General features: G+C 55.9%; 11 protein-coding genes and 1 long non-coding RNA gene across 21 annotated transcripts; 11 read left to right on the top strand and 1 right to left on the bottom strand.

Moving 5' to 3' along the window:
- The first annotated feature begins 30,423 nt into the window (after positions 1 to 30,423).
- On the top strand, positions 30,424 to 51,432 carry IP6K2 (inositol hexakisphosphate kinase 2). Of its 2 annotated transcripts, XM_062585669.1 has the most exons (6): positions 30,424 to 30,511; positions 44,393 to 44,692; positions 46,817 to 47,039; positions 47,631 to 47,806; positions 49,060 to 49,235; positions 50,652 to 51,432. In XM_062585669.1, exons 2-6 carry the CDS (start codon positions 44,491 to 44,493, stop codon positions 51,147 to 51,149), a joined length of 1,275 nt encoding a protein of 424 aa, XP_062441653.1. In that variant the 5' UTR covers positions 30,424 to 30,511; positions 44,393 to 44,490; the 3' UTR covers positions 51,150 to 51,432. The 2 variants fall into 2 exon arrangements, with proteins under 2 accessions (XP_062441653.1, XP_062441652.1); XM_062585668.1 differs by lacking the exon at positions 30,424 to 30,511 and having other exon boundaries at positions 44,266 to 44,692.
- Positions 51,433 to 58,738: 7,306 nt separating this feature from the next.
- On the top strand, positions 58,739 to 115,675 carry NCKIPSD (NCK interacting protein with SH3 domain). Of its 5 annotated transcripts, none has more exons than XM_062585750.1 (15): positions 77,757 to 78,037; positions 78,137 to 78,277; positions 81,930 to 82,463; positions 84,328 to 84,440; positions 85,275 to 85,476; positions 89,663 to 89,750; positions 91,816 to 92,444; positions 98,846 to 99,016; positions 100,467 to 100,553; positions 102,040 to 102,178; positions 108,470 to 108,550; positions 109,823 to 109,951; positions 111,713 to 111,805; positions 113,220 to 113,392; positions 113,958 to 115,675. In XM_062585750.1, the coding sequence occupies exons 4-15, from the start codon at positions 84,394 to 84,396 to the stop codon at positions 114,159 to 114,161; spliced, it is 2,043 nt and encodes a 680-aa protein (XP_062441734.1). In that variant the 5' UTR covers positions 77,757 to 78,037; positions 78,137 to 78,277; positions 81,930 to 82,463; positions 84,328 to 84,393; the 3' UTR covers positions 114,162 to 115,675. The 5 variants fall into 5 exon arrangements, with proteins under 5 accessions (XP_062441731.1, XP_062441735.1, XP_062441734.1 ...); XM_062585749.1 differs by having other exon boundaries at positions 81,925 to 82,463; XM_062585751.1 differs by lacking the exons at positions 77,757 to 78,037; positions 78,137 to 78,277 and adding an exon at positions 58,898 to 58,931 and having other exon boundaries at positions 81,925 to 82,463.
- Positions 115,676 to 120,354: 4,679 nt separating this feature from the next.
- On the top strand, positions 120,355 to 154,699 carry CELSR3 (cadherin EGF LAG seven-pass G-type receptor 3). Of its 3 annotated transcripts, XM_062586001.1 has the most exons (36): positions 120,357 to 123,174; positions 130,864 to 131,496; positions 132,830 to 133,052; positions 133,180 to 133,295; positions 135,365 to 135,453; positions 135,859 to 136,016; positions 136,247 to 136,410; positions 136,868 to 136,993; positions 137,358 to 137,527; positions 137,754 to 137,939; positions 138,102 to 138,212; positions 138,466 to 138,634; positions 138,901 to 139,042; positions 139,214 to 139,334; positions 139,699 to 139,882; positions 139,976 to 140,077; positions 140,640 to 140,654; positions 142,230 to 142,324; positions 143,086 to 143,295; positions 144,230 to 144,413; positions 145,077 to 145,226; positions 145,616 to 145,796; positions 146,110 to 146,277; positions 146,632 to 146,758; positions 146,934 to 147,140; positions 147,652 to 147,826; positions 148,188 to 148,300; positions 148,600 to 148,679; positions 149,357 to 149,483; positions 150,148 to 150,261; positions 150,445 to 150,581; positions 150,669 to 150,775; positions 151,713 to 151,886; positions 152,056 to 152,256; positions 152,440 to 153,517; positions 154,323 to 154,699. In XM_062586001.1, the coding sequence occupies exons 1-36, from the start codon at positions 120,528 to 120,530 to the stop codon at positions 154,348 to 154,350; spliced, it is 9,012 nt and encodes a 3,003-aa protein (XP_062441985.1). In that variant the 5' UTR covers positions 120,357 to 120,527; the 3' UTR covers positions 154,351 to 154,699. The 3 variants fall into 3 exon arrangements, with proteins under 3 accessions (XP_062441983.1, XP_062441985.1, XP_062441984.1); XM_062585999.1 differs by lacking the exons at positions 149,357 to 149,483; positions 150,445 to 150,581; positions 150,669 to 150,775; ... (2 more) ...; positions 152,440 to 153,517; positions 154,323 to 154,699 and having other exon boundaries at positions 120,355 to 123,174; positions 150,148 to 150,256; XM_062586000.1 differs by lacking the exons at positions 147,652 to 147,826; positions 148,600 to 148,679; positions 149,357 to 149,483; ... (5 more) ...; positions 152,440 to 153,517; positions 154,323 to 154,699 and having other exon boundaries at positions 120,428 to 123,174; positions 148,188 to 148,270.
- Positions 154,700 to 158,980: 4,281 nt separating this feature from the next.
- Positions 158,981 to 165,648, top strand: SLC26A6 (solute carrier family 26 member 6). Its single transcript, XM_062586002.1, has 19 exons — positions 158,981 to 159,120; positions 159,582 to 159,721; positions 159,874 to 159,984; positions 160,281 to 160,456; positions 160,605 to 160,769; positions 161,115 to 161,267; positions 161,461 to 161,543; positions 161,640 to 161,787; positions 161,893 to 162,006; positions 162,221 to 162,298; positions 162,589 to 162,684; positions 162,849 to 162,955; positions 163,106 to 163,175; positions 163,357 to 163,449; positions 163,709 to 163,813; positions 164,446 to 164,637; positions 164,799 to 164,853; positions 165,194 to 165,315; positions 165,575 to 165,648. The coding sequence occupies exons 1-19, from the start codon at positions 158,981 to 158,983 to the stop codon at positions 165,596 to 165,598; spliced, it is 2,172 nt and encodes a 723-aa protein (XP_062441986.1). The 3' UTR covers positions 165,599 to 165,648.
- A 2,831-nt stretch (positions 165,649 to 168,479) lies between these two features.
- On the top strand, positions 168,480 to 177,023 carry LOC134145804 (cytochrome b-c1 complex subunit 1, mitochondrial). 2 transcript variants are annotated; one of them, XM_062585699.1, is made up of 13 exons: positions 168,480 to 168,587; positions 169,119 to 169,259; positions 169,644 to 169,730; positions 170,699 to 170,828; positions 171,590 to 171,788; positions 172,424 to 172,503; positions 172,646 to 172,761; positions 173,176 to 173,319; positions 173,598 to 173,758; positions 174,827 to 174,912; positions 175,422 to 175,510; positions 175,838 to 175,913; positions 176,783 to 177,023. In XM_062585699.1, exons 1-13 carry the CDS (start codon positions 168,516 to 168,518, stop codon positions 176,845 to 176,847), a joined length of 1,446 nt encoding a protein of 481 aa, XP_062441683.1. In that variant the 5' UTR covers positions 168,480 to 168,515; the 3' UTR covers positions 176,848 to 177,023. The 2 variants fall into 2 exon arrangements, with proteins under 2 accessions (XP_062441683.1, XP_062441684.1); XM_062585700.1 differs by lacking the exons at positions 175,422 to 175,510; positions 175,838 to 175,913; positions 176,783 to 177,023 and adding an exon at positions 175,311 to 175,415.
- A 1,552-nt stretch (positions 177,024 to 178,575) lies between these two features.
- On the top strand, positions 178,576 to 183,490 carry LOC134145811 (uncharacterized). The gene is made up of 2 exons (XR_009959693.1): positions 178,576 to 178,822; positions 182,439 to 183,490. It is a non-coding gene; the product is annotated as an uncharacterized LOC134145811 (long non-coding RNA).
- Positions 183,491 to 184,923: 1,433 nt separating this feature from the next.
- COL7A1 (collagen type VII alpha 1 chain) lies at positions 184,924 to 211,909 on the top strand. The gene is made up of 83 exons (XM_062585909.1): positions 184,924 to 185,016; positions 190,248 to 190,338; positions 190,870 to 191,050; positions 191,130 to 191,292; positions 191,370 to 191,463; positions 191,551 to 191,691; positions 191,803 to 191,966; positions 192,052 to 192,181; positions 192,275 to 192,394; positions 193,084 to 193,233; positions 193,606 to 193,725; positions 193,812 to 193,958; positions 194,069 to 194,185; positions 194,273 to 194,422; positions 194,493 to 194,618; positions 194,707 to 194,853; positions 194,924 to 195,049; positions 195,135 to 195,278; positions 195,357 to 195,482; positions 195,559 to 195,705; positions 195,814 to 195,957; positions 196,027 to 196,167; positions 196,260 to 196,396; positions 196,480 to 196,606; positions 196,704 to 196,847; positions 196,961 to 197,124; positions 197,214 to 197,249; positions 197,408 to 197,434; positions 197,527 to 197,571; positions 197,750 to 197,839; positions 197,987 to 198,058; positions 198,394 to 198,429; positions 198,512 to 198,565; positions 198,764 to 198,823; positions 198,927 to 199,031; positions 199,381 to 199,407; positions 199,774 to 199,836; positions 199,981 to 200,040; positions 200,404 to 200,448; positions 200,617 to 200,652; positions 200,968 to 201,003; positions 201,087 to 201,122; positions 201,564 to 201,635; positions 201,738 to 201,797; positions 201,905 to 201,940; positions 202,186 to 202,266; positions 202,494 to 202,529; positions 202,612 to 202,656; positions 202,749 to 202,820; positions 203,207 to 203,251; positions 203,378 to 203,404; positions 203,490 to 203,531; positions 204,140 to 204,220; positions 204,374 to 204,409; positions 204,519 to 204,554; positions 204,633 to 204,713; positions 204,866 to 204,901; positions 205,150 to 205,221; positions 205,407 to 205,451; positions 205,659 to 205,694; positions 205,846 to 205,881; positions 205,999 to 206,103; positions 206,187 to 206,222; positions 206,413 to 206,448; positions 206,965 to 207,000; positions 207,121 to 207,252; positions 207,420 to 207,629; positions 207,709 to 207,744; positions 207,937 to 208,029; positions 208,128 to 208,157; positions 208,398 to 208,442; positions 208,718 to 208,780; positions 208,886 to 208,930; positions 209,562 to 209,636; positions 210,292 to 210,324; positions 210,486 to 210,548; positions 210,645 to 210,680; positions 210,885 to 210,965; positions 211,096 to 211,155; positions 211,271 to 211,306; positions 211,472 to 211,513; positions 211,605 to 211,649; positions 211,778 to 211,909. The coding sequence occupies exons 1-83, from the start codon at positions 184,924 to 184,926 to the stop codon at positions 211,907 to 211,909; spliced, it is 6,807 nt and encodes a 2,268-aa protein (XP_062441893.1).
- Positions 211,910 to 212,251: 342 nt separating this feature from the next.
- On the top strand, positions 212,252 to 219,145 carry LOC134145897 (collagen alpha-1(VII) chain-like). Its single transcript, XM_062585908.1, has 26 exons — positions 212,252 to 212,293; positions 212,436 to 212,561; positions 212,703 to 212,774; positions 213,091 to 213,126; positions 213,236 to 213,295; positions 213,423 to 213,467; positions 213,553 to 213,588; positions 213,722 to 213,757; positions 213,848 to 213,904; positions 214,194 to 214,265; positions 214,512 to 214,583; positions 214,675 to 214,710; positions 214,791 to 214,871; positions 214,959 to 215,012; positions 215,202 to 215,255; positions 215,332 to 215,394; positions 215,563 to 215,625; positions 215,797 to 215,913; positions 216,019 to 216,096; positions 216,180 to 216,233; positions 216,505 to 216,553; positions 216,673 to 216,746; positions 216,895 to 217,060; positions 217,864 to 217,959; positions 218,275 to 218,394; positions 218,949 to 219,145. Exons 1-26 carry the CDS (start codon positions 212,252 to 212,254, stop codon positions 219,143 to 219,145), a joined length of 1,956 nt encoding a protein of 651 aa, XP_062441892.1.
- A 4,650-nt stretch (positions 219,146 to 223,795) lies between these two features.
- COPG1 (COPI coat complex subunit gamma 1) lies at positions 223,796 to 244,585 on the top strand. The gene is made up of 24 exons (XM_062585665.1): positions 223,796 to 223,929; positions 226,718 to 226,770; positions 227,564 to 227,644; positions 228,363 to 228,434; positions 229,097 to 229,176; positions 229,976 to 230,051; positions 230,181 to 230,273; positions 231,728 to 231,814; positions 231,972 to 232,129; positions 232,682 to 232,815; positions 233,465 to 233,532; positions 234,289 to 234,477; positions 234,939 to 235,034; positions 236,078 to 236,321; positions 236,689 to 236,764; positions 237,103 to 237,206; positions 237,312 to 237,437; positions 237,865 to 237,933; positions 238,340 to 238,482; positions 239,799 to 239,970; positions 240,992 to 241,089; positions 242,538 to 242,676; positions 243,683 to 243,781; positions 244,378 to 244,585. Exons 1-24 carry the CDS (start codon positions 223,893 to 223,895, stop codon positions 244,506 to 244,508), a joined length of 2,625 nt encoding a protein of 874 aa, XP_062441649.1. The 5' UTR covers positions 223,796 to 223,892; the 3' UTR covers positions 244,509 to 244,585.
- Positions 244,586 to 244,781: 196 nt separating this feature from the next.
- Positions 244,782 to 251,804, top strand: HMCES (5-hydroxymethylcytosine binding, ES cell specific). 2 transcript variants are annotated; one of them, XM_062585772.1, is made up of 6 exons: positions 244,782 to 244,965; positions 246,974 to 247,117; positions 247,960 to 248,079; positions 248,882 to 249,042; positions 249,562 to 249,754; positions 250,218 to 251,804. In XM_062585772.1, exons 1-6 carry the CDS (start codon positions 244,783 to 244,785, stop codon positions 250,419 to 250,421), a joined length of 1,005 nt encoding a protein of 334 aa, XP_062441756.1. In that variant the 5' UTR covers position 244,782; the 3' UTR covers positions 250,422 to 251,804. The 2 variants fall into 2 exon arrangements, with proteins under 2 accessions (XP_062441756.1, XP_062441757.1); XM_062585773.1 differs by lacking the exon at positions 247,960 to 248,079 and having other exon boundaries at positions 246,974 to 247,121; positions 248,853 to 249,042.
- A 1,340-nt stretch (positions 251,805 to 253,144) lies between these two features.
- On the top strand, positions 253,145 to 255,425 carry LOC134145741 (histone H2A type 2-B). Its single transcript, XM_062585592.1, has one exon. It carries the CDS (start codon positions 253,238 to 253,240, stop codon positions 253,616 to 253,618), a length of 381 nt encoding a protein of 126 aa, XP_062441576.1. The 5' UTR covers positions 253,145 to 253,237; the 3' UTR covers positions 253,619 to 255,425.
- A 4,951-nt stretch (positions 255,426 to 260,376) lies between these two features.
- Positions 260,377 to 262,054, bottom strand: LOC134145699 (histone H1.10). Its single transcript, XM_062585482.1, has one exon. The coding sequence runs from the start codon at positions 261,888 to 261,890 to the stop codon at positions 261,231 to 261,233; it is 660 nt and encodes a 219-aa protein (XP_062441466.1). The 5' UTR covers positions 261,891 to 262,054; the 3' UTR covers positions 260,377 to 261,230.
- Positions 262,055 to 264,484: the final 2,430 nt, after the last annotated feature.

The raw sequence follows: 264,484 nt of genomic DNA, 5'->3' as shown, positions 1-264,484 counted from the left end.
CGATGCTGCTTTCTAGCCCGTCCCTTGTCATCCTTTGTGTGTGTGATTATTCATACCCAAGAACGGCGTTTTGCGTTTGTCTTTCCTGAATTACACCCTCCTCTCGGTTCCCTTTGCCCCCCTCCCCCCTTCGAAACCTCACCCTCTTCCCCGGGGCACCCTCCTTGCATGGTGTCAGTTGTGTATTCAAGCGTGCCCTTCTCTGTCACCCAGCTCCAGCAGTGAGCTGCGGATCTGCGGGGCATCCCGCGTACCCCCCCCCCCACCGTGCCAGCCCGCCGCTGCTAAGGAGCCAGGCCGGTTTTCCCGCATGCTTTGCAGCCCCCTTGCGGGCTGGATTAAACTATCCCGTTTCCCCAGCTTTTTGGTGAGGATGGGTCTTGCGCGCCCGACCCTACTGAAGTTAAGAAATGCAGTATTTGCTGCTCTTTCGTTGCCCCCGAGGCCCGTTATCCTGTTGCAAAAGGGAATTTGTTTCGGGGTAGCGTGAATAACCCTTGGTGAACCCCGCGCGCTCGTTACTCCCCCTGGGCCGGGGGTTTGGCGATGGGGTCCCCGTGGCATCCCCTCCGTGGGGCTGGCGCCCCCAGGCCGCTGCTGGCACCCGCCTCCCCGAGCACTTGTGGCGAGGTGGCAGCAGGTGGCAGCAAGCGACCGGCGTGGGGAGGTGTCCCCGGTCCTGGACCGGGCCTGTCCCGCTGCCTGCAGAGCCGGCGTCCTCCAATTTAACGTCGACAGCCGGATCTAAGACGATTGCCCAAATCTGGTTTTGTAGGGCTCAAAAACAGCGCTCCCTGGCCAGCCGGCGGCCGAGCACTGCCTCCTCGGCTCGGCGGGTCGCTCACACGGAGAAGCAACCCAACCGTGGCTGCGTCGGGCTCTCCGTCCCGCTCCCAGCCTCGGGGCTGAAATTCGAAAGGGAGGGAATACGTGCTGGGTACAAGGGTCTAGCCGAGCTTTTCCCTCCCTGGGGAGCAGGGCCCAGATCAGCAAATTGCTCACCACAGGGCAAAGTCAAGCATTCCCCTCTTTGGCCGTCCTGCCTCACCTTCAAGGGCTTAAGGGCAAACTCTCTCCTTCCATAAGATGTCTAGACATTGAAGTTTAAGGGCAAGTCGGCCCTGGAAGGGATTAGATAATTAACTTGTTTTGCAAGAGCATTGGCACTGGGAGCCAACCCTGCCGCATTCATGAGGATCCTCCGCTGACTCTGAAAAACCATGTTTCTGAGTTTGTTTTTTGGCAGCTGGTGGGAAGCTGGAGATGGGGGGTTGCTGGCAGGATTGGTGCAGGATGCATCTGCTTGGGGCACAGGCACCTGTGTTGCCAGACATGATTTCTCCTGTGGCCTGAGGAGAGAGAGGCAACACGCACAGAAATGAGCCCAATAGCGCAAAGAAAGTGATTGCCGAAAGCAGGCACTGCTGATGGGCAGGACCCTGAGGTCTGCAAAGGGGCTTGAAGTCTCTTCCACGGATGTATTTGCTGGTTTGCAGTGTTGGGGTTCGCACTCCTCCTTGCCTACTGTGTTTTAGATGTGGGCAGGGTGAGACGCAGGTCCACCACTGCTGGGGAGCACCATCAGCTGGAGACTGAAGAGCCAACGGGTCATGTGTTGGTGTCTCTGCTGTTGCCCACGCAGAGGGGCAGGCTGTGCAGGTGCTGCCCACCCTGTCCCCATGTCTGTGTCCCGTTGTGGTGGGACGTCCTGCCATGGCACAAAGGTGGCCCTGTGGCTGCCCCTCTGCTGGCATGGGCTGATCTCATCTCCCTGAGCCCTGTGGTCTCAGGAGAGATCATGCGGCGGCCTTGTAGCCTCTTCATATCTTGATTTAGTGCTTGCTCCCTTGGCAATGTTACTCAACAACTTGGGTAGCAGGAGAAGTATCTGGCTCTGGAGCATCTGCTTTTACTGTATGACTTTGGAGGTTTAGCTAAATTTGAAATCTAAACAGATCCAGTTCTGGAGTACATGCAGGTTAGCACAACATCAGCACAGAGCAAATGTGATCAACAGCCTTTTCCTGTTGTGCAATGGCTGTGAGCAACCCACGTAAAAAATTTTTTGGGAGATTTGTCAGGGCTTTTGTATTTCAAGATAATATTTATTTCCTTGCTTCAGGTTTTTCTTTCGCAAGCGAGAGATTTAAATAGCACAGGTTGAGCTGGGGTGCGAACCTTGCCTTGTTGTCCCCAAAAGGCCGGGCTGCTGGTGCCTCGTGGCACCCCGCGTGCACCCGTGCTGTTGTGCTCCCCGGACCCCACCTCTCGCCCTTCCCTGGAGCAGCCCTTGCTATTCTGGGCCTGGCTCCCGCTGAGCACAGCTCTGCAGTCCTGCTGACTTTGGAGTTGTGTTTTTGGCACAAATGTTATTTACATTTTCACTAGGCAGCCTTCACATGTTCTTGCAGTTATATCATAGTTCAAATAGGGATACAAGTCCCCTCATCCATCTCTTTCTGCCTGCTCTCAGGGACCCCACGGCTCAGGCCACCTGCCTTTGAGCAGTGAACTCCCTGGGGATCTTGAGCTGGACATGAATTTTGAATAAGGTGCCGAAAGGACTGCTGAACTCCTTCCACTTGTGCCCAGGTCCCCAGGCATTGAAGCGTTGCTCTGTGGGGTTTGAGGTCTCGAGTCCGCAACGCTGTTGCTCGTGGGAGCTGACCCTGGCACACAGCTGCGGGGAGTAGGTTCCCCTGGGCAGGCACAGCTGAGATCCCGGCTCACCAACCATGCAGCACATCTCCATGTGCTTCAGAACGTGCATATCTGATGCCTTCCTGCTCCCTAATTTCTGTGGCTTGATCATCTTTTGGTTTATCCTGGGCCATAGCTCACACAATGAGCAAAAGACAGCGTTGTGTAGTTTGACCAGCATCTTCTAGTAACACCAATGTTTACTTGACTGCAGCCTTTCCCTAGAGCAGCGCTTTGGCTGTATGCACCCATGACCTTGTTGCGCTCGCCTCGCAGTTTCCCGAGCACTGGAAACCCTGGAATGAGAGCACTGGAGCCAGCCGAAAATTTCACTTTCGTGGCTTCCCCTTCCCTGGTAGTACCATGTGTTTTTGCAGTTTGCTGGGCTGCTCTGCCCTCGGTGCGATCCCTCGCGATCTGGGGGTTATTTTGTACTGTGTGTTCCAGGCGCTGCTGCGGCACAAACAAAACCAGATTGTGTTGTGGAGGGATCTCAGCTTGGCACTAGCTGGAGATTAAAAAGTGCCTTGGAAAACACCAGCTCTGCTATTACGCAACTGCAGCCTTGCGTTGTTGGAGCCTGTTGCTTCTAAAAGCTGTGGGATCTTTCCTTCCAACAGCTGCTGCGTTAAGAAAGTGCTTTTTTCCACACAAAATGCTCCCAGAGTAAACGTTTACTTTTCTTAAAGCTGGCCTGTCTCCGGAGAGTCATGAGGAAGGTGCCTTTTGCATGGGATGTAGCGGGCTTGAGTGAAGGTGATGTGTTTTGGGATGGGATGGCAGCTAGCTCGGATGGTGGGGCTCACCGAGCCGATGGGGCGCTCTGTCCTCCTGAGCCTTTCCAGCCTGATGCTGCGGCTGGGTTTCGCAGCCACATGCTGCCTTTCGCCCTGTTACTCTGCTGTGAGCTGCAGTGCAGGTGCCTGGTCCTTCCCAGGGCGTTGAGAGCACATAGTTCCTGGCGTGGAGCATTTGGGGGACACAGAGATCTCATTTCCCTTTCCTGGAGGTGGTTAGGGCCACATCTGGGGCCCTCCAGCATCTGGCTGCTGCTGGCGTGGTCTCTGCTGTGTGCACCATCCTTGGGGAAGCAGCTGGCAAGGAAGGAAAGCCCTAACGACCATCAGAGAGCAATGATGGAGACCGGCTCGTGGCAAACAGAGCCACTTGGAGCAGCTCCTGGGCATGGGAAATATGGACGTTTGACTCTCTCTTCTCTCCTGGTCTTGAAAGGAAGTGGTGAAGGAGGGGCAATCTTGGGGAAAAACTACAGTAATGAGTTTTAAAACATTTGGGGTTTAAAAAATTAATTTGTTTTTTTTCCATGGTGTTCATTCTCTCCTGCGATAGGTCAACTTGCATTGAGAGGAGTGAGCTAATCTGAGCCTGAACCCAATGGGAAGCTCTGTCTGTGCTTTCCACCCGTGGCTGCAGACAGCCAGGCGCTGATGCTCCCAGTGTCCACCGGCGCTGGCATCACATGGTTGCCCCAGGGACGTAGTTCCCAGTGGGTGGTCAGTCATGCTTCAGCCCAACTCCTGCAATGGGGAAAGGGAAGCATCTCCCTCCCATGCCCTACAGCAGTGTTGATCAAGCTGCTTCTCCATCAGAGAAGCTGAGGGGCAGGACTCTTCTGCCTCCTGTCATCTGCATGGGTTGGATAGGGGGCATGGTGCTGGACACTTAAGGAATGCCTGATGTCCCTCTGGGGACATTTTTCCTCATTAATTGGCGCTGTCTGTAAATGCTCACCCTTGCAGACTTGTTGTGTCTGTGGCTCCTTCCTGCTTGCAAGGGGACTGCTTGTTTTGCTAGTGCTGCCTGGATCAGCGTCCCCAAGGCAGTATTTCTTTGGCAAGATCCCTGTTTAAGCAGAGACACAATTGCCTGTTCTCATTCTCTTGCCACCCATCAGCATCTGAAGCGCCCGGGGTGTTTGCTTGGGCTGGCGTTGTTTTGCTTCCGCCTTGGCAGTGGTGTTCAGCTGTCCTGGCCACCCCTCTGCATGGAGCCTTCAGATCCTCAAGCCACGAGGCCTCATCTGGCTGCAGCTGCCCCACGCTCCCTGTCCCCCTGCTCTGAAGCCCACCCGAGTCACTTTGCAACATGGGAGCAGATGAGATGTGGATAATCTTTCAGGGTTTTCCTGCTCTTTGTCCTACGAATCACAAAATTCCCAGTTCGCTGCAAAAACTGTGGTGCGAGTTGCCTTACTAATGCTGCAAAGAGCCACGTGAAGTGCCCCGACACAGGAGTGACCAGGGCACCTCACCAGTGACTGGTCACTGGTCATTCCTGCACTGGGCAGGAGCTTTATGGCAGCCCTTACTTCTGAGCTGGGTTCTTGGTGCCAAGCATTGCTGTGAAAAAGTGCTTTTTTCCTTCTGAGGCCTTCAAATCCGTCCTCACTGCCTGAGTCCCAAAGCACTCAAGCCCTGTGCTTTGTGGAAGACGGTCCTGCTTCGGCTGGGTGTGACTTGCCTTTGCTTTGCACATTAATTGTCCCACTAAGGAAGGCAAAACATCTCATTAAGAGGAGTCCAAGGTTAAAAAGATGACTTGCTTACAGAGGATGAGAAGCAGTGGATTCGAAGGGCTGCGGAATGGCTGGCAGGTGCCTGCAAAATCTTACTCTGCCTTTTTTTTTTTTTTTTTTTTTTTTTTTGGCTGCTTTTTAGCTAGTCACCATGGCACCCAAGAGCTACGTGGTTTTTTGCACCCTGTCCCTGAGGCTCCTGCTCTGCCTGCTGTGTTATGCAGGCCTGACAGGGAAGTGATGGCTCTATCTTTCTCACCAGGAATGAAAATCGGGCTGGAGGATGAGTCTGCAGCTTGTAACAGGCAGACTTTTCTCGGGTCATGTGCTTTCTGCTCACAGAACTTTGCTGTTTTGTAGAAAGTGGACTTTGCCCTTGGACTGTGTGCACTACAAACTGAATATTTGTCACTTGACTTCACTGCAGCAGTTGGACGCTGTTCTCGGTAGGTTTTTCTTTAATTGAGCAAGCAATGTGCTTGCCAGAAAAGCAGCTCAGGGTTGGCTCCAGCTTTCCATTGTGCAATTCTGTGCCAGGCGTGTGAGAAACGCAGCCTGACATGTTGCTCTTGCTCTCAGCATTGCCCTGCTGACCTAGTGAGGATGGTGTACATTACCGTGCAAGAGGTGGTCTAGCTTTCTCGCATGGAAGAGGGCTGTGCCTTCTTCCTTCAGGCAAACACCGGGAAAAACCTAGGTCATCTATGAAGACCTTATGGTGATGGAAAGGTGGGAGAGGAGGAGAGGTTTGAGGTGTAGGACGCTATCCCATGGACAGATCTAAACAGGATGGTGGGTCTTTCTTTCACAGTTGAAGCAGAAGCTCTCCAGCTTGTTCTTTCTCTACCCTAGCACTAATTTTGTGCAAGTGCAGCAGAATTGGGCCACAAATTGCAGGCAAGCAAATGTAAAGAGCACGGTGGTCCTGCAGATCAGCTTGGGAAAATGCCTTATTTAACGATGGCATCCTCCCTGTAACCCTTGCATATTTTGGAGGCAGTGTCACATCTGCCTGGGGCTCCGCGAATGTTTTGAAGCCCTGGCGTATTCTGGCCAGCGGTGTTTAATCCGCTCTCCGAGGCAGCTGCCTGGTTTGAAGTGGAGAGCCAGGATGGTTTCGTGTCGGCACCAGGGGAGCTGCGGATTGCTTCGGTAAACAGGAAACCTCTTGGCTGCGTCGGCAGATTACAGGAGTCAGCGCGTGGAGCTATTTGGGAGTCGTTTACGTCGTTCCCAGAAATCAAGGGATTCCTAGGAAAGGGAAAACGGAACAAGGCAGCCGCAGCGGTGTCCAATAGTCCCTGGGGTGCGAGCGCCGCGCCGCCGCCAAGGCCTGGGAGAGCCCCGGAAAGCTCCCCGCGGTCCTTTTTAATAATAAGGAAATATTAATAAGGTAATAAGGAAATGGAAAGTCTCCTTGGTAAGAGCTGCAGTAAATAACGGGAAGGTGCCCGGGAGCTCGCGCAGGTTGCGGCGGGGCTGCGGCATCCCTGCCGGAGGGCAGGGGATGTGAGGCTGCCCGGGGCGTCGCACCTTGGCTGAGGTCCTGGTGGTGGCAGAGCTGCTCTTCTCCTGCCTCTCTGGCTCCTTGGTGTTCCCAAAAGAGCAGAAGCTGTGGTTGGCGTGAAGACACCCGATCTGGAGACCGGCTCAGCGGATGGTGGTGCTGGGCAGCTCCTCGCGTTCTGCTTTCGGCCCTTCCGTTGGCAGAAAACTCGTGGGTTTTTTTGGGGGGAAAATGATTTATTTGTAAAGCAGCCTCTGCCGCTGCTCGTGTCAGAAGAGGCGCTGGCCCGGGCTGGGGCACGCGGCGCAACGCCGAGGTGGCTCTGCCATTCCTCGGCACCGTGGTGCCACCAAGAGCAGGCTCGACGAGCGCCCGCCGTGCCTGCGCCTCGCGGCCGGCTCCGGCGTCGCCCGCCGCCCAGCGCGGCCGCCTGCCTCCCGCTCCCCGGAGCAGCGCGCGTCGGCGGGCGGGAGGAACCTGGCGTTCCCCGCTGAACCATCTCGAGTGAGGAGGCTCTTACAGGTCCTGTGGGGAATATATTCGTGCTTTATGTAAGATTTAATCTTCTAGGGGGTGACTTGTCTGGGACTGTAACCGCCGTCGGAGTACGTTTTCCCCTCGATTCTGTCGCTAATGGGAACTGGGAGTTGCTTATGAAAGCTGCCGGTTACTCATTTCCAGGCACTGTGCCATTTCCCTTTTTTTAATGAAAACAATGTAGTTATATAATCTGCACAAAGGTTAATTATTGTTATTATTGTATCATTCCTGATAGTTCTTGCAAGTGTGCTAGAGCAGAAGGGATCAAAGAGCTGGAGCTGAACAGCAGCTCTGGCGAAATCAGTATTAGCTGAGACCTCAGTGAGACCAAATTTTGGCCATTAAACCCTTTCTGAGCACTCGCCAAATAATCCAAACTGTCAAAAGCTGGGCTGACTAGCGCCATTTATCATCAGAATTGCCCAGCAATTCCCTTCATGAAACCTGCTTTTCAGCTCTTTACTCCTTTACCCAGTTCCAGCCATGTGGGTTGACATTTTATACGGCAAGTTGTGTGCCTGAGGCTGTTGTTGTAAACATTGTAATTCCCGGGAATGGAGTTGGAGAAAAATAAGTGTTTGCAGGCCATTTTATAATGCTGGTGGCTTGGCACAGGTGGGAAGTGGGCTGGAGAGATGACGGGTGGGCAAGGAGAGGTGAGAGCCAAGAGCGGTGTCCGGGGCTGCGGTGGGAAGAGCTGCTGCCTCAAGGAAGCACCAGGTACCTGGAGAAGGACGAATCTGGGCCCTGCTAGACAACCGTTCCCTCGGGAGCCTGGCACGGGGCTCTGCCCTGCCGTGGGCTAGCCTCCGTGGGGCCGTGACGAGGGCCCCAGCCCTCTCTGCGCTCGGGCCGCTCCGAGGAGGGCGGCCTGACCATGCTGCTCCGTCAGCCCTTGGGTCAAATGGAGCCAGTCCTGATGAGGGTCTGTCTGGGCTCTGGAAGGGTGCCAAATGATGGGGTATTTTTCTTCCAGTTTGCTTTTCTAGAAAACACAAAAAAAGAGTATGGAATCAAACCTTCAAGAAGGAAAGATTGCAGCGAGGTTAGAGAAGGAAGCTGGAGATCCCTGCCCTAAGGCACGTCCCTGCTACCATACAGTCTTTTTATCTTTCCCACAAGACTTGGATGGTGGCAGCCAAAGGGGCACGGGATGAGCGTAGGAGGGTAAACGTGATGCTCGGGAAAGCGGCGATACTTCCCCGGCTGCCAGAGCTGCTGCGAATAAGTCCGGGCTTGTGCAGACAGCTGCCTGGGAAAATGGAAAGGTCGCCTCGGTGGCCTGCGGTGGGGGGGCGGAGAGCGGAGTCGGTCGGGACTTAATTATGGAAACCTGGGTGAGCCAGGGGTTTCCCGTCTGCGGCGGGTGGGAGCGGGGGCGAGTGCGAGGGGGGTGGCCTGGGGCCAGGGGACCCCCACGGGCGCCCCGGTGCAGGGGGGGCAGCCGGGAGGGCGCTGCCCCTTGGCCGGGGCTGCATCCCCCCGCCGGGGCAGCATCTCGCCCCCGTGCTCCGCGGGGCGAGGGGGGGATCGAGGTGGCGGGGGGAGAAAAAACACTAGTGGAGGAGCTAGTGGGCAAAGAGGAAGGTGTCGGGGTTGGCGCTCCGAACAGCGCGGCAAGAGGGTCTGTGCCGCCCCGAGCCCGGTGGGAAAGAGGCGCTGGCACCGACAGGTTCCCGCGGGTTTCGGGCACGGCAAATAACGACAGGAGGCCGCGAGCGTGGGGCTGTTGCCCCCGCCTAAACACGCGCTCGGCAGGCATGGAGTTCGTGCCCGGTTGTGCAAGCGCCGAGCAAGCAGCGCCCCGATAAGGGCGCGGGGCGATAAGGGCTTCGCGAGAGGCTCCCGAGCCGGGGAAGGCGCCGGGGCCATTCCCGGCAGGGAACCGCCGAGGCGGCTCGGACGCCCCGGCTCGGCCCACGGCGGGCCCCGGCCGGCGCGCTGGCCCTCGCGCCTGCCAGCGCTAAAATTAGCCACCGACATCAAAGCAGGGGGGGAAGAGAAGCAGAGTGTTTATTTTAATCTGAAATAATTTGCGGCCGCGCATCTTCTTCCAAAACAAACAGAGCGGGAGCCTGCCTGTAGTAATTTGGGAAGCCGAAAGGGAGTGAAATAAAAACACAAACCTGCGACGGGGAAATGACCGGTCTCCCGTGCTAAAATAGAGCCGCAGAAGCCGGTTTGCCCTTCGCCGGCTCCTCCAGAAGAAGCCGAGGAGCGAGGGGGGCGGGCGCCCCGGGCGCCGCGCGGGGACCGAGGGCGAGAGCACGGCGACGTGGCCGGCCGGCGCGGCGAAAGGGCTGCGGTTCGGGGAAGCGGGGGACGCGTATCGGAGGGGGAGTGAAAAACCGAAGCGCTTCTCTTCAAGCGGAAACGCGCTGCCTTTGCCGGCCGCCTCTCGCCCCGTTTGCATTTTATAACTCAAGAGATGCTTGAAATGCCTACGGCAGTGGTTTGGCCTCGGTCCCCCACCTGCTTTCTGTGGCGAGGGGAAAGTCCCATCTTACAGCAACTGATTAATTGCCCATCAGTATTTTTAGCCAACGGGGCCTGAATTTAGCTGAAATTATAGCGAAGGGGAATGCAGTCCCGGGGAGGTCAAAAATGCAAGCCTGGCCGGCTCAGCCGGGCTGCCCGAGCGCTGCGGCCGCGTAACGCGGCTCGTGCGAAACTGCAGAGCCCAACGCCGAGAAAAACAAAACCAAGCCGACGGGCAAAACCCCAAAGCAAACCGAAGCGCCCGCGCCCCCGGGCTCCCCACCTCTGCTGACTAAAGGGCAGGCCGCGCGGGGTGGCGGGGCCGCGGGCTCGCTCTGCGTAGAAACGCACAACGGCCTCACGAACGTCCCCGTTTGAAACGCCGTTGTGCAATGCCAGCGCGGGAGGCCGGCGAAACAAACACAAATCCCCCGGCTGCCCGGGCCGCCCAACTTTGTCGCCTGGGGCAAATGTGGGTGGCTGATGTCATCTTTAATGATACCGCACGTGTTTTTCACCCCCAAGGGTATTTTTTTAAATTGCAAAACCTGGGGCCGTGGCAGGAGGTTCCACCAAGTGCGGTTGGTTGCTGATGAGGAGCAGGGAGCGCGCCGGGGCCGGCCTGGCTCGGGGAGCCGCTCCTCGCTGCCACGGGAGCTGAGCAAAGCCTGCCAGTCCAGCTAAGTTGGAAGCGAGATGTTAAAAACAAGCAAACAAAAAGGCAGATAAGACATTAAAAGGAAAGCCGAGGTGCACGCAAGGGCGATGCTGGCCGTGCCCCGTGCAAGGACACCTCCTGCGCGGCGTGCCCCGTCCCGTCCCGGCAGCGGGGGCCGGCGGCAGTGCCGACGCGGCAGGGCGTGCTCCCTCCCGCCCGACGTCACCCCGCTCTGCTCCCGGGCCGGCTCTGTTGACAAGTGCCCGGCACGCCGGAGCGGCTCCGATGGCGCTGGCCTCTGCGCCCGCTTATCACGGGTCACGCCGCGTTCAGGCACCTCGCGCGGGGACCGGCTGGGTCCTGCGTGCCTGGCCAGGCGCCCGCGGAGGAAACGGCAAGACCCCGGTGAACGTGCACCGCAGCCGGCCGCCTCGCGGGCTTGCGGCAGCCAGCCCGGCTCCGCGGCGGGCGGGCAGCAAATACGAGCCCGAGCCGGCCCGCGTGGTCCCTCCCTGCGAGCGGGGGCTGCTTTCCGCATCGCCGCGGGCGCCCGTCTCTGACGCAGCGGCGGCGGCTGTGCCGCTGCGGTGCTTGCACGCTAATAGCTGCTGCTTGCCCTCGGCAGAGGTGGCTGGGTGTCTTTGCTGCGGGGCGTTCAAAGGCGACGCGGGGACGTTAAAGCTCTTTGCTTCCCGAGCCCCGAGGGTGGCGGCGCGCTCGCTGCGGCGCGCTCGCCGGCGGGGCGTGCAGGGGAGCGCTGCCCGGGCCGCTGCCAGCCGCGGTGTACCCGGCCCGCCGTGAGATCCTCGCCCCCTGCTCCCCGGGGAGGTGCTCGGGGCTGGCCAGAGCAGGGTCTGCCCGGAAAAAAAGCGCGTCCCTGGCAGCGCGAGCGCTCCCGCAGGGGAGAGCGGCGCTGCGCGATTGCCGCCGGCCGCGGGCGCCAGGCCCGGCGCGGGGGCTGCCTGCGGCAGGGAGGCAGCGCGGGGACGGGGGCCGGCCGGGAGCTGGACTCGCGGGACAGGTGATCCCGGCGGCCGCGCAGGCAACGGGTCCGGCCCTCCTCGCGGAGCCGAGCGCGGCTCGGAGCTGGAGCTGGAGCCAGAGACGAGGCCGGGCCTGCGACCGCGGGGCAAACGGAGCCCGCGGGATAAGCGCTTGGCTGGCTTCAGCTTCGGAGAAAACTGGACCCCGGGATGACGCGCTCAGTTGTGTCTCTGGAGCACGGGCGGGTTGGGGCTGATCTGCAGGGGCTCAGGCCGCGGCACCGTGCGGGCTTCGCCGCGGCCGGGGAGCCTCGGTGAGCCCCGCGGGCCCGCCGGGAAGCGCCAGGCAGGGAGGGCAGAAGGGCCGTCTTCTGCCTTTCTCCTCGCCGTGTTTATTTTTATTTCTGTGCCTTTTTTAAGACTGTTGAAGGCTTTGAGTTACTGAAAATGGTGCAGCCTAATCTAGAAGCTGCTCCTGCCCAAACAGGCTGCACATGCAAGGGAATATTACTGTCGGGAATGCTGGCAGTTACCTGCCTCCACCTGAGCTAATTAAGGACTGTTGTGGGTTTGCTAATGACCATAATCCTAGTGTAGTATTATGCCTGTGGCCTTGAAGCACCTGCCCACATGCTTCTGGGCTAGAAACCTCAGGACATTCTTTGATTTTTCTGGTGTTTCTAGGGAACCGGCTGCCTTGGGCTCCCGGGGACGTCTTGGGTGGCCGCGGATGCTCGGCACCTTTCCAAAGCCAGACGGGAGCATCCGAGAGTCCTGAAACGTGCCGTCCCGGTGAGGTGAGGGGTAGCATCAGGTATCCCTCCGGGTCCCTTTGCAGAAGGGTGAATCAGGGTGTGCTCGCCCTCCCGGGACCCCCAAGCGGGCACGCTGCGTGGGGCGAGGACGGGCAGCCGGGCACGGCCGGCCGGGACATGCTCCTTCCTCCCGCACCGGGAACGGGTTTGTTGCTCCAAGCCGTTCGCTGTCAAGTATCTGTAAGAGCTCTCGCTGCTGGGACGGAAAAGGTTAACTTCCTCGGGCGTGTGATAACCTATTAATTAGGAAATGGATCCTGTTGGCAGAGGTTTGGGTTTCACCTGCTGTAATGTCAGGTGAAGGTCAGACCACTGGCTTATCTGGCACCCCGGTTTGCCCTAATTAAACCACTTTGTTCCTTAGTAACTCCAAACTCCCGAAGCAAAGGTAGGCTTCACGTCCCACCGTGGTCTCGGTCAGGTTTGGCGGCCCCTTTGAGGGCCCTCGTGCCACCTCTTCTCCTGCGGCTGTCTGCACCCCTCGCAGATGCCTTCCCAGGTGGAACAGCGAGGCGTTGTTCAGGGCTGGAGCGATAATCCCGCTCCCCGGAGAGCTGGCGCAGAGCTCTCCCACGAGCAGGGTGCCCAGGCAGGCCTGGCGCATCACCGGCGGGTCGGTCCGGGTGGCCGCGGGTCTCCGAGCGGGGCAGCAAAGGAAGGAGCAGGGTGCTGCCTACCAGCGAAGCAAGGATGCCTCTCTCGGCATCACCTCGCATGCGGGGTGTTAGCAGCCGCATGAGCCTTCCCGGTGCCCTTCCCGTCTGAAACGCCCTTTGCCACGGCGAGAGAAGCGGAGGGAGCAGCGTGACGCCGGCTGGCACGGGCGTGCGGTGGATGCGCCGGCCGCGGCCCGGCCCCGTTCCCAGCACGCCCACGGTTATTTCTACAGCCCAGAAACGTCGCGCTCCTGACGTCATCGGTTAGCGGAGGTACTTTGGATGGGTCGGGCTGACGACAGCCGCTTCCTCACGGTGACCTCAGCTCTGGAGCCAGCTCCTGGCCCCGGCAGCCCTCGGGGCCTCGGTAGGGTTTGCTGCGGACTCAGCGCCTGTGCGTGGCGCCGGGGGATGCGCAGCCTGGCCTTGCCGCAGCACGCATCGTGTAGCTCTTCCCAGTGCAAACCCAGTAGAGGCGACTGGGAGGCTCCTGTCGCAGCCTGGCTTGGCCCTGCCATTAAGAGGGAGCATGAGAGGCTAAACTTGGGATAGGGCATGCGGGAGAGCAGGAGGCCAGCGCCTTGCCGGGCCCTGTGGAGAGGGGAGGAGTGAGCAATGGAAGTGCTGATGGAGAAAGCAGAGGTGAAATCTCAGCAGGAGCGACTGGTCCTTGGAGGAAGCCAGCAAATGTCAGCTTTCAGCGAGGTGTCTCAAGGCCCAAAGGGAGGGTTGCAGGAAGGGCTTTGGGAAGGTGCTGTGGCTCTCAAGGCCGCAATGTCCCTGTTCCTTGAGCTAGTGAAGACACTAATATGCAAAACTGGATTCCAGGAGCTGGTCTTGTATCAGCGCAGTCAGCAGTGGCCCAAGGCATGTGTGGGCCTTGGACTTTGCTCTGGGCAAACTGCAGGAGATCAGCTAAGCCTGGATGCCCTCGCAGGTGGAGCAACTGGGACAAATGAGCCGGAGCACCACGGCATCCCCTTGCACCAGGGCTGCAAGAGCTCTGCATAACCACGGCCCCCTCCGGCAGCCCTCTGCTCCCGGAGGAGCAGCCCGCACTGAGAACATGCCGGGCTGGAGGCAGAAAAAGGCACTGGGTAAAACCCCTCTGCGAGCAGCCGCTGTCCCCGCGGCCGTCCCAGTTTCCCGAGCCGTGAGCCATGGCTGCTTCCTTTACTTCTCCCGCAGTAAGGGCCAGGGAGCAGTTCTCGCGCGTCACCGCAGCCTTCTGGTTGCACGGAGCACGTGTCCCCTGCTAATGGCCAAAGTCTCAACGTGGCTCTCCCCGCGTCTTGAGACTCCTGGGCAGCTCCTTCGCCAGGGGCCGCTTTGCACCCACTGCCACGATCCTGCGCAGGCCCCGGGGTGCCGCCGCAGCACCCCGAGCGCGGCGATCAGCGGCGGCGCCCGTTTGCCCCCTCTGTTTTCGGGCGGTTTGCTTGTTTGCCGCATTGCCTCCTGCGCCGCAAGAGCTTCGGGAGGCCGCTCTGCGTCCGGCACCGCGAGCAGCGCCGGGCTGCCCCCCGGCTCTCCTGGCCCCTCTGCCTAGGGAGCCCTTCCCCCCCCCCCCCGTTTATTTTAGCGCTTTGTCCTTAGAATTTATTTTTGCAGCGCGGTTGTTTTGATGGTGAGATGGAAATGCTTCCCGTGGGTGGCTTTAAGATGAAAGGCTGAGCGAAGAGGCTAAAAATAGGGCAGAGCGAGCTGCCGGCTGAGCGCAGGGAGCCGCTCGGTTACGTAAGGGCCCCCCGCAGCCGGGAGGGGGCACGGCGCTGCCCGTTCCTGAGCCGTCTCTGCCTGGGGCTAAGCCGGGCTACGGCTTGTTTGGGGCCCCTCTCGCAGGGGGTGGCTGCCAGCCCCGGTCAGCTGGGTGCTCTGGGTATGGGGCAAGGGGCTTGCATGTGGGACCATCGCCAGCGGCGTCGCACAACTGGAGACATGTTGATAAGGAGCCCAGGGGATGGTGGCACGTTCCTGGGAGCAGAGCTGCAGGCAGGGCCCAGCCCCACGTGCCCCCTGACCGGCAGCCCCATGGCAGGAGGCTCTGCCCTTGTGGGCTCTCTGTGCCCCTCAGGAAAGCTCCTGAGATGTCTCTGCTGCCTCGCAGAGCCTGACAGCCGCTCTTGAGCTGGTTCTCATGGTCCAACTCCTTCATTTCCACATTGGTGAGGTCAAAGAAACGTAAATAAATATCTTACTGGGCACAGCCCCTGCCTGCTGCTGCCCATGTGTGCCCTTCGCAAGGGCCAAGTGAAAGACTGCCTCCAGGGGCTGTGAGACATGCCCTTGCTTACTGGTAGGACAGGGCTCTGAACCTTCATCCATCAGCAATGAGGCTTCTTTGCCTCTAGATAATGCCTCCTCAGGAGGAACAACTGCCCTGTTAGTGGGAAAGTTCAGTCTTTTTTGCCCTGTTGACTCATCCTCTTCCCATTCAGTATGTAGTTGATGTAGTTTATTATATGGAACTATAAATAGTTTTTTCTCCTGACAACGTGTGCCCAGCTCTTACTATTTCTCTCCCAAGCATGACGCAAGCAGATAGCCTCCTGGCAGAGATTTGCAATGCATCATTACGGCTGTTGGAACAGCAGGAGCGGGTAGGTCTGCGGCTATCGCCCCCCCCTCCCTTATTTTGGATGCATTTAATGATAATAGCTCAGCGGATGCTCCTGACTACATCTCACGACTGTACCTCTTTCCATTGCATATCTGCTTCTCTTCTGATGCCTCTAAGTGCTGACAAAGATCGGGCTGCAGTTCGAGCCCCGAGCCCCGTGCGGCCAGTTCCTTAGGCCAGGCTGACTGGCTCCTGCAGGTCTGTCCCAGTGGCTCTCGAGCAGAAGTATCAGGGCTGTGAACTTGCATTGTGGTTTCGCTCTGATTTTAGACTTCCTGGGAGAGAAGACCATCACCTAGAGGGGTTACTGTGGGCTACTGCTCTTTGGAGAGAGGAGCAAGTGGCGAGCGCTTGGCGTGCTGCTGAGCCGGCTCCTCTGATTTCCTGCCTGGACCAGCCTTGTGCCGGGACCGGCGTGCAAGGCGGCCTCGCAGCGTGGGCGAAGGGACAGCGCGGGCAGGTGGAGCGTGCCTGCTCACTGCGCGCCGGCTCTCGGCGTGCTACGGCACTGGCCACCGGCGCCGAGGAGCAGGGCGCAGCGCAGAGCCTCGCCGCTCAAAACGCCTGCTGTTTCCCTCGCCCGAGCTCACGTGGCTTCGCCTTGCCACCGCTGGCCCTTGTAGCTGCGCCAGCGAAGAGGACGTTACGCAAGGTTTATTCCCCGTGTAGGTGCCTTCAGGCTGCGATCAAGCCACCCTGTAGCCGTCTCCTTGATTAGCTGAGCAGATTGGGCTGCTGGAGTCGTTTGATCCGAGCCACGTCTCCCTGCCTTCATCCGGGCTTGCGGGGATTAGCCGGAGCAGGGGGCGAGGCAGAGCCAGTGGGCAGACGTGGCCATCTGCTTGCCGGTGGCGAAGGCGCCGCAGAGACGGGAAGGGCGAGGAGCAGGGCGGCAGGACAGCAGTCAAAGGCGTTCGATGAAAATAGACGGGAAGCTGAAACCGAAAGCTGTAATCGTGTGTGCACGGCACGAGACGGGAGAGGGTAAACACAGGTGGCTGCCGTGCTGGCCAAAAGAGCGGCTCCTGAAGTACGGCTCCGTGACACGGCAGGCGTTTTGGAGGCATGTTTTGGAGGCCCGGCGCGCCGGCAGGGACGCAGCCCAGCAGGGACGGCCCTGTGGCTGCCCGCCGCCCCCTTTGCAGCCCGGGCAGCGCTGGCACAGATGGTGCACCTCGCAGGAGCCGGGCGCTCCTCCATCCACATCCACCCTGCGAAGTGATTTACATAAAAAATCTTGGCATGGATTGAGCTGACGCGAAACTGTAAAGAGATAAAGTGCCAGATGGGTGAGCACGTGCTGTCCTTCCCGCAGGCTGTGCCAGTGCCGTGCGAGGCAGATGGGGACCGTGTCCTGCCTGGTCTTTCTCTGTCCTCCCTCCTACGGCTTTGACTGTAGAAAGCCCTAATGTAGATAATTCCTCCTCGCTTTTCCCCCAGGGCTCAGTGCTTGCATCCCATGTTGCCTGAGCAGATGCTGGTTCGTTTGGGGCTATGCTTTGAGCTCTGTAGCCTCCTGGCATGTTTGCTGGAGGCCAGAAGTTGGAAACTGCCCTGGGCAATGAGGTTGGAGTTGTATTTGCTCTTCTCTTCCCACCTGCTGCTTCGATACGGATGTTCTTGGTGTTGATCGACTGAGCCTGAATGCGGGTACAAGGAACAACTTGAGTACTAACGACTGTGTTACAAACCCCTCTGTGACCCACAGGGTTGTGGGGCTCCCCCCCCCTCCCCCCCCCACTGCTTGCAGAGAGCTCTCCTGGCCCTGGCTGGGCCCTGGGAGCCTCCGGCACCTCCAAATCCCGAGCTGGCTGAGGCGCCTGAAGGTGCCTTTTGGTTGTCTCTGGAGTCACGTGGGGCACAGGCTGTGCGGGGGCTCTGCATGTGGGGCTCAGTAGCCTGGTTGTATGGCTTGCTATCCCCTCAGCTGGGGAATGCTTTACGTTAGACGTTTACTTTGAAACTGCTCTGAACTCAAGCTAGGTTAGATTGAATTGCAGATGAAAGTCAAATATTTACAGCATTCAAAGTAGACAGTGCAGCTTACACTTCACAAAACCCCAAGTGGGCAGAGATGAGAAGCAGCAGGTCAGAGTCCACCCGCTCATAGCGATGAACTCAGGCATGGAGGTTTTCCTCCCCGCAGCGCGGGCCTGAGCCGTGGGAGCCTCTTCTTCTGCTCCCGACCCGAGGTACAGCTGTGCCGTGCCCACGTGTCCAAAGGGTGCCTGCACAGACGGGTCCTAGCGCTGGGTTATTGTTTAGATTCATCCTCGGGGTTATTCAGCAATCATTAACCCAAGCAAAGGGGCAAGCGGGGTGAATTCTTCTTTCCACTGCTTCCCACTTGGCGTCTTCCACGTTGGTGACACTAACGTCCCATGGACTGGGCCTGACCTGTCTCAGGGCCACAAAGTTCCCGGCTGTGCCCTGGTTGGGTGAGTGCGTGATAAATGATTTACTCGTTGCGAGCACAGTGTCCTCACAGCTTGTTGGGGAAACCTCTTTGTACACTAATTCTTCTGTTGCACATAAATATTTGTAAATTGGCAATTTTGCCCTTTTCACACATACAGGTGAGTTTAGTGCAGTTAAGAGCAGATACAACGTAGATCAGTCATGCCCATGATTAACAGATTTGGCTGCCCTCATTTCCCCAGGCTGTTTTTGAGGGATTCCAGTTCTATGCGTATTTTCGATGTGAATTTTCTATCAGTTAAAGTGCTGGCTTAGATTAATGGGTTTTTAAGGCCCAGAAGAACAATGATACCCATCTAGCGTGGCCTGCTCTGTAATGGGACCTATTGTGATTCTTGCATTCCTGGGTAAACCATTTGTGTGGTTAATTACCCTTGCTGCTAAGTAAATAAATACTTGTGTCTTACTGAATATTATAAGTTGAAGAGAGAAAAGGTCAGATACTGGCGCTGCTTCTCTCTTTTGTCGCCAGCTTGTCCTTGCCTTGGTATGTGTTGACAGAGACTAATCACTCCAGAACCCACCATTCACCAGCCTGCGCAGGTGAGTGCAGCGTCCTTGCAGCGGGCTGGTTTCTAGACCACAGGCCATTGCTCTGACTCTTCTCTAGCGGCCTTCTGACACCTTGACGAAACGGTCTCCGTGAATTCAGACCAATTTTGATGAATTTGCCTGACTTGCGGCATAATGAATTGATTGCTTGCCAGCAGGGCTTGCGTCACGTAGTCCCCTGGCCATTTTGAGGGAAATGTAACAGGAAAACTCAGTATTTATTAATGGTCTTCCATTCAAAGGGAAGCATCCTGGTGAAATGCCTGTGGAAGCGGCTGCGACCAGAGAAGGCAGGTTTCCCAGGTGGTGTTAGGCAGCAGGTCCTGAGCGGCTGCAAATCAGGGGAAATGAAGAAGTGAGTAAGATCATTAAGGAGAGGAACTACCAGGGCAGGACATGCTGAGGAGAGATTGTTGCAGAGCCTGAAAAATATTATCCAGAAGGAAACATTGAGGCAAAAAAAGAGGCATTCAGGCAAAGTGGCCTAGGTGTTGAGAGATGCTTCACCCTAAAGAAGCCACAGGTGAGGAGGACACCAGGAAGAGGAATTGCAGTGGGACGTTTCATTCTTCCAAAGTCTGCATCATGCTTTGTATTACTCTTATCTCATGATGTGCCTAGCTGTACTAAGGTGCTGCCAGGGAGAAGCTGGGCACCTATGCAGGTGGGCATCACGGGGCTGAAGGCAGTTTGGGTTTGTGTGAGATTAGCCGCATATTGCCCCCCATTCAGCAGTCAGTTGCAAATAGGTGTTGACATGACCCTGTTATCCTAATTTTCAGACTGAGCGCTGCCCTCAGATGACTCCTGTTGTCTGTCTGCATGCTCACAAAGACCGTATTGCCCTGATTACTGCTGTGCCATGGTTTTTAGGTTTTCTTTTCATTAATGGCTGGAGACATAATGGCTTTAAAATGAGGGCTAAGATGCTGAAAATTGCTCCAGCGATAAGGAGTCCCTCAGGGCAGGGAGGTGGAGGGGTCTATTGGCCAAGCTCTCTTGGTGATGCATCCAGTTCACAACAGTTCTCATAACAGAAAAAGCTATGAAAACGAAACCCACATTTTTGAAGAACTTCTCTCTTTGTCTAAAAGAAAGGAGGGGAAAGAGCCTGAGCACATTTCTTATCTTCTGAGAGACACACAATACCAGTGAGGTTGCCTTGAAGCTGCCAAGGTGGAAACACAGGATTTAGGGCTTCACCAATGAGCAAGAAAACTCTCCTGGGTTTCCCATCCTGTGCCACCTGTTGGTGCTGGTTTAACATATTGCGCTGGCGTGTGCCCTTCAGCTTCAGTGGGGAGAACTGCTTTCTTGACTCCTGAGCACCTTCTGCCACTGAAAGCCACACCAGATAGTGGGACCGGGCCTCCAGCTCCCCAAGCCACCAAGCGGAGCTTGGTCCTCAAGCGGCACCTACCCATCACAGCTGCCCGCAGATGCGTCACGGCCGAGGCTGTTACGTGGACATCGGCCGCAGCAGGGCGGCGAGTGGCACGAGGCCTTGTCTCCGGCTGCCCCACGAGCCGGGCACGGGGGCAGCCCTGCTGGTGCGCAGCCGGGATGGCCAGAGCCCTTGCTGAGCTGCACAAAACCTGTCCCGGTGGGCTGACGAAGGTGAGGGATAATAATAATCCTTTTGAGCGTTCAGCAGAGGTGCGCCACGTGCTTTCCAGGCAAGAACGAGCTAAGCCTCTTGTCTCTGCTACGGGGAGGGGATACTCCATGTGAGCTCTTCTCCGCTTGCTCCAACTCCGTATTACGGTTTGCGTGAGTGTCCCTTGCTGTCATGACGCGAATCCATGTGTGCTGAGGGAACCAAAATGCTGTGGCTGGTAGGATTTTGTAGACTTTTCCATTAACCTTGGCCTAGATAAAGTTTGGTTTGATAATCCCTACACGGATTGCCCACATCAGGGCAATGCTTGCCTCATCTTGAGATGGGAGCGAGAACGATCAGGAATATTTTTCAAGTAATTTCTCCAGCTCTGGGATCCTGCTTACAGCTTTGGACTGAAAGGGAGCAGCAGCATTTGCTCTGTGCCTGTCAAAACTCACATTCCTCCCTTCTTTAGCATGGCTGCTGTCCTCACAGGTGGCTGCTGCTAGGGGTATTTTGTTTGCAAGCCTGCCCTACTTTGGATCAGCCACAACATCTTTTATTTTGAGGTCAGTGACAGCTGCTGGCAGACCCAGCCTTATTCATTTTGCTTTTTAAGCAGCTCAGTGCATGTACAAAATTAACAGCTTCCTTGGGCTGCTTTAACCGTTTCATTATTTGTGTGGAGGTATTGAGGATGAATCAGTGTGGTGCACACAGCTTCCATGCAGCTGCATCTGTTTGTATCAGAGGAGGACCCGGCCCTTCCCCTTAATCCTGGGCTTGGTTTTATTGAATCTTTACTAATACCTGCATTCCTCCGGGCTCATGAATAATCTGCAGTATAATTCTGTTATTCCTCTGCCCTGGAGGAAGGAGGCAAAGGGGAGAGCAATTCTTTGCTGCTCTCCTGTGCCCTTTGCATCCTCCTCTCTCCAGGGCATGCCGTGGTTTTCTGACAGGCATTTTGTAATGCATCGCTCACAGTCCACTCCCTGCCGGACTTGCCAGCAGGACAGCGGCATCCCGAATATGCGTTCGGGTTGCTCTCCTTTAGCCCAGCTGTTCCACTGTCCCGAAGACCCCGGCACGGAGAGGCTCCTTGGTGCGGGGTCATTGCTGTGCTTGGAGGAGCACAGGACGGTCCCCTTCTGCAAACGGCTCGGGAGAAGGAATCTCCTCGAGAATTTCCTCACTGAGAGCCCCGGTGCTTGGCCGAGTCCCCTGGGAGAGGAAGTTAAGCAGATTAGGATGCGTTTGAGGCGGCCGGCGGGGGCCGGGCCGTGCAGCCCCGGGGGGCTCCGGCACAGGGATGGGAGCGTGCCGCTCTGCGGCTCCCTTGGACCCTCTCTGCCACCCCCAGGAGCCTTAGCAGTGTGGGGCCCGGCCAGCCACAAACAGGACCCAGGGGATCCCCAGTTGCGAAAAGGTCAGAAGGAAACTGCTTCTGGCCTCAGTGGTTGTGCGTGAAAGCTGGGGCGCACGGAGAATCATGGAATTGCTGTGATTTTGCCCAGATCAGTGCTGAGAAACCCCACAGAGCAGCGAGAAAATGATTCAGATGCATAAAAGCCAGAACATACTTCCCTACCCCTCACTTCTCCTAATCTCTCCTGCATGGATTTCTATAGTCGCTGGTGAAAGAGGAGGCAGTGAGGAGGGAGGTCAGCCTTGCGCGGGCTCCGACCGCCCTGGGGGCTACGTAACTGTGGGTAACTGCACCGGAGCGACCGGGGAGGCACCTGGAGCGCTTCCAGGCATCCTGAAATGGGGATCCCGTCCCTCTCCTCGCCCTGCGCGGGCGCTGCCCCGCGCGCTCGCCCTCCGCTGCGGGGGCTGGCGGGATCCCCGGGCCCGCGCGCGAGGGGCGCGTGTTGCCCGGCCGTCGCACCGGGGCAGCCGCGGCCTCGGCCTCGGCGGGAGCTCCCGCTGCCCTGGGCCTCGGGCGGCATCGCACAGCCTCCTCTGCAAGCGGCACATGGCGAGTCTTCCCCGGCGCCACGTGGCCGCGCTCGCCGCCTTGCAGCCGGGCTGCCTCCCCGCGTGTCCGGGTAGCGCATGAATTGCTGTTGCCCAAAAGCAAGAGCCTCTCGCCAGGCTGGAAATAACGGCATCTCCGCAGGAGCAGTTCTCTGCCCAGCCGGAGCTGCAATGTTCTTCTTTTGCTCGCTGCTGTCTCTGCTCCACGGTGTTTTGGGTACTGAGAACAGCCAGAATAATTAGCACTTTTGATGCCGCTTCCTTGTCAGGGACATTGAAGCACTTTGAGATTTCACATTGCCTTGAAGAAGTAGGTCAGCATAAAATCTCCTTTGGAAAGAGAAGAAGCACAGAGGATTAATTAACTTGCACAGTATTGCACAGCTGGGCAACTGTCGTGCTTCCGAAAAGCACGATGCTGCCATTCCGGTCTCGCTGTGGGGCGGCATTCCTCCCCTTTGCGTGTTATCGGCACAGTCCTCGTTTGTTCCTCCGCACTGCGTCAGGGCTCATGGGTACAGTCTTGCTCTTATTCTGGCTGAATTATGAAGTTCTCTTTGGTACTATAATGCACCTGCCTTTAGCTGATGCTTGGACATTCGCAGCCAGGGCCTGTTTAAAAGCAGCATAGTCTGTCTAGTTGTATAACATGAGCAGCCCTGCACTAAAAATAGCAAGAGGAAGAGTCCCTGAAGAAGCAGGAGAAACGGCAGAGAAGGGCTGAATTCACAGGGGGGACATTCCCAGTCGAAGTTGATTCGCTCTGTCTCTGTCCTCTCGGCTTTGCCTGAACTGTTGGTGCCTGTGCTCCAGGACCGTGGGCTGGGAGCGCTCTTTGACATCTGCTCCTTGGCACTGGAGACCTGATAGAGCATATTCTTCGTAGCTGGAAAAGCGTGCAGCTTGCTCACACCCTTCCCCATCTCGCACATGCATCTTCTCGTTTCCGTGTTTAGCTGTGGGGAGCTGGTGGGGAAAAGGCTAGCAGGGGGGTCAGCGGGGCTGAACACTGCAGGGAAGGGCAGGCGGTTGCTCAGGTACTAGCCATCAACGCACGCATACACGTTAAAAAAATTTCTGGCAGAGGGCAGGGTCTAGTATGGAGTGGAGGAGTCTGCTCTGGAAGCCCCATATGAAACAGCAATACAATTTGAAATAACGAAGCCTGGTCCTCCTTGGCGCCCGTCACGCGAGGCGGACCTTCCTTGCGCAGCCACAGTCACGGGGCCTTGAAGCTGTGGAGCACGGCCTCTGCTGCGTCCGCAGCTCTTCGCTGCTCGGGCAGTCAGCTGACAGCCCGCCCAGCGAGGGAGCATAGCAGACCGTGACTTTCTGCAGCGAGCATCATTCTGGCGTTCAGGTAGTTAGTGGGGATAATTCAGTTTGGTGGAAGGATTCTGCTGTTCTGTGAAAAGAAGAGGATTTATTCTGGGACAAGCTGGACCTCTTCGTTTAGGAGAACCTAATATTTTCCATTCAAAGTTAGATGAAAAGGGTCATCCACAAAGCTAAAAGATATGAGGGGGCTATAATCCAACTTCTGCAATGTTGTCTTCTCCCTCAGGGCTGAACCAAGGGGCAGAAGCATAGGTGGTTGCTTAGAATAAAGCTAATGGGATGTATAGGCAAGGGAAAATAGGAGAAAACCCACATCCAGGCTCCTCCACGGGAGATAAAATGGTGTAGTGCCAGGTGTTACCCTAGGGGCAGACTGCAGGGGGAAAGGGAAAGGCATGGAGGAGGAAGAGGGATGCTGGGTCCTGAAGTGGTGGGGTTAGAGCCAGAACATCTGCAGCACAAGCACTGCAGTTTTTGGCTTGCTGCAGGCCTGGCGAATAGGGAACAGTGCTGTCAGTAAGTTTGTGCAGTCATGAGCAGGAGTCACACTTATTTCTGCTAGGAACGCAGAGCTGACGTGTTGTCAGCCCATCTGCGTTGAGATTGATAGCTGCACATGAGGAGTCCTGGCTGGCTGGACAAAAGCCATCCTGTTATGTGTGAAATACAGTCAGTCTCCTCTGAATCCCTGTTTTTGCCAGCATTTATTTCTTGTTTAATTCACTGCTGCAAAGTCTTATAAGCATTAAGTTAGCTGAATTGGGAAGTTTTCCACAACTGATTCATCGCTAGTTGACTCGATCAGAGCTATTCGCAACTGCCAAGCCAAAGCTTCTCACCTTCACTCACCTTGCAGTTGCCTTATGAAGGGTCTACTGGGACCATCCCCAATCCCACAGAAATTCAGGGGGAGCAGAATTTGGGGAGTTTATTTCCAAGTGAAACCAGGCTGTGCAAAGGAGCTGTAAAGTAAAAATAGAAATTGAAGGGTGGGGAGGGTTGAAGCAGTGACTCATTTACTTTGATTGACCTTCATATCTGAGCTGGCCGTTCCCTACCCCAAAATTTCCCACTTCTGTGACCATTGGCAGCAGTGACATTTCTACAGCCATATGCAGATAGGTGTGGTGGGGTGTGCGAACATGGGGCCAAGCCCTGGGATCATCCAGCTCAGGAGCTTCCAGAAATGTTCCCCAGAGGAGTTTCACCTCTTAGCAGTGCTCCTCTATATGTGCTCTGCAGTTTGTGCTGTTCACCTGGTGACAAAACAGTGCAAGTGCAAATGTAGAGATGCCAGAGAGCAGGGACTAAAGGGCCTGAACTCCCTAGCTGTCCCCTGGCTCAACTCGCAGGACACTTACCCTCAGCATCTGGGCATGCTGTTGCAGACTAAGAGGTCTTTGGGCAGGCCTGGATGCTCTTCTGAATCCAAGTCCCCAACTCCCTAGATCATTCCTAAGCACTACTGTAATAAACCTAGTTGTCCCACATAAGATTTGACCACGTAAAGACATACATCGGGAAACTACTGTCTGTGAAACATAACCGGAGTACCGAACCGGTTTGTCTGAAGAAGCCTGGGCAAAGAGCTAAACTCACAAATATCTGTGTCCTGGGGGACTCTGGGGAACCTAGTGCCACTGCAGTGGATGGCTGCTTGAGTGAGACCCAACCAGAGATGCTGCCATAGGAGGAGTGTTCCAGACCCTGAGGGGAAGGCTAAAAGCCCTGCACAATTTCAGATGCTTCTTTATTTGTGTCAAAAGCCAACATAATACTGCACACGAGAGAACCAGCTCCAGTGGAGGGGTATAAAGAGCCCCCAGCCTGCCGAAATGGCTCTTGTGCTGCTGACCATGCCTGATGGGATCCCAGAAAGGAGCAAGGAGCAGGTTGATTTATTCCCTGAGAAATGTCTTAGGGATGGCTGCTCTAGGGGAGGCTTGAACTCAGAAAAAGGAGAAGCAGAAAGTGGAGCTGAAGGAAGGCAGGAGGTGGGGGCAGCTCTGCTCGAGTGTGGGAGTGCAAGAAGAGGAAACCGAAACTGCCAGCTCCTTGCTGTGTCAGCAGGGGCTGCACCATAATGACTCTCCTCAACCACCAAGCCAAAAAGCATCTACTTAGAAGGCAGGAGCAAGAGGCTGATCCATACTGAAAACAGTAACTTTCTGGATTTGGGTTTTTATTCTGACTGTACAGTTTGAGGCTGTGCAGAGTTGTGAGCCCTGGCCCACCACCAGCCAGCTTACCACTCACCTACCAGCATGGCAAATTCTCGGTGTGTCGCACTGCAATCTCCCAGAAGAGCTTGAAGTTCAAGCTTAGATGATGCCACCACGCTGGAGCCATCATGGCTGGAAAACACCAGTTCTCTGTCCTTTCTTCCCCCAACTAGAGGAGGCCCCTACTCCTCCCAGGAGAAAACAGCAGCTCTGCCTGTGACAGCTGGACTCAAGAGCCCATCCTTCCCTCGGGGAAAGAGGGTTTCCTCCTTTCAGCAGTGGGAAAGCTGGGTAGATCTAGTGCTCCAGCCCTCCTGGATTACTGGCTTCCCCCTGCTGCTTGCACAGCTCATTAGCGCTATTGTTTGAGCTCTGCAAATACTTCAGGGCGCAGACTGGCTGATGCCTGATGTGTGAGAAGATGCAGAGTTTGCAGTTTCATAGAACATTTTTTTCTTTCCTTACAAAGATAGCCTAGGAAATGAAAACAGTGTTATAAATGCGGGGAGATGGAGTCCTGCGGGAAGCTGTGGCTGTGGAACTCAAGACTCTGCCTTGCCATGCAAGAAAATTCAGAAAAAAAGATGATATGGAGAAAAAGCCTTCTGGCCTCTTTGGGGGATTTGCTCTCTGTGCATTGTTCATTTCCTTTATCACTTGGCATGTAATTATTTTATCTTGCAATAACACAGACAAATTCTGCTGTGCCAGAAACTCACTAGGTAAGAGATAGTCCTGTTGGAGAATTACAGTCTCAATAGACAAGACTGAGGGGAAGAAGGGTTCACAACAGTAACTGATGCTTTGTTATCAGGAGCCCAAGCTGGATCTGAGTTAGCAGCCCAGGCTGCAGTCTCCAGGGCCCAGTATTGACTGGGTGGGCTACATGGACTTTCTGGACCTGGGGTATTCCCCCTGGGGCCACTCAGGAGTGGGCTGGCAGCTGGACAAGTGGGTCTGGTAAGAGCCCTTGAGTGAAGAAGGGGCTGAAGATCTCCCCAGAAAGGCCAGGGAATGGTTGCATGAATTGGTAGGCTAGAGGCAGCTCTTCCTTGCTGCCCTCTTTTATAGTTGTTCTTCTGCAGTCTTTCCTGGGCAGTGGAGCAGGTCCCAGCAGGATGGCAATGTTTGCAATAGATCTGAGGCTTCTGCAGAAAATCAACAAGTGCAGCAGGTTTGGGCACACAGCAGGGGATGGGCCATGGCATTTGAGTCTTTTCCAGAGGTCACGTGTCCTCCCCACTCATCTGAAGCACAGCCAACAAGTTAAATCCTTAAACTGTACATTACAGATGTTTTTATTTGTGGTTCCTGGATCTGGTCAAATCAGTTAAAAGGAACTTGGAGTGGAGAAAAACCATTCCATTAATCACAGCCTTTTGCAGGAAAGCACAGTTTCTTCACCCGTGATCTCTCATACCCTGACTCACAAAGCAACAGCTGTCAGCCCTCCATCTCCCAGCTCTTGAGAAATCCCAGAGCAGAGCTTCCATCCCAGTAAACAAAAAGTCCGGTTGTGTTTATCGTCCATGAGTCATCCATCAATTTGTAATTGCACAGGAGTAATAGAAAGTGCCTGGAAAGGGACAGTCTGCCCAGCAGGCATCTGAACTGCTGGTGCTCAGGCAGCTGGCTTTGCTGTGGACCTGCAAAAGAACCTTTCCATCATTATCCTTCTTCTTCCAGATCCATTCTCATAATTATTATTTCTGACCCTGATGGCACTGAGGACAGAGCATGGAATCTATTTCCGTACAAGACATCTTTAAAGCATGGTATTTTCCATTTACCTTATTAAAATAAGTGCTGTCCTCCTTTAGTGGCCTGGCTTTTTCAGTACTGAATCAGACACATCATCTGATGAGTGTTTTGCAAGTAAATAATAACTAGAACCATGTGCATTAATTTGAACTACCATAGGCACGGTACAAATGGCATGGATCACACTGTGCAGGCAGAGCACAAGCCTAATTAAGATTGTGGATGAGGACTATGCAGTTAGAAGACAACTGTATTGGTTGGAACTGGGCTGATTTAGTGAGAAGTTACTTTTTTTTTTTTTGGCTTACATCTTGTGGTGCAGTCTCGGGGTTTTTTGCACAAAGGAAAACTTGCAGCTCGCATCATGGCAAGAATAATATTGAACTTTGTAATATTCCTCTACTCTGTGTAAAAGGAATGATTTCTAGATCCCTGGCAGGGGACACACAAAAATGAATATGCATGAACTTTATGCTCCTGGGTGTTTCCTCAGGATAGTGGACTTGACCCTGGCCAGGAAAGAGAAGTTTACTCTGCTGCTTCCTATATTGTCTATGTTCTGTAAATAAATGGAACAGCTTGTTCCTTTAAACTGTCAGTCTGGCAGTTTTCACCAGCTCTTTTAAAAGAATACACGTGTACACAACATACATGTACACACAGCGCACACAGGAGAGGAGATGGTGTTTGTGGAAGTGGGACATTTGTTGCCAGTTTAGTTTGTGAACAGCTTTGGCAGTGTGAGAAAGAAGCAACCTTCAGGTTTCCTGGATGAGCTGAGCTCCGTCAGGGCTTAGCGCTGCATCTCCTTCGCCTTGGCAAGGAGAGGGGTTGCTATTGCAGCAGCTCCCAAGCACCCGTAGAGCTGAGGATCGCATATACAACAGCCTTGAGCCATCGCCCGGGGGGAGGCGCTCAGCAGAGGCGGCGCGGGGTCAGCTGCAGTGCCCAGCGAGCGAAGGACCAGCCTTGCCTGTGCCTCCCGGAGCACAGCTCGCCTGGGGCTACGGTTGAGCCTGCAGAGGCCAAGGTCCTCGAAAGCGATAGCGAGCCTTTAGGAAGTGTGCAATCCGGGGCAGCGGCAGGCTGAAGGGCGCAGTGGGGGCCGAGCTGTACCGCGGCCCTGCCAAGCCAGGCTTGCTGTCAGCGACTTATTACAGGCATGAATTGTGCCAGGCAAGCTGATCCCAGGGGAGGCGGGAAGACGTCCGAGTGACTCGCATAACCTGGAATCGCTCCCTTGCTAATTAAGAAGGACAGAAGGAAGTGCAGTGACGAACAAGGCTTGAAGAAACCTAATGCCGCCACGAGCATGTGAGAATATTCCCGGCCCTCTGGAAGGATAATCAGGCAGCGGTTCCCGGAGGCTGCACCTTGACACCGTCTCCCAGGGGCTGGGGAACGCAAACCAGGGAGAGCTTCGGAGCGGCTCGGGGCTGTACACGGCGTTCTTGAGCCTGCAAACAAAGATTAAATCTAGTAGTGTGTGTCAACAATCTCCAGCCATAACTCAATCTCTTAAGCGAATTACAGACCAGCTTTATAATGTCGGCTAATATTTTAAAACAAGGAGAATTCCCTCACCCTCTACACCTCTTTTGTGATGTTCACACTTCCAAATCGAGGAGCCATTTCTAAGCCAGATAGGAACCGTGCAAAATAGTTTTTGCTGTTTGCCCATGCCTGGGTAGGCACTCGGCGGTCGAACGTGGGAGGCGGGATGTGAGATATGTGCCCTTCCAGGGAACACGCTGTGCTCGCAGCCCCGTCACAGCATCTGATCTCCAGAAACGCGGGTTTGCTTCTGGGAACAAAGCATGCCTTTTGCTGCATGTTTCGCAAGGCAGAATCGTGTGGCTAGGGTAGCTTTCAGCTCTCTGACCTTTATTTAAATTAAACGCAGAGTAATTTGTACCTAAGCAGAGTTGTTCTATCTCATTAATGTGATTAAATAGATGGCAGAGCGTTACTAAGTTAACTGTCAGAGCGACTGTTGCTTAGTAATTTAAACTGCAGTAATCTCCTTTTTTTTCTTACAAGGATGGTGACTGTGTTGTTTCACACGCATTCTTGGGCCAGCCTGTAAGACCCGAAAACTGCGATGCCATTAAAACCGTTAGGTCACGGGCACTGGGAAGTCGTTCGGGGTAAAACTGCATCGGGGGAAGCCTGCAAGGACTGCAGGCCGCCTGTGCCTAAACGAGATTTTTCAGTGATGCAAAACCAGGGAAGAGCTAACGAGCGAGCTCACACGCGTGCGACTCCCCCGCTCCGAGGACCGGCCGTGTGCTTCTGCTTGCTCTCCCCCGCCTCGGAAGCAGGGCCGCGAGGGAGGGCGCAGCTCTGCCCGGCGGGAGCGGTGCAAGCGCCGTGGCAGCCGGGCTCCCCCGAACGCCCCGCTACAGGGGCGCTACGTGCTGCGCAGCGCGGGGACGAGCCGCTTCAGCGCGGGAGCGAAGGCGAGCGTAACGACAGCCCCATCGATCGCTGCCGCGGCCTGCGAGGAAAGGAGACGCGGCCGGTTCAAGATAACTAGCGGGCAGGGGCAGAGGAAACCAGACGTGCCTCACGGAGCCGAGCCCGCACGGACGGGAGGGAGCCCGAAAGCGCCTGGGCGGACGCCGAGGGCCCGGCCGCGGGCCCGCCGCGGGGGCTGGCCGGGGCTGGCCTCCGGAGACGGTGCGCAGCCGGCGGCGGCCGCAAGGCTGCCGCCGCGGCCCCCTGCCTTGCCGCGGCCCTCGGCGGGCGCTCGGCCGCCCCACGTCCCTGCGCCCGCCGGCCCCGCCGGGGCGCCCGCCTGCTCCGGGCCGGGCCGGGATCCCCACGGCCCCGTCGGGGCCGCCCCGCCCGGATCGCCCCCCCGCGGCCCGCGCCCCACCCGCCCGCCACGGCTCGCCTAGCAACAGCGGCGCTGGCGGCTGCCCAATCAGCGCGCGGCGGCCCCGGCCGAACCAATAGGGAGGCGGGCGGGCGGGCGGGCGTGCCCGCGGCGCCGGGGTGGGGGAGGGCCGGCCCCGACCTGCGCCGCCATTTTGACGTCTGAGGAACAAAGGAGCGAAGCCGCCGCCGGCGCCGGCCCGAGAGCAGGTAACGGGCGCGCCGCTGCTTCCCTCCCTCGCGCCCTCGGCCCGGGGCTCCCGTCCAGCCCGGCCCGGCCGCCCCGCGGCGCTCGGCTCCGAGGGGGATGCGCGGGGCTGCCGCTGGCGCCGCGGCTGTGCCCTCCCTCGCTGGCGGCCTGCCCCGGCGGCCGGCCCCGCCTGCCGCGGGAGGTGGGTGCCGGCCGGCCGGAGCGCCCGCGGCGGCCGGGGGGAGCGCGTCGCCCTGGCTCGGCCCGCGGGCGGGGGGCAGCCGCGGGGTCTCGGTGCGCGGCCGGCGGCCCGGGAGCGGCTCTTCCTGGCGGTCGCTCAGCAGGGTCGCCTCTGCCCGGCCCCCGGGGGCTGGTGTCCGGGTTGCCTGGGCGCGGGGCGTGCTGCGGGCTTGCTGCCTCTGGCTCGCCAGCTCGGTGATATTGCAGGTGGAAAGAGCGATGCTTCAGGAGGTGTTGCGTAAGTGGGCGTGCTGCTCACGAACACCGTGCCTTGTGAAACGGGAAGTGTTAGGTGATCGCTTGTGCTGTGCTTCTGTAAGCATCACAGGTTCGTAATATCTTGTTAACGCGGATTGCAGCCCTCAGGCCCTTAAACAAAAAGCACTTGCGGTTGAGATTTGGAAATCTGCATTCTGTTTGAGAAAATAAATTTTATCACTGTTGACAAAATAACAGCCTGTTGGTAGTTACAGCTGGAATATGTCCTTGGCCATAATTCCACTGTAAAAGGTACATATGTTTAACACACATACCTTTCCTGATATATACACTGGAATTTAATTCCATCTACTTCTAGTCTGTGGTGGAGTTTTTTTTTGACATGGTGCCTTATATATCTTGTGGTTTCTCAGATATTTTATGAATGTATCGAGTACCCACATGCTTTTTATGCTATTTGACAACTGGGATCGTTTGCAATGTGGCAGTTCTGTATCAAATACTGAAATCAGAATTTTGCTTTAGTATTTAGCTCTATGAGGTTAAAGCTAATGTGAGCATGTGTTTTCTAACTTTTCAGTCAGGTGCCGTGGGGTGTGTTATTGTTAATGCAACATGTCAAATTAAGCAAGGATGTTACAGTTAAATTGGAAGTTTGAGAATAACAGGTCCTGGGGGTCGATTTAGGCTCTTAAATGTGTATAAGAATTAATATATCAACTCATAACTTTGTTACATAAAATATACGAACTCTTTGAAAGAGTTGAAAAGAAAAGAGTTGAAAATTGTTTCTTTAAACTGAGCTTAATTTGCATGCTTTTTGGCTTACAGGAATATTAGGAATGGAAACTGAGTTTATATACATACACGTGCCACATAAATATGTACACTTCCTGTGTTGATTAAACAATTATATTTTGTTTCCTTTGTATTTGGTTATTTAGCATCTTACAGATAGCTATGTTTTTTTTTTTCCCTTGATTAAAATATATTGGTAAATGGAGAAAAAAGCCAGTGTTTTGACTGTTGGAATCCAGGGGTCTTTCTTCAAAAATGACAAGTATTTGGGAAGGATTACAGCCTTTCTATATTTACTTTTTGGGGAAGGACTTTAACTGGTCAAGATAGCTTTTCATAAATTTACATTCATTATTCTAATTGACAAGTGTTTTCCTACTTTTTCTGTCTTTACTTTTCATAGCTTCCTGAGATAATGATCTGTTAACTTGTCTTCAGCACTTTTGTCATACAGATAGTGTATGACTTACGCTGTCATTCCTTCTTGATGGTGATCAGAACCGTGTGGTACAATAACTTGGGAAGGAGATGGAAAACTGGAGGGTGGTCAGAAAGATGCATTAAAGCTGGATTTTGTGTTCTCAAAATTTTTTCCCCAGCAGCTGCTTGCAGGAAGGACTTCAGGTTTGTCAGGCCTGCACTCCTGGGAAAAATACAGGATGAGGAAAGGTATTAGTGAAAGAATCTCTTAGCTGCCCATCAGCAGACAGGCTTCCAACCAGGTCACTGTTTGGTATGGTGCTCCTTTTCAGTTGTTCTCCCCTCAACTGGGAAATGTGAGGGGATGTTTTGGGGGAGAGAAATTCTTCCCAAAAATGTATGTGTGAGGAAACTTTCTCATAACAGTGTGCCTCAGTTTGTTGGATGTGGTGCTATAGACTGCTTTTTTTTTTTTTTTTTTTGGCTTGTGAATAGGCAGAAATGGGAAGCATATGTTGTCAAGTTGATGATCAAAAAACTGCTTGTGCTAACACGTAGAAACTCAACAAGGATGTTGCATCTAAAGTGATAAATTGAGCAATAGCTGCTCTTGGTAATTTTAAATTCTTTACTGTCTGAATTCTTTCAGTGAGTAAAGCTGGGTGAGATTTGGGAATTTTGGAGTAACTGGTATTAAGTAACAGTTAATAATTCTCTTTTGATGGTGGTTGGAAGTAAGGTGATAAACTGCAGTAATTTCTGCAGGAAACCAGAAGTGCCGTTTCACCAGTGTAATCAGCGTGTCACCAAACTCTAGAATAATTCGAAATCCATAATGCGCAAATCAGGTGTCTCCTTAGTAACGTTTGTGATACTATCCTGCCTGGTGACACTGTACTTGGGGTGGGAAGGACTAGGGGCAGTTGTGGTATGGACAAGGTTCTGAAGTGAGTATGATTTGATGTGGCTTTTAATGCTAGGCGCAGGTATGACTACATTCTTTCTGATGAAATACACTAGGTTGCTCAATGCTTGTGTATCGAAGCATAAATATAGAACTTGTTTTTTGGGTAGAAATGTATTCCAAAAGTTCACATACCGGATCAAAAGACTGAAATGGCAGGAACTTAACATGCTAACAACTTTTTTATTTTATTTTATTCATATTGCATTCTCTAACCTGAGTTTTGAATACAGTTTTAACTTGAATGGATTGTACTGTTGTGGCTATATCTAAAGTTTGGAGGTAAGGGTGAAGTACCTTGGAGTTTGATGGCAGTGTTAAGAGCTAATGGATATTTTATACTCTTGTTGATTCTTGTATATCTGGTGAGTGTAGGTTAGAATCTTTATATGAAGTCTGTCACTTTCTTTTTCTTTTTCTTTTTTCTTTTTTTTTTTCACACTAGTACATGGAAAAAAACTTGCTGCCTCTCATCTAGTTCATCTACTTACCAGCTGTTGAATTTGCTGATGCTTAGTTCCTCTCTGTTGGCAAGAAGCTGCGATTGGTATCCAGGCAACGCAGGTTCAGCAAAGCATCTCTGTGGCTTGCTTGAAGAGATGAAAATTTTCCATTGCAGGGGAGCGGATTTTTCCTTTGTAACTAATTCTTTTATCTGGCTTTTTGTCATGCCCAGGGTTATTGCATCATTGAAACTATGTAGGGATAGTTTTCAAATATTCAAAGGCTACATTTTATAATTTTGAGATATATTTTTAGATGGGCATTTCTATACTTTTCTTTAAAATACCTCATTAGAATGTTAGTTTTGGACCTTCTGTAATAGCTGTTTTGTTTCAAAATAGTTGTCCTCTTTCTCATTTTGCAAAAGTTTTATGACAAAATTATAGCCAGAAATTGTTACTCCAGCCAAATCTGAAATGATGCATACCTTGTGGAAGCAGCAGTGTTTGTTCAAATAAAGATCTGACATTGTTTATAGTTAGTGTTTTACTAATCAGATGTCTAGAGGCATGAAACAACCACTGAAAGCTTTTGTGATGTCTTGACTTGTGTTGTAATAAGTCTTGGAAGTCCTGAATCTGTTAATTTGGCCAATTTTCTAAACAGAAGTCTGTGAATGTTAAACCAAGGTTCTAGTTCTAGATGAGGAGAGGACAATGTTTTTGGAGAATCATTTCAGAATTCATGGAAATAAGCAGTCTCTCAATGGTGAGGATAAATGGAATAAATACAGATCAAGTAACGGTGAGGAGTGGTGAGTGAAGGACTCTCTCAATTGTCCTGTTGAAACCTTTGAAATATTTAACCTTAAATTCTGAATGGTGGTGTGTTGCATTTAAAGTGTAAATAATGATTTAACGTCACTGTGCCCAGTTTGCTTCCAAAGAATAAAATGCTCTTTCCAAAGCTTGACTTCTTGAAATGAATTTTTTCCAACAGCATGCCATTTCTCAGAAATACTAACCTGGAACATGAGCATAGCATGGATGGTGATGCTTTATTGCAGTTTTTGGAAGAGGAAATTAGATTGTCAGCAGTCATCCTGTCAGCTTTCATGTTTTAGTTATTGATAGCTTCTTTTTGAAGACAGTTGTGCCAACCACACTTGCCTATGGTATAGAATCTGTAGCTGTTTTTAAAACCTCTTGTAATGCATTTGTTCCTTTTATGAGAACATAAGAATCACTGTAGCTGTGTCCCATCACATGAACTAATAAAACAAGATACTTTTCATTATTGAATGTATTTCAGCCTTCAGAGAGATAAAAACAATGCAGTCAAGGTGCTGTGAAAGCTTTGTTTTATAGATTATTGAAATTGTTAGTTTTTTCAAGTGATTTCATACTGCTGATTAAATACGTAAACTGAGATTAAATGTATTAATTCTTTGATAGTGATTACTATGATAAAACTGTAATTGGCTCCAGATAGTATATTGAGATCACAGGAAGCTGAAAACATGAAATACATAAATACTTTAAAAAGGGCATTTTTGAAGTATTATGCAAGTATGCTTGTATACAAGATTTTTGTCTCTCTTGTTAGGGAGAAATTGTGTTCCAAATGAGTTATGGTTACTGTGGGAAACATTTACTGTATTTCCCTTGGTTTTTTTGTGCCATGTTAAGTGTTTAATCTAAGACTCCTCTCCTGTCCTTAACTGCTTTTGTCCAATCTGCTGCAATTTAACAAGAAACACAGTTAAATTACTCTTCTTCATGTTTTGGAATTGAAGTTCAGCAATTACTAAGTCTTCCTGGAAAAAGACATGTGTTCAAGGTTTTAGGACCTAGTATTTGTTTTCATTATACCTTTAATAGGTGTGGAAATGGAAAGAAGAGTTCTTAGAATCACTAAATCCTATAAAATCTTCTCTTTAAAACCCAAGTCTAGATTGCGTTATTTGACTTGCGTTTTTTTCCAGTCGTTTGATATGTTATGAAGTTGAAATATAGTTTTAAAAGATACTAAATGCATCTCTTGAACTCTACTGCTCTAGAGCATGAGCTCAATCTGTCATGATCATCAGAGCCTCAGAATCCTAGTTTAAATTCTAGATGGACATTTGAAGTCCTTCTGGCTCTGTTCTGGACTGCTTTTGACTAGTATCCATTAAAAAAGAATAAACTGTCCTTTGTTTGAAAGAATATGTTGATGGCATACATGAACACACACAAATGGGATGCATGAATTATTTGATTATGGATTGTTGGCACCGTTCTTCCAGTAAAGATTTACTTATAGATGATCTTTGTGTTCCTTTGGAAATTTTTGTTTGAGGAGCTAGGCTGGATTGTAGGATTTGGACATCTAAGCTTGAATTTAATAAACTTGTGCTGTGCACCACTAGTATTTCTGGTTAGAAAAGCCTTCTGAAAGATACCTGAAGGGAATACAGGCAGAAGAAAACTTCATATAGCTAAATGAATACGACCTTTGAGCAAAACTTGGTGGAGTGTTCCTCTTCAGCAGCTTCTTACGTGACAGCTCATTTGCAACTTCAAGGATCAGTTACAAAGATACTGCCTTATTGTATGGTTAGAAATATAGTTACTAGACTACTAAATTCATGATAATGAAAAAGGCATAGTCATGAATTTATTTTAATCCTTGAATTTGTTTTCATATCTTAAATAACACTTTTTTCATGTGTAATCCACACAATCTGGATCCTACTGTCATATTTTCGGAAGATTAAAGGCTGAATGCTATTTTGGTTTGTCTGTGACAAAGGGCAGTATTGTCTTTTTATAGCAACTGATGTTTTTAGCTGCTGGTGCCAGAATACTGTTTTAAGATGGATCAGTTTCTAAATAGGAAGTTTAAGTAGCTTAGATTTGCTGGTTCAGGTTTTCTAAATTCCCTGGCATTTCTTTTCTTGGAAAAGAGATGGGTTCTTAAATTACACAATCCTTGGAAAAAGTACATGGGTCAGACTTCTCATGTCCTTTTCTGGCTGGGTATACTTAACCTGTAGCTTGGGCGTTTTTTTAAGGAGATAAAAGTAAACTGGTATTTGTCTCTGGAGTTTTGTATATGTAGCAGTTAAGCTTACAAGTTAAAAATAGTATAGATAAAGCTGAAAGGTGTTGCTTTTTGGTATCTTGAAATATTACTTGTGTTGAGCTCATGACTGATCACTTCAGAATCACTTCCTACAGCTGAATGGCCATCATTGGCTGCTGTACATGCTTCTATTAAGAGAAGACTGGAAGCTGTTAGAGATGCCCTGTGTTACTGAAGGATGAAGAAACATTGGGGAAACTGGAATTCTAATAACGTAGAACTAGTTTAGGGAAGATAGGTGTAATTGTGTGTATTTTAAAAAAGCATATGATGCACCTTGTTTTTTTTAACTGTTTTCTCCCTTAATATATGTCATTTTTAGATATATGTATGTTCTGTAGTTCTTTGGATTTTTTGTCTGTCAAAGTTATATTCAAAAATCTTGCAGTATTTTCTCCAAGAGATGGCTCTGCAGCTGCTCTGTTGACCTTACAGGTGTAGTTGTATGTCTTATATCAGTTTTTTGGGTCTCCCCCTCAATAATAGATATTGCTGGTTCGTGTTTTATTAAAATTAGAACTCCATTTTTAGAGAGCAAAAGGAGATAGTCTAAAGATATTACTGGTTTAGCAAAAAATTTATTTGCTGAAATAGTGCATCTTTCTGTACATTTGTCAGCATCAGAGTGCCTCATCTTTCATTTGTGTGTTATAATAAAAATTCCTATTGGATAGAAAAAGCCTGATATTCTCCTTACAGATAGGAATCTTGGCAAAAAGTGCTGGCTTGCACCTTCTTGGGAGATTCGTAGCAGAATAGGGTCTTGAATGTAGCCATTGTAAGTCCTTGGCTGCTGTACGCAATGTTGGGCCATGCATCCTCTCCTTTCAGTGGAGGAAAAGAGATCTAGAAGAGTATTTGTAGGTGATATAGGTGATTTAATATCCTCAGAGAAATATAGGCTATTTCAGGATGTTCTTTACTGCACATCTCAAGCCTTTTTTTTTTTATATATATATATAACTGTTAGTATTTCTGAAGATGCATTACACTGAAACGGTTACAGAATTGCTAAAATTTTTTTTGAAAAATGGAGTTTTTTCCAAGTGTGTTTTGTGTCGCGTGCTGCTGATAGATGACCTCTGGGACAGAGCATAGGATTATTCTGTTATATTTATAAGCTAATGCTAGTGGATGTGTTTCAAAATTTATAGCTAAATTTCTCCAATAACGCAGGAGGAAGAACATACGTGACCTGAAATAGGAGCTCCTGTAGTGAGTGTGGGGACAGGAAAGAACTTCTTTAACTTATTGAACTGATGAGTAGATAACTTCTATATAATAACAAGCATGCAGCCTTTCTTGGTGGGAATCTTGTATTAGTGATCTACTGTTTAAAAAAAAAAAAAAATCAGGATTAGATTTGTACCTGGGTGGGCTGAGACCACTGTCCAGTTAGTTCTGTCACTTTTCCAGAAATTTTGCAAACTTACTTTTCAGGAGCCTCGTGCATGAATTCATGTATAATTCTGGGTTCTTATGCTCAGTCTATTTATGTGTGATTACATAAATTTGTTCAAGGAATTTGTTTCGCATTCTATCTGAAGAAGTTTCTTCCATTATTTTAAACTATAGCAGTGTGTTGCTGCAGTTGCCAGCCACTTATTACTAAAGATGGTTCTGTCATACAACCCCCTGCCTCCCTTGCTAAAGTGCCCTTAATTTAACAAGAATAATTTCCTCTATTTTTTTTGGCTTTTTGTATCTGTAGGTGGTTATGATAAACTCATCACTACAGTGCTTAACTTCCATCACCTTTGTGATTTACCAGTGAAGACTATTGCAGAAGTACATCTATTCTGAAAGTGAATGCATGTGTAGCCTCCTTATGTGTCCTATATGTGGAGGAGTTGATACTATTTTACTCTTGGATTTGTAAATGATCCTTGCTGGATATTTTTATAAACCCTCAAGCTTATTCATCTTTGTATGTTATGTGGAGAAAACTTGATGATCATTATATTGATCGATTTTGCTACAGAAAAGCATAAATAAGTTGCCTTGCATGGAGACGTGTAGCTCAGCATCTTTTTTTCCTCTTTCCAGTTTTTATAAATAATAAAATAGTATGTGCGTTTGCTGCCACTTGGTTTAAAGTTACACTTGATTAAAAAAAAAAAAAAAAGCGATTCCCCTCTGTCTTAACTTTTCTTTTAAAGTGAGCTTAATTCAGTAGTTTTCTGAAATAGCTTATGGGTCTGTGTGTTTTCAGACACTAGCCAACTTCAAAGACCTACAGTATATTGCTGCCTTTTGTCATGTTTTTGTTCTTGTATTTAGGAAAAATGAAAAATCAGACAAATTAAAAGCAATATGCCCACCTGTGATATCTCTCCCTGTGTGACAGCATGACTCTACTTCCCTTCTCTCCCCTAAACCATACTGAAAAGCCATTAAATCTGCTATATTAAATTTGCATTACTTGTTTTGAGGAACTGAACTTTTGTTTATGACAAAAACCTAAAATTCTAGTGATTGACAGTTGAGATGCACTCTTATGCTACAGATGAAACTTCTTCCTAGGATACTGTTACCAGCATAAGTATTTGTTTCATGTAGTCATGCAAAATTTAAGGCTCTTTTTTAAGGCTTCTTCCAAAGCTGTAGAATTCATTTAGTTATGTTATTATATAGACTCAGTTGGATAGATGTACTGTAGATTCTTAATGTGTTTATTGTTTTAGTCATAGAGGATCATTCTCTTTGAATATTTTAATGACTTACCAACTCAAACCTGAGTATCTTTTTAGTTTTATGCATGAAGCAGCTGGTAGAGTCTCTCACAAAATTACCATACACTTTCCACATTGAAGTTTGTGAGCTTCTCTGTTCCTTTTCAGTTGGTGTTTATCCCTTCCTGAGTATTTTTCAGGCTGAAGCAGCATTCTGTTTGGCTTCTCTGACTGATGATTGATTTTCTTTCTTCTCCTGTTGGCTGGCTATGCCATTTCTTTTTTTCTTTGGAACCTGGGGAAGCAGTTTAGTGTTGTCTGATTCAGTAGAGTTGTAATGTCTTTCAGGAGCTGTATCTTAAGTCAGCCTTCCTCTCTACTCCCCAATGAACTGTGAAAGGTGTTGGCAGAAAGCTTAGCTTACTTGCTATTTCTGTCACAGTAAAGCTGATTTATGGCTTTGGTGGACTTTGGGTATTGGCCACCCAAACTAAAAGTCTGTAGTTTGGAGACCACTGGTTTAACTGATTGATGAGGAGGACAGCTCTTTCTCAGCAATTCCACTGGTTAACAAGGTTTGGGAAAAAGTGTTACTTCTATGAGATTGTAATGAAGTGAAGAGCTGTTAGCCAGAAGCTTCTCCAGAGGATGTTTTCGTTAATGCATTTGCATGTGGGACTAAGTCAAGAACCTATAACAACATGAAGCACCTCTCAAAGAATGCCATCAGCTGAGATGAATGTTAGGTCTGAGTTTTATCAAAACACGAGTTTGTTGTGGTATCCTTCAGGCAGTCATTGTGACACCTGAATGTCTGAGAATAAAATGCTATCTTTACATGTCACTTCCATTTTACAGATTTGGGTTTTTCACACCTTTTGCTTCTTAGTTTAAGAATGACATTAATCATGCTGATTATTATTTGTGAGTTGCCATACTTGGTTCATTAAAATTTATATCGGATTTTTCTCTTGAAATACTTGATGCTTATGAAGGGATAATACTTTTGCTCTTTTTTTCTGATGTATCCTTTGAACAAAAGATATTGCTAAAGGCATTTGAAAACGCATGATAGGAGGAGGGGGAAGGGCAGAGTACATGGAATGTGAATTGTATTATTTGAAAGTCACCTGAAAACAGCTACTTTGTGCTCTTACTTGACCAAAGAGTGTTAATAAAGAGCTGGTTATAGAATCTGAGGAATGAAAACGAAGACCTATCTCATGCTTATACTCTTTAAAATCACTGCTGCTGAAAGCCTTTGCTTAGATCACAGCTCTTATCAATAAGGAAATGGAACCAGTTTGACACCCTTGTAAGGTTGCTTATGCAAGTATAGTCTTTTAAAATAAGACAATGCAGAGCACTTCTGATAGGCATTGCAAATGTGATCCAGGCCATGTTGATAATGAGTGGCAAAATTCTCATTATTAAGTGGAACCAAAATAGCAAGGAAGTACTGATAGTTCGTTGTGGTAGAGGTAAAAGGCAACTGTCTTGGTGTTGTATGAAAGTGAGAACAACTTTGGTCACTTCGTTGCATGGAAGCAGCTTAAATTTGTTAGATAAAATGGTATTCCCATCTTGAAAAGATGAAATATAATAATTGTTCAAAGTGCAAACTAAACCTGCCAGGTTCACTGAAATACGAATTAGCAAGAATATGTGGGCTTGCTCAAGGTCATTGTTCAAATAGTATACACATAATTGGCTTGTATGGCAAGTGGTAAATTATTTTGCAGAAATAAGGAGCTTGGTTGGAGATTTTATAGCAAGGAGTAGAAGTTCCTCGCTGACGCATTTTTCAGCGGTCCACTTGCACACAGATTTATAGTGTATAGATTCATCCTCCTAAAATGTAGTATAAAAAGAGCTTAATACCTCTCTAATAATCTTTGCTGATGTGAGTGCCCCCACACACATTTATTTGATAGATTTGTATTTGCCTTGTGGTAATGCAGATGAAGTGGTGGTGCATTTGATTTTGTACTAATGTTTGTAATTTTTCTCTGAAAGAAAAAAAAAAACAAGGTTCTTCAGAGCTCTTTTGTCCCTTTTCAGCTAGCATTTATCCTTTGAGTATTTTTTGGGTTGAAGCAGCATTTCCTTTGGCTTCTCTAGTGGGGGGGGGAAGTAAGCATAAGATCTTGTATAATATCAGAACTGAAAAACTTCCTGTATTAGCTGTTGAATTGGATGTTACACAATACCTATACTCAAATCTTACTTTCACGGGGTAGCAAAGTAGCATGAATATTCCTGTGAAATTTTGTGCTTGGTTAATTCCATTGCTTGTTGAGTGTGGTGCACTGTGTACAAATATTCTCTAGGCTACTTAGGCATATATGAAAGAAAACAAGCTCATCTGCTATTAATGAGCTCCCTGGAGATATGTTGGGAAAACAAGATGCTGTGTGTCATCTGTATTGGAAGTACTTTTTGCTGGACAAGCATTTCTGTGGTGTGAACATTTGTAAGGCTTAACTTTTAATGCAACTTTGCAGTAGGACTAGTAGTTGTTAGGATGAACAACTTTCTGCTGGTAAAGTATTTTGCTTAAAGCAAGTGACTTGCTTAATTTGGAATAAGTGTTTCTTTGCTTTTCTTATATGGCAAATTTGACCAGAATTGGGGAATGCAGGAGGTACGAGGGGTAAAGGATGTTTAAAGCCACTTGCTAACCTTGTTTCAAGCTACTTTCTAGCTTGAATCACTGCAGCTGTATCAAGGGATGTCTACATCAGGGATAATTAGGAGGATGCCCACTGAATAGTAATGCTGTCTTGGAGAGAAAGGCTCTTGAAATGCTGATGTGTTGTGATACTGGCACAGACGTACTTTTAATAATGTAAAGCCCTGTTGCTGCAGGATCTTGTATGTGCTTAGCTATGCCTTCCAGTGAAAGCCAGAACTCTCTGGGAGGCAAAGTTTTATTTATGTGGTGGAAGAGGATTAAGCAAAGTTCCGGAAGGCTGGCGGAATTGCTAGCTCTAAGAAATCCTTATTAGATCTCTGAAACTTATAAAGTTATTGATGCACTACACAAATACAAATTGATGCTTTAAATTTTACTGGTGATCAATGAAAATAAGTCAGTGAGAGCTTTTCTTGGGAACTAATGTGGCCTGTTAATGTGTGCTTGGTGAAAGTTTGAAATAAGTTTCATCTCTGCTGATAGATGAACTTACAGTTGACTGTTGAGTAAATATAGAGAGGATTGTGGCCCTCCACTGAAGCTGGTGGTTACAGTAGAGAGACATCTAGTAAATATGTTCTGAAATTTTCTGTGGCTCTAAAGCACTGACAGTGCCACCTTCTGGCTATGGCTGTAGTTGAGATTGATTAGATTGTCTTGTGTTTGAGGTCAGACAAGGGTATATTGGTTTCTATGGTTTTCTGGGTACCGCAAGGTCATTTTTAGGTTGGTTATAGTTGAACAGATTTTTGGAGATGGCTTGCCTGGGGTGAAATCGAGAGTTTAAGTTATGTTTCTCTGAAGTTGTCAAGTTCTTGATATTAAGGTAGATGCGACACTTCTCTGGGCGAATAGTAGCTACATTATGAAAATATTAGGATAACAGTACAAATGGAAAGTTACTCATTTTTGCACTGATCTTAAAATACAACTAGAATATCGGAAAAGAATGTTGTTTTAGGCAAATACTCTCCCAGGTGAAATTTTGCATATTCCTGTAGAGGCACTCCAAGTCTTTGTTTCTGCATTCAGTAATTCAGTTTTTAAAAAATCGTGTAGTTCTTTATTAAATAAAGGGGGGGGTGGAAGCTCGCTTGAGTGCAGTGAGTAAAACAATATTGATCTGTTATCCTTAGCTGCAGATAAACATTCCAGGAGTTGGCGTTGATTGACCTGTTGTTTCTTTAAGCTGTTTAGTTGCTTAATTCAATTAATGTCCTTACGTATGAGGCATACTGTAGGCGTTTATACTCCTCTTAGTACCATTACTTTAAGCCTGCAGTTCTCTGCTTTTAAAGTTAATGTAAAGCTGTTAAATATCTGAGGAGGACAAATAAAAATAGACCTGTGACCTAGAACATTTTGTAGTCTCTCTGAATTAAGTGCATTATTGTTTGTGTAATGATCTTCAGACAAAATAAGCAGAAGGTTGTTCTTAGATGCCAAGAGTTAATCATTAAAGCTTGGGTCTAAAATTAGAGGAACTCAACTTAAAAATTTACCAAAAGGCACAGATTAAGACAGTCATGTTTTTTTTTTTTAGCTTTCTTGTTTTAATTGGGTATCAAAGTGCAAGTTGCATGAAACTGGAAACTGACCAGAATTGAGTGGGATGAAGTCATAGGGACACAATAACAGATACTTCTTATCCAGCCGGATTGCATGAAATACTCTGCCTCCAGCTGTACATGTGCAAAAATAAGGTCTTGGAGAATGGCTTCTTAGTCATGTGTTTTTCATCTGAAAACTTAGTATCTATGAATATTTTAAGCATTTGGCACATTGTTGTGAATAAACAAGTGATGTCATTGCCCAGCCTGGGCCTCAGTAGATTTTTGAGATTGCTGTCACTGTCTAGATAGTATGAATTGTGAACTTACTTTTAATTACTACTTTTTTTTTTGGCTGATTTAATGCGTGTGCTTTGTTAATGCTCAAGACGAGGGAAGGGGAGGTAGTTCCATCTGGTGCCGTGAACATACGCTGGAGAGCTTTTAGCGTGATTTGGACTGTTTGCACTTGCGACGACGGATGTTTAAAAAGCGAAGGGGGGGGCAAGGCGGGGGCCGCCGGCGCAGAGTTTGGCCTCCCCCCGCGCCGGGCGGCCCCCGGGCGGCCCCGCCCCGCCGCGGCTCGCAGTGGCCGCTCCGCGCGGGGCGGCGCCGCCGGCCGCCTGTGCCGGGCTGCCCGCGCCCGCCGCTCGCCCTCACTCCGCCGCCGCCGCCGAGCGAGCGGCTCTGGGCTCGCCGCGAGCCCTGCTGACCCCGCCGACGGCGTGCCGGGGCACTGACGACCGGGCGTTCTGTTGTATTTGTTTTAACAGACTTTTTGAATCGGAATTCACGCCTTCAGATCTTGGAGACTTCTGGCTCTGAGGTGCCTTCACCACTGTCACCTTCCTCTGTCTAATGTGCTACAAGGATGAGCCCAGCATTTGGAGCTATGGAAGTGGAGCACTATTCCAAGGGAGTCCTGCTTCAACCCTTTGTCCACCAGGTTGGAGGGCACTCCTGTGTCCTCCGGTTTAATGACAAGACCATCTGTAAACCCCTTATTCAGAGGGAACACCAGTTCTATGAAACTCTTCCTACAGAAATGCGTAAATTCACTCCACAATATGAGGGTAAGTTACCAAACCTTAGAATGGGGTCAGGCTTTTCCCGTCTGTAAATGCGAGCATGCTGTGCTATCTGTTACCTCTGAAATCTCTTCTATGGGGAAGAGATTTTAGGGTTTTTCTTTTCATGTATTTTGATGTTGTCTGAGGCAGGCTGTGGAGATACAGGGTGGAAATGCTTGCCAAGTTGGTGCTTGGGCTGACTAACAGCATTAGAGTAGAGCAGCTCTGCTGATGATAGCCTATGTATCTCCCTTAGGCACAGGTAAGTAGCTAACAGCTTGTAAATGTTTTCGGTAATACTCTGCTTTTATTTATGTGGAGCTTTTAATATTTTTTGATACTTGTTCAATGTTTGTTTACAGGGACTTGGTAAGATTGGTTGACATTTTCTGTAAGCTTACCTGTGATTTTCTTTTGCTTTTGAATTTGTCCTCTTGACTCTCATTTTGATCACAATAAATAAATGTCAGTAAAGTGTCCTGTTTAATATTTGCAGTTTTGTTGTTGCCACTAAGGAAATTAAAGTTTGTGGCATTTAGGTAGGCAATGATCAAGTAGCCATGATGAGGCTGAGTCAGATGGTATGTAGGAGTGGAAATTCCAGTTCTCCTAAGCATTGCGTTAGTTAACAGAAATATTTTCTTTCTGTTCGTTATTCCATGAGCTGCTGCCTGGTGATTAATAAATGTCTGAAGCATTTTTAATGGGGTTACTTTTTAAAGCAATTGTTTTAAACTACTGAGTATGAGTGACCAAGTTTTGCATATTGTTTGTTGTGAAACTGGTGGAAGACTTCAGAGATGATATTTCAAAGTTACGCTCCCTGCAGGCATACTGAGACTTTTGACACATCTCACTACAAACTCTGTTGGACCGTTGAAGAAAATGTGACCTTTGAATGATTCTTTTCAAAATGTAATAGAACAATTGTGCTAGTGTGTGTGGATTTTTTTGGAAAGTGTGGGGAGGGATTTAGGGGTGAGGAGCCTCACTTGGTCCATCTGTTATTTTTTCCAGGATAAAGTCACAGGTCACTTGTTAGCTGCCCCATCCCCTTTTTTTCTTGTTGTCCTTTTCTTTGTGGCAGCAGGACTGTCAGTCAGAGCTTCTGCGCTCCCTGCCCCAGCTACTGTAGGTCTCAGAGCCAGCCGCCTGCCCAGCTCAGAAGTGCCAATCTCTCGCCGAGAACTCTCCCCTCTGGCCTAGAGATGAGCTGCAAGAACTGTGCAGATTGCTTTGAGGATGAGAGAGGACTGAAAAATAAAACTAAAAAATTCAGACAATTGTTATGGCTGCTTTATTAACCATTGAAACTTGCTAATACAGCACTGAGGGCACTTCTGTCAGAGCTCTCCACTAAGACTCTTAAAATTCAATGCAGTGCTTTTAGAGACTCTTGAGAGAAGGATGAGGAAAAAATGCTTTCAAGGTTCACCATGTTTCTATGTACCACAATCAGATTTGTTTTGTATTGCATTTTGTTATTTATTGCACAAGATTGCTGCATAGCCAGTATCAATAAAATATATTCCAAAAAGGAGAAGAAAATGTATAATTAAACGTGGTGATTCTAAGTAGAAGCCTTGGAACTAGTTTCTGTTGTAATGTGACTTATTCTTTGTTTTGCTTTGCTTGCAAATCTTTCCTTTTGCCTGGGAATCTATTACCAAATCTTGTTTGGATAAATGCTTTTTGTTTTGCTGTCATGCAAAACTTAAAGCTTTTGGTGTTTTTCTGTGCAGGTTACTTTTCAGTGCAAGATGTTAACAAATTATTTTACATCTTAGGGTCAGACCAGTCAGATTTTTTTAATTAATAAAAACTTTATTAATTGAAATTGTCTCCTGTTGTTATTTGATTCTTGCTTGACTGTGCATAAGAGAGAAAAGAACCTTTTGTATTGTTTTGTCAGCCTGATAAATTGTATTTTATGAGGTGTCATTTTTGTCTAGGTGTTTTGATATTTGTAAGGTTGGCAGATGAGTTTTGGCCTGTGGCAAGATATACTAAGGACCAGGGTAAGAGAAAAAGCAAAAGTTGCTATTTTTAGTGTAAAAATCATGTGTTGCAAAAGGTTTACTTGTCACTTTAGCGATTCATCACTGTTTATTGCCTTTTTCTTTTCAGGTGTGGTGTCAGTGAGCTTTGAAGAAGATGAAGATGGAAACTTATGTTTAATAGCATATCCATTAAATGGGGACCACGATAACTTGGAAAACTTGGATAATTCTGACTGTGAACCCAAAAGTAAGCTGTTGCGATGGACTAACAAAAAGACAATGTTGTTAGAGAATGACAAGATACCTAAGGAATGGGTCCGACAGCACAGGAAAGAGGAAAAAATGAAAAGGTATGTTTGGTGGGGGGAAACTGGAGTGCAGAGCACTGAAGTGTGCAAGGGTGCAGAACTCTTTCCCCCCCCCCCCCCGGGCCCCCAACCTGTCAAGCTTGGAGGTGGACTCCAGAATTGTAGAACAGTACTTTCATTTACTCCTGGCTTTTATTTTTTTTCCTGACCTTTTCAGTGCAGTCAAGTTCAGTAGTGAAACTGATTTGTCCTAAGCCCAGTAATATTTTTTTTAATCTCTTTCTCTCACCTTCCTCTCCTCCTCCGTCATGGTCAATTAAAAAAGGTTTTCTGATGCATGTGAAGCTTTCACATCTGCAAAAAGTGCGATAGATGCATGGGGGGGGAGCCATACTTTATAAACATGTTTGACTAGATGCTAGTTTATATTAATACGGAAATAGCTTTACAAAGATTGAAATATTGCTGATGGGCAAATTGTCCAGGTACACAGAAAATTTTTAAAAATAGTTTATGCTAGCTGTTAGTGAAGGAGAGCAAAGTAGTCTGTAAAATTAAAACAACTAACAGCCCTTTTAAAATACATTTTTTTTCTGTTTGACCTCTAATTTGCTGCTTTATTCTGTTTTCTAGTCACAAATTAGAGGAAGAATTTGAGTGGCTGAAGAAATCTGAAGTCTTATATTACAGTGTAGAGAAAAAAGGAAATGTTAGTTCACAGTTCAAACACCATAATCCTTGGAGTATGAAATGTCACCAGCAACAGTTGCAGCGGATGAAGGAAAATGCAAAACACCGGAATCAATATAGTATCCTTTCCTGAAAATATTTCATGACAATGGAATGAATAGAGTGCTGCTTTTTGTTTCTTGGACGTGTCGGATGAAAGTACAACACAGACTGTAATTATAATCCAAAGAGACTCTGAAGCCATGATTTATTTAGTGACTTTGAAGGGATTGCCAGCCCTTGTGGAACATCAGCTTTTCTAGTGTATAATAAAGTAGTAACACTAGGAGTTTCAGTAATTTTATTCAAACATAAAAGTTGTGAATTGATTAGTGGAAAAGTTTTATAGCATATTACGTTTGGAATCTTTCACAAAACTAGTTTACTAATGGAAGCTTTCAAACGAGAAGAGTTTTGCCACTTCTTTTCCTTTGCAAGAGCCATCAGTACTTGTTTTCAGTTTTAGCGATGTAAAAATTAGCTTCCTCTCTTTCCCACACAGCAACTTCTGACTGTTGCTTTAGGTCATAGTCTTTTCTGATATGAGGACTTGTCTGCTTCTAGCAATTTCTTTTTGACAAGCCCTTTTGATAAAGGGAAGCTGAATCTAAAGTTACCTAGGTTTAGAGCATGGAGAACACAAAAATGGTAACTGTGAATGCCTGAAACTTGAAGCAGACTTTTTTTTCTGTTCTAGAACTGTAGGCAAACTTCTCCACCCTGAGCCTTTCCACCCTGCTTACATAAAACTGTTGTAAAAAATAGAAAATATTTCATGCTGGTATCCTCCATGTATCACTGTAAATGATTATTAAATTAAATGGCAATATATGGTACCTCTAGCACAGTAGTACTTGATGTTCTGAAGTGGTTTAGAACTTCTGTATTTTAGAGGTGTTGTAAAAAGACTTTCCTGGTTTTTGAGTGGGAACTGAGACATACAGAATGATAGATTTCCCACAGACATGTAAGGAGACTCTTGCTAGGCAGGAAATAATTCCAGTTCTGTGCTTCAGCTGCCTGATTATATTTCTGTACTTGGAAAATAATAAAGTGGGCTTTTAGATTGACAAGACCTAACTGAGCTGAAAAGATGACCCTGGTGACTTTTCTGCTTAAAATGTGGAAATTCACCTGTCCTCACTAGAGAGCAGTGAAACTGGACCTGAGATGCCCACTCTGCCAGCTGCAGGTGGCTGTAATTCTTGATAGGCTACTGTGTAGTGGGTGTGTTTTTGAGTTCCTTAAATCTAAGGTTTTGATACTATAAAATTTGCTGTGATAATGGTTTTAAAGCATCTTCATGGGTAAGTATTGTTCCTTAACTAGTCAGAATTTATTTTGCTGGAGAACCTAACGTCTCGATATGAAGTACCATGCGTGTTGGACCTTAAGATGGGAACCCGACAGCATGGGGATGATGCGTCAGAAGAGAAGAAGGCTAATCAGATTCGCAAGTGTCAGCAGAGTACATCAGCTGTTATTGGGGTCCGAGTTTGTGGCATGCAGGTAAGAGGAAAATGGATTATATGCAGGGCAACAGGCTTGTACCTGTTTTTACTAGTGTTTTTTGGCTGATGACTTCATCCCGTGTGTCACTGTGCTTGAGGTGGTGGTGGTTTTCTCACTGAGAGTGAATGAAGCTTGAGAGTATCAATCTTCAGTTGAAGATGACAGCATCTGCATGAGCAACCTGCAGAACACTGTCACAGTGAATGCATTCTCTGAGTAAGAAAACATTTCTTCCACCATAAGAGCAAAACCATACTGTAGTAAAGTTACTGATTTGATTAGTATCTTTAAGATGACACAGGAGATGATTGGAAAGAGGTTCTACTGACATATGCACCTTGAATAATGCATGTGGAAATTTGCCAAAATATTAACAATTGGTTTTGTTTTGGAGACCTGGAAAAGCCATAGACCTTTCACTGCTAAAACTAGACTTGTTGCAAAGCACAGACAAGAAGTGGGTTGGTAAATGTGATAAGACTAGTGGTCAAATAAGGAGATGAAATAGCATGGACTTTCACCTACATTTTTTGTTTACATGCTTCTGTGTTCCTGGAGTGACAAGTGGGAAACAACTTGTTTGCTTTTGAGGCTTTTTTCAAAGGGTCTTTCCTTCCAACCAGTAGATTCCCAGAATGCTGGTAGTGTTTGCTTAGACTTGTTCCACAGCATGACTTTTTGTATGTTTGGTGTTCAGCTCACTGTTTAAGTTCTGAAAAAAGCACGAGGCAGAAATCGAAGTATGGGAGCTGCATTTTTAACCACAGTTCTGGCATGTGAAAGGTGTTTGTCTATTCACCTTCCCAGTATAAACCTGTACTGGAAAACCAGGAAAAAACGTGGAAGGACCTGTAATCCTTATTTTTCCTGCTTACAGGTTCTTGACCCAAATATTTGGGCATTATTGACCTACATGATATATGCTCTCCTGTAGGAATGAGTCTTCCTGAAGGATAATACAGAGGATTATGGGGCACGCCTTAATTTTGTATAAGAGTGTGTGGTGTCACTTAGAGCTCAGCACATCAGTCTAGTATGCTGTGAGCGGAGGCAGATAATGAGTCGAGTTGAGTGGCTGTGGTGTTGTAATTTGCAAGTTGTAATTTGACTTTGGAGATCTTGGCCACAGCTTTCCTAATCTCACTTAAACTGTTCATTCTTATGTTCCAAGTGGAAAAGTTCAAGTCTAAATTGAACGGATTTTCCATTTCTGCTGTACCTCAGAGTTTCGTAGATACTGCTGTCTGTTGTTGTTAACAGTTCTTGTAACTGTGCAAGAGCAATTCTAAGAGACAAATAGTCATCTTGTAAAAGCTTTCCATAGCATGTCTTTTCAGGGCTTTGAGTCAGTTGTACTGACAGTTTTAACTTTTTTCTTTTTCCCTTGTCTTGTGTGTGTGTTTGCATATATAGGTCTACCAGGCAGGCACTGGCCAGCTAATGTTCATGAATAAGTACCATGGAAGAAAATTGTCAGTCCAAGGATTTAAAGAAGCACTTTACCAGTTCTTTCATAATGGCAAATACCTGCGCAGGGAACTCTTTGAATCTGTTATTAAAAAACTGACTGAACTCAAATCTGTCTTAGAAAAACAAGAGTCTTACCGCTTCTATTCTAGCTCCTTGCTGATCATTTATGATGGAAAGGAAAGGCAGGAAGTTGCTGTTGATTCAGACCCAGAGGACTTGGAGGACCTTTCAGAGGAATCTTCAGATGAATCAGCAGGAGCATATGCCTACAAACCAACTGCTAGTACGGTTGATGTCCGTATGATAGACTTTGCCCACACAACCTGCAAGTACTATGGAGAAGATAGTGTGGTGCATGAGGGCCAAGACACGGGTTATGTTTTTGGACTCCAGAACTTAATAGATATTATTAAAGAAATAAGAGACGAAAGTAGTGAATAAACAGTTTGAATGCACATCAGTAGAAAGCACTATAGTGACTCTTTGTATTCAAAAATTATTGGCCACTTTCTGGTGGTAGGAACCTTTACAGACTCTGCAGGGATGTTCCCAACAGGGTCAGACTTGTTCAGAGGGCATTTACTTACATTGGTGCTGGACCTAGCACTGGCAAAACTTGGTATCCTTATTTATTTTAACTTTCTTAAACATTCCATATTTGATTACTCAGATACCTCTGTTATCCCTGTGTGTATACGTTCCAATAAACTTTTTGTTCATTGTATATGATGTTTGTGTCATTGCTGGTGACTGAGGAGCAAATGAAGTTATGAGATTTTTCTCATTGTGTAATACAAAAGTAGAGTATAAGTGGCATGGCGTACTTGGCTTTCATTAGACCATGTGTTGAATACTGCATCAGTTTTGGCCCTCCTTTCAAGAAAGATGATAAACTGGAGCATGTCCAGCTGAAGGCCACTAAGGTGGATGGGTGCTGGAGCACCTGTGCTTGGGGAGAGGCTGAGAGAACTGGGCCTGTATAGCTTGGAGAAAAGACAGATTAGAGGGACCAAATGGGAAGAGGTTGGACTAGATCTCCTGAAGGTCCCTTTCAACTAGAATGATTACATGAGTTTGTGATTAAGTGAGAACTTGTCCTTAAAATATCCAGTACACCATTTCCTATTTCAGGGTCTTGTAACTAAGTCTCATACTGTAACATCAGCTACTAGAGGAGAGCTGCAGAGCCTGAAAGGTGCCCTAATCAGCCTAAAACCTAACTTGAAACTAATAGGCAGGGAGTGTCAGCAAGTGAGAAGACAGTGAATAACTGAAATAAGGATAACACAGCATAACTCCATTAATTCCTCCTTTAAAAGAGGAATGTTTATCTGACTAGTTGGATGATTTCTCCTTTTTGTGCAGTTTGCAAGTCTTCACAATAGCATAAAGGAAAGCTCAGCTGGTGTGAAAGTGCTGAGAAAAGTACAGGAGTGTTGCCTCTTGGTACACTTGCCTGTGAGGAGGGGGGTGATGTGATGAAGCAGGCAACTAGAAGTGAGTTTTGAAAGAGGTGATAGAAATGTGCTGGGGGAAGATCCAGGTGATTTGAGTGCATGTGCGTCTGGGAGGGGGGAGGCGGGATGTGACCAAAGAACGCTGCAGAAGTGATGGTGGAAGGTATCACGCTTGACTTGCTGGGCTCCTGATGCACTGGGGTCCGGGGAAGGCATGTGATCAGCAGGCCTACAGCTGTACAGCTTTGATTTCATATTCCCTGGCTCTTGCTATCAAGTTCTCCTGTTCAAAGTCTGTGTTGATGACTGTCTTGTGCTCTTTTGTACTATTTGGAGAGGCTTTTTACCTTAGCTCTTACAACATCAGTACTGTTCTGATACAAGCACAAACTGATGTCAATATTAAATAGATTCTTCTACATCTTGTGGTTGCTCTACTATTTTATCTCCTCAAATGGAGAGGTGGGGGGAAAGAGTTCCTCATTAGGGAGGTTTGTCCATCATTAATTTGCCATTTGCTGCTCCTTTGTGAATTTCTGGTGATCAACACAGCTGCCAGGTCAGCAGCACCGAGCTGTTACTGAACTGCTTGTGTCAATAGCTGTAAAAATGCCGTGGGTGGAGGATGGCACTGTTTATTCTTGGCACTTTCAATTTCAAAATGTTTTCAGCATTGATCAATGAAGTTTCCCACTCTCCCTCTGTGATGTGTCACCAAGTGTGAGTCAGAATACGCGGGACAAGGAGAGGGATCACTCACAGCAATGTGACGTTTCCTTTTCAGTTTTCCTTCTTAAAATGTGATGCCCTCTACTAATAAGCTAATGACAGGTCTCCTGGCATGTGGTACAGTCACCTATCAGTGCTTCTGGTGCTGGCTATAAATAAGCCTGCCCGTGCAGATTCATCTGATACGCTGTTAGACTTTAGTCTGTAATTTGCAGGGATAAAGTAGAAATGATAGTGTGCCTTAATGTATTATGTATGACCTCTGGAGGGAATTCACAAAACGTGATGAAAACAATTGCATTTCGTCTGATGCAAACTGTGCCTCCAGACCAAATCTTTGCTGTGCTTCCTGCAGACAGGGCCCTGGTTACAGAGTGGGGAGCTGCTGTCTTGATACTGTGGGTCTTGGGTCTTGATCTGATCTCAGACCAGTAGGGTCAGCTGCCAGACTTGGAGAGGTTGATGGTATGTATATGATGATAAAGGTTGGAAATGCTGCATGCAGGTAAGAGTGCAGGGGAAGCTAATCTCACATCTGTTTCTATGGGCCGTAGCCTGTGCTGTTTAATTCCTTTTGCCAATATTGTCTGAGGATTAGCAGAGGCTGTGCCAGCACTGCAAAGCTGCGAAAACATGGTTATGGAACTTCCCAAGTCCGGAGGAATAGGAAGGGGGGAGCAGGGAAGGTGATAAGCTTTTTTAGTCACTTCAAAAGGTCAAGATCAAAATGTCAGGAGGAAAAACCACCTCAGCTGCACTTTGATCTATACCACACCTTGAGGAGGTGTCCTGAACTGAATAAGAAAGTGGTTCTCACTGATCCAAGGCCATGTTCTCAAGGGTTAAGAGGCAACCTAGACAGCAAGTCAGTCTGAATGAAATATTACCTTGTAGAGTTCAAAAGCAAATTTGTTTTCCTTCTATGCTGTTCTGCTCAAATTCCTTCAAGCAGTTTCTTGTGTTTGTGGAAAGGTAATTACGTAACTGCCTGCCCTGGGCTTGCCAGCATTAGATACCGCGAGAGGTAGGAGCAGGGGGAGCCTCCTGCAGCCCCGGCTCTCGCTGCGCATGTGTCCACAGCTTGGAAAGCACCATCGGTCAGTTCCTGCTCTGGCTGGGGTTTCCAGCAGGCAGGACTTGGACAAACAGGTTATAGGTTTGTTATGGCTAGTGGTCCCCTGGCCCAAGCAAGCTGGGGCTGGGACACACGCGGAGGGGGACGCTTGTCCTGCCTTGCCTCTTCCCTCTTGAAGAGGGTGAATGCCCTCTGCCCTCGAGGTGTGTTTGTGTGCTTGCAGGAGAGGTCTGAGGGACGCTGGCTGTCCAGGATGGCAAAGGACTGAGTTTCTGGATAACAAGCATGCAACAGTTTTGCTGGTGAAGACACTCTGGGGCTGTTTCTTCCCATTTTCCCTCTGTCGGTGTCGGACTGTTGTTGGCTGTTTTAACTGCAGCGCCAGGGGCGCGGTGACGGGCTGGCCTCGCGCGGATGCTCCGCTACAGTCCCTCCCAGCTGCGGCTGGCAGCGGGGCAGCCGCTGAGCGGCCTGGCCTCCGGGCTGCTGTGGCCAGCAGCAGCCGCTGCGCTGGGGGAAAACCCGTCAAGCAAGCGCTGGGGCGCGTGCGCCACGAGAAGGGGCGCTTCCGCCTTGCCCGCTGCGGAGCACGCTTCCCCCTCCGGGGAGCGATCGGCTGCACGCGCCCCGAGCACGGCTCTGCCTTGCCCTGCTCCTTTCCCTTCGCTTTGCGAGGGGCTGGCGTGAGCGAGCTAACGCGGGAGTCGGAAAGGGCTGGCCGGGAGCTGGCCTTTGGCGTGAAATGCTTTTTGGCCCGGGGAGGGACTCTGCTTGGTGTGGGGAGAGCGTGGGCTGGCCGGGCGTCTGGGACAGGCTGTGCTGGGGTCTGGGGGTGCTGGAGCATCCCCCTCCTCGCAGGGTGCTCGCTCACATGGGTGAGCTGGTGCTAAGCGCCTGGCCTGGGGGTCGGACCGTCGCCCCGGCGCCTGCGTGGGCAGCCTGCGCCCTTGCTTCGGCGACGTGGTCCTGTCCTCGGACAGCTTCCCGTGCGCTCAAACGCTTCCCTTCTCTCTGCCTCAGCAGATAAAGGTGCTGTTCAGCTGCTGATCAAAACTGTTTTGCATATTGTGCTGCTGTGGGTTTCCCAGATTAGTCTTGCCAGGGCCTCATCTTTAAAAAAAAAAAAAAAAACAAACAAAAAAAAAAGGATGAGCGTGCGGCCGACCCGGCCTGTGTGGTCGGGGGAGGCTGGGCTGCCCTAAAAGCTGGCTGTCGCCTTTGCCCCGAGACAGGAGAGCCGCGGGCAGGAGGGCGCCAGGCTGGCACGGGCAGAGACGAGGGGCGGCTCCGCATGGCCCCAGTGCCACGCCGCGCTCCCCCCGCCCGGCAGCCCCCTCGCCGGCCCCGCGGCTGCATCCTCCCCGTGCAGCAAAGGCGAAACCCGGCTGCACCTGGAGCTGCCTCCTCTCTCGGGAGCCGGGGGCGAGGGCAGGAAGGAGCGCGGCCCACGCGCGCCCGCCGGCGCCGGGGCGCTCTGCACCTTGCGGGCAGGATGCGGCTCAGCCGGGCGCGAAGGATGTGGGCCGCGCCGCGGGGGCACGGGGCCGGCGGAGGAAGCGCTCCTCGCCTTGGTGGCGCGGCGGGGCCGAGCCAGCTCGAGGCCCGGGGCTGCAGCAGCCCGGGACGCTGCAGGGATGCCCCGCTGCACCGCCGCTGGCTGCTCTCGCCGGGCCGGGGGCTGCGGCCGCCGGGGGCTCCCGGAGCCGGGCGGCGCCTCTGCTCCACGGAGGATGCCGCGGAGCGCCCGTCCCGTCCCATCCCGTCCCGTCCCTCAGCCCGCTTGCCGACGCCTCCGGCTCCCCCATGTCTGGTCTCCTCCCCGGCCATTTCCTGGTGCTGCGGGAAGACCGACCTTTTCCTGCGAGCCCTCGCCCCGGGGCCGGCGGCGGGGCTGCTCCGCGCGCCGCAGCTCCCTGCTCCCTGCCCGGCCCGGGGGCCCGGGAGGAGGCTGGCGGCAGCGGGCTGGTTTACCCCCGCCCTGGGGCCAGCGTGGGACCCGGGCCTGGCGGGGAGCGTGAATTATGGAAAAACGTCACTGGGCCCCAAACCGGGGCAAGCAGAGGGTGCCGGGAATCGCCGCGGCTCGTCTGCCCGGGGATCGTGCCCGTTCCTACGGCTTGCGCTGGCTCAGCCTGCGACTCGAGCTCGGCGCTGACGGCGACTCGCGGGCTGCCGGGACCGGGGCTGGGCGCGCTCGGGGCCGGCGGAGCTCGTGGCTCGGCGGCGCCCCGGCTGCCGCGGGGCGAGGGGGCAGGGGTGCCGCGGGAAGGGTGCCGCCGGAGCCCGCCGCCCCCGCGGGAGAAGGAGCGGCCTGGGGGGGCCGGGCGCCGGCGGGGCGCTTCCCGAGGAGCGGGTTGCAGCCGTCCCGGGCCGAGCAGCTTGTTTTCCCCGAGCGGGGCGGCCCGCGCGGGCGCCCGCCCGCTTCCCCCGCCGCGCTCCCTGAACTCGCGCGACCTTCTGTCTCCTCCGTTTCTAGGAATTCCAGCTGTTGGCCGCAGCTGGATGTTCCCGCCTCGCGGCCGAAGGAGGGGCGCGGGGCGCCGCCGGCCCGTTCAGCGCGGGGAGCGCCAGGGGCCGCCCCTGCCCGGGGCCGGCTCCGCGCGGGGCGGCGGCGGCGGCGCGTCCCCAGCCGCGGGCCCCCGGCGCTGCCCGCCCCGCCGGACCTCCCGCCCGCAGCCTCGCCGGGGCTCCCGGCGGCTCCCGCCTGCTGGCCTCTTGAAGCCGGGGCCGGGCAAAGAGCTAAACGTCCCCGCAGAGCCCCCGACCGCTGCCCTCCGCGCCGGGGCACCGCGGGCGGCCCGCGCCCGGGGTGCGCATCCAGCAGCGTGGGACTCCGGCCCGCGGGGCCCGTCTGCGCCGCGCACGGGTGCCAGCCGCGACGGGATGGGGGGCGCCGAGGCCTCGCGGAGGGACGTAAAAACAGATTCGATATTGTCCAGAATAAGGAAACCTCACCCTGAAATACAAGCTAATCTCTGCGGAAACACAAATCCGTTCCTGCCCCGCGCGCCGATCCTCCCCCTACTCGTGCTGCTCCCTCGGCCGGCGCCGGCCGATCCCCAAGGCCCTGCTGCCGGCGGGGCGCGGGCCGGCTTCTCGGACGTGCCCCATCCACCTCCCCGAACGCCCGCCCTCGGCCGCGGGGCCCAGGCCACCGCTTCTGGCTTTTTAGGGGAAGGCTCCAGCGCCCCCCGACGCCGTGGGCCCCGCGGCCGGAGCGCCCAGGCCTGGGGCCGCAAGACGCTGGGGCGGAAGGGGAGCCCGAGGCGCCCCGAGGGAGCCGCTCGGACCAGAGCCCGGCGCGCCCGACGCGCCTGCTGCCGGCACGCGGCCCGGCCGCGCCGACGCGGCGGGGGCGAGCCCACGCGCGCTTCCCGTCAGCCCGCCCCCCGAGAGCCCTCACGGGGACGAGCCTGGGCGGCCGGGCCGGAGCCCCGCGGGCGGCCCGTCTCCGGCCCCGCGTCTCGCCGGCCTGCAGCGGCGGAGCGGGGCCCGCTGCTCCGCGCAGGCTGCACGGCGCGCTGCAGCCGGGAGCCGCCCGCACTGACGCACAGGCCAGCAGTGCCCTCTGCCGAGCACGCGCCCGGCGCGCCGGCAGCCTGCGCTGCACTGCGCTGTGCTGCACTGCGCTGCACTGCCCTGCTCTGCACCGTGCTGTGCTGCGCTGCCCTGCGCCACACTGCCCTGCGCCACACTGCCCTGCGCCACACTGCCCTGCACTGCCCTGCTCTGCACCACGCTGCGCTGTGCTGCCCTGCTCTGCACCGCACTGTGCTGTGCTGCACTGCCCTGCTCTGCTCTGCACCGCGCTGCGCTGCCCTGCGCCACACTGCCCTGCGCCACCCTGCACCGCGCTGTGCTGTGCTGCACTGCCCTGCGCCACACTACACTGCCCTGCTCTGCACTGCGCTGTGCTGCACTGGCCTGCTCGGCTTCAGCTGCTTGGGGCGATTCCCCACGGCCAGCCGCACGCTGCTCTGCTGGTCACACAGCACCACGGGCCCTGCGATGCAGCTGGCCATGCAGTGCTGTTGGCTGTGCAGTGGGTGCTACGGGCTGCGCAGCGCGCCGGAGGGCCGGCGCTGCTGTTGGCGCGGCGCTGCTGAGTGCGCGCTCCGCACCGCTGCGGTCTGCGCAGTGCTGCGGCCACGCAGGGCTGCTGCGCGCCGGCTCCCTGCTTGCTCACACAGTGCTGCGGGTCACAGCGGGTCCCTGCGCGGGGCGCAGCGACGGAGCCGCTGCAGTGCTGCGCGCCCCGGGGGCGGGGGGGGCCTGCGAGCGGCTCCGCGGCGGCAGCGCGGCTCCGCGGCGGCAGCAGCAGCCCCGTGCCGCTCCCCGGCCCGCAGGAGTCCTGCCCCCGCGCCCCCTCGGCCCTCCGCCCCGCGCCCACGCGTGGCCTCGCGGCTGCGGGCTCCGGCGGCGTTGGGGGCCCCGGGGCACGTTAGCGGTGCGGGGGCACCGCGTGCGCTGCGCGTGCGCACGGTCTGCGCGCAGCGTCTGCGCACCGCGCGCGCCGTGCAGCGCGGGCGCATGCGCAGCGCGCGGCGCGGGCGGGCGTGCGCGCGGGTGCTCGGTGTGCGCAGGCGCAGTGCGCGCCGCGCCCGCGCAGCTCGCGGAGGCCGCGCCGCGCCGCGCCGCCAGGGGGCGCTGTGGCCGCGGGTGGGGGGGGCGGCGCGGTGCGGCGCCGGGGGGGCGCGGGGCGGGGCGGGGCCGGCGGGCGGCGCGGCGGGGCCGGGCCGGGCCGGGCCGGGCCGGGCAGCTGCTGCCGCCGGGGCCGCCGCCGCCGCCACCATGTACCGGGCCCTGTACAGCTTCCGCTCGGCCGAGCCCAACTCGCTGCCGTTCGCCGCCGGCGAGACCTTCCTGCTGCTGGAGCGCAGCAACCAGCACTGGTGGCTCGTCACGCGCGCCGGCAGCGGGGAGACGGGCTACGCGCCGGCCTCGTACCTGCAGCGCCTGCAGGTGCGGCGGGGGGCGCCGGAGCAGGGGCGCGGGGCTGGGGGGCGCTGGGCGCCGGAGCAGGGCTGTTGGGGCTGGGGGCAGGCGGGGGGGCACTGGGTGCCGGAGCTGTGGGGCAGGCGGGGGGTGATGGGTGCCGGAGCAGGGGTGGCAGGGCAGTGGGGCAGGCGGGGGGGCACTGGGCGCCGGAGCTGTGGGGCAGGCGGGGGGTGATGGGTGCCGGAGCAGGGGTGGCAGGGCAGTGGGGCGGGCAGGGGGTGCTGGGTGTCGGAGCTGTGGGGCGGGCAGGGGGTGCTGGGTGTCGGAGCTGTGGGGCAGGTGGAGGGTGATGGGTGCCGGAGCAGGGGTGGCAGGGCAGTGGGGTGGGCAGGGGGTGCTGGGTGTCGGAGCTGTGGGGCAGGCGGAGGGTGATGGGTGCTGGAGCAGGGGTGGCAGGGCAGTGGGGCGGGCAGGGGGTGCTGGGTGTCGGAGCTGTGGGGCAGGCGGAGGGTGATGGGTGCCGGAGCAGGGGTGGCAGGGCAGTGGGGTGGGCAGGGGGTGCTGGGTGTCGGAGCTGTGGGGCAGGCGGGGGGTGATGGGTGTTGGAGCTGTGGGGCAGGCGGGGGGTGATGGGTGCCGGAGCAGGGGTGCGGGGCCCATTGGCAGGTGGAGGGTGCTGGAACAGGGGGTGCCGGGGCAGCGGGGCAGGCGGGGGGTGGGGTGGAGCAGGGGTGCGGGGCCCGTGGGGAGAGGCAGGACCGTGGGGCGGTCGGTGGGGAGGTGCTGGTCAGGCTGAGACCAGGCGCGAGCTGGGCCAGGGGCAGCAAGATCTGGGGTGCCGGGCCTGGACACCGCCCGGACGCCCGTGTGATGTGGGGAGCGGGCGTTCCCGCCGAAGACGGGCCGCGGCCTGGTTTGCGCGTGTCGGCGGTGGCTTCCGGCGGGTCGCCTGGCCGCTTCGGCGTAACCCGGCGTGCTGCTTGCCTGCCCCGCGGTGCCTTCGTCGTAACGGCCTGGGAGTCGCTGGCGCTGGCCGCGAAAAGCGGGCGTGATTCCCCGCGCGGATGGGACTTCAGCGCGGAAGAAGCCTGTGGGCCGTAGTGTCCCTGCAGGCGGGAGCGTCGAGGCAGAAGGGCTGGCGCCCGGCGGAGGCGGTTCGCTGCTGGTGCGATGCTCAGTGCTCCCCGGATCTTGGTCTCTAGCGCTGCCGGTCGGGGGCTGAACTGGAAGTTCAGCAGCTTTGGCCTGCGGAGGTGGGCTAGGTGTCACCTGGGTGTTGGCTTGTAGGGCAGGAACCGAGGGATTAGAGGATTGGCTTCACTCTTGTGGAAATGCGAGAGGAAGACGGAAAACATTTATAGGTCGTGCTCTGGGGAGACGGAAAGGATGATCCCCCTCCAGAGGCTGTGCCTGAGGGACTAGCCAGCCCTAAAATCCTGCAGTTAGCAGCCCAAGGTGGTCAAGTGTAGGGTGTATTTACCGCTGTGGAGGCAGCTCCGTGCTAGTTTGCCTGGTCGCAGTGGGTTCCTGACGGTGATAGCCGACGTGATCCACCCCGGGGTCGGGGGGAGGCCAGAGCGACCGTGGTGGCAGTAACCGCGGCCAGGCAGCGGTGGGGGTAGCTGGAGAGTCAGCGCTGACTCCTGCGGCCTGCCGGCGGCCGGAGCAAGGAGGGCAGGTTCGGCGGCCGGGGCTGCGGGCGCGAGCCCTGCGCCGGTGCCGCGGGGCGGGAAGCTGCTCGCGGCCTGTCAGTGCAGGGCTCTGTCTGAGGGGGGCTTCTGAGGGAAATCATGGCTTCTGGAATTTAACTGTGTGTTTGATGCAAGGCTAATTCATGCTTTTTTAATACTTCAGGCCCTCAGGGGACGGATGTGGTAACTGCAGGCAGACTGCTCTTTACATCAGTGAACGGGTAACTGCACGCAAACGCACACGAACGTTGTCTGGTTGAAAATGGCAACAAACCCCTTCATTTCGGTGCACTGCTGATCCTCCTTCAGGTGCCGCTGAGGGTGTGCTCTTTGGAGAACCCTTCAGGGCCTTGCACGACCGGTGTCACCCTTAACACGCGTGTGCCCTCCCTGGGTGGTGACCTGTCTCTCTGCCGGCTGCGTGTTCTGGAAACTGGCCTTCCTACTGGGCTAGGACCTCTTCAGCAGCTTGGCAGTGGGCTGACAAGAGGGGGACATCTTGTGCATAAATAAGCCCTTAAGCTATTTACAAGAGCTATTTAAGTACAGAGCAGAGGCCTGATTAAAACACCAGCTTTTAAAACCCCATGGTGGCATTGCTCCGGGCTGCTGCTCAAGAGTTGCCTCTCTGCAGTCCCTTGCTTCATTGGCCTGTGCGCTCTGACGTCTTCTCTCGCTGCCGTGGGCGCAGGAGGCTGCTCCGTTGCAGCAGCTGGTTCCTGGTGCAGTCTGCCCGTATCTCTCCACCTCATTCATAGTAGTTTCAAAATCCGACCGAAAAGCATTTTCCTGCTGAATTTGCATTTCTTTCTGATGTTGTATTTTGCTATGGTCTTGAAGCACTCAGAGGCAGCTTGCAATCTCCCACGTACCTTCAGGATGAGTGCTGGCAGCATATTAGTAATTCACTAATAGTGTTGCTGGTGACTTAGTGTGTGTCCTCCTCTAGTTCAGATGTGATTTTCTCGAATGCCCTTAAACCTGATACCGGGAAGTAAGTCTTTCCCATCTCCTGTCCTTTTTCTTTTTTTAATGGAAAAGTTTTTGGAGCTGGAACTTGCCTGATGATGCATGAGGCAGCAGGATCTAATTTGCTGGTCTGCAGTTATAGTAATGTTCAGTATATGTGACTTTCTTCCCACTGTTGCATCCTGTTAGTTCTGACGAGCTGATCTGAAATCAGAAATTGTTTCTATCTGTGGAAAGCAGGCCTGGCATGGGAGAAAGCATCTTCTGGCTGAATGCTTACTTGCAACTGTTCGCCAAGTGTCAAGGATGAGAGTGCAAATCATTTCTCACTCGGTCTCGGTTTAAAAATGGCGCTGATACTAACTACAGACGGTGGTGATGTTGCCTGAATCAGAACAAGAAAAACGCAACTAATAATGAGTTAGTGTGCTTCGCAGGGAGGGAGAGTGGCCAACAGGAGTCACCATTGTAAAGGTAAGCCTTCGCGTGTGTTGATCGTGTAGTCGGGTTCCGGGTAAAGGAGCGGCTCTAGGTTGCACTGCAGTCACAGCAGATCTCTTCTGCCCCCAGCGCATCCTGGAGCCGCCTGCAAGCTCGTTGCAGCAGGCCACTGAAACCATGCTCGAGGGACGCTACTGGGGTACTACGTTTTGCTGGTGCCTTCCACTATTAGGAGCATTAGTTTTCTTCAGAGCTCCTCTCTTTTTTTTCACTTCTTTTGCTCAACTTTTATAAACGTGGGAAACTCATGCTCTGGCTTCTCTAGTGGAAACATAATTCTCACTTATTATTTTAGGTTTATTTCTTGGCTGATGTCTTCTCATAAGCGTGGCAGAATTTTGTACTGAAATCCTTGTGACTCACAGTGTTACCATTAAAAGAGGGTTAGTTGTAGGAAGAAAAGCAGACTCTTCTTAGGAACATCTAATGTGTCTAAGACACAAATTAGGGCTAAGCTAGGGCATCAGGAGATGCAGGTGGTTTGAAGTTAATTCAGGTCAATTAGAAACGCCCAACTTCAGCTGATGTTTCTGCTGATTTTAGTCATTCGTACTTCCCCTTTGGCTCCTTTCTGGGTTATTAAGAGTCATCTCAAGCCGAGTGCCGTTCTGGGGATAAGAATAGAAGCCACCGAGCAGTGAGAGGGATGGATCAGGCTGCCCACGGCCCCGCTTCTGCCCCAGGCAGGTCATGGCTCAGAAGGGGAGTGTGTGGCTTGCCGGTGCGCCGGCCCCGCGCGAGGCCGAGGGCAGCTCCACGCGCCGTGACGGCGGCTGGGAACGGCGATGCTGGCACGCTCCATCGCGAGCCACGTTACAGAGCTTTATCAGACCTCGAGGCTGGCAAGTGCCGCTGCGGAGCCAAGTGAAGATGTGCCCCCAGCGTGAGTTGCCGGTGACAGCACATACGATAATTGCTTCAAGCTATCGATGGAGTAGAGGCAAATGGTAATAGCTAATGCCAGGCAAATCTGATACAGTGAAACTATGAGCTTTTGGAGTCAGAAAGCCACTCCTTGCAGAGGAGAGGGCTTTCAAAGTTTGGGGGGAAATAGTAAGAGGCTCAGTTTAGAGAGCTTCCTTCAGAGCAGGAGGCTTCCTCATTGCCAGGAAGGGTGAATGCTGAGTCTGGCACGTAACAAGGCTCCTTTCGTTGCGTTAAGTAGCCGATATGTTGCCATCGTTGTGGTGAGACATTGAATTTTTTAAAGGGGAATCTGGAGTTATTCTGGCTGCAAGCCCATGAAGGTTTTAGGTTGTACTGCAGCCACTCTAGGAACGTTGCCCACCTGCCTGCCAGCAGAGACAGCAGTGGAGGCTGGTGGTAGCTGGTGATATGGTGAGCAGCAGGGCCAGAAGAGACGGATATGTCCGTCGTGCTCCTGTGCGAAGTGCAGAGCTAGCTGTTGAGCTCTTCGGGATGTCAGACCCAATAGGCAATGTGTGGCCTGCCAGGAAAACTCATTTACTCTGCTCCAGGCAGACCCTCGTGCCAAACAGGGGCCAGCTGGACCGTTCTGGTGATGGTGGTTTGCTCCTGGCTGTGGGATCCACGTGTGGGAGCGGCAGTCATCTTAGCTGTCATCCTTCCTAGAGATCATAAGTCATTTTGCCTTGCCTTGGGTGTCCTGACCAGGCTGTATTCTGTGCATCAGTAAAAATATCAATATTATACCTTGAGGAGAGAATGGCCATCATGAATACTGGGCTCTGTGGATAAATGCCAGTGGTGCAAAAATAAGTGGTAAGTTGAAGAGGGATGTTTCTTGATAAAATGAGGATGATTCAACATGCTGACTTTTATCCTTATGTGGCAAGTCAACTGCTGAGTTATACTAAGCAGTTAGGAAATAGCTTTGAAACTACTATTAATAGCATTTTCAGATTTACTTGAAATCTTGAAATTTATCTGAAATAATTGAAGATTTGTTTGAAATATTGATCTAGATTCTCTACTGAGGTGGGAACATCTCTTACCTCTTACACTTTCATGTTCTATGTGTGGAAGAGCAAGAAGGGAGTTGTCTAGGTGGGAAGATGTTTCTACTGATGGCCGAGAAACTGTGGACCATCTGGTTGGAAAATAGATACAGCCGAGAGTATAACAAGAACACTTTAATAACGCCTGGAACTGCTATTTATTGTACCTTTTTCTGCAAGAATATACAGGCTTCTGATAAAAATACGAGACTGTTTCATGCAGCCTAGCAACAATTTCTTAAAATTCCCTTGCAGCATAAGCAGATGTACGGAGGGATGATAGAGGTTAATTCTGGCCTAGTAGGCACAGAAGTTGTTTCACTTCCCAGGACGGAAGGAGAAGGGGGGGTTTGTGAAGCAGTGGAAGCCAAGAGGGCTGGTTGACAGTCCGGCTGAGGCGGTCGAAGAGCTGGGAGCCGCACCCGGAGCGGGATCCCGCTCCCCTTCCCAGGCACGCAGCCCAGCGCTGCCCTCTCTGCTGTTTGTCAGCCCATCCTGGAATTAACTCAGTTTGCTGACTTGCCAGAAAGCTCATCGCTTCTTGTCCGGTTACTTATTTATTTATTTATTTATTTTGCCAGGATAGCAAACGCGTCGGCTGAGTGAGGACCCAGCGAGCGCTGAAGCTGGCGCCAGGCGAGCGGCGGGAGCGCCGGGCTGGCGGGGAGGCAGGGTGAGCCCCGCGGCCGGAGGCGTGAGCTGCGCTTCGCCCCGGTGCGCTGCCGCAGCGCTCCCGCGAAGGTGCCGGTGCCGGCGGAGCAGAGTTGGCTGTGTAGTGTCAAATCATCAGGTGTTCTGATAGTGTTTTTAATATTTCTTCGGAAGCAAATCCGTGGTTGCTGCAAAGTGAGATTTAGCAACTGTGCTTTGCTGTAAGAGCTCTGTATGGTAGTCTTTTCTCCTTGACCTGTGTGAAATCTGCTTGGGAGCAGAGCGCTCCTGACATGGGCAGACTTTCTCCCGCAGTCCCGTTGCCCCTGAATAGAAGAAGACGTAAGCGCGGTCTGTTGTATAGAGCATCTCCTGCTCTGGTGTGGAGCTTGAATCATTGCTGTCATCTGTTTCAGATTTGACAGTGCTTTTAATGGGCATGAGAGCTTAATCAGAATACTCGCACAGATCCTGAATAAGCACTCAGGCTAAAAATAAAGTTTTATTTTAGAGAATAAGCAGCTGGTAGTGCTTTGCAGCTGAGGCTGCATTTCTTGACACGTGTAAAAAGCTGTAAGAATGAAGCATTTTTCTTCAGGCTGTCACAATAGCAGAGATGTTATCATACCAGAACTGCTAATGCTTTGAGATGAAGTTTTATTCTTGAAACTAAATTATGCAGTCAGGGGAATTATAACCATTTCTAATTACTGTAGCTGAAGACTTGAAATTCAAGCCAGAAGTTCTACAAATGTTTCACAGTTCAGAATGATTAAAGTAGAAAAATGTGAATGATCGTTAGCCTCTTTTTTCACTTGGCTATGAAAATTTGTTCTTCTCACTTAGGGTACTTCGATTAAAAATAATTGAGCTTTTTGGTATCAGATAAAATTTTCCTTTGTGACTTGGACTGCCATATATGAGCCACACTGGTGGGCTGTGCTGGTTGTTCCTGCAGTTGTTCAATGGCTGCGCATGGGGGATGCAGAGACAGCACACTGATGGACTCCTGGATGCTCCCAGTGGGTTAGTTTGAGGGTCAAAACTTTATGTTTAAGCTTGTTTCAGGATCAGACAACATGAACATTCTGTTGCTCAGAAGTCAGCAAGCAGTAAGGTAGCATCTCAGCCCACATCTGCTTTTAAACAGTGTGGCTGGGGCTCTATTAATGCTGGAGGAAGGGCAAAGTGTGTGATGGGGCAGGCTGGAAGGAGGAAAAGTGGTGCTGCTTGCTTCCAGGCTTTGGGGGAAGTCCAGAGCATGCGGAAACAGTCTGACTCCCAGCTTCCCTGCTGGATTGCAGCCTCTTAGTGTGCATGGGTGTTTTGCATGCTGCTTTCTGGTGTGTTACATGTAGCTCGTGTGTTACACGTGTGATCAGGGATGCTGTTCTGCAGCTGTACTTGCTTGGGCTGCTTGCTGTGTGATTTTTTTGAATGCTTTACATCAGGAGAAGGCAATTTAAACTTTCTCCTCATGTTTACGTCTGGAAGATGATTGACTGTCATTACAAAGGAAGGGATTGCCAATTTTGGTCCAGGAGCATTTGTTCAAAATGTCTAGCAAGGTGCTGCCCCTGGTGGACAGCAGACATGGAAGCTCTTACTCTCACCCTGTTTGCGGGAAAAGATCTTTAGTAATGACTGAATTGTGTACATTTATTGAGCAAGGTGTTAGTGTGATTAACATATGGGACCCAGACCCAAGACTTCTGGATTTTGTTCATGTGGGCCACTGACTCGCTATGGGACTCCACGCAAGTGTTTGTCGTACATGGCTTCCTTGCCTCTCAGTAAGGATGAAGGCAGCAGGACCCACAGGAAGGCTGCCGCTCAACAGAATTTCTCATAAGCACAGAAGCTTTGTTGGTGCAAACTTAAGCTGATCAATACTGCTGTGAGCCCATGTGAAAGTTGGCTGCTGGTGACTGCGCAGCAGTATAGGTACTTCTCTCCGAAACAGTGCTAACGTCAAGTCCAGTCAGAGGATATGCTACACAAGTGGTCCATCAAATACAGTTTCCTGCCCTTGGTTATTGCCATTTTCTGACGTTTCAGAAGATGGGTCTTGCGCTGTGCTTACCTGGAGTAGGGCACCAGCAGCTCAGCCTTGGCTGTTCCTTCTGAACTGTAGGGGATCAGCAGATGTCTTTGAATGTGAAGTTTGAATGTCTCTGGGCTTACTGAGCCACGTCTGTTCTCTGCTTGTAATTGTGCAGCTTTTCAAATGATCCTGCTCTTGCCCTGGCTTCCAGGATTGCCAGTGTCCCATCAGGTGAACTCTTGGTAGATAAAGGCAGGGGAGGACGGATTCTGTAATGAAATCAGTGGAAACTGAGAGTTTTGGGGTTATTGCTCTGTATGAAGTACAGAGGGAATGAAAGAAGAGCAGAGAACAGGGAGAAGGAATTTGTGTTGCTTCTTCTTGGAGAAAAATGTGCTAGCGTTAGCGATGGTGGGAGAAGCACTTAACGGAGAAGTGAGAAGGACTCTCCTTGCTGGTGGAGTGTGCTGCAAGCTCGGTGTGAGATGTACCCTAAGAAAAGCTTTGACAAAAACGCACTGTATCATGGTCGCTGGCTAACCTAAGAACATTCTTTGCAAGGTCTGAGGCATATTTGTTCTGATGGGGTAAGTCAAATTGCAGAGTTTAAAATGGGTATTTACATCTGTCAGTGGCTGAAACATGGAAAACAGCTGAATCTATCTGTTGAGGTCGTTTTTATCAGAGCTCTGTTTCTGTTCCAGAAACGGCTTCTTCTTTCTTTTCCCTTGCTTGTATAACACAGATGTACATAAAAATAAACAGAATTTTTAGTAACATCTCAGCTTCACACCCTGATAAAGGATTTAAACTTTGTAATTCCTAGCCAAGATTTTGTAATTCAGCATATGAGTTGTCAGTCTGGGCACTGGTAAAAGGATAAATGCCAGAAGAGGAATTATAAGGCGAGGAGTACAAGTAGCCTTAATATGCAGCTATAGCATTAGACAGTCTGCAAGAAAACTAGACTTCAGAGACACTGACATAGTATGTGCTCAATGCTATAACCCAAATTTTACAAGCCGCGAGTTCTAACAGAGCTCTGTGTGCAAAGATTTTAAATTAAATGCATGTGCGTTGCGCTTGTTCCGGAGAGAAAAGCTTAAATTGAAGCTTTCTTCTTGGCCACGGCACTACCAGTTTGTTCAATTTATTTCACCAAAGAGGTGCATTTGTATGCAGCCCTGCAAGAGTTGTGAGGACTGGAAGCATTTACGGTTGGGCTGGGAGATCAGCCCTGGTTCAGAGGCTCCAACAGATCTGTCCCAGATCAGTGGGGTTTTTCATGTCTGTCTCTTTCTAGCAGTCTGCTGCCTGGTGCCTGCTGAGGATGATGGAGCAGGGCTGCCTCTGAAGTATCCGGCTGTGTGATTTGCTGCGTACGCTGAGCGGTGCTCAGCAATGAATAAATGTGGTGAAGGTTGCTGCAGTGCATTTGGGGAAAGAAACGGATCCAGCTGGATTAGGTGATACCCTGTAATTCACTCTCGCTGTTGCATCCTCTGCTAAGCCTGTGTGCACAGATTGCTTTGTTATCCCCCTCCACGGTTAATGGGAACTAACTTCTAAAGGCAAAGGCGCAGCCGTTTTCAAGTCTGGCCTCCTGGATAGAGATTACAAAGCTGTGTCACAAGACTTGGTAGAAGTAATTATGTTAGATGCTGGAGCCACTTCTGCTGCTCCTATAAATGGGGTGCGAGAATCAGTCTGGTCTCTACGCTGCAGCAAACGGTGCCAGGATGTACCCATTCCTTCTGACCAGCTTGGCTACTCACATCCTGCTGGTGCAGACCCTCACGGAGCAGGGCTGACTCCTTTGCTTGGGTTAGGTGCTGGTGCTGTGTGCACTCCTTCAACAGACCTTCGTCTGCAAGCTGCCCTGGGCTGGGGAAAGCAAGTGAAGGGCAGTGAGGAGAGGCCCCGGTCATGCTGCAGCTTGGTAGCTGGGCAGGAGGAAGGACTCCGGGCTCTCTGGTTTCCAGGCTGGGTGTTTCTGTTCCCCTAGACTGGCGCTCCTCCCAGCTAACTTGCTGAGTACTGCAGCAACAGAGACACTTTGGCTTTCAGATCTCTCATTTTTTTTCAGTCCAAACAATTGTGATGAACACTCAGTTAACATTAACATCAAGAGAACATCTTTGCCCTTCTTCAAATGAAGTAAAAAAGCCGTTCAGTCCCCGCTGGTGAAACAGCCCGCACTGCTCCCTACCTCAGCTTCCCTTCTCCCTCCTGAACTGGAAGGCTTGTATACCAGTGAACGGGGAATCATGTCATATTTGGCTAATTCTTCTCCTTGCACCACTTTCAGCGAGCAGGGGCAACTGCCCTTCAGGGTCTCTGATGGAGCAGGCTGAGACTGAAAGCTGTGCTGAGGTTTAAACAGCTCCTGACTTGTTTCCTCTCTTCCAAACGCTTAGATGAAATCGCTCTGCGGCAGATGCAGAAGTCATTGGAAGATCATACTGGGAATAGGTGCCAGGGACTGGTACCAAGCAGGATTTTTTGAAAGTCTTTGCTGATTAACTAAAAAACTGGAGTGATAAGATGATAACTACTAAATTTTCAGATGCTACTTTTAGGGGCTGTAAGCACATTGAAATGTAGTTCCATACTCTAAAATGGCTTTCAAGCACTAAAAGAATAGTCTGGAAGGGAATGATACCGCTTAGCAAGGACCAGCTCCAGGCTCGAGCAGGAATAACAGGAGCAGAGCTGCTCTGGGGACTGAGGGCTGCCCTCCAAGGGAGGATCTGGAGGCTGGAGTGGGTCTGGTGCTGAAATGAGTCAATGGCATCATGCAATGTTGCAGGAAAGATGGATTGTTAGACTAGACCCTAACAGTGCGAATATTTACTCTTGGGGTGTGATGCGGTGTCTCTGCTGTGCTCAGCGAGGGTAATGCACTTACAGTGTTCGGTTTTGAGTACTGGGACCAGCTGAAATGAGCATCTAGATTGCTTCCTAGACCCTCCAGTCAAGGAAGGGCTGAAGGATCTGGGGCACGTGGCTTTGTAAGGAGAGAGGAGCGTGGGAAGACAAGCCTTCAGGCTATCTGAAAAGCTTCAGGAAAGAAGGGAACAAGCCTTCTCTGTAGTCATCACGGAAGGTCAAGAAACAATAAGCTAAAATTGCAGTTAAGAGTTGAGACTCGGAGGTTCCCAGCAGGAGGGATGGCTGAGCACGGCCCGGGATTGCCTTTGCTGGTTGCAGTGCTGGGCTGTGGCTGTCCCGCTCCCTCCTGGAGAGCAGGTCTCTTCAGTTCTGACTTGCCCTGCTTGAAACAGTTTCAAGAAGCTGATGTGATGGGAGGAGCTCAAATCTTGTTTTCTTGACAAGTTTGAATTTTAAGCTGCAAAATACTTTGTGTATTTAGCAGAAAAACCCTTATTTTAAGTGATGCTCCGTTCAGCTCCACGGGGGCTGTTGGTGCCTCTGGTCGCGTGTTGCGGTGGGAATTGCCGCGAGGGACCAGCCGCTGCCCCAGTCCTGTCCCGCTTGGCAGGAGCGTCGCATCCTTTACGCGGCTGCACGGCTTGTGGATAAAGAAGTTTTGACCTTTGTAGGAGGGTTTGTCAGGCAAAACTTGTCCTGTTTTTTTTTTTTTCCACTTGACAAAACCTTTGATTTTTAAAAAAACAAAAGCGTTTTGGGACTGTAGGGGAAGTGGAACTGAGGACGTGATTCATCAGTGACCGCATCTGCTCCTCTGCGCTCCCCTGCCTCCCCCATCGCTTGCTTGCCGTGGGGACGTTGAGCACCATCCTGAGCGCGGCTTCCTCAGTGCTGACACGGAAATAACGGTTGTCCTCGACTCAAGACTTCCGAAATTGCAGCAGGAGAGGAGAGTTAGCTTTGCTTTAACTCGTGTGGGTTCGTGCCCTACCGTGCAGAGTTAACCTGTCGGGGCTGCGTGCTTCGCTCGCAAGGGAGCGAAACGCTGACGCGTATCCTCCGGCAAAGGAAGGATAAACGGGAAGGGGAAGGAAAACCTTGGCGGCGTAGGCTTTTTCAGAACGAGATGGAAAGTTCATGGGTTTGTTTTTCCTGGTTGTTTGTTTGCCCGTGTCAGTTCTCTATAAAGATGAAGCCGCTCCTCCCTTCCTGCTAGGAAGCCGCTTAGCGCTTGGCGAGGGAGCTGCTGTCCTCGCTGCCGTCGGTCTGGTGCCGCTCGGGAGGCAGCGCCGCGCGGCTGCGGGTATCGAGCTGGTCCTCGCGCTCGTGTTGCTTGCTGTTCTGGCAAGATGCAGTTTTGAATATATGTGTTTCCGTGCTGTCATGTTCCTGGGGTCCCACGATCCCATCTACGCCGCTCCGTCCCCCTTTCCTGCTCGCGCTGCTGGGGGTGCAAAAGCACCCTGCAAGCTGCCTTTTTTCTTTGTGTGTGTGTGTAGTCTGGAAATACTAGCATGGGCTGGTATTTTAGTTTGTCCAGCTTCTTGAAAGGTTTAATTAAAAAAGAAAAAAAAATATTAAGCTGTCGGCCTAAGCGCACTAGATAATTCTAGGCTGCGGGTCGCTTCTTGCTAAATCACTGGTTCCAGGCTCAGATTAGATCTCTCCTAAGTAATAGCTATTAATTACTGTTGTTTTTCTGGTACTAGTAGGGGTAGTGTATTGTATTACAGAAATCTGGGGGCAGGCCCTGGCTCCAAACCTTCAGTTATGTCTGTTAAAAACAAAAGGGATGAGGGAGAAGGTGCAGTAAGACCTGCCAAGCCAGGATGGGTGGCCTCCGAGAAGGAGGGGCTCTGCTTGGGCGCTGCTGGGACGGGCAAGGCCTCGTGCGCTTGCCCGTGGAGTTCACGGGCACCGTGGTTTGGTACAACGCCGCGATGCAGCGGGGTCTGCGCGCACGAACCATGTGCCTGCCCCGAGGTCGCGGTTCCTCTCCCCTCTTCCCCAGGGCTTTAACCACTGTTTGTCCTCCAAGGAAGCTCTGCCATAAAGGCAACCTGCTGCTTCTTTTGGGGGGAGATTTTCCTACCTATTAATAGATGGGTTTGTAAATCCCGCCCTAGAGCTCTAAAATGCAGAGAGACCCGTCCATGCATAACTTTTTGTTGTTCGATTGCTCTCTGGACACTCTGGAGCTCTGTGAGCCCCCAGCGTTGGAGCTGCTTGGCTTGGTCTGTCCCTTCCCGCAGGCTTCATGGGCAGCTCTTCAGTGCTTTAGTCTGAGGAAGGTCTTTGCGTGTCCCACCAGAGATGGCGTGGGAGCTGAGCCGAGCCTGGGGATCGCATCGTCCTCCTCTGGAGGTAGGAGGGACGCCGGGGCGGACCGAGCAGGCGCTTTTCCCCCGCTCGCAAGCGGCAGCTGGCAGTCGTCGCAGGCAGGCTGCCGAGGTCCGGGCTCGCGGTTGGCAGGGCTCGGTGCCGTGCCCTGTGCTGTGACAGTTGTACCGGGAGCCACGGCAGGCCCCTTAAAAACCAGATGGCTGCCTAAAGAGATCAAATTGAAGCGCCCCACCAAGCAGGCAGACGCAGACCTCCGTGGCCTGATACAGCGTGCATTCTGTTTCGAGTAAAGTCGACGAATTCTGTGCTTTTTCAGCCTACTTGAAGATGCTCTTTTTTCTTCCTTTCTTGAGGAAAGAATGTGTGTTTTTTGGGGTGGGAGGAGCAGAGTAAGATGGTTTGAACATCTGAGATCAAACGTGTTATGTCCAGTTCATAAATCACAGCTGAGTGACGTGCCAGAAAGATCTGCAGTCCACGTCTCTCGGTGCTTCGACTTCCCTGTCGCTGAAGAGTGTGTGGGGAGAAGTTAGCAGTGATTGGGGTTGCTGGTGTCTCTGTATGAAGTGCTGGCTGGCAATATGCAATGAGTGCTCAAGTATCAGGGAAACCTATAATTTTCAGAATGTAAAAAGAGTAATTGTATTAAAATCCTCTGTCCTAAATAAGAATAATGAGTGTAAAGGTTCTTTAACTACTTAATGCCTAAGCTTAGGGATTTCCCTGAGCTTTGCAGAATTAAATGTTTATAGCTGAAGGCTTTTTCCATTTGACTTTAAGAAAACAGAGCTCATTGAAGCTCTGAGTTCTAAGTAATGAAGTTTTTGCCTGCCCCAGAGTCACCTTTATTCACTTAAAATAAAAAATGCATGCCTTTTAATTTGTTTTTGGGTTGATTTCAGGCATATGTCTTCCATTGGCTTGATGACATGAGATAACAGCAGCACTGAAATCATTGTGCAATTATTATCAAAAGGCCTCTATTATATACTTTTTTCTATCAAGGAAGGAAAGAAGTCCCTTCAGCATGCAGTTTTGGGAAGCAGAATCTCAGGCTGTCTTAGAAGCATTCCCCTAGTGATATGGGCTGGTATTTGAGACTCTTAAATGCATGAACCACATTTGAACTGGCTGTATTTTGAAGCTCTTGTTTAGAAGCCTAATATCTCCAAATGACATTGAGCACTGGTCGCTTGAATAGCTTGTAAGCACTATTAATATAGTACTAATGCCTGAGCAGAAAATTCTCTTAACAAAACCACAATTGACAGTGTTTGGTCTTGTGTGGCTCTTCAGATGAGGAGTAACGTCCAAACCTCTGACAGCCTGGCCATGGGGAGCTAATGGGTGTGGACGAGCAGCCAGCCTCAGCCTGGAGAGGTTTGGGGGGGGGGTGGAGAGAGACACCCCTACAGCAAGCACATGAGTTCTCCAAACCACCCAACCTGCAGGTTATGGTAGCCCCTAGCATCACCCCTGCTCCTCCGTGGAGATGGGCCACCAGTGGGGTCTGTGTGGAGGCGAGCTTGCTCCTGGCCCCTCTGTCCTGCAGGATTTGGTTTTGCTGGGGAGGGGCTGGAAGGGCTTCCTGAAACGTGTTAATTTGCTCTTACTTACGCTGTTGAGTGAGGTGAGCGCTGATAAGGGGATGCGGCATGTGAAAAGACGGTCGTCAGTATTACAGTATTGAAATCAATACTGTTGTAATAAGGCAAAAGCGCTGGAGTTCAGGTCCTGTGCATGAGAGATGAATGCCCCAACAGATGCAGTTTTTGTTCATTACCCTGGGAAGTGAAGAAAACAAGATTACGGATGATCTGCTGCCTTTGGCACGCTGTCTTAAGGGGACATTGCTTTCCTGTTCCAATTTCTTAGTGTTTGCTGGGGAGTCCATGAATGCCATTCTAGGCTGCAGAAGGAGATGGGATTATAACTTGCAGCTAGAGTAGGCTATTTTCTTTCTTACAGATAGTCTAGGACACTAACAAATTGCTTTTCTTCTGTGGCCCCCTCATACTTCCCTACAAGTAGAATGTCAGCAAATCTAGTTGAACTCTCTAATCTTTTTTTAAGAAGAAGAAAAAAAAAAGCCACTAAGTAAACCGCTGGATTTGTTCTTGAACTGAATCTGAAGACAGCAGCAAGTTAACCTCCTTCCACTGCTAAAACACAGCTGAACTTGCAATACTCAAGATACTTTAATGGGTCAGTGGAAACTATGAGTGTGTCTCAGATTTGTGCATTGTTCGCGCCCACCATCTGCCAGTCAAAAAACAAACTATGAGGCCACAGGGCCTTTAGTTCACAATGTCCTGGCCTTTTGTGGCTTATCTCTGCCTTCATGGTCATGCGTGTAGTGATTCTATTCTAATTGTAAGAAGCTGCTACAGATCTCAGTGATATCTTCATTCCTTTGGGGGAAGAGTAAGCATTTGGGTTACTGTTGTCTTATGACAGCTTGATGGTGTTGACTCCCTAAATTTGGTTGCTGTCTGCTGATTGCTTCAGCAGAAGCATTCATTTTACTAGGAATAAATGCGCTGGCAGCAGCAGCTAACAAACACGTTGGGTGTTTAGTCTGTGGCCAATTAGAGTGATCTCCCTCTTGACGGTGCTGCCTGTGTGGGATGTTTCAGCCCCTCTGATGCCTTCTCCCTTGCTGCCCTGTGCCTGCATCCTCCACAATCTTTAACTGGCTTTGCTATAATTAGCTAGCACATCCAACTTCATATAGTTTTTCTGTATAGTACTAATAAGCCAGCCTCCCCTGTTTGGTAGCGCTACTCTAAAAATGTTGAAATATATAGTTATGGAAATTTGTGGTAGAGGAGCAGGGAAGACGCTTGTTTTCTTCCAGAATGAGTTGTTCTTCCTTGCAGTAATTTTCCAATGGCCCACCTGAAAGCAAATTAGCATTTTAAAAATTATCTTTTACTAGGAGTCAGGTTGTCGTATTGTTCATAGGCTGTGCTAGACGGTTCTCGGTCTGCTCACTGTCTGCAGAGGCTTTATGGTTTGCTTTTGCCACCAGGATTGCCTAGGGTGAATCACTTTTTGTTTGCAAGATTGTGGAGTACAAAGTACCTCTTAGGAGACTGGTGGCTCTTAAATAAGTCCCTTAATGAGTATTTTTTACCCTAACAATCATGTAAGTTGCTTCATGAAGCAGGAGAAATGAGTACTGGGAATGAATATGGTTTTAACTGCAGTTCTGCTTGGGTGAAAGGCTTTCAGGAAGCATCTGTGAACCTTCAGGGAACATTTCCAGAGCAGTGGTGGGTTGCTTCATGTAGCCTGAACAGTTTTTGGTGGGATGGGCCTGGGGCTGGATATACTAAGGTTTCTTGGTTTCATAGTACCGAAATTTCAAATACAAATACCCATTCCTGTGACTTGAAGAGGCCGTGGACAAAAGAGAAATTGCTACTGAGATTTGTTATGTGGGAACATTATATAAAAATTTTTTTTTTTTTTAGGGACGGGCACCTGCTTTAGAAAAGCTTTGTAAGTGTGCATGCTCTCTTGGGTCTTTGGCATGAAGCATCAGAGGCAGAAATCCTCAAGGGACTTAGTTCACTGTGGTGCTCAGGAGCTGTTTGAAAGGCATGATAGTAAAGGATATAAACACTCTAAAGTAGCGTACCCCAACTTGCAACAAGGCTTTGCTCTTTGGAAAGGTGGAGCTGTTCTCTTCAAGCGTGGGGACGGTGCAAACCCCGTCCCTTTGCTTGCTGCTTGGAGCACTTCCACTCCTGGTAACGTGCTCTTTTTTCTTTCTTTTTTTTCCCTCATAAATTGGGTATGAATTTGTTTTATTTTGAAGTAAGTGACAGGCATGATTTCATCACATTACTGTGATAACTTGTGCTCCTGATAGGATGTCCAGGTAACTGCAAGAAGAGAAAAGCTCATTACAAAGGGAAGAACTGGGTTTTCTGTATGAGTCAATATGGTGTCTGGTTCTACCCTGCTACCTTTCTTTTTGTTTTGGGAGGTGAGGGGAAGAGCTGCATCACTTCAGGCCAGGAGAGGCAGCGTTTCCTCTGCCTGCAGAGTCTAGGATACCGGAAAATTATTTTCTAGCCAGACTATTAACTGATCCTGCAGCAAGCAATCTGTCTTTGATCCTTCCAACCAGCAAGTTCTCCCCAAAGTTTGCTCATGCTAATGCAAGGCAGGTTTCCTCTCTGCGCTGACGGCTCTGCAGGAAGGAGCTGGGGCTGCCGTCAGGCCCCAGAGTGCTGTTCCAGTTGCTGCTGAAAAGATCCTGGGGATTTGCGCCTGGTTTACAATTTTGTGCAATTTACCTCTGCCCAGGAGTAAAACTAGCTGCTGATTTTCCTACGTTTGCCCCCGGAGGGTTAGAAGTTCTTTTCTCTCATTAGTGGCTTTAATAAACTACATGTGGCTGTTTATGCTGCAGATACCTGAAAGCTGCGCTTGTTTGCTGTGTGGCAAACTTAAATTGTTCATGCCTAAATGCTTAGATTCCACGTTTACTCGCATCCTGAGCTGTCTACCCCCTTTTTTCATTTTCTCTCATAAATGGCACTTGTGTTGTAAGCCTGTGCCTGCCTTCCAGGTCGTCTTTCTGATGCTTAGCGTTGAGCTCATGGTGACTTGGGACTGAGACAGCAGTTCAGCTTTCTTTTCTGGTCTTTTCTTTCCTACTAAGTCAATAAGAGAAGCTTTAGATTTTGTCCATAGCTTCAGGATTTGGCATTGCAATAATTGTGCCCAGAATGCATGATAGCTGCAATCTGCCTCCCTGCTCTGCCCGCTGCGAGAGGTAGGCCGTGGGAGAGGGAGGATTTTGAAAAAGCAAGCGATAGATTACGAATGACCTTGCAAGATGAATCACAAGTTATTACGTCTTTCTCAAACACAGTTGTCTGTTGTTAAATCCGTGTCAATCTGTAGTATGCAGTAAGAAAGTCCCTTTCAGTTACCACATACACGCTCTTCTCTTGAACTTGTCTTTACATACCAATAGATTGCCAGCTTATTTGCAATTTTACTTGCTTGACCCCTCTGAAGACTTTACTAACTCAATTCTAATGTGCTAGATGCACTTACGTGCTGAGGTGTATAGGTAGGGAAAATCACAGGATTTTGAATTTCTCAGTCCTGCCTCCCATGTTACTGTCACCTTTCCAGCATTTTGCTACAGTCTGTTCTATAAAAATAGCTTAGGAGAGGAAACTAAACCTTCCTTGAGTGCTAAAAGAGAAGGCAGGAACTTGCATGGTCTCAAAGGTTTGTTTCTTCTTCTGGGCTCCATCTTTGATCCTTGTCTTTCCAATACTTAGCAAACAGGATTGACTGCAAAGAATTTGTTTCTGCAGCTGGGTTTTCAGCCCACATCTGCATCTTTGCTGATTTGATCGAAACAAATACTGCCTGAGACTATCATTTTGTAATCTGCCCAAAAGTTTCCAGGGCTCTGGGTAATTAGAAGTTAGCTGCACTTCTGATCATCCTTAATGTACATTTTTTTTAATACACTTTTGATAACTGAATGTGAGTAATTCTAGGAGCTGTGCTAAGTCTTGCTTAGAAGGGAAGAATGCTAAGGATGACTATGACTGTGCAAAGACTTGGAAAACTGTTTCATTTTTTTGTATGTGTGTGACTTTTAGTGCTAATATGTCAAAAGTTCTAGAATGAGTGGTTACACTAGACCTCAGCCTCTTTCCTTCCTCCTTTATATATCCTGGCTTATAATCCTGAGCTTTCATTAATGTAGAGACTATCTTTAGTTTTCAGTGTAGATGGTAGCTCTAAGACGTGTGTGTGCGTATATATAGAATTTTTTTATTTATATATGTAAGTGGAAACATATGTTTCCCCCACACAAATGCGGTGATTGTTCCTTGGTCGTGTCTCATGTTGACTTGTCTTGACAATTGTGTGCCAAGAGGCAGTTAAGCAGGCAGAGCCTAAAGAGAGCAGGAGCGCCGGTGTCTGGCAGCAATTCACCGCAGACAAACCGATACGAAGAGAAGCTCCCTGGAGCACCGAGAGCAGTGGGAATTAAGGCATCAGGGAATGGCAAGATACGTAAGTATATGCCGACTGTTTCATTTCAAAAACCTTTGTCCCCAGGCTTTTGCTCTCTTGGCATGTTTAGGCCTAAGAGCCGTGTTCTGGTTACTGGAGGGCACGGAGCTGCAGCGAAGAAATCGGTGGCTGATTTTGATGAGCCACGTTGGATCATTGTGGCTGGTAAACAGGGTCTGAGCATGGTTGGAGAGACTCTGGATGAAGTGTTTCCACCTTTGGAAGTAGAAATGTGCGGTGGTGAGTTGCATGCATTTTGTTGCCTCTTGGCAGCTCTCTGCCACCTTCTCTTTGACTGCACCTGGGAGAAGTTGACCTCTGACTGCTGACTAGTTGAAGTTTGATTGCTGTGCGTCCCTCTGCTGCCCTTAGGATTTTGTCTAATCCAAATGGCACTCTTTCCTGCACTGCCCCTGATTAGTGCATCTCTTTTGCCAGAAACTCTGGCTTTTGCTTTAGCATGATTTGCACAGTTTAAGCCCTTTTCTCTGGCTATTCTTTCTCTTCATTTTTCGTTCATGCGCCCTATATGCTTGAGTGGGTACTGTCAGCATAGAGCAGGAAAACACTGATCTGTTAGAAATCCGCTATAGCGTATAGCAGGAATTCAAGATCTGTTTCTGGGCTGCCTCTTTGTCAGAATTGCTCAGCCATGTCTTTGTTTGCTGGCTAGCTAGTAAGAGATGCTGCAGGTTTGTCTGGAGCATTTCTCATCTTATCTGCTCTGTAAGCAGGACAGCCATGCTTTGTTTAGTAGTATTTTCGTCCTGCATTTTTAAGTGCTGTAGGGCACAGTATCTTCATGCTGGCAAGAATACATTAATGCCTATCTATTAGCTAACAGCCTGGGGACTAAAAATCCCTGCTTGGGGCTGCAGAAAGGTCAAGAGAAAGGAGCTGAATTTCCAAAAGCAAAACAGAAAAAACAAACCCCAGCCCATTTATTTGTGCTCGGTGGTTCAGGAAGGGGAGCTGGTGTCTGCTCCATCTGCCTACCGTGGCGGGGCCCTGGCAGAACCCAGGCTGGCTGGTATTTGTGAATTACTGCGGCAGTCGTGTGAATCTGGAAGGAACGTGGCACGCTGGCAATCTGGTGGTGACTAGGGACGCGCTGCACGTGACCTAAGAGGTGATGTTCATCTCTGATCCGGGTAACAAAGAACCAGTTTGTGCCTGTGTATGCTGGCAGGATAAATACCCTAATTACGGCAGTGGTCCATGTCAGCACAGCTGCGTGAATGCTGAACTGTCAGTGGAGACAAAACTTTGTCTGTCTTTTGTTGTCATGTTGTGAGAGCCTGAGAAATAACGTGGTGGTGAAAACCAGCAATTCTGCCTGGGCACTGCTCTTACTGCAAAAGCAGCTGCTGGAATGAGGGCAGTGATTCCTGCACATGCAGAAGAGCAAATGCCTTTGATCACTAAAACCTGGGGAGATGAGGAAAAGGTGGCATGTTTTCTTGGATCAGCCCCCTGCAGAGGCAAAGAAAGGCCTGCCGTATGTTAATGGGCCACTTTTCTAAATGTAGGAGTCTCGCGCACGCACAGGGTGGTTCAGCCTATCTTTGCTGTGCTGATGCAGCTGTCAACCTGTTTGTCTGGAAAATGTTTTCCTAAAAGGTATGATTATTCTAGACTGTTGAGCAAGTTCTCCTGTGTGACTGCATTTAAACAACACAGGCACTGAGTAGGGTGCTGAGTAGGGTGATACGTGTGGAAGAACACAAAATGAAGAGGGAGAGAGATGATATTTAAGGTAGCTCTGGGAAAGCAGGAGAGAAGATTGTGCTAGTGGTATAGCCAGGACACTAGCAGTCTTAAAGTTTTCTAAAAAATGCTCAGTTCTCTTATCAGCTCATCCCTCTCTGATGGGGAAGGTGGAGATGTGCACGTGCTCTCTTTTGGAGAGCCATTTCCTAGGGCAGCGTCCTCCAGCCCATCGAGACAAGAGCCATGGGAAATGCAGGGGTGCACGCATCCGTGACTGGGCACGTGAGCCCGGACCCCCAGCCTGGCTGCGCCTTGGGCTGGCCTCACGCAGATGCCTGTGAGACAGCCTGGAAGAACGTTTCTGAAAGCGTGTCTTTGGTTTGGGGAAAAGTGCACATCTCCCTCCGCCTCGGGAGAGGTGAGACGTGCAGAGCCGAGATCTGCCTCTGCCCCTCGTCACGTGGGAATTCTCCTTCTGCGGAGGGGAGCAGGAGGAAATTGGCAGGTGGCTCTGGGGAAAACCTTTGTTTGCTCATGTTATTAGCAAGGAGAGGGGAAATAATGATTTATTGATGCTTCTGTAATTTTTCTTCACTGGGCAATAAAGGAGGAAATTCAGTTCTCTCTCTAATATTCAGCGATCTAATTGAGATGTAACTTGCTCCTGAAGTGAAGCTCGCCTGCAGAATATAGTTTCTGGGTGCTAAAGGTGCCCTTCTCTCTGATACAGCTTAGGACATGCAGCACATCCTCTTAACCAATGTAGCCAGTGGCTGTCGAGGTTTACAGTTCTGCTCCTCTTGTCTTTTGTTGTCCAGACTGGTCTTGACAGGCTGTTTAGAGAGGCCAGGATTTCTCTGCTACAGCATTTTTTTTATTAGATTGGAAATATATCATAGAGGAGATTAATGGCCACTCTTTTATGGAATGAGTTGCCATATAAGTGGCTCTTCTGATGGATCAATATGTCACCAAAATATCCCTCCATTTCCACTTGCATTGAGCAGAAGAACATGTCCTATTGATTTGTCTCTGCTTGCCACCTAACAGTTGCGCTACTGCACAGGGAGAAGACCCCGGCAGTGCAGGCAGACTCCTACGAGCAGCTCAGCAGAGCAGGGTTGACTGGGGCTCTGCCTTGCATCCTGGTGTCTGCGTTCGTCTCGTACGGATGTGTGAGCTTGGCACCTTCAACTATACTCATTGCAGTATCTCTGCTGCCCTTTTAGCCTTTTTCCTTTTAGCAGACACTGGCATTGCTGTGCTACATGCAGTGACTTTGGCAAACCGTGTAGTTGCTAGCTAGTGTATTGAGGTTGCAGTGACTGCTCAGGGCTCTGCCAGCCCCCATCCATGCAGTTACTGGTGTAGCTGCAATAAATCCCACTGAATTCCTGGGCTTTTCTTCATACTTCTCTGACAGCCTTCCACCCAGGGATAGCCTTTTTATGTGCTCCCCTGCTTGTGTTTGAGCCTTAGCTTAGTCTGTGATGAGCAGGGTTTCATCTTTCTATATCCTCAAGCATGGGAGGGGGCAGGGAGCGAATCTGTAGCCAGGGACCCGGAGGGGGCAACATCAGACTGCTGAGCATGAATCTCTTCTGCGGGAGCTCAAAGGCTCTGCTCGGTTACCTTGGTGCTGGTCTGTGACCTCTCTATTTTGCAGGCAGTGGAGGATAACGGAGCTGGCAGCTGCTAGGACTGCATATGGCATGTGTGAGGGTGTGGGTGCTCGGGGCCTCTGCGTTGGTGCACCTGAGCCGAGAGCATCCTCGGGAGCGGGTACTGGGTGCTGGCAGGCAAGCCTCTGCCAGAGCTGCTGAGGACGAGGTAATGATTCTTCCAAAGCTGTGGAAGAAACAGTGAGATAACAGAAGCAGGCTGGATCTTTAGGCCGTGCACTTCTCTGAATATCTGTGAGTTGGTCATCCCTTGGATCCTAGGGAAAAAGAAACTGTAGATGAGCCATTGGCAGACCTGACTTTCACCCTCACCCAGTCCATGCTCCTTTAACTGCAATGTTTTGTTACTTTTTTTTTGTCCATTTTCTTCTCACGAAGCAAGCCTTGCCAGTGCCATTTTGATTAACCTCAAGGAATGTGTGGCTGACTCATTCCAGTCTAGTCAGATGATTTATTCAGGGTATCAGTTCTCATTTATTATGTTTGTTTATGTAGTGCAGGGGAGCCCAACGCTGTGCATCCTACAAACCCGGAATACGAGGTGGCCCTCTCTGCTGAAGATCCTGCCGGCTGAGCAGATCAGACGAGCCAGGGGAAAGGATAGATTTATGAGTAACACGAGCAGTGTAATAAAGTGCAAGTGGCAAGCTCCTGCTGCTTTTTCTGTTGAAGTCCTTCTGACAGCCGTGTTAATAATACACGATTGGATAGAAAAAACAAAGGCGCTGCACAGCAGCAAAAAGCCAGTTATTACAGGGCTGCTACATTCGTGTAAAAATGGTGTGTTTTAGCAGATAAGAAGCACTGTCTCTGTGCCAGATAGCATCACACACAGTGAAGAGCGGCTTCAGCCTGTGGCTTTCTGGTGGTTTGGGGACAACTTTGAAGGACTCTGTGGAAGAGGGCAGGAGAGCAGAGCTGTCCAGCGCTCCGTACTGTGACCCCCTCCGGGAAGATCAAAGTGAAGAAGGTTGCACACAGCGTGGGTAAAAGCCTCGCAGACTGGAGAGGGCGCGAGAAAGCGGCCCGGAGGGGTGCGTCTTGTGCAGAGGCTGCACTGGGAGCTGCGTTGAATTTTTGGGTGGGAGCTGGCGTGGGAGCAGCGTGGGGTGGCAGTGAGGGCTGAGCGGAGGGCAGAGGACTCCAGCGCGTGGCGCAGCCTGGGAACTCCCCTGGGAAGGAGGTGTTGGGAGATTTCTGCCCTGTTGCACTTGTTGTTCCTCTCTCCCAGCGGAATGTGCAGCTTGCCTTAATTTTCTCCTATCATCTCAGAAAATGAAACACGTTCTCTGAAATACCTTGTGTTTCCTTCCGATGCTCCTTTAAATGTATTCAGGCAAACTCTGCTTGGTTTTCTTAATTAGATCTTTAGTTACAGGTGGCAGAATTCCTCCTGGGATGGGGCTGTTTGGAGGCTTTCTCCCCACGTTGTGTTCTGAGTATTGGTTTGGTCCTCGGTCTGGTAGTTAATTAAATTTGGTAGCTTTATTTTAACATACCTGTTTTTATTTTTATAAGTCTCTCCTGTTGTTTTCCTCCTCATCTATTTCTCTTGGGAAAACAAACAAACCAACAAAACCAATCTCCTCCCCCCCCCCTCCATCTAAGAGTTTCAGAGCTTCTCATTCCCTGCCTTGTTTGGATTTTTTTTTTGTTTTGAATCTGCAGTTGCTGTTAATTCACATTTGGTTTAGTAATTAATCAGGACATAAATAATACATGGCACGTTATCAGAAAACTGCGTGGCAGCGCTAAGGAGGCAGGCACTTTTCGCCCCGGCGGGGAGGGGTTGCCTTCTGCTGCTCTGCAGCCCCCTAAGGCCAATTAAGGTGCATCGGTGATGAGACCCAGCCGCTCCTTGGCTGGATAAATGGTTGCTCTGATGCAGGGAGGGGGGCAAAGCAGACAGAGATGAAGGGGGTTTTAATGTTCGAACAGCTACGTGAGTGCTGAGGTCCAAGCGCTCCCCTCCCGCTTGCTCAGCCCCCGCATACAGCGGGCTGAGATTGTGCGCGGCGACACCAAACCGTGCGGACACCCAGCTCTGCCCAGCCTGCTGCTAAAGGTCCCTAGCGCTTTTCTTCTGAAGATGTGTCAACTGTTGATAAACATAGCCTTGAAGAACGTCCCAAGCAAGGAAACCTGCTTTAACTTTGTGTCCTTTCGCACGGCTTGCTGCAAGCCTCCTGCGTAAGCCTGGTGACTGATGTGTTTGGTATTTTTTGTTTCAAGGGCGGTGTTTATTTCAGCTGCAGTAACAAGTGCCGAAGTGGCTGGTGTGAAGAGTAAATGTTACTGTGATGGTTTGGGTGGAGACCTGGGAAGGCCGCTTCAAGTTGCAAAACGCGTGTAAAACCATCAAGAAAAAAGCGAGCAGAAATGTAGAGCCAGTGCCAGCAAACTTACAAGGCCACCAGCTCTTGGCTGGGTCTGTGATACTCAGCTGTGGATTTGCTCTATCACAGGGCAGTGAGAGTGGAGAGAAATGAGCTCAGAATAAGTGGGGCTTTGCAGAGGGGTCTCAAAGGCTCCTGGTGGCAGTCTGAATATTCGAGGCTGCTCTGCAGTCCTGCGGTTCTGCCGCTGATCTCCCTGCAGAGATTGCTGGACTTCAGGGCCTGAGCGGTGAGGGGGTGCAAAGCCGTGGGGCGCTCGCCAGTGCTTCTTTTCCAACCATAAACCTTGAACGGGCAGGCTCCATTTTGAGCACAGCTCTAAACGTGAAGCGCGGCAGCGCCAGGATGGGGTCCTGGCTCTGGGAGCTGCTCTCTGGCCGTGCAGCTCTTGCAGTGCCTGCGCCGTGGGTTTCGCGTACTTTGTCTTTCCTGCTGTAAGCTCTGGTCTGAAAGGATTGCAACTGAAGTGGTGCAGTAAAGTGTGAGATGTCACATTTCTCAGGTGCTGGAGCAAGATGTGGTTCTCCAGTCCATTGACCGTGCCATTGAGGCTGTGCACAACGCGGCCATGAAGAATGGGGGCAAGTACAACCTGGAGCAGAGAGACGTCCTGCAGTAAGTATTGCCGGCAGCAGGGAGAGGCGGCAGATGGAGGGTGGTCAGCAGGGATGCTTTTCTTTTCTATTCTTGGGGATCAAATTAGACGTCACTAATTTGAGTCCCTGTGCTGCGCAGTGCTGATATGACCAGCAAGCTTTCCAGATCTGGTGGCTGCTCTTTCTCTCAGCTGCCTTCCAGCAAAGCAGCGCTTCATCTTGCCCCTCTATCTCTGTATATACAAAAAGAAAAGGAGACTCGGCTGCATTGTAGGCTTAGAGGAGAAATCCAAAACCTTTCCTGTTACTTTTTTTTTTTCCTCCCTACCAGCCAGAAATTGCAGTTGTTAGCCGTGTGGCACAGGGTCTTTAAGATGTTCACAAGTAATTGATTGTGATGAGAGTTTTCTTCCTCTGACACCTCACATTGTGCAGTGACGCACGCTGGCTTCGTCTCAGTTGAACAAGTGCAGGCAATTTCTGAAGCTTGCAATGCAATATGTAACTTGCCTGGAGAAGAGGCATTTTTCTCCTGTGAACTTATGAATAAATCATGGGCCTTTTGCAGAGCCTCTTCCTTCCTCCCCCAGAAGTGCTGCTTCAGTTGTTAATGAAACTGGAGTCAGTCATCAGAGTAACATAACCCCATTCTGATTTATATGTATGTATATATGTATGTATATATGTATATATACGCACATGTGCACATATATATAAAATATATAATGTGTGTATACATATCAAATATTATATATATAAAGAAAACCTCAGTGCAATATCTCATTTAAACACTGCAACACAATGACTCCCTTCCGTTAGCTGTGCTGTTCCTGACATCGTCATTCCATTGCAGAAAACTGATCCATCACCGGAAGGAGACCGTGTCCCGCAAAGGTCACTCGCCAGCCCCTCAGGGGATGGTTATGACCCAATCCTCCAGCGATCACCACCTGGACGTGGCGCGGCAGCCCAACGGGATGTGCCGGACAGGGTATGAGCGACATCACAGTCTTCCAAACACGGAGTTTGAGGAGGAGGATGAAGGCCTGTATCAGGTAACCGTGGCTGAACGCTTTCCTCCTCTGATGGTATGGCACTGCTTATTCCATTTAATGAAATGCCTTGCGTAGCTGAAGCCACAAGGAAAGTATTTCTGTTGCTCACCTGGGACTAGTGTGATCCTTCCCTGGGTGCTGTAAATTGACCGTATGCTCTGTTCAGGAGTCTGAAACAGTCCTGTTGTACTAGTTACACTTTTAATGCTTTGGGGGACCTTTGAGGGTCCAAAACTTTATGGTGATGTGCAAGATCTGCTCTTACTTGGATAACTATTTTTTAACAACTTTCTAAAATGGTCCAACCTCCTCAGAGCGTACTTTGAAAAGCAGTTTTGATATAAGCAGCATTCTCTCTCTGAGTACTCAGTACTGCTTTATATTTCTCCCGTGTTAAATCTGCACAACAAGATCTTTGCTCTTTAAGCACTTATTTGCTATGGCTGCTTATTTTTACTATTCACATCTTAAAAAGCAAGATCCTGCTTTGTCTGAATGTTCCTCCTAGTGATGAATTAAGGGTAAAATGCAGGAAATACAATTTAGAAGCAGATTTTTTTTTTTTTAAATCTAAGTGGTACATGTTCCAAGGTTACAGAGTAGTGTCAGCAAGGCTTCAGAGCAGCAGCCAAGGACGGGTGCAGCAACTGTTCAGGATGAATTATGTGGCTGATTACACAGTGCAGGTAGAGGTGGAAGTTAGGGCTAAAGGCTAAGCAAGGATGAAGAGGGAGATGTTTCTCTCCTGCAGATGAACATGTACGCTGAAGTCTGTCTTCATCTATTTAGGATAACTGTTTGGAAGCAGCGTTCATAAGGTACTGATACGCTCTCGCTGCTAGTATGTGAGGTTTGGTTTACACCAATGGAATTGTGCATCTGCAGAGATGAAAGGTAGCTCTGGCTCGTGCAGAACACAGGCAGCCTTACAAATCCTGTTTTTCTCCTTGATATTAGTTCTCTCTCTAGGCAACCAAACCAGCTGCATTCTCCAGCCTCTGCGTTATGGGCTAAGAAAATGGAGCACCCTAAGGCCCATTCGCTGTGCTGATTCTCCAGCTTTCTCTGCTGATCTGTGGTCTGGTCGCTTGCCAAAAAGGAGCAAGACAAATTCCCTGACTAACAAAGAACTGTTTCTGTCTGGGTGGCAGTGAGGATGCAGTCAAAGTGTATCCAGTGATGTTCGCCCTGTGCTAAAGGGGCTCGTTGGGATTGTAACTGTCTGATGGAGGGGTTTCCTGGGTGCTTTGAAAGCACAGAGTGGAGGAAGCATCGTCGCTTTCCTCCCCTCTAGCTGGTTATGCAGCTGCCAAAGAGGAGACCTACTGAAATCTAAACTTTATCAACAGCTCTTGAGAAGTAGAGGTCTTGGGACATGTTTTTCACTGTTTTGGATTTCTAGGTGTTTCTTATTTTACATTGCAAATGTCCTGTTGGTGGTGTGGGCTGCTTTGCTCCACAAGGGCTGGACTGGCTGAGGCGGCAGGTCATAGCACCCATGCCGAGCCTTTGCTTAACTCCTCTCAAGTTGCTGTGGGGTGGGAATTTGGGACAGTTGTGTACCAGGTGCTAAGGAAAAGGCTGGGCTCTCAGAATGATTTGGTCATAAAATCTGCTGGATTTGTGAAGGCTTAGTGTGGGCTTCTGATGCGCTTCTCTGGAAGGCTTTGCTGTAGACTGCAGTGTCCAGCTTGGCAGAGCTTGCTTTGAGATTTCTTTTTTTAAAATTCAACTCCTGTTGCTTACCTTCCCCGTGGTGTGTGGAGGGGAGGGAAGGGCGTTTTTCCCCTTCCTTCCCCAGGTGTTTGATTGCCGTACATCTTCCCCCGTGAGCCCACGCGGTGGCAGGCCGAAGGTGGGCACGGCCATCTGTTACTCCCTCTCGAGTCCTGACTGCGGCTCGCGGCTTTGGCAGCCGTTAGCCCTGGGAAATTCACTTGATGCTTTGCATTCTCGTTGCAAGCACTCGGGCTGCAACGCGTAGCTGTCTAAATGAGGCTGGCCGAGCTGACTGCGTGATGCTATCTGGGGCTCTGAGCTAACATCGGAGCTACAAGTATTAATTTAAACACTAATCTCTAATAGTTGTGTTAAACTTGTTTGGTATATTTAGAAGGGATAATAAAGCCATGGAAATACTTGAGAATGACCCAGCCCTCTCTGCCTCCAAATAATGTCACGCTGCTGCTCTAAACTCTAAGCCTGCCTGGCTGCTAAATCCTGCTGCTTCGGTAATTGCGGCCGTGCTGTGCCAAGCAGCTCTGGCTCGTGCTGCTCTTCCCTGCCGTTGTGTGCAGAGGGCCTGGCTTTAGCACAGCTGAGCTTGCCCGATTTTTGGGCCAACCTTCCAGCCATGCTTTGCAGAGACCTCTCGTGCTTGGTTTTGCTTCTCTCAGCTGTGCAGTCTCTTTTTGGACTAACAGGAATGATTTTTAAAGGACAAGTACGTACTTGTTAGATTCCAGCTGGTTCTCTCTGCAAGTGTCATGTAGCGTTTTACTCGGATAACAACAGGAGATGGGCTGACAGTAACAGAAGAGCTCGGGAGGGAGTTTGCAGGAATCTCTCATTCTAATTGACTCGTTAGAGGTGCACCTAGAGAAGTGGCTCCTTACAGGACATCGTAAGGGTATATTACGTATTGGGTGGGAGGAAGGGAGCAAAAGACCTCTTTGTAAAAGTCTTTCTAAGCTGTGTAAAATGCTGATTTCAGATTTTGGGTAGGCTCTGCTGAGGGCTGTGAGCACCATGTTGTCAACTTTTGACATGGAGTGTTCAAATATTTGAAGCTGCAGCTCCTAGAGGTGTCGTCTTTGCAGGGGTGTCCTTGCTCCCATCTCAGAGGAGGTTTCTGTACTCTTTTGTTCCAGGAAGAAGTACACTTTTTGTTTCCCTTGTTTGGAAGCTATTTAAAATACAGTTTTACTCCTGGATTTTTCTGGGGCTGGCTTCAGTGTTTCACTCTGGGGGTTGGCGGTGCTCTGTGCGCTTGGTCAGCCTTAGAGGACAGTTCTGAAGTTCAGTATTGATCCCTGTTTTCAGTTCACAGATAAACTTTCCTTTCAGGGCTAAAGAAACAGAAAATCAGCATTGTGTAATGGCCTGAATGTCACTGTGGTAGATTCCAGCTGGTTTCCTTGAGCTATTGCTGAGAGATTCAGGTCATAATTGCTTTTTCCTTCTGTTCTAACCTAAACTGTATTTCTGTGGGCAGCAATTGCCACATCTCATAAAAATAGAGATGTGTTGCAGGCAGCCAGGCTCTGAACCGTGGAAGTCCTCAGAGACCCAGGCCCCTCGGCTGTTAGGATGTGTGGATTTGAGCACTGATGCAATGCACTTCCACTTAGTCTGGCTGTTGTATTCAGTGATGGCTGCAACTTCCTAAGCGATCAGAGGTGATGTTACACCCTACTGCAGTAACTCTAGGTGCAAAAGACATGGGCGATCGTGGTATCTGTATCCAACAGGGAAAGATCAGAGCATGGAAATCTGGGTCAGGGGCTCTTATGTTCCTGACTCTGCTTTGCTAGGAGAGGAGACTTACAGGAGAAATACCAGATGCAGGGAGTTAGTGCAACTCGCTAGCAAGAGCTTTTCCCAGCAGGTTTTGCTGTGGTGTAGACCTGCACAGCAATTCTAGCCTGATTTTTCTCCCTCCCTGCCTAAGTAGAAATAGCTGTGAAAGCATGGAAAAGGAATTTCCATGTCTGCAGTCCTTGGCTTTGTCTTTCTGCGAGGATATTTGTAGCTGATGTAATGGATCTCTCCAGAAGAGTGTCTAAATACGCACTCTGTTTGCAGCCTCTGTAGAGCTATCGAGAGTAGTGTAAAGTCATGGTGAATGTGTGGGATTGCATTTGGAATAAGGAGGGAGTAAATGCTTGACAGGTCTACACGACACGTGTGCTCTGTGCTGCTGAACATAGCAATTAAAAAAGGGCTGCTTTTCCTGTCACAGGGAGGGGCGAAGCAGGTTCGAGTCCTGCTTTGTTCTTCTAGGAAGCTGCCTATTAATATCTGTCCTCCCGAGAAAATTTCCTGGAATGATGAGAGAAATATAAGGGCAAATTTACACGCACACACTAAAAAAAAAAAAAAAAAAAAAAAAAAAAAAGAGGGCTTTATAACAGGGAATGTCTTTATTGTCAACCTCCTTTGATTGCTCTAAAATCTTTCCTTACAGATCCCGCCGCAGCCCCGACGTGCTGCTCCCATCACTCCCCCGCCTCCAGAGAAACGCAAGAACGCGCAGATCGCTGCTCCTATTAAGAGTAAGGACAAGTCGCTTTCTAGACCTCGGGCAAGAGGTGGACGATGAGCTGGATGCCCTTGCCCGGGACTGCCCGCTCCTGCTGCGCACTTGGAGGAGTATCCCTTTGCTTGCTGCTAATGGGAACATTGGGTTTAAACTCCTTTAGGTTTTAGTCCTAATGGTGGCGGCCAGTGCTGCTTCATGTTCTCTCTCATCTCTATGGACTTCTGGGTGCCTGGCGCTTGCGCTTGTTCTCCCACCAGCTGGGCTGTCAAGCGCTTCCTTTGTACAACGGTCAGATGAGCTTTTGTGGAGCTGGTGGCTGGTCTCTGTGAGAAGCAGGAATAACCATCACCGGGTCAGTAGTGACCAGGGCATGGCCGCGTCTGTGCTGCAGGCAGATAGGGGAGCTGGTAGGCACGAGCGCTTGGGTCTGGACCAGAGCAGGACCACGAGCCTCTGGCAGGAGCTCCTCAGTCTTCAGCGCAGTTGGGTTAGTGGAGGAAATGAGCAGAGCCATTTTGCTGAGTTGCTGTTGACTCGCCCGAGTGTTGTCCTTGCAGTAACGGTTACGCTGCAGTGTCGCGCAGCCCATTTCAAGCTCACCCCTGCCTGTGAGGGGCACAGCAGATCAGAGTATGTGGTTAATTGAAACATGGGGCTGGCACCAGCTGCCTTCAGAGTATTTGTTGAGCCATTTTGCACTGTGGTAGTGGGAATCTGCAAAGGTTGGTTTCCTTGAATTCATTCTTGATTTAGTGAAATGTGGGGGGAGCTATAATTTGTGAATGCTTCTCTGTGGGAGAAAAGGGAGAAGGAAGGAAAAAAAAGGGAGATGCTGAACCCGTGTGGGAGGAAGGGGTGCATTTTTTTTTCTGCCCACCTTGTACTTGCCTTGAGATGGATCCTTTGTACCAGTGGAAGGCGTCATGGAGGGCTTCCTGAGAGTGCAGTGCAGTCCCAGCCTGGGGAGGTGCAGCAAGAGGTGTGATTTGGCAAAGCTGCACAGCAGAAGACAAATGGGGAAGCATTTTGTGCGTCTGTCCCTCATTTGGCATGGGAGAAAGATATATTGCCTGAGGGGAAAGGTAATTTCAGGAAAAAGGTGTATCAGGAAAAACTGAGGGGCTGTGGGAATATTTGTGCAGAGCGAGACTATGTTCTCTGGGAAGTGAGCTCCCTGCGGCGTGCGGTCCTTCTCTTCCAGCTCCAGCATGGGCTGTTCTCTCTAAACTCTAGATGAAGATATCCTAGTGTTTGCCCAAGTGACTGTCTTTTCATAGTCAAGGAAGGACTTGGGTATGTTTCTGCCCCTTAGAAACTAATAGATAAGGCTTAACGAGCTGTGTATTAGACTGGATGTTAATAAAGAAAAATCTTAACAATTCGATCGCTTATAGTAGATTTTTCCTAGAAAAATGGGACAAGTACTGCTGTTAGAGGTAGACAAAGCTAAAAGGGGGAAAGAAACAAGATAGAACAGATGATCTTCTGGTGGCTTGTGAAAGCAGTGTGTGCTAGCCAGGTCTGTGGGGCTTGTGATCAAATGCAGAAGAGTGCTGAGAGGGAGAGACCACAAGTGCTTGCAACAAATGTTTTCCTCGCTGTTGATACTAACTGGGGTGTATATATACAGTTGGTGCTGCAGGGAGAGATCTGAGCAAGAGGGAGATGCTTGTTGGCATGCAAAGCCTTTGGTGTCTTGAAATTCTCAGGCTTGTCATTCAAGAGTAATGGTTTACATCCTGAATGCGGGAAAAGGTCCTTGCTAAGCCGGGGAAAAGACTTTTCTGTCCCTTAGTCCTGTTCCTCCCTCCTTCCCTTCCCCTGCGTAAAACACTAAGCCTTTTGAAGGGTATTCATCTCAATAGAGTAGTTTTCCCCTTTCTAAAGAGGTGATTGTGTGGGAATGCTCCAGAGAGAACTCATACAATTTTGCTTTGAGATAAGTGAGGCAGGAAAAGGAGTTAAACTGCTCTGGTAGCATGCACAATGAGCCTTTTAATGGACTGTGCTGCAGCAATTTGTTTTTTCTTTTTTCCTTTGATGCTGTTGCTGAGGCGTTTTTAATTGTTCCCTTTCAGATGCTGTTGAAATTATCCCTGGGTCAGCTTCTAGCGCCTCCTCTATAAGCACAACATCCCTGGATACCTTGTATACCGCTTCTTCTGCGTCAGAAACCGTTCTCCCGACCGCCACGTCCAGTCCTGCCAACACACCTCCGCCTGTCCCCAGCCGGAGCGTTCACACCACCATAACGCGCAATTTGGATGCGAGCTTGGTGGCTCACTCCCGCTATGGGACCTCCCCAAAAGAGGAGGCCAGCAAATCTCCCCAGACCAAGCGGGCTGCCCCCGCGCCGCCCGCCGAAGGAGAGGCCCGGCGGTCCAGTGCTGCGGATGGGGAGAAGGATCCTCAGATCAAGAAAGCCGCCCCAGCTTCCCCTGCAAGCCTTGATGCTTTCAGCGCGCTCTGCCTTGATGACAAGAAGGCAGTCGCGGTAGAGCCCGCCGCCCCAGAGCCCGGTGGCCTGACGGCATCTGTGCCAAAGACGATCGGGGCCGAGCTGATCGAGCTGGTGCGCAGGAACACCCACCTCAGCTACGAGCTGTCCCGCGTGGCCATTGGTGTGGTGATCGGCCACATCCAGACCTCCGTTCCGGCAACCAGCAACGTCATGGAGCAGATCCTCATCTCCGTGGTGGAGAGCAAGGTAATGAGCACAAGGCTCTGCTGCGGGGCTGCTGCAAAGAGCCGCGGTGCTGGTATCGGGTGAAAGGTGTTGTGGGCTCACGTCTAATTCTCCCCTGAAGTGTGGGATGGGAATGCAGGGAGGTCCCAGAGGAAAAGGAAGAGACGCTCCATGAGTGTGAGGGACTAGCTGAGAGGACCAAGGGTTGTTTAAATTAAGTCAGAGTACTGGTAGCCATCCGCAGCAGGGAAGTGGGAAACATGAGTTTATTCTCTAGGTGAGCTGCAGATGTAAGTAAGGCCTAACCATAGGTTTGGAGCTGGGGTTGAGAAAGGAGGAGTGGGTTGAGCGGGCCCCACAGCTCTGGGTGTGCCGGGGTGTTCGGGTGGGACTGCGGTTTGGAGGGATGCTGAGGTGGGTGGCAGCGGATGTGAACACACGAGGACACCAGCCAGGAGACGGCAACCTCCCAGGTCCTGAGCACAGCGGTGACTGCAAAGCGCCGGCAGGAACGGACGCCGCAGGACACGTAGCAGCCTTAGAAAACAGGCCTGGTCTGGTGTGGAGGCTCCTCGGTGTGGTGGGAGAGGGAGATCGTGAATGAAGCCTCCACTTGGCTTTCCTGATCGCTGCTAGTCAGAGTGAAAGCACAGAGAAATTAAAAGAAAAAGGCAAAAAAGCAAGAGGCTTGACACCGAAGAATGGGGGGAAGAAACCTAGGAGGGACATGTTGAATGTTTAAAATTAATAGACTGTACCTGTGCAGAAATAAAAAGCAGAAGAACAGATGTTCCAGCAAAAGGCTATGGTAAAAAGGTCAATTGGGAGTGAAATAAAGAGGCAAGCTTCCCCTTTCTGCCTCCCTGCTCTGCTTGCTGTCCATTGTGAAAGCCCGTGGAGAGCCGTTGTGGCGGCCCAGAACCGGAGAAGGAAATTAATACTGACTTTTTAAAGAGGTGTATTCTCTTACAAATGCAACAAATAGAAGCTGAGAAAAATAGAGCCTTAGTAATAAGTGGTTGTTTATAAAAAGCTTTTGTAAAATAATGCGTTGCATAAACTTTTTTTCTTCTACTACGCTAGACTCTGTGTAGATCCAGCATGCCCGTGCATGCTATGAATCTGCGTATATTTTTCTCTTATGACTATGGAGCACACACAGATTTTATGTTGCTGGTGTCTTGCTGTGCCTACTTCTCTATTATCCCATAACACACTCCTCAGCTTTTTTTTTTCTTTTCTTTTTTTCTTTAACCACAAAAGGGTGGAGAAAGAGCACTGCCTTCGACCTGCTCTGAAGAAAGCTTACACCAAAACGATCGCGTGTTCCCCCTTCCTCTATTACAGACACATGAGGGGAAAAATAAAAGAATGCTTCTTGCAGCCATCGCTGAAACAGCTGCGTGCATCTGGGCAGCCCTCGGCTTCCGTTGGAGGCATGATAAATTTCAGCTCCCGCTTGTTAAGTGCAGCCCCGAGGAGCACGTTTCATGGAAACATCTAAGATTAGAGTTGCAGTGTCAGTGGCATGATTATAATGAACTGTTTGGAGGCATTTGAGTATGGAAAAGTATTGGCATTCAAATTTTAGATCAAATCATAATCTAGTTGTCTGTTTGTATTGACTAGAGCATCCTGTAAACAGCAATCAAATCTCAGTTTGTGGCCATAACCCAAGAGTTAATTGACTCCTACTCCCGAAACAGTACAGCATCACTGTGTGATCTAGATTCAGCAAAAAATTCTAGCCGTTTCAGGCAAACGTTCTGGCTCTGACATGCACTCTACGCAGTTCCATTCAGTTTGCTGTTGTTTGGACCTTGGACAAGATTTGAATATTATTTTGATCTTAAATACCTGATCTCAGGATATAATAATTTAAATTCCACAGAAGTCATTTAGTGGAGGACAACCAGGTGCCAAGTGTCTGCTGCTGGGATTTGACAACCTCAATTTATGGCCATTGCCACAGACCAGTCTGAAAAACAAGGGCATAAATCCTGGTGTCCACATGGGGGAGACTATCTATCTATCTGTAACTCATTTACCAGAATCTATCACTCAGGACATCCGTGGGGCTTAAAAATGCTAGGAACTGCTTGGAGGAGCAAGAGAAGATCCTGTCTTTTCTCATAAAACGTCGTGACATATCTTGATCCATGCTGCTTTCGGAAGGAGAGCCAAGTTCGGATTGCACGTTGCTCTGATGTGAATATCTTGATTAGGATGTGCATTTTTCCCGACTGACTCGCGTAGAAGATGCATCTCTGCTGGTATATTGGTGCCTGTTACTGATGATGTTTTTCTTCTTCTAGCATAAAAGACTCCCTCTAGCAGGTAAAAGGACTGGCACTTGTAATTGCAGGGTGGTTGTACTGCCTTAGCTTCGCTAGTGTAGCTTAGTGGTACAAATTATCATTGTAGACACCGTTTTGTTCATTATATCAAATCGTTCCGTGATCTCAGAGGTTTCTGTTTATAAAGTGATTCTGTTTAGGATTATTGCTGAATCCTCAGTTCACAAGGTTTTTTGTTTTGTTTTTTAATTTGTACCCTTCTAAATCTCTTCGCACCCCAATCCATGCAAATGCATAGTCAATATGTCTGCATATTTTTCAAATTTTCCCCCTAAAATGAAGTAAGACATCATCTTTGATCAAAGCTTTGGTCTGCTGATAGTAAGTATCATACCTATTTCAAGCTTTGCATGGCATTCTTTAATTAGTTATGTCCTTTCTGCTCCTATTCCAGTCTTAAATTGAAGTCAAATCACTAGTTTATTAAATCAGTTTCAGAATCCAGTATCTCCCTCTTACTCCCAGCATGTTCGGAAGGTTGAATTGCTGCGGCATTTTGCTCTTATTTACTGTGCTCCTCTTCCACCGTGGCATCTGCCCAAAAGTGCATTGCAAAGGAGGGGAAACAGCCCTCCAGCTGGGACAGCATCGTGGTCCAACTTCTATAGCAGGTGACTGAAGGATATGGTGGGAATACATGAGCGATCAAGTAAGGAGAACAGCGAAAGCAGTGGGGCCCAGGCTCCTGAGCTGCTCAGCCCCTATGAAAGAGACTTCAGAAATAACATACTACTGGGGGAGCGTGACCTAGAGGAGCAGAGATGCCGAATGGCCTTCCCCACCTAAGGGTTGTCCTTGCCGTGGAAATGGCCCCTGTTCTTGTCCTTGAGCCAATTCCTAATGAATTGTCATTTATGGACAGAAAGCACAAAGGAAAAGAAAACCTCTTTTCAAAGGCAGTGCTGGAAAGACTGTGTAAATAGTGAACTGGAGCTGGCTTTTATTGGAACTCTGTTGAAATTTGGCTGTAAGTGAAGGTAATGCAGATGCTACCTGATTTCCTGGCATCTGGAGAATTGCTCAGATTAGGAGGTGGTGGTGATATGTGATTGCATTCAGCTCTGCAGAGTTATCTCCTGTCGGAGAGGAGGGGATAACACCACAGCTGTCTTGTCTGGGGAGGTCGATTTGAGGATTTACTAAACTGAGTGTGAGGCAAGAAAAATTGCCTGATACACAAGCTGGCTACACCTTGAGAGCGCGCTCTTAGAAATCACTTATCTGCTTTTTATTAAATTAGCATTGCTGTATTCCAGTTGTGACTCAAACCCGCCTCCAGCTGCCTTAAATTTAAGCTCTCAAGCTGCCGACAGCGACCTGTAATCTGACTTGGCTGCACAGCTCAGCGCAAGCTGCGCGGTGGGGCGAGGTGGTTCTTGGGTGGAGGAGCGAGGAAGGACGTCGGTGGGCGCGGGCGAGCGCTCATGTGTTGCTGGGGGGGGGATCCCTCGTCGCGGGGCGCCGCGGCCCCCTCCCAGCCGCCCGGCGCAAGCGAGCGTGCCGCGAGGGTCCTGGCAAGGCGCGGGGCCGGCGGGCCGCACTGTCCTCCCGCCGCAGCAGCCTGCCTCCTGCGCCTGGTCCCGGCCCCCTCTCCGCTTTAAAGGGAAGCGGCTTTGAGTGCGGCACAGGTGCTTTGCTGGGGGGTGGCTTCCCCCTCTGCTCGCCTGCGTTAACGGGGAGCTCGGCAGGGTGAGGGCTGTCCGGGCTGTTTTGTGTGACTGCTCTTAGCACACCCAAGCAGGGCTCCTTCTTAGTGAAATACCGTAGGGAACGTGAACGTGGAAAGGGAGGGGGCTGCATTAATGCTTAGACAAGTCTTTTGCTCCTTAATTGCCGTAGGAGTAACCTGCTTTACGCGGGTCCGTGCCAGAGCCTTTTAGCGCAGAGCCGTTTCAGGGCTGCGGTCACGCAGGGAGCGCCGCCGCTGAGCGCCTCTGCGGAGCAGGCGTCTGTCGGGCTGCAGGTGGCCGGGACGCCTGGTAAGCGGCGGCTGCGGAGACCTCGCTGAAGCGTAGCTAACGTAGCGGTCGGGAGCCAAGCGGCTCCGCTCTCCCCACGACGCCACTGCTCAGCGCTTGCTCCCGAAGCAGCCGTGGTCCTCTGCTCGCCGACGTGGTGGCGGGGATGGAGCGAGGCAGACTTGGGAGGAAGAGCATCGCTGCTAGGCTGGCACGTCGGATGTGGCAGCCTGCGAGCGCAGGGCTGAGGGTCCAGAAACGTTGTTGGGCTGCTCGGTAGAAACAAAAGCCCTGCAGCAGTTTACTCTGCCCGCGCTGGGGGAGGAACTGTTTGAAGCAGCAGAATACCACAAAGCAGAGCTGTTAGAGGTACTGGAACGTCCTCTTGCTTGTGGCCAAGCAGGCAGGTTCCTGGAAGTGGCCGCGTGGCGAGGCTGCAGGTCGTAATAGCCGCCGGGATGTTCAATAAGCACGGGCCTGACCCCGGTAGCGGGAGGGCCGAGGACGGTGCCGAGAACGCCTGAGGACAGTGCCCTGCACAGTTGCACCGGCCGGCTCAAGGAGCTCGGCGATAGATCGATCTCATTCAAGTCCATTAGGAGCTTGATGTTCAGCAGAGTTCACAGCGGCAGGTGAGGGACTGGAGGAAGCAGATTAGTGTTAAGAGGCTGAAGAGATTTTAGAGCCATCATTAAAACGAGTAATCATTAAAACAGTCATCTAAAACAACATTCCAGCAGTGGCCGGAGGCAGGAGCAGCCCTGCAGCGCTCTGGGGAGCGTTTTTGCCTCTGAGCGAGGTATGGGGGGGGGGGGATCATCTCCCAAGCCCTTGGGACACCGGGGCTTTCGTGGGCCCTCCTAGAGAGAGGAGGAGATTGTATGACCGAGTGAGTCCCCTCCAGCTAACGCCCCTGGCTCAGTGATAAATTGCCATTTAGCAGGAAATTGTTTGACGTTGTGCTCCGTCACTGAAGGCTGTCCTTCCTCTCGCACGCTGCCGGTAACCTCGTTACCTGCTTGGCAACCCGCAGCTCGCCAAAATTCTCTTTAAGAGTGTGCCGTGGCGTATGTTCCGTTTAAACCAGCACGGTCCCTCCTTCGTTATCTGCCTGACAAAGACTGTGTAATTAACAGTGACAACAAGAATAATTTTTTTATTATATAATTGAAACACTGAATCAAAGTCCTAATGAGTTCACACCTCAAGTACTGTGAGGCAAATTACTAACAATTCTGTCTCTAGTAAAGCACGTTAGACTTAATGAGTTTGGAGTGATTCCTCCACGGAGGGCCGCAGGGTTGCGGGTGCGCGGGAGCGGCCCGTGTTCCTGCGCGCGGCTCTCCCGAGGCGGGTACGGCCCGTGCACTCGTGCCCTCAGTGCGGGACTGTGCTTATGTCGTCCCTGACAAAAAACATAGGCTTGTTTCTGCGGCACAGAGCTGTTCTGCCCTGGCTTGTAAGGTGAAGCCTGCTGAAAGGCTCCAGGCCACCAGCCGTGCAGCTGACCCGTCGGAAGGAGCCGTGCCAGGATACGGTGAAGTCTTTTTCGAGATTTCCAGGAGTTGAAGACATAGTGTGCGATAGCAGAGTGTCCTGACCAGTAGTGGCAAAGGGCTTTTTACGCTGATGATGATGATTTCCCATGGCGCGTCACAAGACAGCTTCTTTCAAAAATTGTCAAGAGTTTGACCTTGCAGTGAGCAGGTTATTCCTGTGTTTTGGATTTCTTCGCTTTGTTCTGTGAGAGAGGTTTCCGGGGCTCCTTAACATCCTCTAAAGCTGGCTAACCCTCCCAGCAGAGTGACAACAGCTTGCGTTTAAAAGCTTTCTGATTACGCACCACTCCTGACACCTGTTTTTGAGAGCTGGAGTCCAATTCGATTCATTCAATGCATTAGTTTTGCAAGGAAGGGAGTAAGGACAGATGCCCCAAAAGTATGAAAGCTGAAATAATGCATGTGTCTTAAACTTACTATCTGTTTGCTGCCAGCTCTTGACTGAGTGAGGTTCAAAGTCAGTCCTGAAAGAAAGGTTATGCTAAACAGTCACCCAAATAACAGCTAACAGTCAGGACCCCGGTAACTGGTGGGTTTTTGTCTTGCAGAATCTGAGCTCTGGGCTGCCGTCGGGGCAGGTCTGCCATGACGAGCAGCGGCTGGAGGTGATCTTTGCAGATCTGGCCAGGCACAAGGATGATGCTCAGCAGCGCAGCTGGGCACTCTATGAGGATGAAAATGTCATCTGCTGTTACCTGGAGGAGCTACTTCGCATCCTGGTGAGTAAGTTTGTTTCTTTGTACGTCTAACAAAGCAGAGAGCCCCCGGTGAAGTTCATTCTGACATCTCCGTCCTTGTGTTGCCATCAGATTTGCTGTTTCTGAGGGTATGAGCTGCTTGTGCACCCCTCACCATTGATGTAAAGCATTTTCATTTTGTGTAGGCTCTGCAGAGCTCTTGGACTCCATTCCAGTCCACCTTGCAAAGCTGTTTGGAAAAGAGTTGTAGGGCTGTTCTTCATTGTAGATGTGGTATTTAGCTATTGTAGAAAAAACCCTCACCTCCAAAAAATCCAACCTCCCCCAGCAAACCTAGAAGTTTGCTGTGACGGTCGTTGCACTCCTTGGCCCATTTTAAACTTCTTCCTTGGCTGGATGTGTATGCAAGCCAGGCGGTACCAGAGACCATGCCGTACCCTGAGTGCTCTCTCCTGTGGTCTTGTTGTACCCTCCTTGCTGCTAATCTTTTTCAAAAGTACAATGTGGAGCTGTATCAAACTGTAGCTTCCAAAGCTCTGTGCTGGTTTCTCAAAGCAGACTCTTAACTCTGGATCGGTTCTTAACATATTGGTTTTCTTAAGTGTACAGTGTGCTGTAGACTAAGCTATATTCTCCCTGCCCTGATGCAAACTAGTAACTAAGTATCTAGTACTAGTACCTAAGGCCCATTAAATGCAAGGACATGAAAGTTCTTTTGTTGCATTGAAAGTGAGCTTCAAAGGTATTTTTGTGAGTCAGTATAAGCTATCTCACCAGGTTTGTGTGTATGGGAAATGTCCACCCCCATAGTGAGCAGCAGTGGGAAATACTGTCTTGGTGCTGTCTCTAGCATATACAAGCCCATCTGTGTAAGGGGAGCACGATGGCATGGGAGCTGTCACTCAGAGCAGTGGCATGATCTAGATTATGGGTGCCAGTGTGGGGTTTGCTCTTGCGCCTGTTTCATGCTCCTCTCCAGTTTTGACATAAGCAGAGCAAATATTTTTGCGTTGTAAATGCTAAGGTCTTTCTCTTTAACTCAGCACATGGCCTATATTCTTGCTGTGGGGCCTGCAGGGCAAAGGAGAGGTGGATTTTGTGCAACAGTTTGCTCATAATTTGAGAGTGAGGGGAGATGTTCCCAGGATAGGAACAGCACTAGAGTTGCTGTCCGTGGCTGCAAGATACACTCATCAAGGCACTGCTCAGGTCATGGTTTTAGGTGCTTTCAGCCCAAGAAACACTATCTTTAGTGCTTCTAAAGAAGGTGTTTCTTTAGAATTCACATTGATGCAGAATCTCTGGGGTGGTAGGCCTTTCTTGAGCTGTCTTGATGGTCCAGCTTTGGTTCCTTTGTAAGATGATTTTGCTGGGGCTGTGGAAATCTAAAAGGAACTAGCTTGCCCCATGGTCTCTGCAGCAAGAGACAAGCAATATGCCATTGGACTGACCTGTTCATTTGTGTTTCCAGACAGATGCAGACCCAGAAGTTTGCAAGAAAATGTGCAAGAAGAATGAGTTTGAATCAGTTCTGTCCCTTGTCGCATATTATCAGATGGTAAGGTGGCAGGATGCATTGAATCCCTTCCTTTGAAGGTTTCCCTGAAGATGCAAAAGAGTGGGGTCACTATCATAGAATCATAGAATTGGTAAGGTTGGAAGGGACCTCTGGAGATCATCTAGTCCAACCCTCAAATGAGTGGCCCATACGGGGATCAAACCCATGACCTTGGTATTAATAGCACCATGCTCTAACCAACTGAGCTAAACCTGACCCCTATGATGAATATATGTAATGCTTTTCTCCCAGACAGGTCTATGAACTAGACAGAACACTAGTAAGTCCCTTTTGCATGCTGGCGAGTGCCATGTTGTGCATACAAGTTCTACGGAGGAGTAGAGGATGCCAGACTTGAGCACTAGCTAGCACTGTGAACGATAAAGCTTGCTGCTTTTATTAGCTCCACTGTGGGCCAGAATCAGCATCCCTAATGTCTAAAGGAAGGATTTCCGAGGATGCCTTGGGAAAGCTGACAGGCTGTGACTGCTCCTCTTTTAATTGATGCACTCCTGTGCATTAGAAAATAGCTTTGCTTTGGAAAGTAGGTTGAGAATAGAAGCTTTGGGACTGAGGAAGCAAATCAGTATTCAGAGGAAGAAATGGAAGTTTTGCCTTCAGTGCCTATGAAATACTGCTTTGCCTCGCCTTCCTGGGACTGACTGACTGTGAGACTGTGCCGTGGGTTGGAGGCTTGTCCCCAGCTCGTCCCTCCGTCCCCAGCTACAGCACATCCAGCCTTGTTGCACTTAGTTTTCAGTCTGGCACTTCTGTGTCTGAACCCAGAGCTCAGCATTAGGGGGCTGTAGCAGATTTGAGAGCAGTGGGAAGGCAGGCTCAGTGTTATGGTATCTGCCGATTTTCACTGTGTGCTGTTCTCTGACCAGGATTTGAAGAAAGCCCAACTAAACGCAGTTGGGTCTCCTGCCTGGCTGCAGTGGTGTCCAGTGTCAGAGCTTGGCTCATTTTCCTTCTCTGAATGCTGACCTTGTTGGCTGGGGCTGGAGCATGAAGGTTAAGCTATGCCAGAGCTCCTGCATGGGAGCTGCAGGTTGAGCATGGTTGTTACAGGGCCTGTTGGACAGGATCCCAGCACTTTCTGGTTAACAGCCTGTGCTCCTAGCACAAACCCAACTTTGCAGTTAATGAAGAGGATGTCAAGAGCCGCTATCAAATGCTGAAGAGAGTTGGGGATGGGTGGTTAGTCTGTGTCATCGTCATCGGATGAGACATGGCATTTCGTATCTGAGCTCTTGCTGCAGCATATGCCTTCTTACCACATGTGGCAGTGACCTCTAGCCGGTCCAGTTGTGAAAGTTATCTCAAAAGGACTCCTAGGCTGTTGTTAAAAGCTAGTAGAGCTTCTGCTTCTACTTTTACCTTGGGATGGTCTGCAGCTTTCTCAAGAGCAGCTAGCCAGGTGGCCTCCACCTTAGAGCAAGCCCTCATCTGGGACGTATTTTGGTCTAATAAACTGTTTTTGCAGGAACACAGGGTGCCATTACGGCTGCTGCTGTTGAAATGCTTTGGAGCAATGTGCAACTTGGACGCTGCGATTATCTCAACGCTTGTAAACTCTGTGCTGCCGATGGAGCTGGCCCGTGACATGCAGACTCACACACAAGGTAAGCTGGAGCTGATGGGTGGCCCCAGTACCCCATTCCTCAGGGGTATGTCTTTCCATTAGACTATTTACAGCAGCACTGGTGTCCTGTCTGTTCCACGTGCCCAGTGCTCCAGGAAATGTCTCTGATTTTAAAGTTATTCTCAGGTTATCACAGGCATGAGTGGAGAATGCATGGAAGGAAGGGGATGTTTTAGCCCAGTGGTGCAAGGTGCTTTAGCTCTTGAACGTGCCTTTATTCATCTACATTGCTGCTTGTAGAAGTCTTTAAAGTACATTTTGAGCTGTTCAGATGTGTTTCTTACTGCTGACAGAAGACATCTGCAGATCTCAAGGAAGATCTTTGCAGCCTCTTATAGGCAGTTTTTCTCTGTGCTCTGCACCAGGTCTTGGAGGTGTTTCTTGCTGATAAATGAGAAGTGTACTGCTGAAAAGGAAGTGACCTTCCCTCTGCCAGTGTACCGCAGGGAATGATAGTGCTAGAGCTGTTAACAAAATTGTGGTCATGGTTAGTACACATCCTCTACTTGGTGTGGAGCTCCTTTTTCCAACCAGTCGCACTTCTCGAAGCTGAAGATGAGGAACGGACATAATCCCCTCTCAGCCCACCAGCTTTAGTATTGCTCCTGTGTCTGACTAGTGTTCAGCCTAGCTTTTAGTGCAATATAGGGAAGGGTCAGCCTTTCTTGTTAGCATGGGCAGCTGTGGCATTAGTTTAATCACTGAGGCTTTCCTTTCTTCCTGGCTTTAAGTTGTGGAAAGCTGATTGCAAACAGCAGTAACCTTACATTAGTCACCTCTCATTTGATAATGTGGCCTCTCCCAGGGGTGCCTCGCATGAACATGTTCTGTTTTGCTGTTGGGCTAACCTGTGAGCACTGGTCAGGTTACTATGACTTGCTTGTCCCCTGACAGTTTTTTCCTGGCTCCTTGTGGGAGCACACACCTGCAGGGCTCTGGGAGATACCTGCCAACAAGCTTTCTGCTAAAGATCAGGCTCCAGTGCTGACCCATAGCGTGCTGAGTAGGGAGGAACGGTGGTATGTCCGTCAGCTGTCTTTGTAGCAGTGTAAGGGAGCCCCTGCCCTGCAAGGCAGGGAGCCAGAGCCTCCAGTTTGTGGCTTGGCTCTGGTCAGGGTGAAGTGGGGTGAGAGAGGGGGTAGGGATGCCTTATTCCTTCCGTTAAGCTGTGTGGGCACATTGCTGTATGGCCTGGCTTTGCATGCCCAGTTTCTGCTTTCTGTAGCTCTGCCCTCGCTTTCCTTCTATTTCGTACTCCTGCTCTTTGGTAAGATGCTTGTCCTAACTATTTAACAGGAACTCTCTTCCTGCCCTTCAAGGTCCATGGGAAGACTTGGTGGTGGTGGTGAGGCCAGATTTTGCTAGTATTGTCCGCCAAGGATCCTGCTTAGCCCAGTACCCGTTATCTCATAGCAGCCAGGAGGAAATGCCGAGGGAAGAGTTTAAGAACAAGGTGAACATGCACTAATACTCCCCTGGCATTACTTTCGCAACCCCTCATGTGTGCCTGACCCTTGGCGGTCAAACCTTTGCTTTGCATTTTGAAATGAGCCTATAGGCCATCAGTAATGGCAGTGGCCATTTTTCTTCAAGAGGATGCTGAAAATCCTTTGTAGTTTTAATCTTGGCCCACAGTTAAAGTAGCTGTTGCATGACCTTGTGCATCAAACCCAGTATTCGGAGTCTTGCTGCTGTTCCCCATTGCTTTGCTGTGAATGTTATTGAGTCACGGAGAAGCGTAACCTGGTGATGGGACTGTGTAGGGATTAATGTGTCTGCTCAGGACAGGAACTGCCCCATCCATTTCACTTGACCAGATACATTTCCACAAACGCTGCCTTAGACATCCAGAACATCTCCAGTCATGTGAGATCTCCTACTCTAGACAGTGCCAAGCTGCCTGGGCTGTGGATAAGACCAGTGGGGCTGATTGGGTGTCTGCACTGGGGCATGTGGAGGGGTGGAAGTTGACCCTACTGCAGAAGGCTTTACGCTCACCTTTGCTTAGATTCTTTGAAATGTAAACGCTTGAAAGATGGTGCTGGGGAGTGGTGGAAAAATACTGTTTCAGCTCAGGGCAGTGCAAATTACATTGGGTTAGTGTGAAGAGTGACAGTTAATTTTGCTTATACTGGCTAAGCTTTCTCTTTGTGTTACCACAGTCTAGCAATCATATGCAGTGAACTTAACATGCTGTTAGTATTTTATCTGGGTACGCTTGAGAAGCCTCTTCTCTAGGCTGAGGTTTTTCTGCCTGAGAGGCAAATGACACTTGGTGATGGGGCTATGACTGTGTTACTGTGACAAGGTCACTCCTGATCTTGTGCTGCTGAAAAATAAGCTTTCTCTTGCCTCCATCACTAATTCATAAAGTTTGTCTCCAGGTGGATGTTTCCTGTGCTGCGCTCAAACTGGCTGCAGTCTCCCGCTTTGTCCTCCTGGCCGCCTTCATGGGGCGGGCAGGTCCTGGGCTGTTGCAGAGCCCCTTGCTGCTCCCTGCCTGGTGGCAGAGCAGGTAGTAGGGATCTTTCCTGGGTCTGCGCAGCTCTGAGTAGCATGGATAACTCGGCCTCTTCCTCGTGGTGGAGCATTGAGCTCTGGTGTAGGCGACTTCTGCGCACTTTTGCTGATCTCCACGTAGGCTAAGCATTATCCATCTTGACATGTGCCCAGTTCTCTCTGTCTCTTCCCCTAGCATTTCTAGTTGAATCAGGCCTCTCTCCCAGCAAGTGTTAGACTCTGCTTTGGGGACCTGAAAAGCATTGCAGTGGAGGCGGGTAAAAAGTGGCATGAGCGTTTCTCGCATCTGCTACATCCTCTGCACTTCCAACCTGCAGCCATGCAGCATCCCTTCTCTCCTTAGTTTTGCCTCAAGATGAGATGCTTTCTGTCCTCTTTGGTCTAATACTGAGACAATACACTCAAACGGTGAAAAGCTGCTCTTCCTGCCCTTTCTTTGCTGATAGACAATCTAGTTATGGGAGCCTCCCAAATTGATGTTGAGATCCTGTGCTGCTTTCCTTGTGCTAAGCAAGGGCAGGCACTGGTCAGAGGAATGTCATCTGTAGAGCATTCAGTCCCCTTGGCCTTAACAGCAGGGTTGCAAAGAAGTAACCATCCTTGCCCTGGACATATCTGCCCTTCAGAGGTGTTTGAGGCCATTAGCAGATCCCTCCTACCATTCTGGTCCTTTCATGTCATGCCACCAAATGGCAGATAGTACCTTGCGTGAAAACATGACCTTGAATCCTGCAGTGACTTGAGCTTATTTTGGTCCTAGAAAGCGGGAAATAGCAGCTGATCCGTGACATACCATGGAATAGCTAATCCCTTCTGCAGATGGCAGGAGCCAGAGCAATCGGTGCCAGCACTAAGCACCCAGGGACTGTTGAACTGGCTGCAGAAACTCTGTAGGGTCCCTCCGGGCTTGTTACAGAAGAACACTTGAGGCCGAAGCTGTGTGCATGGATTGTGGGTGCCTTTGATGAGCAGGCACTTTACCCTGGGATTGATGCAGGCGTGTTGGCTGCTGTCCAGTTCTTCTGCCAGATGCTTGGGTTTTATTGCTTCTGGACAGCCACTTCCCTCAGCTGCAGCTGGCTTGCACATCTATCAGTGTGTTAGAAGAGCTTATAATAAGACACAGCAAGGCAGAATTAGCCAGAACAATTCCAAAGAAAACAGACGGGGATAATCCACTCTGTAATCGCAGCTCTCCCCTGTTGCAGTTCAGTATACGTACAAGTCATCTGTCAGGCTCTTTTTGCCTGAGTTGTAGACAGTTGTCTCTGCTCCCAGTGCCGTGATTTTGCACTGCTGTATTTAGAGATGGAAAGCAAAGTCTTTGAAGGCCTCTGAGAAGTATAAGCCAGTGGGCAAACAGTCTCATCTTCTCTGCCCCTCTTAGCCCTTTGAGTGATTCTTGTCAGTCTGACGTCAGCGGACACTCTCTGGTGGGTTGCCATTGTGTATTCCTTGAGAAGAATTATATTAATGCTATTTATTTTCTTGCAGACACTGGTACCACTCCGAAAGGGGAAAAAATGCTGTGCTTTGAATGGCAATAACTCTGTGCTTCAGCGTGATGCTAGCATGCTGAAGGATGCAGCCAAGGGGGAAGTCTTGCTGCAGTAGAAACACTCCAGAAACTTGCAGAGTCTGTGCAGAGTGAATGCACTGGGTTGATCTGGATTATTCCCAGTTCAGCTTTCTGACTCCACTTTTCAGCATCCTTTGACTTTAGGCAAATCTGGCAAGATTTGCCATTTAGTAGTGGAGTTTGCTGTCACCCAAGATGAATGGATGTTAGTTCATAGCAGATGGGCCAAGGACATGTTAAACTACCCTCCCCCATCCCATGTCTAATTAATCTCTTTCTCCATATTTGTTACAACCACATGTTTATCACTGGCTTTTAGCTCTCTGATCATTATTTCATTGCTCATGATGAGATGAGAGAGAATGTTTAGTTTGTGAAAGCCTTGTTAAGAACTTGGGAACAGCAGGTCCCTGTATCTGCCTATTGCAGCATCCTGCCTCTGATAGCCAGCTCCAGATGCCTTGGAGGAAAGTATGAGGAAATCGTGTAGCGAACAATTATGAAAGAACTTAGCCAGACAAGAGGGTTTTTTCCCAGCTGTATGGGTAGGTGGTTGGTTATGCCTAGGAGCATTTCTTACCTGTCTGCTCTAACTTTGCATGTTCCCATTACCTGAATGCGTGTCAGATTCTTTTTCTGTTACAGTGAGCTGTGGCATCGCTGACACCTTCTAGCTGAGAGCTCCTTAGATAAGTAGGAATTATATGTAAGTCATTAAATGTCCTCCCCAGCTTTTATATTGCAAGTAAACAGCAGGTTCCAGTTCTCTTTTGCTGCCACATGGTCTAGACTGCTCTTGTGGAAACTCTTATTTTTGTTAATGCTCTAAATAAGCATCTTGTTAATGATCTAAATACATCTTTACTCAAAGTTTTCGCTCTTTGGCAACTTAGGTGTCTTGCTGAGCTTTGACAAAGTCTATATGTACTTTGTTTATAGATGCCTTGCATACAGAGCTGACTTTTCAGGGGTATTAGACTGGAATGATTCTCTAGGCTGCTTTTCCTCATGCTAACAGCAAACCTGTGAGCTGCCAAGTGATGCCAGTCCTTTGGCCAAAACCAGGTATATCCAGTAACAGCAAAGGCAGCAGTCTGTGCAGTCTAAAGCAAACTTGAGGGTGCAGGTGCTTAGAGATGTACTGATATGTGCAAAGAGAAGTGCAGTTGGAGAGAGAATTGGAAGAAGCAGGTATCTTACTGGGAGGCAGTACTGTGGGGAGAAGCATCATACATTGAAAGGAAATGCATATATTTTTTAACTAATTAAAATGTACCCTTTTGGTCAGTCTTTATAAACAAACACTTAGTTTTCTAGTAACAAGTGTCCTGGGCTCTTTCAGGCAGATGTAAATGAACTTTATGTAGCCTGTGTGTGTGGTACCTTGCTTTATAAAATTAATACTTATTTTTCTATAATCTTCAGACTCACTGAACTGGATGGAGGCTGTTTGTTATTATGACACAGATTCTATTCTGTGACTTTTTCTTTGTGAATATCTACTGAGGTGTATCCATTAATTAAGATTCAGGAAGGGCAGAGCTGTGGTTCTGTGGAGTATTCACGTATAGCTGCTGCCAGCAAAAAATTGCGTTGGCCTAGCAGGCAGTGGGACTTATTAATGCAGGAGACACGTGTGGCCTGTGAAGTGGGCAGATGCACAGCTGGAGTCATGAACAGTGATCTGGTCTCCCCAGAGACTTTCTATACCTCTAGGCAGAGCTGATGTAGCGAAAGTAGAACAGTGCAGAGATGGTAACAAGCAGCATAGCTGTCCGGGGGTGGTATTAGTTGGAACAGGCACTATTTCAAGGTGGCCAGATGGATGCTTTTTCTGGGTTTGGTAATTACATAACTATGGGAGGTGTCCTGAGACTGTGCAGGGGAGGTTTTTAATTAGTCTCATCAAATTTGCCCAGATCCTCTTAAGTGGAGGGAAAAAATTTGTTGTGATTATCCTCAAATCGATTTGGAAACACATGGTGCAGAAGGCATGAGTTTAAGGAGTTGGGGGGAAAACAACCTTATGGTTCAGTAAATAAAGGACTGAAGAGCAGTCTAATAGATGTTAAGTATCTTCACTTAACCATGTGACTTTCCAGGTATCACCAGGGGATAGAGTTTTGCAACCTTAGAAGAATTAATGGCTGGACCTCTGTGTTTATCTTGCAGATCATCAAAAGATGTGCTATTCTGCACTGGTGCTGGCAATGATATTCTCCATGGGGGAGCCTCTGCCATATCATCACTATGGTGAGCAGCAAAGGCTTGGCAAGGTGGGAAAACTGGTGGTAGGACCTCTTGGATGAGTAGAGAGGCAGCGGGGAGTGGAGCTTTCCTGGGGACCAAAGTTGGGGCAGCTGGGAGAGACCAGCACAAGCACGAGTAGGGTTCACTCTTTACCAGTAGAGCCTGGCTGCTGAAATACTGAGCTGAAGATGCTACACTTGCAAAAAGAGCAGCACAGATTTGTGTTGGAACAGCAGAGGATAGATGTCATGCTATCAGAAAAGCTGCTGGGCCTATCCTGCATGCTTGTCACAAATACAAGTTTGTCTTGCCCCTGCCCTGCATTAAAATGTGCACCTCTTACTTACCTCAGAGATGTTCTGTCTGCTGACAAGACTGAGAGCCCAGATCGCTCTGTGAAAGCCCTCTTAACTATCAGGTACATAATATGGCCTGTTCCTGCTCTCACTTTTGACGGTACAGTGCGGCCCTATGTATTTCAAGCCCTTCGTGAAAGTGGAGAGTATTGCGGTCAACAGGGAGGTGCAAATGTGCCAGAGCTGCTTGTTTCATCCTTTGTCCTTTCATTCTGCCTTCAGCTGGAAAGCAATCTCTGCCTGCTTTTTTCCCCCCATCCATATGGTGTTCCTAGTATTTGGGAAGCTCTGGGCTACGTTTTCCTAGAAATGCAGTAGAGGATTTTATAAACGTCTCCTCTACGGCTTCACTTACCTTCCTGATAAACATACGCAAGATTTAGGCTGGTACACAGGGACCAAGGAATGAATCTCCTCGTCTCTCACAGTTCTCACCTCATATAGCCCTGGCAATTATTTCCTGCAGGAGGGCTTATTTGCATGGGCTCCTGAGCTTTCCGAATAGCAAAATTAAAAAATGGGTTATTATTAATGATGTGGATGATTATTTGTTTTAAAATAGATGAATTAAATCGGTGGTCAAGAATATAAATTTCTTACTACCTGAAGGCTTCAGTGGTGGTGGTGCTGCTGGAACAGCAGCTAGAGCAGGATTTGGGATTTACTCCAGAAAAAATCCCCCATTAGGAAACTACTTCCAGTGTTTCTCTGAATGGTAGATAGTTCTCTGAGCCACTTGTGTCTTGTGCAAAGACACTTCAGTTGGTTGTCTAGTCCACTTGCAGGGTGGTTAATTCCCTGGTGGCTGAAACTGGCACTCCACTGATGTTTTTTAAGCATCAAAGCAGAGGGAAGTGGCTTGTTGGTCTGTTGGTTTGTTCTCACTGTGCTGTAAACACTCCTCTTTCTTCACGTGCAGAGCATCTCAACTCACAGTTTGTGCAGTTCCTGCTGGATGTGATTGAGGACGGGCTGCCCTCAGACACCACCGACCAGCTGCCCGACTTATTTGTCAATGTCCTTCTGGCCTTCAACCTCCACATTCCAGGTTGGTGTGGTGCTGCTCTACCTTGGCAGGATTTCAGCGCTCTGGAGTGGGAGAGCACGAAGAATGGGCATGCAGGATCTCACTGGGACCTTGAGGGTGCTGTGATAACTTGTGTGCTTCCCTTACACTCTAGCAATACGCTGTGTTCTCTTGTGCTTGCATAAATATTGGACGAAATTCTAGAAAGAAAAAATAGCCTGAGAGCCCATGTCCAACCAAATGACCCATTGAGGCACAGTGCCTCAGTGAAGCCCAGTGAATTTCTCTTCACATTTGCATGCTGCTGTACCAAAGCAATTGCTGGACTGCGCCTGCAAAGTATGCCTGGGGGTTAACTCTAGGCACAGATGATTTGGAAAAGAAAATGCTTCAGTGGGCATTTCTCAGTATCAGTCCAGAAAGACAAGTCCGGCCTTCTGTAGCTCTTGACAAACCTTCTGCTTATCCAGCTGCTCCTCTGGAGCTGCATCCTCGTTCGATGCCCACGTGTTGGGGACAGGCTCTTCAACCTTAGCCTCCGCTGCACTTTCTCCTGCCTTCGCTCATTCTCCATCTTCCCACCCCTGCTGAGCTCCTTAAAAATAACAAAACATCTGGTCTCTAGGAAGGAAATTTGCCTCCTCCCTGCCAGGGTTGCCCGGGAGTTTTGAAGCTTGTTGCTGGAAGACAGGAGAGTAGTGCTAAGTCCTGTTAAGAGAGGCCACTTTTTAGTCTTGGATGTGTTTGCAAACTTTCCTGTTCCGGTTGTTATTTACTTCCTCTTGTGCTGCTGGATGCCTTTATCCTTGACGCTGGGGAGAGAGGAGAGGATAAAGCAGCAAGGAGTGTCCAGTAACTTGCCCGTTACTTTTGAGTTGTGCTTCATTAATATTTATGTGAAAGTTTCTAATTTAATGTGAAAGTTGATTGCACAGAGACTGATTAAGTATAGTCTCTGCTGCTTTCATTCATTACCTCTTCTCACTGTTACCATACTTGCTGGCTGCAGTAATTAGGCAATAATGCATGACCGGCAGTGTGTTTCTGGGGGATTATTGTGCACCGGGGGTATAGCTGAAAGCAGTGACTTGTTTTCTGATGCTTAGAAATTGTTAAATGATCTTCGTGTTCCTGGTTGAATTTTTATTCCTCTGTCTACCAGCTCTATTTTTCTTGCAGTTTAATGTGCACACATGCATGTGTGCACATAGAATCCGTTATAATGAACGTATTTTTGTTATAAGAAATCACCCCCAAAACAGGGGACATTTTGTAGAAGAGATTCTTCAGCACCTCCTTTTGCATTACTGGTGCTGAGTGCTGGGAAGAAGTACCACTTCCTTCTTGTGTGTTCTTGGTAGCTGGCCTTATTTTCTATAAGAGCTTGTAAGGTGATAAATTCCAGTGGGCCACTGCTGGTATGAAGATACTAGACAGGAACTGTTGGTTTCTAAGAGTTAGAAGTCAAGTTTCAGGTTATTAAGCCCTTGTATTTCAGAGTCTCCTTTGGTTTGCTGGATTGGTGCCCCCATATGAACCAGATGCACATAAAAAGCATGAAGTCCTAAGTGTTTAATGCACTGTTTCCAAACTTGTTTTGTTTTCAGTATCCTTCCCTCCCCCTGCCTGCCCTGTCTTTGGGGCTGAAACTCTTCTTAGCACTCTTACACCGTGATGCCCCAAAGCTCCCCAGAGCAATGGTGTGAAATAGGAGTCTCCACTTTTCTGTTACTGTGGTCTTCAGCAAACAGTGGCATCTGCTAAGCAGGTTTCTTCTCTTAGTTCCAGAACACAGTGTGATCATGACGACAATAAGCAAGCACTCGAATGTCAAGACTTTCACAGAAAAGCTGCTGCTGCTGCTGAATAGGGGAGGTGAGTTTTTGTGGCATTACTACCTTCCTACCAAGGGGCGCAACTCGTGCTAACTGAGCACCAGCTAGACAAGCCTGGCACTCCTGAAGGGGTGGGATGTGTCAGGGCTGCTGCTAGCCAAGGAGCTCTTGTCAGGCCCCTCGTCAGATCAGCCCGGTCTTGCAGTGGCTGCCTGCAGTGTAGGCAAGCTCTTGCCTGGGAGGGAAGTTGGTTTGGTCCCGCACCACTTCTGTGCTTGGGCAAACAGAGCTCCATCAGTGCTGGACACAAACCCTGCCTGCCACCTGCCCTGGCCATCAGCTGGTAGCCAGAAGCAGAGGGAATTTTTGCCTTGAGAAATGCCACTTTGAGAGAAACTTCCCGTTCCAAAATTGCCAGCAGAGGGTTAGCTTCGTGCCTGTTCCAGGCGTAGAGTGAGGTCTGTATGTGTAGAGCTTTTGCAAAGCAGATTGTTAGAAAGCTCTGCAGGCAGAGCAGTGGCAGGTATTTCTACCTGTGCTGTGTGCCACTATTGTGTTTTCTAATGCCTTCTGGAGCATGGGGGCCTAGCTGCCTTAGATTCACTTTGTTGATATATAACCCGTCCTGTGATGCTTGCAGTTCTTTTTTACTCTGGTTTTAGTTCTCTTTGGGACTGCAAATCACTGTCTCTATACTCTGTCAGCTTGAAGGCAGCTTACATCTCAGTGCTCTTCTGTCTGGCCTCCTCCCAAAGCCTTTGTTTAGCCCTTCGCTGCCAGATTCCCTACAGGATCACCTTACTGTGAGGGGCTGGGGAAGAAAGAGGGAGACCACAACCTAATGAAGACGCTTCTCCTGTGCCCGCGTTCCTGACAGCTGTTGGTGGCCCTGCAGTGTCCCAGAGCCCCTCCTGTGGTCTGCAGGGACATCTTTTGGAAAAGGGCAGAATACACTGAACAATTTAAACCTGGAGGTGTTTCTTTTCTTGCTTCTGAGATGTTACTAGTGTGATCTGCATGGTGAAAGCTCATTTCTGATACAGGCTCTGCTGGACTGGTGGGCTGTTCGGAGGGGTCATTGGACCAGACTTAATAAACTGGGGGAAAATGAATGGTAGCTGTTGAGCAAGGAGGGGGAAGCACTGGGAGGTGATGTGCTAATGAGCTTTCACCTGCGATGTTAGGTGAAACGCAAACAAGGATTAATGCTAATGCTAATGAGTTTGGTCTCATGGCTTGGTGCCCTACAGAGCTGCCATCCTGATTATGCAGCTTCATGCAAGGCACTCCAGTAGCATCTGCAAAAGCTAGCCACAGGCAGGGAGCAGCTGGCCAAGGTCAGGGCAGTGTCCTCTCCAAAACCTCTGTAGTCTAATGAAGGGATTTGCACTGAAGATGGCAGAGGTGGGCAGTGGGGAGTGTGAAGCTTAATGCAGTCTCTCTGCCACTTGCAGATGATCCAGTTTGTATCTTCAAGCATCAGCCTCAGCCCCCACACTCAGTGCTGAAGTTTCTTCAGGACATCTTTGCCAGCAAGGACACTGCCAGCATCTTCTACCACACGGACATGATGGTCCTGATAGACATCTTGGTGCGGCAGATCGCAGATCTCTCCCCTGGAGACAAGGTGCTCACAGGAACCCCTGGGCTCACTGAGGCTCTGAAAAGGAGCAGTCCCCAAAGTAACTTGGCCCTGCATGGGACCTGCTTGGTGCAGGCAAGACTGGAATCTGGGGTGGGCAGAACATTATCCAAATCTACCTTGGGAGATGAAGAGGAAGAGGGAATTTATCCTGCCTGGACACACAGCAGTAGAAAAGTGTGTTTGGAGAAAGATTTGATGGGCTTCTGGTGGTCTGCTGCCTTCTCTTCGGGGACCTTTTGGAAAAGGGCCATTCTGAGTGGTAGAAGTAGAGGAGGATCTTTCGGTTTTGGTGCTGCAAGGGGCAGGGGAAGCACTTATGTATGAGAGTGGGTAAAGAAGAAACATTAGTTGCTTTGGGAAAAGGGCAGTATTCCACAGCAGCTAATGAGTCTTAAGGAAAAGCAGGTGCCTTTGGAGTTGCTCTCTGGCTGGTCACACAGCAGCAGCTGTTCCCCTGCTCATGCTGTAATGGAGCCTGGCATGCTTGTTTATCTCACTTTAAATCTTTCATTGTGCTCTGTGTTTTTTCTCCCCTCCCACTTGGCAGCTGAGAATGGAGTATCTGTCTCTGATGCACGCCATCATCCGCTCGACGCCGTATCTGCAGCACCAGCACCGCCTCTCTGACCTGCAGGGCATCTTGCAGCGCATCCTAGGAGAGGAGGAAGAGGGACAGCAGTGCCAGATGGACAAACTGATCATCTTGGAAATTTATAAAGAGTTTCCAGAAATCTCTCCGGGTACCAGCTAACCGCTCCTTGGCTTGGACTGGAGCTTGAACCACTTGGATCAAAGACGTCTCCTGTTGACACTTTCTCCCCATTCCCTTCCAGTACAGCTCATACCTTATATTCCTCCCTGTGAGGCCTAAGGTTCGGACAGAGTGTTCATGGCCCTTTAGAAATGCCAGCGGCAGGAGGGGCATGGGGTGCCCCCGGGGCCTGGTGCTCTGGGGACGTCAGTGCTTGGCGGAGCGGAGTTGGGCGCTAGCTTGAGGCTTGCATACAAGGCTTGAGACAGGAGGGTATTTAACCAGCTGGTCTTGACAGAAGGGCAGAGAGCTTGTGAGGGACTTGGCAGTTGGGATGGCTGTGTGCATTTAGCTACGCTGGTGTCCTTAGGTCCCAGAGCGAAAGGCCTTTGCCTTAGGGGAATCACCTCTTTTCCATGTGCATCTCTCCCTGCAGTGACCAAGTGGAGTCTGCTGGTGCTTGGAAGAAGCTTTCGTAACATCTGTTTTGTTTTCTGCTGCTAGTGCCAATGTGCTGCAGCCCTGCCAAGGGAGGTAGCTCGCTCGCGCACTGTCTAACGCCTTGCCTGGTGAGCCTTCCGCTCCCTCCTGGCTCTCAGCTTCAATTCTAGGTTTCAGTCTACCTATGGTCTTAGAGGTCTTATCTCAGCAGCTGCTTTTTTTTTTTTTTTTTTTTTTTTTCAATCTGCTTTCTATAGTGATGTTTAAATCTGAATTTCTCGCACACTCTGGCAGCCTAGAACTAACATTTGCCTGAGTGATGCAGCTCTCGTAGGAAGCCTTTGGCCCAAACGCAATGCAAAGACATGTCCTGCCACGTGAAAGCTGCAGCTTGCCGCCTCTCTAGCAGCATTGCCCCGGGGCCCGGAGCAGAGGGGTTTTCTGTGGGCAGGGGCTCTGTGAAGCGTGTGGATTTCTTGCCTTGAGCTTCGTAGTGGCTCTGCCTCGCTATCCTTCCTCTCCACGTGGCAGTGCTCAGAGGCCGCCTGAGCCTGGTGTCCAGTAGCTCTGTTGTGACTATGCACGAGTGTGGGGAACCATTATTTATATTTCTTCTAGGTTTCTAGCAAACAGGATTAACCTGTTCCCTTGTTACAGATAGAGTCACAAACTAACGTGGATCAATTAGATATTCCTGTGCGCAGTCTGGTCACTCCCTTTCCCCAGCTGTTCCTTTACAGTGTGCTGTGTAGGAGCCCTTGGAAAGTGGAACTGGTAATACTGGAAATAGTGGGCATGGTATTCTTAGCTTGGGGAAATGACACCTGAGTTCTGCCCTGCAGGCCTGGGCTCTGGGCACTGGGGCAGGGATGCTCAGGGATGGAGGGGGTTGGCCTGGCAGCCGGGGGTGAGGATGCCTCCAGGTCAGCCCACGAACACCCAAAGCTTAATAACCACCCTCGTAGAGAAACCTATTTTTTCCCTGTAAAAAATGTACGAATGTCAAAAGGGATCCTGTATTTTCTTAAACACTAAGTGTAACATGCAGAGGAATAAAAACGTCTTAAACTGGGCTTCTGTGAACATAGTCCTGTGCGCCCCATCCTGTTGCCGAAGGGCCGGGGGTTGGCTGGGCGCCTGCCGCCTGCCAAGGTAAGGCACTGGCTGCGAATCCTCAGCCGGCACCTACGGCCGCGGCTTCGCCACTCGCGGGGCTGCTGTGCGTCTCCGCTCGAGATGAAGGGTTTAGCAGAGCCGGACGCTGGAGCGCTTCGCTTCCCGCTCGGCACGTGCGGCCTCAGCTGGCTCCTAACAAAGCTGCCGAGCCGGCGAGCTGCGCTGCGAGGATTTAATGGTCTGTATCGAGTGCTAATGAATCACGTTTTGGCTGTGGATGTTAGATGTGTGCCTGTTCCCGAACCGCAGCCCCGCGCGTGCTGCTTTGGGGGCTGCCTTGGCTGGCAACACGCGGTGGGAGGGCAGCGGTGCTTGTTAAGGCCCCCTCTCAGCTCCGGGTGCGCAGGGAGGACAGCGGGTGAATCTGTCTCTGCTGCTCGCTGCATGTCAGGAGAAGCCGAACATCAGGTCTGTGTCAAGCACGGCTGCCTGCAGAAATACCCGTGGGTCCCAACGTCACGGCCTGGGTCCCAGGGTCACGTCCTAGCTCCCTGCCGTGTTGCCGGTGCCTCCGGTGTTACTGGCTTGTGGCCTCCCAGGGTGACAAGATGCCAGCACAGCGGCTCTGGTGCTTCTGGGTGCTCTGAGCTCCCTGGTTCTTCCCGGCCCCCCTAAACCTGCTTCCGGCACCCATAGGTGCGTGGCCCGAGGGAGGTGGTGGTGTTGGAGCTAGCAGGTGGCTCTCCTGCTGCTCGGGGCTTCTCCCTGCAAAGAAAGCAGCACTCGCTGTCCCTACTGGAGTAGGGGCAGTGTGCCTTCACCCTCCCAGGCTGGGCGTTCACCTTGCAGCGTGGGACCCGCAGCAGGCTGGGGAGCAGCCTGCCGGCGAACCCTGCCCGCCGCCGCCGCGGGCCTTGGCACGCCGCGGGGAATCCACCGGCGCCACCTCTGCAAACTCATTATCCCCGAGCCGGTTCAGCAGCTCCCGCGCCGAGTGTGGTTGCTGGGCGCAGATAACGCGCTTGCGTTTTCATTATCCGTAATGGGCCGTTATTAGCCCGGTATCTCCTGGCATCAGCGTGCTTTTACCGCCGCGCAGCCCTGCCGGCCGTTGGGGGGCTGGCGCGGGGAAGCGCTCCGCTATCTGTGACCTGCGCCTTTGTTCTACTGCCTGGATTGATTCAATTACAAGCGTTTTGTGGCAGTAATACTCCGATGATTTCCTCATCCTCCCCTGAGCCATCAGCTGGGTAATTAGAACAAATAAACTTGAAAGCCTTCATAATTTTATGAAAGCATCGCCTCTCTATCGATCGGGTTTCTCGACGGCAAATCCCGTGTTCGAAGAGGGGATGTGCAACCAAGCTGCAGCGGAGGCTCCTGTTAAGCGGGCGCGTTCCCCTCGCGCCCGGGTTTTTATGCTGCCTGCCCTTTTCGGGGAGCGACGGGTGCTTGGCGGCAGCGTTGGCCCTGCGTGCGCCGCGCTCGCCCTGGTCGCTCTTGGAAGCCCCCTTACCAGCGGGGCAGAAACAGCAGCGCCCCGCCGCCGGTGCCCCGATACGGGCCGGCAAGCCGGGGCTTGCGTTTCCCCGACGTAGGCCACAGCGCTGGCTGCTACCGGGCAGTGGGCGCGCGCGCAGGGCCGCGGGCTGCTCCGCACGTTGCTGTTACGCCGACGGCGCCAGGCGGGAGGGCTCGGAGGCGACGCCGGCGGGGCCCGGCAGCAGGCTGTGCCGGGGGCCTGGGAGGGGAGCGCGAGTCGCTGCGGGGCACTGCGCGCCGGGGCTGGCGGGGCTTCGTCCTGCCGAGCGCTGCTGCTGGCCTGGCCGAGCTGGAGGCGGCTCGTGGTGGCTCGGGAGTTATCAGTCGCGGATTACCCATCTTCAGGAATCCTACGGAGCTTATAAATTAATGCGCCAGCTTCTTTAGAGGCTTAGAAATCCACCCCCACCAGATGTCGGCTCTCAGCAGCGCGTAAGCCCCACACGAACTTTTTGACAGCGCGCTGGCCACCGCTTTGGGGCCACCTGGTATTTTCCATGGTGGTCCCGAGTTGTGTGCTCAGCCGCGGCCAGGTCCTGGGGCAGGGGGGGTGGCAGAGGCCGGGGCGATGACGCGAGCCCGGCCCGCTCTGCCCCGCCGTGCTGCTGCCCCCGCGGTGGCCAGTCCCGCTTCTGCACAGGCAACAGTGCTGGGAGGGACTTGCTGGCCCCACGCTGTGACCTGCGGCCACAAGGGCGGTGTGGATGCTTTGGGGACGGCCAGATGCGGCCCCGCACTTGGGCTCTGCGTTCGCCTGGTGCCCACCCGGGGGGAGCTTGCCGGCAGTCAGACCCCAAATTAGTGGGCAGAGCGCACTCTCCCCACCCCCTCGTTTCCATTAATGATAATTGATACGGGAACATCTGCCGCCATGAGGGGAACCCAGGCTGGGTGAGAGCTGGCGGCAGTCACGCTCAGCGGTGGAGCACGAGAACGCGGGGTGCTGGGCAGAGGCGGGAACAGGTTCGACACCGGGATTCAGGCTGGTGCAGTGGTGACGTGTGGGACATTGTGTCCCAGTCACGGGGCCTCCAGCATGGTGGCATTTGCTGCATCAGAGGTGGCTGGACCTCCTGGGGGTGCCCAGGCCTGCTGCGTCCAGGCTTCAGAGGATCTCCTCCAACCCCCTCTCGCCACGCAGCCTGCACGTGCCGGCAGCGGGCAGCTCCAGAGCAGCCGCTCACGCGAGAGCCGGAGCGTGTGAACGACTCCTGCGGCATTTGGTGCAAGGGCTGAGTGGGAAAGGAGCCTGGTCTCTGCCATCAGTCTGGTCCTGTTGCCCCACGTCATTAACCTGTGCATCTTTCTGGGAGCCGCTCAGGCCACGACGGCTTCTTGGGGCTGCAGAGCAGGTGCCGGCCTCACCGTGGTGATGGTGGCGGGAGCACCCACGGCCTCCCACCCCGAAGCAGCTCTTGCAGCCCAGCCGCTCTGGACTCCCTCTTCTTCACTGGGACACGGCCGGCAGCGCCGCTTCCCCCACCGCGGAGCGCCGGGCGCTAATGAGGATGTAAACCCCTGTTATTCCTAAGCCTATTACAAGCTTCAGTGGATTAGACAGTGATATTAGTTGATTGAGATCAAACCAACAGCTAAGTTGCAAGGCTGATGTGCTAATAAACTGTCCTGATGAAAGGGCCCCAAACTGAATTTTGCTTGGAAAACAGGATTTTTTTCCCCCACAATGCTGAAAAAAACCCTGCAACTTTCTCCCCGGTGCTTACTTCCTCCCCTGTAGATGGGGTTCCTGTGGGTCTGCTTCAGTGCACACGAGCAGGCGAGGGAAATCCCTACCACGCGCACGGAGGGCCGGGAGGCCCTGGCTGCGACCCCGTGGCAGGTCACTGGCACCACCGGGGAGATCCTCCTCCCTGCGGCACACACAAACGGGATCCGGCCCTGGAGACGGCCTTTGTCGTGCGTATGGAAAACCCATCCCTGAAGATGCCCAACGCAGCTGACAGCTCCGGCTGGGTTCAGAGGGCTCTTGAGGGCTGCAAAAACTTGCATGGGAAGCATCTCCTAGAAAAAACACCGCTCAGAAGGGCAGCTTTTCCACCTTGCTCCTTTAAACACCTCCTACGTCCCACAGCAGCGCTAGCTCAAGCCCGCTAGGCCTTGAAACGCTCCCAGCGGGTGCAGCCACGAGCTGCTTCTCCCCGGGCTCGGCCTGACGCCGCCCGGGCTCCCGAGGCTCCGGTATTCCGAGGGCATCGCCCCGGCTCCCCGCCTCTGCCGACTGGAGCGGCCGGGGCCGCTTGCGGCCTCTCCTGCCTCCTCCGTCCCGCCACCATCAGAGCGGCAGAGCGCGGCGGCCGGTCGCTGCCCAGGGAGGTGGCGCGAGGACGGCGCTGTCGCTCGGCCCGGGGGCCGCGCTGCGCCGGGGCGCCAGGCACGGGCCTGCGGCGGCCGGGCAGGACCGCACCGCACCGCCGGGAGCCGTCGCTGCCACCGGGGCCTCGGCCCGGGCCGCGGTGCCAGTCGGCGGGTGCCAGCGCGGCGAGCCCGCGCGCCTGCGCCCCGGGGGGCTTCGGGCGCCGGGGGGGCGCGGCGCGGCGCGGCCAGGCCCCGGGGCCGCCCGGCGGCGGCGGCGGCGGCGGCGCCCGCCCTCAAGATGGCGGCGGGGGCGGGGCGGCGGGAGCCATGTTGGGGCTGCGGGAGGAGGCGGCGCCGCCCGGGCCGGCCGCGGCGCGGGGGGCGGTGGCGAGCGCCGCCGCCGGGCGGGGGCAGCGCGGGCGCGGGGGCGGCGCCGAGCCCAGCCGCCGTGCGCCCGGCGCGGGCGGCGCCCGCCGAGGCACCATGGCGGAGGAGCCGCCGGCCGCCCCGAGCCGCCGCCGCCGCCGCCGCCGGGGGCCGCCGCTGCTGCCGCTGCTGCCGCCGCTGCTGCTGCCGCTGCTGCCGCTGCTGCCTTTGTTCCCCCCCGCGCTGGGCGCCGCCGCCGCCGCGCCGCCGCCGCCGGGCTGGGGGCCGCCGGCCCGCGGGGGCTGCCCCGCCGCCGCGCCCTGCTGGCCGCCCGCCGCCCCCCCGGCGCCGCCGCGCCGCCGCGCCCCGGCGCGCTGCCCGCCCCGCGCCGCCCCCCCGCCGGGGCCGGGGCCGGGGCCGGGGCCGGGCGGGCGGGCGCGGCGGGCGGCCCCCAACCGGCACCCGCTCTTCCCGCAGTACAACTACCAGGCGGAGGTGGCGGAGAACCAGCCGGCGGGGACGGCGGTGGTGGCGGTGGCGGCGCAGGACCCCGACGGCGGCGAGGCGGGGCGGCTGGTGTACTCCATGGACGCGCTGATGAACAGCCGCTCGCGGGAGCTCTTCAGCATCGACCCGCGCGCCGGGCTCATCACCACCACCCAGGCGCTCGACCGCGAGAGCATGGAGCTCCACTACTTCCGCGTGACGGCCGCCGACCACGGGGCGCCCCGGCTCTCGGCCACCACCATGGTGGCCATCGCCGTGGCCGACCGCAACGACCACGACCCCGTCTTCGAGCAGAGCGAGTACCGGGAGACCATCCGGGAGAACGTGGAGGAAGGCTACCCCATCTTGCAGCTGCGGGCCACCGACGTGGACTCGCCGCCCAACGCCAACATCCGGTACCGCTTCGTCAACGAGCGGGCTGCCCACGCTGTCTTCGAGATCGACCCCCGCTCCGGTCTCATCACAACCAGCGGGCCGGTGGACCGGGAGAAGATGGAGAGGTATTCCTTGGTGGTGGAGGCGAATGACCAGGGCAGGGAGCCAGGGCCGCGGTCTGCCACCGTCAAGGTCTACATCACGGTCCTCGACGAGAACGACAACACCCCGCAGTTCAGCGAGAAGCGCTACATCGTCCAGGTGAGAGAGGACATACGGCCCCACACAGAAATCCTGCGCGTCACCGCCACAGACTTGGACAAGGACAACAACGCGTTGGTCCACTACAACATCATCAGCGGGAACAGCCGGGGCCAGTTCTCCATTGACAGCGTCACCGGGGAGATACAGGTGGTGGCCCCACTGGATTTCGAGGTGGAGCGCGAGTACACCCTGAGGATCCGGGCTCAGGACGCGGGCCGTCCTCCCCTGTCCAACAACACTGGCATGGCCAGCATCCAGGTCGTGGACATCAACGACCATGCCCCCATCTTTGTCAGCACGCCTTTCCAAATCTCTGTCTTGGAGAACGCTCCTCTCGGCCACTCTGTCATCCACATCCAGGCTGTGGATGCGGACTACGGCGAGAACTCACGCCTGGAGTACAAATTGACGGGAGTTTCGGCCGACACTCCTTTTGTGGTGAACAGTGCCACAGGGTGGATCACGGTCAGCGGGCCTTTGGACCGGGAGCTGGTAGAGCACTATTTTTTTGGGGTAGAGGCTCGAGATCATGGCTCTCCATCTTTATCTGCCTCTGCCAGTGTCACCATCACTGTCATGGATGTCAACGACAACCGCCCTGAATTCACCCAGAAGGAGTATTTTATCCGCCTGAACGAGGATGCGGCTGTGGGGACCAGTGTCCTCAGCGTCACGGCGATTGATCGGGATGTGAATAGTGCTATCACCTACCAGATCACAGGAGGCAACACGCGGAACCGCTTCTCCATCAGCACGCAGGGTGGGGTGGGGCTCATCACTCTCTCCCTGCCGCTGGACTACAAGCAGGAAAGGCGCTATGTGCTCACTGTGACGGCCTCTGACCGCACCCTGCGGGACAACTGCCATGTTCACATCAACATCACTGATGCCAACACTCACAGACCCGTGTTCCAGAGTGCCCACTACTCTGTGAGCATCAATGAGGACCGGCCTGTGGGCAGCACTGTGGTGGTAATCAGTGCCACAGATGATGACGTGGGGGAAAACGCCCGCATCATATACTACCTCGAGGACAATGTCCCTCAGTTTCGCATTGATCCTGACTCTGGGGCCATCACTTTGCAGGCAGAATTGGACTATGAGGACCAGGTCACCTACACGTTGGCTATCACGGCCAAGGACAATGGGATCCCCCAGAAAGCAGACACCACCTATGTTGAAATCATGGTGAACGATGTGAATGACAATGCCCCCCAGTTCGTCAGTACTCACTACCAAGGCGTAATCTCTGAGGACGCACCTCCCTTCACCAGTGTTCTGCAGATCTCTGCCACCGACCGGGATGCCCACACCAACGGGCGAGTGCAGTACACTTTTCAGAACGGGGAGGATGGGGACGGAGACTTCACCATAGAGCCCACCTCTGGGATCATTCGCACAGTCCGCAGACTGGACCGCGAGAACGTCCCTGTCTACGAGTTGACTGCCTATGCTGTGGACAGGGGCATCCCTCCTCAACGAACGCCTGTCCATATTCAGGTTACCATTCAGGATGTGAATGACAATGCACCCGTCTTCCCTGCAGAAGAGTTTGAGGTCTTGGTGAAGGAGAACAGTATTGTAGGCTCTGTTGTGGCCCAGATCACAGCAGTTGACCCGGATGAGGGACCCAATGCCCAGATCATGTACCAAATTGTGGAAGGCAATATCCCTGAGATATTCCAGATGGACATCTTTTCTGGGGAGCTCACAGCCTTGATAGACCTGGATTATGAGACAAAACCTGAGTATGTGATTGTAGTACAGGCCACCTCTGCCCCTTTGGTCAGCAGAGCCACAGTCCACATCAAGCTCATTGACCAAAATGACAACAGCCCTGTTCTCAAGAACTTCCAGATCTTGTTTAATAACTATGTGTCCAATAAATCCAACACCTTTCCCTCTGGGGTCATAGGAAAGGTCCCAGCTTATGACCCAGATGTGTCCGACCGCCTCTTCTACACCTTTGAACGGGGAAATGAGCTGCACTTGTTGATTGTAAATCAATCGAGTGGGGAGCTGAGGCTGAGCCGTAAACTGGACAACAATCGTCCACTCGTGGCCTCCATGCTGGTGACTGTCACAGGTAGGGTGCAACAATCTTAAAATACCTGCGCTCGCAGGACACCTTCTGGGGCCTTTGCATGGTTCCCCTCGGGGAGCCCCTTTGGCATCTTGGAGGGGGTTAGGGACTAGCAACAACATTTGGATTGGGAGATGCTTCAAATCAGGAAATACTGGAAGGTCTGGGAGTTAAAGAAGTGAAGGGTGTGATCTAGAAGAGCGTTTTACCGGGGGCTTGAGGTTGGTGGTTGTCTCTAAGAACAAAGCATCGTTATTCAGTTACGAGGATTGTCTGTAGCTGCTAGCGAGACACCTTAGGAGGTGCTGTCGCCGATGAAGCCGTGGTGTGTGCTGTAAGATCCTGGCCAGGAAAGCAGGCTGGCCCCGGGGTGGCTGAGCTAGCTGCTTCTCCTTTCTGCTGGTCCAGAGGTTGGTGTGCTGCTTTGCTCCCAGTCCCTGGTGACGTCTCCCTGCCGGGACCAAGTGCCCACGACCCTGCTGGGGAGGGGAGGGATTGAACTGGGATGTGGAGAGAGCCCCTGTAAAAATACTCTTCTACTGGAGGGTGTTGCTACCAGCGCATGGTTTGGATCCAAATTCTGGAGTGTGGTTATGGCAGCTATTGAGGGCTGTGTTTCCTGGTGTGGCTTCTAAAATTGTCTGAATCTAACTTAGTGTTATAGAAGGCAACTGAAACAAATCTTTAAGAGGTGCTTTAAGCTCTCACATTGTGTGTGTCACTGGAGTATCCTAATGCAGATGCTAATAATTCCCTGAGCTGGTTTTGTGAAGTCCCTTCCGATGAAGCCGAGAGCAGGGTAAAGATGGACCTAGGGACTTGTCTGTGAGCAGTGGGGTTTGGAGCTGGAGTTCCCAGCTGCCTGAGCTTTGCTTTCACTACAAGCCTTTCTTTGCTTGCGGAGGCATGTTCTGAAATGGAGGCATCCGTGCATCCCCCTGAACCAGAGTGACTTGGGGGGGGGAGAGGGTGAGAGCCCTTCTTTGCAAGTGCCAAGTACTGAATTACCAAGAGTGCTTGGGGCTGTACATGAATCATGGGTCTCCCCTGACCTCTGGCTACCAGCTGACCTCCCTTTTCACCATCGCTTTTTCTCGGGCTTATCCAGGGAGGGGAAGGTTCCTCTCAAAAGATGGCGTGTGGGCTTTAAAGGGGAGTTGTTTGGAGCTGTCCAGCACAGGCAGCACTGCTCGGCGGTAGGCTCGGCTTCTTTGGGGGTTAGTCGGAACAGCGGGGCAGGCTGGCCTTGGGTGCAGATGCACACATACTGATTGCTGGAGGTGGGGGGTGGTTTTGACCTTTCCAGCTTCTGCTTGAGTGTGTTTATGCAAGCCCTGCCTCCTCGCGCACTTAACCCTGCACAAAGGCAGGAGAAAATCACGTCCTGAAGTCCTGCGCTGAGCTGCCTTACAGCAAGAGGGCCCTTGCAATTAGAGTGTCGTCATCTTCCAGTGGGAAAGGAGACTAGGAGAGGTGTGCTTGTGAGGGAGAGGAGAAGATGGAAAAGGAAGAGGTGTGCTGGGCAGAGGAGTGAGCACAGTGGAAAATACGCCTTTTGTTGGCTTTGATAGGAGCTGGGGAGGTGGAGATCAGGTTTGTTCTGTATTTATTTGTTGTTAGAAGCCCTATCAACCACCCAGCTGCCAATCTTGTCTGCCCTCCTGTCATAGCTGTGCACAAGAAGAAGCTGGGGGGCAGTTTTGCGGAGCTGGTGGCCAGGAAATTCGAACCTGGTTGGCTGCATTGTTCGTCCAGTGTCAGCCTGCTCGGGAGCACGTTCCTTCTGCAGGAGCCTGGCAACAATAGCACGTACGTGGGGGACCGCAGGAGTCAGCATCTGAGACGCAGGGTAGTCCGAGGAGGGAGCAGCTTCCCTGCCTGCCTCTGGATTTTATTCTCCATTTGAAGCAAGCTGAGCCTGGAGCATAGATGGATCCTGCTAAATCACAGAGCAAGGGGCCTTTCTGATTCCCATCTCTGCTTGGCTGTGAGCTGTGTTTGTCCTCAGCTCAGGCTCATAGTGCTAGGGAAGACTTGAGCAGTGACAAACCAGTATGATTCCAGTGGGACTAACAGGCAGCAAAACTGGCCCCAGTTCCTTGTGGGTGCAGGAGCTCCTGTGTCTGCTAAAAATTGCTCTTGGCCACTGAGGATGCAAGCAGCGGGGTAGCAGGGCTGCGCCTGTGGTGAGCAGTGTGGTGTGAATTTGGTGTTTTGCATGAACCTGTCGCTGTGTAGGCTTGCAACCTTCCCAGACAGGCTTAAGAAGGCCAGACCATCAGGCTGGTTGTGAGGGCTGAGGCCCAGCAGTGCTTGGGCTGTGGTTGCTGTGCTACCCTTGTTCCCCTTGAGCTCTTTGTGTGCAGCCTTCCCCTAGGCCCAGAGCCCAAGGGTTTGTCCCTGGTGTTTGTACCTGCCCCATGCTGACCTGGGCTCCTCTTGGCTAGTAGGTGGTCTGATCTCCATAGGTAATAGCAAATTTGATCTCCGAATCTTGAAAGCTGACCCTGTTATCCAAGATGTGTCTCACTTTAAATCTCAGCCTGGCAGGTAAAATCCCTGGAGCACATCTGTCCCAACTCCTATGTCTGAACATGTCAGTTCCTTCTTTTCAAGTCAGGGAGGGGTCCCATGGCTGCTTTTGCGCTTCAACTTGTTCATTTTGCTTCTCCTGAGAACCCTTATCTTGGGAGCTTCCTCCCCTATTAGGACAGTGGGAGGTGCTCACCACAGAGAAGGGTGGATTTTGGTTCTGGGTTAAGAAATGGCTTTGGAGTCTTCTTGATTATAATACTTTAGTCTCTTAGTTTTTAAAGTTGACAGGAGAGGGATGCTGACATTCTGTGCTCTTTGAGGGCAGCCTAATTTAATTCTGAGGTCTTCTCATCTGTCAGAGGATCCTCAAAGCCTCAAGAGATCTGTCAATGCCCTTTGAGAAATGGTGAGCAGCATTCACCTCACCCATACCGGTGGTCTTGTTTTACTCTCTCCTCCTTTTATGTGTAGGCATTTTGTTACTCCTCAGCTCCAAATTTGAATGTCACCCATGTCTATGCCTGTGTCACCATCACTGTCCCTGTGGTGGCTGCTTGGGGTGTCAGTGGCCCTGCACTCTTCCCTTAGAGGGAAGAGCCTAGAGGCTTTGCTCTCTAATGCTGGCTCTGCTGTTCAGAAGAAGCTAGGCAGCAATCCACTGGAGCCCATTTCTGAGCTCGTAATCCCCCCAAGTGAAATGCAGAGACCCTGTCTTCACCTTGGGAGTCCTGCTGGTTTGTCTTTTGAGCCGAGCTGCCTTGTTTCTGTTCTCTGAGGCTTCTCCTAGAAGTGCAGTTCCCCTGGGCCCAGCCCAAGCCCCTTTGGGGAGGCCTGTGTTTGCTTTCCTGCTGGTCTAAGTGAAGGTCCCTCCAGAAACTTGTCCTTGTGTTTGCTTTTCCCCACCTGCACAGAAGGGTCTCTTGGCGATGCTTGGATATGTTGGGGAAATGACTGCTTGCTCTGTGGTCGGCAGAGGCAGTCACCAGGCTCAGCAGCTGGAACAGACTTGAATCTCTGCTCGTGACTCTGGGGCTATTGAGATGGGAGCATTGGCCAGGGCTCTGCCTTGTGAGTCAGATCCTCTGGGAGTGTCTGGAGACAGGAGAGATGGGGAGTTGCCTCGGAAGACCCAGGAGACCATAGCACAGCCCACACTCAGCGGTGATTGCTGTCCCTCTTCCCACTGAGGGGACTCCAGTGCTGACCTGGGAGTTTTGCTCCGTTCCCAGGCAGTTGGTGCAGACCATCCCCAGCCATCCCTGCTGTACAGGGACGCTCGGGTGGCTTTGACTATGTAGCAGCGGATGCCCCAGGCCTGATCAGACTGGGAAGTGGTAGCTGGGGATCCCGGTCCCCATGTAATGGTTGTATGTGTGGGAAAGGACAGCGAGGCAGGCAGCTGGGTGTGACCAAGCAAGGAGGGGGTGGTGGGGAGAACTGGAGGGGTCTGGGACAACAGCCCTTCCCAGGCCACCTTGCCATCTTTCTCCCTGGGGAGCAGGGAGAGTCTGCAGCCCATCCTGCCCCCTGGGGAGGGCTTGCTTGGATCTCTTCCTTCTATAGCTATCCCTCTTGCTTTTAAAGGTGATAATTGTCAGTCTTGGAAGCGCAAATGTGATGACACAGTGCTGTTCAGCACCAGGGTTAGAGCCTCTTGTGTCGCTTCTCCCTTCTTTCGCTGTAGGCATGTATCCAAGACACCTTGCTCTGCTGCATGAATATTCACCAGGCACCAGCTCTCCAACCACAGGATTTAATCAGAAAGGCTGAGCATTTGTGATTAAAATGCCTCCCAAGGGGGTCAGTGCCTCCAGTCAGCTTTGGGTTCTCTTTGGTGGTTTTTCTTTTTTCATTTGCAGAGGGTCATTTTCTTAACCATCTGCTTCCCTATGCATGGCACCAATGGAGGAAGCAGCCCTGGGTGCAAAGCTTAGGATGGACAGCGGGTAATGGAGGAGCTTACGAGGTAGGGCCCAGGGGCTGGACCCTGTGCCACAGGGCGCTGGCCTGCCCATGTGGAGGGGGTGGCTTCAGCTTGTGGCAGAGCCCCTTGTCTGGGGTGAGGAAGCTGTCTCACCTGAGCACTGAAAGGTGGCCCTGGCGTGAGACCCATCTGACATGCCCTCATAGCGTGGGGGCAGCAGGCAGGGAGAGGGAGGGGAGTCTAGCACCCGCTGCTAGGATCCGCATCAGGGAGACCTTTGCTGACCAGCCTGGCTCCCCCTTGTGCAGCAGGGCATCTGGGAGAGGAGACATCCCCTCTGCATGACAGCCCTAGTAGCCCTGGGCCCACTGCGCGTCAGCAGCACCCTGTGCTTTTTGCACCTTTTGCTGCCAAGTGGAAGGCGTAAGCAGCTGTCGGACAGCAGCTGCGGCCTGTGGGGCAGGCCTGTCTCATCACTGCTCCCTCACGCTCCAGGCCCATCAATCGTGGGTTCGCACCTTGTTTCTACCTCCTTGATGCCACCGGAAGGGTTTTGGTTGCCTTTCTGCTGCACTCATCCTCTTGCCCTGGCTCACGGCATGGAGCAGGGGAGTATAGCCTTGTCACGCCAGGCTTCCCAGGGAAAGGAGCATCGGGCTTTCCTGCTGTGGCCTAGGCAGTGCCATAGGTGTGGACCTTGCAGCCCACCCTATTCTCAGGCCACAGCCTCCTTGCTCCTCAGAGGCTTTGCTGGCCTCCAGCATGTCCCAGAGCTCAGCATCACATTAGCGGAGGCCTAATAACGGCCATAAATCAGATGGACATCTGCCTGCCTATTGATTGGTGCTGAGCAGCCCTCAGAGGGAGCAAGAGCTGCTCCCCTGGGCCTTGCTTCTGCTTCCAGATGAAACCATTTGCCGGAGCTGAGAGAGTGGGAGACAGTCGAGATCCGACTGAGCCTTGTGCTTGCCTGGGCCGGACGAGCACACTGCGAGGGACGGACAAAGGCTAGTTGTTAACCTCTGCTCGCTCTGTCCTGCGCCCTCCGGTTCAGAGCAAACAGATTGCCGTTTGGGAGGAGGTTTCTCACCTTGCTTGCACACAAGGTTGAAGCAGTTTGATTTCAAAGGGAAGCAACCCCCCCCCCCTTCCTTGAGGAGATTAGCTCCTGGGTGGCTGTATGGCACCTCAGCTTTCCCCAGTGGCCCCAGCCCTGCGCGAGCCTTATCTCCAGAGCTCCAGCACCGACGTGGAGGCTTGTGCTTTTGCTGGAATTCACAGGGTCGCTGGAAAGCTTTCACCCTCTGAAGGGGGGGGGGGGAAGAAAGGAAACATTTCAATCTTTAAATCCTCCTGCACTGCAAACTTCAAACGGGGCTGAGGGAAATCAAAAGACATTACAGCATGGCGGGCACGGGGAGAGAGGAACAATACAGGCCGCTTTGCATGCGAGACTGGGAGCTGTGGGATGGGCAGGGGGATAGTAGGTTGGTGTTTAAACCCGCCAGCCTTCGTCTCCTTATATTCAGGAAACTGGGGCTCACAGGGCGGCCAGGAAGCCTGCTGTTGCCTGTGCCAAATTGCCTTGTGTTGCGTGAGACAGAGGAGTGCTGTGAAGTGACTGGGCTGAGTTTGCCAAACTTGTTCCACGTGTGACCTCAGCACAGCCTAGCCATGGCTGCCTGGTGGTGACAGCCTAGTCTGTCTTCTCCATGTGGCCTGGTAGCAGTGCTCGATTTGCTGCAGACAACAAGCGGGCGTCCAGGTTACATCTGTGTGCAGGACTGACCATGGTTTCCTAGGGAAATCAGGAGTGTGGTCATACCTGGCTTTCTGTCTCCCTCTCATGTTGGCTGGTGTTGGCCACGTTTGCAGCAAGGTTTGACTCTCAAAGATAGCGAGTTCCCGTGGGTTTCTGGGAGCCGGATAGGTTGGGTGAGGAAGCAGGTCCAAAACTGCATTGCTGCTAGAGCAGCTGCTGCACTGGGAGCAAGGTGGTCGTCTGTCCTGGCTGGCACTCCGGTGCCTGGCCAACCTGCGTGCCTACAGCACGACTGCCTCTCGTCCAGCCGGGAGCTCGGGGACGGGGGGCTGAGGGTTGGTGTGGGGACACAGGGGGAGACCGGACGTAGCACAAGACTGGGCGCACAAGGCGGTGCTGTGTTTCAGCAGCCCTCGTGCCCAGGGGGTGACACCTCCACCTCAGAAGCAGCTGCCTTTTGTGGCAGCACGGGGGACACAAGCAAAGGGGTACCGAGGTCATGGGTGTTTGGCAAAGCACTGTGGCCATGAGACTGCGCGAAGCACAGCTAGTCACCGGGAGCAGCTCGGAGCCAGGAGGCAACGCCTGGGGCTTGCAGCAGGCCCAACTGCTGGCTTTCACTAGCCAGGTGGCTTTGCACAGACTGCCCTCCTTCCCTGGGGCTCATCGCTGTGGCTACTGGTGGCTTCATAGGGTCTGGTCTCTTGAGTATAGGGCATGCTGGCACTTTGGTGGGCTTAAAATTTTGGGGGGAAACTGCTGCTAACAGCCAAAATCCTGGAAGCGGACAGGCAGGCAAGTTGGCAAGCGGTGTGTGTGCGTGTGCGCACCCACGTGTTTGTGCCTCGAAGACATGGTGCAAGATCGCAAGAGAGAGGGAGTTTGTTTCCAAGGAAAATAAAGATTAAAGAGAATTAAACAAACATGGAGATTGGTCGAGGGAGGAAGAGATGGAGAGCAGATGGTGTGAAGGGAGGAAGGAGGGAGACAGGCACAAAAGCTGTGGAGACCCAGGGGGAGAGAAGAAAGAAAGGCAGGAAGAGAGCACAGGAAAGGCAGCATGGGGGAGGCAGACAGGGGCGGTCAGGACACCGCAGGGAAGTAAAACTCCCCAGGCCTTGGCATCGGCTCCTGTGTTTGCTCAGCCTCCTGCTGGGCCTCCCTTCTGCCCATTTCTTTCCAGCATCTTTGTTCATGGGAGCTCAGTTTGCTGCCTAGATCTAGAACGGGGAAAACCTGAGAGTTATTTTAGTAGAGAGCTGGAGGCATGGGAGAGCTCACCCTTGAGCCCAGCGAGGTGAGGGCAGGTGGCAGTCTGCTACCCTCCCCGTACCGTGGCTCCAAGCTGCAGCTGCCCTAGCCAAGGGCTCGGGCTTTTCGGGGTGCTCTGGTCTGGGAGGCCCTGCCCCCGGATGGGAGGGAGGAGGATCTCCAAGCAAGACCTGCGGCATGTCCCTGTTCCCTCCTGCAGATGGGATCCACAGCGTGACAGCCCAATGCGTCCTGCGGGTGATCATCATCACAGAGGAGATGTTGGCCAACAGCATCACAGTGCGACTGGAGAACATGTGGCAGGAGCGCTTCCTCTCCCCACTGCTGGCCACGTTCCTGGAAGGGGTGGCCACTGTGCTTGCAACGCCCAAGGAGGACGTCTTCATCTTCAACATCCAGAATGACACGGACGTGGGCGGCACAGTGCTCAATGTTAGCTTCTCGGCCCTGGCGCCGCGGGGTGGGCACTACTTCAGCTCAGAGGAGCTGCAGGAGCAGCTGTACATGAAGCGCATGGCACTGACAGGTGCCTCCATGCTAGAGGTGCTGCCCTTCGACGACAACGTCTGTCTGCGGGAGCCCTGCCAGAACTACATGAAGTGCATCTCCGTCCTCAAGTTCGACAGCTCGGCCCCCTTCATCACCTCCCCCTCCACCCTCTTCCGGCCCATCCACCCCATCACCGGTCTGCGGTGCCGCTGCCCTCAGGGCTTCACGGGGGACTACTGTGAAACGGAGATCAACCTCTGCTACTCTAATCCCTGCCTCAATGGTGGGGTCTGCACCCGCAAGGAGGGAGGTTACACGTGCGTCTGCCGCCAGCCCTTCAGCGGTGAGTGCCGTGGCTGGGGCACAGGTGGGAGCCCCCTGGGTGAGCTGGTCTCCTGGGCTTGGTGTCTGTCCCAGGCAGCTTCTGCGTCGGGGTGGGCAGGAACTGCTAGGTCAGGTACTTCGCACAGGACTGGATTGGTGAGATGTGGCCTGTCTTGGAGCTCGGGGCGGGTCACGCCGTGGCAGGCGCTCTCCCCAGCTCGGCTGTGGGTGACGGGGCCCCTCGCTGCCTGCCAGGCTGTGTTTCCATGATGCTGGATACCCAGGGCTGAGGTTGCTATAGAAATGTGACTTGTAAGTAGGTGGCACGGAGGACTCTTGGGGACCCTGGCTGCCACTTCCCCACCAGGACAGCTTTGTCCATGGAGCAGGAAGACAAAGCTGTGCCCAGACTGGGATAAATGAGACCAGGGGCAAAGCTGTCGTAGGGAGCTGGGCGTGCCGAGGCTGAAATGCCTGATCTTAGCTCTCCCAACAACTCTGGTCTTGCTCAGCAAGGGCTGGTGCTCTTGGAGTCCTTATGTTTAACTCTGGCAAACCCACCATTTGGGAGGGGGAGCCTGGGTGCAGCTGCCCCACGAGGGAGGGTCTGATGCGGGCAAGCGCAGGCCAGCTGTGGGTGAACCCCTGCAGGAGAAAGCCTGTCTCTTCTTGCCCCAAGGCCCCGTCAGGCTGTGGACACCTGTGCCTGGCTACTGTCAGCCAGGGGTGAGGGAAGGTGGCCTGTGCCTATGGGGGGCGAGGCGGGGGGAGCAGCCCTGCCGTGCTCTCCCCACCAGCAGGCACCGCGCGAGGCAGGGAAGCGCGGCAGCAGATGGCTGCGGTGGAGCCGCTTTCCTGTCGTGGCTCCTGGTGAGATAAGCAGAGTCAGTGGTAATTAACCCCCGGCATTTGAAGCGTGAACAGCCATTAGCAGAAGGGTTAATGAGCTCGTTTCCCTGTCACTTCATGCTGTCTCTGCATCCTCCCCACGTGCCACCGAGCAAGTAATGGGAGCAGGATCGCAGCAGAGCGATTCTCTGCATGCTTTGGGGATGGCACTGGAAAAGAGCCCGGCTGGCCTTCCTGAGCTGTGCTGCCATCCGGATAGCCACGGAGATCAGCCCGTCCGGAGGCGTTTGGACGTTTGGGGAGCCAGTCCCAGGTCCTCCTTCCCTCTCCACCCTGCCTGTGGCTGGCTACTGTCAACCAGGGGTGACTCTGCCCAGCCCTGCTGTGACCAGGACTCTCCTGTCCTCTTCTCACATTGTCCTGGTCCAAACTTGGCTCTTCTACTGGAGTTAAGGTCCCCTCCAACCTATGTGCTAGGGCCTCTCGTTTTGCTCCCCCACCAGGCGAGAACTGTGAGGTGGACAGCCGCTCGGGGCGCTGCACGCCTGGCGTGTGCCGCAACGGGGGCACGTGCACCAACGGCACCGACGGGGGCTTCCGCTGCCAGTGCCCGGCGGGCGGCTTTGAGGCACCGCTCTGCGAGGTGTCCACGCGCTCCTTCCCGCCGCGCTCCTTCGTAATGTTCCGGGGTCTCCGCCAGCGCTTCCACCTCACCCTTGCCCTCTCGTGAGTGCTCTCCCTCTGCCGCGTCTCGTCTCGTCCCTGTGCCACGATGCTACCCTGCGCGATTTGCGCTGGTGCATGCTGTGGGAGTACCTGCTCCTGGTTGCACACGCTGCTCCTTTCGCCCCAGGTTTAGCACGCTGGAGCCCAGTGGCCTTCTGCTCTACAACGGGCGCCTGAATGAGAGGCACGACTTCCTGGCGGTGGAGATCATTGAGGGGCAGCTCCAGCTGAAATACTCCACAGGTAGGCTTAGCCCTTCGCGTTACGGGATATGTGCCGTGGGAGCTGGGGAAGGCTCTGAGCCAGCCGAGCTTGGTGCTGGCCTTGAGCGATGGTGGGGGAGATGTGGTTGGGAGAGGGGTGTGTGTGTGTGTCAGGGGTTGGCACAGAGGGTGTGTCTATGTGATGATATATGTGTATATCTGTGGTGCATGTGTCTAAGGACCTTCTTTAGGCCTGGGAGTGTAAGTGCAAATGCAGCAGGGGGGGCTGCACGTATGAGCTGGGACCAAGCAGGACGCTAGGATGCTGGGGAGAAAGCTTGCCCAGGCTCGGTGTCCATACCTATGGGTGGGTGTCCCTGTGCCCGCGAACATGCACAAGCAGGGCTGAGCGCAGAGGGAGATAATCTGTTCTCACATTGGTGTTGCTGCTCAGGTTGTCTGTGGCACCCAGCCCGTGCTGCTCCCGTGGACTGAGCCAACAGCCGTGAGCAGGTGCTGCCTTTGCCACTTCGCTTTTCTTCTCGGGACAGAGAGGAGCTGGTGGTGGCTGTGCCTCTGCCTTCCTGCCCCGTTCTGCGTCACTGGGAGCTTTGTTTCCTGCCTTGCCCTGAGCCAGTCAGGAGACAAAGACTCTGTTGGGAGGGTGTTCCTTATCCCTTCAGCCCGAGCCCCACTGCACCGTGCCCCTGCTGTTCGTAGGATCACTAAGGTTGGAAGGGACCTCTGGAGATCATCTAGTCCAACCTCCCTGCTCAGCAGGGTCACCTAGAGCATGTTAGACAGGGTTGCATCCAGGCAGGCCTTGAAGATCTCCAGAGAAGGAGACTCCACAACCTTCCTGGGCAACCTGTGCCAGCGCTCCATCACTCTCAGTGAAGAAATTCCCCCTCACCTTCAGGCAGAGCTTCCTGTGCTTCAATTTCTGCCCATTGCCTCTTGTCCTGTCACATGGGGCAAGTGAAAAGAGTTTGTCTCCGTCCTCTTGACACCCTCCCTTCAGGTACTTGTACACATTGATAAGATCCCCCCCTCAGGCTTCTCTTCCCCAGGCTGAAGAGGCCCAGCTCTCGCAGCCGTTCCTTGTAGGGCAGGTGCTCCAGCCCTCTGATCATCTTCGTAGCCCTACGCTGGACCCTCTCCAGTAGCTCCGTGTCTCTCTTGTACTGGGGAGCCCAGAACTGGACACAGTACTTGAGATGAGGCCTCACTAGGGCTGAGTAGAGGGGGCAGGATCACCTCCCTTGAACTGCTGGCAACAGTCTTCCTAATGCACCCCAGGAAAGTTCCCACTGCTGCCATCCTGAAGGGCGTCAGGATGAGCTGCTGGGGGAGCTGGGCCCTCATGCTAATGCCTGGGGTTTCCCTCCTGCCCTGGGGGACAGTGTTGCTCTCCTCTTCTGTACGCAGTGCCATGTGGCCATCCTGTCACTGCCGTGGGTCTGCTGAGCTTCTCAGGATTTGGCCCAGCAGTGAGTAGGTGGCTGGGAAGATTATATATAAGGGAGATTTCTATTCCAAGGCCTCTGCTGGAAAAATAGCAAGCTGGAAGGCAGTGCCAGGTGGGTGACTGATGACAGGAATGTCCCCTGCACTGATACTGAGCTCTCGTCTGTCAACCGGAGGGAAGGAGATTGACAGCATTCAACCGATGGCTCAGTGGGAGCAAACAAAGCCTCTTTCTGCTGATAAATTGAGGGGGTTTATGCAGGAAAGGACTGAGATGTTGAGGCATGGAGAAACTGTCCCTGAGTTGGAGTGAGGGGGCTCTGCAGGGTCAAGTACTGGTATGGGGCCAGAGACATGATGCCAGGCACTCCAGACGGTAGCCAGAAAAATGCAAGGAATTCAACCTGGACTGAAGCAGCTGTCCTGGCGCCCTGGGGCCTGCTCGCTGCCATCCCAGGGCTGCGGTTTTCCTCCTGCCCTGTTCCTTGCACAATGCCACGTCAGGCAGGGACAGTATGCCAAGCTTGAATCCCTTCTGCATCCTTGTGCGAGGCTGTTTGCAGTGTGGCGTGCTTGTAAGAGGGGGCAACACATCCAGAGGGCTGCCTGGCTTGCTTCAGCGTTTAATCCCTGTCCCTGCAGGAGAGTCGAGCACAGTGGTGAGCCCGTACCTGCCCGGCGGTGTGAGCGATGGGCAGTGGCACACGCTACAGCTCCACTACTACAACAAGGTACGTGCGCCCCTGCCTGTCCCCGCATGCGCGTGGGTCTCTCCCCGTGGGGCCTTTTGCTTTGTGTGGTGCTGCGGCTGGAGGCTTTTCCCCAGCTCTGCCTCATGGAGTAGGCAGAGCCTGTTATCTGGCCCGAACAGTGGGTGCGGCAGGGGACATGGCTGGACAGAGAGAGGAATTAGTCCTGAAGATCGTGTTTGGAGGCTGCAGCAATGTGCTCTGTGCCGTGTCCTCAGCAGTGTCCGTCTCCAGCCCTGTTTGCTCTGCTTAGCTGGAGACTTCTCGTGGGGTTCGCTTGTGTGTGTGGCACTGGAGTGGTGCCTGGGCCGTAGCCCCGTCCCTGCTGTTGTGTGAGGCTGGCTGGTGGGGGAACGTGTGCCTCTAATGCCTGACATTTGGTTTCAGCCCAAGGTCAGTGCCCTGGGGGTGGTGCAGGGCCCCTCCAAGGACAAGGTGGCTATCCTGACAGTGGATGAATGCGACGCCTCGGTGGCCCTGCAGTTTGGCAGCGAGATTGGGAACTACTCCTGTGCTGCGGAGGGTGTGCAGTCCAGCTCGAAGAAGTGAGTTCCTCAGGGATCTGCTGGGCACAGCTGGGAGGGGGAGAGGAGCAGGACGCCTGGGTCCCCAGTGGAGTCAATCCGTCACGTCTGGCAGAGCTGTAGTTCCAGGTCCTTGGCTGCATGTGCCTGCCCCTGGAGAGATGTCCCCTTCCAGCCTCTCAAAGAGCAGAGCTGGCTGGCCAGTCTGAGGCCACTGTGGATCTTACGCCCCTGGGCTTCTCTCCTTTCAGGTCCCTGGACCTCACAGGCCCCTTGCTCCTTGGAGGGGTCCCAAATCTGCCTGAAAACTTCCCTGTCACTCACCGTGACTTTGTGGGATGCATGAGAGACTTATACATCGACAGCAAACGCATTGACCTGGCCTCCTACATTGCCAACAACGGAACTGCTGCAGGTATCTCTGCTGGCCCCTGCCCTGCGATTTCCCCCTCCTGCTCACCCTGCAGCGCTGCCGGGCTGTAAGAGTGACATGGCAGTATGACCAGAGCCGAGCAGGTTCCCATCGGAGTGGGGCTGTGGATCCCCCTAAATCAGCCAGGGCTCCCCCCCACCAAGCTGGTGTCCTGGAAGTGTCTGCTGATCCTGTGCGCAGGCCTGCAGAGCCAGCCTCTCTGGAAGATGCTGCTGAGAGTCAGACCAGCTCTGCAGTGTCTTTTTCCTGACGTATGGAGCAATGACAGCCTTTACACTTCTCCCTGAGCGGGCAGGACCTGTGCTGAGAAGCCCAGTGACTGTGCCTGTCCCTTGGCAGCCAGGGGAAGGGCCGTGGGGGCCAGTGGTGTTTCCCCATGCTGGCTCGGGGGAGGTGGAGAGGAGGTTGAGGCTGATGTGGGCGACTTTGATACCTCCAGGCTGCCACGCCAAGCACTCCTTCTGCGACTCCAGTCCCTGCAAGAACGGCGGCACCTGCTCCGTGAGCTGGGGAACCTACTCCTGCCTCTGTCCCGTTGGCTTTGGGGGCAAAGACTGCCGCCACCGTGAGTGAATGGTTGCTGCTGGATGTGGGCAGGGTGGGACATAGTGCTAGGATTGCTGTGGAAGCAGGGTGAGGGGGACCTGTACGATGAGCTAGGTGTGTTGTCCCTGCATTTAGTGTTCTCTGTGTAGTGTCACAGGCACTTGGAAAATGGAGTTGCCATGGCTCCAGGGACAGGAGAGATCAGGAAGAGCACTACTGCTGCGGACAGGTCCTGGTGTCACTCAGCCAGCAGCATGTGCTTCTCACTGTCCCTCCTGAGCCTGCAATGTGGCCAGGCCTTTGCACTGCAATATGTGAGGAAAAGCCCAGAGCAGAAGCAGATGGTCCCCATCCTTATTCCTCACCTCCACTTTCCTTTCCAGCCATGCACCATGCCCACTATTTCCAGGGCAACAGCATCCTGACCTGGGACTTTAAGACAGATGTGAAGATCTCAGTGCCGTGGTACCTGGGGCTGGCATTTCGGACGCGCCAGCCAGATGGGGTGCTTCTGCAGGCTCATGCCGGCCAGTACACCACTCTGCTGTGCCAGGTAGGGCCATGGCCACAGACTCAGCTACAGCACCCATGTCTCAAGCTCTCCTGCCACCCACCCAATGAGAGCGGGAGGACTCCAGCCCAAGCAATGGGTGGTTGTGGGGAGGGGTGTTTAGCAGGGCTGGGCCTTCCTCCCCATGTTCACAAGAGTGTAGGATGGAGGTGGGCAGAGGTGGCCAGGGCTTTGCTGGCTACTGCTATTGCTGGTTCCCTCTCTGCAGCTGGCTGGGGGCCTGCTGTCCTTCATGGTGAGCAGGGGCTCTGGGCGCAGCACCAGCCTCATACTGGACCAGCTGCGGCTCAGCGACGGGAGATGGCATGACCTCCAGCTGGAGCTGCGGGACGTCCGTAGTGGGCGAGACTCACGCTACGTCATCACCCTCACCCTGGACTTTGGGCTTTATCAGGTATGAGTAGTGGGAATGCCAGCCCCAGGACAGGAGCTATGGGAATGCACTGCGTACATGGGCCTGGTTACACCTCTGAGTCCTCAGGGTGGACTGGCACCCACAGGCTGATGGGGTAGGGATGATGCCAGTGGCCCCACGTTAATCCCCTTCTTTCTGCAGGACACGGTCGTTGTTGGAAATGAACTGCACGGCCTGAAGGTGAAACACCTGCATGTGGGGGGAATCCTGAGCTCTGGCGAGGTGCAGAATGGGCTGAGGGGCTGCATACAGGTGAGTTGGTTGTTCGGAGCCTTCGCTGTGCAGAGAGAGGGAAATGCAGATCTGGCAGTTGCTGCCAACATCTGTCCTGCTGGTGACGCTCGCTCTCTGAGCGTTCAGGGGCCAAAGGGCTGTGGGGATCCATGTGGCAGCACAGCAGTAGGTGGTGGGAGGTGGCTGCCCCCTGGGGCTTGAGGAGAGCAGGAGAGTAGGAGCCTCGCGTGTCTGGCCCAGCTTCATTTTGAATTTCTCTCCTGTGTTGCAGGGTGTGCAGCTCGGTGACAGTGCCACTGGGACTGTACTGCCCAAGCCCAGCCATGCCCTGAGGGTGGAGGCTGGCTGCAATGTGCCAAGCCCGTGCGACTCCAGCCCCTGTCCGGCCAACAGCATCTGCAAGGACGAGTGGCAGAGCTACTCCTGCGTGTGCCAGCCAGGTAGGGCCGGCAGCGCTCTGCCCCCCTTTCCCTCTCCGCACTGCACGTCTTCTCCTCTGGCCTCTGTGGCTCCTGCAGCCTGGCCCATGGCTGCTCTCCTGCCCCTCCCTTGGGCGAGTCACGTACCTAGAAATCCCCTCAAATGCTCATTTGATTTTGTGGAGGACAAAATCTCTCCTGAGCCTCCCGAATCCACTCCTTGCTGCTCTGGCCCCTCTGCGGTGGAATGTGCTTTGTTTATACGACACCCTGTGTCCACACCACAGGATACTATGGAGGGGACTGTGTGGATGTGTGTCACCTCAATCCCTGCAAGAACAAGTCAGTGTGTCGCCGCAAGCCGGGCTCGCTCCTGGGCTACGTGTGCGAGTGTGGAGGGAACTTCTTTGGGCAGTACTGTGAGCACAGGTGAGATGTGGGGCACAGGGCAGGTGGCTCTGGGCCACCTTCTCAGCCATGCGAGCAGGGACCCCTCGGTGCCACCTTGCTCCTTGTGAGCTGCTGGGCAGCTTGGCCAGTGGGAGGCAAAGAGACCCAGGGAATTTGGCTGTTGTAATGCCAGGGTTTTTTTCTCCCTAGGATGGACCAGCAGTGCCCGAAGGGCTGGTGGGGGAACCCCACCTGCGGGCCCTGTAACTGCGACGTGAACAAGGGCTTCGACCCTGACTGCAATAAAACTGACGGGCAGTGCCACTGCAAGGTGAGGGGCACCTGTGACCCATGGCCCGCCTGTGCCCCTGGGAGCCCTGCTCGTCCCCCAGCGCAGTTCCTTGTCCTGGCAATTGCCAGGCCCTGCTTTGTGCTCCTGGCTTAAGGAGAAGTAAGGCCTGGGTGCTTCTGGGCTCAGTCCCTGCCCAGCGCTTCAGCGTGGCCCTCCTGGCCCAAGGAGGCGATAGTGGGATGCTTGCAAACGGAGATCTCTGTGACAAGTCCCTGCTGAGCTCACGGGCAGCCCCCTGAGGAGAGCCTCACCCTTTCCTGCCCCTGCCCACGCCCCAGCGGTACCCCCGGTCTTGGCTGCTGTCCCTAGGGGCTGTCTGATGGCTGTCCCCCTCTGCCCTCAGGACTTCCACTACCGCCCAAAAGGCAGTGACACCTGCCTGCCTTGTGACTGCTACCCAGTGGGCTCCTCCTCGCGCTCCTGTGACCGGGAAACGGGCCGGTGTCACTGCCGGCCCGGCGTCATCGGGCGCCAGTGCAACAGCTGTGACAGCCCTTTCGCTGAGGTGACACCCAGCGGCTGCGAGGGTGAGTGGGGGCACGGCAGGGAGCCGACGGTGCGAGGCTTGGCATGAGCCGTCTCCCCCCGTAACCACGCTCCTGGGGGGGGTGTGTCCACAGTGCTCTACGACGGCTGCCCCAAAAGCCTCAAAGCGGGTGTGTGGTGGCCCCAGACCAAGTTTGGCTTCTCGGCCGTGGTGCTGTGTCCCAAAGGCTCCTTAGGTGAGTTGACGGATGCCGTGGGGAGGGGCGGGGAGAAGCTGGCTAAGTGCTGGGGCTGTAGCAGCCTCTGCAGGATCACTCCTTTCTAGCACCGTCCCAGTGCAGTCTTGCTGGGCTGGAGGGCTGGGAGAAGGAGGTTGGAGGAGAAAATACCTAAGACTGGGGGAGACTGGGGAGGGGTGGACACAGGGCTGAGAGCAGGCCGCAGGGTCTAGGCCATCTGTCCCCACCTTTTCCTTGCCACCTTTTGGTTTTAGCAGGCCTCGGGTCAGGCCTGGAATGGCAGCTCAGCACCCCCAGTGCTCAGTCCTTGGGGCGCGCTGTGCAGGGCACAGCGTGGCGTTAGGTGAACGTCTCAGGCCGGAGTCAGAGCCTGAGTCGGAGGATGCCACCACTGGTGGTGGCAAAGATGCCAGCAGTGTGTGGGAGACTGTAGGGCAGCGTGAGCCCCAGGGGACCATACAAACCCTGTCCTTCTCCAGCTGTTCACGCCAGGAGGAGGCAGGTTCAGCTCCTAACTGTTGTTGCTTCTCTCCCCGGTTCTCTCGCCCTCCGTGCTCAGGTTTGCGGGGTGCAGGTAAGGTTGTTCCCACCTTCTTCCCTCTATGTCGCAAGGGCTGCGCCACGTGGCTTTCCCTCCCTGCTCCCTGCCAGGCACCCCACACATCCCTGTGCTTTCCCTGCTGCTTCTGGAGCTGCCAAATGTCTTCCCAACGCTTTGCCTGGCCTCACCACTCCCACATGCTGCTTCCCTGCTCCCAGCACACTCGCCAGCACAAACCCAGCTGCAGCCGCATGCAGCCCTGCTGCTCACTGTGCTTAGCCTGCAGCCCTGGCTCTGAGCGGCCTGGGGAGGCTGCTAGGCAGGGTCTGCACTCTGCTCCCCGCTGGGATGGGTGCTGGCTGCCCTGGGCTGAAACCTGCTTGCTTAGGCTGGGAGTGAAGGAGCTGATGGTGCGCAACTGCAGCTGGCTGGGGAGGCAAGGTGGGGAGGAATGGCTGGGGGAGCTGTTTGGTGTGATTGAGCTGGGGAGAGTTGGATGGGGACAGGAACTGCTGGGCATGCTCAGGGCAAGGGCCTGTGCCTGCTGCCCAGCTGGCAGGGGGAGGTGGACGGACCCGGGGCTGGATCCTGCCTGAAGGACAGCAACTGAGCTAGGCCACGGGCACCAGAGAGGAAGGGCTGTTCTCTCCTCTCTCAGCAGCAGCAGGGAGGCTGCTCCCAGTTGCAGTGCTGCTGATCCCAGTGTTAATTCTCAGAGGAGGAGGTGGTCAGGAAGGACAGCTGGGAGCTGGAGATGGCAGGATGGAGCAGACTAGCACTGGGGTTTTTCTGAACAGGAACTGGAGTCTACTCCAGGCTTCCTCTCTCTTCCCTGGGCATGCTGCTGCCGTCTCCAGTCCTGGGTGAGATCTCCTGCCCTGACACCTTCCTCTGGAGGGTCTGGCTCACAGTCCTACTGGGTGCAGTGGGGTCACCCTGGTTTCTTTTACTCGGGGTATTATGCATGGTGATGCTGTTGTTGTCCAGTAGTACTGGACCCTAACCAGGGGTCAGGGCCTTGGCTAGATACTGCACGCACACTGCTGGACAGGTCCTCCTCCATGCTGCTTGGCTTCAGGGGCTCATCCGCGAGGCACATTCACCAGCCCCATTGCAGGGGTATCATCTTCCTGGGGCAACCTTGCCCTACAGAGAAGAGCAGGACCTCAGCAGGCATTACAGGCTGTCAGCTGGAGAATGCCCAGGGCCATGTGGGCTCCAGCAGTTTGGGGTCAAATATGCCCTGACACAGACAGACACCCGGAACCAAAGCCTTCTGCAGGCTGAGTCACTTTCCTTTTTGCTGTCCTCTGTGGTGGAGCCTGGTGTGCTGCAGTCCTGAACAACATGCAGGATCCCAGCTTGTGGTGGGAGGGGATGGGGTTAGCCCAGGCAGCAGAGCTTCTAAAGACGATGCAGATCAACTGTGCAACAGGCAATGCTGGCTCAAAGCAGGATGACAGCGCCTGGGCATTACAGGGCCTCCCTGGCACTTGCCTGTGGTGGTCTTCAGGGATAGCTGGTGTAGACAGTTTCTGCTGGGGGATGCAGAGGGGGAGCTGTGTACCCTGTGCCAGTTTTCAGACTTGTCCTTCCTCCTGGTTTCAGGTGCAGCTGTCAGACACTGTGATGAGGAGAAGGGCTGGCTGGAGCCAGATCTCTTCAACTGCACTTCACCTGCCTTCAAGGAGCTCTCCACACTGGTAATCTCCTCGTGACTCTGCAGCCCTGACAAGGCAGGAGCAGTAAAAACTAGGGCTCACTGCCAGATGTCAAAGAGCTTGACTCTCTATAGGCACTTAGAGTAGGAGAGAGCTTTGGCACAATGCTCAGCACTTTTCTTTTCCTATCTCCTGCACCAAACCTGTCGTGGGGCATTGATCTGAGCTGGAATTTACCTTTGTTTAATCTAATCTTTGTGTGTCCCTATCAAATGACCTGTGTCCTGCCCCCCAGTCCAGTATTTGAGAGGAAAACAAATACCCTGAGCAGAGCTGTGTTGTTTGAAGCTGGTGGGATGTCTGGTCAATGAGGCATCTGTAGCCCCAAGACTTTTGTCAGTGGCAAATCCCTCTGAAATACCTGGGAAGATCTACTAACACTTGCGTCCCACCTAGGCTGAGTGCTTGAAGCAAGTAACTGACGTAAAGCCACGAGAGTTTTCCAGAGAAATATTGCCCTGTCCTTTCTTTCCTCTCCCTGGCTTCTGTCAGGAGTGGCACTGAGTTCGCTGGGCCTGGCCCAGTTCAAGCACTGGGGTATTGCTGGAGGCTGGTTGTCTCCAAGAGGTGCACCCTGTCCCAGTGGCCATCACTGTGAATGTTCTCAGTTGTGCCATGGTTTCAGAGACCATCTCTAGGACTGGGGGCCTGCAGCATCGCAGATCTTGCTCCCTGGGAGCTGTGGTGCCTTCTAGGAAGGAATCCACTCAGCATTTAATCCTCTCCTTCCACCCTGCTGGCAGCTGGAGGGCTTGGAGAGGAATGAGACTGAACTCAACACAATTGAAGCCAAGAAGCTGGCCCACCGACTCAGGGCTGTAACAGACCACATGGACCACTACTTTGGCAATGATGTGCACATCACCTACCGTCTGCTGTCCCGCCTCATGGCCTTTGAGAGTCGACAGCACGGCTTTGGCCTGACAGCCACACAGGATGCCCACTTCAATGAGGTAGGTCCTCTCCCTGAACCAGGGTGGCTTCTCTGATGCTGCTGCCCTGTCTCAGCTATCCTGAGTGTGATCCTCTGTGGGGATCAAGATTGTGAGACTATGTTAGAAGTGCTGGATCCAAGTCCAGGCTCCTCTGTACCACACGGACATTGATCCATTGGAGTGATACCAATGGGGATTGGAGTGCAGGATGAACAAGGTGAAGGTGAGGGAGCTGGCTTTGCTGTCAGTATGGGAAGGGGAAGGTCAAGAGCGATCTTATTGCTATCTTCAACTCCCTAAAGCGAGGATGCAGAGAAGAAAGAGCCAGGCTCTTCTCAGAGGTACCCAGTGAAAGGGTGAGATGGAGCAGACACAGGTTGCAACAAGGGGAACTGTGATTAGGTATAAAACAAACTGTTGTCCCCGTGAAGGTGGTCAGACCTCACAGGGCCCAGATATAAGGGGAAGCTCCATCGTTTGAGATGGTCAAAATCTGGCTGGCCAAGGCCCTGATTCCAGGTGGAATTCCTTGGGCAGGGATTGGGCCAGAGATCTGCAGGTCCCTTCCCACCTCAGTTACTGTGTGAGCTGGGGGTGACTGAGGGCAGGGAGTGCCATGTCCCTGTGGCAGGATGGGCGGATGGCGGGTATTTCCTTTGTCTTAGACTGTGAGTTGTAGGGCTGAGTCAAGAGAGCATGAGATGAAACCCCAGGCAGGCTGCAAGGAGGCTCCCACCTCTCCCAGTCGGTGCTGGGTCAGGCAGTGTCTCTGCAGGCACTGACTGATGAGCTTTGAGAAGGGGGGCCTGCTGTGGGAGAAAGTACCCCTCTTGCTGGTGTCCTGGCACAGCAAGGTGGGCAGAGGGCACAGCTCTTGACAGCCTAGAGGTGGCTGAGACTCAAGTCAGGCTCTGGCCCCCTCACTCCCTACCCCCACATCTCTCCGGTGCAGAACCTGCTGCGCGCGGGCAGCTCCGTGCTGGCACCCGAGAACCGGGAGCACTGGGCCATGCTGCCGTACAGCGAGCACGGCAGTGCCAGCCTCATGGAGCAGCTGCGGGACTACTCAGGCACGCTGGCCAGCAACATGAAACTCACCTACCTCAACCCCGTCGGCGTCATCACCCCCAATATCAGTGAGTAGAAACTGGCTGGCCATGGTGCCCAGCTGCAGCAGTGTGAAACCATGCTTTCATTTAAAAAAAATGGGCTGAAATTAGGGTTTTCCCCTATTTGTTTTTTTATCTCTTCTCACCTGGGCAAGCTTTGTGTAGACAAAGGAAACAAAGCGATGAGCAAAGGGCAGGTCGAGTCACATCCCAGTGCTGCTGAGTGGGAAGATGAGTGAAGGCAGTCTTAAATGCAATGTATGTTTGAGCTGCTTGTGAAAAGTTAGCCCCCATGTTACGGGAGCAGCTGAGGCTGGCTTGTGTGCAGCTATGAGTGTGTCAGCTCCCACAAACGTGGGACAGCAGATGTGTCACCAGGAGCCAGCAGAGCCTGGAGTGCGCTGCGCTCTCCCAGTTTGCCCCCAATCCTACCCGAGTCTCTAGTGACACAGCTACTGGGCACAGTGTCAGAAGCAGCCTGTCCCACGGCAGAGCAAGATCTGGGCTGGGAAGGAGTGCTGTGACTGTTGGGAATGTCGCATCATGCCCAAATGCAGGGGACACATCTGTAGCCCTGCCTGTGGCTTGTGTACTGCCTTTGCCAATGGCCTGAGCCCAGGATGCCCCAGAGCGCGGTGCTCCCTGGGTGGCCGTAACAGAACTGGTTTTCATTCCCTCGCTGCTCTGCAGTGCTGAGCATCGACCGCATGGAGAACCGCTCCCACGTCCGCCGGCGCTACCCTCGCTACCACAGCAGCCTCTTCCGGGGCCAGCCTGCCTGGGACCCTCACACCCATGTTGTGCTGCCGCTCTCTGTGCTGAGCCCCTCGAAGGCTGAAGGTGAGCATTGCTCAGGGATCAGTGTGGGCAGGCTTGGCTGGCAGGGGAACTGTGCCCCTGCTGAGACCTGGCTCTGTCAGAGTTTTATCAGTAACCCACAGAGCTCAGAGCTTCTTGCTCCACTGCATCCCAAAGGCTCCTGGTGGCCTTTTGCCTGGGGTCCTGCTTCTGCTAGCAGAGCTCAGTACTGCTTCTTTCTGAGGTCCTAAGCAGGCCATGGCAAAGCTGGTGGAGAAAAGCACCCAGATCTGGGTGTTAGAAAAGCACTAGCCTCCTCTTCCAGCTTGGCTGTATCAGGGCAACACTGGGTGCCCCCAGGGCATGCAAAATTGTGTTCAGGCCACCAGGGGTAATACGTGGGGCCATTCTTACCATCCCTTGTGTCTCAGCTGCCCCCACAGCAGCTCCCACTTTTGCTGGAGGTGAAGGGAACTACACTGTGGAGAGCTCCTCTCCGAGGCAGGCGCTGCCAGAGCCCGAGCCTGCCCTGACCGTGATCATCCTCATCATGTACCGCACCCTGGGGGGGCTACTCCCTGCGCGCTACCAGGTGGATCGCCGCAGCGTCAGGTATGTCCTGCTCCCCTGTATCCTCCAGGCAGCAAGGACTGCAGGCAGCAGCGCAAGGAGGCTGTCTGGACTCTACTTTTCTCCCTCTCACAGGCCTGTGTGCAGTGGTTGGGGTTTGGTTCCTAGCTAGGTGGTCCTGCTGTGCTCTGCCTATTCCCTGGCTTGGCATTGCTCTGCCTCACATTGACCAACCCCTTGGTGTGGGCAGGGCAGAGCTGTTCCTGCCAAATGGAGGTGCTGGGTGGCTTGGAAGTCCTGGGAAGGGCTGCAGCCACCAGGTTTGCTGATGGCAGGACTCCATGGCTCCTTGCAGGCTCCCCAAGAATCCTGTGATGAACTCCCCCATCGTGAGCGTGTCTGTGTTCAGCAATCACACCTTCCTGCGGGGGCCCCTGGACACTCCCCTCGTGCTGGAATTTCGTCTGCTGGAGACAGCCAACAGGAGCAAACCTCTCTGCGTCCAGTGGAACCACTCTAACCCGTGAGTTGAGCGTGGCTGGGCCCCAGCCCCACATTGTGATCCACTCCCTCTGGGCTGCTTTCTACAAGCACCTTCTAGTTCCCTACGTTTTGCTGACTGAGGTTGTATGTCTGGGTAGAACTGGGACATGAGGGTTTCTGCTCTCTCCCAGGGGGTTCCTTCCTGCTGGGAGGGCACAGTAGGATCCCTGCAGGGCTCTGGCTCTGTTATTTTGGATTTGGGAGTGTGGGATTGCAGCTGTATCTGCTGATAGAAAAGCCTTGCTCGTGGTCCCTCTGCTGTGCAGTTCCTTCTCTGCGGGCCACACACACGCGTCCTCCTTTCTAACCATGCTCTGCTTTTTGGTGGCTGCAGGACCAACCCATCAGGCTTCTGGACAGCCAAGGACTGTGAGCTTGTGTACAGGAACACCACACATGTCCACTGCCAGTGCTCCCAGTTTGGCACCTTCGGGGTCCTCATGGACAGCTCGCACCGGGAGGTAACCTCAGCCTATGGGGCTATGGGCAGGAGAGGGCAGCCTGGGGAGTGGCACTGTTGGACATGATGCCTAGAATAAGAAGGCACAGGCAGAAAACTTGAGGGTGGACACACAGATTGAGAGCTCAGCAGGCTTCATGTGTCTTCCCCTAATGATGCCTTTGATTCTTCTGCAGCAACTGGAAGGTGACCTGGAGACGTTGGCGATTGTCACCTATTCCTTGGTGTCTCTCTCCCTGGTGGCCCTGCTGCTGACCTTCTCCTTTCTGACTTGCCTCAAAGGCCTCAAGTCCAACACACGTGGCATCCACTCCAACATATCAGTCACCCTCTTCTTCTCTGAGCTCCTTTTCCTGTTGGGCATCAACCACACAGAGAATCAGGTGTGGGGCAGGAGCAAGCACACACACAGTTTGGCTTGTTTCATTCCCTGCATTGTGTCTGTCCCAATCTAACCAGCTGCAAGGAGCAGCCCTGTTTTGGGAAGTGGAAGGTCTTAGTGCTGTTTCTGTGGGGCAACACTGGGGGTTAATGTACTGAAACAGACTCTTTTGTGCCTTGAGTTACTTGGTGATCTGATTCTGGAGGCTATTGTCTTCCTACCTCCAAAATGAAGTTCATTGGTAGTTTGTAGACACACAGGAAGGTCCATTTATGAGAGATTCTGGAGCTAAGCCTGACTAAAAATGAGCAGATGCTCTCCAGGGAAGAATCTGAGCACATTTGGAGTGGTGTGGGTGGGGGAAAGGATCTCGGGGTGGGGGGGGGGGACAGGATCTCATTTCCTCTGGGAACTGCGTTGCAGCCCCACCATGAGGATGGGAGAAGCGAGGACAGAGCAGTTAGCATTTGGCACAGTGGGGCCATCTCTGAGTGGCTTTTTGCCTCCCCCAGTTCCTCTGCACTGTGATCGCCATCCTCCTCCACTGCTTCTTCCTCTCTACCTTCGCTTGGCTCTTCGTCCAGGGCCTCCACATCTATCGCATGCAGACTGAAGCCCGCAACGTCAACTTTGGGGCCATGCGCTTCTACTATGCCATTGGCTGGGGAGTGCCTGCCATCATCACCGGTAGGAGCCGCTTGTCCCCCAGCTATGCCAGAAGCACTGGATCTCAGCAGCCTCCTGTTCCCCTGGTGTCGCCAAGCTCACTTGCCCAGTAGGGAAAGCAGAGGGTGGGCTTGCCGCAGGCAGCTGTTCAGGTGGGCCTATGGGACTGCGTGCTCGTGGTGAGCAGTGCTGATCTATCCAGCCGCAGGATATGTCTCAAGGGCTGTTGTCGTGCCTCCTGGGAAGCAGCAGCTCGCAGTGTGTCTCCCCATAGTTTACTGGTGGGCATGGCGCGCCTGCCAAGTGTAGGTGTTTGGGTGATGTGACTCTGGCAAGTCTAAGGCTGCTGGATCTGGACCTGACCTTTCTCTTCCTCCCCCAGGGCTAGCTGTTGGCCTGGATCCTGAGGGCTACGGGAACCCTGACTTCTGCTGGATTTCCATTCATGATAAGCTGGTCTGGAGCTTTGCAGGCCCCATTACTGTCGTCATTGTGGTAAAACCCTGTCCTGTTTCACCCACAGCCCTCTCCTGCCTCCTTTCTCTGCACCGTGGGTGCTCACCTCTTCTTTGGGTGTCTGATGCCTGCCCCCTTCTCTGTACTGTCCTCCCCCAGTTACAGCCCATCTTTCTGCTACTCCAGGCAAACCCCAGGAGGCTGTGGATCAGGGTGGGAAGGGAATGGAGGGAAGTTCACACAGGCTTCACAGATCATGTGTCTGCCTGTGCTCTGGGTTGGGGATGTCAGGCCAGAACCACCCTCACACAGCTTCTAACCAGTGCCAACACTTTCAGATGAATGGGGTGATGTTCCTGCTTGTGGCCAAGATGTCCTGCTCCCCAGGCCAAAAGGAGACCAAGAAGAAATCGGTTCTGTGAGTATTGGTGGCCAGACTTCCAGCAAGGTTCCTGCTCCTCATCGTTTTTACCATTTCCAGTGACCATCTTCCCTCTTCCTTCATTGCCAAGTGCCCCTCTGTGCATCAGTGTCAGCCTTGCAGTTGCTCTCCTCTTCCGCCTGGTGTCTGTGTTAACCGTTCCTAAACTTCATGCTCTCCTCTTGTTTCTACAGCCTTACCTCCACGCTGTCCTACCAGCCTGTTCTCTTCCTGTCCTGCCCTCACTGTCACCTCTGATGTCTACTTGGATTCAACACTGTGCTCTTGTCGACTCTCAGTGCCTGTTCCTTCCTCTTCTGAACACTCCTTCCAAACTTTTCCTCATTCATCCTCTCCCTCCTTCTTGGCCAGCCCTGGAGTTTGCCTCAGCTCCTCTATCCACGGCTCCAAATGACCTGTGTTATTTGGGCCCTGTGTTTGCTGTGTGTGATCCAGAAGGGAAGGCCCTGGGGGCAGGAGGAGCCAGACTGCTATGCAGAGATGTGCCCACAGTGCTGTGATGGGGCACAGCGTGGAGGCCTGGAGTGCTTTCCCCTCTGGATCTCTGTCTGTGAGCACTAGACTGTAGATTAACAACATGCACTAACCTCTTGGTGTGTGTGTGTGCTTGTGTGTCTGTCTGTCTGTCTGTCTCTCTCTCTCTCTCTCTCCAGCATGACGTTACGGAGCTCCTTTGTTCTGCTTCTAGTTATTAGCACTACCTGGCTCTTTGGCCTCTTGGCTGTCAACAACAGTGTCCTGGCTTTCCACTACCTCTACACTGTCCTCTGCAGTCTCCAGGTAACTGCCCAGCCTCAGCCAGGGGAGGCCAGGGGGAACAAAGTTGTTTTCTGTGCTTCTCCATCCAGCTCTGCCCCCTGCACAAGGCCAGTGGAAGGCCCGTACTGGGACTTCGGCCACCTTCCAGTGAGGCCTGGGTGCTAGGGACAGGGAGCACCGTCATGACTAGCTCACTGGCTCCTCGAGGCCCTTAGCGCTGTATGAAGGAGGTACCAAGTTAGTGAGGTATGACACACACACATGGGCATGGGTCAACCCAACAGAGGATCCCTGTGGTTCTCCTGCCTCCTACAGCCACCCTAGCCAGTGCAGCCATCTGAAGGGAGCTGTGTGGGGCTAGAGCTGTGGCCACAGACCCTTCTTTGGCCACTGTCTGCCTAGGGGACACCCTGTAGGTTCCACATCTACAGCAGCAGGCCTGAGGGTCAGCGCTGCAGGGCCTTGGGAACTTTTTGGTTGCCTACTAGGCTCTGGCATCCCCCAGGGCCAACACATTGGGCTCTGAAAGAGGTACTAAGCCCCAGGTACTGGCCCAGAGCCCGTGCTGCTGGTGAGCATCTGGAGGATATTGGTGAGGAGCCAGACACTCACCTCTCCTGTCCCCACTATGAGGCACCCTGCCACCCTCGGCCTCAATGCATCTCTTACCCTCTCTCCTTGCCAGGGCCTGGCCGTGCTGGTCCTGTTCTGCGTCTTGAATGATGAGGTGCAAGAGGCCTGGAAGCTGGCCTGCCTCGGCAAGAAGGCGCAGGGGGAGGAGGCCACCAGGAGCACGCAGGTAGGTGGGAGTGAGCCTAGCGCAGATCCTGGGGGGCTGAGACTTGCTGCGTGCTGGGAATGAGAGTTGATGGGAATATCCCTTCTTCTGAGGGGCATGACGGATGCAGGAGGGAAGGCTGTCTCCCCTGGCTGCAGCGGTGCCTCCTTAACTAAGCCCATGCCTCTCTCCCTGCCTCACCAGGGCCCGAATGCCTACAACAACACTGCGCTGTTTGAGGAGAGCGGACTCATCCGCATCACGCTGGGGGCCTCCACCATCTCATCAGTGAGCAGCGTGCGCTCTGCCCGCACCCACTCCAGCCAGCGGGGTTATCTCAGGTAGGGAGCACCCCTACCTGAGCAGCAGTGCCTGAGCAGAGCCGCAGGCTTGCACGGGTGCGATTGCTCAGTCATCCTGTCTTTCAGAGACAACGTGACGGCACGTCAGGGCTCAGCTGTGGACCACAGCCTGCTGGGGCACACAGGCCCCACAGACCTCGACGTGGCCATGTTCCACCGTGATGCTGGAGGAGGTAAGGCCCCAAACCAGGGCCAACCTGTCCTGTCCTGATTCAACGCTGGCTTAAGCAGCTGTTACCTCTGCAGGGTCTGACTGCATACTTACATCCTCCGCTCCACATTTGGCCGTAATTCCTGAGCACACTGCCAGTGAGAGGGAGAGACAGCAGCCATGTTGCTTAGCACAGCCTCCTGGGCTGCTGGAAAAGGGCATAGCTAGTTTTAAAAGGGTTGAAAATGGAGGAGGCAAGAGCCACCCCTGGGTCTGGGATGTGGGCTGTCAGGAGGTCCCTGGTGACGTGCATAGTTCCCAGGCAGTAACACAGTACTCTTGAGACCATGTCAGGAGGGCTGGGTCCAGGTCCAGGCTCCCTTGTGCCATGCAGACAACGACCCACTGGAACGAGACCAACAGAGGCCACCCATGCAGTTGGGGCTGGAGCTCAGAGGGATGCGGGGAGGCTGGGAGAGCTGGGTTTGCTCAGCCTGGGGAAGGGAAGGTGAATGGGGAGTTTATTGCTGTTTGCAGCTCCCTAGGGAATTGCAGAGAAGACAGAGCCAGACTCCTCTCAGAGGTACTCAGAAGTGATGCCAGAGGGAGCTGACATGGGTTGCAACAAGGGGAACCACGGTTAGGTACAAGGCAAGCTGTTTTCCCCACAAGGATGGTCAAACCCTGGCACAGGGCCCAGATAGAGGGGGAATCTCCATTCCTGGAGGCAGTCAGAGCCCACCTGGCTCAGGGGCCAAGCAGCCAGTTGCAGCTGGCTCTGCCCAGAGAATGGTTTGGACCAGACATCTCCACATCTCTCCCCATCTCAGTTTTTCTGTGATCCTATCCTATAACCAGTCAACGCTCACAGGCACGAGCTTGTCCTTCCCCATTTATGCCGAAAAGGGTCACTCACCTCCACACAGAGTATCTCCCCTTCCCACACCATGTCCCTACAGACCAAGACTCAGACTCGGACAGTGACCTGTCCCTGGACGAAGAGCGTAGCCTCTCCATCCCATCCTCAGAGAGCGAGGAGAATGTACGTCTGCGGGGCCGCTTCCAGCGCCAGTTCAAGCGAGCAGCCCACAGTGAACGACTCCTCACTAACCCCTCCAACACCACTCCAAAAGGCAAGTCCCATGGGCTCTGGCAGGGGAAAGGGTGAGCTTAGCTCTCCTGTGCCTCAGGGCGGTATGTGGGCATGGGGACCAGGCCATGTCTTGCAGTGGCCTCATTTGCACCTCACAAAACTGTTCTCTTTCTCTTTCCCGGGGCTTGTTTCGCTGTGCTCTTCCTCAGACGTGGATGGCAATGACCTCATGTCGTACTGGCCAGCTATGGGCGAGTGTGAGGTTCATCCCTGCTCCCTGCAGAAGTGGGGCTCTGAGCGGAAGCTAGGGTTTGACATCAACAAGGATGCGGCCAACAACAACCAACCAGACCTGGCCTTGACCAGTGGGGATGAGAACTCCCTCACCCAGACCCAGCGGCAAAGAAAAGGTAACAGCCTGCAGCAAGCAGACGATCTGCCTGGCCTGTCTCAGGTTCACGTGGCCCTGAAGACTCCACGCAAGATCTTTCTTGTCTTGTCCTTGGGGAGGTACAGCTTAGCTCCCCCAGCAGAGTTTTCATGCTTCTTTCACTGCTCTGCAAAGGTTTGACTTCTCTTTCTGTCTGACACAGGGATTTTGAAGAACCGCCTCCAGTACCCTCCAGCTCTCCAAGGCTTGCCGTCCGTTGGCAGAATGACCAATGAGCTGTCATGGTACAAGACCTCCACACTGGGTCACAGGGCTGTCCCCGCTGCCTCCTATGGCAGGATCTACTCTGGAGCGGGCAGTCTATCGCAACCAGCCAGCCGGTACTCATCACGGGAGCAGCTCGATATGCTGATGAGGAGACAGATGTCCCGGGAGCAGCTGAGCAGGAACAATTCAGGAGAGTGCTTGGAAGTTGTGCCCAGCCGGCACGGGTCCAGGGAGGAGCTGGATACCATTCCCAGCCGGCATGGGTCTACTGAGCACCTGGAAAGTATTCCCAGCAGAAATGGGTCTAAGGAGAACTTGGATCTGCTAGCTACTAGGCCCAGTCAGAGAGATCGTGGGAACACACTGCCCCGAAGGCAGGGCTCCAGAGACCACCTTGAAACTTTACCCTGCAGATTTGGGTCAAGAGAGCAGCTAGACTGTGGGCCAGTAAGAGAGGTCTCTAGAGAGTGGCTAAACACATTGCCAAGTAGGCAAGTGTCCAGAGACCCAATAGACATGTTGCCAAGTCGAGAAACTTCTCGAGAACAGTTGGATTTGCTTTCTAGAAGACAACCTTCAAGGGACCAGCTAGTGTCAGCTAGACAAACTTCAAGAGAGCAGCTGGACTTTCTCTCTAGAAGATCTAATTCCAGGGAGGCTCTGGATACAGTGCCTAGCAGGCAGCCATCACAGGAGAATCTGGGGTGTCTTTCTAGGAGACAACTATCTAGGGAAAGCCTAGAACCACTGTCTAGGAGACAGCCTTCCAGAGAGAATCTGGAGGCCATCCCCAGCCGACATCCTTCCACTGAACAGTTGGATATCCTTTCTTCCATCCTTGCTTCTTTTAACTCCTCTGCCCTGTCCTCAGTGCAATCTTCTAGCACGCCTTCAGGCCCCCAGACCACTGCCACTCTCTCTGCCGTGCAGACCTCAACACCCTCTGCAATGTGCCCTTCAACGCCTCGCTCTGCCACCTCCCACAGCATTTCGGAGCTGTCGCCAGATTCAGAGTAAGTACGTCCCTTCCTCGCCCTGGCCTTGTGCAGCCCGTCTTGTCTGTCGTCCGGCCTCTTCCCTTGGGAGTTTTGTTTGGGTTGGGGAGGGGTGCTATGTAATAGTTGGTCTTTGGGGAAACAGCAGGCATCTTGGGGACCTGCTTGGTGACCGTGCAGGGAAAACCCTCTGTAGTTATGGCTCCAGGCCCTTGCAGTGCAGCGTGAGCAGAAATGCCAGCGCGCCTTTGAGACTTCCCAGCTCTGCTTGAAGTGAGGGCGCACGCTTGTGTCCTGCAGTGCTTAGGGAAGGCCGGACCCACAGCTGGCCTAGTCACTCCGTGCTGGGTAGAAGTCTCTGAAGAGCAAATGTGTGGGGTGGACTGACTGGAAAGAGGAGGAGGCCAGCAGGGCCTTAGTCCTAAGGGAGCCCTGCCTGCCTCAGCCATGTTTCTCCCCAGGGACCCTGCGCAAAGCTGTCCCCGAGTGTCAGTCCATGGGCTTTGCTCTCTGCCAGCACTGCTGGTTTCCCGGCTCGTTCCCCCTTTCCTCTCGGCTGCGCTCAGGGACTCGGTCAGCTCTGCCTCCCCCTTGGCAGCCCGTGCACCGTCCCCTGCAGGGCGAATGGGCTCCCACCGGTCCTGTGCTCGCTGGCTGTTCCCAGTGTGGCTGAGGGACCTTTGCCTCACAGCCATTCCTGCACTGAGGCGCACCAGGGTTTCTGCCCTGTCCCCATCCAGGCAAACTGGGAGGCAGCAGGGAGCGTGATGAGAGCCCAGGGGAAGTGCCATGGCTTAACGGTGTTTTTCTTTCCTCCGAGAAGAATAATGAGAAGTGAGGGCCATTCCTGAGGGGGCTGAAGTTGTCCATGAGAGCGACAGAAGAAGCAGGGTCGTTCGCCCAGCTGGATGCTGCCGGTTGAGGTTTGGTGTCCCCAGGGGGGCAGCGTCCAGAACTGATGGCGGTCAGAGGCCCGAAACCAACTCTGCCTTTCCCAACCCTCCGGGCTGAGGGGCCAGCAACCCGCACCACCCGCCCCCGGGAGCCCCCGGGCTCTCGGCTGCCGCTGCGCTCCCCATCGCCTGCTGGGGTGAAAGGTATAGCAGGAGCCCGCTCGGGCGAGGGTCGTGTCTCCAACCCACCAGGGCTGAACTCTTCTTTAGCGACCCGCTTCTATGCGGGATGTGCGTGTATGCGTGTGTGTGTGCGCAGAGGGTGGGCAGGGGCTGGGGGACAGAAAAGGAGCCCAGGACATGGGGACGGGGGAGGTTTTTCTACCTTTTTGTATCTTTGTAATCAGAGAGAAGAGAAATTTCTATGGTTATTTTTACGGGTGGTCTGTTCCCAGGACCTGGAGCGTTTGTCTCGCTGACAGCCCTTTTCTGGCTTGCCTTGGGGGCCCCCGGGCCTGGCTTTGCTGGGACGCCTGCTGGCAGGGCCTGTGGTTGTGGTGGGCCAGAGGGCGATGCCGGGCAGCTCTCGTGGCTTTGCCGGCGCAGCTCCGTCCCTCCCCGTGGCTGACGGTGGTTGCCCAGCTGCCCCTCTCGCCCTCCCGCCGCACTGCTCCGCGCGTCTCGGCGCAGTCCTTCCTGCAGCCAAGCCGGCCCTGCAGCCCCTGCCCTCGCCTTCCCAGGGGACCCCCTTTGGGGCTGCCACCCGTCCGGGAGCTGGGGCTGTGCGCCGGGAGGGTGGCATGGGGACAGAGCCAGCAGCAAGCGCAGAGGCAAGTGGAACAGCACACTGAGCACTTGGGGGAGGGAACAAGCTTCGGTGTTCGGTATGTGCTGTACAAGGACGATCCCGTTTCTGAAAGCTTCGGTGTCCGCTGCCTGACCAGGGCGAGCTGTTTTTACCCATCGACTTCTGTGCTCTTTAACCCCTGTGTTACGGAGCAAAGCTCCATCAAGCAGCTGGGGTTACAGGTCCAGGCAAGGAGCTGGACAGCCCCGGCCCCACGCGCGGTGGCTGTCGGCTCGGCTCTCCCCAGCGCTGGTGCCCTCCCCACGGAGGTTGGCATCCACGGGAACAAGATGTGGCTCCAGTATCTGGGCCCGGCATTGCTGTCGCTGGCCCTGCAAAGGTTGTTTCCAGCTGGTGGTTCCCGGTTCCCTGCAGGCTCTGCGCACACACACGCACATCCCCGCACTCCCTGCTGGCGGGGGACCCCAGCTCGGAGTAGCCTGGATTTCCCTGTCTGGAAATTCAAGCCAGCCTGGTGCTTTCCCTTTCTGCCCAGCGCGGGCCCTGCGCTCGGCCCCGCAGACCTCGCCGCTGGGCAGCGGGAGGAAGGGCTCGCACCCGCGCTCTCCTCCCCGCACGCCCGTGCCTATCGCTTGCCTTGGTGTGGGGGCAGCCGGCTCGCGGGGGTCCGCGTGCTCCCCTTCCCCTCGGCTGCCCCCGGGGTGCCATCGGGGCCGTGGGCCAGCACGCTCCTTACTGCCTTATTACCACAAACTGCTGTAGCTTCATGTTGCAACAAAACCTGAGATGTTTACAGGGGCGACCTGCACCCCAGCCCGGGGCCAGCGGGGGCCCCGAGGGGCCGCCTGCCCCCGGCGCAGCCCCCCGTCCCGGGCTGGGGAGGGCAGGGCTTGCCGGCACCTTTATGTAGCAGAGGCAGAGCCTGCGGCCCCGCGTGCCGGGGAGCCCCAGGGCCCCTCCGTGCACAGAGCTGGCGCCTCGGGACCCGGCGGGCGGCCGCCTCCTGCCCTGCCAGGCTCGGCGAGGGGGCTCCTCGCCTTGGGTCGCCGGCCAGGGGCACGGCTGCTTCCCGGCCGAGCGCCGCTCCCGTGCTTTACCCGCGGGGCGCTCTGTTTTCGGCAGCCGCGGTCCCTCGCCGTATGGTGCCGGCGCTTCCCGGCCTGCTGTGGCTGCGGGCTCAGAGGTGCCCCTTCCTCGTGGTGCCTCCCTTTCCTCCTGCACCCTCGCTCGGGCTGAGGGGATGGGAACTTGGTGCCAAACGGAGGGCAAGTGACAAGTGCCAAAAACTGAGAGCAGCGGAGTGGCTGGGGGGCCGTCCCCGCCGGGCCGGCGGTCGGGAAGCCGGAGGCGGCCCGCGGGCCGGGGCTCAGTCCGTGCCTGCGGCACTGTGCCTGGGCTCTGGGACGCGTCCTCCTTCGGTTTGGGTCTGCTTTTGTTACTTTGGGGTGTTCGGTTGCTTTTTTATTTTTCTCTCTCCGTCTCCCGATGCGGTGGGCAGGGAGATGCCCGCGCTCTCTCCCTGGCTGTGTAAAAGTGTATTATGGAAGCGCCAGATTTGGAAATAAAAGTCTATAAAAGGTGCTGGACTCTCTGCCGCATCCCTGGGCGTCGAGCGGGACCTGGCACCCTCCATCCTCCCTTTTCGTGCCTGGGGGAAAGAGCAGGTAAGCAAAGGGCAGTATTGATCAGAGCCACGACGCCCTGAGCAAGGGTCGCTATCGATGAGCGCGGTGCCTCCCCTTCCCGCTCCTTATCGCCAGCGGCCGCGAGCAGCACCCCGGTGGGCCAGGGCCCGGTGCCGCTCCGCACCGCGATCCCGTCTGCCTGCCCCACGGGAGCCAGGGAGCGGGAAGACGCGATAAGGAGGCGGCAAATGGTGCCCGGCGCTATCAGTTGCTACCAAGCAGGAGCCCTTTTATGGCTCCTTTTCCTTCCCCCCTGCAATTTGGTGCCAAGCGAGCAGATAAACGAAGGGGAGGCAACGGGTGCCACGAGCCACGTGTGCCGGCCCCGGCTCGCCGCCGTGCAGCCCGGGGAGGCCCCCAGCCCGCGAGGCCGCCGCTTCCCGGGCGGCTCGGGACGGGCGGGCTCCCAGCACAGCCCCGCGGGGCTGGGGGCGGCGGAGGGCGAGGGTCGCGCCGGGACGCGGGGTCGCGGTGCTTCGCACGCGCCCGGGTAGGGTGGCGCACGCGCTGGGCCCGGGCGGCGGGACGCCGGGGCGAGCCGGCGGCGGTGCGCGTGGCGCCGCGGTCAGCGCGCTCCCCTTCCCAAGGCAAGAGCTGGGCTGGCCGCACGCTGCTCCCCCCGACCCCAGCCGTCAGGAAGGGGGCAGGAACAAGTCGCTCCAGCCCTGGGGGCAGCGGTCCCCGTGCGTCACCTCCTGGGCCACGCGCCAAGGAGCTGACCCCTGTCAGGGGGACCGCTCGCCGCCCCCGCTCTGCCCTGCCTCGCACCCGGCCGCCGTGCGTGGGATGGAGACCAGTTAGCCCGGTCCGTGAGCCCCGCCGCCTGCGTCAGCGCGGGCCTGGGGCCAGGCGCGACTCGGGAACGCTGCGAGCCGAGCGGAGATCCCTGGTGTGCTGGGCGACGCGGAGGGTTCGGCGGGGCTCGCGCGCCTCTGGGGAACTTTGGAACAAGATAATGGCCAAGGCGCTTCGAGAGCGGGAGAGCGGGGCGGTCCACAGGGCACAGCGCACCCATTTCCCCGCGTAAACAGCGGCTGGAGCATGCAGAAAATACCCCAGCGCTGCACTGCGCCGCGCCGCGCCGGCAGCCCGTGGGCAACCTCGGCTCGCCCCGGCCGCGCTGGGGGGGCGGCGGTGGGGACGGCGGTGGCGGCCCGTCGCGCCGGGGCGGCCCGGCAGCATCCTTGCGCCCGCCCAGGCCGGGGAAGGGAGCGGGCGCTTGGCTGGGCACGCGGCAGGGCAGGGGCGAGGGAGCGGTGTCTCAAAGATCACGGGCAGCTATTAATAGGAGGGAGCAGGGTGTGCGCCCGCCTGGCGGCACCCGGCGCCCGGGCACAGCAGGTAGGAGGGAGGGGAGGCGCGGCGGCGGCGGCGCCGGGGGGCGTGGGGGCCGGTGCCCCGCTCCAGGGGCGAGCATCCTCGCGACCGGCCCGGCGCCGCGTGCCGCCCGGCGGGACGACGGCGCCTCTCGGCGCTCAGCCGCGACCAGGCGGGGCCGTGGGTCCCCACGGTGCCGCGGCGAGGAAGGACCCCCCCCCCCGCCACCCCGGGGAACCTCAGCGCTGCCCCTCTGCACCCGCCGCGGTGCGCGTGGCCGCGGTGGAGCCGGGGCGGCGGGTGGGCGAGGCGGCGCCGCCGGGCGCCGCGGGGCACGGCGCGGTGCTGGCAGCACGGCGGGCGGGACGGGGCGCGCGTGCCACCACCACCACCGCTGCCACACCGCACCCCGCCGGCCAGCCCCCCGGCACGGCCGCCCGGGCAGGGCCGGCGAGCCGGTGACGCTCACCGGGGCTTAAAATTCCTGCTCCCCTCATGTGTAAAGGGACAAAGTCTGCGGGCGGGGGCCGTGGGGCCGGCCGCGGCCCGGCTCTCCGGCAGTCCCGGCCCTCGCCGCGGGGCGCCGGGCCGGCCGAGGCTTCCCAAGCTGAGCTCGCTGCCGGCCGCGGGGCCGGCCCGGCGCGCCCAGCCGGGACGCGGGACGCGGGGTGCGGGCCGGCTCCCCGAGGGGCGGGCAGGCTGCGGGGTCGCCCCCCGCGGCGCGGACGCGGCTTAGCCGCCCCCCGTGTCCCCGCAGCGGGCCACGGCGCGGGCGGCCATGGCGGGGGAGCTGGCGCTGAGCCGGCGGCGCGGCGCGTCCCGTGCGAGCTACGAGGTGCTGAGCGAGGCGGACCTGGAGGAGGAGGCGCAGCGGGAACCTGCCGAGCCCTCGCTCCGCGGCTGCCTCCGGAAGGTCAGGTAGGGCTGCGCCACGCGGGCCGGAGGGCACGGGGCCCGGCAGGACGTGCGCAGAGCCCGCGGGGCGCCGTGCGCCCCGGCCGGCGGGAGCGGCGGCGCGCGCCCAGCCTTTCCCCGCGGAGCCGGCTCCAAAGGCGAGGAGCGGGAGAAGCAGGGCAGGGCCCGGGCTGGGCTGTCCCTGCGCTCCGCTGCCAGTGACGCCCTGCTCCAGGCTGTCCCCGTCGTCCACGGATTCCCAGCTGGAGCTGGACACAGCTTTGGTGGTGCAGACTTGAGGATTGGTCCCTCCAAGCCCAGCCACGCTTGTCCCTCGTGTCTCTTGCTTGGAGGGACGCCTCTCCACCTGCAGGACCTACTGCTTCCCACGGGGCCAGCCCCAGCATGTCCTCCCCGTGGACCTGTCCAGCCCCACTGCCAACCCCATCCGTTCTCACCCTCGTTTCCCACTCCTCCCCACCAAGATGCTCGGCCTCCACCGCCAAGTCCCTGCTCTTCCGGTTCCTGCCCTTCCTGCGCTGGCTGCCCCGCTACCCGGTCAAGGACTGGCTCCTGGGGGACATCATCTCGGGATTCAGCGTGGGCATCATGCACCTGCCCCAGGGTGAGCGGCATGGCCCTCTCACCGTGCCCTCTCGGGGGCACCGCTGAGGCTGTTCGGGGCTCCCCACAGGGATGGGGGGCCAGGGTGCAGGAGGGGCTGTGGGGCTGAGGTCCTGCCCACTCTAACGTTTCTTTCTGCTGCCCTGTGTCTAGGGCTCGCCTACGCGCTGCTGGCCGGGCTGCCGCCCGTCACTGGCCTCTACTCCTCCTTCTACCCCGTCTTCCTCTACTTCTTCTTTGGGACATCCAGACACAACTCTGTGGGTGAGCAGGGGTGACCAGAGGACTTCTATGTGCTTCTATGAGTACGGAGGGGAGGAGGCAAGGATGGGGAAGGCGAGGTGAGCCTTCACCTACAACATGGCATTGCCGCACCGGCAGGCTTGGCCGGGGGGGCACTTCTTGTGCATTTACTTTGCTACACCAGTAAGATGGTTGGACAAGCACAGCCAAAGCACTGTGGATGTGCTTTGAGCCCTGCCTTGGGGACTGGTGCCCACACGCCTCAGAGCCAGGTCTCTTGGGAAGAGGTCCCCCATCTGCATCTCTTCTGTCCCCAGGTCCCTTTGCCATCATCTCCGTCATGATTGGGAGCGTGACGGAGTCCTTGGTGCCCAGTGAGGATTTCCTGGAGCCTGTCAATGGCACCAACGTGACAATTGTCAATGAAGCACGCCGGGATGCTGCTAGGGTGGAGCTAGTGGCCACACTCACCATCTTGGTGGGCATCTTCCAGGTATACAGGGCCTGACCCCTTGGTGAGGAGCCACCAGGCAAGGAACCGAAGGGGCTGCACCACTACAGCAGTGCCCTGAGCTGGGCTCATGGTCCTGCTGCTGTGAGCTGCTGGGCTCATGCTCTCTACCTGCTGCTTCTTTTTCCAGGTAGCCCTAGGTCTCCTGCAGTTTGGCTTTGTGGTGACCTATCTCTCAGACCCACTGGTGCGTGGTTACACCACTGCTGCCTCTGTGCATGTTCTCATCTCCCAGCTCAAGTATGTCTTTGGCATCTCCCTGGGAGAGCACTCAGGGCCACTCTCACTGTTCATGGTGAGTGAGGGACACAGCTGTCATGGGGTACCCTCAGCTCAGCAGGATGTACTGAGATCCCCAAAAGCCTGTTGGGGGAAGCATTTGCCTTTGCTCTGGGTTATGATCAAGACTCTCCTTGTTATTGACTTGATGCTTGGAAGCTGGGTTTTGGTCTGGGGTGTCCCCCAACAGCTGCTTCCCCCCAGGCTTGCCTGGAGACTAGACATGAAGGGTTTGCTCCAGGATGGGGCTGGTGGCCGTGTTTCTGGCCCTGATCCAAGCTGGGGGTCAGGAGGAAGAGGAAGGGCATCTGTGGCATTGGCCAGGTCCTTAGCCCATTGCCTCCTTCTGCCTCCCTGCTAGACCTTCATTGAAATCTGCCAGAATCTGCCGAAGACCAACGTCGGTACCCTGGTGACAGCCATCATTGCTATGGTGGCCATCTTCATTGTGAAGGAGCTCAACCACAAGTTCTCTGCCAAGCTGCCCATGCCCATCCCCATCGAGCTCATCACGGTACCAAGCCACATGGCTCCATATAGGGATGTGGCTAGCGGGTATTGTGTCCCTAGGATGTGGCCCAGCCAGGGTCGGTGCAGGTGGGACCGGGTCCCTCAGTGAGGGTGGCTCTAGGATGGTACATCCCCTTCCTCCTCCGCATGGTCCTCGTGGGGGAGGCTCTGCCTCACTTTGATTGTTCCCCCTGCAGATCATCGTCTCCACTGGCATCTCCTACGGTGCCAACCTGAACGCCAAGTTCGGCGTCTCTGTAGTGGGTGACATCCCCAGTGGGTGAGTGGGGCCGGAGTGGCAGGGGCAGCTCTGCTCGGGTGCCATGCTGCCTGCCAGGAGCCTCTCTCTAGCTGCATCTCCATCTCTTGGCTGCAGGTTGAAGCCGCCCATGGCCCCTAATATCAACTACTTTGGGCAGGTGGCAGGCAATGCGTTCGCCATTGCTGTGGTGGGCTATGCCATCTGCATCTCTTTGGGCAAGATATTTGCTCTGAAGCATGGCTACAAAGTGGACAGCAACCAGGTGATGCTCTGAACCCTATGTGATAAAATAAGAATTTATTTCTCAAGGCCCTTGGGAGAGGAGAGGCCAACACAGTGCTCCTCACCCCCTGCTCTGTCCTCACAGGAGCTGATAGCTCTGGGTTTCTCCAACTTCCTGGGTGGCTTTTTCCAGTGTTTCGCCATCAGCTGCTCCATGTCGCGGAGCCTGGTGCAGGAGAGCACTGGAGGCAATAGCCAGGTTGGTCAGGGTCAACCACTGCCAGTGGCACCCTCTGCTCCAGCTGGCACCGCTTGCAGAGGCAGCAGGTGCCAAAAGCTTCCTCTGCTGCTGCTCGCCCGAGGGTCCGCTGCTGGTGGTGCCAGAACGGCAAGGGGATGGAGCTGAAGGCACCAGGGCGCCGAGGTGCTCGGCACGAGCCAGCTTGCCTCTCACCACCCGCTCTCCTCACCAGGTGGCTGGTGTTGTTGCATCCCTGGTCATCTTAGTGACCATCCTAAAGATTGGAGAGCTCTTCCGGGACCTGCCCAAGGTACAGCCCACCTCCGCTTGCCCTGCTCCCACTTCCCCAGGGCAGCCAGGGAGGGCAGCCCCTGATGGGCAGCAGCCCTCCATGCCCTGCCTATCCCAGCCCTGAGCAGAGCCACGTTAGCAAAGCCCCGTCCTAAGGCACGTCAGCGCGGGAATGCCCTGTTTGGGGCTGGATGTGGACACGGGCAGCTCCTGCTCCGCTTGTGGTACTGGGCATTGTGGGAGTGGGGTAAGAATAACCACCAGGACCAGCCATCTCCATCCTCTCAGCTCCAGAAATTTCTCTCCCAGGCCATCCTAGCTGCTATCATCATCGTTAACCTCAAGGGCATGTTCAAGCAGTTCACTGATTTCCGCACGCTCTGGAAGTCCAACAGGGTGGACTTGGTAAGGCACGGGGACTACGTGCGGTGCTTTTCCCAGGTGCTTGGGGCTGCCAGGCTGTGCTGGCACTGCCGCAGCAGGGCTTTCTCTGTCCTCCCTGAGGCTCACGTGGCAGGCCAGCGCCAGCGGGAAGGCTGGGTGCCGCTGAGCTGTGTCACTCCCTCCAGATGGTCTGGATTGTGACGTTTGTGGCCACCCTCCTGCTCAACTTGGACATCGGCCTGGGGGCCTCGGTGGCCTTTGCACTGCTCACCATCATCTTCCAGACACAGCTGTGAGTAGCCCCTGGGAAAGGGGGCAGGGAGCTTGTCCTGAGAGCCAGGGACATGTGAGACGCAAGGGGTGCACTCAGGAGGTGGCGTTTGGGCACCAAGGGGTGGATGAAGCCATCAGCAAGGTCAGCTCTTCATTCTTCTCCCTGCAGGCCTCACTACTCTATCCTGGGGCATATTTCTGACACAGACATCTATAGGGACGTGGCTGAATACAAGAAGGTAAAAACATTGAGGTGCTGAGGATGTGTGCCCCAGCAGTGCCTGCAGGGGCTTGGCACTGTGGGAAGATGACTCGGGGGGGTGTCTAGGGGGAAGTCAGGGAAGACTGGAGCTGGGGGCAGAGGAAATGGCAGTATGCCTTGTGTCCCCAGAGGTAGCATGCCTTCCCTGTCTCCCCCAGGCTCAGGAGGTCCCTGGCGTGAAGATTTTCCGCTCCTCCTCCACCATCTATTTTGCCAATGCAGAGCTGTACACTGAGGCCCTGAAGAAGAAGGTAGGGAGAAGAAAGGTCTCTGGGGCACTGCAGGTGGGTGCCACACTCTGGTCCCCACTGCCCTCCCCGTGGGAGACATCTAGATGCACTCTGCCAAGTCCCTTCTGTGCTGCTGTGGACAGGTCCTGCAGCAGCTCCCTGGTGGCACATAGGACTGCTTGGGTTTGGGCAGTGGGAGGGAGATGGGGGCCAAGTGCCCCTGTGAGAGCTCCCATGGGCTGGCAACAGTGGACCAAGAACAGGCTGTATCATTTCACAGAGTGGCATTAATGTGGACAAGCTGATTGAGAAGAAGAAGAAGGCTCTCAAGAAGCTGAAGAAAAGGCAGAAGCAAGCTGAGAAGGAGAAGGCAAAGAGGCAAAAGGTCCTTCCCAGGGCTGTGGCTATCAGGGCCCTCTGCCCCACTCCTTCTCTGAGCTCTAGGGCTGGGCATCCCGGAAATCCCTGTAGGCTCTTGGGAAGCGCTCCCACAGCTGGCTGGGACATGTGCTTGGGCTGTGCCACCAGGTAAGGAGCAGAGATGGAGGTAGGGTCATGATGCTGGAACTGTGTCCGAGGTCAGCAGGTGAGGACAAGGCTGTTAATGATTACATGGAGGAGCCAGTGAGTCACTAATAGTTGGCAAGTTAATCATCAAAATGGAGCAACATCTAATGGACCTGATTCCGGGGAAAGTCATTAGTGGGAGTCCAGCCCCAGTGTATTGGCAACGTGAAGAGCCAGATCAACGTATGAACACATGATTGTTAAAACCAGGAAACCCAGACGGGGCTGCAAATGCCAAAAGTGAGATATGGGTGGAAGGGATGCACCTGCTACTGGACACCACCTGCTACCCTCGCCATAATACAGCCAAAGCCCCTTTCCAAACCCAAGAGCATTTTAGGGGAAGAAAAATGGGGGTGGGGGGGGTGGGGAGGGTCCTTTCCAGCCTGCTGGCCCGGCCTGGTATGCTGTCAACTGCTGAGCAGTGAGGCCAGGTCTCCTATCCCCTAGGCGGCAGCGAATGAGTGCAATGGGCCAGGCATCGCAGTGATCGAGCTGAGCCAGGAGGCAGCAGAGAGCAACGCACCCACCGAGCCCACTCTGCACTCCCTGGGGCTTCCCGTTCCCAACTTCCACACTGTCATCCTGGACTTCAGCCCTGTCAACTTTGTGGACACCGTTTCCATAAAGATCCTAAAGAACGTAAGGGAAAGGCTGGGGGAGCAGGGAAGACACCCACTGGCCACCTTGCAAAAAGCTTCCCAAACTCCCCATTGGAGGTGGTGGGATGGCGGCCGTCTGCCCCATCCCCCGTGTGTGCAGGGCAGCCTGACATACATCCATGTTTTTGTTGTCGTTTTCAGATCTTCAGGGATTTCCGGGACATAGAAGTCGATGTCCTCCTTGCTGGCTGCCCAGGTGAGGAGGCCTTCCAGGGTCATCAGCTTGGTGGCCCACCATGGCCTCCACATCTCCAGGCATCCCTTTTCTCAGAATTTCCCCAAGGGACATGGCTCCTGGCTGACTCAGGGCAGCCACAGGGCCTTACTGAGCTCTGGGGTGGCCCTTTCCCAGGCTGTTCCCACCAGGGTGTCATCTGGCTTGGGGACCCATCTTGAGCCCCATGGCTCCAGTGCGATGTGTCCTCTCATGGGGACTTTCCTGGGGTGGCAATTGCCACTCTAGAGTGGGGAGAGGCTGGTTGGGGTGAGACTGGGACCACGGTGACACTGTGGTGGGCACTTCTCCCTCCACACAGCATCTGTCATCGCCCAGCTGGAGAGGGGCAACTTCTTCAGCCAGACCATCACGAAGCACCACTTCTTTGCTTCTGTGCATGATGCCGTGGTCCACGCTACCGGACAACGGGAAGAGGCCCTGGTAAGCACTGGCCTCCCCGCTAATGGGGACACAGCTGTCCTTCCCCTCCTCTGTGTGTCTTCTGGGGGCCGCACTGGGGTTGTGTCCATGGGCTTGCACTGGAGAAGTGGCTCCCCATGGTGCGAGCTCCTGGGCACCTTGCTGGGTTTCGCGCTCCCTCCTTGCCATGGGATCTGCTGGCTGGGAGCGCTGATGGAGAGCCAGTGTGCTGCTTAAAGCGGGTTGAGCCGGACTGACTGCTCACTGCCCGGCTCTGTAGGTGTGCTCCAGCACCAAAATGTAGCCCCACGAGAGGGGGACATTGGAGCCCCGCTGCTGAGGGAGGTTTCCAGAGGATGTTCCAGGGCTGGTGACGTAGGACCTCCTGCCATGGGGCTTCTCGGAAGACATGAGCTCTTCTGCTGCCGAGCGCCGCTCAGGCACCCGGAGACCTCCTGCCCTTGGCCAGCCCTGTTGGACACCCAGTAAAGCCAACCAGCTACCTCAGACACAAGCCCATCAAAGCCTGGGATGCCCTCCCGGTGCGGGGCAGCCCCAGGGCTGAGCTATCTCAGGGAGACTGTGCCAATTTCTGGATCCCCGAGGAGGAGGAGGAGGAGGAGGAGGAAGGCCCCTCACCAGCTATGCCCCCACCTGGCAGGTCGCCTGAGCTGGTGCGGGGCATTTTTCCTGCACTGGTTGCAGAGTTGGTTGTCAGCATGCTAAAACATTGTAACATTTCTGACCATTAATCTTAAAGCACCATGTAATGGGCGAATATTTCTCTATAAACATATCCTCAGCTAAGATGTGCTCGTCTGTTGCTGTTAATGATTGGCGCTCTTCGGCCAGAGTCTGCTTTCCCATATGAATATTATTGGATGATACGGTTAGGTTGACTCTTAACTACCGTGCCCCTTTGGCCCTTTTTCTGCCCCTGTCCTGGACACTCTTTGCACTCCTTCTGCGTTATTCGAAGACCCGAGAGGTGGAGGGAGGCCCCAGCGCTGGAGGGGTGCAGGGGCCGGAGCAGCACAGAGGAGCAGGGTGCCCAGCCCTGGAGAAGCTCCCGCTCCCATGCAAACCGGCCCCTGCGGCGGCGGACCAGGACTCGGGGCTCTGCAGAGCCGTGTCGTGGCTCAGAGCTGCTCTCGCGGGCACCTGCTCTCGCGCAAGGTTTTGCTCTGGGGGCTCCCAGGCTGCTGCGTAACTGCTCCCAGAGTGCAGGAGCAGCTCCCCCACGCCGGCGGCCAGTGCCTGCTGGTCCCACCGCTCCGTCGCTGGGGCTGCCCCAGCTGTACCCCCTTGGGTTGAAAGACCAGAGCATCACCGCTGGGCTGGACCCGCTGGCATCCCTGCAGGGTTGGGGTCCCTCTGCATCCCCACAGGGTTGGGATCCCCCTGCATCCCCGCAGGGTTGGGGTCCCCCTGCATTCCCACAGGGATGGGGTCCTCCTGCATCCCTGCAGGGATGGGGTCCCCCTGCATCCCCACAGGGTTGGGATCCCTGGCATTCCCGCAGGGTTGGGATCCCCCTGCATCCCCGCAGGGTTGGGGTCCCCCGAATCCTCACAGGGATGGGGTCCCCCTACATCCCCGCAGGGTTGGGATGCCCCTGCATCCCCGCAGGGATGTCAGTCCCCCTACATCCCCGCAGGGTTGGGGTCCCCCTGCATCCCCGCAGGGATGGGGTCCCCTTGCATCCCCGCAGGGTTGGGATCCCCCTGCATCCCCGCAGGGTTGGGGTCCCTCTGCATCCCCGCAGGTTTGGGGTCCCCCTGCATCCCCGCAGGGATGGGGTCCCCCTGCATCCCTGCAGGGTTGGGGTCCCTCTGCATCCCCTCAGGGATGGGATCCCCCTGCATCCCTGCAGGGTTGGGATCGCCCTGCATCCTCGCAGGGATGGGATCCCCCTGCATCCTCGCAGGGTTGGGATCCCCCTGCATCCTCGCAGGGATGGGGTCCCCCTGCATCCCCACAGGGTTGGGATCCCCCTGCATTCCCGCAGGGTTGGGATCCCCCTACATTCCCGCAGGGATGGGGTCCCCCTGCATCCCTGCAGGGTTGGGATCCCCCTGCATCCCCGCAGGGATGGGGTCCCCCTGCATCCCTGCAGGGTTGGGGTCCCTCTGCATCCCCGCAGGGTTGGGATCCCCCTGCATCCCCGCAGGGATGGGGTCCCCCTGCATCCCTGCAGGGATGGGGTCCCCCTGCATCCCTGCAGGGTTGGGATCCCCCTGCATCCCCGCAGGGTTGGGGTCCCCCTGCATCCCTACAGGGTTGGGATCCCCCTGCATCCCCGCAGGGGTGGGGTCCCCCTGCATCCCTGCAGGGTTGGGATGCCCCTGCATCCCCGCAGGGATGGGGTCCCCCTGCATCCCCGCAGGGTTGGGATCCCCCTGCATCCCCGCAGGGTTGGGATCCCCCTGCATCCTCGCAGGGTTGGGATCCCCCTGCATTCCCGCAGGGATGGGCTCCTCCTGCATCCCCGCAGGGTTGGGATCCCCCTGCATCCCCGCAGGGTTGGGATCCCCCTACATTCCCGCAGGGATGGGGTCCCCCTGCATCCCTGCAGGGTTGGGCTCCTCCTGCATCCCCGCAGGGTTGGGATCCCCCTGCATCCCCGCAGGGTTGGGATCCCCCTGCATCCCCGCAGGGTTGGGATCCCCCTGCATCCTCGCAGGGTTGGGATCCCCCTGCATTCCCGCAGGGATGGGGTCCCCCTGCATCCCTGCAGGGTTGGGCTCCTCCTGCATCCCCGCAGGGTTGGGATCCCCCTGCATCCCCGCAGGGTTGGGATCCCCCTACATTCCCACAGGGTTGGGGTCCCTCTGCATCCCCGCAGGGATGGGGTCCCCCTGCATCCCCGCAGGGTTGGGGTCCCTCTGCATCCCCACAGGGATGGGGTCCTCCTGCATCCCCGCAGGGTTGGGGCCCCCCGCCCCACATCCCTGTTGCGCCGGGATCCCCCCCCCCGCACCCTGCCGTGACGCCCTCCCGACACCAGAGAGCACCGCCGCAGGCCGCTCCCCCTTCTGCGCATGCGTCTCTGCCCGGCACCTGGCAACCGGCAGCCCTCCCTCACTTCCCCTCGAGCGCATGCGCACCCGTCGGGCCCTTCCCCCGTAGGTGTTCCGTGCACATGCGCCTTCCCACACATCCGGGTCCTCTCTCCTGCGCATGCGCTCTCGAGCCCGCTCCGTCGGCGGCCAAGTGACAAGATGGCGGCGTCCTCTGTGTGCCGGGTGGGCAGCGCGGCCGGGCGGGCCTTCCTGCGGGGCCTCCGCTCCCCCGTGAGTCCCCGCGGCCGGCGGAGGGGGCGGCAGCGAGGGGCGAGCGGGAGGCCCCGCGGGAGGCCTCTCGGGGCGGCCGGGCACAGCCACCCGCCTCCCGGCCGGGGAAGGTCACGGGGACGCGGCGGCCTGCGGGGCGGGGACGGCCGTGGTCGCTGTGGAAACCGCCCTCCAACCCCCTCCCCACACACACACACCCGGGCTCGGGATCGTGGCCGGCCTTGGCCCCGTTGCGGAGCTCGCCGGGGGCCTGCTGTCCTTTCCCTTCCTGTGGAGAAACCAGGCTTTGTGAACTGCGCGATTCTTTAGTGTTTTTTAGTACCTGGTTAATGTTCAAAATCTCTGCCAGTTTCCAGTCTGCTGTGCCCTTAAAATGCAATGTTGCTGGGTAGGTGAGGGCCTGCCTCACCTCAGGCTTGAAAGAGCTCATCTCACCTAGCTTTGTTCAACTCTGCTTGGCAGTCCGTGTTCTGGAGGTCTGGCTTACAGAAGGGAATTGCTGTTTAACAAAGACAATGGCCTTTTCTTTAGGCAGCCTTACTGACTTTGACGAGGAACCGAGGTGTTGCTACTTATGCCCAAACACTCCATAATATTCCTGAAACACAAGTCACCACTCTGGAAAATGGACTCCGTGTAGCTTCAGAGGAGTCTAATCAGCCGACATGTACGGTAAGTTTAAAATAGTTTGAGCATATACTTGAAATAGGTCAGCTTTGCCTAGTCAGTAACTAGTCTTCCAAAAGTAACAAACCTATGTTAGAAACAGAGTTTCCTGCAAAGACATTCTTTCTGTTAATTGGTCAAAGTGTAAGTGACCAGCAATTATTATACCTTTGGCAAAACTATCAAAGGTTCTTGTGACACAGCTAGATAAAGAGTCTAAATGTGTACTGGAAACCATCAGTTGCTGGCGGTCATTCTTATTTTGGTATTACTGGTGGAATGCCTCCGGAGTAGAGTTTTCTTGCTTGCTGTTATGCATATGGCCATGAGGCTTGAATGTGCTGTTTGTTTTCTTTTCTTATATATGTACTTGATGCTTTTTCTGTTTAGGTGGGTGTGTGGATTGGGGTGGGGAGCCGCCATGAAAATGAGAAGAACAATGGAGCCGGTTACTTCCTGGAACATCTGGCATTTAAGGTAAAGCATATGCTAGATCTGGTATAGGACTGTATGGAGATCTGTTCTAGACAATTACTTATATGTTGAGCTCTAACTTCAGAGACTGTTGCTGTTAAGAAGAGTGTAAATCAGTGCATGTGAACCCGGAAACCTTGTATGTAGTAAAAAAATGAACTTTTACAAAGGCCCTTAACTTATATGGTGGTCTCTGTTTCACTGCGTGGCAAGCTACAAGCATGCATGAGTTACAGCATCTTGTATTTCCTGATCATTATTTCCCCTCTTAAAGGAAGAAAATTTTCAGTAATGACTGGGACTGAGTCGCTAACCCTGTGGTTCTGATCATGACCATCCCAGCGCCTCTGTAGCACATGCGCAGAGGACTGTGTTATGAAATGTGTTTCTTCAGGTTAGCAGGCAGAGTTCAAAGCAGCATTTCCTGTAGCTGCTGACTTTTCAATGGTTTTGTTAGTGGACAGGCAAAGTTTGAAGACTACAGCTCTAACTTCCCTAGTAATGTAACTGTATATATGCCTCCCAGGGCAGAAGCTGACTCCAACCCATGCCTTTGTAGGCAGCTGCAATGTCTGATTCAGTCCTGAAGAGTCGAGCTCTATTATAGTAGTGATTTTCTGTTTCTGTTAGAACATTTCTCCAGAATATTGTTCTTTGGATGGCTAGAAACTTGCTTCTCATTTCTAGTTCTGGCTTATTCTTGCTTTACTTCTACTGATGTGTTCTTCAGCAGCTGTTGTCCCTTAGCTTAAGCTTAGCTTCTCTTTGCCTTTTGGGTTGTTACTGGTCTTTCAAAATACATGTCAGCTTTTCTTTAGTTAGGGTAAGTAAACCAAGTTTCAAATCTCTTGCATTGTGCACTTGCTCTTGGCTTTTATTATTCAAATGCCAGTTTTCATTGTTTTAGCTCTTTAGCTTGCCCAGAAGGAAATTTGACCGTTTCCTAGTTGCATTTATGTGGTTTCTTTCAGGGCACAAAGAAGCGTCCTTGCGCTGCCTTTGAGAAGGAAGTGGAGAGTATGGGTGCTCACCTTAATGGGTACACGTCGCGTGAGCAGACTGCCTATTACATAAAAGCCTTGTCCAAGGACATGCCCAAAGGTAGGATGGCTGCTGGATGAAGGAATTCAAGGACTGAGGACTAAGCGTGTGTGTGTGCCTCTGCCACCAGCATCCTTTTTAACAACAGAGTGAGCAATAAAGTTGTAGCTGAGCAGTAAATTGCAGGTTCTAGGTGACAGCAGAAGAGAGCACTGTGGGAAAAATGGTGCTTCAAGGCTGCAAGCTCGTGTGTTCCTAAAACGAGCTTTTGCAAAGCTCTTAGTGTCACATTACACTGTATTGCCAGAAAAAAGGGGGGAGTTTCAATAATCTGGTTGTTTTATAGATTGGGAAAATGAGGTTGGTGGCAGCTACTGTGTTGCTGTGCTGCCATGTGGACACTCCTATTTGTGTCACTTGTCCAGGGGTTGTAATTTGAGTCAGAGCCAGTTTTGTGGGCCTTGCTGTAGACGAGCCAGACCCTTGCAGGGAGCTTGTCGTGTTTCTGCACTATACCCTGCTTCTGTTGTGCTCCACTTTTTGCAGTTGTGTTCCAGCTTTTTACTTGCCCTGATGAGTTATCAGGGGCGTGTAGCATGCGAACCTGGAGGTTTCTTCTTGCCAAAACAGTGTTGTCTGTCTCTCTTCGTTGCTGTGGGAAAGGGTAGTACAAATCTCCATTATGTTGCTTCCTCTCTCCAGCACGGTTTGTTGCTCACCTCTCTTGCCAGTGTCCCTGCAGCTTGTGTGTCTTTTCCCCTTTCAGCAGTGCTGGGCAGCAGTCGGGCAGTGGGATTGTTAATGTAGGAAATATGTTACAGTTGTCGAGCTTCTGGCTGACATCGTGCAGAACTGTGCACTGGAGGAGTCTCAGATCGAGAAGGAGCGTGGCGTCATCCTTCAGGAGATGAAAGAAATCGACAGCAACTTAACGGATGTTACCTTTGATTACCTTCATGCCACTGCTTTCCAGGGGACTGCACTGGGCCGTACTGTTGAGGGGACCACTGAGAACATCAAGTGAGCAACAGATTGGATGTGGTACTCAGTCCTTGGGGTACATGACTCCCACTTCTCAGTAGCGGTGACTGCGCAAGGGAACCAGTCCAGGGTGTGTGCAAGGTGCAAATGGTGCTGTATGCGGAGGTGATCTGCTGTCATGGGCTTTTCACTTTGTCTTGACTGTGTTTGCCCTGCCTGTGCTGGTAAAAGCATAGTAGTGCACACATTCTTCTCCAGAGTTGCACCTCGTGTAAGGTGAGCAAAGCTGGTAGGGGTGTGGTCGAACCTTCTGCTGTGCTGATCTGTTTGACACCTCTGGAGAGTTTAAGAGCTAGGGATGCTCACTAGAGCAGCAGCCTCAAGCAGATGCCTGCTAGGCTTGCTGGGGGAGCCTAGCAAGCAGAGGCTGATTCTTGCCTAATCTGTATTTGAACTCTGTCCTTAATGCTCTTGGCCACTTATTTCCATTCTCTGTGTTCAGAACAACAGTGTGAGGAAAACACAAGACAGTACGGTCACACTTTTAGAAAGTTTTACTACCCCATAACTAAGACAATGAAATACATTACTGCTGTCTCTGCACTGCTTCCCATCAGTCTCTCATCCTTCCATCTCTGAGTTGCTAATACATTAAGTCTCATTATGCTCTCTAGGCATCTGACTCGTGCAGATCTAGCTTCATATGTTGACATTAACTTCAAGGCACCTCGTATGGTCCTGGCAGCTGCCGGAGGTAAGTCCTAGATCATTGTGACTTTAAAAAGCCTGGGTATTTTCTAGCTGGTCTAGCTCTGTCGCACAAAGCTGTTATCTCTAACATAAAATAGAATGATTTTGTTAAATGAAGCTGTTTAAGACTGCAAATCTCTTGTCAGGTATTTCGCACAAAGAGCTGGTGGATGTAGCTAAGCAACACTTCAGTGGAGTGCCCTTTACTTACAAAGAAGATGCTGTACCTGTTCTCCCACACTGCCGCTTCACTGGGAGTGAGGTAAAGTTGTTTTGGTCCTCAGGAAAGCAAGCAGGTGTTGCCAAACTGCCAATTGAATGTGAAACCAGGTATGGTTCCTTTTGGAGGAACAGTCTGCTCATGTATCTCAGAGGAGCTAACGACTGAACAGGCAGCAGCTTGGCAGTGCCTGGACACTCCGTTCTTGGGGCTTGTTGCCACAGTGTGGTGAGGTTAGATAGGACCAAAATCCTTTAGGAATATCATATGAGGCTATTGCTCACGTCATCTACTGAAAAACTGAAACCAGAGGCAACTGGTTCATTCTCAGCTCTGCCTGAGACTGTTTGATTTTCCTGGGATAATATTAAGTCCTCTAATTTGTCCTCCTGGCTTTGCAGCAGACAAAGCCATAGTGCTCATGCAGCTCTCCTCTGCTCCCTGATGTTTTTCTAGATCCGTGTCAGAGATGATGCTCTGCCCCATGCCCATATTGCTCTTGCTGTGGAGGGTCCGGGATGGGCTGATCCTGACAACGTCGTCCTCCTTGTGGCTAACTCTATCATTGGACGCTATGACCGCACATTTGGAGGTGGTAAGGTAAGAGACTTGGGAACCTGTGTGCGAAAGCCCAGAGCCCGCTAATTAACTCTAGAGTCCTTGGGTGGATGTGCTAATGGGGAGCTATTGTGTTTATCTTCCAACTGTGAAGTGGTCAGGAATCTAGAAATGTAATGGGGGCTGATCCAAGATAGTTCTTGGGATGTATTATGCTTTGTGTTGTCTGTGGTCTTTGTGAAAACACCTCAATTGGATGGGATTTGAGCTCTGAGGAAGCTTTTGTGTTGGAATGGCTTAGGGTATCTCTCTATTTACAGAATCAGTCCAGCAGGCTGGCTACGCTTGCTGTGGAGTATAAACTCTGCCACAGTTTCCAGACATTCAACACTTGCTATTCTGATACTGGCCTCTTTGGATTCCATTTTGTTTGTGATCCCCTGTCCATAGACGATATGCTTCATTGCGCTCAGGGTGAGTGGTAAGTATGCCTTCAGCAAAAGTTTCTGCTTAAGATCTGACCCTCTCCTGGGAATCTGAGCTGGTGGAACTCATATTAGGTCCTCAGAGCACTTCAGAGCACATATGAACTTCTTGATAACTCATGTTCTGGTCAAATCATCCTACAGATGGTTTCTTTAACTGTCTTGGGATGTGGCTTTTGAGAGAAATATCAGGAGTTGCTTCATTTCATCAAACTGCTGCTGATTTCATCTCTTTGGGCTGCTCAGGCTTTTAGTTCATGATTTCCAAATTCTAGCACTGAGATTTTTTTTAATTATTTTTTTATTTTTTTTTTATTCAAGGGAGATTGTTCCTTAGAGAAAAGGTCCTCTTAGGTGATCAAGAGGCTTTTTATCTCCATTGTCTTTTTAAATGGGCTAAGGAGACAGAATTCTTGCATTCACAGCTGTTGTGCTTTGCCTGATAAATGCCTTGCTGCTGGGGCCATCCCAGTGTTAGGGAGCCTTCTGTCTATTTGTGTTATTGTATACCTGTGTATCCCAGTAATGGTTAGAGGCTACAACTGAGATTCAGAGCCATGCTGTGCTGTGTACAGAGCAGATGGAGTTAGCCCTTGCCCCAGAGACCTTATTGTTGGCAGGGGAGAAAGGGATTTAGCAGCTGGAGTTTAACAGACAATGTAGAACTGCCTTGTTCTTTCAGCACCAGTTTCCATAGCAGCTGGCCATGTGTGGGAATAGCTGACAGGCTGGCTCTTGTGATAACCTACCGCAGCCTCCTTGGCTGGTGGCTAAGCTAGAGCCAACACCAAGGCTGCTTAGAGCTTTTTTAGCGTAACTCAGCATGTAAAGTGTTGGCTGGTGCTCCCTGTCTGTAAGCTTGAGCTCTTTCTCTTGCCTCCTGCTGTTCAGTGCTCTCCTGTTCTTAGCTGCTCTGCAGTGGTCAAGATTGAGTCTCTAGCCTGCAAGAGAAATGTTGAAATTAGCTTATTTCTGCAGGGGCTTAGGAAGGGCAGGGATTTGCTTTCTCTCTGAGTAGATGGACATTTTTAACAGCTTTAGTGGCCTTTCTGTCTCCGTTCCAGGATGCGTCTGTGCACTAGTACCACGGAGTCTGAAGTGAAGAGAGCCAAGAACTTCCTCCGAAATGCCATGGTAGCTCAGCTAGATGGTATGTTCTGGTTTATGGAGTGGTCACTATGAGGCTTTTGGAGGGTTACCACTCCTATCCTTCCTGGGAAGCAGGAATTCTTTGCTAAACATTACAGTAATACAAGCAGGCATTGAGCTAAATTCCCTCTGCTCTGCTCTGTGTTCCTCTTGCTGTGTTGTCCAAGTGTCTGATCCCAGCCTGCTGTGCTCCAGGCTGGCCCTGACTGCAGACTTCTGGTCATTCTGCTGCTCAGAGTGATGAGCTTGTGTGCTGCTCAAACTGGTCTGCATTAGCTGTGAACAATTCTGGAGACTCAAGAGAATCTTTGTATTGCTTAGAGTAGTAACTACAACTGTTTTTTTTTGTTTGTTTTTTTTTTTTTTTTTTTTTTTTTTTTTTTTTTTTTTGATCTGAAGGTGTTTATCGGCTAGAGTTGGTTGTATCTGCTTTCTCCAGACTGATCAAGCTGCAAAATTCTGGAAGGCTTTTTGTTTTGCTCACGATGTGATGTCTTCAACACCTCCTAGGTACTACCCCAGTGTGTGAGAATATTGGAAGCCATCTCTTAAACTATGGACGCCGTATCCCTCTAGAGGAATGGGATTCCAGGATTGCTGTAGGTATCCATTTGTTTTTTTGGGATACTTCAGCATATGTGGTGATGAGGTGGCAACTGTCTAGTTTGTGTAATTCTGCAGCCACTGTATCCCTTGTAAGACTGCAGTTTCTGGACTGCCACGTCTTTTGTACCCTCAGAAGAGTACCTTCTGTGGAGCATCATCTGTCCTTGTGGTGGATGAGAGCTAGACAGTTGGTTCAGATGGCCCCAAAGAGTCTGACAGTGTGTAATTAATGGTTTTGATATGTAATATCAATAGCTTGCAAATTGGAGGAATGCACGTCTGCCCGAAGGGTTGTTGACAGCTTGTTTATTACTTACTAGGCTGTTGATGCAAGAATGGTGCGAGAGGTCTGCAGTAAATACATCTATGACAAGTGCCCAGCAGTTGCAGCAGTTGGTAAGTGACCAGGCGGTTAGTACATGGTAGCTCAAAAAAATCAGGAGGCAGTCAGAAGCTGAGTGGAAGCAAAGTGCAGGCACTCTCCGCACGTCTGTTCTGGCCACTTACCTGCTCAGGTTCGTTTGCTGTTATCTTCCTGCCTCTGCGCGTTAGATGTGCCAAGGCATGTTTGCCAGGAAGTCAAACCCACAGATGATGGAGGTACAGTGACAGTGAGCTGCTGGCCATCCTCCCACCTCTCTGCTTGTTGTGGAGCTGTGACTAACAGTGGGAGTCCCAGAGCTGGGTGGGGGCCCAGAGGTATCTGCCAGGTGTCCTTACCCTGGGGTCACAGTGGTTTACGTAAGGGAAGTGAAGGGACCTGGTTCTCTTGTACTGCTCTGACATGTCTGTCTGGCCAAGGACAAATTCTTCTCAGAAAGCTTGCCTGAACAGCTAGCTCAGCTCAGCCCTGCTGCCTCCTTCCTTTGTGCAGTGGATTCCCCTCCTCCATGCAGCTGTTTCCTCTGGGCCTACAAAGTAGAGCAGTCTGGAAAAGGGAGAGGATTTTCAAACAGGAAGTTGCAATAAACTTATCAAAATCTCTGTGATTTGGTGGCTCCCTTATTTCACGTACATGTGAAAGTATATTCAGCATTGTGAAGCACCAGAAGAAGGCAAAATACTCTGAGAAAATTAATGGTGGTTTCTGTCAAGATGTGGTTTCTGCCAGCTTTTCTGGTGCAGATTTGAGCTATAAGCGCCTGGGTTTGTGTGTAGCTGTTCTGAATTCTGAGCATGTTCTACTCTGTCATTGTCTGCTTCAGGAATGTTGCACAGGGGTTTTAACTACCTCTCCAGTGACCGACTCTGTTTTGCTCACCTAGGTCCCATTGAACAGCTTTTGGATTACAACCGTATCCGCAGTGCCATGTACTGGATTCGTTTCTAGAATGTGTCCCTGCAGGATGGAAATAGTGAAGTTGTGGACTGTGACAGGGTTCCTGAGGTTCTGTCTGGCTCTGAATGTCTTGTGCACCAGGGACAGGATCAGTCCTGTCAAAATGGCTGTCATCTTGATGTTAAATGTAATAATGTAATAATAAAAATAAATATATTCTAAATGGAGTTGGCTTTGGTGGGAGTCTGTCTTGCTGGGCTGTGTGCATAGATCGGATTAATCTTTCCAAGTCAGTGATGTACTGGGCCAGTAAGTCTTGATTTGTCTGGGGTCACTCTAGAAAACCTGGTGTCTGTATCCTGTCTCTCCTCTGTCCTTATCTGGTACTGTCCTGCCAGATGAGTTCACAGGTCTTTAGACTGGGAGAAGTAAGTCTTTGCCTGGCCCTAGTTATTTCCTCTTGTGTGCTTCAGTGGAGTGGCAGCTAAACTTGGGTTTTAGCATTATTGTTTGTACAGATCTGAAATGAAGGGCCCTCATCTGAGGGGACCATTCTACTCCCTTGCTGCTTGTCAAGGAGATCAAAATGCCTCTATGAAAAGTGTGTCCTCTTCTGGTCTTTGTGGTGTGGTATTAATATTTCTGGCCTTGTTGTTTTTTACCCTCTTCTTGTTGGAGCAACTGTTTCTTCCTTTGTAGGCCTTCTCTGCTTACTCATTTCCAAACAAAACTAGTCAGCTGAGTTCGCACCGTTTGTTTAAATTCATGAAGGTGACCAACGTGGCCTTGCCCGATGTTGTATTGGTGGAGTTGAGGTGGTTATTTGTGGCAGAGTTGCGGACACTGAGGAGCTGGAGCTGTTGCTAGCGAAACACCTCTCTAGAACTTTAATGAGATATGATGCTTCTCATCCTTAAGCTTCTTGGTTAGATACGTGCCAGCTCAGCAATGAGCCAAGTTGTTTTTTGTCTATGCGTGTCTTCTCCAAATGAACCACCATCTGATCAGTCCTTATGCAACAGAGAAGAAGCTGCTGACTGAAGTGTGGAGTGACCTGTCCTATATCTGGAAGGTAATAGCTAAGTTTAAATAGTTGAAAGAGCTACACAGGTCTTCCTGCTTGTCTGGTGTCTGTCTCTGGGTTCTAGTTCCTGTGGCTTGTCTCCAGAAAGTTGAAATACCAAACAGAAAGCAGACAAAAACAAACCGAACAAGTAGAGAAATGCTTCCCACCAGGAGGCACTAGCCTATCACATCTCTACTTTGAAGCAGCAAGGTACTTCTGCTAAATTTTTATCTTTGGGGTAACTCTCTTCGGGACCCTCATTTAATTTTCAGGTGCTGCCCTGACAAGTGGGATTTAAAAATAGTGTAAAAGTTTCCAAGAGTTAGTCATTACGTTTGAGACTAATCCAGTGTGCTAAATCATTTGCGCCGAATTCGAATTCTTGATGAGAGAGTCAGTGTGTCTGAACTCATTGCGTATACTAGGCAAGTTTGAAACTGTTAAATGTTCTTGATGCAATTTGAATTTAACTATTGTTGCAAGCTCTGGCTCGTTACAGGCTCACTAAAGGCTGAAAAACTAAACAAGCTCACTTAATGCCTCAAGCCTTGTGGAACATCTTGGTTTTATGATTGCAATTAAACCTTAATCTTTTTTTGTTGTCTTCCTTTACTGTAGTTTTTCTCAGTGAGCTTCCAGGATACTTTGCAGTTGGTGAAGCGTACAGGGAAGGGAGATGTACATCCTTGCTTTATTTATTTCCTACAGGTCGTCTTCTCTGCAGCTATCTGCTTGGGAACGGCTGTTTTTCTTGCCATCCTGCACTACCCTGTGCTGAACAGCAAATTCAAACCCCTCTGCAACTCTTGCTTTTCAAACTGCTTTGTTTCTGTGCAGAAGAGGCAGGGTGGCTGCCCTGAGCAGCATGCTTGCAGCACTTCAGTGAGGACTCACACCTGCTCCCTCCTGACTACAAGGCTGCAGCTCTGCAAAGCTGGCTGGGTAATGTGGCATCAGAAGGTATTTTCAGATGCTTTTATCCATGTCAAAATCTGAGTATCTGGGCTGATCTGCACTGGAAACTGTGCTGTGGTGACGAGCGTTGTGTGCAGAGTGCTATGTGGTGTCTGCTCGTAGCTGGGAATTGATGGCTGGATGTTGCAGTGCTGTAGTGTTTGTCAGCATCTTCTGGCTGCGTTTCCAATGGCACTTTGCCTTGAAGTGCCTGTGGTGTTTGGGTACTATGAAAATTCATGCTTCCAGAAATGCAGGTATCTCACCAGCTTTAAAAAGTGAGAAGTGGTGTGATATTTCACACAGTTTATATTTTTTCCTTGGTAGGCAACCTTTACAAGTAGCCAGGGCGGGGATATAACAGTTGGGAGGGGAAGCCCATTCCAGAGTCTAGAGTAATACTGCCTGATAGGACATCTTTGATCTGAGCCTTATTGAGGGGCTTGGGAAGCATCACCTAGAATTAGTGCTGAATCATCAGGTATTTGGCAGCTGGATCCTTCAGTGTCAGAGGAAGTGAAGCTCTGAATTAGTTGGCAGGTCTCTTGCTCTTTGATGAGCCATAAGTCTGTATTTCTTTTCCTCCATCAGAGCAGCCTCAATCCAAGGGAATCCACATTGGGCAGTGTCTAGCATTGCAGAAATGTTTAACCCAAATGCTTTCCCTCATTCTTGAAAATGTGAGATATTTTGCTGGACTGCTCCCCTCCCTTCCTGTAATTTCTGCTACCCAGTGAAGGACAGCAGCAGTGCCAAAGGAGGGAGTTGGAACCATCCCTAGAACAGGGCAATTTCACTGAAATTGGAGATGGCCTGGGTGACCTAATAAATCTGTTTCCTGGCTCTCTAGACAATGTCGGATTGTTCTGCGGGGCTCTTTGACCAGTCTAGTTTTCAATGGCTTAAGTGTTTTATTTTGCTACTTCACTTGGAAGGTTACTTGGGATCCCATTAGGCTGTGCTGATAAATTTAGTTTGATGTATGAATTGGCCTTTGCTCCCTCCGCTTTTGCATGGTGTTAGCTGTCTTATCCTCTCCCATTAGAGTTCCTTCTTTGGAGAATACACCCTTCACCTACCTCTAGAAAATTGCTTTCCCTCCCTGACACCTTGGCTCTCCATCTTTTGGCTGGAAGAGAGGAGGATTTGGAAGGGAGGATGCTGTGCATTGTTTTGTGCATGTGCACTCCATCTGAGGCACTGTATAGCCACCTACACCAGTACTTTACTGACTTTCTACCATGCAGAGCTACTCCAAGAGCATAAAATTTAGCAATGAAAATGGGAACACTTGCTACACACTTTTGCTCAGTGCTCCAGATTTCACTGGTCTCTAACAGTAAAAGCTGTCAATGCCCCCAGCATTAGATTGCAGGGCAGGGGCAGATGTACAGGGTGGATTTGCTTGTGGAGCCCCTTTGATATGTGAGCTGCTTGTTTGGGATTCTGGCTCTTGCCAAGAGACGGGCCACAGCAGCCAATTGTCAGTAGTTGCCTCACCTGAACTAATTACCCCCCCCTGGAAAGTACAGTTGATACTAATCATAGGTGCTGAGCCAAGCCTGTCCTCAGGGAACCAGGTAACTGCAGAGAGGCTTTCACAAAAATGAGAGACTTGGATCTGTGCCTCTCTTTTGTGCCAGAGAACTTTTGGGAGGAGAGCCTTCAGCTCTCTGGTCCTCATTCTCTACCGGCTCTTCTGCTGAGGCCAGTGGAAAATTGCTGTAGGAGCAATAGGTGAACAGGGTTTGGAAGACAGAGCAAGAGACATGCAGTTTTACTAGTGCCTTGGGTTCCTAGATCATGATACTGCTTGAACCCATTGGTGTAAGGACTGAACCAAACGATACGTATGGCTGTGACCAGGTACCTTTCATCTAGGCCAGCCCCTATATCGCATTGTTCAGAGGGAGGCTGAGCCCTCCTTATGAATAAATGTCACTGCAGCTAGGTTGCAAGATGACTAGGGTGAGGGTGGTACGTGACGCTTGGCAGACTTCTGTGCTTGGCCTGCCCAGGCCCATCTGCTTTACCTTGCCTTTCTGTGTAATGTGGGCACTTTGGATACCGGGGGGAGGAGCGGGGAGCAGAGGTACATGGATACATAATCAGAAATTTGAACTTGGAGCCATCACTACATGTTCCAGAGCTGGGGTTGCCCTTGCGCACGTTCCAGCAGGTTTTGGCCTGGCTGCTCCAACAGAAGAGTCAGAGAGGTTTCCTTGCCCAAAGGAGTGAAATCTTGCAGCTTCTCAGATGCTTGGAAATGGAAACGGCTCATGTAAAGCTTTAGCATATTCATTGCTTGGAAGAAGTGGACAAAGGGCCCATCCAAGCCTGACTGCCAGCTACAGCCATCCCAGATGGATATGAGCTGGGTTTGAATGGAGAACAGCTAGTGGCAGGACTTGCCTTCATTGTCTGAGCTCTTTAACAGTTTCTCTGGAAGTGGTAAGTTTGGCCCTGAACATCCTCATTAAAAGCTGCTTTAGCACCAACAGGCTGTCTGAAGATCAATGGTTTTTACTTTTTCATGTAAGTCTCTCCTCCTCTCTGCCCGCACCCGTCCCCCACCCCATTATACACACATGTTCTTTTACTGGGGCTGTTAGGCTTAGGTTTGGCTTTGCTGCCCATTGTGCCCCCTCCCAGAAGGCCCAGAAGAAGTATTAGAAGCATAGGACCTCCCTGGGGTGGCCACATTCATCAAGCTGAAAGGCGAAAGCTCTGAGTGGTGATTATTCCCCATGCCTTGGGGAAGAGAGCTCCTCTAGACCCCAACTCCTGGCTATCTGCAGGGTACACATCACCTAGCCAGGTACGGAAAATGGAGCTGCTCTTCCAGTACCAGACTGCTATGGGGTGGCAGACAGAGGAGGTCCCAGCTCTGTAGGTGCAGGGCATTACTGTACAGAAAGTGTCAATGGAAATAGTGCATTGGCTAAATCATCCATCGGGCACTCTGGAGGCACCTCCCTCCTTGAACTTCTATTGCTACTCAATCGTTTGGGTCAAACAGCAAGGAATCTAGCTCCTTTCATGTCTCTGAGCTTTAGCCCAGCACGAAGAATCTTGTCATAGACATCTGAAGGAAAAACTCTCTAAGGATTTTGTCCTGCTGCAGTGCCTGTTCCTTGCAACCTGTGTTTATCAAGGGGGTAGGAAGACACATGCCCAAAGCCTTTATTCTGCAGAGTGGATGCCTAGAAAGTGGAGGCTTGGGATGCTGAAGGAGTGCTGGCAAAGAGGAAGGAACAGGGCTGAAGGTAGAAACTCGTCTGTCTTACGGGGGCAGGAAACCTGGCATGAAACGACAAGAGCAGCTCTAGGAACTAGAATGACAGCCAGAGCCCAACAGCAGTCTGTCCGTAGTGACTTCCTGCCTTAGCTCATCTGGCACAAAGCAGTACCCTGGCGTGCCGAAGAGACTTCCAGGAAGAGGCATCTGGTAAGCATGCTTAAGCCTTGTGTGTGTCCCAAGTGTCTGGGCTCCACGTGGCAGTTATGCAGATGCGTTTCCACCCCTTCACCCAGCACTGGCTGCTGTGAGGTTAAGGTTCCCCCCTGCCCCCCAGCCAGACTCTCCACCATGGCTCTCATGCTTCCTCTGCTTTGTTTACAGATGCTCCAGATGCGCAGAGCTCACGGGAGCCCCGATGACATGGGAACACAAATATCTGCGGCTGCCGCCTCGCACACAAAGTGGTGACTCACAGGTGAAGTCGCCCCAGCTTTGCTGAGGAGGACAGAGAGGGCTGAGGTCTCCAGGGTCCACGGTAACTCCTGAAGGTGGTGGTGTGGCCAGAGGCAGGCCTGCATCCCGTATCCTTTCTGTCTTTCAGGTGACAACGAGGAGTGGTGCTGGGATGCTGGAGAAATATATTCTCTGCAACTCGCTGCAGCTCTGAAAGGCCCAGTGCTGTTCTTTTGTGGATAACTTGTTTGAATGCAGACCATACCCCTGTCTTCTGTGGGAAGGTTGCTTGAACTGGTCAGCCTTCCCTGTGGAGGTCTGGAGAATCCTGCCCTATGTCCTCTGCTATGTCTGTAGAGGTCCTTGCACGAGATGTATGTGGATGGTAGCCCCATGCCACGCCGGTGATGCAGCCCTCCTGCCTGATGGAGATATTAAGTCATCTTGGATGGGTCTGCGCATGGGAGGAGTTCCCATGGTGACAGACAGCAATTCACCCTGACAGGGCAGGGTGGATGTTTTGTCCTTTTTATTCTTTTCTTCTGGAGTCAGGCACCCAGCCAAAGAGCTGAAGGAGCAACGGCACAGCCTCTCGGGGGAGAGTGTTGATGACAAGTCTGGACTCGTTAACTGTACAAATCCCTCTGGAGAACAATTCCCCGTGCCCAGGCTGCAGCCCCGTGGGCAGTGGTGCTCCTGCTCCCTTCTCCTCCAGCAGCCTCTGGCCCTCCAGGCATGGGGCTGCCTGGCTTTCTCTCCGCCACATCAGCCAGGCACTACCTGGCACTGGCCAGAGTTTTGTCGTCCTTCCCGTGGAGCGTGGCTGCGGTGTGAAATGCCCGCTGCAGCTGGGATTGTTGCTGTGGCTCCTCTCTCCCTAGCATACTAGCGTAACGCCGGTACGGGAAAGCACGACGGCGTCCTGCCTGTAACGGAGCTTGTGTCATTTCACAGAACCCAAGACGTGGTCTAGCAAATGCTTAGACGCTTCTCCTTTCCAAAGCACTCTCTGCTGAAGGCCGTAGTGGGTCCTCAGCTCTCCAGAGGCATGTCCCCCTTCCATGCCTCCGCCCGTCCTGGGAAGGGGTCTGTCTTGCCCCTGCCACCTCAGGTACAAGATGTGCTGTCCCCCCCTTGGCCGAGCACGTGCCAGCCGCCGCCTGCGGGGTGCAGTGCTGAAGCGCACGTTCCTGCCGGCTGTGCTCGGTTTTCTGCAGGGGCTGGTCGGTGTCCGTTGCGCAAGGCTCAGCCGAGCCCTACGAAGAACGGAATGGGGGCTCTTCCACAGGAGCTGCCAAAAACTTAGGTGCAGCCGCAGGCAGTCTTTTCTGGGAGGGGGGAGGGGGGCGATGCAGATTGTGCAACTCTAATAGAGGCAGGGAGGAAGCGTCAAGCAATTACCCTGTCCTCGGAGTGACGAGAGCCGCGTCCCAGGCTCGGAGCGGGGGGTTAGAGCAGGCGAGGGAGCAAAGGCCGGCCTTTCCCGGAGACCTGCCTCAGAGCAGGGGGGGTGGAAGGTGGCGGGTGGCCCCGGGGAGTGGGGTTAGAGCGACAAGGTGATGGAGCGGGGGTAACGGGGCTCGTCCATCCCGGAGCTGGGCTGGGGGCCTCTGAGCGCTGACTCCCCCGAGTGACCGCTGTGCCCCTTAGCAGCTCTGCTTCCCTGAGACGGCGCCCGCCCGGGGCCGCTGCGCTGGAGAAGCGCTGGCTGTTGTCGTCTGGGCTGGGTGGCAGACAAATGCTCCGAGTCCCCTAAAGTGGCACTAAACCTCAGCAAGGAGCTGGGTCTTGCCGCGCAGCTGGCAGCATCCCGGGAATGACTCCAGCTTCCCAGGCTTTCTCGCTGCCCTGTTGCCACTTGTCCTCCCTGCCCGGCGAGCGGCTGCCGGGCGCCTCTGGGCCGGCACCGGCTCCCCTCGCCGGCTGTCCTCCCCTGCCGCGCTGCTTTGTGCTCCGGCCGCTCAGCGGGGATTCTCCCCTCCCTGCCGAGGGCCCGCGGGGGCTCCTGCAGCTGCGGCAGCCTGCAGCCAGCCTGCGTGGCGTGCGGAGAGCCAGGGAGCCCTCGTTTCCCTCGCCTGGGCGGCGAATGACTTGGAGAGAGGCAGCGGAGCAGCGCCTGGGGGCCTGGCTGCAGGGCAGCACACGGGGCGCTGCCGGCTCGGGGGACGCGGCCCGGCCGGGGGCGGGAGGGCTGCAGCGGCCGAAGCTGTGCCGGCTTTGCGGCCCCGTGCCCCCTCCAGCGGGCCGTCAGGGGGTGCGGAGGCGCTGCCGGCTTCGGTAGCTGCGAAGCTCCCGGGAAGGTGGTGGTGGGCAACCCGCCCCCTGCTCCGTCAGCAAGCCGCTCTTCTTCCAGGAGCCCCGTCGGGCCCGGAGCTGGGGCTGGGGGAGGCTGCGGGCGCTGTACGCTGCCCCGATGGCAGCAGCAGCCGCCTGGGTCCTGCCCGCGGCGTCCTCCCTGCTGGCCGGCGCTCGAGGTGCCCCGAGACGCGGCACCTCGGCGGTCCAGGTACCGCGCCCTCCCTGCTGCCACCGCTCCCCGCTGCGTCCCAGCGCCGGGCCGGGGCGCTGCACCGGCCGCGACGCCGGGGCGCCCCGGGCTGCGCGCGGCCGCGTGCCGGGCTTGGCGCCGGCGGGCGCCGCCTGGCTCGGCCGCTCGGCGTGTCGCGTCACGCTCCGCGCGTCGCGGCCCGGCCTGCACAAGCCCCGAGCGAGCGCGTGCCGCGTCTCTCCACCTCCTCGGCTTTCGTTCGCCTCTTCCTTCCTGCGGGCGCCTCGGGGGGGAAGCGCTCCCTCCGCTCCGCCCGGCCCCGCTGGCGTGCCGTGGGGGTTCCCCGCGTCTCCCTGCTCCCACAAAATCGCCCCGAGCCCAGCAGCGCCTGGTGCCTGCAAACCCCGCTGGTGCCTGCAAACCCCGCTGCTGCCCGGGAGCTGGCGCCCGGCGGAAGTGCCCCCGAGGCTGGAAATCCGCCTTTTGCTAGGAGGAGGCAGGAGTTTCCCTCCGGGAGCTGTAAGCGCTGCCGTAGCCGCGCGCGCCGGGCGAGCCGAGCGCTGGCGTGCGCAGAGCCCACTGCCTGCCGCGGTCCCGGCGGGGGGGGGGGACAGCCCGCGGCCCCGCGCTGTTGACAAGCCGGATTCCTGCGGGATGAGCCAGGCCGTGTGGGTGGTCGCCGCGGCCGCTTGCGCGCGGGGCTGCTGCGCCCGGCCCCCGGCAGCTGCGCGGCCTTCGTCCCCGTCCCAGCCCTCGCGGGGACGAGCCCTGCAGAGCTCGCCTGCATCCGTCCTCCCTTCCCAGGCTCCGCAACCGCCACTGGCTCTGGCGGGACCGCGGAGCGGTGCCCGGCTTTCCCCTCCCTCACCGAGCCTTTCCCGAGAGGATAAGGGCTGCCTGGTCTGGCCGGACCAAACAGCAGCCCGTGCCGCGCCGGCCCCCGGCTGCAGCGCCCGCTCCCGGAGCCGGCCGGCGGTGGCCGCGGGGCCGGCGGTGGGGCGGGCGCCTCGGGTGGCGCGCGGCGGTGGCTGGTGCTGGGAGACATTCCTGGAGCGTGTCCCGACCAGCCCCCGCGGCGGGCGAGCTTCCCGCTCCGGCTGGCTCCTCCTCCCCGCGCTTCCCCGGCTTGCAGCGCCAGCTCCCTCCCGGGGACCCCCCTCGCCTGCCGGCCCTGAGCCCCCTGCTCCCGCACCTCCGCCGAGGGCAGAGCCCCTCTTTCGCCGTCCGGGCCGTGGGGCTGCCACGGGTGCCTGGATTTGGCTGGACCTGGCTGAGAACTAGCCAGCTCGTGACTGCGTGGGGGCTGCAGCCCCTTCTGCTTTCTGTTCCCAGCCGGGAGCTCCCCACAGCACCAGTGCAGCCGTGCACCCGCGTTCGCCAGGCGGCACGACTCGCCCTCTGCTCCCCTGCGCCCGGCGCGGGCATCTGCGCGGCCGCTGGCAGGACCGCCGTCCCCGGCCTCTCCCCGCCGCCGCTCAGCCGGGAGCAGAGCCTGGCTGCGGCGCTGCTCCCGTGGACTTCCTCGCCTTCCCGCGTGCTGCCCGGCGGCAGCGCTCGGGGCCCACTGGGGTGCAGGGCGCGGGGCGGTTCTTGGCCCCAGCAGCGCCGGGGATGAGTCAAAGCACTCCCCTGGGCGCAGACCTGGACGGGAGCAGGGGAATCCCAGGCCTGGCTTGGGGATTGCACAACAGGGACCTGGACGCGAGCCCGCGAGACTCGGGATGGGGCCGCCGGCTCTCCAGGACGTTGCCGGAGGCGAGCGCGGCCCGGGCTGCGGCTGCACAGGGAGGCAGCGCGGAGGGAGGCGGGGAGCAGGGAGAAGGGGGAGGCTGCGGGGCTGGGGCGCGGGGTGCTCGAGTTGCTCCCCGGCGCGGCCCGGCGTGCCACGGCGCGGGGCGGCCCCGTGAGTCACGCGCACCTGGTGCGCTCCCGGGGCCGCGGATTCCTTCGTCATGCTGGAACGCGGGGGCACCCCGAGCCTCGCCACGGGCACCCCGGCTTCGGGGTCTCCCCCCACTAGTTCCCGCGGGGAGCCGTGCCGTGCCACGCCGCACAGGGATGGCCGCGTTGCTCGGGGCCGAGGCAGAGCCGGGCACGGCTCCGCGCGCTGCCTCCTGCCTGGCGCCTTCACCTGTGGACCCCGCGCCGCCGGCTCTGCCCCCGTTGGCGAGGGGAGACCCCAGCCGCCCGCGGCCCCACTGCTCAGCCAGCTCTGGGCCCTGGGCCAGCCGCCGAGCCCTTGGCAGCCCCCTCCGCTCCCTCTTTAACGAAGCCCCTTGTCTAATTGGGACAGGCCGCCCTGCCTTCATTAAGCGAGCTCAGGCGGGAGGAGGGCTCGGGGAGGGTCCTGACCGGAGGACACCGCATCTGGGGCCGGACCCGTGGAGCTGGGCCGGGTGCGGAGAAACCCACGGCCACGCGAGCTCCGGAGCCGGCAGGCCAGGTTCGGGGGCCAGGGCTGGGGCCTAACGAAGAGAGGGCTAACGACTAGGAGGGGATGCGCTACTCGCGGCGCCTTTAAGAGGAGCAGGGGCTCAGCCGCCCCTCCCCTGCTCGGGAACAGCGTGTGCCTGGGAAAGTTGCCTGCAGCCAGCCCTGGAGCATCTTTGCTGGGCGGCAGGTGGCCCTGAGGTGGCCCCGGGCCCCCGGCAGCCCCGGGCTCGGCCCCCTCGCTGCCTGCGGGAAGATGCCCCCGGATGGGTCCGCCGCCCCCCCGGGCTGGCGGTGCTGCACGGCGCTGCGCGGGTGCAGGTATGCAGGGGCGCAGGGCCCGCCGGGCGCCCGCCCGGAGCGGGGCGCAGCCTCCTGGGATGGGGCTTGCCCCGGGGGCCCCCGAGAGGCAGGGGAGCACCCTAGGGCTGTGTGCTGGCTGCAGCATGCCGCAGAGGTGCCCCCCAGGTGCCGTGGGGTCCCCGCTGCCACCAGAGGTGCTGGGTGCGGGGCCAGCTGTGGCGGGGTCCCCTCCGTCGAGCCTCCTCGAGAGCTGCAGTCCCGACGCAGGCAGTTTTCCCACGCGTTGCTCTGTCTTTGGGGCCAGCCCGGCTCCTCCGCGCCTCGCCTTCCCGCACAGCCAGGACGTGGTGTCCGCAGCGGGGTTGCAGGGAGCCCCGCCGCCGGCGCTGGCGTGTCCCCGCGCTGCACCGGGGCGCAGGTCTTTGGTGGCAGGTGAGAAGCCGCGGCGGTGGCCTGCAGCGTGGTGGGAGCGCGGGGAGCTGGGCTGCCGCAGTGCCGCCAGGAAGCAGCCCGCGTGCTCCGGGGTCGAGGCTGGCGGCAGGCTGGTGGCATGGGACGGCGGGACTGGGATCCCTCTGGCCGGGCAGAGGTCCTCGGGGACACCTCCACGTGGGTTCGGTGGGTGCGCGTGGCCGGCTCCCGGTCCGGGAGCTGCTCACCGTCCCCGGGAACAGAGAGGTGTCGAAAGGGAAGCTGCCGCGCGGCTAACCGGGGCCTCCTCAGCTCTGCGCTGCGGTGGCTGCCGCAAGCCCCGTGGAAAGCCTTCCCGGGGATCTGCTTCCCCCCGGGTACGGCCGCAGGCATGGCGAGGGGCTGCCGGGCCCCGCTAGCCCGGCTCCTGGGCACGGCACCTGGTGGCACCAGTGGCTCCTGGCGCTCCCTCCTGCTGGGCTGGTGGCCTGTGGCGGGGCAATGTGGGAGAGGGGCCGCGGGGCCGGCCCCGGGGGCTCCGTGCGCCCAGACCTGGCCACGGGGCCGCGGCAGTGCCGGGGGCCCGCGTGGGAGCGGGGCGCAGCGTGGGGCCCGTGGGGCGCCCGCGTTAGGTGCTGCGCCCCAGAGCTGCGGGCGCAGGGGGCAGGACCTGCGCCGCGGTGGGGCAGCAGCGCCGGATGCGGCGCTTTGCGGGCTGCGGGGACGGGACGCGGCGAGACCCCCCCCTCCTCCGCAGCCCCGCGCCTGCCCCCGCCCTCCCTGCGGCACCGCGGCGGGGCGGCGCTCGCCCCCCCGGCGGCACCGCGCTCCGGGCCGCCCCGCTTAAAGGGGGCGGGAGCGCCGGGGCCGCGCCGCTCCGTGCCGCGCCGCTCCGTGCCGCGCCGCCCCGCCGCCTGCGCCCGACTCGGCCCGGCCCGGCCCGAGCGCCCCGCCGCGGCGGGCAGGTGAGTCCGAGACCCCCGCGCCGCCCCCGGGCTCGGGCAGCCCCGGGGGGGGGGGCTGTCACGGGGAGCCCGCCGCGGGGCTGGGGGTTGCGTGGGGCTGGGGCCGGGGCTGGGGCACCGCGGGCTGCACTGGGACGGGGATGGGGCTGGGACGCAGGGGGTTGCATTGGGATGGGGACGGTGCTGGGGCACCGCGGGTTGCACAGGGAATGGGGATGGGGCTGGGACACAGCGGTTGCGTTGGGATGGGGACGGGGACGTTGCTGGGACACTGCAGGTTGCACTGGGATGAGGATGGGGACGGTGCTGGGATACCATGGGTTGCATTGGGATGGGGACAAGGATGGTGCTGAGACACCGTGGGTTACATATTGGGGTGGGGATGAGGAAGAGGCTGGGGTGCTGCGGGTTGCATTAGGCAGGATCGGGGACGGGGCTGAGGCTGGGGTGCTGCAGCCGGGCTGGGGAAGAGAGGAGGAGGCAGAGGAGGAAGGGAGAGAGCCCCGCGGGGTCGCTGCCGGGATTTCCCACGCTGGCCCGGTGCGTGAGCTGAGCTGGCGTCAGCTGCTGGCCGCGCGGTTCTGGCGTCTTTGGTTTCCCGCCGGTGCTGGGGTAGCTGTTCGTCTCTCCTGTCCCGTTTCACTTTGCTTGCGTTCTGCTCGGGCTGAGACCACACGTGCTCATCACGCCAGTGCCAGCCTGGCCCGGGTGCCGGAGGTGCGGGTGAGGAGCTGGCCCCAGGGCGCCGGTGCCCCCCACCACGCGCAGGAAGGAGCAGGGTGTGGGTGCCGGCCGGCAGCTGCCTCCCACCCTGGCTGCCCGCCACTGCGCCACCTCCGTGGGGACGCGTCCCCCTTGCTGGGGGCCGGGCAGGCCTGGGGGCCCCCCGCGCGCCAGGCTTCCCGCGCCGGAGGCAGGCGGCCGGCTGGAGCGGGGCCAGGCGGCGGCACGCGTGGCGGCGGGCGCACGCCGCCGTGCCCGGCTCGCGCCGCCCGAGCGCCCCGGCCTGCCCGTGCCGGGGGGCTGCTCCCGCCGCCCGGCTGGCTCGGCTCCCCGCTCCCGCCCGCCCTGGGCCAGGAGCCCCCCGGGCCCCCGCCGCCCCCCCGGGGGGCCGCAGCGTCTCTCCCCGCTGTCCCGCAGGTCTGCACGATGAGCGGCCGGCTCCTGCTCCTCGCGGCGCTCCAGGCGCTCCTGCGGCCCCCGGCCGTCGCTGCGCAGAAGAGGAGCCAAGGTGGGCGCCGAGCCCCGGGGCCCGCGGCGTGCCTCGGCCGGGCTGCGAGGGGCCCGGGGCCCGCGGCTGGGGCGCGGGGAGCGTCGGCCGCCTGGTTTGCCGCCCCCTGCGTGGGGCCGCAGCGTCCCCTCTGCAGGCTCAGGCCGTGGCACTGTGGCTCCTGGCCTGTAGGTGTCATGAGTTTGCCCCCTCTGCCGTTCTCAGGCCTGGGGGGGCGGGTGACCCCAGTTTGGGGTTTCTCTCCACCTGGGAGGGGGGGTTTGCTTCCCTGCGTAACACCCCAAACTTTGGGTGGGGTCATGGGGAGCCCTGCAAGAGGGGGGCACCCGCCTCCACGCGTGCAAGCAGCTGGGCTGGGGCCCTGCAGCGCGGTGCCCCGGGGCACCCTGGGGTGCTTTTCGGGAGGGCCGTAGCAGCTGCAAGGGCCTGATCTGGCCAAAACGCAGCCGAGGTCTGGGGTGCCGGCGGCTCGGGGCCGGCGCCGGGGGCCGCCCGGCTGCGGGAGCCCTGAGCGCCGTCGCCGCCCCGCAGAGGTCTGCGTCGACGTGTACGCGGCCGACATCGCGTTCCTGGTGGACGGCTCGTCCAGCATCGGCAGGAACAACTTCCGCGTCGTCCGCGCCTTCATGGAGGACCTGGTGCGGCCGTTCGTGCACGTGGTGGGCGAGAAGGCGGTGCGGTTCGCCGCGGCGCAGTACAGCGACGAGCCGCGGTGAGCCCGGCGGAGGGGACGGGGCGCCGCGGGGGCTGCCGGCGGCCCCAGCGGTGACGCGGCGCTGCGCGCGCCCCAGGGTGGAGTTCGCCTTCTCCCAGCACGCCAACGGCACGGGTGTCAGGAGGGCCATCCAGCAGCTCGGCTACAAGGGCGGCAACACGCGCACCGGCGCCGGCCTCCGCTACGTCGCCGACCACCTCTTCGGGCCCGCGGAGCAGCGCCGGCCCGGCGTGCCCCAGGTGGGCCCGGCGGGGCGGGGGGCGGGGGGCGCGGGGGGCGCCGGGCCGGCTCTCACGGCCCTCGCCCGGCCCCGCAGATCTGCATCCTCATCACGGACGGCAAGTCCCAGGACGACGCCGAGCGGCCGGCGGCGCGGCTCAAGAGCCAGGGCGTCAAGGTCTTCGCCGTGGGTGAGCGGCGGCTCCGCAGGCCGGGCGCCGCGGCGGCGGGGGCGGGCCGCCCGGCGCTGGCCTCACGCGCCGCCCCGTCCCCGGCAGGCGTCAAGAACGCCGACCGCGGGGAGCTGCTGCGCGTGGCCTCGGCGCCCGCCGACTCCTTCTTCTTCTACGTCAACGACTTCAAGATCCTCGGCTCGCTGGTGCCGCTGATGGCGCGCCGCGTGTGCGCCGTCGCCGGAGGTGCCCTGCGCCCGGCAGGTGAGCGTGCCGCCGCGCTGCCCTCCCCGCCGGCCCCCCCCGGGCGCCCCGGCCCGGCCGGCCGCGACCCACGGCCCCGCTCGTCCCCCGCAGGCGAGCCGCGGCACGCCGGCCCCGCCGACCTGCAGTTCGTGGAGCGCGGCGCCGACCTGCTGCGGATCCGCTGGACGGCGGCCGGCGGCCCCGTCACCGGCTACGCGGTGCGGCACGCGCCGCTCGCGGGCCAGGGGCAGCCGCTCGAGGCCGAGCGGCGGGAGGTGAGCGCCGCCCGGGCACGCGCGTCCCCTCCGCCGCAGCCGCCCCGGCGCGGGGTGGCCGCAGGGCTGACGCGGTGCCGCCCAGGTGAGCCTGGGCCCCCGGGAGACGAGCGCGGTGCTGCGGGGGCTGCGCCCCGGCACGGAGTACCTGGTCACTGTCACCGCCCAGTATGCCGGCGGCGCCGGCGAGTCCGCGTCGGGCCGGGCGCGCACCGGTGAGTAGCCCCGCGCGCGGCGGCCGGGTCGGGGAGGCCGGCGGGAGCGCGGCGGGCGCTCGCTTCCCCAACGCGCTCGCCCTGCCTCCGCAGCGAGCGGCGCCGGCGTGCGGGACTTGCGCCTGCTGGAGACGGGACCCACCTTCCTCCGCCTGGCCTGGCAGCCTGGCCCCGAGCCCCCCCAGGGCTACCTGCTCAGCTACCAGGCGCAAGGTGAGGGGGGCCGGGGGGGGGCCGCGGGAGCACTCGGCGCCGGGCTGCGCGTGCGCAGCGGGTGGGGGGCAGAGACGCACACGCGGGGGGGCCGTACCGCATGCGTGCACACACGCGTGCGTGCGTTCGCAGCCCCGTGCTCGCGGGCTGGCTGGCGCGCGTGCCCGCGTGTGCGGAGGGGCTGTGCGCGGGGGCGGCACGCGTGCGCGGCGCGTGCACGCACACGCAGCGGCTCGGCGCGCCTTTTGCGCCGGCACGGCTCCCGCGCGCCCGCTGGCAGCCGGAGGGTTTGCCGCGCGCCTGGGAGCGCCCTCGCCCGAAGGCTCGGGGCGTGTGTCTGGGTGCTCGGCACGCGGGTGTGCGTGCAGGCGTGCTCACGCCGGGCCCAGCCCGAGGGCTCGGCGTGCAGGCTTGTGCATGCGCGTGCATGTGCGTGCACGTCCCCCCCCCCCCCGGCGGGTGGAGGTGGGGTGGGCGCAGACCCCCTCCCCGCCTGCGCCCCCGGGCCGGCGCTGGGGCTGCGCGGCCGCACCTGGCGGGCGCTCCCTGGCCCGGGGCGCCGCGGGCGCCGGTGCCCTGGCGGCCGTCCCGGCCTCTCCCCGCGCTCCCCGGGCGCCGCCCGGCGCTCCCGCGGCCACCCCTTCCCTGCCGAGCCCCAGCCCGAGCCGGACCCCTGCGCGGCCCCCCAGGAGCGGCCCGGGCGGAGGAGAAGAGCCTGGGCGCCAGCGCGCTGTCGGCCACCCTCGGCGACCTGCGCCCCGACACCGAGTACGTGGTGACGCTGCGTCCCCACTACGCCCAGCGCCCCGCCGCCCCGGCCACCCTCTCCGCCCGGACACGTAAGCAGCCGCGCACCCGCCGGTGCCCCGGTGCGGGGCGCCCCTCCGCGGCGCCGCAGCCCCCGGGACGGGCGGCCGCGGGGCGCCCTCGCCCCGGATGGCGCCGAGCAGCGGGGGCCCGTGGGGGCCCCTCCGATTTTGTTGTTTTTAATGGGCTCCCCGGCCCTTGGCGGGGGGGCGGTTTCCGTGCCGGAGGGGCGGTTACGAACGTCGCTGGGAGGCGCGTGCTGGGAACGAGGCCTCCGGGCTGCAGCTCCGAGGCCCGAAACCCCGGCGAAGGCTCTCTTTGGCGGCCGGGGGGCCCGGGGCGCGCTGGGGCGGCGGCGGAGGGCTGCGCGGGCGCCGCCGCCCACGGCCGCGTGTGGCCCGCAGAGCGCCCCGAGGGCCTGCAGCGCCTCGCCGCGCACAACGTCTCCGCGCACGGCATGCTGCTGGCCTGGGCGCCCGTCAGCGGCGCCACCGGCTACCGCCTCTCCTGGGCTGCCCTGGCAGGTAGGTGCCCGCCCGGCGTCCCCTGCGCCGCCGCCGGCCCGGGACCCCCTCCCCCCGGCTGAGCGGGGCTGCGGGGGCTCTCGCAGGCCAGGAGGTGCACAAGGTGGAGCTGGACGCCGGCCGGACGTCGCACGCGCTGGGCGGGCTGCAGCCCGGCACCGATTACCTGGTGACGGTGGCCCCGCTCTTCGGGCAGCTGGAGGGACCCGCGGCCTCGGTGAGGCGCAGGACAGGTGGGTGCCCGGGCCGCGGGGCTTTGCCGGGGGGGGCGAAGGCAGAGAGTGTCGTGTCGCCTGTGGGCGCGGGGCCACCCAGCCCACGGTGCCTGCGGTCCCTTCGGCAGAGGCGGGCGCGGAGCAGAGCCTGAGGACCAACATCCTGGGCCCCACGTCCATCCAGGTGCTCTGGACGGCCATCCGCGAGGCCCGCGGCTACCGCCTGGAGTGGAAGAGAGCCACAGGTGGGCTCGGGCCGCCCAAGGCGGCGGCGCGGCCCGCGCCCGGCGGGCGGGCGGCCGGGAGCCCGGGGTGACGGCGCCTCTCTGCAGGACCTGAGCCGCCCCGGACCGCGTCCCTCCCCAGCAGCGTCAGCACCTACCAGCTGACGGGGCTGCAGCCGGGCACCGAGTACCGCATCACCCTCTACACGCTCTACGACGGCGGCGAGGTGGCCACCCCCGTCACCACCTTCCAGACGGGTGAGTGGGCAGCGGGTGCCCGCCGGCCGGGCCGCCCCCGCCAGCGCGGGGCTCACCGCCGCTCCCGCAGGCGCGGAGCCGCCGGGCGCCGTCTCCGACCTGCGGCTCCTGGAGGACAGCGGCCGGAGGGCCCGGCTGGGCTGGACGGGCGTCCCGGGCGCCGCCGAGTACAAAGTGACGGTGCGCAACACGCAGGGTGAGCGGGCGGGCGCGGGGCCGGGGCGGGGGGCGGCGCGGGGGGCGGCCGCCGCCGAGCCCCCCGCCCGCCGCCTCGCTCCCCGCAGACGGCACGGAGAGGACGCGGCGGGTGCCCGGCACCCAGACCCTGCTGGAGCTGGGCGACCTGCGGGAAGGCGTCGCCTACGCCGTGCGCGTCTCGGCCCTGGCTGGCGGCCGGGAGGGCCCCGCCGCCGCCCTCAGCGTCCGCCTCGGTGAGTCGTGCGGCACCGCGGCGGCGGCGGTGGCGCTGGCGGGCCCCGCGCTGACGTCCCCGCGCCGCAGGGTCGCCCGCGGTGGGCAGCGTCTCGGAGCTGCAGGTGACGGAGGCCGGCGCCGGGCAGCTGCGGGTCACCTGGAGGGGGCCGCCGGGCGCCGGGGGCTACCGGCTGACGTGGCGCGCCGGCGACGGTGAGCGCGGCGGGGCGAGCGGGGCGCGGGGCCGCGCGGCCCCCCGGCCCCCCCGGCCCTGCCCACCGCCGGCCGTGCCTCCTAGGGCCGGAGCAGTCCCGCCTGCTGCCCGCCGACCCCACCGCCTTCACCATCGAGGGGCTGCGCCCCGGCACCCTCTACGCCGTCGGCGTCTCCGCCATGGCCGACGGCCGGGAAAGCCGCCCCGCCACCGCCGTGGGCCGCACAGGTGAGGCGGGGGGGTGGCGGCGGCCGTGGGGCGGCCGTGGGGCGGCCGCGGTGACGCCGCCCGTCCGCCCCGCCGCAGCGCCCGAGCAGGTGGGGACGGTGTCGCGGCTGGAGGTGCTGTCGTCCGGCGGCGACGTCGCCCGCGTCGCCTGGGTCGGTGTGCCGGGAGCCACTGCCTACCGCGTGGTGTGGAGCCGGCGCGACGGTACGGCGGGGCCGGGGGGCGGCCAGGGGCGCGGGGGCGGCGGCGGCGGCGGGGCTCACGCCGCGCTCCCTGTCAGGGGGCTCCGAGAGCAGCCGGCTGGTCCCCGGCGACGCCGACTCCGTGGACATCCCCGGCCTGCAGGGAGGCGCCTCCTACACCGTGAAGGTCACCGCGCTCGTCGGCAACCGCGAGGGCGAGCCTGTCTCCATCGTCGTCGCCACGCGTGGGTGCCGCGGCGCGGGCGGCCGGCCGGCCCGCTGGCGACCACCATCGTCCCCTCCCCACCCCCCCGCCGCCGGCAGCCCCTCATGCCTGCCCCTCTGCCCCACAGCCGCCTCGAGCCGCGTCGCCGGCCTCCGCGTGGCGGAGGCCCGGAGAGACTCGGTGACGCTCGCCTGGACACCGGTGCCCGGTGCCTCCGGCTACGTCCTCTCCTGGAGGCTCCCCGGAGGTAGGCGCGGGGGCCGCGGCGGCGGTGAGCCCCCCGCGCCGCCCCCGCCCCGCCGCTGACTCTCCCCCCCGCCCCGGTCGCCGGCAGACGGAGGCGAGGTGCGCCGGACGCTGCCCGCCGCCGCCACCTCCCAGCGGGTGCCCGGGCTGCGCCTGGGCCGCCGCTACACCTTCACCATCCGCCCGCTTTTCGGGAGCGCGCCGGGCGCCGAGACCTCCGTCAGCCAGCGCACAGGTAGCGCGGGGCCGCGGTGGGCCGCCCGCCCGCCCGGGGCACCGCCGCGGGGCCCGCCGGCGCCTCACCCCGCCGCCCCCCGCCCCGCGCAGTGTGCGGGGACGCCCGCGGCGACGTCGTCTTCCTGGTGCACGGCACGCGGGACAGCGCCTACGGCGCCGACGCCGTCCGCGGCCTCCTCTCCAACGTCGTGTCCGCCCTGGGCCGCCTGGGCCCCGACGGCACCCAGGTAGGCGGAGGCGGCACCGCGGGGCCCCCCCGGGCCGCCGGGCAGGCGGCGGCGCCCACCGGCCTCCCCGGTCGCTGTTGCAGGTGGCCCTGGCCGTGTACAGCTACCGCAGCCTGCCCTGGATCCTGCTGAACCGCTCCAGCGACCTGGGCACCGTGCTGGAGCAGATCCGCGCCCTGCGCTACGAGGAGCCCAGCGGCAACGCCATCGGTGAGGGCCCGCGCGGGCCGGGGGCGCAGCCGGGCCGGGCGCCGCCCCCCACCCCCGCCGCTCCCCACTTCTTTTTCTTTTATAATTTCTTTACCAGGGGCTGCCATCACCTTCGCCGGGAGGTACCTGCTGAGCCCCGGCGCGGGGCGCCGGCCCGGTGTGCCGGCCGTGCTGGTGGTGCTGGCGGACGGCCCCTCGGCGGACGACGCCATCGCCGCGGCCAGGGACGTCAAGGCGGCGGGTGAGTGAGGCGGGGGCACGGGGCAGGCAGCTCGGTCCGGCCCGGCCGGCCGCCCCCAGCATGGCTGCTCCAGCCCGGGTGCCCCCGGGGCGCTGAGGGTGCTCCCGGCGCAGGGGTCCGGGTGCTGGCGGTGGGCTTGGAGGGGGCGGACCGGGAGCAGCTGCGCCGCGTGGTCACCGGCGAGGACCCGCGGTACGTCTTCCACGCCGGCGATGCGCTGGAGGAGCTGGAGGGCGAGCTCACCGACGACCTCTGCACCATCATTTCCATGGGCAGGGTAAGGGCTGGGGCGCCGGGGGGGGCTGGGCGGGGGGCGCAGCCCCGTGGCGGCGGGTGTGCTCATACGGCCTCCCCTTGCCTCCGCAGCCGGAGCCGGAGCCCTGCGCCGTGCAGTGCCCCAGGGTGAGCAGTGCTGGCGCCGCGCGTGGGGCTGGCTGGAGGGAGCAGCGTGGCGTGGTGTGGCATGGCATGGTGGGGAGGTGGAGGCTGGGGCTGGGGCTGGCAGAGGGGCCGGTGCCCCGCGAGGCAGCCCCATAACCACCTGCCCCATCTTGTTGCAGGGTGAGAAGGGGGACCCTGGCCAGGTGGTGAGTGTTTTGGTGGCCCTGGGGGACTTGTCTCTGCTCAACCTCGCTGATGCCAACCCTAGATGGTTGCTAACCTCTGACTCTGTCTGTAGGGGCCACAAGGACGTGTGGGGCCACCAGGTCCCCCTGGAGAGCCGGTAACGTCATGTGTGGGGGGATGTGGGGGAGAGGGGAAGATGAGCACTGCAGTGGTCCCGGCGCCCCGTGTCCCGCCGGCGGGAGGGGGCTGGGGCAGGGACCCGCGCAGCCCTCAGCCTGCCCTCGCTGCTGGTCACCGCCTGCCACCAAGCCCGTCCTCCCCTCTGTCCACCCCAGGGCCGCCACGGGCTGCCTGGCCCTCCGGGACCCGCAGGACCACCGGGCGCCCCGGGAGAGGTCGTCGAGCAGCCAAGCAAGGGCGACAGGGTGAGTGCCTGCGACCCACAGCCACCCAGGGGGTTCCTCGGCGTGGGGGCCGCGCCTCCCTCCTGCGTGTCTCCCAGCCCAGGAGGGGGAGGTTGTCTGGGAGAGCGTGGCGCCGGGGGCTGCACCGTCACACTCCTCTCTCCCCAGGGATTCCCAGGAGCTGACGGGGCGCCAGGAAGCCCTGGGCGCCCCGGGAACCCCGGACCCCCTGGCCAGCCGGTGAGTGCGGGTGTCCCCCCGGTTTGTGCTCGTTGCACAGCCCCCACCCAGCCCCACGCGGCCCCCCGTCAACAGGCTCTTTCCTTTGCCCTGCCTCCTCTGCCTGCTCCCCCTGCCCACCCCTGCCCTGCACCAGGACTCTCTGTGGCCAACAGGGTCAGGGCTGCCCCCAAACTGCAACCCCCAGGCCCAGCGTGCTGGGCGGGTTTGGCTCGTCCCCCCGCGCTGGGCTGGAGCCCCTAGCCCCATCCTGTCCTGTCCCCGCTCCCTGGCTGGCACGGACAGGCACTCACGCGTGCAGGACGTGCTCTCACCCCTTGGGCTGTGTCTTGCAGGGCAACCAGGGCATCCCTGGCCCCCGAGGGGATCCTGTAAGTATGGCACCACCCCTCCCCGCTCCGCCCCGCTCCCTCGCTGTCACCTCTCTGCTCACTCTCGCCTTTTGTTTCTCAGGGGCCACGGGGGCCGACAGGACTTTCTGGCCCGAAGGGGGAGAAGGGCGAGCCGGTAGGTTGCCACTGGGTGCTCCTCGGCCTCCTGGGCCTCCCAGCACTCAGTGTCTGCCCTGGGGTCTTCCCGGGGCCTCCCCAGGGCCTCCCCACCTCCTGGCTCAGCCCCTGGCCTCGCAGTGGCATAAGGGGCTACTGCCCTCTCCCGAGCACTCAGTGGGGTGCATGGGGACGCTGACTTTTTCCCCTTGTGTAGGGAGAGCCCAGGGTGATCATGGACGGAGCGCAGGGACGGAAAGGGGAGCCAGGCACGCCGGTACGTATAGCGGTGGCAATGCCGGGGCGGGTGCAGGACCCTCTGCCAGCATCCCCTGGCCTCTGCCACGTCCTGAGCTGATGGAGCATCTCTCATCCCCCAGGGCAGCCCTGGCCTCCCCGGCAGCCCCGGACCCCGGGGACCATTTGGAGATCCTGGCCCTCCTGGGCCAGCTGGACCCATGGGCCCCCCAGGAGAGTCTGTGAAGGTATGTCCCCCCAGCGCTGCACAGGGACAGCCAGGGGATGCACAGATGGGTGGACAGACAGACAGCAGCTCAGCACTTGCTCCCCGCACCATGCTCCTGGCCCCGTGCAACTGCTTTTTCACTTTGCCCGCTGCTCGTGGCTGTCCCCTGCATGTGCCACCAGCAGACTGTGCTCACGTGCATACGTGCACACATGGAGCTGTTCCTAGTGCTGGCAACGTGCAGTTGCCCTGATGCCACTGTTGATGGACTCAGTTCTGCGTGACACCCCCCCCCCCCATTGCAGCAGGGGATAGAGGGGCACAGGCAGAGTGCAGACCAGCCCTCACCCTGTTTTTTGCCCTTGTAGGGGGAGAAGGGTGACCGTGGAGAGAGGGTAAGTGGCTCCATGTTGCCCTGGCTCCTCTGCCCTACTTGGGTGGGGGTGTTGTAGATATGGGGCACTCCGCAACATGTCCCGTGGATGCCTGAGGACACTGCAGCCCCTGCTGGATGCAGGTACTGTCCCACCAGTGGGCAGCTTGCAGCACCCTCACAGAGAGCCAAGCAGGGTGGTGGAACTAACCCTTGTCTCTATAGGGTCCCCCTGGACTGATCGATGGGGCAGCGCCACAAGGAGAGCCTGGCACCCCGGTGAGTCTGGCACCAAAGCCAGCGGGGAGGGAATAGGGGGAGCGAGACCATGGGCAGTGTGCGTCCCTGAGGGCTGAGCCGTGCCCCTCACCAAGCCCCTCTCTTGCAGGGCCTGCCTGGGGACCCCGGGCCCCGGGGCCCTGCCGGCCCCCCCGGACCGAAGGGGGACAAGGTGAGAGGGTAGCAGGGCCTCATTCCCCTGCCCTGTACTAGGCTCAGTCCTGGCTGCCTGGGGCGTCAGAGCCCTGCTCAGCTCTCTGTCAGAGCCACGCGTCCCCCATGTCGTGAGCACAGCCTCAGCTTTCCGTCTCCCCAGGGTGACGGCGAAGAAGGTTTCCCAGGGCCACCCGGCCGCCCAGGGGACCCGGGGGTTCGGGTGAGTTTCCTGAGATGAGGTAAGGCCGGCGGAAACCGGGACACTCAGTGAGGGGACCATGGGATCGCTCCTGCTCCGGCCAGCCTGGGCGTTTGCCTCCTTGGCCAGACCCCAAAATGCACCGATGGCAGGGCTGTGACAGAGGTGACATCTTTGCCCTGCTTTCTAGGGCCCTCGGGGACCGCCAGGGGAGCAGGGAAGGAAGGTGAGTACCAGGAGCAGCTGAAGCGATGCCCCAGTCGATGGGGCGAAGGAGAGCGCAGGGGTCTCGGTACCATGCTGGGACCCGTGGTGGCCAGCTGGACCACCCTCTGCAGTGCGTGGGTCCTGCCAGCCTCTGACCCGTCCTTCCTCCCATGCCAGGGAGACCGTGGGCCGCCGGGTGAGCTGGGAGAGATGGGCGAGAAGGTGAGGCGTTGCTGGAGGGGGACTGTGCCCCTCGGACAGCATCTGTGGGTCCCCACAAGCCTGGAGGGGACTGGGGAGCCAGGATGGGAGCTGGGGGCGCAGTGCCTGCATCCCTCCTTTCCTTGATGCAAAGGGATCTCCACAACGCTCCTCTGCTTCGTTCCGCAGGGAGACCGTGGTGCGCCAGGCCCCGAGGGCGAGAAGGTAGGTGGCTGGGCTGGGGGGGCACTTGCCCTCCCTTGCCATCTCTAGGACCAGCCGTCCCTGGCATGGGGCAAGGTGACGCCTCTGATGCCTTCCTCTTCCTCTCCTCTCGCAGGGCGAAGTGGGGTCCCCGGGGCGCCCGGGGCTGTCAGGCAGAGAGGTGAGTCTGGCTGTCGGTGATGCCAGCTTCAGTGTCCTGGAAGGCACCTTGGAGAGGGGCTGGTGCCTGAGGGGCGCGGTGGCCTTGGTGAGGGTCCCCCCTCTGGGGCCGGGCACTGCTGGCTCTCTGAGGGGTGTCTCTTCTCTCCACAACAGGGAGCCCCTGGACCAGCTGGCCCACGAGGGGAGAAGGTGAGGAAGAAGAGGGGGGGTCTGGCTGGGCTGCTGGGGGCTGCCGGAAAGGGGGCTGGTGCTGACACCCGTCTCTCCCACAGGGCGATCCAGGAGCACCTGGCGAACCCGGCAAGCCGGTAAGTGATGCCTGCCTAGGGTGTGTGTGGGGGGTCTACCTGCACCCCCCAACTCCTGATGGACTAGATGGGGGATAGGTGCCTCCCTGGGGGCCGTGGGGGCCAACGGGCAGGGAGCTGCGCGCAGCACTGTGTCCCCTCTGCTTCCCCCCAGGCCTCCAGCACAGCTGGCGTCAAAGGAGAGAAGGTAACCGCAGCCGTGCCGTGCCTGCTGGTGCTGCCTGCTGCTGGCACCTCCGTGGGCGCAGACGGCATGGGGGAGCTGCTGGGTGCTGCAACCTGGGCAAGGGGCACTGCACGGGGCAGCTCCTGGACAGGCCGCAGTGCCAGAGCGGTGGTGGGCACTGCCCAGCCATCCCCTGCCCCGCTGCGGGATGGGGAAGGAGGGGAGCGCAGTGGTGGGGGGGGGGTGGGCTAATGGGGCCATTTCGTCTACTGCAGGGTGACAGAGGCTTTTCGGGAGCAGAGGGGCCCCCTGGCCACAAGGGCAACGCAGGAGATAAAGGAGCCCCCGTGAGTATTGCCTGGGGCTGGCCCCAGGGCGCAGCCTGCCCGGGGGCTGGGCTGGCTGCGGGGTCCCTCCTGCTGCGCCAACCTGCGTCTCCTTGTGCCTAGGGTGCCCCTGGCCTGAGCATCCCGGGCCCAGCTGGCCCCAAAGGCGAGCAGGGCGACCGGGTGAGTCTGGGGTGAGAGCGTGGGGCCGGGGTGCTGGCTGGCATCCCCATGCCTTTTCCCAACGTTGGGGTCCCCGATAACCCGTGTCCTCCCTCTCCGACCCCTAGGGTATCGTCGGCCTCACTGGCAGGAGCGGCCCAAAGGTAACAGCATCGTGGGAGGCGTCGCTCCTCCACTGTCCGTCCGTCCGTTCCGCGGGGGCTGTTCCCTCCGGCCTGTGCTGTGTGCAGGGTGCTGCTCCGGGGAGAGGATGGGCCATGCTGAGCCTCCTCTTCCTGTGCCAGGCGCTGCACAGGGGGACGTCTGTCCCTCCTGCACCGGTGCCAGTGCCTGTGTGGTCGCCCTGCTGCAGCTCTCACTCGCCCCCGCCTTTTCCCCTCTTGTCTAGGGTGACCCAGGGGAGCCTGGTGAGAAGGGCGAGCCGGGACGAGCAGGCTCGCCGGGGCAGATCGGCCCGCGTGGGAAGGAGGTAGCGTGGGGCAAGTGGGCAGGTGGTGGGCCCTGGGGTGCCACCGCTTCCCCACGGAGGGGCCGTGGGGCACTGCTGCTGCAACGTCCCCCGGGAGGGTGGATGTCCCTGCGAGGGCATGTGTATGCTCAGTGGAGAGCAGTGCTCATGAAGCAGAGGGGACACCGGTGACTTGGGCTTTTCTTTTTCCCACTGCCCTGGATGGTGCCTGCTGATCTGCACTACAGGGAGAGCGAGGAGAGAAGGGAGATGAAGGCACCCCGGTGAGTGAGAACTCCTTTTCCTGCCCCACCTGCTTCACCCCCTCTGATTCCTCCGGCCATACTCACCTCCTCTCTCCCCCAGGGTGAAGTGGGCTTGCCTGGCAAACCTGGAGACCGGGGCCCTCGGGTAAGTGCTGGGGCTGGGGGGACAGGTTAGGGTCCGGTAGCCTTAGGGCTGGCTCACAGTAATGCACGTGCTCCCTCTGCCCCATGGCCCAGGGCCTCCCCGGATACCGCGGCCCTCCTGGAGAGAAGGGTGACCCAGGGGACCCAGGTCCTGAAGGCAGAAACGTGAGTACCGCCTCTCATGTGCCGCTGGCACCCACTTCCCCATGGACATCATCATCCCATGGGCACCCACTTTTCTATGGGCATCACCATCCCATGAGCTCCCGCTGTCCCATGGGCATCACCATCCCATGAGCTCCCACTGTTGCATGTGTATCGACATCCCATGGGCCCCCACCCTTCTGTGGACATCACTACCCCATAGTTATCACTGTTGTATGGACATCACTGCCCCGTGGGCACCCACTGTCCTGTGGGCATCACCACCCCATGGGCATTACCACTCTGTAGGCACCCACCATCCTATAGGCACCACCACTCCATGGACACTCACTACCCCTAAGTCCTCCCTCCCCTCCTGCCTTCACCCCATCCCTTCTCTCCTGCAGGGCAGCCCTGGAGCACAAGGCAGCAAGGGTGACCGCGGGGAGCCGGTGAGTGGCGCTTGGCCGGGATGGACGTGGGGCCACCTGCCCGTCCCTTTGTTACCTCCCAGGGCCTTGTCCTCCCAGGGTTTGCACCGGGTCCTGCTAACTCTCTTCTCTCTCTCCTTCTCACAGGGGCCTCCTGGACCCCCAGGACGTACTGTAAGCTCTGCCCCAGTTCCCCTTTCCCTGCTGGTGGGCCAGTGCCCCGCCCTGTGGAGTCTAACTGTCCTTCTCTGCCTCGCAGGTTGATGGGGGCCTTGGGGGAGTGGGAGAAAAGGGCGAGAAGGTAATGGACAGCCCCAGGAGGAATGAGTGGGTCCCCTGCAACTGTGGTGGTAGGGTGGGCCACTGTGGTCCCCTGACCGGGCTCTGGCTGCCCAAGGGGGTGCTGCTGAGGTCCTGGTGTGCAAACTGCTTCCCACTCGAAACAGTCCCTAGCCACATGGAGCTGATGCGCAGCCCAGCTTCGCAGGGGTAGTGTGCTAGAGAGGAGGTGTCTTATTGCAAGGCGCTGGAGGCTCGAGGCGGTTTCGGCTGCACTATGGCTGTGCTCCGTAGGGTGCTGGAGGGTGTCCCGGTCCCAGGCCATGGCTGGCGCTCGGCTGTTCCTTGCTCAGCTGTGCTGCTTTTCCTCTTTGTCATCTTCACGTGGCTCGCTGGGTTGCATTTCTTTGATCAGTAGCATCAGGGAGCTGTGCTGAGTCCAGGGACGCCGGTTTTTCAGCCCGTGCCCACATACGCCAGCTTTTGCTGTTAACCTGTGTGCTGTAACAGGAGAGATGCTTGGCGTGAGGCTTGCTTGGTGCAAGGCTTATGGCCAGGTGCTCGTGGGGGCGACCCTGTTTCACCAGCCACTGGGCAATACCTTCTAAGCGCGCTGCGCTTCCCCGGCAGGGAGAGCCTGGGGACCCCGGCGAGGATGGCGCGAAGGGCGCCAAAGGCGAAGCTGGCTCCCCTGGCCTGCCCGGAGAGAGGGTAGGTCTCTGCGTGCCGCTGTGGGAGGTGACAAGATGGGCGATGCTCTTCGGCAGAGCCCGTGGCGTGCGGGACGGGCACCTGGGCAGGCTGCTGCCGGCTCCCTTCGTCTTCCCCGAGCGCTGGCGCTGAGCGTGGCTCTTTCTCTTGCAGGGCATCGAGGGCCCCCGGGGCCCCTCTGGTGTGCGGGTGAGTCCCCCCGTTCCCTTCCCTGTGGGGGGCGGAGCGGGGGGTCTGTGCCCCGCTCGGCCCCTGCTGGGGGGCAGCACACTTGCTCACTTCCCTTCCCACCCTGCAGGGTGACCCCGGGGACCGAGGCCTGCCAGGAGAGAAGGTACAGGGGGGCTGGGGGCAGCCCCGCGGTGCCCTGTCCCTCCCCGCACACCGCAACCCTCATGCCCCTCTCTTGCAGGGTGACCGTGGCCCACCGGGGCTAGACGGCCGCAATGGGCTGGAAGGCAAACCTGGGCCGCCAGGCCCCGCCGGGCAGAGGGTGAGCTGGGGAGGGGGGTCCCTGGGGGCGCCCGTGCCTCCAATACGCTCCCCAGGGCCTGCTGCCCTCCACGTCGGCTGGCGACGTCTCGCAGGCGGCCCTTGAAGACAGGATGACCTTGCGAGTCCCTGCCCTTATGTCCTTCTCTGCAGGGCGACGCCGGGAAGCAGGGGGACCCCGGCCGGGATGTAAGTACCCCCTGGGAGTGCGGGTTGGGGTGGCGCCCCTGCGGGGGCTTGTGGCACTGCCAGCTCTGGCTAAGCATCCCGACCCTGTGCTCCTTGGTCTGGGGTGGGATGCCGGGAGCATCCCTCATCCCAGGCAGAGAGTGCCACTGTCCCTGGGGCGCTGTCCCCAAGCCGGCCACGGGAGGTGGGCACCCTGCCACTGGGTGCCCAAGCGAGGCCCTGCCTCCCCTCCTCCCCTCTTCCTGCAGGGACTGCCCGGGCTGCGGGGGGAGCAGGGCCTGCCTGGCCCCGTTGGCCCCCCGGGGCCGCCTGGCCTCCCTGTAAGTACCTGCCACTTGAGGCACTTGGGGCTACCTCCTGCCCCGTCTCCTCTCCGGCCGTTCCCAGCCGGCTCCTTCTGCCCGGCTTGCCCCGTGCTCCTGCCCCAGGGACCCCGGCTGTCCGTGCCAGGGCGTGCTGGGGGGGCCGGGCACTGGCTGCTCTCTCACTGCCACGATCTTTCCAGGGCAAACCCGGTGATGATGGCAAACCAGGCCTCAATGGCAAGAACGTGAGTAGGAGCTGTGGGGCTGGGGACCAGCAACCGCAGATCCGCGGTTAAATCCTCGGCCCTGGTCACGGGAGGCGCGTGGCAAAGGGCTTGCTGTGCTCAGAGCCTGCAGCACCAGCCCTGTCCTGCGCAGGCCCCACGCCGGGGCATCAGGACCAGCCTGTGGCTGCTGGGAGCTGGGCACCGACCCTGGGCTTGCCTTTCCAGGGGGAAGATGGGACGCCAGGAGAAGATGGGAGGAAGGTAAGGTGCAGAGCTCCAACTGGTCCTACTGCGCCTGGTAGCACCTGCTGGCCCAGGATCTTGTTTGGAGCACCTCCTCGCCAGGGAGCACCTTCCAGGGGCATGCTGATGGGAAAAGAATCCTTTTAACTCCTCTTTCTTCTCTTCTTAGGGAGAAAAAGGTGATGCTGGTGCCCCTGGCAGAGATGTGAGTGCGGCAGTGGAGGGGAGATCCCTGCCTCGTGGGCAGTGGGAGCTGGTGGGGCACGTGTGCCCTGCTGGGATGGTGCAAGCCACCCACGGTGATGTTTCTCTCTCCTGACAGGGCCGCAGTGGTGCCAAGGGTGAGCAAGGGGACAGCGGCATGCCAGGCCCCCCCGGCGCCCCCGGCCTCCCCGGCGTCCCAGGGCAGCTTGGACCCCCAGGCCAGGTGCGTAGTCCCCATGGCTCCCTTAGAGCAGTGCCCCGTGTGTGCGGTGCTGGGTGCCATCATGTCCCCTCTGCATCTTCCAGGGTTCGCCAGGCCTTCCCGGCATTGCTGGACCAAAGGTAGGTGACTTTCCCAGCCCACCCCTGAGCCCTCCAGGGTGAAGGCTCGGGGGTCCCCGTGCCAGAGGGGGCGAGTGCTTGGGCCATCCCAAGGGGCTCCGTTTCCCCAGCGGGTGGGCCAGACTTTCACCAGAGCCGGCACTGGGCAGCCCATTCCTGCTGCCCCCCCAACACCTATGCTGTATTTCAGGGAGACCCAGGGGAGCCTGGATCCAGAGGGGAGCCGGTGAGTACCCAGCACGGAGCATGGCAAGCTGAGGGCACCCTGGGGTGGTGGGGATCACTGCCCATGCCCTAGGCAGCTCTCAAAAGTGAGCGCAGGGCCTCTGTGCCCCACTGTGCCGGAGCTGTGGTTCAAGGCTGCTCCGTGATGCCCTGCCCAGCTCTGTCACCCACAGACTTGTGGACAGGACTGAAGGGCAGGCTCCAGGGAGCCCCACTTGGTGCTTCTCACTGCAGCATTGACTCTGAAACCTACTGAGGGCAGCATCAGTGCCATTGTAGGTCTTCTCATTCCCTCTTGCTCTGCAAACCTAGGGGCGACCAGGCAACCCCGGAGCACGCGGTGAGCCTGGGACAGCAGTGGTAAGTTCCCCGCTGGCCTGCCCGACCTCCAAATAAAGCTCCTACCCTGGGAGGTCGGCGAGGTTGGGACATTATCCCTGGGGGAGTGAAGCCTCCAGACCCCTGATAATGTGAGCCGGCTGGCACTGGCCTCATTTTTAATGTCCCTGCATTGCAGAACATTGAACGTAGCCTGGAAGCCCTTGGCGTCAAGGTACGTAGCCAGCGGCCTGGGGCCCCGCTCAGGGGCCAGGGGCCGGAGGAGGGACACGGGTCGTGGGGCTGGGAGGTGGCGGGATGACCTCCCTCACTGGTGGCTCTTTCTCCCTCCCAGGTTTCCTCCCTCAAGGAGCTCACGGGTGCCTACGATGGGAGCTCAGATGCGTTCCTGCCTGTGTCCGAACGCCTGCGGGGCCAGAAGGGCAGCAGAGGGGAGCCGGGGGAGAGAGGGCTGCCAGGCAGAGAGGTGAGCGACAGCCGGGTGCAGTGCAGCCGGCTCGGAGACTCGGGCGCCCTTGGGAGCCGCCTGCCTTCCCGGGGCTGCCCCGGCCCTGCCGGTGCCTCCGTCCTGCCCTGGGGTTTTGGGGCGCCTGCCCTGCGGCCCGGCTCTGGCAGCAGTGCTGTGTTTTGCAGGGCTCCATAGGCTTCCCCGGCGAGCGAGGACCCAAAGGTGACAAGGGGGATCAAGGTGCCCCCGGCCCCCAGGGCCCCATGGGCCGTGCCGTGGGCGAACGGGGCCCCGAGGGGCCGCCTGGCCAGCCAGGAGAGCCCGGCAAACCGGGGATCCCCGGGGTGCCGGGCCGGGCCGGGGAGCTGGGGGAGGCCGGGAGGCCCGGCGAGAAGGTGAGTGCCGGCGGGGCGAGGGTCGGGGGCCCCCTGCCCACCTGGGCTCGCTGTGACGGGCACCACGTTGTTTCCCCAGGGCGAGCGAGGCGAGAAGGGCGACCGCGGCGAGCAGGTGAGCCGGGCCGGGGACGTGGCCCTCCCGGGCCCCCGCCGCGCCGCTGGCTGGGCTGGCAGCCGCGCAGCCCTCGGAGGGACAGAGCTCTCCGTGGGGCGTGGGGACGCTGCTGTGGGTGAGCCAGGGGCAGCCCCGCTCCGCTGTGCCCCTCCATCCCTCTGATGCTCCAAATGCTTGTCTTGTCACCAGGGCAGAGACGGTTTGCCGGGGCCTTCAGGGCCCCCAGGGCCCAAGGTAGGTGGTGCATACTGCTGGGAACTGTCCCCGGGGGCACGCGGCCCTGCTCGTGCCTCCGGCGGTGGATAGCCGTGTCCACCCTGACCGTGCTGTGCCTGCAGGCGGACGTGGCAGAGGGCAGCCTCATGGGCTTCCCGGGTGAGCGTGGCCCTGCCGGACCCAAGGGAGCCAAGGTGCGTGTGCCGGGGAGAAGGAAATCGTGGGGCCAGGGCAGTGAGGGTGATGGATGAGCGCTGCCTGGTCCTGGCGTGCCGTCCCGGAGCCATGCATCCGGCACTGGCCCCTGCGCCCGGGACGGCAGGGGCGAAGCGATGAGCTGGGCCGAGAGCCGCGGGGCGCAGTGAGGACGGTGTCCGGAGCCACGGCACGGCGGGAGCACGGCGTTGACGATGTCTCGCTTCTCCTCCCCGCAGGGCGAGCCGGGCGCCGAGGGCGAGCGCGGAGCCAAAGGAGATAAGGTCTGCGTGTAGTAAGTCTCTCGTGGCTTCTCCATCTCTCTGCTGCTCTCTCGCTCCCACGTGCTCCCTTTCCGGGCTCGGCGCCGGCTCTCTGCTCTCCTCTCCCGGTCTCTGACGGCTGCGACCGCCCCGGGCATGGTGGGGGCCTGGGGCGCTGGGGCACCTCTCGTTGGGCGCGGGCGGGATTGCGGAGCAGGCTGGGAAGCCCTGGGCCGCGTGGGAACGTCGCTGTGTCTAGCGCAGCTCCTGCAGCCAGGCACCTCTCCCCGACGCAGGGCGAAGCCGGGCCGCGGGGTGAGCGAGGAGAGCCGGGCGAGAAGGGCAGAGACGGCTTCCCGGTGAGTACGGCACGCCCGCCCCCCCCCCCGCTGCCAGACCCCTGTCCCGGCCCTGACCCTGGCCCTGGCCCTGGCCCTGGCCCTGGCCCTGTCTTCTCGCTCTAGGGCCTCCCGGGAGAGAGAGGGCTGGCCGGCCTCGACGGGAAGCCGGTGAGTGGGGCTGGCGCCTGTGGGGCAGGCAGCGCGGCGTGGGAACGGGCTGCAGGGGGACAGCGGGGAGGGTCCTGCGGTCTCGCACCCGCCGCCAGCGGCATTGCGAGAGCGTTCACATGCTGTTTTATATCCTTCCCTCCCGTGCAGGGCCCGCAGGGCTTTAGGGGGCCTCCCGGCCCGGCCGTAAGTACCCCCTCGGCCGTGTGTCCGGGGTACAGCGCTCTGGTGCTGCGCTCGTCCTTGCAGGAGCGGGGAGACCAGGCCTGGCCGAGCGGGGCTGCTTTGGGGGTCGCTGGGGTGTTGCTAACCCGCCGGCTTTGCCGTGGTTCTTTCCAGGGCTTGCCAGGTTTCCCCGGTGTGCTGGGCCGCCCGGTAGGTGTCTGTGCCACCCGCATGCCGCTGTCCCCCTGTGTGCACACAACCAGGGCCCGCTGGCCTGGCTGCACCCTCGCCCCCCGGCGCCGCGGTGGGCTCGGCACGTGTTGCTGGGAGCTGACTGGGTTTGCCCCCGCTTCGCACGGGTGCTCACCAGAGCCGCCAGCGCTGTCCGGTGCGCCCCCTGCCAGGGGACACATCTTGCAGTGGGGAAAATCAGTCCCTGCACTGACTGCATCCTTCACCTCTTCAGGGCAACCAGGGAGACCCGGGCCCCCCAGGACCTCCGGTAAGGATCCGCCCTCCGTCCCGGGGCTGCACGGTGACCGTGAGCTGGGGCTGCCATCTCACGGCAAAGGGCAATGGGATGCCGCACGGTCCCGGCGTCCCCTGCCCGTCCCACGGGGCTGGGGGTTCAGCTGCCCTGGTGGTAACGTCACCTTGTTCCCTGCAGGGCACTGCCGGCCCGCCGGGCACCCAGGGCCCGTCTGGGATGAAGGTATGTCGTCGCCTTGTTCGAGGCGGCAGAGGGGAAGCGGCGCCCTGCTGGCGTCAGGGCCTCTCCGGAGGGCGGCAGGCTGTACGGAGCATTGCTGGGGGGGGAGCTTCAGGCTGGCCATCGCTGCTCCAGGGGCTGGGCTGGCCCTGCCGGGGGGACGCGTGTGAGGCACAGGTCCAGGGGAGGTTCGGGAACCCATCTGGACATGAGCTGCTACATGCTTGGCCTCCTGTCTCCTGGCCAGGCTCCTGCAGCCAGGACCGTGGTGGTCACAGGGAGGCTTTGGTGCAGGGCTGACTCTCTCTTTCCTCTCTTTGGTGGGGGGTACATGGTGTTTCCCTGCAGCGTTTTGGGAGGCTCAGGGTCTGGGGAGCCCCTTGGTGCGGGCAGGGGCCTTACCCACTGTGGGGATGCGGCTGTGACCGCGATGGCCGTGGGCTCAAGGGCCGGGGCGGTGGGACTGACACAGGTGCTCTCTTTGCAGGGAGATCCAGGGGAGCCTGGCACCAGCATCCGAGTGAGTCACTGCGCCCTCCTGGGGCTCCCCGTCCCCATCGGCACCCCAAAGCCAGCCGGCACCTTCCCGTGGGAACTCCTTGTTCCTCACCTGGCCCCGCCGGGTCTGGCTGCGCCGAGGGCAGCGTGGCCTCTCCTCTGACATGGCTCTTTGCATTGCAGGGCTTGCCCGGTCCCCAGGGCAGCATGGGGCTCCCCGGCCCCCCCGGCCCTCCCGGCCTTGTGGTAGGTCTTTGGAGCGCTCGGCAGCCTGCTCCTCGAGAGAGGCTCTTTCTGCTCCCTCGGCTGTGGTTTCACCTTCTGGTTGTGCCTCTCTTGCAGGGCCCGCAGGGTGCCCCCGGGCTGCCAGGACAAGTGGTGAGTGCACCTTTCCCGCTGCCTCCGGTCCTGGCTCTGCCCACAGCATCCCTGTGTCCTGCCTGATCCAGGCGGCAAAGCCAGGCTGCCGTTGGCACAGGGTGCCCAGGCTCCCCGGGGAGCCCTGCGGGAGCGCCAGCCGTGGGGCGGCTTGCTGCCCCCAGCGATGCCGCACAGCCCCAGCCCCTCTCTTGCCATCTGCAGGGGGAGAGCGGGAAGCCAGGCGTGCCAGGGAGAGACGGCGTGCCGGGGCAGGATGGTGAGCCGGGGCTGCCCGGGAAGATGGTACGTTGTGGGATGCCCCCGGCCTCTGGCGCTGGGGACGCTGAGGAGTGGGTGTGCGGGGCTCAGCCCGGGGTGCTGCACCCGCTGGGCCCGCTGCAGCTGAGGCTGATGGCTGTGCTGTTTGCGCCAGGGCGTGCCGGGACCTACGGGCCCCAAGGGAGAGCCAGGGGATGCCGGAGCCCCAGGGCAGGTGAGTGCAAAGCTCCTGCTGGCACCAGCCGGGAGCTTCCCCTGCTCACCCTGGCCCCGGGGAGCACCCCCGTCCCAGCCCTGCTAACCAGCCGCCTTTCTCCCCTCCGCCCCAGGCTGTCACCGGCCCTCCTGGAGCCAAAGGCGAGAAGGTAAGGAGCCGGAGCGCGATGCGGGTGGGAGCTGCTGCGTGGTGGGTCCCACACCCAGCCCTGGGGACGTGCTGCAGCGCCTTCCCCCTGCGAAGGGATGCCGCGGCGGGCCGGGGGCCGCGGGGCCTGGCGCTGGCGTGCCTGACCCTCCGTGTGTCGCTGCAGGGCGAGCCAGCACTGATGGAGGGAGTCCTGCTGGGTGAACCTGTAAGTTGGCCCTCTCTGTCTCTTCCCCTCACCATCCCTCCACCTTCTGCATTGCAAAGCAGCCCCTAACGCTGCTCTCCCTCTCCGGCAGGGCTCCAAGGGCGACCGGGGCTTGCCTGGCCCCAAGGGAGAGAAGGTGAGGAGCCGCCATGGGCAGCTGGCGGGGAGGAGCTGCAGGAGCGCGGGGCTCCCCACAGCCCGGCTGTGTCCGCTCCCCTGTGCGCGTCACCCACCTGTGCCTTTTGCTTGTTTTCCCTCTGCCAGGGGGAGCCTGGAAGATTTGGGGAGCCTGGAGATCCCGGGGAAGATGTGAGTAGGAGGCCCGCAGGGATGCCGGGGTGGGCTGATGCCGCCTGGCGGGGTCGGAGTCCTCCGGCTCCAAGCACCGGGCGGTAAAGCAGCGTCACTGCTGCCTCATGGGAGCCCCGTGCCTCTGCTGGGGAGCTGGTGGGAGCGCGTGTGCCCCGCGTGGGCACCTCTACCCACGCACCCACCGCCTGCCGCTCAGACCTCCCTCGTGGCTTGGTGTCCCCACAGGGAGCCAAAGGATCATCTGGAGCTAAGGGGGAAAAGGTAAGTGCCCCTTGTCCTGCGGGAGCAGGGTGTCCCCCAGGCACTGGGGGAGCTCGGTGGGGGGGGGGGCAGTGCCCTTGAGACCCCCAGGACTCCTGTGCCCAACACGTGGGTGACTGTCCACGCGCTCTCTGCCCACCCATGCAGGGCTCTCCTGGTGTCGGCATGCGGGGACCCCCGGGACAGGACGGACCTCCCGGCCTGAAGGTGACCTGTGCCCCTGCGTCGCCGCAGCTCTTGCTGTGTGCCCGGACGCCTGGGCTCTGTCCGGCTTGGCTGACCGTGGGAGAGGTGCGCTCCCAGGGTCTCCCTGGGGGCTCTTTCCCCATCTTTCCTCTCTCTGCTCCAGGGGGACACTGGCTTGCCAGGCCCACCGGGACCCCCAGGCTTGGCAGGTGTTGCCGGGACCCCAGGTCAGCCTGGCCTGAGGGGAGACAACGGGCAGCCGGGCCCACCGGGTCCCCCCGGAGAGAGGGTAAAGGATACGGCTCTCACCTGGCCTCACTGCATCCCCCCACACAACATGGGGCCCAGGCCCTCGGGGCACGCCGGGCTGCGGGTGCCCCGGGACGGGGGGCAGCGCCCCTTGTGCCCCTCACCGGTGTTTCTCTCCAAGGGTCTGATCGGCTTTCCTGGGAGAGATGGCACGTCTGGACCAGTGGGACCACAGGGCCCCCCGGGGCCAGCGGTGAGTGTGGGGCCCCCCAAGCCGTGGGGTGCCGGAGCTGGGTGCCAGCGGTGGGGACAGACACCCAGACCTGCCTGGGAGCGTCCGCCCGGCCGTGCTGCCCCCGGGTGCTGCACTGGGGCTGGTGCCTGCTCGGGGCTCCGCAGCTGGGTGGGAATATCTGCTTGAGCCTGGAGGGAGGCGTGGGGGTGTCCGGCACGGCGCTCCCACCGTGGGAGCAGGGCAGCTGGGATCGCCCCCGGCAGGAGCAGGGGCAGCCCCCAGCCGGCCCCGGGCCCCCCGGAGCCACTCTGCTCACCCATCTCCTTCCTTTCAGGGGGCACAAGGGGCGTCAGGCCTGAAGGGTGACAAGGTAGGACTGGGGCAGCCCCCTAGCCCGGCGTGGAGGGGGGGGCCGTGCGGGACCCTCACCAGGTCTCAGCAAGGGCACTAACATGCTCTGGCTTCCCCCCCCCACACAGGGGGACCCGGGGGTTGGGCTGCCGGGAGCCAGAGGCGAGCGAGGAGACCCAGGCCCGCGGGTACGTAGCGGGGCTGAAGCGCCGCAGCCGGGCTCTGGGGCTGCCCCCAGGCTGGCTCTCGCCCGGGGTGGCGCCGGGGGGCTCCCATTCCCAGCCCACCATTTCGCTTCCCTTTTTGCTCTCACAGGGTGAAGACGGGCGCCCAGGGCTGGAAGGCGACCGCGGGCCAGCGGTAAATTCCCTTCCCCTCCCCTCCCCTCCCCGCCTGCGCCGCCAGCCCCCTCGCTGCCTCACCATTGCTCTCCTCTCTCCTGCAGGGCTTGCCTGGGAACCGTGGGGAGCGTGGGGACAAGGTAGGGGACCTGCTCTTGGGGGGCGCGGGGGGCTGAGCGATGCAGCCCCCGCGGACTGGGCTCCCCGTGGAGCGTGTGCTGCCCTGTCCCCGTGCAGGCACCTGCCCCCGCACCGTCAAACCCTTTCTTGCAGGGAGACGTCGGGGCCGCGGGACCCAAAGGAGACAAGGTGGGTCCCCGGGCACCTGGGGCCCGGGGGCAGGAGGGAGGGCGGTGGTGCTGCCCCCCCTCACCCCCGCTTCTCTCCTGTGCCATGCAGGGCGACACCATGGTGGTGGAGGGGCCTGCCGGAGCGCGGGGCAGCAAGGGGGAGCCGGTAAGAGCCTGTCCCCCATGCCCGTCCGCCCCATGCCCGCTCCCATCCCCACGGGCAGGGCTCTCCTGTGCACCCCGCGCCTGCCCAGGCAGCTCCTGCCCTCGCGGGGCTGCTCCGGCACCCCTCTCTCCCAACACATCGCAGGAGAGATCCCACTGCCGCCTGCCGAAAGCCCCACAGAGGCTCCCCGCGGCCTCGGAGAGCGGGCCGACCCTGCGATGGGCCCTGCCAGGGGAGGTGTCTCCCGACCCCCATCCCCTGACCCCCTCCCTCTACTTTCCCCCTGCAGGGAGAGCGTGGCCTGAAGGGCTCTGAAGGGGACAAGGGGGACAAGGGGGAGCCAGGCATCCCCGGAGAGAAGGTAGGGGGCTGCAGGGAGGGCTGGGGGGCTGGGGCCGCTCGGCTGTGTCCAGCAGGCTGTGGAGGGGGCGATGACCGCAACGCAGGGGGACCAGAGCATGCTGGCGTCCTCCTGCCCCACATTCTGCAGGCCCCAGGCACAGCTCCCGGGGTGGTGCTTGGCACCCTGGTACGGGGAGCTGCTGCGGCTGTGCCGTGGCTGCAGACAGCCCCGTGGCCCCGTGGCCATCGCGGTTTCTGCTTGCAGGGAGCACGGGGCGAGCAAGGCGACAAGGGCTCCACGGGCTTCCCCGGGGCACGTGGCCCCGGCGGGCAGAAGGTGAGGACCCAGGCAGCCGCTGCCGGGACGCACGGCGGGCACAGGGCACCTCCAACCCTGACCTGTGCCTTTGCCTTTTTACCTTCCGCAGGGAGAAGTCGGCGCGTCGGGAGAGCCTGGCGAGCCGGTGAGGACCCACGTCTCGGCCAGTGCGACCCCACCGCGGGATGGGAGCCCTGCATCGTGCTCTGTTTGCTTCTCCCACAGGGCCAGCCGGGACGGGACGGCATCCCTGGAGCCCGGGGAGAGAAGGGCGACATGGGACCCCTGGGCATGCGCGGCCCCAAGGTGCGTCAGCCCCGTGCACGCTGAGCCGGGCAGGGACCTGCATGGCATGGTGCTGCGGGCCTCCGCTGACTCCTCTCGCCCCCGCAGGGCGATCGGGGCGTGAAAGGCGCCTGTGGCCTCGATGGGAACAAGGGCGAGAAGGTGAGTGGGTGCCCGTGGGGTGCTCCCACAGCGGGGCTGTGCTGGAGAAGTCCGACCAGTGCCCGCGGCCGTTTACACCTTGTCTGTTGAGCGTCCGCCAGCTGGGGGAGCAGGGAGATGGCCGAGGCCAAACCTGAGCCCCGCAGCCGCCTCCTGCTGACCACCCTGCGTCTCTCCTGCCCGCCGCAGGGAGAGCCGGGGATCCCAGGCCGCTCCGGGCTGCCGGGGAGGAAGGGTGAGCCGGTAAGTGCAGCGCTGGCACCGGGCTGGGGGGACAGGGACACAGCCCATGGCTCACGGCTGTCTGCTTTGCCCCTAGGGAGAGCTGGGCCTGCCAGGAGCACCAGGCATCCCCGGGAAGGAGGGACTGATGGGGCCCAAGGTAGGTCCGGGTGGCCCCCGCCGGCCCTGCTTGGCTCTGTCTCCCTCGTGGCTCTGGGGGTAAAAGCCACGCTGAGACCCAGCAGTGTAAAACCCCAGGGATGGTCCTGCTGCCATGACTGCCCTGGGCAGGGCCGGTGCACTTCCCTAACCTTCCTCCCTTCCCCAGGGCGACCGGGGATTCGACGGGCAGCAGGGAGCCAAGGGGGACCAGGGGGAGAAAGGAGACCGGGTGAGCAAGCTGTAAAGGCGCAGCACCCCATCCCCGCGGCGGGTCCAAGCGCAGCGGAGACGGGTGCCCCTGAAGAGCCGTCTGGTGCTGCCCCAGCCCCGGGCGCTGCTCCAGGGTCCGGTGGGGGCTGGGACATTGGGGCCCCCAGCCTGACCCTCTGCTCTCCTGCAGGGCGCTCCAGGCATTATCGGCGCCCCCGGCCCGCGGGGCAGCGATGGGGTGCCCGGCCCCCCCGGCCCACCGGGCAGCGTTGGGCCACGTGGTCCCGAGGGCATGCAGGGCCAGAAGGTGAGTGTCCGGGGAAAGCAGGGCTGGAGAGCACGGGGGGGGGCTCGCTGGAGTGCAGGGGGCTGCCCTCCTGACACCCCTCCCGCACGCACATGTGCCTTGCAGGGGGAGAGGGGCCCTGCCGGAGAGTCGGTGACGGGGGCCCGTGGCGTGCCCGGCATCCCCGGCGAGAGAGGAGAGCAGGTTTGTGAGCAGGCACCCAGCCCCGCGCCGAGCGCGCCGCAGCACGGGACAGGCCTCCCACCCCTGCCTCTGCTTGTCTGTAGGGCAGCCCGGGCAGCCAGGGTCTCCGTGGGGAGAAGGGCGAGCCGGGCATGACGGTAAGGAGGCGTGCAGCGCGGGGAGGTGCAGGGCGGCCAGGAGGCGGCGTGGGCTCCCAGCGGGCTCCCGGTGTTCGGGAAGAGGCGCCGGACGCAGCAGGCCGCTTGGGGCCGCGAGCCGGCCGGGCGCAGACCGCCGCCGGGGATGGAGCTCCCCTCGGCTCCGGGCTCTGCTCCGGTGTTTGACTGGCTGCGCAAGGAAAACAGTTTTCTGTGTAGCTAAGACTAGTTTTCCTCATTGTAAATTGTGTCTGCTCCCTCTGCGCCGCAGGAGGAGGAGATCCGGGCCTTTGTCAGGCAGGAGATGAGCCAGCACTGCGGTGAGTGAGCCACCTTCACCTTGCCCTGCCAGCCCCTGCCCGTGCTGGGGCCTGGTCCGGGATGCGCCCGATCGCCAGCACCGCGGCTGCTTACGCCTTCCTCTCGTCTCCCCCCACAGCCTGCGGAGGCCAGTTCCCACGCCTGGATTCACGTGAGCACTCAGGTTTCGGCATCCGTTCCTTCTCCCTCCCTGTAGCCCCACTCCGTGCACCGAGCTCATCTGTGCCGAGCGGGCCCGCGTTCCCGCGTGTGCACCGAGCTCATCCGTGCCGAGTGGGCCCACGTTCCCATGTATGCACTGAGCTCATCCGTGCTGAGCAGGTCTGCGTTCCCACATAAGCCGCAGGTCTCCCGGGGGCTGGAGGTTGCCAGGGCCCTCCAGGAGCCCGTGCGCCCCTGGCCAGTGCCAGGAACACCAGGCTGGCATCCGCACTGTAAGGGCAGGCTGGAGCCCTGCATCGGGGCCATGGCAGTCCCTGGAGGAGCGCACGAGGAGGAGGAGGAGGGTCAGAGTGCAGCAGAGCTCAGGGCAGGAGGCACTGGCGCAGCAGGTTTCTTGGAGGGAGGCAGTGAAGCCACGGGGATCACCGGAAGGATCCTGTGCAATGGGATGGAGAGCGTGGCCGGCTCAGCACGGGATGAGCACCGAAGGCAGCCAGGCGCTGCCTGGGGCTGCCAAGCCAAGGAGGAAGCACGGGGCTGAGCCTGCCGTGGTGCTGGGGTGCAGCAGCTGAGGAGGACGAGCCTGGCATGGGCTGGGACGGGGGCGCAGCGAGCTGGGTGGGAGCCCCGGCGGGAGTGAGGAAGCAGCCGGGGCCGCGGCGGACGCGAGACGGGTGCTTTGTCTCCAAGGAGGCTGGGGGACTCATGCCAGGAACAGCTTTAACTTGGCCAAGGGAAGAGGAAGACGCATCCGCCAAGAGAGGGAGCACGGCCAAACAGGTGACGGAGAGCCCGGAGTGCCGCCCCGGCTCCAGTGCCAGCAGGATGCGGGCCCCGCGGGTGCACATCCTGCTCGGGCAGGCCGGCCCGGGCTCCCGGCACACGCTGTTGAGTTGGGCAGCAGCTCCCACCGCTTGCGCGGCGGCTTCGTGTGTGCGTGGAGGCCACGTCCAGCCCTGCAGTGATTCTGGGGGACCACCAGACCCCCATCCCGGGGGCAGTGTGTCCGCAGGCTCCTCTCCTCCAGCCGTGGGCGTTTGATGCCAGCTGCAGTGGGGTGTTTTCCCTCCCAGCAGCAGGAGGGAAGTGTCCCGGGCTCCCTCCGCGTCCTCTTTGATGTCTGTGCCGTCTCCTTCCCGCTTCCCAGGTCTCCTCCCTAACTATCCATCCACCCAACCGTTCCCGCCTCTCAATGCCCATGTAGTCCCTGTGCTTAAGTTGTCGCACACTGAGGAAGAGGAGGGTGAGTGTCATCCCTGTGCTTTTCATCTCGTAGCTCTGCCTTTTCCCTGCTCTGCCTGTGTTGTGTCCGGCCGTGTCCCTGCCCTTCCTGTGCGGGTACCATGGGATGCCCACCTTCCTGCGGCAGTGCGTGCACGCGCGTGCATGTGCATGTGCGTGTGTGTGTGCATGTACGTGCGAGCGCGTGCCCGTGCGAGGAGGGAGCTGTGGCTGGGCCAGGCAGGCCGGAGGAGGTGGAGAGGGTGAGCAGGGGCTCGGACCCAGGCCCGTCTCACCCCTGCGCGGGGGCGGCTCACGGGCCGGCGTCGTCTCCCAGGGCAGGACACGCAAGTCGTAGCCGATGCCAGCGACCTTGAGTACGAGAGCGTGTACGCGGAGGAGGACTACGACGAGTCCCTGGAGGCGGGCGGCGTGGGGCAGCCCCTGATGAGTGACGGTTAGTTTGCTGGGGTGTCGGGTGCTCCGGCAGGGCTTTCCCCGGGCGGCGGGAGCCTGCTGTCTGAGGCGGGTTTGCTGGTGCTCCCCGGGCGGGAGCTGCAGAGGTGCCTGGCGCAGTGGAGCCGCCCCGGCAGGCTGCGGCGGCTCCCCGTGGAGGGATGCTGCTGCTGCTGCCGCGTCCCCCTGCCAGCTCCGGTCCCAGCCCTCCTGGCCCCAGGCAGAGGCTTCGCCCACTGCGGCGTCCTCCGCCCTGGCTCCCGGTGCTCCGGGCAGGCCAGCAGGAAGCCGCCCGGGCCCCCCCCCCCCGCCTCCCGCTGCCCTTCCCGTCCGGGTTTCTCCTCTGCCGAGCCGCAGCCCCCTAAACAAGCCCTTCGCTCCGTGTCGGCAGCGCCCGAGCACGGACGGCAGAGGAGAGGGACCGCTGGGAGAGCTGAGCGGAGGCCCCGGGGCCGGCGCCGGGAGGGGAAGGGATGCCGGCGCGGCGCGGCGCGGTGCAGCCCAGTGCGGTGCAGCCCAGCGCTGCGCCTCACCGCCGCTCTCTGCCCCCCGCAGCCCACCCCTGCAGCCTGCCGCTGGATGAGGGCGACTGCCGCCGGTACACGCTGCGCTGGTACTACAACCAAAGAGCCGCCGAGTGCCGGCCCTTCGTCTACGGCGGCTGCCGGGGCAGCCTCAACCGCTTCGAGAGCAGGGAGGACTGCGAGCGGCGGTGCGGGCGCCGGGCGCCGGGGCCCTCGGCCGGCGGCTGAGGCCGCGGCCGCGGCGGGACGCGGGCGCCGGGGGCTCGGCCTCGGCAGGCAGGGCCGCCCGCGGGGAAGCGCCCGGCCGCGCTCCGGGCGGGGACTCGGCGCCCCGCTGCCCTCCGGCCGCGCCGGCAGGAACCTGGTGCTATTTCTGAAGTGTATTTTTGTCGCTCGCGGGTTTTTCCCTTTCAGATACGTTTTGTTTTCTGTTAAGGTGAAATTTCTGTCAAATGGGAAACCAAATTCCCCACAGCCTTTGAACCTCCTTTCCGAACTGTAGTTTTCCCGGGTTGTTGCCTGTTTGATATTTAACTTATTTGCCGCTGCTGGGGCAGCTCCTGGCCCCCGGCTCCCTCGCTGGGACCCTGGGCCAGGAGCTGTGGGAGCAGAGCTGGAAACCCGTGCGGTTGGGCTCCGCGGGGCTACGGCCGCTAGGCTCCCACGGCACACCCCTCCCCACTAAAACACCTTCCTCTGGGGTGGACCGAAGCCCTCGGTCTCCAGCAGAGGCTGCAAGCTGCTCCCATCTCCCTTCCTGAGCCCTTTGGGCTCCCGGAAACCTCGGGGGGGGGGGGCGCAGAGCCCCGCCACAAAGCCACTTTGCAGCACCCGTGCCGAATCTGGCTTTGGAGCAGCAGGGCAAAATGGGCCACTTGGTCCCGTCTTGGCTACCTGGTGGGGTGCCCGCTGCCCGGGCAAAGCCGTGCCCCCTCGAACCCCCCTGCCTGCTCTCTGCAACCTGCTGCATTTGAATAAATTTCACCTTAATCTCAGCTGGGACCCGGTTCACCTTCTGTGGATGTGATGGTTTGGCAAAGCCCTGCAGGAAGGCTGGGGCCTTTCTCCATGCGCCACCCTCCACCTCGCACGCCTGCCCCAACACATCTGTCTTTAACCCGGGGGTGCTCCGCTGCACGGCCGGGCCCAACGGGGAAATCTGGGAGCTGGGGCTACGTTCGAGGTGGTTCCTGCTCTTGAACGGGCCGGGGAGGGAGGGCCGCGCGCCGCCAGGAACCCCCCCACCGAGGGTGCTATAGGGCATCTGTACGTGCTGCTGCTGCTCCGTGCGTCTGTCTGTGTACAGCACCGGTCCGGGGGGGCCGCGGTGTTAAAGCCATGCTCGCCCGGACGCGCGTGCTTCTTGGCGTGCCGCAGCCCGCGCCCCCCGGGGTTTCTGCCGCGCGTGCCCCCCGGGATGCCCGCGTGCCGCTGCCGCCCGCAGGCTGCGGGTCGTCCCCCCGCCCCAGGAGCCCCGGCCCCCCGCCGCCGCGCGCCCTGGCTCTTGCTGACGGCACCCGGGTTGCGACCCGCGGCATGACGCGGCGGCACGTGGCGCTGGGGTGCTGCGGGATGCGCTGGGTGAATCAGCGCCTCGGGCTAATTTTGGCTGCTCCGGCAACCCCGGGGGGTGCTGGCGGAGGAACAGAGCCGGCCTTATCTCCGCGCTCGCGGCGGGCGCTGGCACTGGCGTGGCTCGGCCTGCGGCCGCGGAGGGAAGAAAGGAGCCGCCAGCAAGAGCTAGAGGGCAAAAGCCCTTCCAGTTACACCCCCCCCCCCCGCCCCATAGCAAAAACTGCAGGGTGCTCCCTGCGCTGGGCAGTGGGTCAGGGGACTGGGCCAGGTGGCACTGGTTGGACTGGGTGCAACCGGGCTGCAACCCCCCCCCCCGCCCGGCCGGGCTGGGGAGCGCATCAGGCCGTCGGCGCCGAGGCGGCGCGGGGAGCCGCTGGGCGGCGCGGGGCACCCTAGCAGAGCCGGGCCGGCTCGCCAGCGCCGCGGCTCACAGCCTCGCAGAGGCCGGCCAGCGGCGGTTTGCGTGCGTGTTTTCTCCCTTCCTCAAGTGATTAAGCAAGGCTGACAGGAGCAGGAAGGCTCAGTTAGATGGAAAAAAACCATCTCTAAAGTCAGACATGAAATAATTACATCTGAGCCGCACCAAGTTCCCGGAATACCCTCCAAATTCGGCTAATGATGCTGCAAGGGGGCAAACGCCCACCCACGTCCTGGGATGATTTCATCTGCTATTAGGCAAAATGTATTAATAACATCTCCCCCCCGTACCACCGCCCGCCCCGAGCGGCCAGCGGAGCAGGAGGTGGAGCTGGGGGCAGGATAAGAGCCAGCGCTCGGCACCGAGTGGGCAGCCGGGGCAGCGGCAGCGTCCGCCGGTGTATCCGCCCGGAGAGCATCTGAGGGACCAGGATCCTGCTGGGAATGGTGAGATCGCTCCCTGCCGTGGTGCTTTCCGGGAGCAAAGGGGCTGCGGAGGGTTGGTGCTTTTCCATTGCCATCTTTCCTGCTATTTAAAATGCCTCTGGCTGACCGCTCCGGGAAATCGTGCTCCTTTCCCACCGGCTTCACCCGCGAGATGGGTTGCAGGAGGTTGGCTGCTTCTCGTTGCCCTCGCTCTGGCTCTCCGGAGCACCGGCGAGGTTTGGGAGCGCCTGCCGAGCACGGGCCCCGGCTCGGTCCGGGCAGAGCCAGGCAGGGCGGGGGGTCATTCCCGACACGGGCTCTGCGCTCCCCGGCAGGCGCTGCCCCCCGGGCCCCTCTGCAAGGTGCTGCTGGCCCTCCTGGTCGTCGCCTGCGCCCCGGCGAGGGCCCGGCAGAGGCTCCGGGCGATGCCCCGCGCGGCAGCAGGCTCTCCCCGAGCCGGGGACGGAGGCGAGGAAACCGTGGGGGCTGGCGAGCTGCCGACGCGGCCGGCTCCGGAGGGTCCCTCCGGCACGAGACGCGGCGACCGGGGCGCTGGGGAAGGCTCTCGGCAAGACACACCGAACCTGCTGCCGCTGGAGGGACCGGCGAGACAGACGTTCCCCCGGCCGACGGTGCCGGACGCCAAGAAACCCGCCGAGGGGAAAAAGAGCGGTGGGGTGACAAAAGTGTCCCTGTCACTGGATGTCCCCACCCAGGTGCTGAAAATCCTGCTGGAGCTGGCCAGAGAGCAGGAACTGCAAGCCAAGGCGGCCGCCAACGCGGAGCTGATGGCCCGCGTCGGGCGCAGGAGGTAAATCCGCCCCGCTTCCAGGCACGGCCGAACGCCGGGGCCGGCCGGAGCCCGCGCTCCGAATCCCGCTAGCCGAGACGCCGATGCAATAAAACGCCGCGAGCGGGAGCGCGTCCGCAGCGGAGAAAAGCTGGTGCCAGCCGTCAGGCTCGCCAAGAGCGGCACGGCGGGCGCCGGCCTGAGGCCGGCTGGGTCTGCGCCGAGCCCGAGGGCGAGCGGCGCCGAGCGAGGCCCGAAGCGGACCGAGGGCAGCCGTGCCGGGGCGCTTCACCGGCCGCGCGCGCGGCTTTTGCGGCGCAGCTCCTTGCTCCGCCCGCCCGCCCGCGACGCTTCGCGGCAGAATAAAAACGCCCTTTAAACCGGGCAGGATCACCGTGAAGCGCTCAGCGGGGAGCGCGCACAGCAAAGCGCAGCTGCCGGCTTCCCGGCGGTGCTGCACTCAGTTTAGGGCACAATATCCCCGGGAGCCGGGGTGCCTCCTTCGGGGGGTGGCGGGGGGGCTCCCCGAAACGCCGCCGCGGGGGCCGGGCGCCCTGCCCGTGGCCGTGCCGGCCGCGTCCCGGCGGCGCCGTCTTCGGCGAGGCGTCGAGATAAGAGCCGAGCGGAGCCGCGGTGCAAAGTGCGCGGCGTCGGCCGGGCGCCGCGGAAGGGCCGATCTGGGCCGGGCCGATCCGGGCCGGGCCGGGCCACGGAGGCACCATGCTCTTCGAGGAGCACCTGCCCGACGGTGAGCTCCTCCGCTCCTGCCGCCCGCGGGCACCCCGCGCCTCGGGGCCGGGCCGGGCGAATCCCGAGCAGCCTCGGCGGGCGGCCGCGGCCCCTTCCCGGCTGCGGCGCCCCGGGAGTGTCCTGCGAGGAGGGGGCGGACGGGCGGCGGCAGGGAGGGACCCTCGCGCTCCCCTGTCCGCAGTGCTGGCCCGGGGCCGCCCCGGGGCTCCCACACGTGCTGCGCCCCCCCCCCCGACCCAGGGCGCCCCTCACCGTCCCCGGGGCCCCCCAGCCCCAGGGCACCCCCCTAGCCCAGGGTGCCCCAAGTCCCAGTCTCCCATCCCAGTGTGCTCCCAGTCCCTGTACCCCCATCCCAGCCCCCCATCCCAGTGCGCCCCCAGTTCCCATCTACCCATCCCAGTGCGCCCCAGTCCCATTCCTCCCATTCCAGTCCTCCATCCCAGTGTGCCCCCAGTCCCTGTCCACCCCCCAGTGCACCCCTAGTTCCTGTCCCCCCACCCCAGTGCGCCCCTAGTCTCATACCCCCAGCCCAGTCCCCTATCCCAGTGCGCACCCAGTCCCCATCCCCCTATTCCAGTCCCCTCATCCCAGTCTCCCATCCCAGTGCGCCCCCCATCCCATCCCCCCCCCCCCCCACCAACGTGCCCCCCAGGTCCTAAGTCCCCCTCCGAGCCCCGCCCCCACCCCCGCCCGCCAATCAGACCTCGCCCTCCCGCTCCCGTCCCCGCCCCCCGTCAATCACCACCGTCTCCATGGGCACGGCGCCCCGCCCCGCCCCCGGCCTGGGGCGCCCCCGCGGCGCCGGGGCCCAGGCAGGGCCACGTCAGGAGGGGGCGGGGCCGGGCAGGCGGCGCGCCTGCGCAGTGCGGCGGGTGACGGCGGCAGTGACAGGCTGGCAGGAAGGGGCGGGCGGCAGGAAGGGGCGGGCGGCGGCGGCGCGGCTCGGGGTCCGGCACCGGCACCGGCACCGCGGCGGGACGGGGCTACGGGCACGGGCTGGTCGCACGCAGCAGCACCATGCTGAAGAAATTCGACAAGAAGGACGAGGAGTCGGGTGAGGGGCGGTCGAGGGGGGCCGTGAGGGGGCAGCGGTGAGGGGAGCCCCCCCCGAGGGGAGCGCTGGGGGAGCCCCCGTTCCCCCCTCGAGGGGAGCGGTGAGGGGAGCCCCCGCTCCCCCCCCCTCGAGGGGAGCGCTGGGGGGAGCCCCCGCTCCCCCCCCCTCGAGGGGAGCGCTGGGGGGAGCCCCCGCTCCCCCCCCCTCGAGGGGAGCGCTGGGGGGAGCCCCCGCTCCCCCCCCCTCGAGGGGAGCGCTGGGGGGAGCCCCCGCTCCCCCCCCCTCGAGGGGAGCGCTGGGGGGAGCCCCCGCTCCCCCCCCCATCAGGGCTTGTGGGGCCGCGGTGTGGGGCCGCGGGGGCGCCCGGGGCGGGTGGAGGGTCAAGCACGGCCGGCAGCGGTTTGTGGCGCTGGGTTCTTGTCGCGGGGCCGGCGCTGCTGGCGGGGCGGCTGCGGTCCGGGCCTCGGTGGATGCGGAGTGCAAGAGCGGCTGGGGCAGGCTGCGGCTGGGGCAGGCTGCGGCTGGGGCAGGCTGACCGCCTTTCTCGGGGCGTCACGCGTGAGCGGCGCCCGCCAAGGAGGAGGCCGGTGCTTCGCTCCGTGGGGAGCCCCGTGGAGCCCCTCAGGTGCGGCGGCGCGGAGCAGCCGTCGAGCTGCTGTCCTGCCTCCCGCAGCAGCCCCGCTCAGTGCTCGTCGCGCGGCTTGGTCTGGTAGAGCGTGCTTACTCTTTAATGCGCGTTAAATGCCTTGCCCTAGTTCTCAGCCGTATCCAAACCTTCCTCTCCGTAAGCCTGGACTTCAGCGGTGTTGAAGGGGAATCCCTCCGGGCCGTCGCCGTCGGGGCTGCTCTTAGTTTGCACTGCTGTGTGCTGCAGGGCGCTGGGTCACCTGTGGACGGGGCTGCCAGGAGATGCGCTCTCCTCCCGCTGTGGTCTTGGCGCTCTGCTCTTGCTTTAGTTCAAGCCGAGAGCTCTCAGAGCTTTCTGCCTTCTCTGCTTGCACACCTCCCAATCTTTTTTCTTCTTTAGTGAATTTATTCCTGATCCTGTCTTTTTCCGCGCTGAGTGGAGATTTGTTGAGTGCTTGCTGTTTTCAGTCTTATGTGTAGTGCACAATTCCCGAATTCACAGGCTTTTTTTTTCTTTTAACAAAAGAAGACTTATTCCTTACATGCGATGGCTAGCAGAACAGTGCTGTCGCTGAGATGAGGCTGTATGGTGGCTGCTTGGATTCTGCTCCTTTACCTTTCCTGGATGACTTAGGTAGCCTTGGATGAGCCGCTTCCACTGACTTTCAGAAATGTGCTTAGAGATGTCATTTGGGGCACACAACTGTTGAGACATTTAGTCAGAGGATGTTAGAGACTATTTCTCTACAACTTATATAAAATTATATAAGTTTATATATGTACGTGTATATATATATATATATATATGTACAATATAAATTGTAACAAATTAGTCGTCCAGTACTAGGCGCTTTCTGAAAATGCAGTCTCTGCTTTCTCTGTGTCTGTTTCTCTTTCTGTAATCAGAAAAATATTGTGACGCAGGATGTTGTGGAAACCAAAACTCCGTGTGCAATACATTTCAAGATGCTTAGTGCTATGAATGGCGAAGAAATGATGCTCTGTGTTGTTGATGGCTGATTTAGCGATTGTAGACATGCTAGGCCATGGGAAATATAGCTTTAAAAAGAATCTTCTTAAAAGTGCGGTTTTTGGAATATGGTCACACACTCATGCTATAGTTTTACATTGGTTTTATTCTTTCCCTTTGTTTCCCCCTTCTTACCTGTCCCACATAAGTGTCTGTGCTTTGTTCGGCCACCTACTGCAGTTACAAACTTATCCTAAGCCAGAGAAGTGCAGCTTAAGAACCTGAAAGGATCCAAGATGTATATATTTTTGCCTTTAAGTGTAAGACTTACTCTTGCAAAGACTACTGGCACCAGCATACGATGCTTCAAGCCCAGGTCAGAATGGAGCAGTGCTCTCTAGCAGATCAGTCTTATTAAATTAAACATTGGAATAGCGCTGCCAATGGCTGTGTTTTGTGCCAGGGCCAGGCTGGAAATAGGTATTAATTAAAACCTGCTTATCAATAACTGGCAGCTTTTGAAAAGCTGCAGCTCGCAAATGCTTAGAAGGAGGCAAGCTAATAGAGACCATGCAGAATGATAGTGCTTGTCCTCATCCTTAATTGGTGAGATTCTTAATTATTAAATACAATTTATTCTATGAAGTGGAACAATGAAAGCGACTCTGTGTCCAGACTCTCTAGTCTGCTCTCTTGTTCTCTTAATTAGTGGTAAAGCCAAAAATACTTTACTGGTGTATTCCTGATTGGTTTATAACGGAGGGATGAAGCGCTTCTGACTCACCAGTCTGGCAAGCGATGCCTTTTTTTGTCTGGGGCCCCCTGGGATATTATTTCTAGGCCTATCTTATTGATACTTTAGCTGTCAGCAAGCTCCCAGCCCTGGGGCTGGAAATAGGCCTTTGGGGATAACAGAGCAGGACAGTTACTGTAGAGCTAATCAGTCCACCTCAACTCATGGCTAGTTACTGCTAGGGGGATGATAAACCAAGGAATGTCCTGCCTGCTCTGCCTTCCCTAGCTTCTATGCAGGTATCCAGTTAATATTGTTTTTTAAAAAAGGAGCTCTAATTGCTTGATGTTCATGGAAGAAGTTACCCCAAAATGCTCGGCCTGTTCTTAAACTATAGGCATAAGCTTGCTTTTCTGCAGCACGATCCTGAGAAGACCTTTGCTGTCTTTATTTTGCAGGTGGTGGTTCCAACCCATTTCAGCACTTGGAGAAGAGTGCAGTCCTGCAAGAGGTAAATCCTAAGCTCTCCTTATGTACCCTTCTCCTGAGTAGAGTCGCTCCCTCTTGTGAGTAGTTCATTGGAGAACTTTAGCAAGAAAGTGGGGGGTTGTTACAGTCCTGCTAGTGCTGAAAGAAAATGGGTAGCATTCCATTAATTCATATTTTCTTGTTGGAAGGAGGAAGGGAAAAGATGGGAATGGTTTCTGTAGTGATGTAAAGACTGTATACTGTAAATAGGAATAAAATCATCTGAGAAGGGTCACGTTAACACAAGAAGGATGGGAAATTGCCCTTGGACACACTGAATTTCTTGTAGATGACAAAGTTAGTGAGCGAGGTGTTGGCAGTTATCAAATAGTCTCTCTCCGATGTTGCTTTTTAAAAAAAGGCCTTTTTATTCAAAATGTCTCAATGCCTAGAACCTGCTATTAATGTGTTATCTGTTTGATCGCAATATTGTGAATGGTGTTGGCTCTTGTTAGCCTTGTTAGAGCTAGCTTAGATCTGGCGGAAGGGTAGTGTTTTAGCTGGTACACAATACAGGCTTGCGTGGGTAAAAGTGTGATGAGGATTTGGCCTTTCAACCTTGATTGCACTTGAATTTGCAATCCCTGCAAGAGACAACAGAGCCAGCTGTTTAAAAGGGGGGCATGTTTAACAGGAATTGAGGAAAAATCTGGTCTGAACTCATTAAGAATCTTGCCATACCTAGCCCAAAATTTGTTGTTTCTATCAGTGACCAAGCTAGGCAAGGCAGTGTCTGTTAAAGAGTGTCAGTGTCCTTGTCTGTGCTTTGTTTCCAGGCACGAGTGTTTAATGAGACTCCTATAAACCCACGGAAATGTGCTCACATCCTCACCAAGATTCTGTATCTGATAAACCAGGTAATGCAGAGAGAACAAGCTGAGAGTGATTTTGATTTTAAAATTCTTTTCCTGTAATTAAATTTTACCTTATGAATAGTTGTAATGACTAAATAGTTGTAAAAACTAAAATTGCTGTGTGACTAAGTTAACATTTGCTCTCTTGAAATGTTAAATGAAACGTCTAAGAAGTTCTGCAGAATGGAGAGAGTAAGAGCAGATAATTATAAAGAGATCAATGCCTATGATGTGTTATCACATGGAAATGGTTAGCTTACAGCTTTGGGGTGACAAAGGTTGTTCTGAATCCAGCTCTTAGTGCCCACAGCTTTGGAGAGCTGAGGGCCAGCTTTGTAAAGGCATTTACCTATCTAGTAGGGTGTGTGTCTGACAGCCGAGCTGGCTCTGGCTAGCCATGGCACCTGTAGAAAATGCAGCATAAGCTTGAGAAACCCAGCCTCTTGCTCATCCTTAAGGAAGCTGGTTTGTGTAGAAACACAAGATCATTGTGTTTCTTGCAACAGTCCTGAATAAAGCATCCTGTCATCTGCATCAACAATTAAACCAACTTCAGCCATGCTTTGGGGGAGTCTTTCAGATCAATATCGGGGTGCTACTCTGAAAGACACCGGCAGGGGGGAGACCTACACTGCTTGCAGCCACCTGTCGTCCCACCTTCAGCAGGCACAAAAACTGTTGTTGGTAAACGGAGATTCCTTCCTTCTTTCCCTTCTTTTAGGGGGAGCACCTTGGTGTAATGGAAGCTACTGAATCCTTCTTTGCTATGACCAAGCTGTTTCAGTCCAATGATGTAAGTCTGCCTATTTTCTGATGTATTTGTCTGGCAGGACATTAAGTTAGCAGCAGTGTCTTATTCAGCCTTGAAATGTGTCTTCTCATATGATCAGCTTTTCTGTCCTGCCTGTATCCAAGTGGGAAGAGAAGGATGCAAGTTTAGAGGCAGATCAGCTTTGCAGTCCTTTCCGGACCTCGCTGGAAGTTTAACTGAAGCATTCTCTGTCCTTAAGACAGATTCCTCCTCCCTATGAATTGCTGTTTAATTCTGAGATTGTGCTAGGCGCTGATCGAGTATATAATCGGTTGTAATGTGATACACTTTGTGCCCAACTTTAAAAGATCATGTTTCTTGTTGATTATCAATGACAGCATTCCCTGGAGGAGGTCAGAAATCAGTGCTCAACCAGCAGTATTATTACTCTCCTTAGTTTTCCCCAAAGTCAAAAGGTATTAAAATCATGAAACTGACTTAAAAATTCACAAGTTGAGGTTTTTAGAAGAGGAGGGGTTTTTTTTTAGTGAATGTGATTCTTTTACATCTCTTACTTTCAGGAACGGCGGCTCTTGTGAAAGTATCAGATACTTGATCTTTATAATAAAATCACGGACGCAGGGAAAACTGAAGCTTCTTTCTGTTTGGGATCCTCTCAACTAATGCCTGTCTTTCCTTGCCAGCCAACTCTTCGCCGGATGTGTTACCTGACTATCAAAGAGATGTCTTCTATTGCAGAAGATGTCATCATTGTAACTAGCAGGTCAGTCACTCCCCTTTTCTTACTGTTGTATTTGCAAGTAACATTCCTCCAGCGTCTTGGAGATGATGGTAATCCCTCCTGAGTAGTGTGACGATGGGAAATGCTGTTGGTGAGGAAGAAAAAAAAATCTCCTTTAAAAGAGAGTATTAAAATACAGACACTGAACTCCCCTTTGCAAAAGGATGTTTAACTCATACTTTGTTCTCTGAGTGTTTAGAGGCTTTTTGAAGGTTTTACGTGTACCGAGGCTTTCAACAGGTAGGAGGGGATTTACTGCTTCTGTAGCAGCACTGGGCATGACTTCACTGTGGAACAAAATTCCTTCTGTGAGTCTTCTGAATTGTTGATAATCCTCCTGAAAGGCTGGTGCTCTGTTGGGAGATAGGAGCATGAGGGGATAGGGCCTGCTGAGGGATGGGCCCATGCAGCAGGCAGAAGCCAGTCACAGAGTGTGATATGATTATCTTTGTCCCCTTATAGACAGTCTTGCCAGGACCCTAGGGAAAAAGCAGAAATTAGTGTTCGGCAAGGAACCCAAGTGCTTCATTTGCAAGTGGCTACGTACATTCCAGTCTTGTGGCTGATCAGGGTTTCCTACAGCCTGCTGATGGGTGTGAAGCTCAAGTAGTGACCCTTCTCTCCTGCCTTCCCACCCTGGTGGAACTTGCCTGAGACCTGCGCTTGCCTGCTTGATATTCAGCTGTGATCCTGGCTGCCTGGCGCTCTGTATGTGCTACACGTGCACCTGAGAGCTGTTGGCCCAGGAGCGCATTATTGAGAGGTTCCTGTTTTCACCCAGCTTAACCAAAGACATGACTGGGAAGGATGACAATTACCGAGGCCCTGCTGTGAGAGCACTCTGTCAGATCACGGATGTAAGTGCCGCTTTTGTCTTGGGGCAACCCTGGGCCCTTCACCCCTCCCTACCTAATCTCCCATCCTGCCTTTTGCCCTTTCACACTCCCAACTTCCCTGTGTCAGTTGTTATTTCCATCTCCCTACAGAGTACCATGCTGCAGGCCATTGAGCGCTACATGAAGCAGGCGATCGTTGACAAAGTGCCAAGTGTATCCAGCTCTGCTCTGGTGTCCTCATTGGTATGTACTCCCTGCAGGATGTGACTGAGGGTCAGTCAAGCTGGGAAACAGCTGTCTTTGGTGGGTCTGGACATCTTGAGAGACTGAAATTGGATCTGTCCTTTAGCAGAGGACACGTATAAGAGAAAAAGAAAGGAGAGAGAACAATAGATTTTTTTACAGTGCAATGTAGTTGAGACACAATTTGACATCAGTCATTTAACTCCTAAGTCTTCCAATACTCCGTGTGCAAAATAGTCCAGCCTTTCCCCATGTTTGTGGAATGCTTGGAGATCTCTGTGCAGAGGTGTCCTGTGAGTAAAGCCCAGATGGTGGTGACACAGCAGCGTTTCTTCTGTGCAGGTCTGTGCCCGTACCACGCGGTAGGTTGCATTTCAGTTTTTTTTCTCTGTTCACTGATTGAAATTATCACAGCTGGCACTGCCTCTTTGTAGCCCAGGGTGTTACAGTAGGGAGCTGATACAGTGATGCAGGATGAGAAGTGCTGAGGGCAGGCACTGCATGAAGCAGCAAGCAAGGCTGCTACCATCAGGACTAGAATGTGCTAATAGAGATGAAGGAAGCTGGGACCGCCAATACTGCACGTACGTAAAGTGATGCAGTGGTCACAAGGGCCTTCAGTTCTCTGCAGTTAATTAAGTGGAATTGTGACTGAATGTGCCTGAGAGAGTTAGTGATGAGTGTTTGGATGGAAATGTCTCTGTGGTGCTCATTTTTCTCAAGCATTGCACTTTATGCCAAACTGTAGATTTAGGCGTTTCAAGATTTAAAATGGGATGTGGATTAGAATCCAGATTCAAGTGACATTTCTGTGGAAGTAGCCTGGCTGAAGAGGTTCCCTCTGACTAAGCAAAACTGTGGTACATGTGGTATTTGTGTAGGTACTGTGGCACAAACACTGCTGGTCCACTCCTTGTATGTAAGTACATTCTTCCTCCCATTAACATGGGCTATGTAAGGAGCCTGAAGAGCATTCTTGTGTTGCTTCCTCATTAGAAGGTGATCATAAGCTCTCCAGGCAAGTACTGCAGCTTTTCTGTGCATCTGTGTGATACCCAGCACAGTCCAGGTCCAGCCAGTGCAGACAGTACTGCAGTACTTCTTATCAAGCAGCGTCCTTTATCCACTGCAGGCTAATACTGATAAGCAAACTAGGAGCGTTTCTGCAGGTTGGGGTTGCATAGCTGGTAGTCCGTTCTTTGTGAACGGAGGGAGTGGGGCTGACTTTGTGGAAGATGTTCGACCTCTTGAGGCCAAAGCTGTCATGGCCCAGTCTCTGCCTCCTGATCCTGCCCTTGGTCTTTCCTTTGTGCTGTCTGCATGTGCTCTTCTATAAGTGCCTGCCTCCAGTGCCCTCATGGGGAAGGCTTGTTTCCTCTTGATATGATCTGTGATTCCAAAATTTTCTTCTGTCCTTCTGTCATGGGTTGCCTGTGGTTTTTGTTTCCCCCCAGCACCTGCTGAAGACCAGTTATGATGTGGTGAAACGCTGGGTGAACGAGGCTCAGGAAGCAGCTTCCAGTGACAATATCATGGTGCAGGTAAGAAACCTGGAGCAGCCATGAGCGTAGTAATCAACAGCTGGGGAGCTGGGGATGGAACAATCTGCTAGTACTCGGCCGGGTATCTCCAGGCTGCAGGAGGGTTATGGTATAAAGAGCACACTGTGGATTTGGGACAGTTTGTTTTCCTGTACAGTATCATGCTCTGGGCTTGCTCTACCATGTGCGTAAGAACGACCGCCTGGCAGTCAACAAGATGCTCAGCAAGTTTATGCGTCATGGCCTCAAGTCACCATTTGCCTACTGCATGATGATTCGAGTAGCCAGCAAGCTGCTGGAGGAGGAAGCTGGCAGGTAAGAGAGCTTCTTTGACCTGCTGGAATAATTTCTTTAAGTCCTGCTTCCGTCTCTTCTGGCAGGCTCACTTGTCATCTCATTGCGGGTAATAGTTTCTCTCTTTGAAGAGCAGCATGCAGCTTCTACCTTTTATTGTTGCTAAAAGGCAGCGCTGCAGATTGGAGACATTCTTGTGTTGTTTTGGGATAGTTTATGAGGTCTTGTCTGTGTACATCAAACTACTTCCCAGCTTCTCTTGCCTGTTTTTTAGCTGTTCTGCATTCAGGTAATGTGCTTCATTTTCCATGTCTTTTGTGACTACTTGGTTTACATGTATATACTGTGGCTCCCTGGCAGATAGGACTTGCGCTGTGTATGGTGAGCCCTTTACTTAGAGGGCAGTCTGAGTTCTGTCCTGAGTTTGCAGTCCACTGCAAAACTAGGAGACAGTGGATTTGTGGCTGCTTTTACCATTCCACAGGCTCTGAGACCTGTACAGTTTTGCTGCCTGACCCATTGTTTCTGTTAGCACCTTTGCTGTCATTCATTCTTGTGATTTTTCTCTCTCAGCCGTGATAGCCCCCTGTTCGATTTCATTGAGAGCTGCCTAAGAAACAAGCATGAGATGGTGGTCTACGAAGCTGCTTCTGCCATCATTAACCTGCCCAACTGCACTGCCAAAGAGCTGGCACCAGCTGTATCGGGTAAATGTGGCACTCACGGCAGTGGCGAGGGAATTGTGGGCCTGTGGTGGTGACATCTGCTGATTACCCTGAGAAGCAAGGACCTTGCATAGTTTCAGGCTTGTAATGCTGCCGTACCCGCTGTTCCTTTATGCTGCTGCTGAGAGCTTACGGTGTGTATGAATAGCTTTGCTCCTGTAAAGGTATTTGTCTCCTGTGCTCAGGTGTGGGTTACTGGAGGGTTTTGTTTCTGTGAGAGAGCTGCTAACTAATAAATCTCCCTGCTTTAAATTTAAAGATAACTGTACAAAAAGCCAAGGTGTTGGGTCTCTGTGTGTGTGTTGGGGGGCAGCCCTGGGAAAGAAACAAGGTGCAGGCATGAATGGAAAATAGCATTTTAAATAGACTTAATAGAAAACATGACAAGGTGATGAAATTGGCTTCCAAGAGAAGCAAAGAATAGCAGCAGTGTGGAAAAAGGGGGGAGATGGGTATAAGCTAGTTGTCCACAGGGATGCGTGATGAAGGGGAGCAACAGAGAGGGAGGAAGCTAAACATGTTTCTAATCATGTTCTTCTTGCAGCTGTCTCTATTAAATCTCTTGTTTTAGATGTGGAACACTCTTTAGTAATAGATCTCTGAAGTCTACCTTTGGTTTTCCCCCTCACAGTTTTGCAGCTTTTCTGCAGCTCCCCAAAAGCGGCGCTTAGATACGCAGCTGTCCGTACCCTCAACAAGGTAGGAATCGTCTCTTGGGGACTGTAATAGTTTCTCATGCTTGGGGATGTGCAGGCTTCAATGGAGCTAGATTGTGTGGTGATTTACTGTGAATAACCTCCACCCTGCCCTGGGCTAAAGCCTTACGTTTCATTGCTTTCTGAGTGGAAAAAAAAAGCTCTCTAGGAATAGTTCAGAGAAGGAAAAAACAATAATGTTCCCAGGTCTAAGAGTGTGTTGTTAGTCTTATATATTATTGTTTTCCCTTCTGAGTGTCCCGTGGTGAAGCAGCTCCTTGTAAAACAGGGATCAACCTTGATGTTGCTTCTTGGCTTGCTCCATGACAGTCTTTGAGCTTTTTCCTTGCCTTTGTCAACTCTAAACAGAAAAAGGAAGAATGGCAGTGTCTTTGTGGTAACTGCTGTTCTCCCACCCACAGAGCTGTTCAACAGAGCTGAACGAGCTGAATTTTTCTTGGGAGTTCATAGCTTTCTTTGCAGAATCTGAACTTTAAAATATATAGAGGAGAATGAAAAAGGGGAAAAAATGATCATTTGTTACCACTGCTTCTCTTCTCACAGTTAGTTGATACACTTCTGTGGGAGGAAAGAGCTGTTACTTTAACTTTTAATGAGTTGTTTGTCTAAGATGACCCCTGCTTACAGTCTGTAGCATTTATTTCAATAGTAAGGCTTGAGAGCTTGCAGAGGCTTAGTGCTTTTTGCCAGATGAGCCTTTTCCATATATTCAGTGAATTCCGCTCCTCCTCCTCTCTAGGTGGCCATGAAGCACCCATCTGCTGTGACTGCCTGTAATCTAGACCTGGAGAACCTTGTGACAGACTCCAACCGCAGCATAGCAACCCTGGCCATCACCACGCTGCTGAAAACCGGCAGTGAGAGCAGCATTGACCGGCTCATGAAGCAGATCTCCTCCTTCATGTCAGAAATTTCAGATGAGTTCAAAGTAAGAAAGTGGGGGATGTAGGTTCCTGGAGAAGCCTTTCTGTGCGTGCGTGCGTGTACACACGTACGTGCATGTGCACTCTGAAGCTTGCACAGAGCTCCTTCTAGTGCCTAGGCTGCAGAGTATCTGCAGGGAAGGGAAGAAGTTGAGGCTGTCAGCCTAAGCTGTGCCTCAGCTGTACAGCTCACGATTCCTAAGTCACAAGCTCTTGTCTGAAGAGGAGTCCTCTGAGAGTCATTCCCCCAACCCCCTGCTCAGGGCAGAAGCGCTTGCCGGGGACTAACGAGTGCATAGAGATGAATCTCTTCTAATTCCTAGGACTCACTTACTAGAACTACAGTTGTTGGATACGTGAAAGGAAAGTGATAGTTTCCAGGCTAGTTGAATTGGCACAATTCAACCAATTTCCTCATGCCTAATGAAGCAGAGTCCTGTTAATTATTTGTCCCCTTTTCCTCCAGGTTGTGGTGGTGCAGGCTATCAACGCACTGTGTCAGAAATACCCTCGCAAGCACTCAGTCCTCATGAACTTTCTCTTCACTATGCTTCGGGAAGAGGTAAGCCTGCAGGGCAGCTACTTTGTGTTCCTTGTTCCTTGAGTTCCTTGTACTCTGTGCTGTGGCAGTAAAGGGATCGTGAGTACCTGTAACTATTCTTTGTATTCAGTCAGACATTGAATTGCAGAAGGACAGTTGTTCAGAGGTTTTCTAAGGCCATTTCTGAAAGAGCTGATATGCCTGCAACACAGCTGGCACCACTGCTTTACTCTGACATCACTTTCTGCCAATTACAGCCTCTTGTTCGGGAATAAACCAAGGCCTCTCATTTCAATCTCCTGAAAAATGTTCCACTTTCCCAGATTTTCTGTGGGTGGATGATATCGTTTTGAATGTGGTTTTGCAGTTCAAACCATTCCATTTTACAGCTTTTTTTAATCCAAAGTAGCTCAAGAAAGATCTCCCAAATGCACATAACTGGCAGAGGATAGTGTGCAGTTTAATCCCCTGATGTGCAGCGAGGACAGCAGTAAATAATGTCTGAAGATAAAGGAGTATTAACGGCCTGTCAGGTTACAGGGGAGGGGCGGTACGTCTCTTGGGGAGTGCCTGGGGAGGTATTGATCATCTGTCTTCCCACACTAATAGGGCTGTTTTCTGGGTCCTACTGTGGCAGATATGATCCTTACCATATTTCTCTTGTGATTCATCCTCAGTTGTCTCGTAGTAAAGGGGAGAGGGTTGTTTTTTTTCTTTCTCCTCCCATATGGCTATTTTTATGAATTAATTCTAGCAGCACAGGGTGCAGGAAGAGATATAAACCCTTAAGGCTGATGGATTTGGTTAGCCTCTGTAGCACTCATTGTTTTCTTCTCCTCTGGGCTACAGCCATTCTGGAGGGATCTGGCAAGTGAGCTTCAATATTAACAGGAGCAGAGAGGGTCAGAAGAGGGGGCAGTATTACTGACCTGCTCCTTTCAGACACAGATCAAAAGCACTGGGTGCAAGTGACCTTTTCAAAGGAAATCTTTTCCTGTCTGGCTAATTCAGAGCCCCTAACCTGCTCTGAGTTTTCCAGCTCAGCAGCTCCCTATGCTCCCTAGGGTGGCTTTGAGTACAAACGAGCCATAGTGGACTGTATCATCAGCATCATCGAGGAAAACTCGGAGAGTAAAGAGACTGGCCTGTCTCACCTCTGTGAGTTCATCGAGGACTGCGAGTTTACTGTGCTGGCTACTCGTATCCTTCACCTGCTGGGGCAGGAAGGGCCCAAGACCAATAATCCCTCCAAATACATTCGCTTCATCTACAACAGGGTTGTCTTGGAGCACGAAGAAGTCCGAGCAGGTAAGAGACAGACCTGGAAAACTGTCTGCCCTATGGCAGATCTTCAAGGAAAGATAGTGCATGATTACCTCTGCCTTTGAGGACTGTGGTTTGCCTGGTCCTGAGCAGATCTCTTTCCATGGCAAAGACAGTAATTTCAGTGGAAGAGTAGTTTGCAGCTGAAAAATGGGGAGGGAGATGCCGTGACTCTCTCAAACTGGACAGCGAAGGTTTGCAGGCTGTAATACATCTGCCTCTCTCTGGTCACAGTAGTGCTTTATACTAGTGCCATCGTGTCTGATGTGACATTTGAACAAGGCCAGGAAAGAGTGGAAGTTTCATGTGCTTTCTTTGCTTCCTAATCCTGTTTTAATGGTTTATGCTACAGGTGCTGTAAGTGCCCTGGCTAAGTTTGGAGCCCAAAATGAGGAGATGTTACCCAGTATCTTGGTATTGCTGAAAAGGTGAGTTGTACTGTTGGCGCTCAGCCTTTTTTGTCAAGTACCAGCCTCAGAATTTCTGAGCATCCTGGGTGAACACCTCTACTCATTTTAGAGAGCTTGGCAACATCCCCATGTGTCTCTAATCTCTTCTAGCTGTGAGTTTTGAGAGGGTAGAGTGGATACTTGCAGTCTGTGATGGGATTACCACTGCATTCAGTGCCACAAAGTGGATGTGAGAAGCCAAGTGTGGGGGATGATTACTCCTGTAATGTAAAAGTGGATTGCTGGTTGGAATCACCTTCATTCATTCATGTGGATTCTGCTACCTGGCATTGAGACAATTTTTACTTTCCTCTCAGATGCGTAATGGATGATGACAATGAAGTGAGAGACAGAGCCACCTTCTATTTGAATGTTCTGGAGCAGAAGCAGAAAGCCCTCAATGCCGGCTACATCCTGAATGGTAATGCAGGAAGTCTTCCCGACAGACTTGTCTTTTTTGTGATTTAAGAGCTGAAGAGTGTTGGTGTTGTCTATGGTTTCAGTCATCTGTCCTGTCTGTCCCAAGGTTTGACAGTGTCCATCCCTGGCCTGGAGAGGGCTCTGCATCAGTATACCCTGGAGCCCTCCGAGAAACCCTTTGATCTGAAATCTGTTCCTTTGGCAACAGCTCCTATCACTGAGCAAAGAGCAGGTGAGGAATGGTCTTCCAAATGCCAGTCAAAACTGCTAATGACCTCCTAGCAGCTCCAACCCTTGAACTGCTACATTGGACCTGCTGAGAATTGCTGAGCTCTATTCTTTCTTTTTATGAGACTGTATATATATTTTATGGGACTATATCTTATGTGAAGTCTAAGGCTGGCAAATCTTGTTGCTGCCATGTAGGGGTTTCAGTTTAGTCCAGCTGCTAATAATAATAATATTGGTTGGTAATCCTCGTTGAAGCTATTGCAGTTGCAAATGTATTTAGGGTGTTAAATAAGGGTGCCTAGTCCATAGCAAGATAAGAAATGAACTCCCTTTCTATCCTTAGTCAAATCCCTCTCTGGATATTGATCTTTTTTCTGATTTAGTCTTTTCCTCACCTTCAAACCTTTTGATTTTTTTTTCCCTTGCAGAAAATACCCCTGTTGCTGTAGTCAAACAGCCAGAGAAGGTGGCAGCAACACGGCAAGAAATATTCCAAGGTAAGCTGAGGCAAGGCCTCTCCTATGTCTGTGGGGAATAATAACATGGTCAATTCTTAATGAGCCTGCCTAACCCTTCTAGCGTAATGGATGATGACAATGAAGTGAGAGACAGAGCCACCTTCTATTTGAATGTTCTGTTTCCATCTACCCCCAGGGACTCCCAACTCAGTCAGCCATTCCATCTTGAAATGGGGATGCTTCAAGTCCTGTTCTATCTTGCAATAGGTGTGGGCAAATGGTGACTCTGTCTTTCATTTTAAAAGCCTCTGCTGAACACTTATGGATGTTTGATGGACAGTTCTTTCCAAAGCAGTTTCTGGCAGCTTAGCTGAGGCTTTTGAGTCTCTGCTGCCACGTTCCTGTGGGCTAGGGAAGGCAATGGTTTCTGTGATCTCTATTGCAGAGCAACTGGGGACAATCCCAGAGTTTCGGGGGCTGGGCCCACTCTTCAAGTCCTCCCCGGAGTCTGTTGCCCTGACAGAGCTGGAGACAGAGTACGTGGTTCGCTGCACCAAACACACGTTTGTCAGCCACATGGTGTTCCAGGTGCGTAGCTATAGGCATTCAGTGCTGAAAGAGAGTTGAAAATTAAGCTCCTGGCTAGTTAAGAAGCTTTCATGGGGAAGAATTAGCTCAGTGGTGTCTGTGCTTAAAGCATGTTGCTGCAAGGAGTCCTTAGTTTCTCATACAGGGCAGCAAAGCCCCAGTGAGAATTCCTTAGGGATTGTGTATTTGTGGCTGTACAATGCACACAAGCAAAATAAGAGTCAGACAAGCACTAGATGGGGCTGTTCACATTGAGTAGTTGGAAAGGGGAGCCGTGTTCCCTCATCAGGGTCCTCAAGCGTATGCTTCTAGCCTGAATGGGTGAAAAGGTTATCCAAGAAAAGCAGGTCATGGGGAGAGCTCTTCATCCCCTATGTTTTAGTTTAGCTGATATAGTATAGGTACTTGTTTCTTTGTGTCTTGGCCTTGGATGCATCACATTCCTGCTACATGTGAAAAGCTAGGATAGATGTACCTAGTCTCTTCGGGCCTCAGGGAGTTCAGGACACAGTGAGTCCTACACTAGACTGTGAGCTGTAGTGTCCTGTCCTTAGCCAGCTCCTTCCTCAGAAGCTCAAAATTGCTCACATGGTCCTTATAGGAGCTGGTCTTTATCTCCCTTGTCCATCCACCAGAGGCAAATGTATAAGGTTAAGTGGCTTGTCACTGTAGCAGGGTGAAAGCCTAAAGAGCAAGTTTTGACTTGCTGAAACCAACAAGCTTGCTGAAACTTGCTCAAACTGTGCCTGATTTGAGCCATTCAGGGGACCACCTTCCTATGGGTGGTGCCCTATGGGGCACTACATCCCTGCAGCCTCAAGTGAGAAGAGGTGGGCAACACAGCAGTAACTTTTCCTTACAGCAGAGAGTTAACCTGGGATTATCCTCCTGCAAGAAGGACAAAGAGCACTTTGAGGAAGAGGTTCCAAATTTATTAGCAAAGTGGAACAGACAGAAGTTGATACAACCTTACCTCTGCTGAATTTGTGCTTCTGCCTGGGTTGCAAAGATCAGGCATTGGGTAGTTGTGTGCTCATTTATTTTAAGTGTCATCTCCCACAAAATGTTTGCAGGAGCACTGTAGTTCCCTGAAAGTTTTTACCTTCTCACCTAAAGCATGCAAATGCCAATTGCTTTGTGACTAAACTGAAACATGAGCCCAACAACTAGCCAGCTGATAGCAAAATCCACTGTTGAAACACAAAGAGCTGAGAGTTCACAAGTTGATGTAAAGCTCCTGCTCTGCCTAAAGTGTCTGCTGTTAGATCCATTGCTAGCAGCTTCAGGCTTTTGCTGTTCTCCCCTTCCCTCTATAGTTTGACTGCACAAACACCCTGAATGATCAAATCCTGGAGAATGTCACAGTACAGATGGAGCCGACAGAGGGGTATGAGGTCATTGGCTATGTACCTGCCAAAAGCCTGGTGTACAACCAGCCAGGTACCTGTTACACGCTGGTAGCACTGTCTGAAGAGGATCCAACAGCAGGTAAACAGTTTGTCCATTATGTTTCCTTGTCATCTCTCAAGTCAAGCATACAGTATAGCTCACATCCCCACACGCTCTACCTTATTTCCTAGCCAGATATTTAGCCTGTGTGTGGGTTGCAGCCCCAGTGATGCTGAGTGTGACTTCTCTTTGCTGTTTGAGGGCTGTCAGGCCTCTCTCCTTCTCCCCTGGTTCCCTTGTCCTGCAGCATTGCTGAGTCAGGCTGTGGGACCCGGCAGATCAGCACTCAGCTCTGCTGAGTTTTCCCATACACCCTGGCAAGACCTTTGGCTTACCTGTTCTTTGTGTTAGCACGTGAGGAGGCTAATACTTTTCTGCCTGGCAGTGGAGTATTGTGAGTGCCCAGATACTATGGGTAGCAAAGGAATATTTCACATAAATGGGCAGACTATCAGGGGAACCTTTCTAAACTTAAAATCACTCATTTGTTATTTCCCAGATGTGAACCTGACCCTCACCATGTTTTGGTCTCCCTGGTTTTTGTTCTGGGCCTGCTTATCTGTGCATGTGCTGCTGTTCACCCTCCAGTGTCCATCTTCTCAGACATGAGCTGTCACTTCTTCTCCCAGATGTGTGGTATTAATCAGCTGCTGTTTTGCAGCTGAGGTTGTTTAACTTCAGAGATACATGAACTGATCCCTAGGTAGATGTCTTGCCTCCTTCATAAGGTGCTGGTGGGGAACATGTTTAATTAATATTATCAACACAACTTGAGATTTGTCCATAATAGCATTTGATCTGAGGATCATGATGTTCTATAGCCTTCATCAACCTGTCTTTATTGTTGTTTACTAGCCTTACTATTGTAAATAGATTTCTTGTGCTTGAGAGAGAGAAGTTGTGAGAGAGCCCTCGAGACCTCAAGGTCACATACTAAGCTGGTGTTGCTGACAGTGAGGGGGAGCACCCAGCTGCCTCAAGTTTCCCAGCGCCTGTTCTGCCACAGAAAAATGCAGGCCTGGTAGTAATGTGAGCTTATTTTGCCTCCCCCTCCTTCCAGTGGCCTGCACATTCAGCTGTGTGATGAAATTCACTGTCAAGGACTGTGATCCAAACACGGGAGAGACGGACGACGAGGGTTATGAGGATGAGTATGTGGTAAGGAGCTAGGCTTGTGTCTGATCGTGGAAATGGCAATCATTTTGAGGGGTTTTTGTGATTTCTCACTCCTCTGTGGCCAGCAGCTTGCCTTGCAAGCAGTGGTGTAACCACTGATGTTGCTGTGGACAGAACTACCTGGAGAGGTAGATGCCTCTGTGGCATCTGTCCCAGGGGACTTGGAGTTTTGTATCATCTGGAGTATCCTCCCATCGATGCTTTCCAGGCAGATACCTGGCTATGCACTATACTACGTTTTGGGAGGCTGCGGTGCGTCCTCCAGGCTCGGCTGGCTGTGGCTTAGCAGCTCTGGCAATGGCGTAGTCCCTTTTGTGGACACAGAGGCCTTTTGGCCATCTGTTGTTCTCTGTGAGTTGCTCTCTGTGGTGACACCATTAACTGCTTGCCAGCCTGGCTGACAGAGGGAGTTTTCCATCCTTGCACTGGGCAAGGTGGGGCTGAGAGCACTGATCCTGTGAAAGCTCCTCCGTTCTAGGCTCTGCTGTTTCCAGACGGTCTGTTTTACCACAGAGGGAGAAATTAAACTTGTGGTTGATCAGAAACTGAGACTACCTCACAGAGGGTGATATTTACCCTCTGGAGAGGAAAAGATGTCACGCAACCCGAGTCCTGCCCTGTTAGCTCCAGAAGCTGTTTTCTGTGCGTTGCCTGTCACTGCTGCAAGACTGGAGACACTGCTATGCAGTGAGTCACTGAAGAGACTGCATTCTCCCAGAAAGAGCAGGGAGGGTTTTTACAAAGGAATCTGCAAGGTTAATCTCTGTGTGCCTCCCACATCGCAATTGCCAGGGCATTCAAGTGATGTTTAAACTAACTCTACCATCTGTTTCAATAAAAAGCAGGAGATTCTTTCGTGCAGCAATTGCTGGTGTCTGGTCAGCTCTAACTCTGACTGCTCTTAAATACGTGCCCTGGAGGAACAAGCCCAGGTCTGCCTTACACAGCAGTCGCAGCAGCAGGCCAGCTAAGACAGCATGCAGCGTTAGATGACAGCAAATACCTGACAGTATCTCACTGTACTTCAACAGCCTACGAAACGATTGGCCAGAAAAGCGAAGTACAAGCTCATGTGTGTTCCAGGGAACATACAGATCTGTCTGAGCAGCAACAGCTGTTCCTTACTTTTTGTTTTGTCCTCTGTTTTGGATGTTTGTCCAGGGCTTTGATCTTCTCAGATTGGGACCCTACTTTGTAAATCCTGAAAATGAAAAATTGGTGGCTTTTCTAGGTCAAACAGTTGCTCATCCACGTATTGTTTGCTCAGGCAAGCTATGGCAGGGGCAGGGCTCGCTCTGACATACTTGTGAGCAGAAGTGGAGCCTGTCTTCTGCATTTGTCTGACCTCACGGAATCAAGTCTAAAGGTCACTGTGGAGAGAGCAGGGTTAGGAAGAGCCATGTTTTCCTCAAACCTCTTCTCATTGTCAGCTTGAAGACCTGGAGGTAACTGTGGCTGATCACATCCAGAGAGTTCTGAAGCCAAACTTCGGAGCAGCCTGGGATGAAGTGGGTGATGAGTATGAAAAGGAAGAGACCTTCACTTTATCTGCTATTAAAACCCTTGAAGGTAAGGGGCTGTCTGTGCCTGTGTCTGTTAGGAGCAGAGCTCTTAACATTTCTCTCCCACCAGGAGGCAAAGTCTAGAGTCAAAGCTTAGAGGCAGTCTGGCTCAGTTTAGATTTCTCACAGAAAGGCTAATGGGACAAAACCCTTCACAAGTAATTTCACTGCAGCCATTGAATGCACAGCATCAGTTACTGTGATAAAAAGTTAGTTCAGATTTTGCAATGAAAAAGAAGAAACAAGAATAAGTGTTTTGGGTCTTTTGGAGACCAGGCTGGGTTGTGGGAGGCAAGAGAACATCTTGCTTTTCTTCTTGCACTCTGCACAGAGCATAGTTCAGCTGTGAGCTCCCACTTTCATCCTGTGAAAGGAGGAGATGCTCCGACCTTAGGATTCGGGATCAAGAAGAAAAGATGCAAACAGCAAAAAACATGAGGTTGGTAGGCAGGACCATGTTTTAAACCGTCCTCTTTTTCATCACATATTACAGATTCAATCTGAGCTTCCTGAAAAGCCCGTAAGAACTCGGTCCTCTTTGATGGACTTGGACTTAGAAAGGTGTCCTTGTCCTATAGCCTTCCTTGCACAGTACCTTGGGCTTGAAATACCCTTCCAGTGACCTTTTCAAATTCCTCCTGAAGACCTGTGTCTCCTGCAAGGTGTCTGCTTCGTTCTGCATCTGTCCCCAAAAACAAGCTGTTTGTCAGAGCTGTGCAGTAAGTGTTCAGCCAGCTGCAGTCTCCTACTTCTGTAGTCTGAGCCATTCACCCTCCTGTTTCTTTTGCACCTGCAACTTTGCTGCATCAGATTCAGAATTGTTGCTTGGGTTTTTGTGTTGCTCTTACATCTGCAGTGGCGTCTGAAAACACAACACTGCCCAAAGGTATATGCCTCTCAGGACAAGGAGCATGAGCTCTAACATACGAGAAGCAGCCCCTTAAATGCTGTTAATGTGTCCATGTCAAGACACCCCTGACACTGAGCCTGTGTTATTTTTTTTTTTTTAACAGAGGCAGTCAGTAATATTGTGAAGTTCCTGGGGATGCAGCCCTGTGAGCGATCAGATAAAGTACCAGATAACAAGAACTCTCACACGCTGTACCTGGCAGGTGAGCTGTGGGGTGAGAGCTCTGCTCAAGGCCCAGGTCTTTGGGAGGTTGCACAGAGCTGCTTGTTACATATCAGAGAGGGGGTTTATGATTTTGCCCACGGAGCTCTGGGGAGGACTGGGAGGCTTGTCCCTGCAATGGTCTCTGTCCCTGCAGCTTTAGAACAGCTGTTACTGGGATGAGGAAAGGGTTCTTTGGGGACTGGGAGGTGGTAGGATCAGCCCTGGGATCATCTGGAATTTACTGTCTTCGTGAGTGGTGGCATCCTGTTTTGGATGGAGCCTGTGGGGAAAAGACAGCAGCAGTGACAAGCAAAATGTTTGTGAACTGGAGGTGAGCGGCTGGGTAGCCGGTGGGAGGAGTGCCTGGATCTCTTCTCAACTAGAGCTTATTTTAAACTTTGTTTTCATGAGGTCTGCAGTAGCGAGAGTCAGGTACATCGTGATGTTGACTAACGTGCTTTCCTGGCCTACTGCTGGGGGTTTACTGGGCTACATAAGCCAAACCTGCCCTCGCGCAGGAACGCTGCTGGCCCTTTTGAGCTCCCGGCAGGCAGGGGAGCTGCCGGCCCCTCACTGCTCCCTCCTTCCTTGCAGGTGTGTTTCGGGGGGGCCACGACCTGCTGGTGCGGGCCCGCCTCGTCCTGACCGACACCGTGACGATGCAGGTCACAGCCCGCAGCGGAGAGGAGCTCCCTGTGGACGTGGTCATGGCCTCCGTGGGCTGAGCCGCCGCTCGCGGGACCGTCCTGCCACGCAGCCCCACGGCGGGACGGGGGGGGGAGAGGTCGGGGGGGGGGGCTCCGTCCGGTGTAGCGCGGACGGGTGCGCGCGCTTCTGCCCATAAAACAGCCGTGATTTTATGCTGCTGGCGTGGCTTCGTGGGGCGGGGCGGGGGCGCGCGGGACGCGCCGTCGGCCGGCGCCGCCCCCGCGTGACGTGTGCGCGGCGCGCGCGCGCGCTTCCGGCGGGGCGGGCGCGGGGCGGCGGCGGGACGGCGGGATGTGCGGCCGCACCGTGTGCTCGCTGGGCGCCGACCGCCTGCGCCGAGCCTGCGCCTACCGCGACGCCCGCGGCCGCCGGCGGCGGCCCCAGTGGGTCGACGCCGACCGCTACCAGCCGTCCTACAACCGCGGCCCGCAGAGCCGCGGCCCCGTTCTGCTCTCCCGCAGGCACCTGGAGGAGGTGAGTCGCGGCGGGCGCGGAGATCCGCGGGGCCGGCGGGAGCCGCCGCCCTGGTTCCTGCCGCCGGTGGCAGCGCCGCGGCTGGCGCGGCCCGCCGGGGCCCGGGCCCGGGTGCCGCCGGGGCCCGGGTGCCGCCGGGGCCCGGGCCGGGGTGCCGCCGGGCGGTTGCGCCAAGCCTGCGCTCTGGACGCTTGCGGTGCCCGCTCTGCGCGCCGAGCAGCTGCGGCGCTGAGTGCACGGCTGTCTCTTGAGCGGGGTAGAGGACCCCTCCCCAGCTCCAGCGTAGCGTTAGGTTTTGCACAAAGGTTTAAAAGCAACAAACCTCTATGGAATTCTTTCCCACGTGTGTACCGTCGTGCGCAGGTTTTATTCCGCGTTCCTGAGAATCCTCCTTTCGTTTCCTAGCACCACTGAGAATGTCCAGGCTGCCCTTGGTAGGAGATGGTAGAAAAAAACCCTCATTTTCAATATTTTAAAAATACTGCTTACACCTGTGCTGACCGTTATCACAGCTAATTTAAGCCTCGCCAGAGCTTCCCCCGACAACCTGAGCGGGTTGCAGCACAGCTTGTGCTGCTGGCTCAGCTCCGGCACGGGCAGCCGCCCCGCGAGCGGCAGCTCCTCGGGGCTTGGCGGCGCGAAGCGGGGAGCGCCGGGCGGAACGAGCGGTTGGGCCGCCCCGGAGGAGCGCCGCAGGCCTTGCGCCGGTGGTTCGGCAGCCGCAGGTCCTCGCCAGCGTCCCTCGCGCGGGACCTGCACGCACTTGGCGTCGATCGGACAGTGCCTGCTGCCGCTGGAAAAGGAGTCAGCTGGTGGCGTGTCAGGAGCGCCCTTTTTGCTGAAAACAGTTGAGACTTCCAAGTTCACAGTGGCTTAGGTTGATCTGGGGCTTTTCAGGAGAATTTACAAGTATCGTTTCTGGGCAAAGCACCCTCTGTGCTTTGCCTTCCTGCCTTTTGCGATGCCACATCCCCTCTCCTACAGCTGTCCAGAGCAGAAGAGCGCGATGCAGGTGGCAGGCCAGCATCTGGCCAGCCCGTGGTGGTCTTCAGCTGTTGGGACACGGGGGCAGTTTGAAGCCCCCCATCTTTGCCACTTCCAGTCTGTGGGAGGGTCCAAAAGCCTTTACAGGATCTGGGCAAATACATTCGTTTCTCTATAACCCTTTAATTCTCTGGGAGCAAATGTCCCCCGGGGCATCGATCGCCCCAGGGGAGTGGTGACAGTGGGTAGAAAGCGAGAGTGGGCTGGGGGAGAAGTGAAACCCGCTGAGCCGTTTCCATTGCCCGAACTGAGACAACATGCAAAGCACAAGGGAAGCACGAAGAGTGAAAGTGAACTGGAGCGGCGGAAATCACGTTATTGAAATGAAGGTGAAGTTTGTTCTACTTGAGAGGATCTCTTTAATTGGAGAGGTTTTATGGACCTGAATGCCACCCCAATGGGAACGTTCGTTAAACAGAGAAGAGCTAGATCAGACTGCAAAGCTCTCCTCATTGAGATAAAACTATGTATTTATTACTCTGCGTAGATATGATGCAGCTATATTCGTAGGGTGAACCTCGCTGAGACCGTTGTATGTATTTATTTCTGCAAAGCGGTCTCTGCTGAAGATTAATTCTTAAAAAAAGGCCGTTAAGAATATGCAAAGGACTGTAATTAGTGGCTATTTTTAGATCACTTGTGAGCAGCTCTCATACCTCTCTGCTCCGAGGACTGCTCAGACATCCCTGCAAAAGAGAAGTGGCACATTTGGCAAGGAAAGTGCCTAGCAAAGCTGTAAGTTGCAGTTCAGTTCTTTGCAGAGAAATTAGCTTGCTTTTTCCCCTTTGCAGTGGGAGAAACAGCTTTTTCAGCGACCAGCAAGCCTCGCTGGTGGTAGGAGCTGCTGGGGTGCTTGTGGTCTCCACCATGTAGTAAAGAAGGAAGGGGGATGCAGTGATTAATGTGCTCCTCTTTCTGCTGCCACGTGCTCTGATACGAGGTGCTTTTCTGTCGTATTTGAAAGGGCGCTGACTCCTCCGAGCGGGTCCTCATGACCATGCGGTGGGGCCTGGTTCCCTCCTGGTTCAAAAAGGACGACCCCTCCAAAATGCCGTTTAACACCTCCAACTGCCGCAGTGATACCATGCTGAAGAAATCCTCCTACAAGGTGAGTTACCGCCCTCTTTGTGTCCCATTTGAAGAGACCTGGTGGTCATCAAGCCCTCGCAGCGCTGTCGGTGCTGTCAGAGCCCAGGCTAGATCTAAAGCATCTCCCTGGCCAGCACTGGCTACTGTTTGCCTGCTGCTTCATTGGGGGTGAGTCTTCCCCAGTGGCTCCTTTTACTACAGAACCAGCTCGTTTCATTAAAATATAAGAATTCAGAAGGTGATGACTATTCCCAAGCCTCATTTGGCAGCACAACCTTAGCTCTTTAGTTCAAGCACTGGTCAGGGTACGGAGGAGGGAAGTTATATGACCCCATGGAAAGCTTTGGCAGCAAAGCACTGCTCCACATGGATAAATGCTCATCTGCTAAATCAAGTTAACGACAGTTAACAACACTGCTGCACAGGGAGCCCCAGGCAGGCCTCTGCTCCTGGAGAGTGGGACTCCAGCCATCCTCAGCGGGGGAGCGTGCAGCTCCAGAAGGCGATCACTAGCTCTTGGATTAGGGCAGCAAATGCACTGAGGATTATTTTGCCTTTCTCTTCTGCGAGAGACCCTCACCATATGGTTTTGCGAGTATTAGTTGCTGGGTACTTGGGATTTACTGAGGATGTGAGACGTGGACTGACACCCTGTCTGCCTCTGCTCTGAGTGGAAGGGCTTGCAGAGAGCATCTGCTGCTGCAGCTCCGTGGTCGCGTGCTGATGCCTTTGAACGCTGAGGGTCTGGCTGCTAGCGGCCCGAGCAGCGCACGTCTTCCCTGCCTCTCTGGGCCCTCGCCTCCCCGTCGTGGGCAGCCCCGGGCTGCTGCTCCTGACGTGCTTGTGTTTTCTCTCCCCAAGGGTCCTCTCCTCAAGGGCAAGCGCTGTGTGGTCCTGGCAGATGGCTTCTACGAGTGGCAGCAGCACGAGGGCGGGAAGCAGCCGTACTTCATTTACTTCCCCCAGACGACGAACGAGACGGTACTGGGTCACTCGCGGTGTTTGAAAGCTTGGCGCTGAACTGTCAGCCCCCTTCTCCCTCTGGACGGCCTTGGATATTTAAGAGTTGCAGCAGGTGTCTGTAAGAAAAACTCTCGCTCCCTCAAACCGTGCCTCTCTCGGGGTTGTGCACAAGAATTTGGAAGAGACAAGACTGGAACTCGTGCAGGTGCAAAGTGCCTTCGGAGGCAACTTTGCTCCTGATCTCCTCCAGACCATAACCGCTCTGCAATACGGAGGTGCAAGCCTCGCTCTGCCTCCGGGCGAGTGCTCTGATCCGATTTCTCCGTAGTGGATTTCGCAGCTACGCCAGGCCAGAGCTCTCGGGCAGAACCGTGCCTCTGCAGTAGGTTTCCCTTTGCGTTTCCAGACGGGGCTCGCTCCTGTGGAGGGCTCTGCCCCCGTCCTGCCCCTGCAGCCGGGGGCCTGTGCTCTGAAATCTGCTGGCTGCGGACGGTCCTGTGGCCTCCTGCCATGCTCGCTGCTCCCCGCGCTCAGTGTTTGCACGGCGGCTGATGTGTTACATGGGGGATTTGGCGGCCGGTTTCGCTTCCTCCTTTCCTTCCTGCGAGCCGGCAGCTGTGATGCCCTGAGGGGAGGGAGGGCACTGGCGTGCGTGTGGGACGCAGTCCTGCACCCGGAGCCTGAGAATTGGCTCGGATCGTGAATGAACCGCGAGCGGTTGACCTGCCGCGGCTTTGGCGCGTCTGCGATGCCGCGGCCGCCCGCAGGCCGCCCAGGTGTGAAAACGGTAGGGCCGACGGTCCGTGGGTCTGTCCTGCAGGCTGAGAGGGCGGAGGGAGATGAGGAGTGGAAGGGCTGGCGGTTGCTCACCATGGCTGGGATTTTCGACTGCTGGGAGCCCCCGGCGGGCGGGGACACGCTCTACACTTACACCATCATCACCGTGGACGCCTCCAAGGACGTGAGCTTCATTCATCACAGGCAAGTGAGAGCGCGGGGCGGGGGGCTGCGGAGCGGTGGGGAGCACGAGGGAGGAAACCCGCCCTCCTCCGTGCGAGCGGGTCGGAGGCACCCCCTTAAAGCCGGCGTGGTGTCACAGGCTGGGAGCACTTCTTCCTCCTGATGCCCTCAGAGAGAAACGTTAGACCATTACCGGCTTGATTCATGTCACTGGCTCGTGCCCTTTCCATAAATCACCGTCTTTGCACCCTGGCGGGTAAAAGTAGGAGTTGAATTACTCTCAGCCTGGCCAGGATCTGTCAGTCGGCTTTGCCTCTTGCAGCGAAGCAGCTACTACCTTGGCAAACTGCATGCAGTATCTGCCTCACGGCAGAGCAGCCTGTTGCTTAATTTTTCCCCTGTGGCTTCTGAAATGCATTTTGTGTCCAGCCAGCATCTGGCTCACCACCTGCTCTGGTGCGTCAGCACTGGTGTTCGGTGGGGCTCACTGGTCCACGTGGCCCAGGTGCTCCACAGGTTTTGACCCCTCTGTGTGCCTAGGATGCCGGCCATCCTGGACGGGGAAGAAGCCATCAGGAAGTGGCTGGACTTCGCTGAAGTGCCAACCCAGGAAGCAGTTAAACTCATCCAGCCCACGGAGAACATAGTTTTCCACCCGGTATCCACCATTGTGAACAGCGTGCGCAACGACACACCGGAGTGTATGGCACCCGTTGAGCTGGGAGCCAAGAAGGTAAGAGCTGGGGCAGGCCTCGGCCGAGCTCGTCAGGCCCCTTGGGCCCCCTCGTCACCTGGGCACGGTGACCTTTCTGAGCAGAGGACGGTGCTGTCGCCCTCCAGAAGGGACTGCAAGCAGCTGCTGTCCTGCTCGGTACCTGCATGTGCTTGATGCTGCAGTGCAAAGGCCCCTGGCAGATTCCCTTCCTCGCGTTTCCAGAAATAAACTCTGTCATTGTATGCCAGGATTTCTTTGCCAAATGAGGCAAATTCCGTGTCAAATGGAGCTTGGAACAAGCTTGTTCGCAGCAGCCCTGGGAACCTCCTGCAAATGTGTCTGACAGCAGTTGGGGCCATTGCTACAGCATCTGCATCCCACTTCTGATCAGCTCTCTGAGTCTGGAGCTGCATGTGCATGTTCTGCCCTGCTCTTGCTCTGCTTCTGACTTTTCTCCTGCTGTCATTTGCATCTCCAACAGGTCAAAGATACTGCAAGCAGCAAAGTAATGTTGGGCTGGTTAAAAAGCTCCCAGGAGAGCTCTCCCAAGAAGGAAGAAAATGGGTTGCCCAGGTGGACGAGTCAGTTCATCCATAGCCCTTCGCCCAAGAAAACCAGCGCAGGCGTCCTGCAGCAGTGGCTGGGGAAGGAGGGAGAGCCGTCTGCAAAGAAACTCAAGGCTTAGGCACCACGTGGGATGGCTGGCCGTCTGCTGCTCTCCTGGCCTCAGCAGAACGAGGATCGTTTTTTAGGGGGCTTTGCAGAGTGATGTTGAGGTTCTCTAAGCCTCTAAGGTTCTTCGATCTGACACCGTGTGTTGTTATCTCTATTTTTAGTGTTTTCTTAGAGGTTAGTGTTTGTCTTTTAAAGATTTTGGCTTTGTCTTGTGCTGGTGGGAGTGGATACAACACACTGGCCTCGCTCCCTGCTGCTCTGCTCACGCCAGGATAAGATAAAACCTTCAGAAGCACCTCAGCCTGCAGAGGGAGGAGCAGCTTCTGATGGTATTTCACAGTCCACATCTCTGTTTTATTTCTTTTGTTGTCGTTTTTTTTTCTGTCAACCTGATGCTTCTTTTCCATTGAATTCCTTTCTGATTCTGTGTGAACGCCTTTCTAATACTCCAGCTCCTAAGCAACTTCTGCAGGTTAGAGGAACACGCAGTAACTGCTAGGAAGAAACCCCAGGCCAGGAAGCTCTGCCATGCTGCTTTGCTCCGATGTCGTGGCATGCTCTCAGGGGTCCAGAAGATCTCTTTGAACAGGGAAATCTCAAGGCCGTGCATGTGCAGGAAGAGGAACAATTTGCTAGCAGGTGCCACCAGAGTTTCCTCATTTAGAGAAGATGGGGTGTACATGGGGCTGGAGAAGTAAGCGGTCCATGTGAGCTCTGCTCTGAACTGCTCTCATCCAGGCTGCTTATTGCCTCATCTTTCTATCGCTGTTTCTCAATGAGAGTTATGCTCATCTCTCCCGGCTCCTCAGGTCCCTGCTGCAGCTACAGCGTGGTGCCAGCCGGGAGCCCGTGTCTAACCCTGCCCTTACGGGGCTCGTGGGACAGTGCGCTCTCTCCTCCGCACGCCTGCTGCAATGGCATGTGTGTTTGAGCCAAAAAATGTTGACTGCTTTTTCTCCCATAGTTCCTCCCTGTGCAGTTCCTCTGAGGCAAAATCCAAGCCCCAGGCACTGGCCTGACCCTGGGGAATGGGTTAAAAACTCTCTGGAGTAGCTGGACCTTGCTTGGGTTTCCCTGTGGGCAGCAGGGTGGGAGAACTTGTCTTGGCCACATTGCACAATCATTTTGTTAATAGGATTTGAGGACTTAGAGAGGATTTTCTTGATCCGTAGAGGGATGCATCCTGCCCTGTTCAGAGAGGTCATTCGTTAAAACCCACGTAACCAAAGTGCCATTAAAGAACAGTCTAGGGGGGCTGATTTGGGAGTCAGGGATTCTGCAAGCAGAACCAGATGCTATGGACCAAAAGCCTTACACGTTGGGATGGACCCTTGCTGGAAAACAGAGTTTAATTTGTATTTGAAAGAATAAAACGGGATTATCTGGTTGATTGCGCAGTGTCCGTGTGTGCTTCGGTGTCCTCGTTTCCCACTGCAGCCCTGTCGCTTCTGTTTCACCAGAACAGTCGATATTTTCTCTCCAGCCTGCTGAGAGGGAAAGCAGCAAGCAGCTGCTGAGCTGTCAGGGGACCAGCAGGATGGGGTTTCCAAAGAGTTTCTATGTGCCACTGGCAACTAATCCCTGGAGACTCATTTCAGGGTTCTCCTCGAAGGCCACGTCCCTGGGAGCTGCGGGATGGCCGTAGCCAGGGCCCATCTCTGGGAAGGGAGCACGGAGGCAGTTTCTGCATCTAGGGGGGCCATGATCCTTCCCTGGTGCGGGGGGTGCTGGAGGGCTGCAGGGTTCACGCTAACTCCCTGCAGGCAGTCAGCGCTGGGGCTCCCATCGCTAAAAGGCGATTCCTGGAGCTTCATAAGGAAGTGTTGATGCTCGACATCACCTTCAAACCGGTGTCTGGCAGCACGCCAAGCGCCCTCGCCCTTTACCGTGTTTGTCCCCTATTGGAAAAGAAGTGACCACGGCTGTCTAGTGAAACGCACGAATTTGGCCTTCCTGCAAATTCTGCTGGCACCTGGGTGGTCACTCGGGCAAGGTGGAGGCATCTCTGGGCTTCAGGGGCTCGGGGTGGGTGGAAACCTGAAAGAGGCAGGGAAAGGGCCGGGGGGAGGCTGCGGGCTGGGGCAGGGCGAAGGGGCCAGCCTGCGGGAGCGGCGCCGGGGAGGAGGTGGCGGGGGAGGGGGGCGTCCGGAGGCGCTCGGGGCGGCCGCGGAGCCCCTCGCGGCCCGCGCTCCCCGTCTCGTCTGGGCCGCGGGCGCGGACGAGCAGCGCCGGGGGCCTCGGCCGCCCCCGCCGGCGGGGCGGCGAGTGGGGCGCCCGGCCGCGCGGCGGCGGCGGCCCGGGAGCTGCGGCTCGCTGGCCGCGGCGGAGGGCCGAGGCGCTCCCCTGTGCGCGGGCAGCCCCGCGGCGCTGGCGAGGCGCCGCCCGCGCGCCGGGCGGGGGGCGCGAGGCTCCGCGGGGAGGCCGCCCCCCGCCGGGCCCTACCCGCGCCGGCCGCCCCGCCGCCGCGGCGGAGCAGGGGCGCTGCGAGCCCTATGCAAATCAGGGATCGGCGCGGCGGCCAATGGGCGCCGCGCTCGCCGCGGCCGCCGCCAATGGGGAGCGGCGGGCGGCGGGCGGGCAGCGATATCCGCGGCGCGGCGGCGGCGGCCGTGGCAGTGCGGCGGCGGGCGGCGCGCAGGGCGGAGCGGCGGCGGCGGCAGCAGCGGTAAGGGCGGCGCGGGGCGGGAGGGGGCGCCCGGCCCGTCGCTGCTGCTGCCGCCGCCGCCGCCGCCGCGGTGTAACGCCGTTGTGTCTCTCCGCAGGCGCGGGACCGGCGGTGCTGGGCGCTCCTGGGCGGCGGCGGCGAGGGCCCGCTGCCCGCCGGCCATGTCGGGCCGCGGGAAGTCCGGCGGCAAGGCGCGGGCCAAGGCCAAGTCGCGCTCGTCGCGGGCCGGGCTGCAGTTCCCGGTGGGCCGGGTGCACCGGCTGCTGCGCAAGGGCAACTACGCGGAGCGGGTGGGCGCCGGGGCGCCGGTGTACCTGGCGGCGGTGCTGGAGTACCTCTCAGCCGAGATCCTGGAGCTGGCGGGCAACGCTGCCCGCGACAACAAGAAGACGCGCATCATCCCGCGGCACCTGCAGCTCGCCATCCGCAACGACGAGGAGCTCAACAAGCTGCTGGGCGGCGTGACCATCGCCCAGGGCGGCGTGCTGCCCAACATCCAGGCCGTGCTGCTGCCCAAGAAGACGCAGAGCTCCAAGAAGTGAGCGCGGTCCCCCCCGGCCCGTGCCCGGGGCCGGGGGCCCCCTCCCGGGCCGCAGGCCAGCCCCAGCTGCACCCTGCCAGGCCGCCGTGGGGAGCCTGGGGGAGTGCGGCCAAGCCGCGGCCCTGCTGGTGTCCCCCACCCTCCCCGGGGTCCTCTCTCCCCCCCGAAGAGGCGGCCTGGCTGCCAGCAGCATCCCTACAGCCGGGGGCTGGCAGGGGGCCGCTGGCAGCAGCAGCCACTCGTGCTGGCTGCCGTGGGGCTGGATGTGGGCACCCCCGACTGCCTCCCCCTCTTAGCTGCGGGGGTCCCTGGAGCCGCCCTGGCATAGGGGTCGGACTCGCTGCCACCACGCACCCCTGGCGATGCCGTCCCGGCTGTGCCACCGTGGGCAGAACGGGGGGCGGAATGATGCGGAAAGGAGAAGTTTCTCAGTCGATGAGAAGTGACTGTTGGTCTTGGTTTTGTTCCTGGTAAAGCTAGTGCATCACCTACTGTAAGGGAGCTCTAATCTCTTCATTTTGACATCTCTTTTATTTTGGGGGTACCTCCCTGCACAGTCACCTTCTGGCCCCCCTCCTGCTTGGGGGGCACCAGTGGACCCTCTGGCCCCATAGCTGTGGGCCCTGCTGATGGGGTAGGCGGCGGGTGCAGCGACGGATCCTCTCGGAGAGCGTCGCAAGGTCAGGCGCCCGCTGCCGCTGGGAGCAGGAGCTGCCATCTTCTGCTGTGGCTCCGCTCTTCCTCCCGTCACGGAGCAGCTCTTGGTTGCAGAACCTTTTAATATTGTGGAGAGCTGTGTTGTACCCTAGTTGCACTTCTGCAAATGACATGCAGTGTCTCTTGTTTTCATTTTTTTTCCTTGTTGTTGTTCAACACTATTCCTGGTTCTGAAAAAATAAAGTGCTGATGACATCTGTTAACTGTAACCCTTTATGGATTAGTATTTCTTTTTAAAATGCCCCTGAGTTTGTAGTTAAACAGTATTTAGCTAGTACAGTATTTATTAAATGGCTACCGGGTAATGAGCATGGGAGCCGGCTGTCCCTGTGACACCTGGCATAACTGATGCGGAGACCAGCTTTCCTCGCTGCCCAGCGCAGCCTGCTTCTGTGGAGGCTGATAGTCGTGTGCATGCAGCAGTGTCTAGGCAATCGGGCAGTAGTAGACCTTCATAATGTTGTTTCTTTAACAAGTAAAATGAGCAACTATTTATGTGCTGTAAGTAGCATGTGTTCAGCCTATTGAATCAGCTGTTAATCTGTGGATGAAGTAACTTGCTCTGGCTCTGACTTTATTATTACCTAGAGTAGATGAGTCTGGATGCTTGTCAACCAGTTTTATGAAGGGTTTTTCCACCTCTGTTGTAGAATGTGGAAGCAGTGTGTTCGTTAGTGTAGCGCTAATGGGGAAGTAGAAGTGTCTGTCGGTTGCTCCGTGGTACCTGCTAGTGGGGCTGACCTTGGTGGGGGCATCCGGCCGCGGTCCCGCTGGGGCGGCACGGGAACCTGCTGGGATCGCTCTTCTTCTGTAAGCTCGATGTTACCACGTGTGGGGTATGCGGGGTGGGACAAGGTGTTCTCGTTACGTGCAAACCACTGTCTAGAGTGGTGGTTCTGACGTGTCTGTATCTGAGTGTCTTGTTCTCTTTCCTCTTTCTTTATTTTTTTTTTGTTTGTTTGTTTTCTCCAGGACCAGCATTCTGTACAACTTGAAAGAGAGTGCTTTGTATTTATTAGAAAATGCAGAACTTGTGATACTGGAAAGAACAGTGCAAACCCAATATCTGATTAAACTGGTTCAGTATTGAATGCTGTCGACTTGCTGTGTCTTGTCACCTCACCAAACCTACTTAATCTGGCAGTGGTGTGTGGGAGCAGGCTCTCTGGCAGCTTAATATCTGGGCTTGCCACTCTCCAAGCGGGACTGGTAAAACATGAAATCTGGCCTTGCAATGCTGTTGATCACACTTGCCCTTCACTTGCACAAATAGCGTTTTCCACCTGTGGGAGTGGACACAACCCTTCTGCCGCTCTTCTCCCTGCTATGGGAAGACAGTACTGCTTGGTCGCTCTGATGCCAGCGTGAGGAAGCCTGAGCTGCCCTGGGGCTGAGAGCAGCAGAGGAGGAGAGAGGCTGGACCCCAGGACCTTCCCTGAGTGCTGGTGCTGGCTGTCACCCTGGACCGGCTGCCTGAGGATCTGGTGGGTGGCCCTGCAGGCAAGTGGATAGCGGGCTGCGGGGCTGGGCATGGGCTTGCAGAGGCCCGATGGTAAAAGCTCCTTGTGATGGGGAAAGAGGAGGCCAGGAGAAGCCTGACTGTCTATTGCGTTGCCCTCTCCCTTTCCTGGACGTCTCACAGTTCACGGTCCTGGTGATTGCTCTGCAAGCTAGAGACTTATTCAACTTGCTCCCTGCTTAGGTTCGGAGTGGAAGGGTTTCAGGAGGCTTAGCTGATTTCTGGCAGTTGTTGGGGCTGGGTACGGGCAAGGTTTCTTTTGTGCTGGGCTCTTGGAGGTTTAGGCTGGGGCTAGAGAGGGTGGGCTGGGCTCTGCAGGGAAATATGCTTTCTTCTGCCCAGCTGAACTTGCAGTCGGAGCAAAAGGGCACAAACAAGTGTTGTGCAGTTGAGGAAGGGCAGACAGCGAAACAGGGATGTGTCTGGATCTGCTGCAGGGTCCAAGTGTGCTGCATTGCAGACCCTGGGTCTGAATAGCTCTGTAGCCATCCTGGTGTCTCATGACTTTGCTCTGGCTTTGGTCAGGGATGCAGGCTGATGCCTGCAGCTATAATTAGGAGTTTGTGGCTTGTTTACTGGATGCTGGTGGTGTGCACTGTATCTGTAGTAGCTAGCTCCAGCTAGGGTGAATGCTGGGTTGCAAACTTCTGTCTGCCATATGAATGACTAAATCAGCAGCTAGCTGGGAAAGCTTGACTATTGCAAAGCAGACAGAAGGAAATCCTGTTTGTCCGGACAAGGACTGCTAAAGTTCTTAGCCCTCAGTGTCTTGTGAACTCTGAGCATTGCAATGACCAGAAGAGTGGAAGTATCTGGATTGCTGGGACTGAAGATCAAGACTCTGTGGTCTTGATCTTCAGCTAAAAGAGAAGAGGAGGAAGGAGGAGGAACCTCACACACACACACACACACACACGCGCGCGCACACACACACACACACACAGACAGACAGAATGGACTTTATCCCATTTAAGCCTGTAGGTCCAGAGAAAAACCTGTGGCTTCTTGGAGCAGCACTGCTGGTCCTGGCTCTTCTGAAAGCTTTGCAACACCAGTGTAGCTGAAACCAGATAGTGTGAAGGGCTCAGCTGGGCAGGCCCTTCATGGAGGTCATCTGTGTTGGAGAGGTGTCAGCCTCCTGCCTCCCCTGAGCAAGGAGTGGTCCCCAGATCTATGTACCTCCTCTTGGGCAGTTCTCTGTATGACAGCTGAAACAACAGGATACTGTGCAGACCCAGGAATGAGGCTGTCTGCCTTAGGAAGCTGCTGTTGTCTCTGCGTGCAGTAAAATCTCTGCTGTCTATGTGCTGCAGCTCTAGGACTTGCTCAGTTTCTTTGGATGATGAGACTGGAGTCACCTGCCCTTGGATGTCCTCTGGGCCCATGCAGCTTGGTTTCCCTCAAGAGCACAGCTCTTGCAGCTAGCGCTTCCCATGGGAGTCCTGCTCCAGGATGGTCCAGCCTTGCAGCTCCCAGCTGTCTCATCGCTTCTGGGCGATGAGCTGTCAGCCCCTCCAAAGGAGAGATGTGAGGTCTCCAGCCGGATTCTGGGCAGCAGGCGCTTTCTGGTATGCAATGCTGCATGCTGCTGTCACTCACCTGCCTTTCCTCTGACACTGCAGGCTCTGGCAGCAGGACACTTGCTCCCTCTAGGCTGTACCCTCGCTGCCTAATAGCTGCTTTCAGGTATGCTACCAATATTTTATCTTCTTGGTAATACTTCTTAGCACTTTGCCTTACATGTTAGTGCTGAGGGTGTAGCCTTGCTGAGCCATCTGACCACCTCCTTGTAGCAATAAGAGGAGAGGGGAGTCTTCCCCAGTTGCAGAAATGCATGCATGCGGGAGCTGCACAAGTCTGATACTGACTTGAGACCAGCCAGCTCTTGCAGTGATAGCATCCCTTCTATCCGTCAAAACCTGCAGTGTCATCTAATGACTAAGGAGACAACTGCAGGTTGGTGTGTGAATGCAGCAGCTCTCGGGTACCAGAGATCACTAGCAGATGATGATTGGTGCAGTCTGCATGGGCAGAGGGACTGTGGCTGGCCTAACCCTGCAGCTGTGTCCTAAGTAGAGACCTGCAGACTCCCAGAAGCAGAGTGTTGCACATCTGGATTCTCCTCTTGCTGAATTTAGCTGAAGGATGTTTCCTGAGAGAATAAAATTTCTCTCTTCTCTTGTACCTTGTACCAAAGAAGCATAAGCAGCTGGGGCTTGCTTTACAGGCAACTCGGCCCTGCTGGAAGAGGGGCTCCTCATTTCCAGCGGCACTGAGGGCAGGTAGAGGGTGTCGGAGAGGTGGTGGTGTGGCTGGCTGGCTGTCCCTGCTAGAGGTGAGCTTGGAGACCTCTTGAGTGAGATGCCTGAATTGCCTTTGGTTCACTGTGAAGTGCAGTTTCTCTCTCCGGTCTCTGGGTGGCACAAGCAGGGGGAGGCCTGTCTTGTCTCTTCTCATGAGCTTTATTCAGGTGCAGCAGATAGGGTGGTATAGGTGGGGACAGCCCAAGTGACTGAGGTGTGAGCCCTGATCTCTAGACAAAGAATAACTGTCCACTGAGAAGCCAAGGCTCTCTATGGGAGTTGTGCTGGATTAAACCCCTCAGAGCATAATGGTGCAGCTTCTTCCTCCTCTACTCCCCTCCCCCCCCCCCAGGTACCTTCTGCTTGCTCGAACTTGTGTCATGTCTTGTGACTGTGTGAGAGCTGAAGATGTGTGTGTGTGTGTGTGGACGGGGGGAATGTCAGATTTCTTCTAATGCTTCAACAAGTGGCTAGGTTCAGTTCTAATGTGGGAAATGCCGAGAGTGTGGCTTTCAGGAGTCATCCTCAGTGCAACCCTGCAGGAAGCCTACAGGCACTAGACCAGAACAGGCTCCATCAAGGGCCCATGAGCAGACCTGCTGGCCTCTTGCTGCCCTTCCAGCGTGGGTTGAGTGGCCATGGGAGTGTGGAGTGGTGCCTCCTGGTACGGTGTGAGCTCATGTCCTGGGTGCCAGCCTGATACACTGCAGTGAGGGAGTGAATAGCCTGGCCATTGCTGCCTGTGGTCTTCTGGACATGAGGAAGAAAGCTGCTTCTGAGCTGCTCCTGGTGCAGAAGTGCTGCCATCCTGTCCCTGTCGCATGGATGCCTGTCCAGCTTTGTGTAAGGCTGATCTGTGCTGGGCTCCCTGGGCACTACACCTCAAATGCACTGTTTTTTTTCCAGCAGATGCTTGTAGGTGAGCTGGCTCCAAGGGCTTGATGCTCTTGGCCAATGCTTTCTTCTCCCCCTGGGGCTTTGGGGAGGGGAGAGGCAGAGGCAGTTGAGGTGCCCTGTGAATGACTCTGCTACTGCTGCTTTGAGTACTGTGAGTGACAGCGTGGCTGCCCTGAGGCAAGCAGTTCCCTTGACTTAGCCAAACCAGATCCTTGTGGTACACCATAGCTTTACCACCTCCTTGGAGCATCTTTCCTGGGCTAACTTCCTTGCTGCAGTAAATGGACACAAGCCCTGGTCGTCTTTCCCTTTGATCTTCTGCAACTTCTTCATGGTGTGGCTGTGCCCTGGTAGTAGCTGCTGCTTTGGTAAAAGCGGGGGTTTCTTCTGCAGGGCCTTCTACCTGGGGAGGGAAGGCTGCATATGGGGCTGCGTGGAGCAGCCAGTTCATCCCTCGCCCTGTGCTCTTGAGGTTGAGGCAGAACAAAATGGCCTAGATCCCTGACAGCATTTTATGCAATCTCACTGGTGTGAGCTATAAATAGGCACTGTAGATGGGAAGACGAGGGGTGGCTCTGCCAGGGTTTTGTGATATGCCTCTGCTCTGAACGGATTCGTGGTGCCCTTGTTGCTGGAGTGACTCACTGCCTGCAGGGGCGCTCAGTGCCCGTGGGGGAGCCTTAAATGCACAGTGTTGGGGGGAGGGGGTGGCCAAACTCCAGGTCAAAATAGCATGGGAGATGTCCCCCTCTAATGTGTGATTGCTGTGCAAGGGCAGCTCCTGATGGGTGTGGGAACTGGACTGTGGGTTTGCTTCAGCACACTTGGCAGGAGAGCAGCTCTGCCTTCTACATCTCAGCCCAGCATCCCTTCCCTGCTCGGCAAGCTTTGCTAGCTGCAACTGCACAGGCACTGCCCGCCTTCCTACCCCCCCACCCCCTGCCTTCCTCCATGCTGCTTGCACTGTGGTAGGTGACTCGTCTTTCTGAGCTCAAGACATTCTGCCATTTCTGTGTATTTTGTACAATTTCTCTGCAACAGTATAAAGCAGGCTGGGGCTGCTTTCTGCTGCTCCTGCTTGCAGGGCTGCAGTGCCCCTACCCCCCTCAGACCTGACGTGGTGGGCGAGGAGCAGCAGGGCCCCTCTCGAGGGGCTGCCCATGCAGTGCTGCTGCAGCTGGAGACCCTCCCAAGCCACCCCCACCCCCAAGCCTGGGCTTCCACAGCAGCACTGCCCACTCACCGTCCCCCAAGGGCTGGACAGACCCTCCCCCCCACACCCCATCCACCCACCTCACCTGCCAGAGAGCAGCACACCACAGCTCAAAAGTTTTCAAACAATTTATTTGAAACAACCGAAAGAAAAAAGACAAAACCCTCAAAAAAATCCCATAAACGACAAAAAAAAAGAAAAAAAAAATAAAGGCCATTGAAGATGCGACCTGAATACGCGGTTGCAGGGGCTGCGGGGCGCCGCGGGCGCGCCCGGGCCGGCGGAGGCCGCGCGGGCGCCAGGGGGCAGCAGGCGCCGCCCGCCGGCGCCGGCCCCCGCTCAGCGGCCCGGACGCCGCCGCAGCCAATTGGCGCCCAACGGGCCGTTGCCATGGCGGCGGGGGCCGGGAGCCAATAGGGGGCGCCGTCGCCGTTCGAAAATCCTCAGCGCAGGCAGCAGTAACAATGGGGGGGGGGGGGGGGGGGGAAGGGGCCCGATCCGCGCGCGGGCGGCGCGAGCGCGGCCCACGTGGCGCGCGCCCGGCCGGGGGCGCGTGGGCGCTCACAAAATGGCTGCCATGGAGACAAGGCGGGAAAAAAAAAACCCTGTAAAATATCGGGGCGCCGGGGAGGGGGAGCAGTTAGAACCGTCTACGAAGGGGGGGGAGGGCACGGCCGAAAACAAAAGGGAGCGGCGCGGGGGCGCGGGGGGGAGGAGGAGCGCGCGGAGGGGGAAGGTAAGGCGGCGGGGAGGGGAGGAGGGGGAGGCTGGGGCAGCCGCAGCCCCGCTCACTGCGCACGGCGGCGGCTGCGGAGCCGAGTCAGCAACACAAAGACAAAGCGGGTCCCCGGGGTCTGTCCTCAGAGCAGTCTGTGCCGTGGGGCTCACAGTCCTGGGCGGCGGGCAGCGAGGCCGGGGGCCCCCGCTCCCCCGCCGCGGCGGCGGGGCTCCCTGCGCCCCGCTCTCATGCCTTCCTGCTCTTGAGTGCCTTGGGCTTTGCGGACTTCTTGACCTTCTTGCCCCCCGGGGACGCGGCTGCCTTCTTGGTGGCCTTCTTGGCTTTGCCCTTGTCCTTCTTGGCCGCCGCGCTGCTGGCGCCTTTCTTGTGGGATTTCTTCTCGGGCTTCTTGCTCTTGGACGCGGGCTTCTTCTCCGCCCGCCGAGACGTGGAGGCCGTCGCCTTCTTGTGGGACTTGTGGGAGCTGCTGCCCGCGCCCCCGTCGCCGCCGCCTTCCAGCTTCTTCCTGTTGAGCTTGAAGGAGCCGTTGGCGCCGGTGCCCTTGACCTGGAGCAGCGTGTCGTTCTGCACCAGCGCCTTGATTGAGTATTTCAGGTAGGTCCTGCCGTTCTGCTGGTCGAACCAGGCCACCTTCTTGGCCTCGTTGTAGATCTTGGCCAGCGAGGAGCCATTGCGTTCGCCCAGCTTGCGGATAGTCTCCACCACCAGCTGGCTGTATTTACCCGGCTGGTTCTTCTTTTTGTTGTTCTTTTTCTTCTTCGAAGGCGACAGAGAAGAGCCGCCGCCGCCTTTCGCCTTCTTAGAGGCCGCTTTCTTCTCCGGGGCGAGCGGCACCTCCTCCGCCTCGGTGAGCGGCAGATCGGCTTCTTCCAGCTCCACCGACATGGTGCCGCGCGGACGAGAGCCGCAGCAGCAAAGAGAAGGCGGCAGCGGCGACGGCTGGGGCTCCGCGGGGCTGGGGCGAGCGGGCGGCGGAGGGCGGGGGCTGCCCCGGCGTGGCGGAGGCCCGGCGCGGCGCTACTGGCTGGCTCGGCTCCGCTCGGCTCCGCGCCGCCGCCGCGCTCTGGCGGGGCGGGCGCCGCCGCCGCCCTTTATATGAGCGCGGGGCGGACCGCGTTGAGAACAACAACAGCCTGGTCCGCCGCCAGCTCCAACTTGTGCTTCTTGGGGCCCCTTCGCGGGGCTCCCGCGGCGCCGCCGGGGCCCCCCGCGCCGCGCCGCCCGCGCAGCGCCCCGCGCCCCGCCGCCCCCCAGCCCGCCGCCGCGCCGCCGCCCCGCGCCGCCCGCCGCCCGCCGCCCCCCGCCGCGATTTCGGGGGCGCGCCCGGCGCGGCGGCCGCGGCGAGGAGGGGGGCGCCCGGCGCGGCGGCGGCTGGGGCCCCGCGGCGGCCTCCCCGCGCCGCGCCGCCCCCGCCGCCCGCTGCCCAAGAGGGGCCGCCACGGCCGAGAGGCGGCGGCGGGCGGCGGGGGACGGCGGCGGCGGCGCTGGCCCCGGGTTCACCGGCGGGAACTAACACAGGCTACGCCCTCCCGCGGCCGCCGGCAGCAGCGCGGAGCCGCCGCGCCGCGGCCGGGGGTCCCCGCCCCGGCGCCGGGGGCCGCCCCCCAGCCGCCCCCCACCCCGCCGCCGGCGGGACGGGACCCCCGGCGGGACGGGGCCCTGCCCATGCCGGTGCCCCCCCCCCTCCCCGCACACCCGGGCATCGCCCCGAAGCGGACGGGGCGGGCAGCGCGCTGCCGGCGGCGCGGGCGGGCTGGGGGCGCCGCGGGGCGGGGGGCGCCGCTGCTGCCCCCGCGGCCTCCCGGGGCCCCGGCGGCGGGGGGCGGGCAGGCCGCGGCGGGCCCAGCGCTACTGCAGGCCGCAGCTCTGCGGAGGGGCGGGGGCAGCGCTAGGGGACCCCCCACCAAATCCCACTGGGGGTGGGAGGACTGGGCGCCCCTCGGGGGGGGGGGGGGAGGATGGAGCGGTGACCCCGCCGTGCCCTGCTTGCAGAGACGGCTGGGAGAGGGGCTGGAGGGCCCCAGCGCCCAGAGGGTGGGGTGAGGGGGCAAATCCGCGTGCACCCACCGTGCGTGGGCCTGGGGAGGGGTGCGCTGGGGGCATCGCTGCAGGCACACGCGGGCAGCAGGTGCCGGTGCACACGCGCGCGGCCACCCAAGGTGCACACATAGCTGTGCACGGACTGGAGCATGCATGCACACGCATGCACGCATGTACACACATGTACACACATGCATACATACACACACGCGCGTGTGCGCACACACCCCCTCATCGGCACCGCCTCCCTGGCCCACGCACACCACGCCATGCCCGAACGGCCCTGCCTCCTGCTCCCTCCTCCTCCTCCTCCTCCTCCCCCCCGCGTCCCCGGGGTTCTTCGCCGCCATTTCCCTCCCGCAGCCCCCGGCTGCAGCTGTGTCCGGCCTGGCGGCTGCTCCCACCCCAACAGCGGCTGCTGGCGCTCCCCGAGCAGAGCCTGCTCCCACCTGGGGGATGGGGACCCCCGCGGGACGGGACGGGACCCCCGCGGGGCGGGACGGGACGGACAGGGAGCCCCTCGGAATGGGGCTTGCAGCCCGGCGCAGCTGGACGGGGCCCCGGGCAGGAGGCTTTTCGTGGCGGTCGCCCCTGCTTCCTCTGCGCTGGCGCCGGCCCCAGCCCCGGCCCGGCTGCCACTGGCCCCTGCTGCCCCCTCGCCGTGGCCACATCCTGCCGGAGGAGGCCCCCCGGCCTCGCAGCCTGGGCTCCCCGCGAGGCTCACCCCTGCGGCCACGCAGTGCTGGCCGGGCATCGGTGCGATGAGCTGTGTCAGGCCTCGGGGAGCCGCTGGCTGCCCATGGGGCGCAGCCTGAGGGGCAGCACCCAGTGCAGTGGGGCCGGGCACTGGCTGCGGGGACCCTGCACTCGCCACCCACCGCCAGCCTTCATGTCGGCAAGCACAGGCGTGCGGACACACACATGCGTGCGCTCCATCAGCGGTGTGTGCAGCCACACAGGAATGTACACATGTAGCTCTAGCTCTAAACAGGTAGAAACCTATATCACTGAAGACTATATATACATGCCTGTATATAGAATTATACATGTGTAATATGTTATTATATATTACAAACATGTAAATTAAAAGCAGCAACATGCATACAGACTCACAGCATGGTTGAGGTTGGCAGGGTCCTCTGGAGGTCATCTAATCCACTCCCCCCCCCCAGCTCAAGCAGGGTCACCTAGAGCATGTTGCACAGGATCATGTCCAGGTGGGTTTTGAGCATCTCCAGAGAAGGAGCCTCCACAACCTCTCTGGGGAAACCTCATCTTCTCCTCCCCAGGCTGAAGAGACCCAGCTCTTGCAGCCGTTCCTCATATGGCAGGTGCTCCAGCCCTCTGATCGTCTTCGTAGCGCTATGCTGGACCCTCTCCAGTAGCTCCATGTCTCTGTTGTACTGGGGAGCCCAGAAGTGGACACAGCACTCGAGATG

This window comes from Rhea pennata, chromosome 12 (genome assembly GCF_028389875.1).
Source record: "Rhea pennata isolate bPtePen1 chromosome 12, bPtePen1.pri, whole genome shotgun sequence".
NCBI classification, from domain to species: Eukaryota; Metazoa; Chordata; class Aves; order Rheiformes; family Rheidae; genus Rhea; species Rhea pennata.
This window is presented reverse-complemented; position numbering and strand designations above follow the sequence as displayed.

What these genes read in the sequence shown, in the direction of transcription:
- IP6K2 (XM_062585669.1), top strand. Translation starts at nt 44,491, where the DNA reads ATGAGCCCAGCATTTGGAGCTATGGAAGTGGAGCACTATTCCAAGGGA. An exon ending in ATTCACTCCACAATATGAGG is followed by an intron (nt 44,693 to 46,816) that starts GTAAGTTACCAA and finishes TTTTCTTTTCAG; the next exon opens with GTGTGGTGTCAGTGAGCTTT. An exon ending in AAAGAGGAAAAAATGAAAAG is followed by an intron (nt 47,040 to 47,630) that starts GTATGTTTGGTG and finishes TCTGTTTTCTAG; the next exon opens with TCACAAATTAGAGGAAGAAT.
- NCKIPSD (XM_062585747.1), top strand. Translation starts at nt 58,761, where the DNA reads ATGTACCGGGCCCTGTACAGCTTCCGCTCGGCCGAGCCCAACTCGCTG. An exon ending in GAGCAGAGAGACGTCCTGCA is followed by an intron (nt 84,441 to 85,274) that starts GTAAGTATTGCC and finishes ATTCCATTGCAG; the next exon opens with AAAACTGATCCATCACCGGA. An exon ending in CTTCAACCTCCACATTCCAG is followed by an intron (nt 109,952 to 111,712) that starts GTTGGTGTGGTG and finishes TTCTTCTCTTAG; the next exon opens with TTCCAGAACACAGTGTGATC.
- CELSR3 (XM_062586001.1), top strand. Translation starts at nt 120,528, where the DNA reads ATGGACGCGCTGATGAACAGCCGCTCGCGGGAGCTCTTCAGCATCGAC. An exon ending in CATGCTGGTGACTGTCACAG is followed by an intron (nt 123,175 to 130,863) that starts GTAGGGTGCAAC and finishes TCCCTCCTGCAG; the next exon opens with ATGGGATCCACAGCGTGACA. An exon ending in AGGCCACCAGGAGCACGCAG is followed by an intron (nt 150,262 to 150,444) that starts GTAGGTGGGAGT and finishes CTGCCTCACCAG; the next exon opens with GGCCCGAATGCCTACAACAA.
- SLC26A6 (XM_062586002.1), top strand. Translation starts at nt 158,981, where the DNA reads ATGGCGGGGGAGCTGGCGCTGAGCCGGCGGCGCGGCGCGTCCCGTGCG. An exon ending in GGCCACTCTCACTGTTCATG is followed by an intron (nt 160,770 to 161,114) that starts GTGAGTGAGGGA and finishes CCTCCCTGCTAG; the next exon opens with ACCTTCATTGAAATCTGCCA. An exon ending in GACAACGGGAAGAGGCCCTG is followed by an intron (nt 165,316 to 165,574) that starts GTAAGCACTGGC and finishes CCGGCTCTGTAG; the next exon opens with GTGTGCTCCAGCACCAAAAT.
- LOC134145804 (XM_062585699.1), top strand. Translation starts at nt 168,516, where the DNA reads ATGGCGGCGTCCTCTGTGTGCCGGGTGGGCAGCGCGGCCGGGCGGGCC. An exon ending in GCACATTTGGAGGTGGTAAG is followed by an intron (nt 173,320 to 173,597) that starts GTAAGAGACTTG and finishes CTCTATTTACAG; the next exon opens with AATCAGTCCAGCAGGCTGGC. An exon ending in CATGGTAGCTCAGCTAGATG is followed by an intron (nt 174,913 to 175,421) that starts GTATGTTCTGGT and finishes AACACCTCCTAG; the next exon opens with GTACTACCCCAGTGTGTGAG.
- COL7A1 (XM_062585909.1), top strand. Translation starts at nt 184,924, where the DNA reads ATGGCAGCAGCAGCCGCCTGGGTCCTGCCCGCGGCGTCCTCCCTGCTG. An exon ending in CAGGGGACCCGGGGGTTCGG is followed by an intron (nt 200,041 to 200,403) that starts GTGAGTTTCCTG and finishes CTCCCATGCCAG; the next exon opens with GGAGACCGTGGGCCGCCGGG. An exon ending in CAGGAGATAAAGGAGCCCCC is followed by an intron (nt 201,636 to 201,737) that starts GTGAGTATTGCC and finishes CCTTGTGCCTAG; the next exon opens with GGTGCCCCTGGCCTGAGCAT.
- LOC134145897 (XM_062585908.1), top strand. Translation starts at nt 212,252, where the DNA reads ATGCGGGGACCCCCGGGACAGGACGGACCTCCCGGCCTGAAG. An exon ending in AGGGCCCCCCGGGGCCAGCG is followed by an intron (nt 212,775 to 213,090) that starts GTGAGTGTGGGG and finishes CCTTCCTTTCAG; the next exon opens with GGGGCACAAGGGGCGTCAGG. An exon ending in TCCGTTCCTTCTCCCTCCCT is followed by an intron (nt 216,747 to 216,894) that starts GTAGCCCCACTC and finishes TTCCCACATAAG; the next exon opens with CCGCAGGTCTCCCGGGGGCT.
- COPG1 (XM_062585665.1), top strand. Translation starts at nt 223,893, where the DNA reads ATGCTGAAGAAATTCGACAAGAAGGACGAGGAGTCGG. An exon ending in CTGGAGGAGGAAGCTGGCAG is followed by an intron (nt 232,130 to 232,681) that starts GTAAGAGAGCTT and finishes TTTCTCTCTCAG; the next exon opens with CCGTGATAGCCCCCTGTTCG. An exon ending in TCACACGCTGTACCTGGCAG is followed by an intron (nt 243,782 to 244,377) that starts GTGAGCTGTGGG and finishes CCTTCCTTGCAG; the next exon opens with GTGTGTTTCGGGGGGGCCAC.
- HMCES (XM_062585772.1), top strand. Translation starts at nt 244,783, where the DNA reads ATGTGCGGCCGCACCGTGTGCTCGCTGGGCGCCGACCGCCTGCGCCGA. An exon ending in CCCAGACGACGAACGAGACG is followed by an intron (nt 248,080 to 248,881) that starts GTACTGGGTCAC and finishes TCTGTCCTGCAG; the next exon opens with GCTGAGAGGGCGGAGGGAGA. An exon ending in TTGAGCTGGGAGCCAAGAAG is followed by an intron (nt 249,755 to 250,217) that starts GTAAGAGCTGGG and finishes CATCTCCAACAG; the next exon opens with GTCAAAGATACTGCAAGCAG.
- LOC134145741 (XM_062585592.1), top strand. Translation starts at nt 253,238, where the DNA reads ATGTCGGGCCGCGGGAAGTCCGGCGGCAAGGCGCGGGCCAAGGCCAAG.
- LOC134145699 (XM_062585482.1), bottom strand. Translation starts at nt 261,890, where the DNA reads ATGTCGGTGGAGCTGGAAGAAGCCGATCTGCCGCTCACCGAGGCGGAG.